This window comes from Gobius niger (genome assembly GCF_951799975.1).
Source record: "Gobius niger genome assembly, chromosome: 13".
NCBI lineage: Eukaryota > Metazoa > Chordata > Actinopteri > Gobiiformes > Gobiidae > Gobius > Gobius niger.
The window spans coordinates 32294674-32583031 of record NC_136864.1 but is presented as its reverse complement, the minus strand read 5'-3'; the positions used below and the strand labels follow the sequence as shown (position 1 = coordinate 32583031).

At 44.0% G+C, this 288358-nt stretch overlaps 1 protein-coding gene across 1 annotated transcript; it reads left to right on the top strand.

Annotated features, from left to right (window-relative positions):
• The first annotated feature begins 172601 nt into the window (after positions 1–172601).
• On the top strand, positions 172602–288030 carry LOC306973237 (cadherin-6-like). The gene is made up of 12 exons (XM_079570139.1): positions 172602–172740; positions 225942–226266; positions 248242–248536; positions 251311–251430; positions 254450–254623; positions 267852–268039; positions 273967–274217; positions 278656–278792; positions 281406–281527; positions 285055–285172; positions 285558–285809; positions 287290–288030. Exons 2-12 carry the CDS (start codon positions 226051–226053, stop codon positions 287829–287831), a joined length of 2415 nt encoding a protein of 804 aa, XP_079426265.1. The 5' UTR covers positions 172602–172740; positions 225942–226050; the 3' UTR covers positions 287832–288030.
• The last annotated feature ends 328 nt before the right edge of the window (positions 288031–288358 follow it).

Here is a 288358-nt window from a genome sequence, read left to right as displayed (position 1 = left end):
GAACCAGGAGAGAGCTGAGCCAGAGATGCCAAGACGTTGTAGGCGTTGGAGAAGGATGGAGTGGTCAATGGTGTCGAAGGCGGCAGAGAGGTCAAGTCGGAGGAGAATGGAGAGGGAACCAGAGTCGGAGGCGAGCAGGAGGTCGTTTGTTACTTTAAGTAGTGCGGTTTCAGTAGAGTGAGGAGTGCGGAGTCCTGACTGAAAGGTTTCGTAGAGCTGATTGGAGAGGAGGTGACGTTTTAGTTGTAGGCGACCGAGTGTGCCAGGATTTTAGACAGGACGGGGAGGTTGGAGATGGGGCGGAAGTTGTTGGGGTTGATAACAAGGCACTGTCAGAAGCCAAATCCACAGAAAGATCCAACCTCTTTCAAAAGAATCTGCACAACAAGGTCTTCTGTTCTATTCCATACAGTTGTTTAACCTCCAAAATTAAGCACACAATCAAACCAAATTGGGACATCTTGCACAGCGATCCCTCCACCTCTGACATTTTCTGTGAGCCCTCCCTCCTTTGCCATTCGAAGGTCTTCAACCCTTTAGGACAATCTGGTAAGAAACTATTTGCCTGCTTTAAAGCCAAACCATTTTTGGCCCAAACCGGACAAAGCGCAGATTACGGGACAGGTTTTCTGATCACAAACATGCCGTACGTACAATTAATCTCAACTATCCCATCGCTGTGCACAGGAACACTTACTGCAGTATCAATCACTGAAGAGTTCTGGTGCTGGAAGTCATCTCGAACAATATCAGAGGAGGAGACGGTGTGAAAAAACAGGCCCAGGGAGAGACCTTTGGGTGCCACTCACCCCCAGGGTTCAATGAGGACATGGACTTCTCTGTCTTTCCGTAGCCTGCAGGGACTCAGTTTTTGTTTTTTTGGTGCGCTGCCCAATACCTTGTTTTTTAAAAGGTTTTTTGGAATGAGTACAAAATGGTAATGTCAGTGTAAAAATGTTTCAATGTGAAAAACTAAGCACCAGTGTTTCTCAGATCCGTTTGGCAATAGCTCTAACACCAACCAACAATATTTGGCTTGGCTTTCGATGTTGAAGTTGTGTTTTTTTATATATATCTCTGGCTGTAGTTGTAAACAACCATGTATTCGTTAGAGGTGTTTTCTCCACAGATGGACTCTAATGCATTCCACATCACAAGCTGGTAGTGATAGTTGTGTTGTTATTTTTAAATGAAGTGTAACCACGGGGCAAGGCTTGGGGTTCCCTGTTTTAAACAAAACCAATGCCCGAGGTAAGTCTGGTAACATTTATTATATTTTACATGTATTTCAGTTATATTTATGTTGCTTAAAACGTTACCCTTCCATAGACAAACACTCAAAACTTAGCCAAAGTAAATGGGGAATTTTCAACCAATAGAAAATATTCACAAAAAGTTATAGCAAACTAAAAGGTTAATGAATCAAGTCAAACAAATGAAAAAACGTTAATAGAAAACAAACGCTAGTGCTTGAAGTGCTTTGAGTTAAAGGGCTATTTATCTGGCAAATTCGGAGCTCAAATTAAGCAGCTTTGGCATAGCTGAAATACAAAACAAAAACATCAACATCAGTTCACTGTCAATTAGCCAAACCTGAGCTGTATGACGGACATATTTACCTCGGAGCACAAACCGGGGGCTCAGGGCACCTCTGAGGAGCAGCAAAGTCCTCACAAAAACCCTAGCCAGACAGTTCCAGTCAAACAAGTCAACAGACCAATAATTGTACTTTAAAAGAACACAAGGTGGAAAGATTACTCACGAGCAGGCGCACACTCGCCAGCATCCCGACACTGACCAACTCACTGGGGTGCACGCCTTTTTGTAATCGCGCATTCAGAGGGAGTAATGTGGACGGAGAGTGACGGTGTGTTCACAGACAGGGCACAGTAAGAATTCTGAACGGTTACAATAAACAACCAATATTTAACCACCTGGTTACAGAAGCCGAGGCTACCTCTGCATCACTGGCTGCTATGGGCATAAAAGGAGAGAAACTCATGATGTGGACCCCCTCCTACCCTGACCTCAGCCCTATTGAGAACCTTTGGAGCCTCAACAAAAAAAACTTCTATGAGGGCGGGAGGCAGTTTTCATCCAAACAGCAACTCTGGGAGGTTATTCTAACATCCTGCAAAGAAATCCAAGCAGAAACTGTCCAAAAACTCACAACTTTAATAAGAATTTTGAATTTTACTTTTATTAGAAAACAAACACTGAAGTAGTTTGTGTTTGTCTATCATTACAAGTGCTGCGAGACTTCAGAGTAGTTAAGATTCTGAAAAGAGCTATACGTACCTGTTTTTTTATTTGCAATGAAAGAGGATGCCACTATATTAAAATACTATCGGTGGTCCAAACTCATTTGTAAAACAGCTTTTTCATTATTTCTGTCATAAGAAAGAAAGAAAGAAAGAAAGAAAGAAAGAAAGAAAAGTTTAGCAAAGTATGTTCATGTTATTATGCAACCACTAACATGGCATATTCTTCCTTCCTCAGCCGCGCCCTGTGTGCCGCGACATTAGCGATCCTGTACCTTTATGTCCGGGCACTGCTGCCAAAATTGCCCGACCAAATCAGTGGAAACTAGCCCCGAAATGAGAGCGCGGCGTCTGCAAATAGCAGAGAGAGAGCCTTACAAGTCAACAACACAAGTGCTCAGAATAAATAGCGCTGCTTTAAAGTCTGCGGGCAGGCGGTTTGGGGCGCCGTGTTGCATTCAAAGAGCGTCAGAGAAAAGGCTTTTTGGGCCCGTTCCTCCCCTTGTCATCTTGTGCCTTTTCAGCGCACGCTGTTGAGAGCACTCGGGCCGAAACAATGCGGGTCTTTCATGAGCCTGTGTGAGATATTTTACCTCCTCACGGCCCAGTAGAGGAGCAGAACATGGAGGATAACGAGCACATGGGTGTATTTTTCACCAGTAAAGTCGCCCGTAACAAAGGAAATGCTCAGAATGGTCTTTGGGGTAAATTGTTCCCCCAGCACGGCTTAAAAATAAGTGCCAGGTTTACGCATTAGTCTGTTCATGAAGTGAATGTGCTTTATGTTAGCCAAGTACTGACGACGAATTTAATAACTACATGTTTCAAAAGTGCAGTTTATCTGATTTATCTGATTTTGCCAGCGCTACTAAAAATGACTGAACTCTTTGGAACAGCAGATTCATCATTCAGAGTTTAAGGCAAACAGGAGAAAATTAAAATAAAATAATTTAGAGATATCAACCTTTTGCTGAACATTACTGATATATTCTTAGACTTGTATTTAGGCACATCACTGGGCCTTGAGGACGGTCTTGTTTTGTGGCATGTGGAATGATGAATAAAGTACCTTGAACCTGGATGAATATGTTTTTTTTATGTTTTCATATAAAAAGAAAAATTCAGGAGATTTTGGATTTTCTGTAGTTTTGTAAGTATTTAATTATAAGAGTTAACCTTGTTAAGTCCAAGTGTGGAGGAGCTACAGAGTGGAACGAAAACCTGATTTTGAGGAAAAAAAAACGACCCTAAAGTTTTGTAACATCTACTATAATCTACAAATACTCTATTCCTCCCGTCTTTAGCCGTGGCTGTCTCCCACAAAGGAAATGACCATATTTGGATTACAGCGTCATCTCGGTCAGTCACGAGCCCAGGCTTTTGGATCAGAAGAAGATACGCTTCAATGAACTTCTGAAAACGCAATAAAGAACACACTGGATGACAAACATGTCACTACGGTGGCCTGGAAGTGCAAAGCACATTTACAAGTTTTGAAACAAATGTATGTTTTTTACGGAAAGGGTAGGTACTTTTGGGGGCGGGACTTCCTGGTCCGGTTCACAGGTGTTAGAGACAGGAGCACTTGTAAATGTGTTTCATTGTTTCAAAACTTGTAAATGTGTTTTGCACTTCCAGGCCACCGTATTGTACAGGTACTGCACACTCTACAACCACACATATTGAAATACTATCCGGGAGAGGCAGGAGGGAGGAAAGGGGCGAGGTTAAGTGTCAGAGAACGGAAGTAAAACTATTCCACTGTCACCAAAGCACAAGCTAAGAATCAGTAAACTATTGATTGACATCTTAGTGCGCAGCAGTAACAGTGCGTGTAAACCCAGAGTTTTGTTTTTTTCAGAATGGCGCAGCAGTAACAACGCGTGTAAACCCAGAGTTTTGTTTTTTTCAGAATGGCGCAGCAGTAACAACGCGTGTAAACCCAGAGTTTTGTTTTTTCAGAATGGCGCAGCAGTAACAGCGCGTGTAAACCCAGAGTTTTGTTTCTTCAGAATGGCGCAGCAGTAACAGTGCGTGTAAACCCAGAGTTTTGTTTTGTCAGAATGGCGCAGCAGTGGCTCCTCCTGAAGTGAACACATGCGAGCGACGAATTGCAACCGTTTCAGGCGACCAAACCGAAGCGGCAGGAAACGGTGTGTGTGGTGTGAGGTCGCGCCTATAAAAGGACACCGCGTTTTCTATTCCGCCCCTCCACCTGAGCTCTCCCACCCGGGACGTCAGACGCTGCTGTGCAGGAGCCAGGCCGTCATGGCCCAAGACGCAAGACAATCCACGTTCCATTTAGGCGCACTAAAGCCCCTGTTGTAAAGGCGTCAAGCCCAGAGGCTGAGAGAGTGTGCGGGCATCATAGTGTTGGTGAGTTAGTCTTGTACCGATTACCTGTCTAGTGTGCATGTGTGAACTCACAGGGTCCTGTTTGTAGCATGCCGGTGGCTCGGCGATGGATCTCTTCCGCGTAGGCATGCGTGTTTGGGTGGCTGTAGAAGCTGCGTGCCAACACCCGCGCAACTCATGATATGGTCAAAATACTCGTGCTAATTTAAAAAAATAAATAAAAGTAGCCTAAATGTTTCTTACTTTCAGGCTCTGTCTGCAGCGAGTGTCCCAAGCTTCCCCTTTTTGGACCAGCTTCTGTTCCGTTCAGTTTGGCCTATTCTAAGCTGCAAAGCCTCCAAATGGACTGTATTATCCCTAAACGTTGTATATCTGTGTCCATGAAATTGTGATGTCTGTCATGGAGGTTATCGGAAACAAAATGTATGAAGTTTGAAATGTTATTTATTAATTAAATTATACCTCAAGTAATTCAGCTCTGCCTCTCAGTCAAGCGAACCTGTGCTGCTTAAGATGCAGGATATTTTCTGTTGCTGGGTAAGAGCAGCTGGCGTTGTGGCAATAATCTGATTTAACTGAACTAGCAATTTATAGCCTATGCTGTATGTTGTAGTTAATTCCTGGATATCTTTAGCTATTTTATACCAGTGTTTATGACCATACAACTAAGATGTTCAGGGAGAAAACTAGCTAAAAATCTCACCATTGACCACTGCATGAAAAATAAAGGTTTTCACCTGCCTGTATTTTATCCAGGATTCCAATCATTGTTAGATAGACTCAGTTTGTCGTTTGTATTTTTGGGTTCCTTAGTCATTAATCCAGAAAGCTTTTAGTCGAGAAATCGGTTACCAAAATCCAAGAGCGCACACGGGTTTGTGCAGATAAATGCACAATGAGGACGGTTTCTGCCAGACAAACACATCAGATTAAGAGAACAGATGCTACAAAGCAGCAGACAGGTATTTGAAGCTGCTGGTGCCTCTGGGGTCTCCCGAACATCAAGGTGTAGGACCCTCCAGAGGCTGCAGTTGTGCATAAACCTTCTCTCCGGCCTCCCCTAAACTGTTCATTGAAGCTGATGAACAGAAACGGCTGCAGTGGCTCAGAAATATATGAAGACTCATTTTCAAACAGTCTTGTTCACTGATGAGGCCGTGTAACCCTGGATGGTCAGATGGATGGAGTAGTGAATGGTTGGTGAACGGCCACAATGTCCCAACAAGGCTGTGACGTCAGTAAGGAGGGGGCGGAGCCAGGATCATGGTGAGAGAGCTGGTCGGCCCCTTTAGAATCCCTGAAGGTGTGAAAATGGCCTCTGAAAAAGGAGGAGTTTCTGACTGACCACTGTCTTCTATGGTACAAAAAGAAGAGCCGTGTTTTCCCCAACAAGATCATCAAAATTCGTTACCAAAATCCAAGCACATGTACCTCATCATGCCAAAATCGGTGTTCGTGCTGTTCCCCAGTCGCTAAAGCTCAGTGCCTGGACTCTATGGTGAGGTATGGCATGTTCACATACAGTGAGAGGAATTCAGTCACTCGGAAATATGATATAGCTCAAGTACAAATATAAAGTGTGGTTTGATTTCTGTTCTGTTCTGACCGTCAGAATAATCATACCAAAAAGAGGAGATTTCCATGAATTTTGAAAAGTAAACAGCTGGAGAAAACAATGAAACAGTTTTGTGAATTTCCAACGAGTGAAACGTTTTCAGATCGAATCGGAGTCTGGCAGCTGGGCTTTTGTATTTTCTGGAAAACAATGTGTTCACTCTGTTCGTCTGACTGCTGTTGTGCACCGATCACCGCCGTGTCACCGTTCGTTTGTTCGACTGTCACATTCAGCACGACTCAACTTCTCCCACCGAGTTAGTCACGGAAAATAATTGCGCACAAACTAAACAAAAAAACGGCGAGAGCGAAACAAGCCATCTTTTAAACCATCGAGTAAACCTGTCCCCAACGGTCTGAGCAGGGACTTCCAGACTTCCCTCACTCCAGACACTTCCTCCGGCTCCTCAGCGGGGCCCCAGGGCTTCCACGGGGGCCTCCTCCCAATGGGACATGACCAAAACACAGTAGGGCTGTCTCGATAATCACTATATCCACTCAACGTTCAACAAATGACAGATAAATGATACAGTTTTGGGCTCAATATTTATGAAATATTTATTTCATAAAGTAATACAATCTTTTTTATTGCAGCTCATGTTTACTGTGGGATGTTTTACATATGGACATTTCATATACATTATTGCGTTTCTTTTCTTTTCTTTGGCGAGGGGGTGTGGTGTTGCCTAACGAAGAGCTGTAAACCCGTCACTTCTGTCTCGTTCTCTGAAGTGTGTTTGACATGGAACAGTTGAGATTTTAACGTTTCTCTGAGTTTTTAAATGGTTCAAATCGGTCCAAGGACGACTGAGAAACATCCTGTTAAAGTCTTCAATCCGGACCAGGCTGTTTAAATGCACACGTGATAATGAGCGAAAGCGATCGATAACACACAGTTTTTCAAAACATGTCAACAATGTTGTTGTTGAAAATTGCTAAACTGATTGAGATTTTTCCTTCCCATAACGTTAGTGCCTGTAGAGGAGAGAGGAGGAGAGGAGTTCATCAGAAAGGAGAGTGTTTCATAAAACACGCAATATCTCTGTTTCTAGAAAAAAATTGGTGATTTTGATCAAAACTAGCCTCTGTCAAGCTTAAATTTCTCAGGAACCGAGGCACGTACAACTACATTGTTTACACCTACTGAGAGCTTAGAGTCTCAGCTTTCAAACGAGCCAAAGCATGAGTCCATATTGTTGGCACTCTACAGCTAAATCCCCAAAACAGAGCAGCACTCAATGTGTTTTGATCAAAGTCCTTCATGGTCATTTTTAAGCTTTAGAGTAAGTCTCTGTGACATTAAAGGGTCTTCAATAATATTGTTTATCGCAACATTTTTCCAGCCTCAATATATCGAACCCCCCCTACCCCCCCCAATGTGAACCTAGTCTCTCCTACAGCCACAATCCCAACCTCGGTCACCGATCAAGTCCTACTCAGTGCTAGTGCCGCCTCCACGAGTTCAGAGACTGAGGGTTCTTCGATTAAGACAACCACAGTTGATTTTTACAAGTGCCTCGTGCCTCTGCGCTCCTCCGATCCTCCGATGACCCAGGCCCTCACCCTTTCCTCTAATATCGGAGTATTTGTCACTTAAAGGTGGGGTTTCTGGGGTTTCTCAGTTTTGCCATTTCAGTGGGAATACTTCAGACTGGTCTCAGAAATCGATTTAAGTTTTGCAAGTATAATTCTGAAAAACAGCGACATTTGTAACATCTATTATAAACAGGAATATACAATATATATCTAATCACTTTTAGAAGTTACCAAAGATTTTATGTTTCGTTCATTTTCATCCAATTTAATCCAATTTACAGAAAGAAACACGCGCTGCTTGAAATTGAATTCAAATGAGACCAAATGAAGCTGGGTTTTGCATGGGAAGATTTCAAATTGTTTGTTTAAAGGTTCAAACGAAGTAAACTCTCGAAATACATACTCTTCAAACCAGATATGAGTGTTTTACAGCTTGATATTGTAAGGTGGGAAAAAAGGATACATTCAAAGAAAAAGTCTGGAAACTATTGATGAATGAACCCTTCTTCAGGACTTTGTTAACCCTGGATTCTGCTAATCAGCGCTGAGACTTCAAGGTCTGTGGTGTCATTATGTACACTCTCCCATTTGATGTTCTGAGCAACAAAATGTCCACCCGATAGTCCCTAACCCGTCTTTCACTTTGTAATATCACTTATGACCTGACCCTCTGACCAGACAAAGCTCTGGGCCCTCTGCAGGCGCCCCCCAGGTACTGTAGTACCACTGGAGTAGAGTATACAGTCAAGTGCAGGACTGACTACAGCTACTGTAAGTCACGAAACTCCGGGAATCATGTATTTCTGTGATAAACAATGACCAAATTCAAGATACAGTGGAATATTTATGGATAAATATCTGTCAGATCTGTTTTATTTCACATGGATTTGACGTGAATGGATCATTGCCTTTTTGCCTGAGAGAAGAAGTTATCGATCCTTTAACAGCTCAAGCTAAAGCTAAGTCGCAAACGTTACCAACTTTTCAACTCAACGGTTGAAATTCAAGTCATTCATGAAAAATATGCAACACATGATTAAAACATCTGTTTTCATTCGCTCGTCTTGTGTTGCTGGGTTCTCCTCCGACGGTAGTATCACAATGCATTCTGGTCTATATTGACCCCGTCGCTTGGTGGGACGGTCACATGACCATTGGCTCAGAAATCAAAATGGCGATGACCTGTGGAGCTCTTTTTTGCACAGAAAACAAACTACGCCCCGCGACTTTTGCTTCCTGTTTTTGTTCTGCCATCTTAAAGGAACAGGCCACCGTTTTTACATCCTGAGATATGTTCTTACCTGACCTTAGAGGAGTTGATGTGTACCTGTCTGGCCTTTGTGCGTGCTATATTCCTATAGCTCCAAACGGGGGTGAATTGGAAGCGACCACGCTCTTCCACGGGCACAAAGACCAGACGGGTACGCATCAACTCATCTAAGCTCAGGTAAGAACATATCTCAGTATGGAAGAACTGTGGCCTGTTCCTTTAACTGGACTAAGACCCACGTTTTCAGCCGGACCAGGCTCCCTTCTCTAGACCAGAGTCTGTTTGCGTGTTCACAACACCTCAGACGAACCGCACTATCCGAGCAAAAGGAAACTGATCAACAGGGGGTTGTGACTGCACCCTAAAAGACTCTTTCAACAGGCATATGCACCTCTTCCGTTTGTTTTCATCCATGTTTTGTCGCCCGGATGTCACACTCGTATTTGTCTCTCACATGATGCTCTCTACATCTTAAAACGAGAAAATCAAATCTGTCTCTGTGCTCCCGGTGCTTGACATCCCGGTTCTTGGCAGGCTGAGTTGTCAGTACAAGTGCTGATGTACAGTCACTTGCCAATCACGGCTGGAGATTTTCATCTGCGCGTCAACAGCCTCCTTTATGGCCTGGTGACGGGAACACTGGTGTGGAAAGGCTCAGACCCACTTATTGACTGTTGCTGTTTTTTTTCCCTTTGAGCCCGTCGAGCTTTTATCGCCAAACATCTCACATCATGTCAAAGGCAGCACACACGAGCAATCATCTGAGGGAAAACGCAATCTCAGTAAGTGCCGCAGCCTGGAAGGGAGTCCGGAGAAGTCTGTCTGTGGTGTCTTCAAAAAGGCTGGTATTTTTGATGAGACTGGCCGGGTAAAAGAAAAGCAGTTAATGACTGTCCATGATGGCAATGACATGGCACAGACAAATGTCCCCATACAAAGCATCAGGATGGATGTTTTTTTAATCCAGCATGAACATTGTGAGTGGTCACGGTGAGTCAATTCAGGGCATTTATCTTGGTATGTTTTCCTTTTTGTGATTGGAATGACCATCACATTTCTTTGAAAATCTCCATATGTGTTGCGAGCTCAGCTTTAGCAATGAACAGTGTATCAAAATATACCAAGTCTTGGAAATGACCAAAACAGATCTGTGAGATGTCTGACCATGAGGAGAGAGCAGATCTGTGAGATATCTGACCATGTGGACAGAGCAGATCTGTGAGATGTCTGACCATGTGGACAGAGCAGATCTGTGGGATGTCTCTGACCATGTGGACAGAGCAGATCTGTGAGATGTCTCTGACCATGTGGACAGAGCAGATCTGTGGGATGTCTGACCATGAGGAGAGAGCAGATCTGTGAGATATCTGACCATGTGGACAGAGCAGATCTGTGAGATGTCTGACCATGTGGACAGAGCAGATCTGTGGGATGTCTCTGACCATGTGGACAGAGCAGATCTGTGAGATGTCTCTGACCATGTGGACAGAGCAGATCTGTGGGATGTCTGACCATGTGGACAGAGCAGATCTGTGGGATGTCTGACCATGTGGACAGAGCAGATCTGTGAGATATCTGACCATGTGGACAGAGCAGATCTGTGGGATGTCTGACCATGTGGACAGAGCAGATCTGTGAGATGTCTGACCATGTGGACAGAGCAGGACTGTGAGATGTCTCTGACCATGTGGACAGAGCACATCTGTGAGATGTCTCTAACCATGTGGACAGAGCAGGACTGTGAGATGTCTCTGACCATGTGGACAGAGCAGGACTGTGGGATGTCTGACCATGTGGACAGAGCACATCTGTGAGATGTCTCTACCATGTGGACAGAGCAGGACTGTGAGATGTCTGACCACGTGGACAGAGCAGATCTGTGAGATGTCTCTGACCATGTGGACAGAGCAGGACTGTGAGATGTCTCTGACCATGTGGACAGAGCAGGACTGTGGGATGTTTGACCATGTGGACAGAGCAGGACTGTGAGATGTCTCTGACCATGTGGACAGAGCAGGACTGTGAGATGTCTCTGACCATGTGGACAGAGCAGGACTGTGAGATATCTGACCATGTGGACAGAGCAGGACTGTGAGATGTCTGACCATGTGGACAGAGCAGGACTGTGAGATGTCTCTGACCATGTGGACAGAGCAGGACTGTGAGATGTCTCTGACCATGTAGACAGAGCAGGACTGTGAGATATCTGACCATGTGGACAGAGCAGGACTGTGAGATGTCTCTGACCATGTGGACAGAGCAGATCTGTGAGATGTCTCTAACCATGTGGACAGAGCAGGACTGTGAGATGTCTCTGACCATGTGGACAGAGCAGATCTGTGAGATGTCTGACCATGTGGACAGAGCAGATCTGTGAGATGTCTCTGACCATGTGGACAGAGCAGGACTGTGAGATGTCTCTGACCATGTGGACAGAGCAGATCGTGTTTCTGCTGTGGCTGTACTTCTACAGTTTGTAGTGTGAGATGAAAATAACGCTGACCCTGAGGGACAGATTACTTTTTGTACAAAATTCTTGACAAACAATGACAACAAATAAACAAAACAGCTATTTCTGACAGTATATGATACAGACCACGATCACATCCACATTAAAAGTCAATGTTATGGTGGATTGAACAAGAGGACAAGAGGTCTCTAAAAAAACAAATTTCAAAGCCTTATTTCATAAATAAAAAATAGGACATCAATTTCACAGTAGTTGTTGTATCACCCAAGGACAACAGAGTCTACAAATGTGAGCTTTGGGCTTTGTGCGCGGATATGATGCCATGGTGGAGCAGACAGAGGGACTGTGAGAGCGGAGGCAGAGTTGTGAGCTTCTTTTGTGTGGGTCCATTTGAAGCGCTGCTCCCTGATCTCGCCCTGACCCTGTGCGAGGGTTGCATCACTCTCACTCCCCTTCAGCTGACGTGGACAGATCGACAACTTCTGCAGCTCTGATCACTGGTCACAGGATGTCGGAGCAGTTCCTGGGGAGACAGTCAGAGCATCTCACATTCTGAGCTTGTGTTTTCATTTTTACTGGAGAATCCGCTTCCTTTTCTAGGGTAATAATGCTTCAGAAACATCCGTGAAGACCCGATTTCTACTGATACATCAAACATATGTGGTCCGCCGGAAAAGAGTTAAATAAGCCAAGCCAGTTTTACGGTATTCTGTAATGTTAATATTTATTTAATCATTTTCCAATTTTATACATTATTCATTGGATCATTGCGAGTGTGTTTCATTAATATGCTACATACTAATGCTTCGGGAAGCTTCACAGTGAGGCATTCAAGGCAGAACTTACGAAGGGCAGAGGTGGGAGGAGCTGGAATAAAGAGTTACTTTACTATGAAAGGATTAGACTCAAGTAGAAATAAAAAGTGCTGACACAAATACACTCGTGGACAAAAGGGTTTCATTTCTTCTTCTCTTGTACGAAACGCCAACAGAATGAGTGCACTGCATCTACTATGAGTTGACTAACCGGGAATAATGTATTTTTGCGATTAAAAAACAAAGAAACTCAAGAGACAGTGCGATATTTATGGATACATATAAATCAGACACATTTGATTTAAAATGGATTTGACATGAATGCAGAAAACAGTTTGGATTATTGCCTTTTACCCGAGAGAAGAAACGATCGTTCTTTTAACAGCTCCAGCTAATGGATTACAGCTAATGTGAGCAACGTTTGACCATAACCGTTTATATTCAAGCAGTTTATACTTGAAAAATACACAACACACGATAAAAACAGCTGTTTTTATTTATTTGTGTTTTGTTCAAAGCCCTGTCTCGGACGGCTGTTCTGCTCTGACTCCCACAATGCATTTCTGTCTATGTTCAGCCGTTTAGTGGTTTAATAAAGCTCTTTCATGTATAATTCTGTGATTTCATTCAAAATGACACAAAAATCCCGATGTTCCCAAAGAGTACGCCTGAAATGAGATTAAACTAATTCACAAGAAAACATACAAGAACATTCATTTATGTTTAAAGGTCCTATATCATGCAAAATCTACTTTTTGGAGCTTTTAGCCATGTTATGCTATTTCCTTATCAAAAACACCCCCAGAGTGGTTTATTTCTTCATTCACACAGTTCTCAGCAATCCATGTCATGTTTGCACTGAAAGTTGTGAAGAGGGATCTCTTTCTAACCTACTCTGGACACGCCTGTTCTTTTTTCTTACCTAACGATCATGTCACGGAGAAAAGCGTGTTTGGCTACGAGAGGCGCAGGACTTTATTCAACCTTCCTAAAGAAGAGGCCACTCGCCAGGAGTTGGAATTGGATTCAGCGACTAAACAAAATAGTGTTTGTCTGTGACTGTCACTTCACTGATGGATGCTTGGTGAACCCTGAACACGTGTTAGCCATGTGTGTTAGCCATGTGTGTTAGCCATGTGTGTGTTAGCCATGTGTGTGTTGCAAATGTCAACTCCTGATAACTGCATTGTGAAGTAACTTCACTTTTTGCTGTGATATTTATACACTGCTCACAAAAACTTAGGGCACACTCAAAAAACACAATGTAACTCCAAGTCAGTCAAATTTCTGGGATATCAGACTGTCCAGTTAGGAAGCCACGCTTATTGTGAATCAGTTTCACTTGGTGTTGTGGAAATTAAACAGACACAGGTGGAAATGAGAGGCAATTAGCAAGATCACTCCAAAAGAGGAATGGTTTTGCAGGTGGTGACCACAGACCATTTCCCTGTCTTCATCCTTTGGACCGTATTTTTGGAACACTTTTGCATTCGTCCAGTGTTCTCACCACTAGAGGTATCATGAGGAGCATCTACAACCCACAGACGCTGCTCAGGGAGTGATGCTCATCCAAAATGGCACGTCCATTCGTGCTGTGGCAAGAAGGTTTGCTGTGTCTCCCAGCGCAGTGTCCAGAGCCTGGAGGAGATACCAGGAGACAGGCCAGTACACCAGGAGACCTGGGGGGGGCGACCGAGGTCAACAACCCAGCAGCAGGACCGCTATCTGCTCATTTGTGCACGGAGAAACAGGAGAAGCACTGCCCGAGCCCTACAACATGACCTCCAGAGGGCCACCAATGTGCATGTTGGTCCTCAAACGGTCAGAAACCGACTCCATGAGGGGGGTGTGAGGGGGGTATGAGGGTGGTATGAGGGTGGTATGAAGGGGGTATGAGGGTGGTATGAGGGTGGTATGAGGGGGGTATGAGGGTGGTATGAGGGTGGTATGAGGGTGTTGGGCCGGTGCTTACTGCCCAACACCGTGCAGCCCGATTGGCATTTGCCCGAGAACACAGCGATTGGCAGATTGGCCAATGGTGCCCTGTGCTCTTCACGGATGAGAGCAGGTTCACCCTGAGCACATGTGACAGACGTGACAGAGTCTGGAGACGCCCTGGAGAACGTTCTGCTGCTGCAACATCATCCAGCATGACCGGTTTGGTGGTGGGTCAGTGATGGTCTGGGGAGGCATTTCATTGAAGGGCCGCACAGCCCTCCATGTGCGAGCCAGAGGTTCCCTGACTGGCATTGGGGACCAGGATGAGATCCTCAGACCTATTGTAAGACCATATGCTGGTGCTGTGGGCCCTGGGTTCCTTCTGATGCCTGATAATGCCAGGCCACATGTGGCAAGAGTGTGTCAGCAGGTCCTGCATGATGAAGGTATTGATGTTCTGGACTGGCCTGACCGTTCCCCAGACTTAAATCCAATAGAGCACATCTGGGACATCATGTCTCGGTCCATCCATCAACGCCACGTGGCACCACAGACTGTCCAGGAGCTGACTGATGCTCTAATCCAGGTCTGGGAGGAGATCCCTCAGGAGGACATCCGTGGTCTCATCAGGAGCATGCCCAGGCGTTGTAGGGAGTGCATTCAGGCACGTGGAGGCCACACACACGACTGAGGATGATACAGACTCGTTTGGAGGAATTTCTACAGAATTTGGATCAACCAGTGACCTGATTTGTCACTTTGATTTTGACTATAATTTTGGATCCAGACCTCCAGGGGCTAAGAATTTGATTTCCATTTATCATTCTTATGTTATTTTGTTCTCAACACATTGCCCTACACTATGAATAAAGATTTTCATCCGAAAAATCGAATTGATTGACATCTAGGATGTGTTTTTTGAGTGTGCCCTAAGTTTTTGGGAGCAGTGTATATACTACTGCAAAAGTTGCATCGGCTCCATCAACTCAACAGGTGGCGGAGTTAACTGAATCCAAGCGTTGTGTCTTCCGGGTTTGAAAAATACCTCCAGAAACTGCTTGTGCTCCATAGTGATAGAGGTACAATATCATATAAATGCCTATACTTAAATTTAGAATGGCTGAAATAGCAGGATACAGATCCTTTACATTTACAGATTGTCATCATGGTGCATGAAGCTTTTGCCGCAGGAAATCAAACATGTTTGATTTTTAAGCCTGATTTTGGACGCACAGGAGAAACATGGGTGATTTTACCGACACAAATGTGACACGCCGCTGGTATAAAACATCAGCTGTGTCAGACCGGTGTCGTGAGTCACTCTCACGATTCTCCGTCGTTATGTGTGAACCACCACGTTCTACAATCGCACTAAATCCAGTCATGTGTGGACACCATTCTTCACAACGTCTTTCTAGACTCAACAAATCGTGCCGTCTGTGCTCAGCTTAAGCAAATGTTGTTACTCCTGAAACGTTTGGGTCACTTTACCTTTAAACTTAAAAACACAACTTTAAACCTAGAGACAAAGAAATGTTCCAATGATAATAAGCTCTTTTATTTAAGATAATTATTCCAGTGTATCCCAGCTCCTCCACAGATTTACACAGGAGCTTGTATCACCAAAGGCTGTTTTAGAAATACATTTTCTCACACTCTGAGCACCACATCTCCACTAACAGTAGCTCTTACTTTGTCTCCTTCTTCGCCTGATTTATTCCACTTCAAACCCTCCAAGCTTCAGCTTAAATAACATTTTCATTTATTTATGCGTTTATCAGCAATAACTAGTTTATTCAAAGACTAAAAAACACCCACAATCCCCTCTGAATAAAGAGTGTCCACAGTTCTATCTGAAGATCTAAATTTTAAATAAGAGAACATTTACAATACATTTTTTCGGTTTCAAATTGACATCTGTAGATTCATTTATTCCCCAGCAGAATTATATTCATGCAGCTCCGTTAGCATTCGGAATAATAACCAAACCTTTGATCATCTTAAGGGGAGACACTGCAGGCAGAACTCTAAAATAGTGAATTGTCATGTTTTGGGCCAGTTTGCTCTCTCACATGTGAACTTCCACCGCCTGATCCTCATAATCACATGTTGATTTATTTCACTCATTCAGTGTTTCTCCACAGATTTATTGGAGAAATTATCATTTCAAGGACCTTTTTCATAAACTGCCTGTTTCTCACATTGATGCAGCGACATCTCCACTTTAGTCGCTCTAACACACTCCCAACTTTACAGTCTTGGATTTAACACTTGGATTTTTACAGTAGGATTTTTTAATATATTAATATCCTAACTTGATAAAACAATGCAAAAGTTTAAAGGAACAGGCCACCGTTTTTACATACTGAGATATATTCTTACCTGAGCTTAGACGAGTTCCTTTGTACATGTCTGGTCTTCACGCCCAGTAAAGTGAAGATATTACAGCGCGGATGTCGAACTACTCCTGGTATTATTACGCCTTACAATATAGTTCCCCTTCATATCTGCTTAGAAAATCCACATTGTTTAATTTTGTGTAACTATACTTTATAGTGTAACACGTCATGTAACCATATTTAAATAGGGAAAACGTGGAAGAGCTTGGTAGCTTCTATCTTCACCTCGTTTGGAGCTATAGAGGAGAGGAGGAGAGGCTAAATGCTAACGCCGTCTGTGCTAAACACACTCTGTGTGTGTTTAGCTACTGTGTGTGTTTAGCTACTACACACTCTGTGTGTGTTTAGCGTTAGCATTTAGCCTCTCCTCTGAAAAAGCCTGTGCTTCTAATATGTCAATGAAATAAAACCATACCTTTAAACCTGGGTCTAACCATTATATAGATTTTGTTGCTGAAAATATAATGCAGTTTCAGCTATTTTTGTACAAATGAAAGAAAACTTGCCATATATTCTATGTTAAACAAAAGTTTCAAATTGATATATGTAAAGTTAAAAAGTTCCCCTTTCACCTGCAGCACTTGGAGCTGTGAACACCAGTCGGACTAAAGCTCACACTGGGCTCATTTGTGTTAGAAGTGGAAGGGGAAAAGTCCTTGATGATTCCGCCCACTGCAGCAGCGCACATGAAAGCTCTGTGTGAGGAGCTGGAGGTCAGGGGCCGCGAGGAGCCCGGGGGCCGCCTCACCTCTGACAGATGGGGAGGGGGGCCCTGGGGGCTCAGTGCTGACAGGACACTCTCTCCGCGGCTGAAGTTCTCCTAACCAGGCTGTAATGCGTTGACAGAGGGGGTGAACGTAGACAAATGAACGTTCCTCTCAAAACTGACAAGAACTTCAACACTTTGTTCATCCATTAAAAGTTTAAAGGAACAGGCCACCATTTTCCATGCTGAGATATGTTCTTACCTGAGCTTAGACGAGTTGATGCGTACCTGTCTGGTCTCAGTCACGCACAACAACCAAAGATGTTGTTAGCATTTGGCCTCTCCCAGCATGTTCCTACAGCTCCAAACGGGGTGAAGTGGGAAGCTCAGGCAAACGGTGGCCTGTTCCTTTAAAATCTCTGTTTTTCAGATTCTACAATGCATTAGGCTTGTATAAATGCGGCCACAGCAGAACCTTTTGGCCTGAGTGAGTAAATGTCCGTCTGAAATTCATGAAAAGAGGGTATTAGGCTAAATCGACTTTTTAGAGCTTTCAAACTCAAGAAAAGTTTAGTGGAATGTTCTCAAAAACATACCATTATAGCACATCTTTGAGAGATCTCAGAATCTTCCCCAGTGGTTATACTTCACATCCCGGCAGCAGCAGCGCCTGTTCCCAAACATCTCCTGTTGAGGTCCTGAGATAAGAATTATTGATCTCAAAATGGAGATCCTGGACACAATGGAGAAATGCTTTGGTCACCTCTCCATCTTTGACTGTTCTTCATCCTTTCCAGAGTTTCTACAGGTCAAACTGAATGTTTTTAATGCCTAAATACTCGATTTTTAAAGCACATTGGCATATTTAATTCCATAAGATTTAACATATCTCTCAAAACAGAGGAAGGAGGAGACTTTTTTTTATCATCAGAACTAAATTGGACACAATGGGCAACTTATGAGAAGAACTGCGGCTGAATTTGTTTTGGACCACAGTTTTTGACAAATGTAGTAAAAAAAAAAGTTCTGAGGGACAAATATATTTTCTAAGAAATTTAGATCTAATACCCGCTATTTTTAAGGCCTTCATTTTGGGATAACACATTGAATGACTTTTAAACTCTGCTTTCATGTTACTATGTCCCGTCTACTGAATCGGTGAGGAGCTGAGGGTCGTATTATAGAAAACAAACTGATCATTTTTAATTGTGAAATAACAACAGATAATACAAGATGTGAAACATTCATGGCACTAGGCCACGTTAGTTCCGTCAGGTGCCAACGCTGTGAATATCAATTAGTCCTTAATGCTTTGCAGAGGTCTGATTTGGCCCACGACTCAAGGGGGTGTTCAGGGTTTTGAATGGGCAACAACCTCGATGTACTGTATTCATATTTTCTACCTCCGTGATGTTCTTAATCATGACCTGCCCAAATTAATCCAAGAAACTTAAACCGACCAGTGATTTCTGAAACGGCTGCGTAGGTTATACATTTACGTTTTCGTGCTCCAAGGAAAAGTTTGGGCTGACCCGGCGGATACCGACTGCAGCCCATCATCTCAGTGGCAGCCAGCCAGCTGTCAGTCACTCGGCCCACTCCTTCTGAGAACATGACAGTTGTTTGGCTCCAGTCGTAGCGAAACAAACCATGGTATCTTCAGCAGGTGGACCTCTGGAGAAGCTGGAGAGACTAGGAGACTGTTTTTGTTTAAATATCCAATCAATACAGGTCTTAGCTTGGCTCCTCTGTCAGCCCAGCCCACGCCTCCTCACTGGCTCCTCACTGGCTCCTCACCCTCATGTCGTCTTCTGATTGACGGGTCTTTTACAAACTCGTCGATGCTTTGCTTGTAACAGCCCTGACCCACTGTGATCTCCTCTGGTAAGAGAGTGTGGAAGTGTCCAACAGGGTGTGCTGATGTGTTGTAAATCACAGCAACTAAACTCAAATGAAACCATGTGATCACTGAAAGTCGCCATTGCGGCTGTCCGTCATGTGACACTGATGCTAGCTGATTAACACATACGTTTAGTCCAGCGTGGAGCGGTCTCCAGTCCTGGAATCTGACACCACTATATCTTTTACTAGGGATGCACCGATCAGATACTGGTGTGGGACATCGGGCTTTTAAAACACAACTTACACTTTCATCTCGGTATGGACATCAAACACAGTGAAGAAAATCTCTTTATACCGGTTAGTATTATCAGTTAGCATTTTGGCAGCACAGTAGCGCACTGGTTATCGCTCTGGCTTCATAGCTAGAAGGTCCAGGGTTCGATTCCCACCTGGACGGGGCCTTTCTGTGGAGTTTGCATGTTCTCCCCGTGTCTGCGTAGGTTTCCTCCGGGCACTCCAGTTTCCCCTACCACTAAAAACATGCACAATAGGCCAGGATGAATGATGTGTGAGTGAATGTATGGTGGTGTCAGAGGGTCCGTTGGCGCAGACGTGTGTAGTCGCGAAAGCGCCTCTGACAGTCTCCCCCAGGGGAAACTGAAGCTACAAATGTAGCTTTCCACCACTGAGTATGGAGTGAATGTAAAGACTATTGTCTCATGTAAAGCGCTTTGTGACTATATGTCTGTGAAAGGCGCTATATAAATAAAGATCTTCTTCTTCTTCTTCTTCTTAAAAAGAACTAATGAGTCAGGATTTAAAATGTCCATCCATCCATCCATTTTCTTCCACTTGTTCATTGCCGGGTCGTGGGGGCAGCTGTTGGAGCTGCCCAAATCACATTGCACCAGCCCCTTATGGCTCCTCCTGCAGGTGGTGGGTCCACAGAAGGACGGCCTCATGGTTCTAACCGGGCCTGTTGGTCTCTCATAAGGGGCTTCTGAACCGCTCTTTGTCTGACCCGTCACCCATTGGACCTGTTTGCCATGGGAGACCCTACAGGGGCACAAAGCCCCCGACAACAGAGCTCCAGGATCATTGGGGCGCTCAAACCCCTCCACCACGTTAAGGTGGCGGTTCCAGGAGGGGAGGTTTTAAAATGTAATATTTATTATGCTGTGCTCGCATGCTACTCTATTTTGTTTTGTCGGTGTCATTTTATGTCATTTCATGTTGAATGTTTTTCTTTGGCGTTTTTATGTAAAGCACTTTGTTCTGACACGTGGTTCTGATCAGTGTTATGGGAAACACACCCAGAAGAACCCCCACCGACCTGAATCGAGCTAGCAAACTGCACAGAGAACGACCCCAGCTGATCGATGGATTCAGGGGACCTTCTTGCTCTGAGGCTGGAGCCACGGATGTAAATAGCAGCCATTGTTTTTAACCTCTTTTACGTCACTTTGACTGTTCTGACTGGAGGCTGCCCATCATTTCCTTCTGGACACAAGCGGGCCTCTTCAGCCTGTGCGGAGCATGAAATCTGCTCATGATACAGCCATAATGTGTGATTCCGCAGATACGGTAATTGCTAACGTTGCTCATTTGGTATGATCTGATCTGCGAATGGCTAATTACGGCAAATTGAAGCAAACGGCGATGGAAGTGGTTAGAAAGCGGAGATTATAGAGTGCGATGGAGGAAGCATATGTAACTTGGATCACTGCATTTGTACAGGCAACACATCAACGCCGGCTGTTCTTCTCCAGAGCAAGTGTCCGCTCTAACTGCCGCATTATCCACAGAAACAGCTTCCTTTGTTGAATGCTAATCACACATTTGTTTGTCATTAAGAGATAATATAGCTCCAGCCCACAGCAGCCTGTTTAGTACTTAAAATGCGCAAGGATAACTACAGTTTGCAAAGAGTTGTTATGCTGAAATACAACAAATATGGCAACACTGATTTACCATCTCTCCGGAATCACAAATTATGGTACAATCAGTTATTATTATGACAGTCACAAGGTGTTCTGGCTACATTAGTCTAACGCCTTTAACTTTTTGACATTTTGCAACACTATGGACCATAAACATAAATATATTTAATTGAAATTTTACGTGGAAGACACACACTAAGTGACACACAATCGTGAGGTGAAATAAAATCTATACATGATTTAGATTTTTTTTTATATAAATAAAAACTGAAAAGTGTGATGTACAAAAGTATAGGCCCCCCTTCTCTTTTAGTGCAACCAACTGCCTTCAGAAGTTTCCTGATGATTTGTGAATGATCACATGTTGACCCAATGACTAAATGGAGTCTACCTGTGTGTGATCTAATGTCAGTTCAAATACAGCTGCTCTGTGATGGTCTCAGGTCTGTTAGAGACTATTGTGGAGCAGAAGCATCATGAAGTCCAAGAACACCAGACAGGTCCGGAATCAAGTTACTGAGAAATATAAAGCTGAGTTAGGTTATAAAAAGATTTCCAAAGCTTTGAACATCTCTCAAAGTACAGTTAAATAAACCATCCAGGAATGGAAAGAGTCTGACATCACTGCAAACCTACCAAGACCCGGCCGTCCTCCTCAACTTACTGACCGAACAAGGACAGCACTGACCACAGCTGTTACCAAGAAGCCTATGATGACCCTGGATGAACTGCAGAGAGTACAGCTCAGGTGGGGGAAACTGTCCACAAAACAACTATTACTCATACACTGCACAGATCTTGGCCTTATGGAAGAGTCTTTTTGAAAGAAAACCATAAGAAGTCCTGTTTTCTGTTTGCCAGAAGCCACATGGTCCCCCTGCTTGCCTCCAGTGTCTGCGTACGCTGGTGCATCAATGACAGCGTTAATGGTTGACTTGTTCCTTGATGTAAAGTGCTTTGAGTGCCTAAAGCAGGTAGAAAGGTGCTATATAAATGTGACCATTTACCACTGGGCCACAGGGCCATTTCAGCGAGCAGCAACAAGACCAACTGTGGCAGGATATTGATTCTAATGACCAGGGAAAGATAACGGTGTCCAGAAACAACCACCATGAGCTCCATGTACGGCGACATGCCTCGGACAGCTGTCAGCGAGCTGGACCGACAAGGTCAAAATCTCAGGGTTATCGCCGACTTTAGCTTCGCCTCCGATAAACATAAGAAAATCACCAGTGCTGCTGGAACATGTGTCAAAGCGCTGAAGGAATAAGCTGTATCAAATGTGAAAGTAATGTTATTGTATGTGAGATGCTGACATGTTGTTATTAGGATTTCTATAAAGCACACGAGTCGAGTTGGCCTGTTGACTATTGACTATGGAGTTGGGGCACATACAGTATAAATGTATGTTAAAGGAAAAGAGTAGAAAATGCTGCCTTTCTGGTTGGGTGTAGTTTTATTCCGGAGACTGCTCTGAAAGTGAGTAAAAAACTCACTAAAGAAGATTTTCTTTGGAGCATCAAGCGTCTCTGTTCACTTTTGTAATTAAGTTCCTTTATAAGATCTGTGGCTGGTGCGTCAGGGCAAAACAATCTGAGGCAGCGGAATGAGGCATCCCTTTGTCCTCCCCAACTGCTTCATCAACAAAACCACATTTAATTAAAAGGGAAAAAATGGTAATGAACACGACGCAGAGGCGAGGAGCGGGGAATCAGAGGAGCTGGAGGGAAATCACTTTTTAAAATGAACAAGTGAGTTCTCTGCAGGTCAGTGGGACAGAGGGAAGGAAATCACAAACCTGGGGAGAGAGATGAGAAGGAACTGTGTCGAAATCAGCTTTGTACCATTATTTCATTTAGTAAGTGCATAGTCTCACCAGGGCTGGGTACTGGTACATGTTGATTCCGGTAATTCAACGATACTTGGTTTTCGATACTGATACTTGAGTATTTGTCATCTAGAACCAGTAAACAGAACAATAATGTGTAAAAAATGGGGGGGCAAAAACTGGGAAAAAAATTGGGAAAAATTGAAAACATTGGGGGAAATGGGGAAAATATTAATAATATGGCGGCATGGTTAGCGCGCGTGCTTCACAGCAAGAAAGTCCTGGGTTCGATTCCCACCTGGACGGGTCTTTCTGTGTGGCGTTTGCCTGTTCTCGCTGTGTCTGTGTAGGTTTCCTCCGGGTTCTCCGGTTTCCCCTATAACATGTACAAATGATGCTGGACCTGACTGCGGCGTTTGACACCGTGGACCACGCTGTCATCTGGGGGGCCACAGGGCTCCATCCTTGGCCCGGTCCTGTTCTCACTTTACATGCTGCCGCTCGGGTCCATCATTGCCAGACATAATTTATCATTCCATCTTTATGCCGGCGATGTCCAGGTCTATTTACCAGGACTCCCTAACACCGCCTCTGCTCTCGAATCCCTCCATAGCTGCCTTCCGGACATCAAGCAATGGCTCGCGCAGAACTGCCTCCACCTCAACGAAACTAAATGGGAGGTGTTGTCCATGATGGAGGTGAGCTTGGCTAACACCCTCCTGTCCCTCACCTCCTCCACAGAGTCCAGGGGGCAGCCCAGGACAGAGCTGGCCCTCCTGACCAGCTTGTTCAGTCTACAAAGACCATGATAACTGACCGGTACTCCAGGTCGTTCCCCTGTATTTCAGTAGTATCAGAAGTAAATACTGTACAAAATCCTTTCTTTTAATTAAGTTTAATTAAGCAGAAGCAATACTACATTTCAATGCCACACACGCAGAACAAAAATCAACGCGTAATCAATTTCTAAAGATTTGCAAACATTTCATCAAACAGAGGAAGAAAATTGGACATATTAGACCGTGTTTTCGGAATTTTTCATGAACTTATACAGAACAACATTTATTGCGATGCCATAATTTTCCAATAAATGTAGATTTAATGCTTTTTAATGACATTGTAGGTCATGATTTTGGCACATTCGTTTAATGACTTAATGCTTTTTAATGCCAGACGGAAACCTTGTAATAAGATGCTGCTAAGTGTTCAAAATGGCTTTGGCACGCAGAGTGTACTTTTTATTCTTTTTTTTTTTTTTAAGAGAGCCTGAGGGTGAAGCAATCCAAGTGAATCATGCATCTCCTTTTTCACTTCCCACTTGTTTGAGTCTTTAAACAGGACTCTTCTTTTCAATATTCAAACATGTCACGATCAGCGACTGGCACTGATGCACCAAAAACAACCAGCACCCCCCCCCCCATGGACACCATGGACGTCCATAGTCCCCAACCCTAACATAGATGGCAACACATTTGGACAGAGGGATTTGCAGGTTCATGTCATGTTTCTGAAAATGGTTTATAGACTAATCTTTTTTATATTTGGATATTGCTTCTTGCCTCCCAGCCACAGAACAACAAGAACAGAGTGCTGGAGTTTTTGGCATTTAGTTCCTCCATTTGATATGTCGACACGCTGTCAGAAAAGGGATAGAAAATTGCAGCAAGCACCAGAGTTCTCCCGATATTAACTGAAGGCTGCGAGTGTAAGTAAACAAACTGTTAACCTGGGACTTTTCGGAATGGTTAGAAGAGAAACTTTGATGTTGAAGTACAGCAAGTACAGCAAGTACAGTAAGTAAGGTTAACTATTGAGCCTCTAACCAGCCGTGGGATGATAAACTGCTCGGTGTAACCTTTACCACTGACAGGTTTTCACCGAAGGGCAGTAATTCATACTGAACACTGAGGCAGGTTCTGTTCTTTAAGAGTCAGTCTGTTGTGTCATTGTTTCTCTTTTTCCTATTTCTACTTTAGTAGTTTTAGTTTAGCTTCAATAAGTATCAAGTCAATCATTTATAGTTTCCATAAAACAGAGGGGCATGAACACATCCATTTCAGATGAGGAGGTCCGACAGTAAAGACAGGACTAGAGGTCCACGGATAGCAGTTCTCCTCAGGCCCATGCCCATTATTGGGGACTTTGATTGGCCAATGCTGATATGAACTGCTAACCTTTGTTAAATGACCGACAGCTTCCTCTCCAATAATCCAAGCCATTCATGTAAAATCCTGTGAAATGTGAAATAAAGCGTATCTGACTAGTATTTATCCATAAATATTCCACTGTCTCTGAGTTTGGTTGGTCTTTATCGCAGAAATACATCATTCCCGGAGTTGATGCTTCGGACACCGGGCTCTGACCTACTTTCAGCCCGTCTCTGAGCTCACGCTGGAGAGTTGTTGTTTTCTTCCTTTTTTTGTGATGATAGTTTTAATTTTTTTTTAATTAAAGACAGTAGTGTCTTGTGTTCGAATCGCCAACAGAATCAGTGACTATGTAGTGACTCTATAGTGCGGGCCTGTGTAGTGAATGAGGGGTTGGGGGATAGTGTGGACATTCGGATACAGCCTCTGTTTTACCCCTCAGCAAAGCCCCGCCCCCTTTAATGTCAACAAAACACGGGACAGCGATGGAAAAGGAAATCTTTGACTGCACTTTGGCTTGGTGGCATTGTGTTATTATATTCAGTTTATGCAATGCCACCTGTATCTATGTCGCTCCGCTGTGGGCATCGCCATAGCAACACATTAACACAGCTGAATCAGATAAACGCTTAATTAGTGACTGACAGGAACAAATGAGATGGATTTTGTGGTTAATTTCAATGTTTTTGGCCCAAAAAAAGCTTTTGATAAATAGAGAGGACAGTAAGCAGCTAGATTAGCCTACAGTTAATAAAATATTACCTTTCCATTTCTATTTCTAGCTTCAGGTTAGACAACAAAAAAGTGAAATAACTCCTGCCCAGGAGCTGCGTATCATTATTTACATCCACAGAAAAGTGCTGGTTAGTCCTGTTTACTGCTGCACAATAAAAGGGGAATATTGTGTCAAAATCTTTCATAAATAAACAGCAATCGCTCTGGACCGGCCTCACATGGACAGTAAACACATACACACAATAGTAACAATAGGAGAATAAACTATTATAAAAAATTTATATACAAATATTACCAGCCCCCCCCCCCCCGCCCCGCAATCATCAAACTGAACCCAAGTCTTTGGACTGTGGTCCTATTGTGAGTGAGATTACAAGTGCTTAGCTCTTTTGTTGCGGAGGGGAGCCTGTTAAACAGCCCAGCTGGAGGTGGGGGTGTGTGATCCTGGGGGTCGGGAAACAGGAGGAAGTATTAGGGGGTGGGTCACAGCACATGCCAATGCTTTGCTGTGATGAAGTCAGAGCTTATCCCGCTGTGCAGTGTCCAAAAAAACCCTCAATATCATCTGTTAGCATTAAGCAGAATTCACCGCCAGATTATATTAATAAAGAAAATAATAGAATGGAAGATAGAACAGATTTTATTGTCCACCGGCTCACCGACACATACAAACACAAGACTAGGACAATAACCTTTGTATCTATTTGTTAACTTGCTTACTTGTTACTTGTAAGCATGTCTTTCTTGGTATATTTTCTATTCCTGTTGCTCTGGTTCAAACTAAAACATGCACAATAGTTCCTGCTCTCCCAGGTGTCGTTTTGTGGGTGTCACTGCCTCGTTTTGTGTGGATAAACTAAAGATAATGATATCATCAAACAAGGACAAAGGGGTGTCCTTCTGTACGCAATAGTGTAGGAACAATGCCGGTGAGATGACACACCCCTGTGGAGAGCCCATGTTTGCCAGCCTTTAAGTTAAGAGTGGACTGATGATTTGATTGTGCAATGATTTACCTCAACCTGTTCTAATTAAATCCGTTCCATGATGAAATAGTGGGGACCGTTGCGTTTAAAGAAAAGTTCAATCCACAATTGGAAAAATAACAAAAACAAACATGCTTGTCAATGTTGCATTTTAGTGATTATTCTATGGAAACCTCTGTACTTGCCTCTAGTTCAGGCTCACAACCCTTCTATCACTATCCATTAAACACATTAGCGCTCCAGTAAGTCCTAAAGATGATGCCAAAGGACAAAATCCAGAAATACAGATGCTCAAAAAGGTTTCTTGGTCTTACTTGGCAGTCACAAAATTTCCTGCGAAAATGCCATCCCCGGCGTCAGCGCTAATGGAGCAGACATTAACTGTTCCTTCTCAGAGAAGACAAGCCTCAGTTTCTATTATGAATGTGAAGATGTAAGATTTATGGAACAAACCAAACATGCTCTAAGTGCAGTGTGTCAGCTGTCAGACCACGTCACGGTAAATCATTTAGAGCCGAGACTCTGCACTGCATGAGGCAAATGCAAACTCTTCACCAAGGGATGGACTAGAGACTGTAGATGGACTTTAGTCGTATAACTAGTTGACCAAGATTAGTTCAGCATTTACTTTCAATCACGGTGACCTCTGCAATGCTCCAGGATCAACTGTTTAGTAGGTTTCCTTGTGAGAGGCTCTGTCAGCAGCGAAAACCTTCCAAATAATTGATCCTGGAGCTTCCCAGAGGCGCCTTTAATCAAAGGTCCTCTGCTTCATGTTTGTTCTCCCACATGAACAAAATACAGAGCTGTTCCTTTAGCAGTGGATTTCAATGGCATGAGGCCCTTTCATCCTGTCATCGGAAGTTTGGATGATTTTAATCTCTTCTTTTTTCTTTCTTTTTTCCTCTCACACACAACTTTTCATTTAGTTTTAGTCTAATTTGAACCTGTTAACTGCCACCTTTGGGTTAGGGTTAGGATAAGGGTAATAATTATTTATATCCAAATCTCAAAGCATATTGACTGGAGAGCTTACAGCCAAACAACATTATGCCAGTGTGATACCTAATTTGAAAGCCAAGACCTTCTAGTTTCTAAAAACATGGGTGAGATCTGTGTGAGTGAAACACAACTTCCATCATATTTGCTGTTTTTAACCCTAATTATGTCCTGATTAGGGTTGACAAACCCTAACCCCCTGATAATGGGGGACGACCGGTAACAGGTTAAAGGAACAGGCCGCCATTTTTCCATCCTGAGATATGTTCGTACCGGCGTTTAGACGAGTTGATACGTACCTGTCTGTCTGATACGTACCAACTCGTCTAAGCTCAGGTAAGAGCATATCTCAGGATGGAAAACTGTGGCCTGTTCCTTTAATCAACGAAATGGATGACTGAGAATCTACATCGTTTTGTTGTAACAAATACACACACACACAAACACAGTGTGCCGTCCCTTTAAAGCTATCAACAACCTCTCTATTTGACATTCACATAATAACTCCATACAGCGCCGACGTTTCCGTGCTTTATCTTCCATCTGCGTCCGAGTCTCGCACCGGTTTGGAATGTGCCGTCCCTAAAGGCGCTCAGACCCAACAAAGAGCCCCACATGGGCAGTGTCACACAGCGGAGATCAGGTCAGCAGTCTGGACGGCCCATTCATTCTCCACACAACAGGAGGCTTTATAACAGGGGGAGAGGGACTTGTTTGACAGATTGAGAGAAACACTGATTCTTTTGACAAAAGACACAGCGTTAGGCGTCAAGGCGGGTTTGGATTGACATTACATGGTCTTTATTTTGTTATATGGCAGATGTCAATACATTTGTCCCAACTGATGTGAGAAAATGACTGATTCTTTTGCAAATGTTACATTCTCATGGTGGCTCAGGGCTCGAGACTATATCATTTGGGGTTGGTTGTACCAGCACACTTAAGTTTAACATGATGGGACTGTATGGGACAATATAATGAAAAATACTTCAGCAATATATTCCATACACTTTTAATATGCATTAAAAGTGTATTTTACAAAAGATAATGATATTATATGCTGTCTCTATGGCCCACAGGCATGAACAAAAAAGCCTGATTTAGTCTCTCACTATATTTGAAGCCTACCTTCAAAGGGATATTTCTGATTTCTGGAGATATATTATGTTTTAATTCATGCCGTCCTTATATTTCAGGGGTTTAGAGGCGCTAGGCTAGTGCTAGGCTAGTGCATGTCTATGGTAACTAGTAGCCTGCATTAAAAACAGTCTGACCCAAGCACAGAGCACCTGAGGCAAATCACTTATAACACCAGACTAACCATATAAAAGTCTTTGTTGACTGAATAATGTTTGAAATATAACCATTTTGCATTTAAAAACTTATATTTGAACAGCATCAGCTTCCTGGTTGTAGCGACGCAGCGGCGGAGTGATCTGCTCGGTTACCCGATCTACAGTAGTTTTCTACAAATCAGATATATAACTAGGAAATGAGGCCCTATGTCAAAAATCCTGAAAGATCCCTTGTATATTCTGTATTGTCAGTAAATTCTTGCTGGAATAGGCTAAAATCCAATCCAATCCAATCCAACTTTATTTATAATGCACTTTAAAAACAACATAGTTGACCAAAGTGCAGAACACAACAGCAAAAGGTCAAAGTAAAAATTAAGAGCACATATGTAAAAAGAATACAAGGAATACAGGCAAAAAAGATAAAATACAAAAGATTCTTAACTCAATTAAAAGCTACAGTAAACAGATACGTTTTAAGAGCCGACTTAAAAACAGAAAGTGACTCGGCCTGTCTAAGGTGCGAGGGCAGTGCATTCCACAATGACGGGCCTGCAACTGAAAAGGCACGATCGCCTCTCAGTTTCCTTTGAGACCTTGGGACGACTAACAAAGATTGGTCTCCCGACCTGAGGCTGCGAGCCGGAGTGTAAGGCTGAATAAGGTCGGACAGGTACGAAGGTGCAAGGCCGTGAAGGCATTTAAAAACAAATAAGAGGATTTTAAAGTCAATGCGGCTTCGGACAGGGAGCCAATGTAAGGACTTTAAAACAGGCATTATGTGCTCACACTTTTTTGTGCCTGATAGGAGGCGTGCAGCAGCATTTTGGACAAGTTGAAAGGCACAAGCCATCCACCTTTTCACTAGAACCACGTTGACTCGTCTCCAAAGCTGCACATTTACAATGCGAGTCTCCAAATGCACACAGCTAATTAGCATAATTAATTATGCTCAGATTCATCCAACATTATTGTTTGGGCTAAATTCTTTCTAGCAACCATTGTATTTCAGCCCGATTGTGTTCCATTCTTATAGTATCAATTATCAAGAAATTTAGAAAGTACAATACAGACCGCTTTTTGCAGCACTTATGAGGGACCCTACCCTGCTCTGGGCCCTGGGTACTCAGTACCCTTTACCCCCCGGTCCGACGCCCATGAGTATAAATTATAACAGGCCATTGCTATTTTTATCTGAACAATCAGAGCTGAGCTGTTCATACTGCTCACGAAGCAGGAACATTCATGTCATGGAAGCTTAGACATAAATAAAATGCATTTAAGGTATTCAAATAAATGAGTTTGTAAAGTGAGATGTTTGTAAAGCCCCACAAAAAGAACTGCATCGTAATTTAACAAATTATCTTTAACATCGTGTGCCTCTGCTAAGTGATTACTTGGCTATGTTTCTATTAAAGAGTAAATAAACATGTCTTCACTACAGACCCATGTGTCGTAGCACATTCTCAGTGATACTAGAGGCTGGCCGATATCAGGACAATATTTGGGTAGTTTTTTTTTTAAGTTTTTTTTATTGAAATGTTGCACATACACTCCATTAAAAAAAAACATGAGGTAATTTGTGCAAAATACATACAACTTGCCAGGGGGAAGGGAAATATACAATAAAAATAAAAATAAACTCTACATATATTGTGACCAGATTTCAATGGTTTTAGCAGCCTTTCTGTTAGTACATAGCTCAACACTTTTTATATACATATCAAGTTCTTTTTGAAAAACATAAAATACAGGGGCTTTGTTTGCAAATTTACACTTATGAATATAAAATTTTCCCAGAATAATGGATAGGTTAACAATAAACATCTTGTCAGGACTCATTAAGTCACTTGTAAAGAACCCAAGAGCGACATGCTCATAATACATTTTATAATTGTTGCATAATTTTGACACGAAAAGACACGTGACGTCTTTCCAAAATTTCTGAGTTACTGAACAGGTCCAAAATAAATGAGAAACAGTTTCTGGATGGGATCCACAAAACGTGCAACTAATGTCCAAGTCTTTCTTGAATCTTCTTAAAAACTGTTTTACCGGGTAAAACTTGTGAACAATTTTGAAGGAGATTTCTTTTATTTTATTGGTGAGAAAAAACTTGCTGGGCAAAGTCCAGACCTTAGTCCAGTTTATGTTCGGAACATACTTAATCCAATAAAAGTGAATATGAGGTTTTGTAGAGATTTCACTTTGAAAGAGCGAGCGAATTGCCTTGTTACTGTTGCGCGATGATGAGAGACATATTCTTCCACAATGGGTTTCATTCAACTTAGGAAGAGAACATGAGTTACTGTAAGAGGAGCCATAGCACAACATTCGTGCTCCACTGGGAACAGCCCTTGTGACCATTTCAAACTCTGCAGGTGGTACAGATATATTATAAATAGAACAAAAATCACAGTACGTTAAAAAAGTGCCTTCTGGAGTCAAAAGTTGTTTCACAAGGATAATATTTTTCTCAAACCAAAATTTTAGAAACAAACTTTTGTTCTTGTACAAAATATCGGAGTTGTTCCAGATAGAATAACGTTGTGGAGAGAAATTGTGCTTATAAATCAAATTCCATGCAAGTAGAGCCTGCTTATGAAAATTTGATAGCTTTACAGGTAATTTGTTTATTCTAAAGTTGCACAGGAGTAGAAAAGGGAGCCCCCCTAACTTATCAAACATAAATTTTGGTATAAAATTCCACATTGAAGTGTCGTCTTTTAGACAGTTTTGTAACCATTTGACCTTCAGAACATTGTTAAGCGTTGAAAAATTGAGAAAATCTAGTCCTCCATTTTTTAGAGAATTAATAACTACAGACTTTTTGATATAATGGATCCGATTCTTCCATAGAAAATTCAGGAGTAAATGATCAATTTTCTTTGCATGTTTTTTATCTAGAGAGAGTGAGGAAGCAACGTAAACAAGTCTAGATATACCTTCTGCTTTAGATAAGAGACAACGACCCTTTAGTGACAGATCTCGCTGCAGCCAGCGATTGAACCTATTTTCAGTCTTTTTTACCATGGGATCAAAATTTATAGTTTCTCTGTCTTTTTGATCTTTAGCAATCTGTACACCAAGGTAAGTTACCTTATCTTTGATTGCAATGTTGTTAATTGATGTCTGATCACAGTCCTTAAGACAAAACAGCTCACTTTTTTTTAAGTTTAGGTAAAGTCCTGATGCATTTGAAAATATCTCTATTATTTGAAGAGCTTTGGAAACCTGCGAGGAATCTTTCAAGAATATGGCAGTGTCATCAGCGAGCTGACTTATTAAAATATTTTTATCAGCAATGGAAATGCCTTCAATGGTGCTTGATTTAATATATCTGCAAAAAAATTGCGCAACTATAAGAAAAAGATACACACTCACTGGACACCCTTGCCTTATGCCTCTTTCTAAAAGAAACCTACGAGTAGTGCCATTACTTAATTTAACAGAGCTATTTCCACGAGTGTAAAGAGTTTCAATGGCATTACACAGGTAACTTCCAAATCCTAGCTTTTCAAGACAATAAAAGATAAATGGGTGCTCAACAGTGTCAAAAGCTTTCAAAAAATCTAGAAAAAATATAAAACTTTCATCAGCTATAAGGTCAGAGTAATCAATTAGATCAAAAACTAGTCGTATATTATTTGAAATGCATCTACTTTTAATAAAACCAGACTGATTCTCATCTATGATTTTGTTCAAGATTTTTTTCAACCGCACAGCTAAGACTGAAGCTATTATCTTATAGTCATTATTTAAGAGACTTATAGGTCTCCAGTTATCTATTAGCAGAGTGTCTTTGTGAGGTTTTGGTATTAGTGAGATGACACCTTGGGTCATACTTGGAGGAAGAGCTGTATTTGTAAAGCATTCAGTATACACATGGAATAAAAACGGTGCTAATATATCTGAGAATTGTTTATAGAACTCCGCTGTAATGCCGTCACTGCCAGGGGATTTGTTGCTTTTCAAATGATCAATAGCATCTACAATTTCTTGCAGGGTAATGGGGGTGTCACATATTACTCTGTCATCACTGCTTATTTCATTTAAACCATTTAAATGGGCAGTAAATGTTGACATTGCATCCTCACTAAACCTAGTTTTATACAAGTCTGAATAATATTCATAACAATGTTTAGATATTTCTTTTTTGTCATTTGTAATACTTCCATTTATATTTAATTGAAGCATAGAATTAAATTTCGCTTGTGATTTTTCTAGCCTAAAAAAATAAGCTGACATTTGTTCTCCATGCTCCATCCATCTCTGCCTAGATCTTATGAACGCTCCTTCTGCCTTGGCTTTATAAATGTTATCCAATTTATTTTGTAAATCTAATAGCTTCAGATTTTTGTTTACCTGGAGGTAAACTCGAAAGTGCAGTGATTTCCGAGATGACTTCCTCTTCATATAAACGCCTAGAACTAGCATAGAGACTACCATATTTTCTCAAATATTTAGAAATTTCATATTTGAGAAGCTCCCAGTTAGGGCCATAAGTTTTCTCTTTTTGGGCTATGCTCCAATACTTTTTAACAAGTTTTTCTATTTCTTCTTTCACACAGTTATGACTAAGAAATGAACTATTCATTTTCCAGTATCCAAAGTTCTTCGACTCGCTCTCACCTGGTAGAAAACTAATTTTCATAAATAACGCTTTGTGATCCGTTAGCGGTGTAGTTAGAATTGTAACATCTATTTTCTCTTTGTTTATAGAAATGGGAGTAAGCCAAAAATCAATACGCGATTGTCTGGACCCGTTCTTGTTGCTCCAAGTATATTGCCTGCAATCAGGGAACTTGTTCCTCCAAACATCAGATAGATTAAATTTGTCAATCAATAATTTCAGTCTCGAAATGTTTTTTGGAGGATGACCAGGAGGCCATCTGTCAACGCTTGAATCCAAAACAGTAGTGAAGTCGCCTCCAATTAACACAAAAGCATTTGGATATTTAGATATCCAAAGCATTCATTTTTCTTCTAAAACATCAAGCAGTTGATTATTCTCTGTGTTGAAACCATATACATTCACTAAGATGCTAATAAAGTCATTACTTTTGATAATAAGCAATATAAAATGACCCTGAGCATCACATTCAGTGTGTAAGATATTACCCCTAAAGTTATTTTTTAAACAACAAACCCCTGCAGAGAATTCTGTCCCATGCGAGAACCAGAGATCATTCCCCCACTGAGCCTTCCAGAAGTTAACATCTTTAGCAAGGGAATGAGACTCCTGGAAGAAAACAAAGTCAGTCTTCTGCTGCTTTGCAAATAAAAATAAAGCTTTACATTTTACAGTGTTCCTTAACCCCCTGGCATTTAATGATAGAACAGACAAAGACATAAACAAGAAAGTGACAAATAAAATAAACTTTTTAGGTTGTAATTAAATGTAGACCCAAATAAGTCGAGAGCAACGCGTCCACACAAATGTAACAACAAAGTATGTGAAAATAGGTCATTTTTAGAACATAGTAGTGCCCTTATTGAGTAGAACCAGAACCAGCAATGTCCATCAGCTTAAGCCATTCTTGCCATTAAAAGTGCACTTAATCTCTGTAAACAGTCTTACGTAGACATTACAGATCAGGAATGATGATTTCGCCTTCTCCTTTGATGAAAGCTCTGGCACCGGAGTAGTAAGCCACTTTTCCCTCAGCACGAGCCTTCTGCACCCCCGGGTACAGCCGCTGTCTTCTCTTTCGATCCCCTTTAGAAAAGTCCAGCTGGAAACGCAAGCCATGATCTTTAAGATACGAGGATTCCCTTCCTGCCTTCCAGACCGCATCTTTGCATTCCCGTGACATAAAATGGAAGATGATAGGCCTGGGTCTCACTGATCCCGCGCCGAACTCCGCTCGCCTTTTTGCGCCGAGCCGATGGACTGCATCAATGCCTCGAACAAAATCTTCCCTCATAGCCGGCACAACCATTTGGCAGGTCTTTATCACAACTTGGCGGAGATTTTCCTGATCAGACTCAGGGACGCCCAGAAGCTTTAGGTTACACCTCCGAGAGTGGGATTCGAGCTCATCAATTCTTTTCTGAAGAGCCTTCACCGGTTCCTCTAATGAGTCGACTCGCCTTTCAATAACAGCCATCTTCAGGCTCACCTCTTTGAGATCATCTGCCATAGCAACCACCTTACTGTTGAGACCACTTATTTGATTCTCAATGTTGTCAGCCCTGGTATTAATCAGGTCGGCTAGAAGAGTGTAACTTTCATCGTTGGAGGCTGGGTGTTGCGTCTTTCTCTTCGGATTCGGCGGCTTACTTGGCGACAGTGGCAGCGGCGGGAAATCTTCTTCCATGTTGTCCGGGAGATAGTCGTGGCCGCCGGAGGCGGCACCGCTTGTGCCCGGTCGAGAAACAACCGGTACAGCCGCGTGATCACGTTTGTTTTTCATCATGATCAGTGGTCAAAAGCTACCACACGTTGCTAAACGACGAAGTAGAGAGTAGGGCACGTTTTGAAGTTATTTTCACTACTTTTATCGTAGTTTAGTGAAGAGCGTTGCAAAGTTAGACCGCTCAGGCCGCCATCTTGAACCGCCTTTCGGGTAGTTTTCTTTATGGTCTATCTAATACCGATAAAAGCTGGAACTGAACATGATGGAGACCTCCCATTTGCAGAGGAAAGAGCACAGTCAGAGCTTTAACATGGGGAGCAGAGAAACATCACCATGGAAATCGGTTATGATGTAGACTTTTGCTTATGATTTAGGAATAATATACTATATCGGCCGTGCATATCGGCATCAGCCAATTGAAATCCCCAAAAACATATTTAGGTGACATTTCCGAACACTGCGACCACATGGTTTGCACTCTGGAGCACTGAAATGGGATGTAGAGTCTTATCAACCAGGATGAACTATAACAAAGTATATAAATGTATTAAGCGCCTCCGGTTTGAAAGCTGTAGTCTCCAAAAGGCCGGTCTAGAAAAACAAGAGGCTTAGTTTAAACTCATTTTTCCCTTTTGTGCCTGAAGCCCCGAAAGCTTCTCTGAGGAGAACTTGTGCGAAGAGACACGAGGCACCAAAGCCTCCGACAGAGATCCAGCTCACAGACAAGAAACACTGGGATGAGACAACGAGAAGTCCTTTATGTGACGATCTCCAGAGGACGCAGGCTTTTTAATGCAGCGGGTCAAACCAGGGAATACACGCCATGGAAAAACTCTGAAACTCAATGTCAACTGTTCAATCTAACAAACTTCCCCCTCGTAGTGCTCCGGTGATCTTAAGAAGAATACTGAAACGTTGGGTTAGTCCTGAGCCGCTGCCACTGTGATTTGGAGGTAGGGGAAACCGGAGAACCTGCAGGAAAAACACGACTGGGCTTCAGACACACAACAACAAAAACCAACCTGTCCGACAAATGCTCAGCCAAACACCTACAAGGCTATAGTATTTTTGTTGTGGATTACACTGGGTTACACAAAAATCGGAATGTCTTTACTGATTTTACTGATTTTGCAACACAGAATCTGAAATCCATTTTTCTGTCTCAAGTTTTTGTGCTTAAGTGGATTTTCCAGCCTCTGTATCCACGAGGCTTCTGTTAAAGCCAACCCTAAGGATGTTAGAAGTCGGGCTGGGACAAAATATCGGATCGTAATACATTTTGCTGTTACACCAAGTATTGCAATACTTTCAATACTTGTGTTTGGAGGCTTTTTTATCGTGCACTAGTTGTTGTCCAGTAACAGTTAAAGGAACAGGCCACCGTTTTTCCATACTGAGATATGTTTACGCAAAACGACCAAAGATGTCGTTAGCATTTGGCCTCTCCCAATGTATTTGAAGTTGGAAGCGATGCACGCTCTTCCACAGCACACACAAAGACCAGGCAGGTACGTATCAACTCGTCTAAGCTCAGGTAAGAACATAACTCAGTTTGTAAAAACGGTGGCCTGATGAAGCCTAGGCATTAATTCAACCTGGGAGACTAATTTCAGCATCACCTACCTCCAGCCAATGGGCGCTTCCGAGAGGGCCACACCTCCACCTCAGCCATCAGCGTAAGAGCCGCAGCTGCGTAGCAGACAATCATCGCCCTCAGTCCTGCTTTTAAGTCCCAGCAATAATGGTTCGTTCGCTTCCCAGCTGTGCTGTGACCCGCCTCCGCCTCTTCTCCACCTCTTCCATCCACGGCTTCTCCCTGCTGCAGCTTCACAGGTCTTCCATACCACCACCAGTGTCCAGGCTCCGGGGAAGACATCCCTAACTCAAGGCTGTTCATCCACACTGACTTTCATACATGGATGCCGGGGTCTGATCACCAAAACTAATTTACATGTCAATAAATCTTCCTAATCGCTGCTTTCGTTTGAGTCTATCCAGGTTGAATTCCTTTATTGGACGTTTCAATCTTAAAGGAACTATACCTCACATGTTTTTCTTTTTGCTCCATAAAAGTATGTTGTAAAAGTTGTCATATGTGAAAAAAAAGTTTGCGCCATATTTTGGACCATTTACAACATCATTCTAGTGGAATGATGTTGTATATGGTCCACCCAAATAGTCAATACGTGACGAAAAGGGGTTTGTTTACCTTTTTCACATAGTGACTCCAAGGTTTACTATTAGGTATAGTGCCTTTAACACTTGTCAAATGTATTTGGTTTATAAACATGGGACACATTTTCTTTAAAGCCGCCCTCAGCTACTCCATGTTTTTTTTGCTGGACCGGCGTGATTGCATTCCCACATTGCATTGCTAGGTGCGAGTTATCTTTGTCCTACACCTCCCCCGCCTCACCCCCAACACACCCCTCACCTGCCCCTCACCATGTCAACACAAACCCGCACAGAGATCGCAAAACAGTCAGCAGCAAACAGTTTAGCATTATGATAGAAGATTACAAAAGATGACGAACATCTGACTGGCCTGAAATCCTCATGAAATGTCAACGTTCTTTGTTTAATAATCCAATGTCTACAGGGGAAAAAAAAGTTGAATAAAACACGCACCGGGAAATGTATGAGGCGTTCAAGGATTCATTTATTGGTTTATTTGAGGGGAAAGTGCAGGAGAAAACTCTTGTTCACTAAGAGGGACAACTTTGAATTCAAATGACAAATGTTAAAAATGAGAACTGGTTTCACTCTTTCACATTTGTGTCATGTAAGAAAAAAACTACAAAACTGCATCAGCGTCAAATTGAAAACCAAATATTCCATACTCAATAAAGTGCATGTGTGCATACTGTAGACCAACAACACCATTTCCCTTGTGGATCAATAAAGTTTGTCCAAGTCTGCTCATCCAGAGAACTGTTGCTTTATAAATCTTTTTTCTTCTTCTTCTATTGAATAAGTTTTGGTTGTATTTTCCCCCGACTTGATTCTCTTTTTCTCACCGATCGTTGGCAGCCTCCCCCACGCTGCCTGTCTGTTGCACCAGGTTGAATCATCCCCAATCACTCCTGCTGTTTCATGAGCTGATGTATTGGACATGAGCTCTCAGACACCAGGCCCCCGCCCCTCATAGTTTTTCCGAACAATCACCCGCCGCGTGCGTGCAGAAAAGTTTGAGGCTCTGTTATTGCACTGTGAGTAATGGTGGTAAGAGGAGAAAGAATAGGACGCTGGCTGTAGAGATCCCACATCCTATAATGTTCAAGGGCTGCACGTTGACTTTTCATTGATTAGCGTTGATTTTTAAGGCAGTTGATCCCTGAGCTGCAGATATAGTACTTCTAAACCTGCTGTTAAACATCATAGTACTCAGTTAATATGTTTCAGCTTCATGCAGCAACAAGATACAAATCTGCAAAGAGGTATTTTACAGAGTTGTGAGAAAAAAACATGGCTAGTTTGAATCATTCTGTAACAAACGTGGTGCTTTCAAACTATTTCTCCCATTCAGCTTCATAAAAACATTCTCCCAGTCACACACTGCAACACGCTGCTTGTTTTTGGAAAATCCGCGTCATATTTATTCGTACAATGATGAAGCGATCGGCTTTTTCTGACCGCTCCACAATGAAAATGACCCACAGGTCGCGATACCCTCATTTGCATGGAGGCCAGATATTCAGGTATCTTCATCTTTAGCCGGCTCAGAGCAGCCCCTCCTCCTGCTGTGTCGCTGCCGTGGCCGATGCACAGTCAGTGTCATGTCTGAGCTAAAGAGTTTGACTAAAACCCTGAATTGAGTTCTAAATCTAAATGCATCAGTTGTCAGAATGTGGGATACGACTGCTGCTGCCAGGGCATGCTGAAAAGAGCATTTTGTTGAAACTGTTGAATGTGTGTGTGTTGCTAGCATTAGCTTAGCGTTAAGGTGCATACACACCTAACGCAGATCCCAATACTTTGCATTGGACTTGGTATTTTGACTATGTAGTAACGTGGCTCTTTGTTTCTTGTTTTCTGGGGGTGGTGTTGTTATAGTTGGGGTGCCACAAGGCTCCATTTTGGGCCCTCTCTTGTTCAGTGTATATATAGCTTTCAGCTATTTGTCCTGAAGTTCATGTACAAATGTACGCTGATGACGGCGTGATATACGTCGAAAAGCAGCAGCTGAGCTCCAGGGAGACTGGATGGTGAAATCATGCTTGACACTGAATTTTAGCAAAACTGTCAGCATGTTTTTCTCAATAAGGAATACTTCTAACTCCGCGCCAGAAATCATTGTACAAGGAACAAGAGATCTCGAAGCAGAGTCTGTGAAGTATTTAGGCGTAGTGTGGGACAGGACACTGTCATTTGTTTCAAAACTGATAAAAACTGTCAAATTTCATTTATGGCAGTTCAGACATATTGGCCCTCAAATGAGCACAGATGCAGCCAGGCTTTACATGCATGTGATGATATTTTCCAAATTTTAGATAAAAAAAACCTGTTTCATACGACTACTGTAACATTGTGAAGAAATATAAATTATTAACGTTTGAAAATTTAATTTATTTTCGAAGGTCAATTTAGTTTTTAAAATTCTTCATGCTTTGGCCCCAGGGCCCCGAGAATGTTTGTGAAAACGAGGCCGGACGTAGAACAACGCGAGCTCCTCCAGACCAAACTGTCCTGTGAACTTTAGATCCTCCACGTTTGGACAGAATTGTTTCTCCGTGAAGCTGCAGGAGAACTCGTTGTGGAACTCGTTGTGGAACTCGTTGTGGAACTCGTTGTGGAACTCGTTGTGGAACTCGTTGCCATTGACTGTTCGTGAGAGTCGCAGCTTCCAACAGTTTAAACTTAACCTGAAGAAGTGGTTTAAAGACGGTCAGATTTGTGATCATTAGCACAAACTGTTTAATCGGGGGAGTGTTTAAAAAACAAGTGTAAATACTTGTAAATATCACATCTGAATGTTTGTTGATGGGATCCTTTTGCCGCTGCTTTATGTATTTTATATTGTGAATGGACTCTAAAGTCAGATGCTCATTGGCCACTGTAGAAACCTGCTGTCACTCTGCCTCTGCCCGGGGACCACAGATGAAAATGAGCCTGTAGCGATCTCTGGTCTGTGCAACACATGTGTTGTGCAATGTCCCTGTCAAATAAATGAAAACCTCCCAAACAATTGAGGTGCATTGAAATGCCTTGTGTGCGAAATGCGTGGTATAAATGAACAGGCCTTGCCCTGATCCAGGAGTGTCTTAGAGACCACTGTGATGGGAAGTAAAGGCGCCATGCTGACCACTCATACAGCCGCTGGGTCACAGAGAGGTCAAATACGCACTAATATCAACACAAAAAGTTGCATAATGCACCTTTAAGCAGACGTGAGGATGAAACAATGTCAATAATATGCTTTACTTGCCTTATTTGTGAATCTGAATTCATAAATGCAAAATAACTATAATAACCAGGGCAGATACATACGTGCACTGTATGGGGCCAGCAGATGGCAGGAAGGGGAGAGTTCAGCTTCCTGACAGCCTGGTGGAAAAAGATGAGTGCGTGATAACCCTGGGAAAGCTGGCCACGTATGCCCCGCCCACATCATCATGTTGTTCTGTTCATGACGCAGACAGAAGGCTGATTGCGGAGACCTTTTTGATTGAAATGATCCAAACTTACAATGGGACTGACATTGTATTTAAATGAAACGTTGAGCCACAAACTATTAAAAAAAAAAAAAAAAAAGGCTGCAGCTGTCTGGCATTCTCAAGACCGTGTTTACATCCCCACATAAAACGGCTTTCAACTATTTCCCGTTCTCTTGCATAACTTTAGTTTGGTCTCCAAAAGTAGGTCTGCGCCAGGCACCGCTTCTCTTCGCCACGAGCAGGAGGAGCATGCGTTAGCACTGCGCCGATCAATATGGAAACTGAGGTGCGGGTCAGATATTGGTCTGTGTGAGGCAGTAATTATTCTCTGTTATTTAAAAAAAAAGAAAAGTTATATAATGCGCTTATATAATGTCCACATCGACTGCCTTTGTTCAATAATGAATGTGTTCTTTCCAGGTCCTTTGATGATTTATCATACTTTGGCTTTGATTTGCTGCATTGTTTTATGCTACAAATATTGCGCTGGAAAGATTCTACTTTGTATTCACGATTATTACTGTTACAGTGAGAGACTCAAGTGAAAAAGTGTGTCTCCGGTGTTTGTTTGTTGGACTGCTGCAGCGCTCTGTCCTGCGTTACAGAAACAGCCCGTTGACTTTTTAAGGTCCACAAACCAAGACCAGACTGGCACGAGGGCCTGGCCGATACATCACACTGATATATATATATATTTTTAACAAATAACAGCCAATAAAAAGGCCGATATCTCTGGAACTGAAACTGATGGAGACTTCCTGTTTCCAGTCAGGGCTTTAACCTCTCACCCCCCGCCTTTACTGAGCAACAGAAAAAGAACAAAACAGAGACAAAACAAGGGATGACAAAGCGACAAAAGAGCAACAAAAAGGTGCACGAACACAAAGTGATGAAAAAATGACTAAAAAGTGACAAAAACACAATAAAAAAACTTCAAAAAGAAAGGAAAAAAGGCGATGAGGGAAGCAACAAAAAAGAGACGAAAACATTTCTAAATAGCTGCAAAACGGCGATTATTGGCCCTCGCCGACACCCTGCCCAAAGCAAGGGGGCGCTTTGGAAATCTTTTTATAACCTAACCCAGCTTTATACTTCTCAGTTGCTTTATCCTGGACCTGTCTGGTGAGTTCTTGGACTTCATGATGCTTCTGCTCCACAATAGTCTCTAACAGACCTGAGACCATCACAGAGCAGCTGTATTTGAACTGACATTAGATCACACACAGGTATTACATATGTTATATTTATGGGGCCCATACTTATACACACCACTGTATGTAGTTGTTGTTGCGTGTTTTGTCTGTAATACTGTGTGTTTTGTGTCATGTGTTCTATGTTTTGTATGTTCTTGTCTTAGTTTTTAGTTTTTACCTTGAGCTAAAACCGAATATTTACAGCACTAGTTGCCTGTTCATGAATATGCACTGTCCCATTCAAATACATGAAGTGAATCTCTAAACTGGCCTTACATTTTTGAAGCCTTTGAGTTTCCTTTATTTGTTAAGATTGACTAAATGTAAGTAAGCTGGAGATCCCGTTTTGAAATGACCCTTTTGTGGTCAGTGAATGTGGTCGGAACATCTGCAGAGCTCCAGCTTACGCTCCACTTCAGTGAATGATACTTCCTTACAATGAAGGATCCGCAGGCCTACAGTACTGTCCATCTGCTGAACAAACAGACTCAGTCCTCAGAGGGCCATCTGCAGCCTCCATGACTAAAGCACCATGCACGTCCAATCTACGTGGAAATAATACGCCACATTCCACCTCAGCATCACTGCAAGAAGCAGGAAAAGCTGAGAGCAATTCATTTATATTAATATATGCATGGATTTTATTGTGTAAGTAACCTTTCTACATGTTCGGCTGGAGCAGGTCACATGACTACATGAAATAGGATTATTCCTCGTATTATACGAGACTAAAAATGACCGTAAATATACCTGATTATAGGCCGCGCAAACGAAATGTATAGTATTTATTTGAGAACTTCGCTTATATTATTCTTTAAACCATTGATTCTCAACCTTTTGGAGCCGCGACCCCCATTATAACAGTTAATTAGGATCGTGACCCCCGCCCGGGTCAGACCATGGGAAAAACAGGGACATCAACCTATATAATTCTGAAAAAACAAAGATAAAACAATGGCTCTGGCAACCCCCCCAAATTTGTCTCATGACCCCTTTGGGGGTCTTGGCCCCCAGGTTGAGAACCCCTGCTTTAAACGTATGCACGTTTAAAGCAGGGGTTCAGTGAAGCCAGAGCTCTGGCCGCACAGCGACTCCTCCTCGGGAGCCGTCGTCCTCGGCATGGTGGCCTCAGCCTCGGGAGATTCCCCGTATTGGAAGCTGCTCTGAGCCGGGTCTGTGGTGATCACCGCACATCGCTGGATCCTCCACGATAATTCAGCAGTGAGAGAATTAATCACATTTATTTTGCTCCATGCTAGCCCCTGTGTGCAGTAACAACACCGGACAGAGGTGTCGACACATGACACAATATTCAGTTTGCACAAGTTTGCATAAAATGCCAAAATATTGACTGGGAAATGTACTCGCTGTTATTGTGTTTCATTGTTCTTTAAATCCAGGCTGAAACAGTTATTTTTAGTGTGAATGACTGTTTTTAATATTATTTGATGAATGATTATATTCCTGTTTCATGGACTGATTGATCTGCTTCTGATGTGACGGTGTAGGTAACTGTAGGTATGTTTAGGATGACGGGACAACATTATCTGTGAATTTCCCATGATTTAAACTGAGTACCTCGCAAAATGTGGCGCTCACCACATTTTGAGAAGCACAACCTCCAGCTCACAGGCAGAGACATACTTTAAAACCACGGCTGCTGTTAATGCTGCGTGAGTAACTCTTTTACGGCTGATCTGGGACTAAGGCTGAGAGCTGCTGTGTTCTCACTGACCACAGCGGCCTGTAGGGACACATCAGCAGACTGCAGCAGTCAGAGAGAGGACCTGACCAGCTGGCCATGCTCCCTAAGCCCTCCATGTGCACACGCACTCCTTCATTAGAGATGGACTCCGCTGACATCTGGAGAGGGGAGTGGAGCGGAAGAGAAACAAGAAGTACTTTAGTTTGAAATATCGTAGCTATTTAAGACGTAAGTCATCCAGGCTTGGGGATGGGACTGTGCTCCTGTGGACTCAGCACCCAAACCCTTCGGCTCGCCCTGCGGGTGCTGAGACGAGGGGGTGGCAGTCAGAGGCAAGTGTTCATCATCTATCTGACATGTGCACTTGCAAATCTGACGTGGAAGGACACATCCTGTTGTCCCTCCTCGTCCTGTTGAGGCGTGGAAGGACACCATCGCAGATACAAGCGGTCAAAATAGATTCTGAAGTTTATTCCCATCGGTCGTGAAATAATAAAAGGGAAATAATCCGTTTCTTTTCAAGAAAGTACAGAGTTTGCGTTTTTCGTGGAGGGCATTGAGTGTTAATACCAAACAAGATGCTGTGATTTTCTGTGTGATGATTTAAATCTGTTGAAGTGTGTCTCGAGGGGCTGGACATGTGGGCGTCTGAGATGGATACCGTGGAGCCGGATTTCTTTAGACCACTTGAGTCTGGTTCTTTCAGCTGGATGTCACAGGCCAGACCAGGGGAAGTGTGTTCCATGTTGATGAAAGCACTTTATTTTTGTAATATGACAGTGGGAAATTTGGTGTCTATATGTGCCACTTTAAGTGGAGATATTTATTTTGTCAGTTATGTTTGTGCCTTTCATGTGCAAACATTTTCAGTCCTCGCAGTTTCTGCTTTACTTGTAGTGGAGCCGAGTCAGAGAGAAGGGGCACAGTTTAAAGACTTTAAAGGGATATTTCAGGATTTTTGACATAGGGCCTCATTTCCTAGTTATCCAGAGTGTTGCTGATTTCTGGAGACATTTTTTTTTGTAATTCATGCAGTTCTTATATTTGAAGAGTTTTGTAGCGCTAGGCTAGTGCAAGGCTAGCGCATTTCTATGGTATCAGCTAGCCTGCATTAAAAACAGTGTGACCCGCTCCACAGAGCACCTGAGGCAAATCACTGATAACACCAGACTAACCATATAAATGTCTGTGTCCATAGAGTCATTTTAACCATTTTGTATTTAAAATACCATATATTTGAGCAGCATCAGCTTCGTGGTTGTATAAGCTACGCAGCGGCGGAGTGATCTGATAGAAAATAGTCCCTCAAAATGCGATCATTCATGTGATGCAGGTCAGTTATATTCTGACACAGACGTTTATATGGTTAGTCTGGTGTGTGATTTGCCTCAGGTGCTCTGTGGAGCGCGTCACACTGTTTTTAATGCAGGCTAGCTGATACCATAGAAATGCGCTAGCCTTGCATTAGCCTAGCGCCACGAAACTCTTCAAATATAAGAACTGCGTGAATTACAAAAACAAATATCTCCAGAAATCAGCAACACTCTGGATAACTAGGAAATGAGGCCCTGGTATCGGTATCGGATATCAGAGCCGATACTGGGATACCAGGTATTGATTCCAAATGTCCGATACTGAACCAACTCCTGTTTCGGCTCTCACTATTTGAACACAACTTTCACCAACTCAACCTCAGTGAATATGGGCCGGCTGTATGTCATTTTGAACACAGAATATTTTTTTCTTTTGATCGACGCTAGCAGCAGCATGCTAATGCTAGCAGCAGCATGCTAATGCTAGTAGCAGCTAATTAAGGTTGGGACAGGAACTATGACTGGATCACCTGAAGTAATAGAAGTGCATTGCCCACTGCTGGAGTGGACACGTGGTGTTTCAGTTGATGAAAGGTGTTACAGAATAACTGATCTGACTGAGCTGAATAACATCATTGTTACGTTCAGATCACTTTATGTCAGTTGTTTATGCTACAACTTTAAAGTCTTTCATGTTCCTGAGGATATTTAGTTTAGAAAAGTCTGTGGATCTTTTTTTAATGCTTTTTCCATGACAGTTTATTCATAGATATAATTGATCTGTAACATCTCGTTAGCAAGACAAAATAAGACTTTATAGATCTGGAGGAAAGAGGACCATCCACTTTCTCACTCACAGCAGCCACTTTTAAGAAAGTCCCTTGGTATGGGTTAATATCGGATATCAGCAGAAACTCAAACCCCACTATCGGCATTGGAGCTGGATCGATGCATCTCTAGCTGAAAGAGTAAAGTTTGAAAAGTGCTGCAGGACAAAGTTGATGGACTTTACCCATACATTTATTTCTTTACTATAAAAACTATTATTTTTTATTTGATTTTCTCCACTACAGACGGCGACCAGTGGAGTGAAGGCGTCAGTCTCAAAGGTCGGCCTCCTTTCTGCCGCAGTCGCAGATTGATGCAGGCCGTAAACATCCACAGAAGGAGCTTTTGTTGCCGGGCTGACCCCGACACTCCGGCTTCTTTCGGACACTTGAGCGCGCGATGCCTTTACCGCGCCTCGTACATCGCGCCGCTTTCTACACCTGACCTTGGCGTTTGCTTCTGAAGATCCCTTTAAAGATTTTTCTGCACTCAAACAGGCTGCGAGTCAACAAGCGCCGAGATATCGAAACCCAACTTTTGTTAAAGTTTGAACCTTTCTATTACTTTTTTAACATCAGCTGGTTGCTACAAATCATTGCAAAACTAGAAATGAAATGATCTTGAATTAAAGGACAAGAAAGAAAATAGTAAGTACTGGGAAATTCCGAGAAATGCTTCATAACTTTTCCGTTTCTTTAGATTTGGATAAATATTTGATTTAAAATAACATACGCGCGCATATTTATGATGTTATATGCGGCCCGTGACCCGACAAGGAAGCTGGATTTCAGCCCATGAAATGATTTAAACCATTAAAGGGACTATACGGAGTTCTAAAATCCTGCACTGTCACTCAAAAAGGTGTTGATTCGGGTCCGAAGTGCCGTCATGCACGAGCTTAATATAGAAGCTGCAGTTACATGTAAGACCTGAGGTGGCAGTAGTGAGTCTAAAAATGACCAACTTGCATCTAGTCCTTTTAAGGCCAGACACTGCAGGTGGTAGATAGATAGATAGATAGATAGATAGATAGATAGATAGATAGATAGATAGATAGATAGATAGATAGATAGATAGATAGATAGATAGATAGATAGATAGATAGATAGATAGATCGATCTTTGCACCAGAGGTGGAATACTATAATATGGGTTTTTCTAAGGCTCATGCCGTTTCCGATGTACATTTTTCCAAATGTCTGGTCTATAATCCTGTAAAAACATAAATACTTGACCATTTCAGCTTTAGGTGATGGAATAATAGTTTCTGTCCCAGCTTTGATTAGCCACCGTTAGCATTAGCATGCTGTTGACAGCCACGGCAATCAAGAATTGTACTGCAGAGGTCAGAACTAACTCAGTGATTGAATTCCCCTGGATCTGTGCTTCAAAATGACATGCAGAATTGACTGAGGTTTAGTGAAACTGACTGACTTAAGTCAAACGTGTAGTGAGTCCAATTTTTATCGTTTTTCTGATTCAACATTTTTCTGATCCCCTGAGGGCTAGGAAGTTGTGACTCTTTCCAATGCATCGGGAAGTCTCGGCTTTTATCGGCCGATAGCTGATATTTGTAAAATCCCCAAATATCAGCCCGATATATCTGTCGACCTCTAGTTTTCCCTTACTGAGATCTGTTCTTACCTGAGCTTAGACGAGTTGATCCGTACCTGTCCGGTCTTTGTGCCCATGGAAGAGCGTGGTCGCTTCCAACTTCACCCCAGTTTGGAGCTATTGGAAAAAGCTGGGGGATTACTTTCGTATCCGCTGCCATTGCCAAACTACAACCAGGAAATGCGGCGCAAATGCTTGACGTCACCTACAAGCCCCGCCTCCCCCGCTCGCTGAATGGCAGGTTGAAATCCAACCGATGAACCGCGGCCACTGAGATCCGACCCAGACGTACATGTAAGGAAATGATCATTAATCGTTGTATACAGATAGCTAAGGCCAGGCTAGTCAAATGCTAACAACATCGCTGTTTTTTTTGCGTGACTGAGCGCACGCACAAAGATCAGACAGGTACGCATCAACTCGTCTAAGCTCAGGTATGAACATGGAAAAACGGTGGCCTGTTCCTTTAAAATAGAAAGATCATTTGCTTTCACATTCAGTCCTTGGGACCGCCCTGCGGAATGGAGCCCCTGCAGATCCACGCCTGCGCCTCGTTACTTTCCCTTTCATTACACATGAAAATCTACAATTTACTCACTCTTCAGCTTATATTACACTCTGTATTATATTTGCAATAGGAAGTTTAATCAGAATACACCTTGAAAAGAGCCACATTTTATTAGCCCTGTTCAAATCTAGATTTTTCCATATCATTATCCATACATTTAGTTTCCTCTTCATGTCAGTAATCTACAGGTTTCAAATTTCAAAATTGAGTTTTTTCCCCGTTCACCTGCAGCGTCTGGCCTTTAGTAAAAGAACAAGGTGAAAAAGAAGACATAAATTAACATTAACATTTACTTTGTGCGAACACAAACATTCAAAATCCTCATTTAAGTCAGGAGTTCAGGATTGTGAGTTCATATCGCAGAGCCTTATGGAGATTTGATTTCATTAACGCATGGCATTTACAGCAGTGACTAAGCAGTGCCACGGCTCTTTCTACACCCTTTTTAACCAATGTTAGTCTCGAGATAATGTTTGCTGGTACCCACAAACATGGCGGTAGTGAATATATAACATTTGGTCTCAAACTCCAGCGGCTAATCCCAGAGAAAGCCTCTAACTACGATATTCTTCCACGGCCTAATGGTCTCTTTCTCTGCTGCCGGCTTGTCTGAAAGTTCATGCGGGGAAAGTTTCCTAAAAAGAGTGGAGAGATGGGTGAGATGGGGGTAATTTTAGCGTGGGGAGCGAGGCCTGACTCAGCAGTGTGAGTTCATGTCCTGAGTTGTAAATAGGTGCCATCCGTCGCCCTGCGGGAGAGGCTCAGCGCTGCTCGCAAATGACGAGCGGCAAAACGTTCTCGGGGAAAGGCCGGGGCAGGCGGGAGACGCAGCGATCACGCTGCACTCAACATGCACAAATAATAATAAGGACGCTCATTTTGTCAGAGTTTTGGCTTCCGCCCGACGGCTTTGCTGCACACAGAGAGTTCTTGTCCGGATGTGGAGGGGACATGTCATGCATAAACCAACCCTTAGCATTATCTTTTTGACCATGTTGTTCATTTTTCTCCAACAGTGTAATAAGTGTTGGATTGAAGCGACACCAGGTGATGGAGCTGTTTGTAATAAGAGGAAGTGTGGTCCTATCAGGTCCACGCTCTGAATCAAGTACAGAATTAGCTATGGGAAGGAAAAAGCATCTGAAAAACTCTGAAAACATTGGGGCGTGACCACAGAACCATCAAACATTTTGTTGCCAACAGCTGACCGAAAAAAAAGACGCTAAGTAAAGAGGTTTTTTTTCAGCAGCTGGGACCATCCGGAAGTGTCCAGAAATACAAGGTGTTCAGTCCTGGAGACATTGCCAATGTGAGAAGTGGAAGCTTGACCACTATTGAGCAAGAGTAGGGGTGTAACGGTATCTTTATGGGGCACAATGTCGTTGGACCGACAGCCCATTAGTCCAACGCCTCATCATTCCGATAATTACCATTGAGCAGAGGTGCCATTAGTCTAACATCAACAACCCAGTTGAACATCCAGGGGGAGGACATTGAGGAGGTGGACAGTTTCAAGTACCTGGGTGTTCACCTCAACAATAAACTGGACTGGTCCCACAACACCAACGCCCTGGACAAGAAGGGCCAAAGTGACCTCCACCTTCTGAGGAGCCTGAGGTCCTTCAGAGTGAGCAGGCCTCTGCTCAGGACTTTGTATGACTCTGTGGTGGCCTCTGCTCTCCACTACGCTGCCGTGTGCTGGGCCCCGGGCCGCACAGAGCGGGACAAGAACAGACAGCTCCGTCATGGGCTGCCCCCTGGACTCTGTGGAGGAGCTGAGGGACAGGAGGGTATTACCTCACCTCCATCATGGACAACACCTCCCACCCACTGCACTGCACTCTAGAGGAGCTGAGCAGCTCTTTCAGTGGCAGACTGAGACACCCTCAGTGCAAGAAGGAGCAGGTCCTTCATCCCCACTGCTGTCAGACTGAACAAGACTGTAAAGTAACATGTGCAATAACCCCTTTGCAAAACTACGTGCAATAATCTCTGTATCAGCTGCACTTATTGATAACCTACACTAGAACTGTAACTTTACACCCCGATATTCTACTTATACAACCTGTTCTAATTTTTATCCTATTTTTATTTATTATTATTCCCTTATTGTTACAGCTCCGCCCCCTGAGATTTTTGCTTTACCTATTGTACAAAAGATACCTCGTTTTCCACTATTTAACCATCATCAAACCTAATTTTGCAAAGGACAATTTCAGTTTGACATATACATTTTAGGAATAATGAGACATCGGACTAATGTGCGGACCCCTCTTTTTGGTACAAAAATCCCCCCACAGAAAATAAACTTGCTAAATGTTAAAGACCCATTTACGTTTGCCGGCTCTGCCATTCTCTTCCCTGTCCATTCCACACAGGGAGTCAGTCTGGTCACGGAGCACTTGGAGCAGTTTGAAGGGGCGGGCCTAACGCGCACAGATTGTCAGTGAAATAAACCAATTAGCAATTAGCAATTAGCATTTAGCGGACGTGACGACAGCTGTGTCCAATTCACAAAATATGAAGTGAATATAAACTCACGCGGAGAACACGGAGGCAAAATCCTCGACTACTTCATCCATGATCAGTTTTGGCTAATATTGAAGTTAATTGAACTAACAACATAGTGGTGCGGCGAGTGACGTAGGCTTGTCATTTCTCTGTGACGGTCGTGATTGGCCTTAGCTGCAAATCAGTAACTTGTTTACTGTGTGTGGCCACACCCACCTTCTTTCACGCAGAAAGAAGTGGGTGTGGTTTATCAGGCAACATTTATGTCTAGATGTAGATTACTTCTTCAATCAATCTTTCATAGTTTTTTAACATGTAACAGAACAAATTGCGGATTATTAAATCTAATAGATATAACAGATATAACAAATAATAAAGTGATGACAGGGATAGCAGTTAGCGCAGAATAACAACAGCACATGAATCAGACGCAGCTAAATGTTTACCTGAGGATCCAGGAGCACAACAGGGCTTTTCCACGGTCCAAGTTTTACTGTCATGAACAGTTGTTTGTGAGTGGTCCTTCACGATGTCCATGGAGAAGATCTCATGATGGCGGCTTCGCGGCGCTGCTAAATAGATGGACCAAAAACGAACCGAACGTGCTGAACCGAAACAGTTCAATACTCAAAGGTCAGAGCAAAGTTAATGTGGGGTATTTAGCGAGTCTGAATATAAGAGCAGGAATACGCCCCTGAAGACCGAAGCGCAGCGTCATCAACTCAACCAACCCGGTCCGGTCGGAATCCTCTACTACGAGGGATACCTCCCGAGTCTGCCCTCCCCCCATCACGGGAGCATTGTTCTCTGAGCCTTCCTCCTATAGCAGCCCACTCCTCACAGCACGGCCGCGGTACGTGTGCTCCCTGGCCGCCCTATTAGCACCTGGAGCCGGGTCCTTTGGGTGCTGATATTTCCCCACCGCCCGTGTTACCCTGTTATTACACACGCACACGCACACGCACACCCACACACACACGCACACGCACACACACACACAGCAGCGCGGCAGCAGAATTAATAATAGCCGTTTATTCCTATTCGGTTATTTTTAGCCGCCCGAAAATGGCATATGCAAATGAGCTGCAGAGCGGCGATGTAGAGAGCGGGCCAGGGTATTTGTGATGAATGCTACGTAGGGATGTTTTTGTCACACCGGAAGCACCGGGAAGTGTTTAGTCATTCGCCCACAGACAACACTGCCGCTGATTAGCAAAATGAATACATTTGGAGAGCAACTTGTGTTTGTAAATGTCAGGAGGAACGATTTGGGTTTTGGATTGGTCTCGAGATGAGTGCTTTAACAAAGATATCCAAAATGGAAAAAATGCTAATTTTTGTATTGAATATGTAACGACACAAGCCTATTCATTTAACGCTAAGTTCATCAATGTGATGTTGTTCCTAGAATGTTCTACAATATACTGCCTTCCAAATGATTATGCAAATGACATTTTTAAATGATCAACTCAAATGAGAGTCAGCATCATTTTCAAGTCTTTAACTGTTATCCAGAGTTACACGGCCTCATCAGTGAACAAGACTGTCTTCATGTATTTCTGAGCCACTGCAGCCGTTTCTGCTTCAGCTTCAACAGTTTAGGGGAGGCCGGATAGAAGGCTTACACCGCGTTCCAAAATATTATGCAAATCGTATTTCAGTGTCAAAACGGTAAAAAAAAAAAACGTTGTCAATGAAATTCATGGATGGTATTGTGTCTCGGGGCTCTTTGAATCACTGACATTAATCTCAGACGCCTGTGATGATTAGTTTTCAGGTTAAGCCCAGTTGAAAAAGGATGTTCCACTTTATTAAGCAGATCATCATTTTCAAGCAATATGGGAAAGAAAAAGGATCTCTCTGCTGATGAAAAGAGTGAAATAGTTGAATGCCTTGGTCTAGGAATGAAAACCTTTGATATTTCATCAAGATCAAGAGATTTGTCAAAGAGATTGACAAATACATCAGAGTAATAGAACAGCTGCTACAAAGCAGTAGACAGGTATTTGAAGCTGCTGGTGCCTCTGGAGTCTCCCGAGGGTCCTTCACCTTGATGTCCGGGAGACCCCAGAGGCACCAGCAGCTTCAAATACCTGTTTGGTGTTTTGTAGCAGCTGTTCTCTTAATCTGATGTATTTTTCTGGCAGAAACCGTCCTCATTGTGCCTTTATCTGCACAAACCCGAGTGTCTCTGAATCATCCACAAATCTCTTAACAGTATGATGATTATGTTTAATCTTTCATGAAAAATCGAAGGTTTTCATTCCTAGACCAAGGCATTCAACTATTTCACACTTTTCATCCTTTTTCTTTCCCATATTGCTTGAAAATGATGATCTGCATAATAAAGTGGAACACCCTTTTTTCAGTAGTTTTTCCCTTAACTGGGCTTAACCTGAAAACTGATCATCCCAGGTCTCTGAGATTAATGTCAGTGATTCAAAGAGCCTGAGGCACAACACCATCCATGAGTTTCATTGAAAAACACTGAAATACAATTTGCATAACAATTTGGAACGCAGTGTATTTGCACAAACGGGTTACCATTTATGTCAATAATCTTCCGCAGTTTCTAAAGAACATTTTATGTGTAAGTGCCACAATCCTGCATCATCATTTAAAATCTGAATGGTGGAAGGAGCCAGGTTTAATAATCTTTGTTTATTTTGCTTGATCATAATACAGTGGATGATACTTTTTTTCTCTTCACAGGGGATTTTTGGATCTCTTATTTATCCGAGAAAAATAGATATTTCTGAAAAGGAGAAAGTCTGCCAATTTTTTGAGGCTGAAAACACAATAAATCACGCTGGGGAATAAATATTGGCAAATCCTTCAGAGACGAAATAGGAAGCTTCAAAACATGTTCAAGACTGGGAAATGTTGGCGTCTGCAGGTGAAACTTTAAATCTCTGAGTGAGTGTGTGTGGCCCTTAGGCTGAGGAGGCCATGCTAAGTGTTTATGGACAGGGTTCAAACATGGCTCTTAGGAGGTCCACAGATAGGCCAGATAAGGACCAGGCTGGAGCCAAGACTCAGACGGCCGATGGACACTCCCCAGACATCTGTGTAACCTGGGATTATGGCACACAGGTTTCTCCTTTCCCGACACCTTAAAACAGAGCAATCAACAATCTACTTTTCACATGTTATGGCCAATCGGAGCAGCAGCTGAGGGAGACATCGGCCACTGCAGCGAGGCACTGAACCCCACGGCATGACATTAGCGACATAGTGAAATGCAACAGAGAAATGTCACGTGTGGCTCCACATGTGACAAGCCAAGGTTCTAAACTCCAGACAGTGCAGCTGCTGTTCATTCACAGAGGCAGGGAAGTGAATTCAGCTGAGTTGATGGTTGTAATGGATGAAGAGTCCCATAACTTTATCACTGTTGTAAAGTGCTTATTAAAGGGACTATACAGAGTTTAAAAATGTAAAGATTAAGTATCCCCCCCCCCCCCCCCCCCCCCTACATGTTCCAGCAATGTCCTAACGTGTAGAATGAGCTCAGGCCAATTCACCACTAGCCCGGTCCATACCATACCCTCGTTCACATTTCGTACAAGGGTCTGAACCTTCAATATTGAGCTCCGTTGTCAGGTGGGAGGGGTGAACTCCTCTGAAACGATTGGATCTGATTTTCCCTAGTGTTTGTTAATGCGCCTGAACACGGCCACTGAGATCAGACCTAAACGCACATGTAGGGAAATTATAATGGACCGGAGTTTACGGATGGCTAAGGCCAGGCTAATTCACCACAACTGCCTCTAAAATCCTGCACTGTCACTCAAAAACGTGTTAAATCAGGTCTGAAGTGCCGTCATGCACGAGCTTAATATAGAAGCTGCAGTTATGCGTAAGACCTGAGGTGGCAGTAGTGAGCATAAAAATGACCAGCTTGCATCTAGTCCCTTGTTTCAGTGTTTGGTCAAACTCTGCTTACCCTTCAGTTTTATGTCTGCGTTTGAAAATCCTTCGTTTGGATTGGGGTATGCACCTCTTAGCCCCGCCCCTCAACGCTAAACAGTCATGGGACACGCCTTCGTCTTGCAAACCTTTCTGTGTTTGCGCGTTCTCCCCGTGTCTGCATAGGTTTCCTCTAGGTTTGGGTACCGTCACATTTCTTTCGATACTGGTACTTTAAAGGGCCTAGATGCAAGTTAGCCATTTTATATTCACTACTGCCACCTCAGGTCACATGTGTAACTGCAGCTTCTATATTAAAGGGATACTTCAGGATTTTTGACATAGGGCCTCATTTCCTAGTTATCCAGAGTGTTGCTGATTTCTGGAGATATTTTTTTGTAATTCAAGCAGTTCTCATGTTTGAAGAGTTATGTACAATATCAGCTAGCCTGCATTAAAAACAGTGTGACCCGCTCCACAGAGCACCTGAGGCAAATCACTTATAACACCAGACTAACCATATACATGTCTGTGTGGATAGAATAATTTTAACCATTTTGCATTTAACAGAGCTTATGTTTGAGCAGCATCAGCTTCGTGGTTGTATAAGCTACGCAGCGGTGGAGTGATCTGCTGGATATAGTCCCTCAAAATGCGATCATTCATGTGATGCAGGTCAGTTATATTCCAAAAAAATATTCTATGCTCATTCTACACATTAGGACATTGCTGGAACATGTAGGGGGAGGAAAATGCGTTTTTTTTACATGTTTAAACTCTGTATAGTCCCTTTAACGATACTTGGCGATACTTGCTGTTTAGTTCCCTTCTCCAACCACAAAACATGTACAATAGGCAAGGATAAATGAGAGTGTAAGTGGGGGACGACGGATGGAAATGAGCCCATGGCTACAATCCGTTGGACAATGTGACCGATGATACAAGCACGTAGGAATCCCTGTGGCGCACGAGGAGCCTTCACGCACAGCCCACACTCTTCTGTAAGTCATCCATGGACTCTGTTGCAATGACTTTAATTATTGTGTTAATGGAAGTAGAACATGTGCATTGTTTGGTACAGCTCAAATGTATGTGCTTTAGTTGTGATTTTAATCTTTAGTTTCACTCAAAAACTCAAGATGTTGAATTAGGTTCAAATACACACTTGCTAAAAGGGACATTTTCTCACAACTATAGTGAAAATCGAGTTGCACTGACACAAAAAAGCACTCCCACAACTCCGTTTTTTGGGTCGGCACCTGGCTCCGCCCACTGGACACGTCTGGGCAAGTTCAAAACAGGGCACATGGCTGCACTGGAGATTAGATCAGGCCCAAAAAATTCAGCCCGACCCGACCCGAGCCCGACCAATTATTGTACAATGTAGACCCGAGCCCGAAATAAACCCAACGTTATTTTTTCATTTTATTGCTTCCATCTTATTTGAGATAAAAAAAATAAAAAAAAATTAAAACCCGACCCGACCCGACCCGAACCCGACTCTCAAGCATGATAATCTAAAATCTATCCTCTAGGCTGCACTGTCCTTGACCTGTCTGGCTTCTTCACAAAGGCCGCAAAAAAAACATTGTTAAGTTAGGTACGTATCCATTATTTAACACAAAAAAATAGTTTTGAACTAGTGATATGAGCAGCACGCCAATTAAGTTAGTCGGTGCACCATTACAACGTGTTCTACTGCACAATTCATTTGAGACTTGTTCATCAGACTTTGTTGCTTATTAAAAACATTTTTCCCTTTCAAATAGATTATTTTGGCCTGTCTTAGTCAGGAAACCAATGCTGTTTGTAACATTCTGCAATAACATTTTTCAAAATGGACTGGATCTGCAAAGTCTGCTGTGAAGGCCTGCACTATTCAATCCATCACAGGTCATTCATTTTTATTTTGTCACTTTTTTCTTTACACATTTGTAATTATATTTCATGTCCATCACTTTGTATTTATTAGATGTATTGTTCAAGTCTTCCATATTGCAATACATTACCTTTGTTGATTTATTTTTGCCTTTTTAACTGTGATCATTTTTTGTGTTTGTTTGTATAGCTGAATGAAGAATTAAAAAAAAGAAAGTCTGGAGTCCACGTTTATATCCACAGCTGGATCTTTGTTCGTTGAAGCTATTGGAACTGGGATCATGGTTTGGAGCGACTGAAGAGAAAATAAGGAAAATTAAAGACTCACATTCCCCTCCTGGAACCGCCACCTTAACGTGGTGGAGGGGTTTGAGCACCCGCATGATCCTCGGAGCTCTGTTGTCGGGGGCTTCGTGCCCCTGGTAGGGTCTCCCATGGCAAACAGGTCCTAGGTGACGGGTCAGACAAAGAGCGGGTCAGAAGCCCCTGATGAGAGACCAACAGGCCTGAGAACAATGAGGCCGTCCTTCTGTGGACCCACCACCTGCAGGATGCGCCATAGGGGCTGGTGCAATGTGATTTGGGCAGCTCCAACAACTGCCCCCACGACCCGGCAACGGACAAGTGGAAGAAGATGGATGGATGGATGGAAAGACTCACATTTTCAGGTACATATTTTGAACATACTTTTCTAAAAAACTCAAATAAGTAAGCAATCAACTCAAAAATGTAAATCAATGCAGTTTGTATTCAGTTAATGAAAGGTTTTACTGTTGAGAAAATCAAGTTGCCTCAAATTGAAAGAAGCAATCAGTTTTCAATTTCAATTCAGTTGATACAACAAAAAGACCAATGGAGAGGGTTGCCTCAGTTTTTCTCGTTGAGTTAACTCATTACTTTTTAGAGTGCAGTCACTGCAAACTTCATTTCAGATGTCCTGAGTCCTGACAGAACCTTTGCATCATGTGGTGTTCTCTGGTTCATGCAGAGGCCAGTGAGAGAGGGGATAATGTTTACGTCCAAAGGTTGCGGCGGTCCTTCGAGTACGGGTTGAGATGGTGTTGCAGATACGGTCTGGAGCAGCCCAGGGTATCAATGACCAGGAAGCAGAGCGAGTGAAAGCAGAGGAGGGGTCAGGAAACAGGAAAGTGCCGCTCACAGGTCAGACTGGTGTAATGTCACTAAAGGTGAAGGAAACGTGTGACCTCAGAGGTATGTCTGGGCCTGACGCCTCTGTGGCACAGATGTTAGTTATTCTAACAATGCAACATTCACTGACAACTTCCCAGGACATCAAATGTTGAAGGATTGAAAGTTGTGTGGGGAAAAAATGACCAACCAGTTTAAGTTGAAATCACCCATGAAAATAGTTTCCTTGTTGCTACAGACTTTGAGCACATCTTTAAAAATGTCGAAAAATGCATCCATCTCGCTAGGCGGCCTATACTGTAGAATACTACAACATTAAAACACATTTCAGGAGAAACACAAATCGTAACTCCCACACATTTACAGCCCATTTTCGGGAAGAACCATCTGCTTGCATTGGATATTATAGCCTTTTTATGCGGTCTGTCTTTCTAAATAAATTGTGATTTTGAATGGTATAGGCACCTGCAGGGTATTTTTTTTCCCACCATGTTTCTGAGCCATATAATAGTTTGTCCAGTTGTTCCGTTTTACATGGAAGACTTCTGATATTGATGTGACCACCAAAAATCCCCTTTGGTTTAGATTCAGGGTCCCAGAGAATGTTTGCATGGTTGACAGTTTGTAAAAGTTTGGTTTGCTATTGTCTGTTTGTTACCTTAGTGGTTGTAGGTTCTGGTGGTGAAAGGTTTATTTGTCCTGTCGCTAGACTGATGCGCCCCGCAGCTCGTGGTCGTAGCTCCAATGCTAGCCCGAGGCCTGCTGCAGGTGGATGTAGCTCCAATGCTAGCCCGAGGCCTGCTGCAGGTGGGTGTAGCTCCAATGCTAGCCCTAGGCCTGCTGCAGGTGGATGTAGCTCCAATGCTAGCCCGAGGCCTGCTGCAGGTGGATGTAGCTCCAATGCTAGCCCGAGGCCTGCTGCAGGTGGGTGTAGCTCCAATAGCCCGAGGCCTGCTGCAGGTGGATGTAGCTCCAATGCTAGCCCGAGGCCTGCTGCAGGTGGGTGTAGCTCCAATGCTAGCCCGAGGCCTGCTGCAGCTGGGTGTAGCTCCAATGCTAGCCCGAGGCCTGCTGCAGGTGGGTGTAGCTCCAATGCTAGCCCGAGGCCTGCTGCAGGTGGGTGTAGCTCCAATGCTAACCCGAGGCCTGCTGCAGGTGGGTGTAGCTCCAATGCTAGCCCGAGGCCTGCTACAGGTGGGTGTAGCTCCAATGCTAGCCCGAGGCCTGCTGCAGGTGGGTGTAGCTCCAATGCTAGCCCCAGGCCTGTTGCAGGTGGGTGTAGCTCCAATGCTAGCCCGAGGCCTGCTGCAGGTGGGTGTAGCTCCAATGCTAGCCCCAGGCCTGCTGCAGGTGGATGTAACTCTCCTTGGGTAGGAACAGGTAGCGACACGAGCAGGAGAGGACGCAGAGTGTGAGCAGGACAGTGAAAGTCACATTTCTCGGTTGATTAAAAAAAGTAGTTCACTAATCAAACATCGATCAGTCATGAAGCGAGTTATGGGTTTAAAAAACGTAGGGTTAAAATTGCAATGTTCCGAGCGAGACTGTTGCGAGCGTGCTGCGGCGGCCATCTTGCTAGTGGCAATCACGAAACACTAAAAGGTCTGTTAATGAAGGATATTCCCAATGGTTGGAGTGGAGAGAGGGTGGAGATGGGACAGCATGCTACCTTTGACTTTATTTGACAGTATGTACCCTCCATTCCTAATGGAGGGTACATTTCACGAACATTTCACATCAAGTAAGTGAAAAACAAGCTCCTGATCACCAGAACTTGACTGAAACCTTGTGTTTCCATTGTTTGGAAGGAAATGCTTGATTTGCTTTACTTTTTAAAATTATTATTCAGGATCTATTCATTACAGTCATGTGACCCCACTACAGATATGATGAAAATATAAATGTTTCTGACACAGAACACTCGAGGGCGCATTATCAGATGAACTTTTAAAATCAATAACACAATAATCAAACCTGATGTAGCATGTTTAAAAGTCATATCTTGGAGGCTAATGGTAGAGCACTGTCACATCTCAGGAGAGGGCTGTCCCTTTAGTGCAGGAGGTCAGTTAGGACGAGAGGTCAGGGGTGAAGTGTGCCATGAGCACTGGGACGTGACCTCTGACCTCCGCGCTGTGATTGGTGCAGGTCTGACCGAGCGATGTGTGTCCGGTTACATGCGACTAAAGCGCTTCAAATACAAACACGCTCAGTCTAAACTGTTTTATGTGTACATTTTATCACGGTCTCTCCAATTCAGTGACGGATTTCTCCAAGGTTTATAGGTTAACATCTACACGTCCACAAAATAACGCAAGAATTTTACAACCGCCATTGAATTGATTAGAATTTCCACCCGCGATCAATTGCTCCAAAGCTGACAATACATTTCTCTCTTATTCTCGTGCCAGTCGCGCTGCAGTGTTCTCTCTATCAGGAGTCACTTCACAGAGCACTGCGGTCTCGGCTCAAAAGCAAACTTTAACCAAACGTACAAACTGCCGTAAAAACCTGCACACGCAGAGTCATGTTCTCCATGAAAGTACAAACAGTGAAGACAAAAAAACTGTCTCCAGAGGAGAATGAAAAAGACAAATGTAGATTTCCCTGTGATTATAGGACATACAGTGGGAGGGAAAAGTGAGTACACGTGTGGAATTTCTTACATTTCTGCCTAAATTGGTCACTAAATGTGGTCTGATCTTTATTGAAATCACAAGAATGATGAAACAGTGTCTGCTTAAACTAATACCACCCAAACTTTTACATGTTATCATATTTGTATTGGCCATAACATGTAAACATTCACAGGGCAGGGCGGAATAAGTGAGTACACCCCCTGAATCTGACTGAACTTCAGCAGTTTTGGAGGAATGGTCCAAGATTCATCCTGATCCTTGTGAGCGTCTGATCTGCAACTACAGGAAAACAGTTATTAAGGATCAGCCAGATATTGAACACAATAATGGAAAAGCACCAACATCACAACCCTCTCCTCACTGTGAAGTCTGGAGCAGGAGAATCATGTGGGCCTGTTGTGTCGCCTCAGGGCCTGGACAACGTGCGATCATCAATGGAAAAATTAATCCACAAGTTTATCAAGATATTTTGCAGAAAAACCCGAGACATTCACAACAGCGTGGAATAAGTAAGTGAACCCCTGTATTACATATCTGCTGACTCGCTCACAACGATCAGGATGAATCTTAGACCTTTCCTCTTGAAAAGACGTTTGTCCTGATGGGCTAATGTTGGATCAGGGACCTCTGGTATCAATGGGCAAGTATGGCTAAACCCCTCCTGTCCTCTTTTGACAAGAGAAAGAAGAAATTGTATTTTTCATTTTTTTTATATAACTGTCTAATGTCATTATGTGTATTCGTTGTAGTTTTGTACATCTGATCACGAAAAAAGGGCTAATTCTGATTAGTCCTAAGAACACACACCAATATGAGAGTGATAGATAAATGACAGAGCCGTACGGTCCCGCCTCCAGCACACACACACACACACACACACACACACACGCACACACACACACACACACACACACACACACACTTGGCTCCGGTTGTGAGTCCGGGCCTATGACAGAACGCTATGGGAAACTAGCAAACACCGGTGGATTAATGCGATATTCCTTTTTTTGCAACGGGACTTTCCGCTGATGACAGAAGATGAAGTGGGGAAGCTGCTGTGTGTTCATAAAGTTTTAAAAATAAAAAAACACCGGCACTGTTGGAGATATTTCCTGAACAGTCCCGTGGTCAGTGCACTTCTCCGGCAGAATGTGACGGAGCAGTTGCCTGTCTGACGGCAGAGGTTGTTAATCATTTAAATTGGACTCCAGGAGCGTTGGTAATTGATGCCGCAAGACAATTCAAATTCTATGCTTGTTTTTATGAATATGCTTATTGAAGTTGAGTTTTTAATTCACAACTGCGGGAGTGACCAAGGAGCCAGAACTCCAGCACAAAAATGATGCACCAGCAGCAAGTCACTGGAGGCCTAAGTATTATGCACGCATGGCCCTAACCCTAACCCACAGACAGGACCACTGTGTTTGTCACCAGAAAGTGAAACACATCACTGCACGCTTCTCACAGACACACCTTTACTCATCACAGCACAGAGCATCATGTCTACAGTCCTCAACACCAGTGGCCTCACATTACGCAGTACATCACCCTATGCTCCTCATCACAAGTGTACATGCTCCTCCAGCACTGTCCTGGCCGGCTCCCACTCCACCTGAGGCCGACACAACATCTATAATCATTCCGCTACACTAAATAAAATTCAAAAGAAGTGGAATGTTTATGGGTAAATATTAGTGGTTCAGTGCATCACGGTGTAAGTGCAACAAAGAGAAATGATGACTTGGTTTTGAAATAAAATAGCTTAAATGTTCATTATTAGACAGTATTTATAATCTCCGAATACAATGCAATGCTTTGAAAGCTTCTTTATAATAAAATGTGCCTCTGGGCTCACAATACAGAACAAAATAGAAAACAAATTGTAGCGCTTTAAACTTTAAAAAAAAAAAAAAAAGAAAGAAAAAAAAAGCAGTACAGTGCAGGCCATGTGCTCTTGAAGTGGTAAGTTTCAGTTTGTCTTTTTATACGTGACCGCTCGTACTTTTATTGGAGACAAAACTTTTGACCAGGGTCTTACACATTAGTCTCTGACATTACTCAGTGCACTGGAGCTGTTATTGACCACAGCCTGGTCACCAGCAGGACAAACCTTTACAAAGACCTGCACGACCATAAAGACACTCACAAGTCACAGAGCAAAAACAAATCCAATTCAAACAAAAGGTTTATTTTTATATGATCAATATCAAGATATACATTTGTAAAAATAAATGATCTTGTAATGCTCAGAGTTTTCCATGGTTGTGTGAGTTTACACAATTGTGTTGGAGCTGGGTCCTAATCCGGCCTTCAATTACAGTTCACTTTATGGATGAGGCGGGTGAGTGAAAATTCAGTTCCAAACGTGTCCAGTCCTTTATTTAAAGTGGACATGTTGTGATAGTCGTGCCCTACTCTCCCTCTCGCTCACTGAGGTCTGTTGTTCTGAAACAAAAAGGAAGCTGAGAGGAGAGTGTGGATTGAGCTCCCTCTGTATCAGACCAGCCAATTCACTTCCTGTTTTTAAATCTCTTTGGTGTTCAAGTCTGAGAGTTTACCTCTATATTGTTATGTTTCTGTTTACGTTCATGTGGATTGAATGGAATTGCGTGTCTTGATAATGGAGAAAAAAACAGTGAAATGAGCGGATGGGACTTGAGCCTTTTGGTCGACGGTGCTGTGTTTTTTAAGCGCTTTATAAATAAAGTTGGATTGGACTTTATTCTATTTTAATAAATATATTATTTGCATGAAACTGTAAATTGCTCTCCTGGGCCCACTGTTGTGTATTTAAGGATACTCCAAGTGAGTTCTTTCTTCGTTTCAATGTTCCAACCAGGGCTTTCCCACATCTGGGGATTAATTAACATGAAGTGTTATTAATCATCCTGGATAAGGACATGTGTCTATCTCATCCCCACACACTGAGGGGGATGAAGAACAGGAGCCTAAACAGAAACACAGACACACAGCTGGAGACGTCAAGAAAGAGCTGGACTGAGGGAACGTTGGAATGTCTCAAATTAGATGTAGGAATTCAATGCAGCGGCTTTGTGCTGTAACCTGAATGGTGCTGCGCTATCTAAAGCTGATGATTCACAACCGCTGCAGCTTCAGGACCCACCTCACGACACAAATAAAAACATCAGATTCAACTGAAAGATAAAAGATATTTGCAGCTTGGCCCAGTTCAGCACCAAACATCAACAGCCCACCAAAACCCTTTAGCAACAGTGATAAAAGGCAATGTCCCGCAACCCAATGAAAGCGGTCTCGCGACTGCGCCGGCTGAGAAGCAGCGCTCGAGAAGCAGCACAGGTTCAACACGTCGCTATCCTCTTTGAACCATACTTACTTACGCACAAGCCCCTGTCAGTCCGTGAGAGTCAGCCTGACAGCTTAATACTTCTGTGCGCCAACCTGCCGCGGATGAGGCTCCGGCTCACCTAGAAACTGACGCCGAGCCCAGCGTTTTTTCGCCGGGATTTAGCGCTGTTAAAAAAGAGTGAGACGTCAACATAAAGAGCGATAGTGTGTCAGCCGCGGCTTTGAAGTGCTCAAAGAGGAGAAAAACCGGAGCTGGGGGGTGGGATGGATATGGGGGGGTTCTGATGACGGCAGCGGCAGGATTGGCCGCGCTCTCCAAATCACATTACTGGTATGTAAAAAAGGCAGAGAGGGGGATGGAGCCTCTTTCGCCTCGCAGACATGCTTGAACCTAGAGGGAATGGAGAATGAGTGAGATGTAGGCGGTCCATTGAGAAGAAGACCGGGAAAAAATGTATCGCCGCAAAAGTCAGCGTATTAACAAGACTTAACCAACCTTTAACCTCAAAAAGAACTCGTTTCTACTGTGAACGGACCCGTCTCTGCTTAGAATGTTGTGTGTGTTTATGTTTAAACTGATCAAAAACCTGTTTGTAATTCAAACCTTACCATTAGAGTGCCACAAGGTTCTGTCCTAGGCCCTTGGTTTTTTATTATTGAATGTTATATTGTACTTCGTGATTAGTTGCATGCAGGTTTTTCACCCTACTTTGGAGTTCGTTGGACTTTGTATTTTACATTTCATTACGAAAGGTGAGAGGCTGCAGGTGAATAGGGAAAATACCGTTTTTTCCCACACATAGTTTGGCTGGGGGTGCGACTGAAACTCAGATGCGACTTAAATATCAAAATGTATAATTTTACATGTTTGTTATTTTCACACTGACAGCCGCTAGAGGCCTTCTTTTTAAATGAAAATAGTGAGTCTAATCTTTCTTTTGGTGGGCTTGACCCAGACCTACATTTTCAGTGGGTCTTGAAAAAACAGTCAAAATCCTGAAAAACCTCTGCCAGGGGGGAGCTCTCTGATTTGAAAATGGCTGGCAGTCAATGAGTTAATACTAACTTTCTCCCATTCATTCTCAGTGGTAAATGTGGATGCAGTACACTTTTTGGCCACCAGCGTCAAGTTGGGGGCGCTGTTTCACTCCTTTCACAAAGTTAAGGAAACACTGTTGTGGAGTCTTGGTGATTATCATAGAGCGATGTAGCATCAACTTTCACATTTTTCCAACTTTTATTCCAGAAGTAAAAAAAAATGACTTAGAAACGAATTTATGCTGAACTGACACTTTCAAAATGACCAAATGTGGCATTTTCTTTGAGTTAACAAATGAATGAGGTAAAGTCACTACTTTAGGCTCCTGTAAAACTGTTGTTTACATTTTGCACCATATTGCTACAATTGTTAATTTTGTTAGGATTTTGCCATAGTTAGCATTTGTTTTAAAGAGACTAGATGCAACTTGGTCATTTTATACTCACTATTGCCACCTCAGGTCTTACGCAGGTTCTATATTAAACTCGTGCATGACGGCACTTCGGACCCAAAGTAACACCTTTTTGAGTGACAGTGCAGGATTTTAGAGGCAGTTGTGGCCCTTGGAGGAGGGCAAAAAGGAGACAATGGAGAAAGTCTTTGCAGTAATCCAATGTATTTTATGTACAGTATTTTGGCCTGTGTTTTTGACCTGTTGTCTTTTACAAAATAGTTTAATCTGATCATGCTTTAGGCTTTAAGCAGGCACTCTGACACTCCCTTACACTTTTAGAACCAACTTTTGCAGAGAACTCCTTCAAATAGAATTCAAACTTGTCCCAAACCGTCACTTTTGTGTCACATTCACAGAACCGGAGTTACAGTAACTGACAAGCAAAGAGAAGTTGCGTGGAGGCTAAGGCGGATGTTGTAACAGAGGTGGTGGATGACAGCAGCACGTCTCCAGATCCTGAGCCAGAATCTTTCCACCCATCCATCATTTACAGCACATCCAGGTCAGCCTGAAGGAGAGCCATCAAAGGATCTGTGCAGGCAGTGGAAACTTCTATTTTTCTTTCCCGCTTCTTTCCCAACGTATTTGCTCTTCATGTTCCATTTTAAGGCGGGACGCGACAGATGAAAACGTCCTTTTCTTTCTGCTGCGGTCATTATTTTTCAGCATATTTTGTAAAGTTTGTCTTAGTTTTTAATGTCAAACCAAACTCATCTTGTACAAGTTGTTGATGTTTGTTGACTTGCGCCTTCAGATTTTGTCCTGAAATGACTGAAAGTTCACGGCGCGTTCAGCCGTCTCCCCCGTAACGTGTGTTTGGAATCCTCGTAACACGCTCAGTCGCCTTCGCATTTCTCAGAAGGAGTTTCTCATGGCGCTCTTCTTTAGTAGCACCGACAGACTCCACATGTTTTGAAGCTTCTTCCAAATATAATCTCTGCCTGATTGAGTGAGTTTTGAACCTGAAAAGACAAAAGCAAAGGAAATTGTGAATGTTGTTTAATGATTATTAAATGTATATATATATATATATATATATATATATATATATATATATATATATATATATATATACTAGCTGAGACCCGGCCTTCGGCCGGGCCTCCTAGTCTCCACATTTGATATTCTGAGATTGTGAGTGATTACAAAGAAATGTCCAACCCGTCACACAGTTCAGCTGTAGACCAGTGGTTCCCAACCCATTCCAAAAACTATGGCCACAACAAATGAGTAAAAGAATAAAGGCAAAAAACAATTTCAAACAAACTGCAATTGGAGTGTTTGATGCATCCGTACTCCTTTCTTATAAACTACGACAATATTTTCGCTAAAATCGGGGAACAGGATTCAAGAGACAGTGGAATAATTATTGATAAATTTTAGGGGTTCAGCTTTAACGGTTTGGTTCACGGTGCAGGACCCGTGGTTTGGTCCATCACGGTAGTGTGCAATAAGAAAAATAATGAGTAGGTTTTGAACTGAAATAACCTAATGATCGTTATTAGACAGTATTTATGACCTTACAATAAAATTGGCAATGCGTTCAAAGCTGCTTTAGAATAAAATGTACCTCTGGGCTCACAATACGTGAAAGCAAAAGAGAAAACAAATGGTACAGCAGCAAAGAAAAAAAAAAAGAAAAAAAAACTACGCAGTGCAGGCCATGCGCTCGTTAAGTAGTAGTTTCATTTTCGCTTTTACTCACACGGAGGATAAATCAGTCGGAGCAGCGCGTTTGATTAGAGGCTCGTGTTTGAGCAGGTTTTGGGCACGCACACGCACACACGCACACACACGCACACATAGCCCTGGTTGGATGCGCGCGCACACATACATACACACACGCACGAACGCACACACACGCGCGCACACACACATCGCCCTGTTTGGATGCGCGCACACGCACGGCAGTCAGATCTCGTGCACTCGCGTTTTTGTGACAGCGGGTTGTCCTCGGACAGCAGCACCGCGGTCCATATGGACCCGTGGCCAATGCCCGCGGCCGGTGGGACCGTCACGTGGGGGCCGGCCGCGGATGTCCACGCACACACTCAGTACTGTCGCCAGGCTTCCTGGTGTTCCCAAACGGTCTCCCATCCCAGTCCTAACCAGGCCCTTCCCTGCTTAGCATCGGAGGAACGGTCTCCCATCCCAGTTCTAACCAGGCACTTCCCTGCTTAGCTTCAAAGTCGGTATGGGAAATAAACATGGCGGCGCCCAGGCGGCGGCCATTGAGATAGCGTTTTCTATAATAGATATATTGTTTTTTCAGAAAAAGTCTTTAACTTGCAATATATTTTCCCTATTTGTAACAGTAATCTTGGTACAAAAAGTTTAAGCTGACATCTCTACACTGTAAGAAAAAATGGTGTGAATTTGCTATTTCAGAGTGTATAAAAAAAACAAGTCTCTAGCCCATTCCTGTGCGGAGTTATGATTTTTTAAAGAATGCTTATTCTAGCCACTAGGGGGCATTACATTTATAAATAGGAAAGAGTTCCACACGTGTCCAGCAGAGGGCACTGACATAATAAGAGCTCAGGATATGAACAACACACGACATAGCCACGTGGTAAATGGACAGTCTGCCCCAGGGCGGCTGTGGCTTCAATAACAGCTTACCACCACCGAGTGTGACACAGGCTTGTAAAGTGCAATACAAGTGTAAGCCGTGATTATTAATGAAGCTACAGTCAAGTTGGGGCTTTGACCAAATCACAGCTTATTATTATTCATTTATTGGAAACATGTCTCTATTATATGTGGCCCATGACCCAAAATGAGTTTGACACCCCTGGCTTAAGTCCTTAAAATAACAGCTTGGAACCATATAATGATACAATATTCTACCATAAACATTACTATTTTAACAGGGGGGTTACCGTAATAAGTTCTGGCATTTGTTGGAACTACTGTAATGATATTCTAATGTAAACAATATATTAATTACCTACAGTATCATACTGATAGAAGTAACTGGGCTTTTCAAAACTTCAAGACTTCAATGCAATTCCTAGAATCAGTGCTTTATTGAACATTTCTAAATGAACACAGACCAGTTAGATAAATCCCCTTCTAGTCAATAAGGTTTTTAATCAGTTTCCCAGTTTTCTTCAAAATAACATTTCCTTGACCGGCCTCGGAACCCTTTTCAGTGTTGATACTGATGAAACGTCTGGAGACAAGTAAACACAGAATGATGAGCAACTTGTTTTAATTGTGTTTGATTGCTTTTTATCACCGTAACACTATGCATTTATATTTGTATATTTTTTGCATACCTCTGAATGAATTTCGAGGTCATAGAGACTTCCTCTTGGTATTCAAGGTTGAAAAGATGATATGCAGAAAGACCACACTGGAAGTCAGCCTCGCCTTGGCAAATCACTTAGGCCTCGAGACTTAACACATTGAGTGCCGCTCTGTTTTGGGGATTTGCCTGTAGAGTGCCAACAATCCAGACCATTTGTCATGTTGTCATATTCTACGTTGTAGCTATGGACTTTATCAGGATGTTTCTCAGCCGTCCTTGGACCGGTTTGAACCATTTCAAAACTCGAAATGTTAAAATCTCAACTGTTTTCGCTCCGGTTTGTCAAACGCCTCCAGAGAGCGAGAGAGAAATGTCGGCTCTACAGCTGCGCAACACCACGCCCCCTCAGACTAAAAAAGAAAAAAGAAAAGAAATGCAACAATATGCCGTGATAGACCGTGCCAGGTCGAAACACGTTGGCGTCCCCTGCTCAATTAAGGACTTTTATTCTATACCTTTTCAAACCGTTCCTCCAAGTCCATGTTTGCAAAGGTTTTTGTCCTCGAAGAGCACCTGAACATTATTCCACAACTCCGGACCCGCCGATGCACTCATCTGTAACCTTGATTCAAACACAAAAATATATGAAATGTCCAGATCGTGACTTTTCACAAGTTTTTGATGGTCATTTATTTCTCTTCTGTTCATCACAGAGCTGCCAAAATCACACATATTAGAGTGTCTAGTTTCGTAATAATGATACGTATGGGATCGAAAAATTCCTTTTTTTTGTTTTTGGCACTCAATGTGTTAACATCCACTCGTCAGGGACTGAAATACAATGGACAATATAAAAGAATTAATCAATACAAATTTAAATTCAACCAATAGACAATGCTCCTGTCTGCTAATGGAATTCAAGCCAACCAGCATCCATCCAGTGTTTATCTGATGCTCCACTGCTGTCAGACGCTGTGGCCGAGGAGCCTTTCTGTGCGGCTTGTTTTACCAAGGGAAGTGTACGTTCCACCGGCTACTAAGAAATGCACAATATGGTGTTCTTTAGTGTCAGGTCATTGTTAGAAATCAGAAAGGTTGTCAATCACTCACCTGGTAGACAAACATATAATAAATCGATAAAATATAATGAGATAACTGTGTCAACTGTGACTAAAGGCATTGTCTACTGGCCTTCAACTGCCTTGGCTGTCTGAATAAAAGAATCATTTCAAAAACTGTCTTTTAATGGATAAAGAGTGGGGAGATACAGTGATCTTGTCAACAAAAGTTCTAGCATGTACTACATATAGAGAAAACATTTACCTTATTTCTCAAAAGGAAGAAGTGATCCATGTGAAACCCCCTCTCCGTCTGCCTTCGAAAAATATAAAAGCAAATGTGAGGTAAAGTAAGCTGCAGCTCCAGATGCCTTATTATGATGGTCCTCAAATGAAGTGAGATCAGACGACAGGAGGCTTGAGTATGTGTGTAATACCATAAAAAATAAAATAAAAGTGTCTCGCCTCATAACGTGCGACTTCCTTTGAAGGCGCTAATGAAGCTCTAGGGCCTTAAAAGAGGAGGGTCTTTATGGCAGGAGCTGCTGGGATACAGATACACCTCTGCTCCATATGGGACACAGGTGAGATCTGTGTTCCATAGGGGGCAGTGACGTCCCGGCTCTATGGGGCCTGATTTAGACCGTCCAGTCCTCGTTGGAGCTTCAGTTCTTGTTGGACAGGGGTTCCTCCATGGATAGGGCTGTAGACTGCGATACTAACAACCGACCATCTGTAACAGGCGAGGGACACCATGTGAATAGAGAGGAACAGACTTCAGATAAAATAAGCATTGTGTTATACTTAAAAGACAAAGTCTGCAGTAAGAAGAACAAGAAGAGAGCGCTCAGTGTTTCTCCTAAGGCAGCTTTACTTCACGCTGTGGGTTAGAGCTTCACCTAACTGACCTGATCAGAAGCTAATTCCAAGAGATACGTTTTGATCTGGGAGTTTATTCCATAAAATCAGAGCTTGGAGCTAAAGGCTTTGCCTCTTACAGTGATTTTGGAGACTTGAGTAGTCGCTATGTTTTTATTTGTAGAGCACAATTCATGTATAAGGCAATTCAAAGAGCTTCACAGTTGCATCAAATTTACAAGATCGTAGATCAAATCAATCCATAAAACATCAAAGAAGGTTTACTTCGCACATCTCCTTTGTTTTCAACAACAGGTGCGTAAGAGAAGGCATAAAGGCCAAATATAGAAAAGGAAAAATCTCTCGCACACTGTATACTTGCAACACCAGTGTTCTTTTATTAATGCAACGTTTCGGCCAGTGGCCTTCGTCATTTTGCCTGACGAAGGCCACTGGCCGAAACGTTGCATTAATAAAAGAACACTGGTGTTGCAAGTATACAGTGTGCGAGAGATTTTTCCTAATCCATAAAACATCAACATAAAAGTTCATTAATTACAGTAGAAAGCAAGAGTGCAGATTAAATACTGTCAGTGTCATAAAAACAACTGTTTTCAGCCTGGATTTAAACATTGTCAGAGTTGAGGCCAGTCTCACATCCTCATGAGACTGTTGCAGATTTTAGCTTTAGCCTCAGAGTGTTTAGTCCTGACTCTGGGAACCCCCAGGAGACCCCTCCCTGAAGTTCTCACTGTGTTTAGTCCTGACTCTGGGAACCCCCAGGAGACCCCTCCCTGATGTTCTCACTGTGTTTAGTCCTGACTCTGGGAACCACCAGGAGGCCCCTCCCTGAAGTTCTCAGGGCCCGAGATGGTTCATACGGCTCTAACATGTCAGAGATGGACTTTGGAGCTAAACCATGAAAAGACTTGTAACAAACAGAGCTGTTTTAAATTCTATTCTCTGAGTGACAGGAAGCCAGTGCAGAGACCGGAGCACTGGACTAATATGGTCGTATTTCCTGGTTCTGGATGTTCCTCTGACAGGCTGTTACAGTCGTGTAAACTGCTGGAGACAAATGCATGGATAAGTCTCTCTAGGTCTGGTTTTGACACTATTCCTCTGATCTTAGCCATGTTTTTCAGATGGCAAAAAGCTGCTGATGTTTTTGCTTTGATGTGGCTGTTTAAGTTCAGGTCTGAGTCCATGATTACTCCTAGATTTCAAACCAGATTTTTTGGTTTTAGAGAGAGAGCGATAACACTTTGTCTTTGTATCTGTGGGACAAAAACAATGATCTCAGTTGTGTCTGGGTTTAGTTGTAGAAAGTTGTTTTGATCTGTTGGATGCAGTGACAGAGTATCTACAGGCCCATGTTCACCTGCTGTGTCACCGGCTCTGGTTAGCTGATTTGAAACTATTCGCGATAGATCAGAGCTAAACCCTTGATGGCCTTAAACATGATTTTAAATGTAATTCTTGACTCAACAGAAAGCCAGTGGAGGGACTTAAGCACACAAGTAAAACAGTGAGTACACGCTCAAATGGTGCAATGAGGTGCAGTTGAGATTTTTGTCTTTCATTAGCACGAAAAGCTCATGTTTGTATCAGATTGACACAACTAACAATATTGACAGTTTCTCATTTGAAGTTCTATTTTGCGATTTAGTTCCAGGTAGTAAATCTTAGTCTTCTTTCTTTTTGTCACAATGTGTGCAGCAGGTTCAAACACTCAACTTTTCCAATTGTATAAAAAACTGGGCTGTAGGTGCATAAAGAGACACTTAAAGTGAGCAGAAAAAGAATCTAATGTCTGTAAAATAGTCACCAGTTTTAAGAGTGAGCCCCAGTCACGAGAATGTTCAATGTTATCCAACGAACAGGATTATTTTTTCATTTTACAAATAACTTTTTTCTATGTGACAACTTGCCACTGGCGTAACTATGAAGGATGAATGAATGAAAGTGATTCACATCAGTCAAACCTCTGAATGCCACTTTCTTATCAGAGGAAACTGACAATGCATTGTATTCTGAGTCTGTTTCTGAAGATATCTCAGATAAACACTTAGCTAAAGTTCATGCTCGCGGATGTGTGAAAAGTCTGGAGTTATTTCTGCAATACAATATTTTTTTTGCAAACGACCAAGCATCCTGTCTCCATGGCGTCTCGTAATGTGTGGAGCCTGCTGACGGTCGGACCAACTGAACATCACTGCGGGCTTGAATCACTGACCTTCCACTCCCCAGACGAACAACCGTTGCACTATTACACAGAACTTAAGCACAAGAATCCCAAACCCTCTGCATGGTTGTGCCAACAGCGCGCACCTGTGAGGAAGCCGGCGCAGCCCACATGGGGCCGGTGCGTGATGGTGTGGCCCGAGGGGAGCGTGCACGCAGGAACTGGTGCTTTGTTCTGGGGCTGCGAGGGAGCGCCGGGTCCCTGGGGAGGAGGCAGTGTGGAAACAAGCAGCGCTACACGTGTGAAGTGCTCAGGGAGATCCAGTAATGTCTGAGTCGCTAAAGATCTGCACAACAGCACGCGCCGACGTTGTTTACCCCATAATAGAACATGTTTATTGGGAAGATGAACGTGATTGTGCAGTATTTTCACAAACATGACATTGCATTGACTGTCCTCGGAGTCCGGATTGAACCATGTCTGAGAAACTGCACGATTTGACTTTAATGCCAACGCACATAAGTCTTATCGATCCCGCTCGTGTAGGAGTGTGCACAAATCATTCACTTTGACATGATCATTTCAGAGCCCTGCAAAGCCAGAGTGATCTTCCAGTGTAAATATGGCATCAATCTGGAAAGACTCTGGGTTTAAAGGTTCGGGAAGAGGACAGACTTTAATTGGAATATTTGCAGCTGAAGCGCGTCTGGGGGAGTACGTTCTGTTTTTCCGCCATAGCTGTTGCTAAGTAGTATCAATAAAATTGCTCGATGTTTTGGCAAATGTGAAAGCCGCCCACTCACAGTAACCCCGCCACGTGATTGGCCCAACAGTGGATTTGAACCCTATCATTTCAGTTCCTTTCAAGATAGATTTTTTTTTAGACTAAATACATTATCCAGCTGCAGCACAAGGTTAGAAAACATGCCATTAATGATCTTTAGAACCTTCTGTTTCAGAAAACCCCATTAGCCACGGCCCAAAAAACCTATACCTGGATGTCATTTATTATTGGAAGCCCTGTAGGTCGCACATTAGGGTTTCATTCATGCCTGCACTGTAAATAAGGAGGTATTGGTCCAGATAGACCGTAGCCTTCTGAGGGGAGAGGGGTGAATAGTCCGTGTCCTGGGTGAGAAGGGTCAGCTGTGACCTGACCTACGCGCCCGTCCTGGAGATGTACAGTTCCTGGTCACCTTCTCAGCAGCACAGGCTCCAGAGCTGCCTGCGGCCTCAGCACGAGGAGCAGGGCCGGAGCTGACACAGGCAGCAGAGGGACTGGGGCCCCACTGGGAAACACAAACAATAAATAAATACAAATAATAAAATCATGATACTAGCTTTAAACACTGTAAAAAGTAATCTGGAAATAAACACATTTGCCCTTGATTTGAGTTGGTAAGTAAAGAAAATCTGCCAGTGGATCAAGTATTTTTGTGCTTTGATAAAAACACGCCTCAGATCACTTAGAAAACAGATACATATAGTTTAACTTGAAATACCGTAAATTCTCTAATATAGACCGGGGCCTTTATTTACTCAAGAACATCTAGGACCAGGCCTTTATTGGAACCAGGCCACAATTAGAGACAGGCCTTTATTGCCGCCCCCCGATCAGGAGGTTCGGGTCAGGGCTTTGAGTTTGGATAATTGCTAACCCGATCTCGAACCCTAAACCTAACCTTAAGGTGGTTTATTTTTAAACCCACCCTTACAGTTTTAGAACCGCCTTTTGCAGAGAACTTCTTGAATAGAATTCAAACCTGTCCCAAACACTTGTGTCTCATATTCATAGAACTGGAGTTACAGTAACCGACAAGCCAAAGAAAAGGCCGTGAATGACAGCAGCACTGACAGTGTTTGCTTTTTTAGCCCATTGCAAGTTCTTCATCGTTAGTTCCAACATGTCCCAGTTTGGTCATCGGACCAGAAACCGAGGACGATGGGGATTATTTCCTAACATCATATTCATAAAGACAAGACAATGAGAAAAACGAGAGCTCCTCCCCATCGCCACATTTTTGAGCTGATTTTCCCAAAAGTATCAAATGGCAGAAAGCTTCCAATTTGAGTACATTTTGCGAGTTATTCCAAGAGCAGTGCTGATCGGAAGACGGCTGATTTTCCCCGCGCCGTGACACATGCAGGCACAGTGAAAAAGAACAGGTTGGTGGAGCGGAGCTGGTAACTCGTGGTAATTACTGCGGAGAGGGAGTGTGCGTCACTGTGCGGCTGAGCGGGCGAATGTCGCAAAATCAGCTAATGACAACCCAAAGCAGCCACCATTTTGTACCAAACTGCGGGCTTCGGTTTATCGTCACGGGAAGAGACAGTCACACATTAAGGGAAGACATTGCAGGCAAAACTTAGACTTTGGGCCAGTTAGCTCCCTTTATAAGGAGAGCTGTCATTTTAAGGCCCATTTTCTCAAAATTACCTATTTCTCACAAAGTGGCGACATAATATGCACTTGAAACTGCCCCAAGACTCTGAATTCTCTCTGAATTTGCGCAGTTGTTCTGTTATTTTTGTCAGAGGGGTTTCTCAATGTATAATTCCTAGCTAAAAGGAAAAGGCCACCGTTTTTCCACACTGAGATATGTTCTTACCTGAGCTTAGACGAGTTGATACGTACCTGTCTGGTCTTTGTGCGTGCGCTCAGTCACGCAAAACGACCAAAGATGTTGTCAGCATCTCTCCCAATATATTCCTATAGCTCCAAATGGGGGTGAAGTTGGAAGCGACCAAGCTCTTCCACAGGCACAAAGACCAGACAGGTACAGATCAACTCGTCTAAGCTCAGGTAAGAACATCTCAGAATGGAAAAACGGTGGCCTGTTCCTTTAAGAAAAACGAGCAATCACCGCATTTCATCAGTTTCATCAATTTATCAGATGAGGTAAGAAAGAATCCAGTTCAAGTCCATAATCAGGTTTCGTTGATGCTCGCTTTGGCTGGGAAATGACTGTATTTGACCCTTCTTTTACCCTTCCTTCCCTCCGTCGTCCCATATTAGAGCTATACTGTAAAGTAAGCCTTCTGTATTATAACAAAGTAAAAACAACATTCCGCTGCCTCTCCAAACTGAACTCTGTCACTGGCATCGCGAGAACTGCCACCTGCACCATAGTTAGTGGCAGTTGTCACGCGGTGAGCATAGCTGTCAGGTCTCCTCGTTTGGAGACTTGACCCTTTAGGTGTCTTTCTACATACAGGCGTGTGTCGGCCGAATGGCTCTTTCACCCGCTTTGTCGAGCTTTTCCATAAATAAATAAAAGGGCAAAACCGCTCTGACCAGGTACAGGTTTTGGGACCGACCTCTGGCTGTGGCCAAAGTGCTGACCCGTGTCTGATGTGATGTGAACAGACTCTGACCTCTGATTGGCAGCGAGAGAGTGGACAGGCCTCACTGTTATCACACAGGTCATACGGATTTAATATTTTACATCATACGGCTGTGCTAAAAGGGAATTTTACCGATATTAGCATTTAGCCGCTGTTAGCGCAGCTTTAGCTGGTGTTAGCACAGCATTAGCATGTAGCTTACCTTCATAGTTGTATTTAGCGGTTTCTTTTCTGTTTTAATACAGCTTGGCTCCTCTGAATGATTCCATAACTCCCACCAGAGGGCAGCATTTGTCCACATTTGTTCTCATCTCAGCTCTAAAAACTTTTAATGACAATCTGTACAGCGTGCTCCTCTGTGGGGGTGCTGCCCACAACAACTGCGGGTTATTGCTATGGTTTGAGAACAGGTTCACAAACTAGGAATTTTTCTTGGTGCTGATGTGCAACACAAAACAAAAAACATAACACAGATTGACACCTGCCTGCACTGTGATACCATCTACAAGAAGGCCCAGCTGATACTCCACCAGCTCGTCTGCAAGTCACTCATCAAATCCATTCTCACCTTCAATATCACATCCTGGTACAATTTTCTTACAGTTAAAAACAAAACCCTCCCGGATCGTAAAAAACAGGCCACTAAAATCACAGGTTCACCACTGACCCCTCTCTCTCTGACCTCGACCAGCAGGCCAGGAGAGCCACCCTGACCACCGCTGACCCGGCCATCCTCTGCATTCACAATTACAACTTTTCCCCTCAGGCAGAACATACAAGGTCCCACTAGCAAATAAAAACACTCACACAAAAGCATTCATCCCATCTGCAATAATGACCGTGAACAAGTAGCATCAGCATTAGTACAGCAGCCTGTGTTTGTATTTGCATTGTTGTCTTATCTCCTGTGAGGGGGGAGCAGGGGGAGCTAAGGTATAACACCATTGGACTTATTTAGTGACATGGATGTTGTCACGTTGAAAATGCAGACACGATAATTGGGCAGAGAGAGCTAGTCCGAGGGCAGTCAGTGCTTATGAGATGGGGCTGTTTTTTGCTGTATTCTCCCAGGAACAGCCTCAGACTCCGGGGGCAGCGGTTAGCCATCCCGGTCTGCCATCCCGGTCTGCCTTCCAGGCTCCGAGCCGGGCGGGGGCCTGCACTATAGAGCAGGCAGCGTGGGGCTGAGTGTCCGCTGAAGGCAGGAGAGGAATCACAAGCACCAGGGAGTCGGAACAGTCAAAGTCTGCATCATATATATATCAGCTACACAACTTTTCTAGTGTTTGGTCAATGAGCATTAAATAATAATCAGAACAAAATAAGAAGCGAGAGCAGCCTGTCCACAACTCGGCCCCGAGTGCCGAGGGAAAAATAAGTCGGTGACGGAATTGCTCTGGTGCTGAAGCTGAACTGAAGCAATGGAGGCGGATTTACACTGGCGACGGGGGCGAGTAATCCAAGTCAGGTGACTCAGGCCTGTCAATCCCAGACCAGGACCCCTCCCACCCCTCACCCCCCCCCCCCCCCGTGCTTCCTCTGACTCGGTAAGATATGCCTCTCTTTGTTGTCAATGTTTTCTTACATTTCTGCATTTGAACATATTTTTGTGAAATTCCGCCACATATCAAAATCCAAAATCCAAACTAACGTCATTAAACCAGATTGATCATGTGTTTCACCTTAAATGATTATAAATGCTGATTACTGTAACTTGTGTAGACGGGAGAAAATGAAAATAATCATCTCTGCACAGCGAGTGTCTCGTGAATGTCTCATCATGGTGCCAATAAAAATATCTCACTCGCTGTGCAGATCATTTTCACGTTCTGCTGATGGAAGTCTTTTTCCTCATAATAAGAAAAATACACCCCTCACTTTACACACATGTAACATGTGCAGATGTCACATGTTCACGTCATGTTTGCACCGTGGGCTGAGCTCATGGAGGTACAGTGTATTATGTGCTGTGGACGAGCGACTGCGCTGTGATATCAGGGCGGTCATTACCTGTGGTCAGAGGAGGTCAGACTGAACAGCTGTAGGGTCACTGTGGGGTCACTGCTCTGCTCTCCCGAGGAAACACAACTCAGGCTGCAACAATAAATGTTACACACATAGATTTAATAAATAGAGACCAGCGGGTCCCATTCAGCCCCATAAACTGCATAAAGTGGTAAAATGCATGAATGGGTTAATTTGCATAAATTATGTAAATTGCATAAACTCTTTAAAATTCATAAATCCTAAATGGCATAAACTCTTAAGTTGCATAAACGGTTTAAAATGCATAAAGTGGTTAATTTGCATAAATTGTTAATATTGCATAAACTTTTATATTCCATAAACTGGTCAAACTGTTGAAATGGCCTCAGTGCTTGATTGGCAGAAGCTGCACAAATGGCTGAAAGTCCTGGAGTCTCCCAATTGGCTGGATTCCCCCATACACACCAATGCAAAAATTTCAAACTCCCGTATAAAAAAACTGGAAAACTGCAGAAGGCCAATTTTTTCTCAAAACCCACAAGTTGCAGAAGCTGAACATGCACAAAGTGCAGAAATTGCATAAAATGCAGAAAAAAGTGCAGAAAAGCATGGATTTGCGGCAGCCCCATTATAAGTCAATGGGAAAAATCTCCGACATTTTGGCCGATTGCGGAAAAAACGTAAATTGCAGAAGTCCCAAAAGTAACAGCACCTTCTCCTCAACATGCGGAACATTTTGATGCATAACTTGCATAAATTGCACAAAGCATGAAGGTGCTGAAAGCTGGAGAAAATCGGGAAAAAGATGGAAGAGGAATGATAATAAAGACCGCAGTTAATTAATAATAATAATAATGCATTGGTTCCTCGGATCCAGGAGGAACAATGCGGTTTTCGTCCTGGTCGTGGCACACTGGACCAGCTCTATACCCTTCGTCGGGTGCTTGAGGGTTCGTGGGAGTTCGCCCAACCAGTCCACATGTGTTTTGTGGACTTGGAGAAAGCGTTCGACCGTGTCCCTCGTGGTGCCCTGTGGGGGGTGCTCCGGGAGTATGGGGTCCGGGGCCCTCTGCTAAGGGCTGTCCGTTCCCTGTATGACCGCAGCAGGAGCTTGGTTCGCATTGCCGGTAGTAAGTCAGACCTGTTCCCGGTGCGTGTTGGTCTCCGCCAGGGCTGCCCTTTGTCACCGGTTCTGTTCATTACTTTTATGGACAGAATTTCTAGGCGCAGCCAGGGGCCGGAGGGTGTCCGGTTTGGGAGCCTCAGGATCTCGTCTCTGCTGTTTGTGGATGATGTTGTTCTGATGGCTCCAACGAACCAGGACCTTCAGCTGCTCTGGGGCGGTTTGCAGCCGAGTGTGTAGCGGCCGGGATGAGGATCAGCACCTCCAAATCTGAGGCCATGGTTCTCCACCGGAAAAAGGTGGCTTCCCCTCTACAGGTCGGTGGGAAGTCCTTGCCTCAAGTGGAGGAGTTCAAGTATCTCGGGGTCTTGTTCACGAGTGAGGGACGGATGGAGCGTGAGATCGATAGACGGATCGGTGCGGCGTCAGCAGTGATGCGGTCGCTGTATCGGTCTGTCGTGGTGAAGAGGGAGCTGAGTCGGGGCAAAGCTCTCGATTTACTGATCGATCTACGTTCCCACCCTCACCTATGGTCATGAGATTTGGGTCATGACCGAAAGGACAAGATCGCGAATACAAGCGGCCGAAATGAGTTTCCTTCTCAGGGTGGCTGGGCGCACCCTCCAAGATCGGGTGAGGAGCTCAGTTACCCGGGAGGAGCTCGGAGTAGAGTCGCTGCTCCTTCACGTCGAAAGGAGCAGCTGAGGTGGCTCGGGCATCTGTTCCGGATGCCTCCTGGTCGCCTCCCGCGGGAGGTGTTCCAGGCATGTCCTAGTGGGACAAGGCCTCGTGGAAGACCCAGGACACGGTGGTGGGACTATGTCTCCGAGCTGGCCTGGTGTCGCCTCGGGGTCCCCCCAGAACAGCTGGAGGAGGTGTGTGTGGATCGGGAAGTTTGGGCATCTCTGCTGAGACTGCTGCCCCCGCGACCCGGCCCCGGATAAAGCGGAAGAAAATGGATGGATGGATGGCATTGGTTTTATATAACACTTTTCTGGACACTCAAAGACACTTTACATTCCATCATTCCTTCACTTCATACTTGGTGGTGGTAAGCTACTAATGTAGCCACAGCTGCCCTGGGGTAATACTGACGGAAGCAGGCAACCAGTCTGCGCCATCAGCCCCTATGACCACCACTCACTCACTCCCATCCAAGTACCGACCAGGCCCTTCCTGCTTAGCTTCTAAGGTCTGACGGGATTGGGCAGAGCAAAGGCATACTGTGTACCAAGTGTTTTTTGTTGTCACCCCTGACCACCAGGGGGTGGTATTACAGCAATGTCAGCTCCCCGCCATGAGGACCATAGAGAAGGGAGTTCCTCACCCATTGGCACAAATTTCTCTAAAACATGAATAAAGTGTAACTTCATTTAACCCTTACTGTAGTGGCCTGTCTTGACCAAAGCGCCGGCCGTACCTTTACAGACTGTTATATGGACTGTTGACAGGACCCTGCTGTATCCCCGTCAGCTTCTGGTCTTTCTCTGACCAAAAGCTGACGCACGACAATGATCATCGACTATGAGCCGTAGCTGATTGTAGCATGCCGCTAGCCACCAGTGCTAAATACAAATAATCACCCTCTGTTCAAGCAGCTGCATATAGGCTTAAACACTGACCCCGGTGTCGACCATGGGAGTATCGTTAAATATCCTTAGGACCGGAAAGTTAGCAAAGAGGTACTAGTTAGCCCCAAAATAGTGGTTATTTTCCAAGCAAGAGCTCCTTCCAAGACTCACCTGCACTTGTGAACAGACTTTGTGCAGATGCACGTCAGAGGCATCAGAATCCAACTTCACAGACTCCAACCAGAGGCTTCGGACGCCTTTCTGAACGCCTTTTTTGACGCTTCAGAGGCGTTCGGTTTGAACATACCATTAGATCTGGTTCATCGATATTTCGATTTGTGTCATGATTTATTAGTGCTTGGTGCCTTTATGTTGCTTTTTAACTCAACTAAAGCCATGTGCATGTTGAGCGGTGAAAAGTGTGTGTGTTTGAGCAACCAGCCAGTGTTTTATGAGGATGAACTGACGTTTTCATTTATTATTTTGTTGTAGGTGTGTACACTGCAGGATTTTGGCCGTCCGAGACAAAGGATCACTTGTCAAAGGGAATACTTTTAGTCATTGGTCAAAGATGCAGTTTGTAGGTCGTACAGGGACACAGGTTTGAAATAAACAGACCTGTTGACTGACCAAAGACCGACATCAGGCAGTGAGTGATATTTAGGGACTCGCTGTCATGGTTCTGTCAATTTGTGTTCTGTCCCCTGTTTTGGTTTGGTTCTGTGTCTAGTCTTTTATTTTGTCATGTCTGTTCTGTCCTTGTGGTTTTGCTTTGCTTCCCTTGTGTTGATTACCTGTCCCGCCCTAATGTGTTTCACCTGTTCCTTCTGTATTTAGACCCCTGTGTTTTCCCTTGTCCTTGTCGGTTCATTGTCGTTGTGTCCTGGTTCAGTTTTGTGAGTTTTTGTTTTTGCATTTTTGTCCTTGAAATCATCCATTAAATTTATTTTCAGTATTTTGGTTGGCTTATTGCATCTGGATCCTCATTCCACCTTCACACTAGGGTTGTGCCGATGGACGATGTCATCGTCCATCGGCGATGGATGAGCAACATCACGATGGAGAGCCACCATCGTCTCTCTCTCTCTCTCTCTCTCTCTCTCTCTCTCTCTCTCTCTCTCTCTCTCTCTCTCTCTCTCTCTCTCTCTCTCTCTCTGCAGCTCAGAGTTTAACAGCGCGTGGTTTTGTTTTGCTTTTCTGCGTATTGAAACTTAAACCGTTTTAAAATGAGATGGCGCTCACATCGGAGCTAGCTGAGCACGTGGACTATTCTCACTAAGGACCGAGAGAAGAAAGAGAGAGGAGAGAGAAAGGCGGTGCAGGAGTTAAGAGGTTAGAGCACACGGACCGGGCGGCGCGTGGAGCGGCTTCAAAAATGTAGCTACGACGCAAACTTCTAAATATTGTCCCGTTCACCCACTGTTTCTTAAACATTACGTTAAAATTGAGCAAATGCAAATAATAAGCTCCGATTTACATTTGTATTAGTGTGATAAGAGCCTTGGAGTTCACGCTCTGAATAAGTCGTTCTCCTCTCAGACTTTACGCACGAGTTTTAACACATTTCTTTTGCAAAAGTCGTGTCCGTGACTCTGTTCAAATCATGTTTAGTTTAGATCCATTTATCCTGCAATCTCACATTTTCCTAGCATACATAGTAATATGCAGCATATATAGGCTATGCAAATGTCTTTAAAAAAAATGCTTATAATGAGAAATGGACGATATCATCGTCCATCACGATGGTTCACTGTAAACATCGTCAACGGCCAATTAAGGGGACATCGCCCAACCCTACTTCACACCTCCAAACCACGACACTCGCAGAGTGAGCCTTCTCTCACTGCAGCCACAATCTCGGTGAGACGTGACACCAACAAAACACCACGTCAGCATCACCGGGGTCCCTGCAACAGTCCACAGGCATGAATGGAAATGCGTTTTACTTTCCCTGCATTTTTTCCAAACACACGCTGTCTGGACAACCTTTGTTTGCAGCTCCGGTTCCCTCTTTGAACCATCGTGTAGTAGAGATAGGGCTAGGGCTGCACCATAAACCTTCACACAATGTTTTCCTGCGTTGCGCCTCCGCTGTTTGAGTGAAAGACATGTTCGGCAGTGAGAATGATGTGTATCTGGCTGCTGCCCATCAGTGAGGCTGCAGAAGAATCATGTTTGTCTGTTACACACAAACTCCACATGTGCCTCGCGCTGCAAACTGCAAAACTATTCTCCCGCTGACCCATGGGTTGGATTGGGTCACCGAATTGTTATTTTATCACGGAGCGGGTTGAGGTGGTCAAAAAAAAAGCCATTCTCTGTACACTGTACACATGCATCATTGCATTAAAGCAGGGGGGCCCAAACTCTTGTCTCCGAGGGCCAAAATGAAAAAGTGCCTGTGAGTCGCGGCCAAACACGGCGATGTCAAGCACGAAAAACACATATAACTGCAAATTATAAAGTTGCTTTTTTTAGATAGCCAACATTTGCATTTGATTCTATCTATGAAAATAACATGCTATATTAAAGCAAATGGTAACTATGGCAAAAGCCTAATTTTAGTAAAACAAAATCAACACTTGTAGCAATTTAGTGCAAAAAAAAAAAAAAACAGCTGTATCTACAGCACCTACAGTAACTATTTTGAAAGTGTCAGTTCAGCATCAATTCTTTTATAAGTCAATTTTTAACATATACTGTTGTTGACGTTAACAACCTTTGCAATAAAAGTTGTAAAACTGTGAAAGCTGCTTCTACAATACTCTGTGATTGATAAATACCAAGACACCACAACAGTGTTTCCTTAACTTTGAGAAAGGAGTGAAACAGCGCCCCCAATTTGACGCTGGTGGTCAAAAGGTGTACTGCATCCACATTTACCATTGAGAATGAATGGAAGAGAGTTAGTATTAACCACGCATGCAAAAGTAGGTTACTCTCTGGTGGGCCAACAGAGTTGTTTCGGGCCCCACTTTGGGCACCCCTGCATTAAAGGAACAGGCCACCGTTTTTTCACACTGAGATATGTTCATGCCTGAGCTTAGACGAGTTGATGGAAGAACAGTGACCTGTTCCTTTAAGCTACATGTAATTAGAACATCAAACAGATTTTCATAAAACAAGCAGCATTTTGCAGCGTGTGATTCAGAGTCTGCTTTGTATCTTGTTTCTGCATGTAACATGTAATAACTGAGCACCATCATGTTTAACAGTTTGAGAAGTCTGTATATTTGCAGCTCAATGCAATGTAAAAAAATAAATAAAAGTATTACGGTCAAGAATCTTCAAACCTCCCTTGTTCTTCGTACATTTGTAATCATCATAATAACGATAATAACGCACTCTTGTAGAGAAAATGAGAACAAATGGAACATATGAGACTTGGCTCCCGTCTCTCAGACAGAGAGTGGATTCTAATGGAGGCACATTACCTGACATTACGGTACTCCGGAACGCTCGTGGGAGAAAATGGAGCGGTAACCAGGTGCGCGCTGTTCCGATTCAAATGGCACAGAGACAAGAAGGCTTATTTTGGCGTTCTCCACATCTCCTACTCATCAGCATAATGTCCTCTCGTCGGCACAGGCGCAGAGAGACACTCAGGCTGCCACTAATTCAGGCTTATTTGTATGCATTTCTTTCACATAGCCTATATATAAACCTTATAGTCTCAGAGAAGCAAAGGCCCTTCACTCTTTCTATTTACTTTTCTATTTTCTGTTTATTTGATGTTGCTGGGTTTAGGCAGTCAGTCAGATGGACATCGTGTCACCTCGTGTTTGGACACATATTTTGCCGATATATTTTGTCGCCCTACCGAGATTTGTGTAGTAATTCTCGAGCACTCAAAACGTTCACCCTGTTCAATAATGTCAGCAGGTGGTGCTCCCCTGTACGTTTTTGAAAGCCCAGACAGCTTCGGTGCATGTGTACGGCACAGTTTAGAGTAAAAAAAAAAAAGAAGAAAAATCAAAATTCAAAGCCAACAGCAACAAGCACTTTCAGCTCTTTATTTGGTCTGACCCCCATCATGTCTCCGGCCTGTCCTACAGAGGGATGTCAAGATTAACCGGTTTTACAATCATCACAACCTTTTTAAAGAGGGGGTGTTCTGCTTTTTTTCAGTCCCATAGCACCAGTCTATATCACACTGCAATGATGACAAACCTTCTGTCGGTCTGTAAATGCAGTAAATTAGAATAACTGCCTTGTATAAAATGTCTCTCTCAAAATGGCTGTAGTGAATGTCTTGAAATAGGCCTCTGTCTCTTTAAGAACCTCTGAGCCTTTAGACACGCCCCCTCCACACGCTGTCTGTGGCATCAGTGGGGAGGGGGTTCTGCTGAGGAGCAGTGGTTGGTTACTCGGCTGGTGACCAAAGCTCGGAGGCGTCTCCAGGAGGTGGGGGCGTTCCTAGGAGGACTCAGGCAAACCTATCCCTAAAATGGCCGCCATCAGAGTTTTTACAGATTACTCAGAAATACGTGAATGTGCCAAGGCAACACTTCAGCCATGTTTTTAATGAGGGAAAGCTGGAAAAAGTCAATTTTGCATAATACCACCCCTTTTAAATAGCATTTTGTGTGGATGATTGTAAAACCTGGTATGGCCTTTTTCAATCACACACTATGTCACATGATCTAATCAGCCGGATTTTTATTTGTTGTTGTTTTTGTACATGTGCCTCGGATGCCTTTTTGACTGCAAAAAATAACAAGGTACACACAGTACACAATACACTTCAGCGAGTCATTCTGCACTGCTTTTGAGGACCTGGCCTCAGTCTGGTGGACCACATTTGATCCTAACATACAAAGTGGTCCTGTTTGATGCGCTCACCTACATCTATTCATTGCCACTCAAAACCATATACCTAATCAAATCAAATCAAATTTATTTATATAGCACATTTAAAACAACTGCTGTTGACCAAAGTGCTTCACAAAAGGTCTACAGTACAGAGAAAAAAACAACAACATATGTATATAATAATAAGAAACAAAACACAATATACAAAACAGCAAAGCACTAACAGCTTAGATTTGACCAGGTATGTGCTAGACAGTGTTAAAAGCTTTTGCATAAAAAATACCTACTATCACTCACATCATTTTAACACATACGCCAGCGTGACAGATCAGATAACCGCCTGAAAGAGTTGACTTATTTAGATCACCTTTGTCCTGTTGTGCACACCCAACATTACACACATATCCCTAATGCTTCAGTCTACATTTAGACCTAAAGCAGTCTAAACATTACAAGAGACTATTTATTAATCATCATGATCAGCATACATACATATTTAAATGTGTAATTATTATTTTTTTGCTTATTCTAGTCAGGGGTTCCCCATAATGCCCCAGCCCCTGTATGCTCAGATTCGCCCCTGCTCAAAATACATTCTGCACAGTCTTCATTCCTGCTGTAACAGGTGTAATTCTGTGTCTAATTACCAAATGTTTAACACTGAAGCCTGGCTTTATCAGTTAAACTCAAATCACTAATAAATATAATGCTACAACAAGTCCTGGAGAGTCATTGGCCTCGAGTCCAAGTTAGGTCTGAAGTCACGAAAGGCGAGTCTGAAGTCAGGTATTTCTTTCCAGAGCATTTGTCAAGTCTATAAGTAAGAGTTTTATTTGTCATTGTACAACCGTATAACGAAACCGTGTACAGGTGTTAGTCCTGAGCCGCTGTGGGCCGACCTGAGCTGCAGGCTTTTAGAGGTCGGGAAAACCGTAGCACCTGGAGGAAGCCTGTGCAGCGCCTCCTAGGTTTGCCCCTGTTTCAGAGCGTGGTGTCCTGCACTGGTCAGCTCCACCTCCTCCTTCCTCTTCCTCCTGTAAGTCCTGAACAAAATGCGACTTATGTCTGAAGCGAGTCCCACCTCTGCAACGAGCACAACACCCTTGAATCATTCCCTGTAATAACAGAAAGCTATAGGCAGATTATAAATAAATATCATATAGGTCGGTATTGTCGGCGTGTGACAAACAGCAAATGTGGCTCCGCTATTTCCAGCGCTTGTGAATGGAATGAGTCATCCTCTTTATATTTGTGACGTGCGCCGCCACATGCAGAAGAGACCCTAATCCAGCGCTGATTTCTTCTTTAGGACGCCCGGCGGGGCCGTGGAGTGGAGAGGGGCAGCAGCTCGGAGCTGCCGCTGAGAGCTGCTAGTGACACCGTGTAACATGTAGATCAGGAGATATCAAACTTTTGTTGTAGATGATGAGGAAAACAATACATTGTTTTGTTTCATTGGATTTCATATAATAATAATAATATAATCATTTCAATCATCAACCTAATTTCAATAGATTTGAGCTCTAGATTTATATATTAGGCATATTAGTTACAAAGATCTGTTCAGAGCAGACACTAAAGTGGAAATGATGCTGAAAACATGTTTTAAAGTTTTGTGACTTATCTATCTGTACCTTTGACTGAGGAATGGTATGTGAATATTTGGATGAGCGTAAAGGGACAGTTTTGTATATTTCCGGCCTATTCAATGGGCAACAATCTGGACGGGCCCTCTGCCAACGGCAATTTCCCTTTTCACACAGTGGTTAATGTGGAGATTTTTAGCTTTTTTTTCTCCCTTAAAGGAACAGGCCACAGTTCTTCCATACTGTGATATGTTCTGAGCTTAGACGAGTTGATACGTACCTGTCTGATCTGTGTGCGTGCGCGTGGAAGAGTGTGGGAGCCTCTATCTTCACCCTGTTTGGAGCCATAGGAATGCATTGGGAGAAGCCAAATGCTAACAACATCTTTGGTTGCATGACTGAGGGCACGCATAAAGACCAGGCAGGTACGCATCAACTCGTCTAAGCTTAGGCAAGAACATATCTCAGTATGGAAAAATGTTGGCCTGTTCCTTGAACATCTAAGTCTTCATGTCAGAGTATCTTTACGATGCTTATTTTATCCCGTCACGAAAGAGCTGGAGATACAGTATCCAGGACGTCACGCCAACATTGCGCCTCAAAAGCCGACTTCCCAAGTGTGTTCATTCACAAATATTGACATTTTGCATCGGCGAGTCCTGTGGAAGGCGCCGGAGATAACGCTGTAATCCAAATATGGTCATTTCCTTTTTGGGTGACAGATGCAGCAAAAGACCAGAGAAATGTAGACAGATTTTTTTCACTTATGATTAACTTATTCAAATCTAAACAAGATCCAAAATCTCCTCTGAAAAAATGTTTGTTACTAATATGTCAACAAAATAAAGCCATACATTTAAACCTGGGTCTGTGCATTATTCAGGTTTTTATATGAAAAGATAATACATATTTTTGTCAGTCATGTTCAGCAAAAGTTTGAAATCGATAATAGTCACCTGCAGCGACTTAAAAAAATCTGACACGATGATGACTCTGGGTTGGCCATAGTTGTTGGTCAGTTTGCATTCGTCCTCTTCTGCTTACATATTCATGCTGGACATTGTCTGAATTTGTGTAGAAGCATGTTGTCTTGTGCTCTGTGCCAGGTTCGCCAGGCGCCGACTTCCTCGCGGCTCCACGGCTCCACGGCTCCTCGGCTCCACGGCTCCTCGGCTCCACGGCTCCACGGCTCCACGGCTCCACGGCTCCACAGCTCCACAGCTCCACGGCTCCACGGCTCCACAGCTCCACGGCGCAGACTCGGCGGGACCCGCAGGGCTATTGTTTTTGTGTGTGTTTGTTTTGGTGGCGTTCGCTCTGAGACAAAGAGAAGAAAGCCGACTCGTGTTTGTTCCCAGCACGGGCCCATCTGCCACGGTCTCACCAGCCACCGAGGAGATCTCACTTCAGAACTGTACATTTTACAACTTCTCTACACAACACAAACAAAAGAAGTTGTACTGTTATGCCTGACCGTGGATGCACGTATAAGAAAGACCGGAGGCACTTGTAGCTTTTACACTCTAGCTTTATTCACATACAAGGGAGTGTCCCTTCTTAATGTGTCCCACCTGGTATATACCATCACACGTAGGTTCCTACACACCCACAGTACATCTCCCCTTTAGCTTAGTGCCCATGTTTTCTTTTTCTTCATTGAGCGTTTTACTTTTATAAACTGTTTGTTTCTGCATTACTTAATGACAAACATATTGCACAGTTTTGCAGCATATAATAATTTGCTCTCTTTTTCCCCCTTTTTTAGTATTTATGAACATTCTTTAGTGAATAAGAAAGTGTAAGCATCTGTATTCAACCTTTCAACAAACATGACATGAAACTTCCTCAGGGTCAGGATAGACAACCTGGGTCCCCAAAGCTGTGCAGGGATTATTCTGCCCTTCTCTATGTGATTATCCAGTCTCTTTGAACCCAAAGAGACTGGACCTTTGAACCCAAAGAGGTTCTCCCGTGGGAGAGAGGGGGCCACCCTCTCAGTGCCAAATCTTTCAGTTTTCTACTTGTACCGTCCATTTCCTGTCTCCTGTCTGATCTGTGCAAGTTTGCTTTCAGAGGCTGGTAGCTGGTAATCTGGTTCATGGACACGCACACATCTTCTTCCAGCGGCTTGTCCTGCATTGTGGGAGGAGCTTGGATTGGTAGTCTGGACAGTGCATCCGCAGTGCATCCGCAGTGATTAAGTTCTTTCCAGGGACATGACAAGAGCTCTGCTGCCTAGTAAGGAAATGAGAGGCTTATGATCAGTTTGAATCAAAAAGTAAATTCCTACCAGGTACGACTGAAACCGTTCACATGCCCAGGTCAGAGCGAGTGCCTCTTTGTCGATTTGGGCATATCTGTGCGTGAAATGAAAGCCACCGGACGCCATTCGCCTGTTTATTGCTTTTGCGACAGGACCCCTCCCAATCCAAAGGGTCCGCTGCAACTTCTGTCTCTCTGTTCAGACAGTACTGGGAGAGAACCGTGGGTGAGCTCGGTTCCTGTCGTAGCTCAAGGCACGCTGCTGCTATCCCCTTTCCCAGGTGGTGTCCGCGTTGAGGAGCTCTCTTAGTGGCTGTGGGGAAAGCTTTCCACACACAGTTCCCTCAAGTCCTGACAGCATTTGGATTAGTCTCTTTTGAAATCTGTGTAGGCTCTCAGTCGCACAGGGGATGTCCATCTTCAATCTCTTTTGTGTGTGTTCGGGTGTGGATGAGATTCCGAACGGCAACCTTTAGTAGCTGTATCTTCCAAACGGGGAGATAAATGTGGTGAGAGGGACTGACTCTAGATGTAGAGGTACCTGCCCAAATCCAGCTGTAGCATCCAGTTTTGTGAAGACTGTTGCAGCTACAAACTTGGCCAACGTTTCGTCCACAGCAGGTTACAAACATGCTTATTTAGGTGAGTCATGTCTGAGCAGATTATGACCTTTTCATTGTGCTTAAGGACCACCACTATTCCAGCACACCACTCTGATGGTTCCTCAATAACCTCAGTTACCCCCATCTTCTCCATCTTTTTGAGCTCCGCCTTTACTCCACCTTGTCATATTAAGGCAACGTAACTCGTCTTGGCAGGGACAATGCATAGGGTTTGGCACCTTCTTTCAGTTTGATTTTGTACTCCCCTTTAAAAGGATGTTGTTTTTTTGTGTCAGCCTCCAGCTTTTTAACACTGTCTATGGGGTGCAACAGGCCTAAAGATGAAATAGCTGGGAAGCCTAGCAAAGGAGTAGACGGTCTCTGTATGACATGCACTGGCTGTGTTGTCGTTTTGTCTTTGGATTTTATGACAGCATTAAACTGACCTCCTTCCTCTCAGGGCTTCTCCACTGGGACGACACACTCTGGTGGGTGGGCCGTGCAGGTCTTTTGAGTAGGTGGCAGCCGGTATCACAGTCTCGTCAGCTCCTGTATCCAGTTTAAAAGTCAAAGGGCCAGATCTTGTGACTGGCGCAGTCCGTGCGCAACTCTAAACGCAACGTGGTACACGCGCGATCTTGCGTGTGGCGCAGGTTTTGCGCTAAAGGCTGCGCTGCTAGGGAGAGGGCGTTATTTAAGAAAAAGAGGCCGACTGAGGCGTGGTTCATTACAAGCAGCACTACTCCTCTATGGCAACCTTCACATGATGTTCCTCTTTACATCCCACTGCCTTGTCTTCTTCCTTAGAATCGATATCAAATTGAAAACAAAAGCGAAATTGCCTTGAAAAGTCTGTTCGAGCGTAGGATACACACGGCTTACTTTCTACAGTAGATCAACACCACAACACAACACCAAAACAACAGTTTTCCATAAATAAACCACACATGCCTTCAAGTGCCACAACACCACGTCTGATCTGAGTTTTAAGGAGACATTTCCATCGTGTGTCAGTCTTTACCTCCTGATGATGCTCCTTGTGTAGCCACAGCTCAGGGCGCATAGCAATTTTTTTTTTCTTTTCCAATTCAGCCGCTCCAAGAATCCTGCAGCTGTAGCTCAAATGTTCCAAATACGCTACAGTTTTCTTGCAACTGCTACATAACTCTGCAACTCCTCCGCAGCCGATATGACAGTTTCTGATCAGTTAAATCCTGTACATTTCGTAACTTTGCGCATTCGAACGGTGTCCAGCGCGAGGCTGCTGCCTCTCGGTCCCCGCCCGCTCATCTTGGATCTGCAGCAGCGGAGGGACACTTTTATTTCTTTAATCTTTACTAAACATTGCGCGTTGCATCACGCATGTTACGCGTTTACGAGAGAAACCCCCGCTACCCACCGCCTTCCTCAGGTCTGGGGAAAGCATGGGGAGGGGGCGGCACCACAACATCGCAATGCGAGTCTGTCCCCCCCCTCCTGTCCTGCCCACTTTTTGCGGCAGGTGTGACACTGAAGATTGCAAGGAGCGCCACCCGTCTGCGTATTCGTCTTCTCTACAGCCTGCGCTATGAACCACAAGATCTGGCCCAAAATGTTTCTCCAGTGTGTTTTTCCAGTTATTGGGCTGTGCTGACACTCATCCTCCAGGACTGCTCCGACTCCTGCCTGATCTGCACACAGCTGCAAAATGCCCCCTTTTTTTTTGACATTTTCTGCACTCTGCGTCTCGTACAGCACTGATGTTTTTGAAGTGTGAAGGTGATTTGCCACAGCGCCCACAGTACTTGTATCCTTTTTGATTTTCATTTTGACTCTTTGTTACAGATGGTTTTAGTGCTTGGGTTTCTTTGAAAGTCTTTTTCTTAAACTTTAATAAATCCATGTTTGCTTCTTTCATGTCCTTGACATTTGTCTCTCTCATGACTGGCTGTTGTTTTTTTTATCCCTTCATGCTGTCTTATTTGTTGCTCTGCCTTTTCCAGTGTTAATCCTCTATCCACCTGCAGCTTCTCTGACAGGCTGGTGCAGTATGCCCTCCACTAGCCGACTCCTATCTTTTCTTCATGCAATGGTCCATACTAGCAGTTTTCTGATAACTTATAGACCGCAGTGATGAAGGATTCAGCTCTTGGCATCTCTTGTTAAAACATGCTCTCTTATATATTACATTGTATTTGCCAATAAAGTGCTTGTCGAAGACTCCTTTTACGCTATTAAGCTCATCCTGACTCAACCCCAGCAGTGTAATCAAAATGTCATCTGATTTATCGGCCATTGTATACAGTAGAGTTTACTTGACAGGTTTCATCCTTGCCATCCAGTCCCGAAGCTACACGAAACCTTACATGGCGAGTCCAGTTGGGCCATGCAGAGTAGTCGCTGAAGTCATATTTTCAGGTTGGTTGACTAAAAATAGGGAATCCATCATTTTTGCGCTGTCCTCTGGACGTCTTTTTCTTAGTGCTGTTAGCTTATTTCTCTGAAGGTTCCTTCACTCGCGGCTGGCGGCAAAACTGCTACTTCCTATCGATGTAGTCTTCCGATCTCTGCCTGTCACGGGCTTCATGTACGTCTGATCATGGATACTCGTAAGCAGCTTATACCAGGAAAAGTAATCGACCATTACCAGGTACATGGGATGATTCCACTGGAAGAGATCTTCTGCAACACGCTGCCATGGTCTATTCAAGGGATATTTCAGGATGTTTGACATAGGGCCTCATTTCCTGGTTATCCAGAGTGTTGCTGATTTCTGGAGATATTTTTTTTTTGTAATTCATGCAGTTCTTATATTTGAAGAGTTTCGTGGCGCTAGGCTAATGCAAGGCTAGTGCATTTCTATGGTATCAGCTAGCCTGCATTAAAAACAGTGTGACCCGCTCCACAGAGCACCTGAGGCAAATCACTTAGAACACCAGACTAACCATAGAAATGTCTGTGTCCATAGAATCATTTTAACCATTTTGCATTTAAAATAACTTATATTTGAGCAGAATCAGCTTCGTGGTTGTATAAGCTACGCAGCGGCGGAGTGATCTGCTAGAAAATAGTCCCTCAAAATGCGATCATTCATGTGATGCAGGTCAGTTATATTCCAAAAAATTATTCTTATTTATTTTGTGTGGGGTCGGGTCGGGTCGGCAAACTGAGAGGCTTTTCCTCGGGTCGGGTGAGTCGGGTTTGATTTACAGCGGGTCGGGTTGTACTGCTATAATATATTTTTATTGGTTGATTTGATACACTTATTTACAGAAATAAAACATAAACCATCCTCTTCACTAAATGATTTAGTCTTGATGTCTCAGTTTCTGTAGCTGAGCTCCGCCCCCTCTCCTCACAGCGCTGTCGCCTCAGACTCTGCTCTATCGTCTCTCCCTGGAGTCTAAACTTTACTGTCTTCAACAGCACATACAGAGGAAATAATGATTGTATGAACTTTGTAGATGTTGTAAAGAGGCTCTCCACACCCTAAGCTTGTGCATTCACAAGCGTGTAGGGCAGTAACTCACCATAACTCACACCTAACCCTAACCCTAACTCATGCATTTCTGCTGTATTACAGGTAAATGAGCCACTATAGAATCATCACACTGGAACACATCAGGGTGGAAGTCCTGAGGCTTCAGACTTCAGTTTGGTCTGCAGCCTGTGTCACAGCCCTGTGTCTGTGAGGACAAACTGCAGGAGCACAGGCTGCAGAGGACCAGGAGCACAGGCAGCAGCGGACCAGGAGCACAGGCTGCAGAGGACCAGGAGCACAGGCTGAGGACCAGGAGCACAGGCAGCAGAGGACCAGGAGCACAGGCAGCAGAGGACCAGGAGCACAGGCAGCAGAGGACCAGGAGCACAGGCTGCAGAGGACCAGGAGCACAGGCTGCAGAGGACCAGGAGCACAGGCAGAGGACCAGGAGCACAGGCTGCAGAGGACCAGGAGCACAGGCAGAGGACCAGGAGCACAGGCTGAGGACCAGGAGCACAGGCTGCAGAGGACCAGGAGCACAGGCTGCAGAGGACCAGGAGCACAGGCTGCAGAGGACCAGGAGCACAGGCTGCAGAGGACCAGGAGCACAGGCTGAGGACCAGGAGCACAGGCTGAGGACCAGGAGCACAGGCTGAGGACCAGGAGCACAGGCTGAGAACAAGGAGCACAGGCTGCAGAGGACCAGGAGCACAGGCTGCAGAGGACCAGGAGCACAGGCTGAGGACCAGGAGCACAGGCTGAGAACCAGGAGCACAGGCTGAGAACCAGGAGCACAGGCTGCAGAGGACCAGGAGCACAGGCTGCAGAGGACCAGGAGCACAAGCTGAGGACCAGGAGCACAGGCTGAGGACCAGGAGCACAGGCTGAGGACCAGGAGCACAGGCTGAGGACCAGGAGCACAGGCTGAGGACCAGGAGCACAGGCTGCAGAGGACCAGGAGCACAGGCTGCAGAGGACCAGGAGCACAGGCAGCAGAGGACCAGGAGCACAGGCTGAGAACCAGAAGCACAGGCTGCAGAGGACCAGGAGCACAGGCTGAGGACCAGGAGCACAGGCTGAGGACCAGGAGCACAGGCTGCAGAGGACCAGGAGCACAGGCTGAGGACCAGGAGCACAGGCTGAGGACCAGGAGCACAGGCTGCAGAGGACCAGGAGCACAGGCTGCAGAGGACCAGGAGCACAGGCTGCAGAGGACCAGGAGCACAGGCTGAGGACCAGGAGCACAGGCTGCAGAGGACCAGGAGCACAGGCTGAGGACCAGGAGCACAGGCAGCAGAGGACCAGGAGCACAGGCAGCAGAGGACCAGGAGCACAGGCAGCAGAGGACCAGGAGCACAGGCTGCAGAGGACCAGGAGCACAGGCTGCAGAGGACCAGGAGCACAGGCAGAGGACCAGGAGCACAGGCTGCAGAGGACCAGGAGCACAGGCAGAGGACCAGGAGCACAGGCTGAGGACCAGGAGCACAGGCTGCAGAGGACCAGGAGCACAGGCTGCAGAGGACCAGGAGCACAGGCTGCAGAGGACCAGGAGCACAGGCTGCAGAGGACCAGGAGCACAGGCTGCAGAGGACCAGGAGCACAGGCTGAGGACCAGGAGCACAGGCTGAGGACCAGGAGCACAGGCTGAGGACCAGGAGCACAGGCTGAGAACAAGGAGCACAGGCTGCAGAGGACCAGGAGCACAGGCTGCAGAGGACCAGGAGCACAGGCTGAGGACCAGGAGCACAGGCTGAGAACCAGGAGCACAGGCTGAGAACCAGGAGCACAGGCTGCAGAGGACCAGGAGCACAGGCTGCAGAGGACCAGGAGCACAAGCTGAGGACCAGGAGCACAGGCTGAGGACCAGGAGCACAGGCTGAGGACCAGGAGCACAGGCTGAGGACCAGGAGCACAGGCTGAGGACCAGGAGCACAGGCTGCAGAGGACCAGGAGCACAGGCTGCAGAGGACCAGGAGCACAGGCAGCAGAGGACCAGGAGCACAGGCTGAGGACCAGGAGCACAGGCTGAGGACCAGGAGCACAGGCTGCAGAGGACCAGGAGCACAGGCTGAGGACCAGGAGCACAGGCTGAGGACCAGGAGCACAGGCTGCAGAGGACCAGGAGCACAGGCTGAGGACCAGGAGCACAGGCTGAGGACCAGGAGCACAGGCTGCAGAGGACCAGGAGCACAGGCTGAGGACCAGGAGCACAGGCTGAGGACCAGGAGCACAGGCTGCAGAGGACCAGGAGCACAGGCTGAGGACCAGGAGCACAGGCTGAGGACCAGGAGCACAGGCTGAGGACCAGGAGCACAGGCTGCAGAGGACCAGGAGCACAGGCTGAGGACCAGGAGCACAGGCTGCAGAGGACCAGGAGCACAGGCTGAGGACCAGGAGCACAAGCTGAGGACCAGGAGCACAGGCTGCAGAGGACCAGGAGCACAGGCTGCAGAGGACCAGGAGCACAGGCTGCAGAGGACCAGGAGCACAGGCTGAGGACCAGGAGCACAGGCTGAGGACCAGGAGCACAGGCTGAGGACCAGGAGCACAGGCTGAGGACCAGGAGCACAGGCTGAGGACCAGGAGCACAGGCTGCAGAGGACCAGGAGCACAGGCTGAGGACCAGGAGCACAGGCTGAGGACCAGGAGCACAGGCTGCAGAGGACCAGGAGCACAGGCTGCAGAGGACCAGGAGCACAGGCTGCAGAGGACCAGGAGCACAGGCTGAGGACCAGGAGCACAGGCAGCAGAGGACCAGGAGCACAGGCTGCAGAGGACCAGGAGCACAGGCTGCAGAGGACCAGGAGCACAGGCTGCAGAGGACCAGGAGCTGGGCCGGCACTGAGAACCGCTAACACAGCCTTAAGTGCACATGACAGGTTTTTTTTTTATTCCTATTGATTTTGATCTTATTATATTTCTATGAAAAAAAAGTATTTATGTTTCATTGGTGACAGAACACATCTCTAACTCACTCATGATACATTGGCACAATAGGACAGGAAAAAAAAATAGTTGTAACTGTAACTGTCATATGCTCTTGAGAGACAATTATGCCACAATCTGATTAGCATCTTATACATTGTTTTAGTAAATAATGTCTCATTTGAATATATGTATTTCTACAATTGTGTAATTTGATGCATCTAAAATGCATCAAATTACAGGGAATTACATATGTTTGGTTCAAAATGTTCTGAGGGCTAAGCACCCCTAAAGTTGGAACCCTAAAATCGCCCCTTGCTGTAAAGCACTTTGGGCCTGATGAAGATAGAAAAACGCTATAAGTTGAGACCATTTACCATTTATGAACAACATATAACATCACAGTTTGTCACAGGGACACGTTTATGGGCAAATTTCCCAACTTGCAGGGTCACTTTTCACAATTTAGCTTGAAAGGTAATTAAGCACAAATGTCACTTTCTTAACCTGACTTTGTTTTCTAGTAGTGGAAACTCAGGCATTCGTGGGGGGAAACAAGCACTGTGCAAGTAATTCTATCAATTTTATGAACTTCACTAGTTTTGCTTTTTTTAATTATTATTTTTTATTTCTGTGAAAGTGACCCTGAAAAGTTGTGAAATGTGCTGAGAAATGTGTCCCTGAGAAGAACTGGGATGCTTCAAATATATTAGGATGGTTAGGAATGTTTTCGGAGCACAGAAATATTCCAATTAAGTTGCTTCCTCTTTCAGTGTTTGTTTTAATGAATGTTCCCGAAAATGGTCTCAAAGGCGACAGTTGGCTGATGACGGGACATTCCAGAGATCAGACGTGAAGGGATTTCTAACAAAAGGGAAGGTGTGCAGAGCTAATCTCCTGAGTCACTGAGGTCTCACTGAGGAGGGAGAGGAACCCCCTCCCAGCTCTATTGTCTGTCCCGCTGGTGCCCAGACCTCCAGCAGAGCCCTGGCCTCCTGCTGAAATGTTGTTGAGGATCTGTATTTTACTCGTGTAGTATTTGTGTTGGGAACTTGTTACTGCACCACAGAAGGGAATTCAGAGCACATTTTCAGGTTTTTGAAGCAGGTTATTGTTCACGGCACAACATATTTGATACTTCAGTACTTTCATATAAGTAAACATTTGACTGAGCCATTTTTACCGTTATATGTGACCGGTAGTATCTGTGCTTTTACTTACATCATGAAGCCAAGTGTATTTCTGTGGAAGCCGGTGTATTTACGGGGTAAAGCCATCTGCCACTTCTAGTGTAACGCCTGTCTTTGTGTCTCACACCTGCCAATGTGTGGCCAATAAAGAAGGAAACACCTGCGTCTGCATCGCCGTCACACATCTCTCTGTTTCAATATTGTATAAACCTACAGGTCCCTATACAGTATAACCTCTTCACACTCATTAAACTAATAATAAATTACATCAACATTAGCATTAATGAGCAGCAGTACTGATGCAAACCGGTGTGTGTGATCATTCCACAGCACAAAAACACCTGAAGACGATACAAGAGCCTTAGAGGCCACTTTTACACTCACTTTATCATTTCACACATTGTGTATTTCAAAAAAAGGTTAGATATTGTTTCAAACCAAGGCTGCGACTAACTTATCATTTTGGTAAACGATTGATCTGCAGGTTATTTGTACGATTAATGCTATTGTTCTGACTGGAGAATGACACAGATTTTATTTGTCTGCTAAGCTCCTCCCAGAAGATGGTGAAAGACTGGAGCGGAGGGAGCTGCGCAGGAGGAAGAGGAAGGAGGAGCTGACCAGTGCAGGACACCACGCTCTGAAACAGGGACAAACCCAGGTGGAGGTGCACCTGGGAGGGTTCAGCGCTTTGGTCCAGGGCTGAGCTCTGTCCCAAAACCTGGCCCTGCTCTGGCCAGTGGAGACTCTAGTACATGGTTAGACCTGGCACTGGGCTGAGGAGTGGAGACTCTAGTACATGGTTAGTCCTGACACTGGGCTGGGCAGTGGAGACTCTAGTACATGGTTAGACCTGGCACTGGGCTGGGCAGTGGAGACTCTAGTACATGGTTAGTCCTGGCACTGGGCGGGGCAGTGGAGACTCTAGTACATGGTTAGTCCTGGCACTGGGCTGGGCAGTAGAGACTTACTAGAAACTATGCAGTAGAAATATTTCCCATGTTAGGAGTTTGTCTCATACTGGTATAAATGAAAACTCACGTACAGGAAGTAACAAACTGAACCCGGGCCGAGGGGGACGCTGCGGAGGAGCTGATCCCAGCGTAACTTTGACACAGATTTAGCCACTTTTCAAACCTCCTGTGACGATATTTGGAAACAGGGCAAACAAATGTTTATGACCCTCCAGGGTTTTAATAAAGTCTCCATCGCGTCTTCAAAGCACGTCCAGCTGCTCCGTGTGCAGGTCAGTCCCACGCCTCAAAATAACTCCTCCCATCAGCGCGAGCGTCTCGTCTTCTCTCGGGTCAGTCTCATGATCGATCACAAACACAAACGCTCCGTCTAAACTCAACTTTACCCGAGAGATAACAACAAATAATCCAAGTCCGTGGCAAAATCAAAAATCTGACATTGATGTCAGTGTTCCGCTAACAGCAGCGAAACACTTCCTGTTGTCCCGACAAAATAAAAGGCGTCAATGTTCCAGCCGCTGGGAGAGGGTTTGAAATGTTAAGTAATAAATGAACCTAATATTTTAGGTGCAAATGGACACAAATCTCGTTTTTCTTCGTTTTCCTGGTCGTCCGTTTTGCTCAAATAGAAATAAAGGCCTGTCTCTAATTGTGGCCTGGTTCCAATAAAGGCCTGGTCCTAGATGCCCTTGAGTAAATAAAGGCCCCGGCCTATATTAGAGCATTTACGGTATACAGGAATACATTGGGAGAGGCAAATGCTAACAACATCTTTGGTCTTTTAGTGTGACTGAGTGCACGCACAAAGACCAGATAAAGACAGGTACGCATCAACTCGTCTAAGCTCAGGTAAGAACATTTCAGTCTGGAAAAACAGTGGCCTGTTCACCAAAAGAAAAATCATTTTGTAAACAAGAGACGGAAAAGGCGTTTCTTATTCACTGTTTTCCATCAAGTCTCCTGTAGAAGGTTTTGCTGGAGCGCCACCACAGACACGCAGAGGATTTTCCTCCATCTAAAATGATGATGCGATCAACAGTGTTGAGCTGTGGGAAAAATGAAACAATGTTGCAATTTTGGTTCCCGATCTAACCGAGTGACAGTTGTGAATGTGACCTAAATGATGCAATGGAATGGAAATGATGTTAGTCTAAGACCCTTGTTGTAAAATAGTTAACACTATATGAGAAGCAATGGGCGACATGATTAAGCCTGAGACCCTTTGTTTCAAGCTCGCCTCGCTCTTACTTCAGTAAATATTGCGACTGCTCTTTCCACCTCTTGATAAATCCACCGGACACAGCATAAAGGCACGCAACTCTTTTATTACTTCTATTTATAATCCTGTCTCCACATCAAGTCGGATAAACAAACAGAGAACTGCGTCTGTGAGGAAGAGTCCAGACAATGCTCCTCACAAATATATAAAATATTAATTCCATTGGTGCTCTCTATAAATACTCAGCAGTGACGTACTTGTTTATGCAGCAGAATCCGTTAACGATGGACTCGATGGGCGTTGGAGTTGTTTACATTGCGCATGTGCAAAGAAGTCACAGGTTATGCACACTTTATATGATCGTTTCATGATCTAGACTTAAATAACGTTAAGCACCAATAAGTCTGAAAAAATAACAGTATGTCATTTTAAAATAGTAAGTGGACACAAACACTGGACTATCCTTTATGAATAACACTGGAAATCATATTTGTGGAGGGGTAACACATTAGGAGTGAAAGCTTTTCACTTTCAGCTACCGTGCTCATGCTATGGCACTGCGATGAACACACTGTCGATGGTTTTTCCACGTAGCATGTTTGAACCCAGCACTGTTCGGTCACAGTACACGCTTTCACCCGGTTTACTGGAAATAGTAGACGAGTGAAACGGTCTTTTAAAATGGACCACAGCCAGTTAGTGAAAGAACAACAACCGTGATTAAAGTTTTGTGAGCCGCACTGAGAGCTACGAGCTAATGTCATGCAGTAGTTGGCAGTGGTTGGTTACTCGGCTGGTGACGAAAGGTCGGAGGATCCTGGAGGTCGAGGGCGTTCCCTGAAGGAATCAGGCATGTTTTTAATGAGGGAATGACTTAATAACATGATGTAAAGCTTGAAAAAGTCGATTTTGCATAATACCCCCACTTTAAGTGTATGTATTTCAGTAAATGTAACTGAGTACTACCCACCTCAGGCTAAATACTGTCATCGACAAAATCCTCTTTTTCATCGGCTGTATGATGAGAAATATCAAATCTCGTATGACCTACATGTTTAAGTGAGGGCGGTCCTCTCTCCTCTGGCCAATCAGAGGCCAGCACTCTGTTCACGTTACGTTAGCATCAGTTCAGCACATTGACCCAAGGCTGGGCTCGGTACCACCTGTTGACCCTGGTCTGACCGGTGAAACACTGGACTACACGGGTCGACCTGGCATCTCTGTGATTTTTATGCTGCGTCCACACCAAACACGTTTTGGGCGTCAAAAATGCGCCTAAAGCCCGTAGTTGGACGCTTGTGCTACTAAAGTCAGACGCTTGTCACAAATGTCACCGAGCGTCAGACGCTCTGGCCGCGTCAGCTCAGAGTCTGTTCGTAGCATCTTGGAAGTAGCTGTTGCCTGAAATACACCTGTTACAGCTCATTGTTGATTAAAAGTCTGCAACAAACCACAAATGCGTGAAGGCGGCTCAGTGTGTGATCGTCATAAAGCTGCTCTATGTTGTTAGTGCATAATGCTTGTTTACATGGGAGAAAACCGGAGCTCAATGCAAGCTAACAAACAAGCTATGGTTTTCTCCCGGAGCTAATTGTAGATGATGTGAGTAATAAACTACAACATCAGCCCAGCTCAGTGTGTGATCATTGTTCTTTATTGACTTTATTTGTGCAGATTTCTCGTTTTCAAGTGAGGACCGGAGGTGTAGCTTAGCATTAGCTTTCTCCGGTGCTAATGCTAAAACAGCATCTTCGAGGCCCAAACACATTCCCAGCGCAGATTCAGCCTCTGAAATAACCTTTCTTGTCGCCGCCTTTAATCCTGGTGTTTAGATAAAGAAACACTGATGTGTCTTTGTAAAAGTCCCAGAGCTGCTGTAGCTCCGGTTCACCATGAAGCTAAACCTCCGTGACTTGTGACTTGTTTACATCTGTGGGGCCGGCGTAGGATCTGCCCCGGTGGCTCAGCTACAACGTCACTGTGGGAGAAAGTTCCTGATTGGTCGACGCTCGCGAATTTCGCCAAAAAGTTCAACATTTCCCAACTCGAGGGTCGGCCGCGCTCGACGCCCTGGAGGCGTCAAAAGCTCACCAAGCGCAAAGCTTCAAAACGCGCCGCACAGGAGGCGCGTGAGGCGCTGCGGGACATCTTGACGCCCCCTCGAGGCGCGTCCTCCATGTATTTTAAATGTAAACCTGACGCTTTGGAGGCGCCGGCCACGTTTGATGTGGACGCACCATTAGTCTTTATTGTTTGCAGTGCCTTCACGGGATCCGTTGTAGCGGCTCAAGGTGTTAGCTTAGCCTTTAGCTTTTACACAGTAAACGGCTGAGTGTTGCATGTCTAGCCCTCTTTTAAATCCAAAATGTGTGACGCTGTAAAGGTGAAGGGCTTTATATGTCATGACTTTCATTATACATGTTGTCCAAGATTAGCTGTTTTGAGAGAGATGCACAGCGTACTACTGGAGTCTCAACACGCTTTTTACTTTCCCAGTAACTCAACAGTGACTATTTTTCTGTACACTATTGATCAAGGTCCGAGGTCTACCTTCAACATCTGTAGAGCCACTATAGAGTTAAAGGATCTTGGTGAAACAAATGAAGGGTTTTCAAGTCTGAACATGTCAGTTGGACTGACACTGTCAGTTCTGAACACTGTAACCCAATCTGTAGATGTTTAGTAATATATCCCCTCAAAGCAAAAACAGGAAACTCAATTCACCATAGTAGCCGAATGGTTTAATGGCGTAATCCCTGTTGTTAGCAGTTGATGGCTCTTGTCGTTGAAGTCCATTGTCAGAGCGGACCAATCCTCTTCAGCACCTTGAACTTTCTCCAAAGGGGTTTCCTGAGGCCCACGTCCGGAGCTCCGTCCTTTATTGCCTCTGCCTCTCATCCTTCCTGAGCCCGGAGCTGGCACAACAACACTGACCTCCGGGGGGAACCTTTCAAATGTCGTGTCAGCGCAGAAGGCCATCGCGGACTTGAAGCTCACTCCCGTGTTCCGACTCCGATCTGTTTTAAATGTATTTCTCCAGTACACAAATGTTCCTATATTTAGGACTCTACAGCTTTGACAGCCCACGTTATGGACAATGCTACTTTGATAGTGATAAGATAAAGGTTGTCAAAATGAAAGCTTTAACTCACGACTAATCAGAAAAATAATGAATCGCGACTCATTTCATCATGTTTTGACCAAACACACTCCTGTATCTGAGACACACATGACCTGAAAGCATTTGTATTAACTACGTTTTGTGAGCCGGGGGTTTCCATCCTTTTTACACCACCAAAGAAAATGTCTCTCAAATGTGACTCATCAAGCTTGTGCAGAAATGGCTGGAGAGCTGTAGGGCTGTTGGGAGAGCTGTTGAGCCACTTTTTGGCATTCTTTTTAAATGAATTGAATGAGGAAGACTTGTGAATTGATTCAGGCACGGAATCTAATGACTCTTTTGATTTGGATGAAGATTGGACCACATTCAGTGACCAATTTAGGAGAAATGTGAGACATTCCAAAGCGTTCACATACATGTTCTTCCCACTGTAATTATTAGAGAAAAATTAACTGTGATTAATCAAATTTCATAAGTGCGATTAATCACGATTTAAAAAACAAATCGATTGACAGTGCCAGAAAAAATATATGATGTATTTTCCCCTCATTGATCGATGTGTGGCCAAGGCTCCTAATAAAAGCTGTGCTACATGAATCGAACTGTGAAGGTCAGAGGAATCAATCAATCAATCAATCAATCAATCAATCAATCAATCAATCAATCAATCAATCAATCAATCAATCAATCAATCAATCAATCAATCAATCGAAGTTTCTTTCTATTTCACTTTGCAGAGCAGTGCTTTACATAAAAACAGAATAGAAAAACAACAACATTAAATGACGTAAAATGGAGGACAACAATGGAGGAAAACAAAACTGTTGCCGTGCCGACCATATTAAGTCAATAGGAATTGAGTCAAACTGTGCTGGAACTTTACCTTTAACTATGTCACTTCCTGTCAGTCGCTTAAGCATTCTATTAAAAATAACTTTTCTTTGATAATTATTTCTTACAGCAGATGTTATTCATCTAAATGAGTCATATTTTCAAAAGCATTAGAACCTGTCATATGCACTTGGCTTTTCTGTCACAAATGTGGAGCCAAATGAAGTTTATACAAGCAAAGGATCACATGACTGAGCGTGTTGTTTACCATCTACCACATCCAAAACACGCACAACAGGTTAATCCTCAAGCTAAATAGTCCCTATAGCAATAAATCATTATTATGAAAAAGCTGGATACATGTTTACACTCACTTATACTTCACTTCACAAACCTCTCTGTTTGAAGCTTTCCTAAAATATGTACTTATATGAAAACGATGATCACTGACGCCTTCATCCCGCTGCTCTTCCATCGCACAGAGGGTCTTTGTGTGGACAGATGCGGAGAGCGCGGATCAGAAAACTTTGAAACAACTCTCACATCCTCGCAGCTGCCGCCATGCGACCACCTCCGTGTGTGGGAGAGCAGCATCTGAGCAGGGACACTTTGAAGCTTCGTCAAGATGCCTTTGAAATAATTAGCAAACCCAAGGCTGCACTTTAAAGGGCCGAGATTGTGCAAAACTGGCCGTCAAAGACACCAAGTCAAAGCCCCCGACAGAGGTCCTGAGGCGGCTCCTCCAGTGATGAAAACTGCTTTAAATTACACAATACTATATTTTCTGTAGTGTGGTCTCTTTTTCCATCTCCACTGTATCATCTACACAATATTAGCTTATTTGGTTTTACCATCATTGCAACAATTTGTTCTGTCTAATGAACCGTTTTGTCTATTCTACTGCAATATTCATAGTCAAAAGCTCATACTGTGCTAGGAGATATAACCTACAATATAAACTATTCACAGACTGGATATGGCCCGCCCACCATCATGTTAAAGGGATACTTCAGGATTTTTGACATAGGGCCTCATTTCCTAGTTATCCAGAGTGTTGCTGATTTCTGGAGATATTTTTTTTTGTAATTCATGCAGTTCTTATGTTTGAAGAGTTTCGTGGCGCTAGGCTAGTGCAAGGCTAGTGCATTTCTATGGTATCAGCTAGCCTGCATTAAAAACAGTGTGACCCGCTCCACAGAGCACCTGAGGCAAATCACTTATAACACCAGACTAACCATATACATGTCTGTGTGTAGAAGGAGCTCAGACCTGTTCACCTCAACTGCCTCTAAAATCCTGCACTGTCACTCAGAAAGATGTCGTCATGCACGAGCTTAATATAGAAGCTGCAGTTACGCGTATGACCTAAGGTGGCAGTAGTGAACATAAAATGGCCAACTTGCATCTAGTCTCTTTAAGCAACTCAAGTTACAAGTCGTTAGCCACACAATTGCCTTAAGTCAATTTGTTTTGTTACAATGGCAATAAGAGAAAACCAATGTGTTCATATTCATATTTTCATGTTTTCCAAAACATTGGAATCCTTAGTTAGGCAATTATACTATGTGGCTAATCAAGTGTATTTAAATGGTTTGTAATGTGCCAAACTCCCCCAATGATACAGTTGGAAGTTGGTGTATAAGATCTGCAGTCGTATGTAGCTAATGACGTCAAAACAATACACAGGGGAAGAGGAGAAAGAGAAGTGGCATTATTACTATTTGCAGTTTACATTTTTCCAAAAGTAACTCAGTGTAACTCAGCTACATTTTTGAAACAGGAATATGTTATACAAACATATTACATTTAAAGCTGCTCTAAGCTGCCCCGCTGTGCCTGACCGGCAGGGTGGTGTTCCCACACTGCATCACAGTCACAATGAGTGAACTTTGTACCACAGAAGGAGACCGGCACTTCTCCTCCCTCAGCTCACAGTACAGCCCTGACCACACGCCTCACCTGCCCCCCAACATGGAAACACAACATGTGCAGAGATCACACAGGCTAACACAGTCACTTTCATTATGAGAGAAGGTTACAAAAGATCATGAACTGATGAACATCAGACAGACCTGCTCTAACGCAGCTGTAATCCTCATCAAAAGTGCGTTTGTTTAATATTCCAACATCTACAGGAGCCGTCAGCTTTTATTTCTCCTCATGATCACAGAAGGCACTGGGAGTTCTGCCACTGTGTGTGTTAAGGCAGTGAGTTCTGCATTTAAATATAATTCTACATGTGTGTTTTAAATGCAAAAAAAAAGAGACTTCCATGAAAGTTTCAGTTTAGTAAATAATAAAAAGTCTTAGTATATTTACTTTTCTGTGTGGTGTGTGGTCTATGGTGGATAGGAGTGAGGGGCGCGGTTGAGGGTGGAGAGCCAGGTGAGGGCAGGAGTCCCCCCTCCTGAACCCTGGTCTCCCCCGACCAGGGTTCACTACTGACACCTACTGACAAAATAAATTCAAAAACAGAGGGGATTTTGGATCTCTTCTCTAGTTTTAAATGAAATAATGTGTATAAATGTCACCCGTTGTCTGTATAGGTGCTACTTTAAGCAGATCAGACCATTTCTTTGTAAACGAAAGAAAGGACATGTTATGGCAAGTTGTCAGACTGGAAAAGAATGGGAGTGTTAATTGAGATTAGCCTGCTGCGTATCCCCTTTTCATGCAAACTCGTGTGAATGGAACACACAGTAGGAAGCAGCATTACGCCAAGGAAAACTAAGAGACAGTTTCACACAAACTGCCTTTGCAGAGAACTCCAGCAGTGAAAGACTGTACAGATCACAAAAGAGCTTTTACCGTGACCGAGCCGGTGTTTGGAAGCCAGAGACGGCTTTAAATACACACACAATTCAATCTATACATTATACCCACAAAATGACATCAACCTCTTCACCTTCAAATCGAAGCTTTCATGCTGCACTTCTGACTATTCAAAATCAGACATCTCAAAGTTTGAATAGAGACACGGCGGAGCTGGAGCTGCTTCACCTCGTCGCCTCCAGAGCCTTTGACTATTCTTCAAAAGTTGTCAGAAACTTTACAGAGAGTGGGATTGTCACTAGGGTTGGTCCATATCATACCGTGCACAAATGCATAACACGTGCATAAATGTCTGTGTCCATAGAGTCATTTGAACCTTGAATTTTACATTTAAAATAACTTATATTTGAGCAGCATCAGCTTCGTGGTTGTATAAGCTACGCAGCGGCGGAGTGATCTGCTAGAAAATAGTCCCTCAAAATGTGATCATTCATGTGATGCAGGTCAGTTATATTCCAAACATGACTCTATGGACACAGACATTTATATGGTTAGTCTGGTGTTATAAGTGAATTGCCTCAGGTGCTCTGTGGAGCGGGTCACACTGTTTTTAATGCAGGCTAGCTGATACCATAGAAATGCGCTAGCGGAGCAGCTGCTCAGAGAGCAGCATTCAGGAGGATTGCTGAGAACAACATGGCTAAAAGCTCCAGAAAAGCTCAGATTGTGCATGATGTAGCCCCTTTAAGATAGCTGTGTGGCTGCATTTGACTCGGACCTCGCTGTCAAAGGCTCAGATTGGTGGCAAGGTCCAAATGTAGTTGCGTTATTCTATAAGGTGTAGTATTGGTGATAAACTGCCTGTTTTACATCTATAGATGCCTCACCGCCGCCTGCCTTCTGCTTTGGTTTTGTTTTGGTATCTCCCTGTAACTAATGGGAGCTACAACTTGGTTTGGAGCATAGCATGAGTGTGTGCAACACGGCTGCAGTTGGGGATTGGACTCTGGAAGCCTGAAGGTAAATGAGACGTGGAGTAACCCCAAGATTCCACATCTTCCACCTGTTCACTCAGCTCCACTCTGCTCCCCCTCCTCAGTCCACCGCTGCAGCTCCAAAGCAACAGGTTTATGAAATAATGAACAGCTATGTAGTCTAACTATGAAGTCCGGTCACACAGGTGATCACTTCTTTTTCATTATCACAAGCTTTTTTTCCTCCACCTGCTTGAGAGGTTATATTATGTAAAAGGCTAAAACAGCAACACGGAGAATGTGGAATCTCTGAAACAAATGACCAAGGACGCAGCCGAATTCTGAAATGACCTACGGACTAACAATGTTCTTCACTAACAAGAATGTCAAATAAATGAACCGGGTGACAACAGCCTCACTTCTGTCAAACTACACCAGGGCAGCTGTGGCTACACTTGCTGCTAGACTGCCACTGAGTATAGAATGAATAAATTAGAAGTAGAGTGTGACGCAGGGGTGAGCAAGGTCAGGCACAGGGGCCACATCAGGCACTCCACCGTCTGTCTGTAAAGTAAAGTACTTCCAAAATACTGAAGTAAAGTTTTCAACCAGGGGACAAAGCTCATACAGGCTCATTCTGCATGACACATCCCTTTAAGAATGTTGGAATCCTGAAAAATATGCTTGTTCATGTTATCCAGCGTCTCTTCCATTGTTCTTTGAAACGTCATTCTTTACCCCCCTTCAACCTAAAACATGCACAATAGGCTAACTCCTCTAGCTAGGTACACAGGAGATGTTGTAGAAACACAACTTCATGAAGCAACTTTTTATTTCTTTTTAACAAAAATAAAATGTGCTCTTTCATTATTGTTATTGTAGCTTCAGCTAAAAACATTCTTCTCTTCTTTTCGAATAGTTCTGTAATTTCCCAAAGCAAATACTTTAGAAGATAAATGTCAATGGACGTGTTCAGGGTTTCTTGCCGTAAGAATGCTGCAAGAAACTATTTGTTGTTATGGCTCCACACAAAAGCATCTCTTCCATTGTCCCCTAGTCTCCAGCAGGACATTTCAGAAGTGTAAAAAACACATCCATTCCACTCGTGCGGACATGGATCACAGATGTCTTACAGATGCAGGACCTTTTGTAGAGCCCTAAATCCAAAATGGCCGACATCAACAATTCTAGAGCTGATCTTTACCAGGGTTTTGCAATCTGCAACTTCTTGGGTTGAGAAATTCATTTTTGAAGTCAGATTTATGATTTGACCTACTTTGACCTTTATGGCTTTATTATCACAACTATTTTTTTTTACTGGTACTTGGTTATTGATCTGCCCTTTATCTGACTGTTTAAAGACATGCAGGAATCCTTTAAAGTCATTAACATTAATTTTTTTTCAGAATAGTATTTAATGCTTGACCCAGTATTTCTAAACCAATATATAAACACCATAAGTGTTGAATTTGATACACTATTAGGGCAAGACAGTTCATAATTGGTCACTTGGCGCAATCTCATTCATCCTAGCCTATTGTACATGTTTGTAGTGGTAGGGGAAACAGGAGTACCCGGAGGAAACCTACACAGACACGGGGAGAACATGCAAACTCCACACAGAAAGACCCCGTCCCTGGTGGGAATCGAACCCGGACCTTCTAACTGTGAGCACGAGTGCTAACCACTGTGCTCCCGTGCCGTGGTCGTACAGTTATCTGTTCATTTCAATACTTTCTACACTTTAATAGGAAATCACGTAATGACATTGCACATAAGGCTGTAAAGACAGGTGAATTATCAGGAGCTACAAAGTTATAGCTGCATTTTTTCCCGGCTGTGGTTTTGGCGCACTTGTTTAAATCTTTTACTTCAAGTTTGTGTGAAACAACTGTTTACAACTTTGTTTCACGGTCTTCACGGTCTCCTCTGAATTAGGCTGAAAAACGTTTGGTCCAAAGAGTTCTGATATTATAGTCAAATTCATTGGATAAATTTGGTGATATTTATAGCTGAATGAACAATGGACCAGAAGGTTGTTACCTGCGTCAGACTTGAAAATCATTTTACTGCAGTTGACATGCAAACAGTAATATTCTCAGGGTACTTCTGAGCCTTTGATATCAGAACTCTTTGGACCAAGTGTTTGTCAGCCTAATTCAGAAGTGACCTTTCACACAAACTTGAAGTAGGGACATAGAAAGATTAAACCAAATGTGCCAAAACAACAGGAAAATCACACTGTTGACATTACTATGAATTTGATGAATATATAACAAATATGTTAGCTATTGTATAATTGTGTAGCTCCTAATAACTCACCTGTCTATACTTCCTATAAAAGTGACAAATACACAGTAAGTATTGAAAGTGACAGATAATGTGAGATCAATTATGGACTGTCAGTGTATCAAATTAAATACTTGTTGGGGGCTAATCTGTTCATTCACCCTCCACAGAGGACAAATCCACTGAGAAACGAACCTCCGCTCTCCACGGTCACGGAATTGGCATAGATGACCCAACTATTGTGTGATTCTCATTGAAGATGTCATGGGCCAGATCTCCTGCCATGCGCAACAACAGCGTTAGCGCAGACAGCAGCTGGGCTAGGTTATAAAAAGATCTCTCAAAGTACAGTTAAATAAACCATCCAGGAATGGAAAGAGTCTGACATCACTGCAAACCTACCAAGACCCGGCCGTCCTCCTAAACTTACTGACCGAACAAGGACAGCACTGACCACAGCTGTTACCAAGAAGCCTATGATGACCCTGGATGAACTGCAGAGAGCTACAGCTCAGGTGGGGGAAACTGTCCACTAAACAACTATTAATCGCACACTGCACAAATCTGGCCTTTATGGAGGAGGGGCTCGAAGCTATTTTTAAAAGAAAACCATAAGAAGTCCTGTTTTCTGTTATCCAGAAGCCACATGGGGGGTACAGCAAACATGTGAAGAAGGTGCTTTGGTCAGATGAGACTAAAATGGAGCTCTTTGGTCTAAATGCAAAACGTTATGTTTGGTGTAAAAGTAACACTGCACATCACCCTGAAAACACCATCCCCACCGTCAAACATGGTGGTGGAGCATCAGGCTCTGGGGGGCTTTTCTTCAGCAGGGACAGGGAAGATGGTTGGAGTTGATGGGAAGATGGGGGGTTAATACAGGGTGATCTTGAAAAGACTTGAAACTGGGGCAGAGGTTCACCTTCCAGCAAGACAACGACCCTAAACATAAAGCTCGGGCAACAATGGAATGGCTGAAAACAAAACTTATCCATGTGTTAGAAAGGCCAAGTCAAAGTCCAGACCTAAATCCAATCAAGAATCTGTGGAAAGATCTGAAAACTGCTGTTCACAAGCGCTCTCCATTTAATCTAACTGAGCTTAAGCTGTTTTGCAAAGAAGAATGGGTGACAAATCCAGTCTCAAGATGTGCAGCACTGGGAGAAACGTACACCAGCAGACCTGCAGCTGTAACTGCAGCTAAAGACAGTTCTACAAAGTATTAACTTGTAGATACTTCTGCAAATCCCACTTTTCAGTTTTTTATTCATAAAAAAAGTTCAAAATCATGTATGAATTTCATTTGACGGTTGTGTGACACTTAGTGTGTGTCTTTCACATAAAATTTCCACTGAAAATATTTATATTTGTGGTCCATAGCATGAAAAAAATGTCGGAAAGTTAAAGGTGTACGGATACTTTTGCAACCCACTGTAATTCACAATATGTTTTATAGTTTAAATTCTTCAAAATTGCCTCCCTTTATTCTTGGTACTGTATACGGTGTTCGTGTGGACATGGCCAAAGATGGCGCATGTTCTTAAAAAAGGGGCAAAGAGGCGGTATCTTTACTGTAAACTCCGCCCTCGTGGGGCAAAAGGTCCAAAAGGATCCAAAAATGCTAAATAAAGCTGGAAAGAGGTGCTCTCCTTGCCCATTGCTCACGACCAATATACAGGTGAAACTCGGAATATTCGAATATCGTTCAAAAGTTCCTTTATTTCTGTAATTCAGCTTAAAATGCGAAACTAATAAATGACATCCCCCTCCTGGAACCGCCACCTTAACGTGGTGGAGGGGTTTCAGCATCTGAATGATCCTGGAGCTCTGTTGTCGGGGGGCTTCGTGCCCCTGGCAGGGTCTCCCAGGGCAAACAGGTCCTAGGTGACGGGTCAGAGCGGTTCAGAAGCCCCTTGTGAGAGACCAACAGGCCCGGTTAGAACCATGAGGCTGTCCTTCCATGGACCCACCACCTGCAGGAGGAGCCATAAGGGGCTGGTGCACCAACCCGGAAACGGAAAAGTGGAAGAAAATGGATGGAGAGCCAGCTGAGCCATAATAATCAAAATGATCACAAATTAAGGCTATATATCTCACTTTGCATGTAAGGATCATATATTATTTTCACAGTTTAAATTGAACAACAGAAATGAAAGCGCTTTTTAACGATATTCTACTTTTCACCTGTATGATAAATATAATATGTCAAATATTTTCAACAACTGCTCCTCGTTGGCACACATCACAGTATGCCAACGAGTGTAGCTGGGATGCAATGACTTTATGATGATGTGACGAAAAGGAGAGCCGGTGAAGCCCTGCCTGCTCACTGTGGGCACTGTGTGTGTGTTGCTTTGATGCAGCGTGGTTGGGTTTTGTGATGTGTTTGCGGAGTTGCAGCTCGCTCTGATCCCGCTCTCCTCTCGGCCCACAGCCCTGCACATCGATCCTCCCTCCCTCCCCCACCTCCTCTCAGCTCCTCGGCAGCACCTCGCCAGTGTCGTCAGTGGGTGTAGCGGGGTGCAGCGGGGTGAAGAGCGGCGCGGGAGATGGAAGTGTGGAGTGTTTGTGTGCGGGATGGTGAAGGGAAGGCAGTGGTGGGTGGGCAATGTACAGAAGGAACGTCTCGCTGTGGGACGCGCTGATGTGTGCGGCCTCGTCGGAAACGCTTTTTTCAAAACAAGCTTGTGTTTTAGTCAGAAAGTCAAGGTTTTATATCAAATTAAAATTCAAAGCTGAGGAGTTTTTGTTGCACACAAGCCTGAAGAATTAGACGTGATGATTCAAATGAGAGCAGTTTATCGCAAATTGTTCAATCAAAACAAAATTGGAAACAGGCTCTGGACGTGCGCACAAGAGAATTGGAGAAGTTACTCAAATCAGCATGAACACAGAGTCTGCCAAACACTGACATTCAATGGAATATTGTCCATATTGTCAAGGAAGGCATCTGCTTGGAGCCCATATTTGTCAAGGCCCCCCTCGCCCTGGCTCATTGTTTACAGCCCCATGTTAACCCCTTGCCTGGGACAGTCTTCTATTGACTATCTCACCGATTAAGCTGATTAATCTGGCACAAGTCATGGTCAAGTCAAGTCGAGTCAAGTCTTTCTATAGCCGGCAACTCACCATAACCCCCGGCTCACATTAACTACAGTCCCGGTCCGGTCCGGGTTCAGTCCTGATCCGGTCCGGGTTTGCCCCAAACTACCACTCACAGTGAGTCCGGCTGACACTGTGGCCAGCTCCGCCAGCTCCGGCGCCAGACGCTGCTCCAGGCACAGAAACGGCACTCGCAAGAACAGAAGTGCGCAGGTTTCCCGCATGGAGCGAGTTTACGTGATGATTAGCCCCGTATATACGTAGTTTTTGTAAACAAAAGCTGCATTTGCCAGAACAACGACTCTCCCCAGTGAAGTGGATGCTTTAACACACTCCTGCCCCCGTGTCATTGGTAACGGAGAAATGTTTACATTTACGACGTTACGCGCGTGTACAGGTGGTAAACCAGACCAAATAAGGAGCGAGCAGGCCGATTTTATTTTGAAATACACCGGAGCTTCTTTCCTCACGAGACCTGACTTCCTGCTTGGCTCGTGTTTCTCTGTCAGCTTGATCCGCTGGGGCTCCGGCGTCCGGCAAAAATAGTCCGGACCCGGACTTGGCGGAGCAGTGTGAGTCTGCAACATTGGTTTTAATGACTTTCTAAGTTCGCGGAGGCCGTACCGGACCTTAACTGGATTTAATGTGAGCCGGGAGTAAGTCGCAAACATCAGCATTAAGCCTAATTATTTTCAAATTATTTTCAAAATGTCTTTAATCTACTTGAAAATATTAAGTGCTTTCTCAAGATTTAGCGATTTTGAAAATTTTGGCTAAATCAAACTTTTTTAAAATCTAATGATTTGGATTTAATTTAATTAATATTCAAATCGCTACAAAATGTACAAATTAAATGCTCCAGTCTATGTACAAAATTACTGGGACAACCTTTTAAGGAAGGGAGCCTAAGCCTACTTTAAAAAAAAATGGAAAAAAAAATATCTAAAATAATATTTTTATTTTAGTTAGTTTCTGTCAGGGGTTCCCCTGTAATGCCCCAGGCCCTGTATACTCGGATTTGCCCCTGCTCAAAGTAGATTCCACACTGCCTTCAGTTCCATTGTCAGTCAACTCGTCTAAGCTCAGGTAAGAACATATCTCCGCATGTAAAAAGGGTGGCTTGTTCCTTTAAAGGTCCTATATCATGCAAAATCGACTTTTTGGAGCTTTTAGTCATGTTGTTTTGCTATTTCCTTATCAAAAACACCCCCAGAGTGGTTTGTGGCTTCATTCACGCAGTTCTCAGTAATCCTCCTGAATCCTGCTCTCTGAGCAGCTGCTCCTCCCTCTCCTGGTGAACGACTGACCTGCTCAGTTGTGTCGTAACAACGGAACGGAAGTGCTCGACGTCTGTAATGCAATGTCTTAATTCTTTGCTTACGGCCTGATTTTAATTTGTAAAACAGCGTTTTCATTATTTCGGTCGTAAGAGAGAAACAAAGAGTAAAAAATGAAAAAAAAAAAAAAAAGGATGTGCCCGAGGTGCTTCCAGGTCAGCTGTGGCCAAAACAAACACATCCCTGAGCGTCTGAACAGATCAGTCATGTTTGTGCTGCAGCTGAAGATGGAGCTCGTTACCTACTCTGGACACCTGTTTTTTATTCTTAACTAACGATAATGTCACGGACGGAGAAAAAGAAGCGCGTTTGGTTACGAGGACGAGGAGTTTATATTCAACCTTTTTCAAGAAGAGGCCACTCAGCTGTTTTTTTCTCCGGGATTCAGCGACTATCACCAAAATATAGTTTTTCTGTGACTGTCACTGATGGATGTTTGGGGAACCTTCGCCAGAATCAAAGTGGATTAACTTTTATAACCAACGCGAGTCCCATAATGTAAACAGCGATGGAGCAGAGGGTGAGTCAATCCAAACGCGGGTTAGCATGTGTGTTAGCATATTAGCATGTGTGTGTTAGCATATTAGCATGTGTGTTAGCATATTAGCTTGTGTGTGTTAGCCATTTATGAAGCTGTGTTGCAGATGTCAACTCCGTATAACTGCATCGTGAAGTGACTTCACTTATTGTTGTTTATTTATATTACGGTAAAGTTGTATGTGCGGAGAGAGGGGGCGGAGTTAACTGGATCGAAGCGTTGTGTCTTCCGGGTTTGAAAAATACCTCCAGAAAACACTTATATTTATCACAAAAATGAGTGCTCCATAATGGTAGAGGTACAATATATCATAGAAATGCCTATACTTAACTTTGGAATGGCTAAAATAGCATGATATAGCCCCTTTAAAGGCATCTCTAATGCTTGTCCAATAAAAGCTTGTGTAGAAAACTCAATGTGTATACGACACGTACATGAACTAACTACTACATTTTCATCAGGTTTGTCATCCTAACGCGTCCCGGGCCCTGGTTCACAGGGGTTCCTACATTGTATTCTATTAACCTCTTAACCCCCGCCTGAACCAAGCACATTTTCTCCAGTGTGGCTTTACCCAAATCTAAAACACTGCTTGAAAAAAGCAACAAAAGAACGACAAAAATGTGACAAAAAATGTGATAAAAATGTGTGACGAAAACGCCACAAATAAGTAACAGAGAAAAAAAGTGTCAACAATGAAGCAACAACACAAGGTAAAACATCCATTTAGATGATATTTGTAGGTCTTAGCTTTCAATTGAGGAGTTTCACTGGCCTATATACAGATATAGATTTGGGTTAAGCTGAACTGGAGAAAATGGGGGTTAAAAAGTTAAAGCTGCTTGATACACAGTAGACTATACATTATGAATGAGTGCTTTAGTAATATCAACACTGTGTACAAATAACTCGTCTGAATCTGAATGAGTTATTTCTTGAATGACACAGTATTGATAGTACTAAAGCACTGATATGATTTATTTAATTGTGGTAATGGTTTCTAGTCTGTTGTATATCCTGCTTTATAAGAACCCCTGTGAACCCTTGTTATGCCACTGTTTACAAGCAACAACTCTATATACTTGACCAAATTAGAGAATGTTTTTTCAGCTCAATGTCAAAGATGTAATGAAGGCTCAGCATGAATTCTACCTGGAAGACTCACCTGCCTTCATTCAATCATCACCCTGTCCGCAGCCACAGCCAGTCACCGCCCAGGATTCTGCCCTTAACCCTTCCCCTTATACGTCCTTGCTGGTCGTGCTGCAACCTACCTCGGCCCCGTCGGCACCTCTGCCTCTCCAACCTCCCATTCCACCACCACCACAATGCTTGTCTGACCTGCTCATGCATATTAAAAAGTGTTAAAGTAGCTCCTTCCTCCTGTTCCTTCATCTTTGAGGTCGACGTCATGAGCTTGGACCTTGAGGAACCATTTACAGTTAGCCCTTTTCCACCAGGCTGGTGCCGGTGCTGGTTCTAGGCCAGTTCCAGTTTCAGAACCGGTTCTCTCGTTTTCCACTGAAAAAACGCTGGCTCTTGGTTCCAAAATCTGGTGCCGGTTGGGAACCAATTAAAAGCTGGTCCAAGAAACGAGCACCAGTGATGTCAGCGGCTGGGGGCGTGGCTCTCTCCTCCAACAAACAATCAATACTAGTTAGTTTGTGCTTAGAACTTCCTGGAGAAGCCAAAACAGTCTCTGTGGAGGAAACTGTTGCTTTGCTTTATGCTCTTCAGCTAAAACAAGAGTTAGAAAGAAGAAATCAAAATGTTAACGGCTGCTGTGACAGAAACATAAACTTATTGTTCCGTATTTTATAACCAGAAGTGGCTGTAGTGAGATGTTACTATCCACGTTGCTATGACAATAGGCACAGCTCTCATTTTGGTGGAAAACCAAGTCAGTATGGAACCAACCCTGCACCAGAACCAGCTCTGAACTAGCCCAGAACCAGCACCTTGGTGGAAAAGCCCTAAGTGAGGAACAGGACCTTCAGCTGCTGCTCCTGCGTCAGGACAATCTGAACCTTCCAAACCCAACGGGTTTGCTGCTACAGCTCTGTCACAGAAATAACATGCTCTGGTCAAATATTCAACCAAATCCTGTCCCGTCTTCACCGCAGACAGCTGTGTTAGTGTCTGTTCTTTCTCAGAGGATCTTTCTCAGTGAGTTATGTTCGTAAAGTGCGTAATGTTGCCCTAAGATCATAGATTTCCTTTACTGAAACAGTGAGATGCTGCTGCAGCTCTAACGCTGCATTACCTGCTTCATACTTTCATATATTTAGGATTCAGCTCATGTTTTTATTGAGTGAAATTACACGCAGCAAAACACAATCATTTCTCACTCGTGCGGAGATCGGCCGAGCTTCGGGAGGCAGCAGTGGCTTGTGGGATTGTTCTTCTTATGGGCTGGTGAGGAACATCCCGAGGTTCTTCTGCTAAAGGAGGTAGTGAAGGAAACATACAGTTCCTAAGTCCCTCCGAACTGCACTGACACAGTTGGATACTCTTTGTCAGGGCTGTGGATGACACATGTCCAGGACGATGAGGAGAAGGAGGATGTACAGTTTTTAGATACAGCCTCTGTTCCCTGCCGGGGGCGGAGCTCCTAACCTTCACCTTCATTTATGCCAAGAAAGCTTTCTAACTGCTGCTTTTGTTTCTGTACTTGTGTCTTTCAAGGTTGTGTTTGATTAAAATCCTACTGGAACCAAAACAGTACAATGACTTGTGAAGAGAGTGGAATATCATAAAGATGCTATTTGAATGCTTAATTCTACACAGTTAACAGATGTAATTATGTTGCTCTGCTCGGCTGTTATAAGATCTGTTTGCCCATACGTCTGCTCCTGATGTCAGGCCTCTCAGGTTACATACAGCCATCTGACCCATTCTGCGAGTATGGATTTTTAAAACACTCCGTTAAGTGATCTTCTATTGTCTCCACAGTGATCTGAGCACAGGCCAGTCAGGCTCAGACCACTTAAGCAAAAGACACACTGGACTTTTGAGATAAGGACTGGGGCCCGCTTGTGTTCAGCAGCTGAAGTGTTAGCGCTAACTGGAGCACAGCTGGAAGGTGAGTTTGTGGACAATGGGGATTTTTATAGGCACTCGCACAGGATCATCTGCATCAGTAATTCACTCATTTTTACAGACTTTTCTTCCAGAAATGACATACAGGTATACAAGCCTTTGATTCATTTGTGTTGCGAGCGCTGATTGTCAGGTTTGCTAGCTTTAATTCTAGCGTGAAAAACGGCTTCTCACCACACGCTAAGACGTACGCCATCCGCAACATGTCATTGGGAGATTGTTTTTAAAACAGCAGTTTTTCGTTTTCTCCATGTTGGTCTGTCTAACTGCTTCTGGTTCACATAGTAGTTTCTATTTAACTTTTTCTACTTTTTAACACATTGAGTGCCAAAAAAGAAAAAAAAAAACTGAAGTAGATAACTAAACTAATACATGTTATGTGTGATTTTGGCAGCTCTGTGATGAACTTAAGTGAAATAAATGAAGATCAAAAACTTGCAGTGCTTTAGAATCCAGCCGCGTTCCAGGTGTAAGTACAGGGTAACAAGAAAGTAATTACACATGTAAGTACAGGTACTCTTATATGTGTAATAAGGGGGAACAATATGTAACAAGGCCGTACAAAGTGTAACAAGGCAGTACAAAGTGTAACAAGGCAGTACAAAGTGTAACAAGGCAGTACAAAGTGTAACAAGGCAGTACAAAGTGTAACTACGTGTCAAGGTGTAGTAACGATATTCAAAGAGTAATTAATGGTGCTGAGCTAACACACAGTTGTGGCAAAAGGGAATGTGCTTTTGTAAATTGTGCATTCATTTCAATGTTGCAGGACAACGGTATTACAGTTGTTAAAGTGAACACATGACTCCAGGCATTTTTATTGTTGTTTATTTTTCATAGTGAGACACCATTGCCCATATACTATCAAAGTGCATGTACACCATAAGAACATGTGATATGATGCTGCAGTGGTTAGCGCTTTTGCTTCACAGCTAGAAAGTCCTGGGTTCAGTTCAGACGGAGTCTTTCTGTGCAGACGTGCATGTTTTTCCTCCTGTTTCCCCGACAACTACAAACAATAGGTCACACATCAGCACAGAAAGGCTCCGTCTGACTTAGAAGTGATGATTAAGCGTGATCATTTTTGGACACTTGTTCTTATTTTTCTCTGTCTACTCTTGCTTCTGCTTGTTACATGTAATTACATGTGTAATGACTTTCAATATAAATAAAAAGAACAATCAATAAAAATGCCTGGGGTCATGTCTTCACTTTCACCACGGTAATACTTTCCTGCAACATTACAATGTATGCACATAATACCACATTCCCTTTGCCACAACTCTCTGAGAGCTCTGCACCACTAATTGTTCTGTTGTCAAACTGGCGGTTTTGTTATGATTGTATGATGTTACTTTTGAATTAAATAAATAAAATGGAACACTTAGACATGTAGTTACACGTTGTTACACTTTGTACTGCCTTGTTACACATCGTTCCCCCTTGTTACACTTTGTACTGCCTTGCAGAGCCGCTGCTGGCCCTTCTGGGGCCCTAAGCAAAAATCCACCTGGGGGCCCTACAGAACGCGTCCCATGGCTATTCGACGAAGAGAGAATCCATTTATGGTCAAAAACAGGGCCACTGTGCAGTAGTGCAGGGCAGAAGCGGAACATACAGACCTCAATTCAGGCCCTGCCCCCATGTGTGAGAACCACTAACCACTAAGCCACTGTGAGACTGGGGTTTAGGACGACTATAAGTCTATTTCCCCTACTTTTTAAAATGGTAAATAAAAAATGGTCCCATTCTCTCACCTCTGGTCCCTGACCCACAGTTTGGGAACCGCTGATTTAAAACGAACTGAAACCTGCACCTGACGGTTATTTCTGTCTGACCACTGAGAATTAGCCTGTGATTAGCCAATTCGTTTTAACTGTGCACATTCAGAGAACCATAGTTATTGTAAGTAACTGTGCTCATGAGAACCGCGTGGATTCAACTCCACTTTTAAACAAAAAGGCCACGGAGAGCGGCTTTACTCTCGTCTACTCGCCAAACTACTGTCCTGATGCTCTAGACTCACCAGGCACAATAAGAAGAGAGTTTAAATGAGAGTGTGGCCATTGCAGCCCAGAGTCCGAGCAGAGAAAACATGAGCTGCACCCGGGACACGGGTGACATGATGCAGCCGCGGAGGAGGCGAAGCACCGGGAGACAGACGGCCGAGCGGGGACACGAGCAGGTGCGAGTGACGGGGAGAGGCGGTAGGTCTCTCCTGTTCATTCTCTTCAGCAGACTGCGGTGGGCCACTTTGCTGCAGTAAAATACGTGGAAAAGTAGGGGGAGAGTGAGTGCACGCGGTCAGAGCCTGTCCCCGTGACAACGCGTCGATTAATCAGTGAAACAACGCCGTAGTTTGACTGAGATGCGGGGCCCTTGCGGCTGTTTGCGTATAGGAAAAAACGGCTCTGCTGCCTTGTTACACATTGTTCCCCCTTATTACACATGTAAGAGTACGTACTTGTGTACTTACTTTCTTGCTACCCCGTACTTACACCTGGAACGTGCGCTGTATTCTAAAGCGTTACCAAGTCGGGATCTGGACATTTCATATACTGTATATTATACTGTATATTATTGCATTTCTTTTCTTTTTTCTTTTAAGTCTGAGGGGGCGTGGTCTTGCGTCGCGAACAGCTGTGTAGCCGACACTCTCGAAACAGTTGAGATTTCAACATTTCTCTGAGTTTTTAAATGGTCAAAATCTGTCCAAGGACGGCTGAGAAACATCCTGTTAAAGTCTTCAATCCGAGAACCAGGCTGTTTAAATGCACACGCGATGGATCTGCAGCAACAGTGTTTCAAAACGTGTTTGCGTCTTCCCATAACGTTAGTGTCCATCCAGAGAGGAGAGAGGAGGAGAGAGGGGTTTATCCAAAAGGAGAGCGTTTCATAAAACACGCAATATCTCCAAATCTACAAAAAGATCTGTAACTAAAAAAAAAAAAAACTAGCCTCTGTTTATCTTATATTTCTCAGGATCTGAGGCACGTAGATTTAAACTGTTTTCACCTACAGAGCTTAGAGTCTCGTCTTTCAAACGAGCCACAGCATGTGTCCATAGCTATAACATAGAATATGCTGTTGTGCTACAAATATCATGAAAAATGGTCTGGATCGTTGGCACTTTACAGCTAAATCCCAAAAACTGCATTTGGGTCGGAATGCTTTGATGTTTCGTGCTCTTATTTTCACTTCATTAAGCAGGTTAAAAACTTTCCAAACTCTGACATGTTGATTCAGAATTGAATCACCTCTGAGACCTCTGAGTTTGGAGAATCACCCTTTTTCAGGCCTGGTTTCCTCGTGATTTCAGCCTTATGATCCCAGTCACGCTGTAGCCTCTAAAATAAGGCTGTTAGTTTTCATTACATTCTGTGGCAGAAGAGCATTTTCTAAACTCTAACACTTGGTAGTTTTATTGAAAGATCACTTCATCTCAATTCACACATGAGCATTGGTCTATTTTTTGCATATTTCTTTCTTGCCTTTCAAAATGTTTTCGACAGTTTTGAGATCAGCTGCTCAGGGCTAAATCACTTCCACAAATTCACAGTTCACAAACTACAACATTTATAGATAGCAGTGAAATACAGGGAATATATTTGGTGTTAAAATAATGTTTTGATTTGAGGTGATTGAGAATGAACCGTTAAGCAGGAGGGTTCAAATGTTTTACCGTCAGGAGGCAGACAGTAAGATTCTAATGTACAGTACTTATTTAGGGGCTACTGTGTGGGATGATAATACACATATTACCCATAATAAAGCTCACATAATACAATTACAAACTTTCTGTCAAAGAAAAGTTTACACTATAAAGCATCACATCTGGTCAAACACGGCTGAATCCTCCAGCCGTGCATTCCTCTGAAACCTGGGTGACAACAAACCTGAGAGAAGTTGAGTCATGCCACACCAGAACTCTCAAGCAACTACATGGAGTCTGATGACAAAACTGTAATAAATAATTATGTGGAAACAGGATACCTGGACGCTAAAACCATGAAGGTTTCGCTTCACAACTAGAAGGTCCAGGGTTTGATTCCCACCTGTACGGGGTCTTACTGTTTGGAGTTTGCATGTTCTCCCCGTATCTGAGTAGGTTTCCTCTGGGTACACCGGTTTCCCCTACTACTAAAAACATGCACAATAGGCCAGGATGTGAATGATGTGTGTGAGTGAATGTATGGTGGTGGTCAGAGTACGTGTACAGTCTTCTGTCTTCAGCGCTTCTGTCAGTCTTCCCCAGGGGAAACTGAAGCTACAAACGTCGCTCACCACCACTGAGTGTGGAGTGTACAATTGCCTCACGTAAAAGCGTGCTACACAATGCTACACAAAAGCATCTTCAAAGACTTCAAATTGCTCAGAACAGAGCAGCTCGAGTTGTGCTTCACTGTCCTTTCCGCACTAATGTCCGTGAGATGCACAAGAGACTGTCTTGGTTAACAGTTGAGGCCAAACTACAGGCCAGTCTCCTCATGGTCATGCACAAAGTTGTGATGGACAAACGGCCCAGTTTTTTGTTCAACAAACTCTTATTCAGCGGGTTTGGTCACAGATATGTGACTCATCAAGTGACGACAAACTCTGTGGTTGTTCCCAGACCCAAAAGTAACTCAATGAAAAGAACCGTTCTGTACAGAGGAGCAAACGCCTGGAACGCGTTTCCTTTTAACGTCAGAAATACTAAGAGTAAACCACACTTTAAGCTGATGGTAAAAAGTCAATTAGCTCAGTACATGTGAGCATAGTCACCGTGTGTTATATGTGTCCTATAAGGTTGTATGATTATATGAAATGTGTAACATTCATGTATTCTATTTTAATTGTTTTGTAATTTTATATTGTGTCAGGACCCCAGGAAGACTAGCAACCACTTTTGGGCGCTAATGGGGATCCTAATAAAGAATAAAGAATAAAGAATAAAAGCGCTTTGTGACTACGCCTGTTTCTTCTGTTCTTCCGCGATCTTGCTCCTGTCTGCAGAGGGACTCCCTTCGGCCCAGGTCTATCTACAGCCTGTCCGTCCATGGTAATGAACTTCTCCGTTTGTGGTTCTCCTCGAGATTTCTCTTTCCTCACACTGGGTTTCTTCTTTGCCATGTTTCCATCTGCTGCTGACTACCTTTTTGACGTGGCCTCTGTTGGACATTATCTTTGCTCGGACATGACATTGTTTTGTTTCATTGTTTGAATATTTCAGTGCTTGGTGCATCCATGTGAGGCAATTCCTGTCGCGATATTGGGCTGCACAAAACAATTGATTATCTCAAATTGTACACTCACAAAACATTTGCGCGAACAGCTGAATATTCATTCCAGCTCCACAGCAGATCTGTTCTGCAGTTACCAAGAAAACCTGCACAGTGCTGCCTTTTACTGCAGACACATCCAAAAACGGTTGTGTTCAACTAGACCCTGGTACATTTCTGGACATATCTGCAGTTATTATACAGATTTTTGCCCGTCTTCTTCTGTTTTAATGTTTTGAATATGTTTTACGTCAATGAACTCTGATAATAGATGAAGTCAACAGGTGCTTTCCCTCCTCTACATCATTCACTGTAATAAAATGACGCTTTAGGGGCTTTGTCTCCTCAAACAAACTGTAGCCGCACTGTTAATGAAACCACAGTGATTTCCAATTGTTGTGTCACGCAGTTCCAACGCATCCATATTCATAATGCTCTGTCTAGTCCTGCTTTTTCCTTCTCCAGTCCTCTTCGATATGTAGAGTGTGTCTGGTTTTGCTATGACTAACTCCAGTGATTTTACTGAACACGCTGAAGCAAGAGTCTCATTTTCATTACCCCCGCTCTCAGAGGAGACGGCGCTCCTCTCCGCACGTCTGATCACTGACTAGCTTCTCCTGCGGCAGGCCTCGGCGCAGTTAAGAAGAGAAGTTGACACTATTTTACTTTTGTGCAATCTGTTCATTTGAAAATATGCCAGCTCGTGTTTCTTTCGCAGCGGAATCGTGGAAACTTTTGTAAAGGCAACAGCGGTGACTGGCTTAAAGTTGGAAGATGAAGAAGTTGGGGGAACTTAAACAAAGACTTCATACAATCATTTCATACATGTTTAAAAAGATTATACAAGCAGTGCGCAGGGGTTAAAGTTCCCCATCGCCAACATGGATTTCCGTCAATTTGAACATTCGGGAAAGATGTCCGTCAACTGGAAACTGTCAGAAAATAGTAAAAGTACAGATGACTGTCGGGACAGTGCATGAAAGCCGAGAATGTCTGCCAATCAGAAGATGTTGGTGGGTTTGTGAGTGTGAGGGAGGGGTATTTCTTGCCATTTAGGGACAAAAAAGTGAGGTTGAAATACAACTTTTTGGCCAAAATGATCAGAGGTCCGTTTGCAGAAGAAGAGTCACCAAATTCATGAAGAGAACATCTATCCAAGTGTTAACCCCAACCCCGATCATCCTTTGGGTTTGAATTGCAGCCAGTGGCACAGGGAATATTTGTTAGGTAGCACGAAGAATGGATTAAATGAATTTCAGAGAAATCCTGAAGGAAAACGAAACACCACCTGTGAAAGACCCATCCATCCATTTTCTTCCGCTTTATCCGGGGCCGGGTCGCTGGGGCAGCAGTCTCAGCAGAGATGCCCAAACTTCCCGATCCACGCACACCTCCTCCAGATGTTCTGGGGGGACCCCGAGGCGACACCAGGCCAGCTCGGAGACATAGTCCCACCAGCGTGCCCTGAGCCTTCCACGAGGCCTCCTCCCAATAGGACATGCCTGGAACAACTCCCGAGGGAGGCGACCAGGAGGTATCCGGAACAGATGCCCGAGCCACCTCAGCTGCTCCTTTCGACGGGAAGGAGCAGCGACTCTACTCCGAGCTCCTCCCGAGTCACTGAGCTCCTCACCCCCAGCCACCCTGCGAAGGAAACTCATTTCGGCCGCTTGTATTCGCGATCTTGTCCTTTCGGTCATTACCCAAATCTCATGACCATAGGTGAGGGCGGGAACGTAGATCGATCGGTAAATCGAGAGCTTTGCCCCGACTCAGCTCCCTCTTCACCACGACAGACCGATACAGCGACCGCATCACTGCTGACGCCGCACCGATCCGTCTGTCGATCTCACGCTCCATCCGTCCCTCACTGAGAACAAGACCCCGAGATACTTGAACTCCTCCACTTGAGGTAAGGACTCCCCACCGACCTGTAGAGGGGAAGCACCTTTTTCCGGTGGAGAACCATCACTAAAGATCTGTGGATAAACCTCCAAAGAGCAGTGTGTGACAGACAGCACAGAAATCTTTCTGCTCTGGAAGACTTTAGTAAGGAAGAAAGGTCTAAAATCCCTCAAACTAACCAACAGACTATTGAGGGCCTACGAGGCATTCATTCTGCAGGTGCCCAAACTTTTGCTCTGGCCCTTTTGACTTTAATATTGTTTTGAAAATGTAAATGATGGACTTGGAACCTGATTTTTTGGAAATGCTATGGGAATGTTTCACTTCCACCCCATGCCTTTTGGAGATCATTTAATCTTCCCCATGTTTCATTATTAACATTAGCAGAAATTAGATGAAACTTTCTCACCCCACTGTATAGTCTTATATCAGAAAAATAAAAGTAGCTTTCAATCAAAAGTAAGTTCATGGCAGTACTATTTCTCCCTGACACAAAAGTGTGTCTTCCTAGTGGTTAAATTGGTAGAGTTAAGTTTAAGTTCTGTGCAGATAGTTTGTGATTGGAGCATTGTGCAAAAGTTCTGCCACAGACAAGACATGTTTCAGAAAATACTCACGATAAAACATGTCACACGTTGCCTTGACAAAGATGGAATCATGGCCATTTCTTTACAACTCCACAATGTCGCTGATCTACAGGACTGTTTTGAATCCAAGGCCCACTGGAACAGCTGGGACTCTGCTCCGGCATCAGGGTCTTTTCTATCATTTACTGTTGATCACCAGTGCACGGGAGGTAATTCAGCTCAGCTTTGAGTCAACAGAAACTGTTCCTCAGCTGGCGAGGGTGTCTGAATGAGGCTAAATTTGCTTCTTCAGTTGAATTCACTTAGCTTTGTTGTCAATTCTATCACCAGACCTTTCATCACACACTTTGTTTGCCAGTCCAGAAAGACAAAACAAAACATTCCAATACAAACAGACGGCATCTCACGAATCGCACATACATGGTCATGTTCAAAGGTGCCAGAGGAGGAAACAAACAGTAAAAACAACGAGGGTTTCCTGTTTAGGCGGCCGCTGAAACAACACCGGGCTGCCGCCTTAACTAACTTATTCATTAAAAAAAAATCTTCATATTTACTATTTACTTCTTGCTTTGATGATTGCAGACAAGCTTAATGTTGTGTTGATAGTTACGACTGCAACAGGGCAAAATTCTGGAGGAACTGATTGAAAAGCTGTAATGATCAAATCAAGGAAATCATAGGTTTCTCAAATTTTCTCTCTCAACATCTTTGTTTTCAAGCAGGACTAAGTGACTCATGCCCCTAGAGGCCATAAGCACCACTGCAGGTGTCGTAGCATGTTACGTTTTTTTTACTCATTAATTGTCCGTGAGAGTAAATCCTACGCTGACAGGAAAGACGAAGGGACAGAGGGATATTGTACATCCAATTACACAATGGAGATCATTTTTTCACTCAAACTTGGCTGTAAATACTGTTTAAGTGGCGCTAGCCCGCAGTTAGCTTTGCCGGTTAGCCTATTAGCTTCTTCTCCGTGATTCCATTAGTGTTTGTTGGTGACCCCGACACGGTGGCAGCGAAGTTGCAATTGTGGTTTTATGGCCAGAGAAAGGAAGACCCATCCCATTAACACTTGTATTACTCCCAGAGGGGATACGGAAAGGATTTATTCAGGTAAACAAGTTACTTAGTTCTGCTTTAATGTCAAAGTTTTAATGTCAAACTTGCGCCTTTTTGTAAAAGTGCAATAAAGTGTGTGCTCTTCAGCTGATGGCGTTACACCATAAAACTTTAAAGCATGGATTCTAAAATGATTTATGATTTATTTTTGCAAACAATCTCCCCTTTAATGGCTCCAATGGGCTCCAGACTTTCCAGTCTTAGACTTGAAGTGAGTTTAACTGTGACACAAATGTTATATCTTGTGTATAATTGCACTTTGATGTAACACAAGTAATATTAAATAATGATATTTTTCTATAGTCAATCCCTCTGCTGATCTCAGGCCTAGGCCAATCAGACGAGCTTTCTTGTGAACCAAGAGGGATTTTTCAAGCCCAAAAAACACTGACCTCAAAATGTAAACCTCCTAAATGCTTTTTTGTAACGAGTATGTCAACACAACTGTCTCTTTCTGAGGTCTTTGGATCAGAACCTTGTGGTCCCTCAAACCAAACTCCTTTACGGACCAGGGGAGATCGCTTCTTCTCTGGAACAATCTTCTGCTTTCCTTGCTTTTGCTTGATTCTGTTGACAAACTATAAACCATACTTAAAACTCGTTTAATTCCAGTAGATTCAGGGCTGTTTTATGACTTGTTTGTATTTTGTTATCTTATGAAGCGCTTCGTGTCTACCCTGTCTGTGAAAAGTGCTGAAAAAACTTTACTTATTACGTTCCAACTTTGAGATTACATATAGGCCTGTCCCGACAAAACTAAATTTGAAGTTTGATGTTTTGAGGCAAGAAAATATCGCGATAAACGACATTATTGTGGACCACTGATACCACTGAAACTAACTCTAAACTTAAATCTGTACTCTCAATAATCCCTTGTTTTAAAAGTAACATATCCCTTAGAACCCATGAGTTGCAATTGCTTTATTTGTGATTGTACAATTGTACAACGAATGTGAAACTTGTGTTCAGGATAAATGTCAAGCCTAAAAAATATATTGTTTTTCGGTCATTTATTGGATGATAAGTTGATTTAGTAATAATCATGACACTTAAAGAGACTAGATACAAGTTGGTCATTTTATACTCACTACTGCCACCTCAGGTCATACATGTAACTGCACCTTGAGCTTGTGCATGACGGATCTTTGACTTTTTGGAGCGTTTAACCATGTTGTTATGCTATTTCCTTATCAAAAACCCCCAGAGTGATTTTTGGCTTCATTCACACAGTTCTCCGTAATCCTCCTGTATCCTGCTTTCTGAGCAGCTGCTCCGCCCTCTGCTGGGAAACCACTGAGTTGTGACACTCTGACGTTTGCTACAGAGCCAGACGCCTGTAATGTAATGTCTTACGGCCTGATTTTGATTTATAAAACAGCTTTTCATCATTTCTGTTGTAAGAAAGATATACTTAAAAAAACAAAAAAATAAAATAAAATTTAAAAAGGAAGTGTGAGACGTGTCCGCGCTGCCCCTGCAGAGTAAACAAACACACCCCTGAGCGTCTGAACAGATGTCATGTTTGCACTGAAAGCTGTGAAGAAGGAGCTCTTTCTAACCTACTCTGGACACGCCTGTTCTTTATTTCTTACCTAACGATAATGTCATGGCGAAGATGCGCGTTTGAGAGGTTCAGGACTTTATTCACCCTTCCGAAAGAAGAGGCCACATGGAATTGGATTCAGCGACTATCAGCAAAATAGTGTTTTTCTGTGACCGTCACTTCACTGATGGATGTTTGGTGAACCTTCGCCACAATCAAAGTGGATAAACTCTTATAACGAGCGATGATGGAGCGACCAGAGCGGTGGTGAGTAAAAACATGTGTTAGCGTGTGTGTTAGCGTGTGTGTTAGCGTGTGTGCTAGCATGTGTGTTAGCGTGTGTGTTAGCGTGTGTGTTAGCGTGAGTGTTAGCATGTGTGTTAGCATGTGTGTTAGCGTGAGTGTTAGCATGTGTGTTAGCGTGTGTGTTAGCGTGTGTGTTAGCCATTTATGAAGCTGTTGCAAATGTCAACTCCTGATAACTGCATTGTGAAGTAACTTCACTTTTTGCTGTGATCACCTCAAAAGTTGCATCGGCTGCATCAACTCGGGGAGAGGGGGCGGAGTTAACTGAATCGAAGCGTTGTGTTTTGAGGGTTTGAAAAATACCTCCAAAAAATACTTATATTCATCACAAATGAGTACTCCATAGTGGTGGAGGTTCAATATATCATATAAATGCCTATAGTTTACTTTGGAAAGGCTAAAATAGCAGGATACAGATCCTTTAAAATAATCTTGACACATAAAATGCCGCCCGTTCAAACACTCATATTTATGTTATTAATCTACAACAAACTTCCATGTCTTATTTTCTGTGCAGTGCTTTGTTTGTTTTCCGTTGTTTATTGGACGAGCAGAGTAAAAGCAGTGGGTCACGGTCACATCACAGCGTAACACAGTGGAACAGAACCATGTTTTTGATTACAGAAGATTACAAAGTTACCTGAATGTTCCCCCGCATGTCCCGACATCACCTCCCCCCCTCCCAACACAAAACAATGTTCCAATTTCACAGCCGATCCAGGTGGAACCGGGGCTGAGAGAGAAAAACCCCTGTCAACACAGAATGAAGCCCACAGCCTGTACATCTGGGGCGGGCGGCTTTTCTTTTTTTTTTTTTTCATAACTGTGACTTTGAAGCGCTTTTGTGTGCGACAAACTTAGCCCCGACGCTAAATCTGTTATCGGCACAGATGGTTCCTGATGATCGGGAGGAAACGCTCGTTTTTCCATCAAAAATAAGCCAAGGCCGTCCAGACTGGCAGAGAGCAGGGCCGAGAGGCGAGGGGGGGGAGTGGGAGGGGGAGGGGGTTTTGTAGCTGCAGAGCCGGGAAGAGGAGAATGTGTGGAGGAAAAAAAAGAGCGTGCAGCGGTTAGCGGCGTGTAAACAGGCTGGTTTAAAGGTGATTGTGTGGATGAACGGCAGCAGTGTGGCAGAGGAGCAGGCGGCCCTGGCTTTGGGAGACGGAGTTGCAGGAGAAGAGGCTTCAGACGTCATCGCTCAGGCCGTCATCTGTACCGGTTCTTTAAAGCATAGGTTCAATCCAAGTAAATTCCTACAGACTCCAAATTATATTTATCATTTACCTGATATAACAATATCTTGAATTTGGTTTTTCAGAGGGATTTTTTAAAATGAAATTTCTAGCTTGATTTATTGAGCTTTGAACAGAAAAACAAAGTGAAGCTAGATTTTGTGTTCACTTGTTTATTCATTTGACATTCATTATTCCCATCATCACATCATTACACAGTCAGGACAGCTCAAAAGGAGTCGGCCGAAGCAAGAAAGCTTACAAGTGCCTACTCCATATTCAAAAGTGATTTGCTCTCATGCATTTCAGAATACTGCAAGTGGATACAAAGGGTAGTAGTATTTGCTTTCTCCATAGCACTGAGAGTATACTGTGGGAGGAAACAGTATGTGCTGTGGAATTTCTCACATTTCTGCCTAAATTGGTCACTAAATGTGGTCTGATCTTTAATAAAATCATATGAATGATTAAACAGTGTCTGCTTAAACTAACACCACCCAAACATTTACATTTTTATCATATTATTATTGGCCACAACATGTAAACATTCACAGGAGAGGATGGAATAAGTGAGTACACCGTCTGAATCTGACTGAACGGCAGCAGTTTTGTAAAGAGGAATGCTATTGCTGCAATACAAGGGTTCACTTACTTTTTCCACACTGTTGTGAATGTCTTGATAAACCTGTGAATTCATTTTTCCATTGATGATCGCACGTTGTCCAGGCCCTGAGGAAACAAAGCAGCTCCACGCCCTGATGCTCCTGCTCCAGACTTCACAGTGAGGAGAGTGTAAAGATGTTGGTGCTGTTCCATTTTCCCTCCACACATGACGTTGTGTGTTCCTCTCAAACTTTTCAAACTTTGGTTTGTGAAAGAGCTGTTGGATGATCCACAGCACTACTGGAAAAATATTCAGTGGACTGATGGACCCAAAGGTGAATAGTTTGGGAGGAACACACAATGTCACGTGTGGAGGAAAAATGGAACAGCTCACCGACATCTTAACACTATGCTCATTGTGAAGTCTGGAGCAGAAGAATCATGGTTTGATTGATTGATGAAGATATTTTGCAGAAAGACCTGAGACATTCACAACATGCGTGGAATCTCTTGTATTAAGGCGAGACACTGCAGGTGAAAAAAATAAATGTAGAGATCTCAATTTGAAACCTTTGCTGAACATTACAGATATAAATATGAGGAAAAAAATGTATTGCACTTTTTCTGTCATTTTATGTTTTCACATAAAAATAAGGCATTTTGAGCATTAAAATTGTTGTTTTGTTTAGTTTTTCAATAAACTAATCATCAGTGAAAAAATCAGTAAAAACTCAAGTTCCGCCTGTTTTTTTGGTTTTAAAGCTGAATAAATCAGGCTAGGAATTAGATATTAAAAAATCCCTCTGAAAAACCTTCAAAATATTGTTAAGTCCAAGACTGTAAAGTGTGGAGTCTGTGGGAGCTTCTATAAGGGCTCAGGCTCTGCCCGAGTGCGGCTTCTCTCATTCAGAGAAAACCAGCCCTGAAGTTTTGTAGCGAGTGCGCATGCTCGGCCCGTTCTTCCACTTTTCCGCTCCACCATATTTGGGTGAAAGCGTCATCACAGGGCCCCTTAGCAGGACACGTGGATGTCAAATCTGTCAATATTTGAAAAGACGGCCTTTTGACGCGCCGCAGCAGCTACTTCCGGGTCGCCCCCACCTCGCAGATGAACAAAACATCATAGAATAAACATCATGCGGGTGAGTTTTGTCATTTTTATATCTGACATGAAAACTAAGATGTAAAGGGAGGAAAATAGATACAAATCTCCACTTCGACCACTGTGTGAAAAATCAATACTTTCACCTGCCGTGTCTCGCCTTCAATACGCGTTTCCGGATCTCCATGGCTTCTCTGATCCAACAGTGGTATTTGCTGCTCTCGGTGCCGATGACATGGGCATTGTCCCGGTCCATAAGATGACCCTCCCTCTTGCAGTGTCCGATATGACAGACTTCAGCTGTTCTTGTTCTGCTTGTCATCTGGTGGCAAAAACCAGTCCGTTTTTTGAAGTTTTTGAAAAATTCGGGATACAAATTCCTAATGCCGTCTTAGTGGATGGGCCGGTTGAAGAGCGTTCCTCTGAAGTTATGGATTTTCTCCATCAACACTAATCGTAATGACATAATTGATGATAGCGAATCCGAATTTCATCACATGCTCGTTGTTGAATTTGCGTCAGTTGCAAAACTGTCTTCACGACTATCCCAAACTTACACTTCAAAGTTGGGCGGTTCAAAGACTGACACCTAGTTGTCTGACCTGAAGGACATTGCTAAATTGGACCAAACCCCACTGTGAGAGTGGCCCTGGGCGCATCCCCGTCCCACACTGCTGGAAATAAGTGCCACCCCACTGACATGCCCCTGCAGAGTTAAATAAGAACTAACTAATCTGTATGTATGATGTTTTCAGCATATCGTCTACTGTTTCCAGTCCAGCTTTTGCCATTTTACTGTAAACTAAGCGTTGTGTTTATCTACGACGCTGTGTGCACAGTTTCTCATCGCAGTGCAGTATTTTTGAACTGCAAATGTGGGCAGAGTCAGGTAAAGTTTCAGCAAGATAACCAGGTAGCACACTGAGCTAATGCTAGCAGTCATTATGTCGGCTCCAAATAATAGGATAACTTAAAAGGAGTGACCGCTGTTGCTGAAATGTATCAGTGGAGGTGTTGGTGACTGATTGGCCGATATATCCAAGTGTGTAGCGCTGTTTAATCATCACAGCTCTGTTTCACCATTGCTTTGTACTCATAATACAACTATTGTTATTGTTTATCTCATATATTCATGTTGCCTACCAAACCCCTGGTGTGCCGACATCACGGTTGCTCGTATTCATCTTCACAGAAATAAAAGGAGCTGCAGCGTTTGATCATGAAATATGTGAATATGTGTGTTTTAAAGTCGGCAAGTCCAATGTATTTTTCCTATAGCCTTTACCATCAAACAGAGCAAACTATGAATCCAGAGTCTGTATCCAGATGTGTTCATCTTTAGGTGAAGTCAGAGCCAAGTTAGAAATCATTCATGAATGTGCATATCTTTGGAGATTTGACTTTAGATACAAATAAGCGTCTAAAAGAGTCCTCTGAGCTGAATGCTAAATCATATTCAGTTCAAATGTTTGCTTTTTGTGGGTCGGACACACATTCAATGCAAAACAAACTTAATCTTCTAATATGTTAATGATCAGAAACCACAGAAATTATATAAAGGTCATGAAAAGGATAAAACATACCTGACCATACTCAGTATTGCACCAGGCATTTGACGTGTTGTAGTAACAGGCTCAGGTAGGACAGGACACAAAGCGCTTTACACGGGTCAGTTTTTACATGACTCCACACTCGGTGGTGGTGAGCTGCATGTGGAGCTTCAGTTTCCCCTGGGGGAGACTGACAGAAGTGCTGTCGCGGCAGCACACATCTGCACACATCTGCACCAGTGAGTGTTCACGTGACGCCAGGGTTTATCAAATTAAAATAATACAAACAGCTACTTCATTGTTGGCAGTTTGTGGACTTTTGTTTATGTATTTGCCGTCGTTCCAGCGCTGCAGGCAGAAACACTCTGGCTGTTGTCTGGGAGCTCACTCAGTCGAGGCAGGCTGATGGACGCTGATGGTCAGGAGAGAGGACAGGGTCAGGGCTAATCAGCAGTGATTGACGGGGGGAGTCCACACCACACACATGCACAAACACACACACACACACACACACACACGCACCACAGACTGCGAGGGGAGAAGGAGGTCAGCAGGTCCGCTCAGCCTGACCTACATGAGGAGAGCCACTTCTAAAACTATCCCCACTGCACCAGTCTGGAACTGGGTTACTGCTTTTGGACTATTTGATTTATCGGACATCATTTATTTGACCATTATGTCATCAGGAGAGTCTGATTTTTCAGTCTGACACGCTGTTTCCTGAACAGTCTCCATCTGAATAGCGTTTGTGGATCTGGAGGGGAACTTCAGCACTTTCGCTTTTGTAAAACTTTGATCGAGCGACTTGTAGTTCTGTTGCAGGATTGATCCTGGTAGAAGCACAATGCCATTTGAAAAGTAAACAGGACACAAATGGTCACTTGTGGGCAAAAATGTGTGTAATTCTGAACATGTTTCCAATCTAAACCTGCAGCTGAATGTGTGTGGACCATTTTTTTTTGGTGTATTTTCCAAAGATATTCAGTAAGACTTGGGAATTGTTTAAAATTAAAAAAAAAAGTGTGAATGAATCGCTTATTAATCACAATGAATGATGATTAATCGCAGAATAGCTCGTCAAAGAAGCCGTGGTTTTGGCTTTTGGTTTAGTAGAAGCATGAAGACTAAACATTGCTGATGAACAGTATCTCCGGGCCCCTGTGCAGCTGCCCTGGCTTCACTTCCTGATATTACGCCCCTGGAACAAGTCTGGAAAACAGATATAAAGCTTTCAGTTCAATCTATTCTGTACCTGGATCAGGTACTCTCAAAAGTCCTGGATCAGGTACTGATACGATACTGAATATTGGCTGGGGACTTCCCCATTGTTCGCCTCACTTTCCACTGGTGGCTTGCATTGCCGGGTCACGGCGGCAGAGATAAAGATAGCCTTTATTGATCTCACAATGGAGAGATGTACTTCTGCTGTAATCTGCTCAGCTGGGTCTCTGGTCTTGATGGGGCGACACAGTGGTAGCACTCATGCTTCACAGCGAGAAGGTCCCGGGTTCGATTCCCACCTGGACGGGGCCTTTCTGTGTGGAGTTTGCATGTTCTCCCCGTGTCTGTGTAGGTTTCCTCCGGGTACTCCGTTTCCCCTACCACTAAAAACATGTACATTCTGTGAATCCTCCAGCCTGGCTCCACATCTAGAGATGGGTCCCCTGGGCGCAGCACGGCGTCGCCCACTGCTCCTTACAGGTCGTCCCAGCGGCATCGAAGGATGGGTCAAATGCAGAGGACAAATTTCCCTACAAGGACAAGAATACCTTAACCTACAACAGCGCAGGTTAGGGGGTTCAGTGAGCGCCCTTTTATGGCTGCTTTGAGGGGCTGACAAAGCCGCCCTGTTATGTAAAGTGTCCATGTCATCTTGTGTCATGTAAACAAACCGTCAGATTGAATTGGACACATTGGCTCTGGTGTGTCTCATTGTAGAACTTAGAAAATGCACGTGTTTGGAAAAGACCCCGAGGACGCACATATTGTTGTTGAAATGCAGTGAACAAATTGCCTAAAGAGGGCACAAAGACTCATCCCCGTTAATCTCCGAAGTGTGGAGCTCCTCTCGGCTCGTCTCTCTGTAAACTCCCAAAGCCGCTCATTGCAAACTGTATTTCCAGCTCACTTCTGAATTTTCAGCTCTCAGGCAGCATCCTCAGCCTGTTCTGGAGGTTGACGCGCCGTTTCTGACTCAGTTCAGTACTTTTTGTCTTTATTTCAGGTTCATTTATTTGCTGATGGGGTAAGAACATTGCACTTGTCCCATTCGCATTGGTTTTACTTCAACATTTCAGAAAAGTCTGAAACGTCATTGAACAAGCAAAGTATTGTTGGTCCGATCAGGGAAAACAGTCGAAGTGGAAATTGCTCGAAACAATAATAATATCACTCAATCATTCAATCAACATGTATTTATAAAGCCCTTTACACTCAAAGTGACCAAAGTGCTTTACAGTAACATCAGGCAAAATAATATTATAACATTACGCAAACAACAATCATAAAAAATGAAAGGATATAAAGATAAACAGACCAAATGTCACCGCATTACTCCACGGCACCTTCACACCGCTCTAACCCCCTGCCGCCATGCACACTCATCACCCGCAGCGTGTTGCGCGATCCATGTTGAAGGCAACTTGAAAGATCCTGGGAGCAGTGGAAGGAAAGTTCAACTCATTTAAACCCCTGCTTGATATGAAGTTTGTGTAGTGTTCTGCCTGAAGAAGTGCCTCAGTGAACAGGACTGGTGAGTGTGAGGACATATGGGATCCATGAAAGTGTCCTCTAAATCACATGCTGCAAAACACTGCTCGTTTTATTACATTTACGTGAAAGACCAGTCTTATGCTACCTCACTATTGCCTCATACATTTCCAACATGGCGATGCTTAATGAAGATGCACTGTAATGTAAACAACAACGACAAAAAATGCTACTTCACCATCCATATAAAGTACAGGTTAGATTTTTCTTTTTTTATAAATGCCATTATAATCTTCAATAAAAATCTATGCTATAGGCTGAGTCTATTGGATACAAATGTGGTTATACGCAATACAAAACAGAGGCGTCCGGGAGGGAGGTGGTGCCGGTGCTGCTGTGTTGCACGGAGAACATCACTCTTCACTCTTTCTCTCAGGACAGCGTTTCATTTGCAGTGGATAAACAAGCAGTTTGGTTCCTGTTACTGCGTAAAAAGTCGGCTTTTGTGAATGCGGCGCGATGTTTATGAACAGCGAGGCGGAGGAGGAGACAGAGATACTGAGGCTTGATGTTCTTGGGCCCGATCTAACCTCTAATATAAAGGCTTTACATGAGATGATCAAAAGCTCCTTTTCTCCACAAACGCCTGTTTTTATGATGAACTGAAAGCTCATTTTATTCCACAACATGAATATAATCAGACGGCCTTTTACTACAACGGGGTTAAATTTGTGCAAGAATATTTATCAAACACAGAAAGGATCAGGCTCTTCCTCACGGCACATGCCTCAGCTCTCACATGCTGAACAAAGAGCTTGTTTTTCCGGCTCAACAATGATCTGGACGGGGCCCGCTGCACCAGCTGTGCCGCAGCAGAGACAACAGGGTTATGTGTTTGATACAGTTCTGATGACGATTGTCTTTTTGCATCAATGGTTTGAGAGAAGTGGTGCAAATGACCATGAAACTGTTTGAATTGAATAAATGTTTGAATCTCTGAGAGCGGAGAGAGATCAGACTTTTTTCATACCTGCTAGTGAATGAATAAAGTTTGTGTAAGCAAAAGGATATAGCGGGAGAGTTTGAGGTATTTATTTTGAGCATTTTAGACCAAATTGGTTGGATTTTTTGGGGGGATTTCATTTTGCAAACATTTTAAAGAACTGAAGAAAGATTTGGATAAAACAGGCAACTTTTAAAGGAACAGGCCCCCGCTTTTCCATACTGAGATATGTTCTTGCGTGAGCTTAGACGAGTTGATGTATACCTGTCTGGTCTTTGTGCCCTCAGTCATGCAAAATGACCAAAGATGTTGTTAGCATTTGGCCTCTCCCAATGCATTCCTATTGCTCCAAACGGGGGTGAAGTTAGAAGCGACCACGCTCTTCCACGGGCACACACCAGACAGGTACACATCAACTCGTCTAAGCTCAGTTTAGAACATATCTCAGTATGGAAAAACAGTGGCCTGTTCCTTTAAGCAATAAACTGTGTCCAAAGCCTGCAGCTTCACTCTGTACTTTTACTGAGCTTATACAGAAAAAAGATGTTGAGCGATGTCATTCTTCAGTAAATTTAGATTTAAAGGAACAGGCCACCGTTTTTACATCCTGAGATATGTTCTTACCTGAGCTTTGACGAGTTCTTTAGGACCTGTCTGATCTTCCCCCGTGCCTTCAGTCACGTAAACACAGCGCAGACGGCGTTAGCATTTAGCCTCTCCCTCTCTCCTCTATAGCTCCAAAACAGGTCAAGATAGAAGCTACCAAGCTCTTCCACGTTTTCCCTATTTAAATATGGTTACGTGAAGTGTTCCACTAGAAAGTATAATACACAAAATTAAACAATGTGGATTTTTTTGTGGAACTATATTGTAAGGCGTAATAATGCCAAGAGTAGTTCGAAATCCGCGCAGGAATCTTCACTTTACTGCGCGGATGCCAAATTACTCCTGGTATTATTACGCATAACATAACATATCTCAGTATGTAAAAACGGTGGCTTATTCCGTTAATGCCAGTTTAAATCCAATTTAATTCTTTCTAATGACATTTAAGGCCTTGATTATGGTGAAATTTAATGAATGACTTTTAATGCTTTTTAATGCTCCTTGTAAACATCGTAAACAACTCGTCATTTCTAAAGAATGGGCGGTCTCAGAAAACCCTGGTAAACCACGTCAGTATTCACCTTGTTCCAGAATTGTGCCCACCCCTTCACTCCTATTGGTTTACATAGGACAGGAGTAAGAGAAAATCAGTTCTGCTCGGACACTAAGCTGTTGGTGCAAATGAACATTGGACATTTTACACAAATTAATCTAACTAAGCATTAGATTACAGCTGCGACAATTTCCCTCATTCTCTGCTTAGTGAACGGACTTCGCGCTCAACTGAAAGTGTCAATACAAAGGAAGCGCCGCCCTGAAGGTGACTGGAGCTAGGACTTGAGATCTAACCATGTCCTGGAAGGAAACCAGGTCTAAACTAGGACTAAACTGCTGGACGCTCGTAAAGCCTCGCACACAAAAGGGTCCATGGCAGGTGCCCATCGCACAACAGAGATAGAAGTGAAATAAACTACCGCTCACTTGAATCACATAATATACTCTTTACAGAGACATGCCTACAAAGTTATCAGGACATCTGGTCCGATCGCCGCGCTGCATTCCTCCCTTCCGTCGTTAGCATCCCGCGCTGCTAGTCCCACTCACTAGTGTACGTGTATGAGGAGGATCAGGAAGGCCAAGAAGGACTATGGGGAGAAGCTGGAGCAGAAGCTGGGGCAAGGAAACGCACGGGACGTGTAGAGGGGACTGAAGAACATCTCCGGATCTGGACAGAGTGCCAGACACAGACAGCTGTCACCTGCACAAGTTCTCCGATGACTCCGCTATCGTGTGTCTGAGGGGAACGACCTGGAGTACCGGTCGATTATCATGGACTTTGTGGACTGGTTTGAGTGTGGACCACCTGTGCCTGAACACCAGTAGACGAAGGAGATGGTGATCGACTTCAGGAGGAGGTCACCGCACACACCGCTGAACATCCAGGGGGAGGACATTGAGGAGGTGGACAGTTTCAAGTACCTGGGTGTTCACCTCAACAATAAACTGGACTGGTCCCACAACACCAACGCCCTGGACAAGAAGAGCCAAAGTCCCTCCACCTTCTGAGGAGCCTGAGGTCCTTCAGAGTGAGCAGGCCTCTGCTCAGGACTTTGTATGACTCTGTGGTGGCCTCTGCTCTCCACTACACTGCCGTGTGCTGGGCCCCGGGCCGCACAGAGCGGGACAAGAACAGACTGAACAAGCTGGTCAGGAGGGCCAGCTCTGGACTCTGGACTGGCTCTCTCAGTGGCAGACTGAGACGCCCTCAGTGCAAGAAGGAGCAGGTCCTTCATCCCCACTGCTGTCAGACTGAACAAGACTGTAAAGTAGAATGTGCAATAATCTCTTTTCAGAAATACATGCAATAATCCCTGTATTTTAATCACTTATCTGCGTCACTTTATCAACACTATGATGTAAACCTGCACTGCTGACACTGACTACAACATAATACTACTTAATATTTACTGTTGATACTTTTTGTCCCCACATAGTCCTTGTATATAAGCTACCACTGTTTACTATTTAATTGTTTTTTTCCTCACATTTCCTGCCTATTTGCTCAGAGCTGAATGTAACACGTACATTTCTACATTGTGAGATCAATAAAGGCTATCTTCCTCTCTTCTTCTCTTCTTCTCTCTTATCTTGTTCAGACAAAAACAACATTTGAGCCACGCTCTAAAAAAAATATGTTTTTTGTTACATTTAATGCTTTAGGCTTTGAATTTGGCACAATCAAATGTTATACTTTTTAATAATTTACCCTGCGGCTACTCTGGATGCCCAAACTCCAGTAAGTAATGCAGTATGAACTGTCTGTGGTTGTGTATTGATGAGGAATAATGATGTGAAAAATGAGGTGCTGTGATTGCCACATCCGCACTTCCTCTGTACGTCTGCAGGATGTTCAGCGTGAGAAGATATGAGCTGCTAATGAGTCTATGGAGATTAGCTGCTCATATGATGACGTTCCATTCAATTCTATGTTTTAAAGTCAAGCCAAATACAGCTGCAGGTGTTTTCTGATGAAGGGATGTTCTAACTTTGCTCACTCTGCTCCAGTGCCCCCCCCCCCTGCAGGAAAGAGACGACTTCTACACTTCCAACACAGACAAAAGGCCAGCGGACCGAGAGAGCAGGAGCTTCGGAAACTTTCTTTGTACAGCGACACTGGGGACGAAATCTTGTCTTGTTGTAAAAAATGTGACCCCTCACCAGAACGGGGGACACACCTGGGTTTTGGGGCATTTTGAGCGGGACATACTGTAGCTTGTGAAAGTGTCGTCTCCAAAGTTTCCAACAATGTGTTTTGCCAGACCTATTTATTTATCTCAGCACCTCATAATTAATTTAACTGAGATTTATTTTTGCTAGGCCTATTTATTGTTATTTATATCTCAGCACCTTATAATTAATTGAATTGACATTTAATTGTTATTAATATTTATTTTGTATTTATGTATTTTACCTCTCGGTCTTATTTTAATTCTCACATTATTCGATTTTACTTTTTATTTATTTTAACATATCTTAAGGAGGTGGGAGTGAGAGAATGTTTTTTAATCTGTAAAGCACTTTGTGTTCCATGACATGTATGAAAAGCGCTGTATAAATAAAAATGATTGATTGATTGATTGATTGATTGATTGATTGATTGATTGATTGATTGATTGATTGATTGATTGATTGATTGATTGATTGATTGATTGATTGATGGAAATCTGATCATATTTGGAGAAGATGTGGCAAGTTGAATTTAGGAACTGGAAATATGTCAAAGAGAGGAATCGGCCTCTAAACCTTTGGACTGTTCTCTCCTCTCTGGGACAATAGGGCTCATTTACATCTCATTCAGAAAAGCCATCCCGCTGTAAAGCTCCCCCTGTCGTGTCATGTGTGTGGGGTTTCAGAGTTCACTCACTCAAACGCACAAAAACTGATCCACAACAGGCGTCTGTATAAAACTGACGCTTTTCATCAGCAGAGAGATCCTTTTTCTTTCCCATATTGCTTAATAATGATGGTCTGCTTAAAAATGTGGAACGTCCTTTTTCAGTAGTTTTTCCCTTAACTGGGCTTAACCTGAAAACTAATCATCCCAGGCGATTCAAAGAGCCCTGAGACACAGCACCATCCATCAGTTTCATTGAAAACCTTTTTTTTTTAGCTTTTTGACACTGAAATCCAATTTGCATAATCCTTTGGAACACAGTGTATATTTGGAGATCTTAGAAAATCACAGTTCATACATTGGTGAGGACGAGAGTGTGGAAATATGTTGTCCTGTGATGTTTATGTGGAACTCAAGACCATATTTAAACTAGAAATATTAATAAATAAGTCCTGCACACATGCCATGTGTAATTTAAGAACTGGTAACAATCGATTTGCAAAAATAGTGGCTGATAAAAAGGTATTTATAGAAAAATGTTCTTGTAATCTCTGCAACCATGAAAGCTTAATCAAAGAGTAATTTATAAACTCAGTGCCTTTGCTGAAATGATATTTGTTAAAATGTTCTTTGTTCTGTTTTGTTTTGTGAACTTGTGCTCCATACCACTGACACGGGCGTGAGGATTGAAAGAAAGAAAAGGTTTTTCCATTTCATGAACTAGATTTACACTGTGATCATGTGTTTGGTTTCGTGAAGTGTGTGTTGCGTGAGGAACCTTCATGAGAGAGCGCACGTTTTAAGATTGTTGTTTAGTAAATGAAAGTAGTGACTTTTATCAGGTGTTGACTTGAATTTGGCAGAAATGACATGCGGCTGTCTGGTCCTGTGTTTTGTAGCCTGTGTTGTTTTGCTAATGGCCCCATTTGCAACACAAATTACGGACTTGTTTTTTTCAATCTGGTTTTAAGATAAGCCTTTATTGATCTTTCAGTGGAGAAATTCAAAAGCCCAGTAGGCAAACGCCCCAAGTAAAGCCGAGCAGGTTTGAGCTGAAAAGGCCCGTTACAGTCCTGGTATCGTCTATTTGAATCTGGCAAATGACTACAAGAGTGTCCCATTTCAGTCCAGGTGGCCCCTGCTTCCTCCTCACCCCCGCACCTCTACTGGGCCGTGGGTACAGCTGGACCATGTCTCCTGTAGCCCCCGGGCACTGGACATCTGTCAGTCCATCTTCCCTTCCACTAAGGTCACTCAAATCTACTACACATTAAATGATCATTACTTCCTGTTCTGACTCCAACGTCACTCCATTATTCAGGGATTCTTTTTCACTCTGTGGCCACCGCACGAACCACTTAAAGGTAATGTTTGGAGGGTGTGCTCTTTGTGGTTTAAAAAAGCACTAGGCTACAGATGAGGCACATGCATAAGTCTCTCATAGGAAGGCCAGAGGAACCTAAAGAACTCAGCTTTTACCACTGGAGCCTGCACTAGCACTACTTACACTTCATTACATTGCTCTAAGTAAAAGGTTAAAGGTGCAAAAAATGCTTTTATATTTATATGTACTAGTATAGTTAATATTAGTGTGTGTTTGATGTTTCAGTGACCCAGTGGCTGTATGAGTGGTCAGCTTGGTGCATTGGTGCGTGGCCTCCAGGACGCTCCAGGATCCATTTGATTTCAGGTCTGTAGGGTTTCTTGTTGAGAGCTCCATCAGCAGTCAGGCAAGGCAACGTTATTTATAAATCTATCTGAGCTCCTACAAATGCACGCATCTTGTCCCCCATTGAATCCCAGACCCAATTTAAATTGAACGTTCAATCCCCAAACAAATGAATTGGGGAAGGCACAATGCTCATGTATGACGAGATATGTTTGGTCCGGTTCGGCTTTTCACCAGCCTGTACCCCCGCGGCAGCAGTTCAGTCATCACATCTTGTACCTATATGTTAACAATAAAATATTGGCGGTAATTTATTTCTTAGTTTATTTACAGGGACAGTGCACATTAATTAACATTTCTGTAAATGTGTCAGCATTAGCTGCAAAGCTAGTTTTCAGCTGTTGTCCCTGGGCAAGGTGTGTAAAGCCAACAATTATAAAACACAAAACAATGTAAAAGTTGGGGCTACATATGTTGATACAATTCATACATTGATCATATCTGAAATGTTCGTTCTGTGACTTGCACAATAGAATGGAGATTTTGGTGCAATTGCCCGCATCTTTCCTGTAATGGGGGCGGGGCAAGTCCATTAGGGTTTTATAGACCATAACTACATCCGAATACATAATCCAATGTTCACACTTTAAAAATGTATGTTTGATAAAGACCTTACAATAGTGATATGAACTGTTCTTTTAGTCTAATGTTTTTACTGACTGATTATAAAGTCTTATCATGTTGACCTGAGACCAACTCTTCAGACATTATTAATTATTATTATTAATTATTCATTAATTAATTTGTGGCGACTTTTAGATGCTAATTTGTATCTAAAGTAACATCTCTAAAGCTCTGTACGTTCATTAGTGATTTCTAACGAGGCTTTGACCTCACCTTTATGTGGACAACAGCTGAAAACATCTGGATCGTTCATAATTTGCGATGTTTGATGGTTAATGCTAACGGCTACAGGAAAATACATTGAGCTGATTAACGGACTCTGGAAAGTCTCCCCGACTTGCTAACTGTCCACCTGTTAGGATCGAACACCGCTTTGATGTATTTCTATGTGAAAACCAACCAGAAACCCTAAAAACAAATCAGAGGTTTTATTTTGTAACTGTACAGTCGTTACAATCAATTTAACAGAATAACTTCATTAATCAACAAACATTTCAGGCAAAAAACAAAACAAAATCTACATTTTTGACAATAAAACACAGAGACAGAACTAAAGTCAGTTTACCAGAATATGAAACTTTTCTGTCCTCTTCCACCTCCACATTGACAAGAGGCCAGCCCTCCTCCAATGTATTTGCTCTTCATCCCTAAATCAACAGTGGCTGCTGCGCTAGTGAAAAAATCCAGCTCCCGATGTGTCGAAACGCTAATCGCGCTCTAGTTCCTGTTTGTTAAACAAACTGATCCGCGCTGCAGCGAGCAGACTCCTCCAGATACCCCAAACGATTAGACAAGTATAACGCCAGCCTCCGTCCCATTCTCTCTCCTTCATCTGTGTTCGCTTTTTTTTCCACTGCGAAATTGGCCGGCGACCGTCCGCTCCCCTGCCAAGTCCCGCAGCAGCCAATATGGTGTAACTGATTTAAGGCGGATTAGAGATTCCTCCGCTAAGCCCCGAACGGAATCCTCTCACATATTCACAGACGGGCCGAATTAGCCGCAGAAACAATGGGCTCCTCTCAGGGCTCCGCGGCGGGGTGAACCGCGGTGATAATTGGCGTGGCGGGAGGGAGGCGGGGTTTTTGAAATCTGACATGATGGCGCGGGGCAGCCATGACGGGGGAGACGAGACGGAAACAAAGGGAGAGGCGGAGGAGGAACAAGAGGACAAGAAGCGTACAATAAATGAGTGTGTTTGGGGACTCCTCCACACAGGAGCAAAAGCTTACACCGAGACGACGCTCCGATTGGCTGAAAACTCAAGACAAAATCATCATCCAAAGAAAAAAGCATAAAAGAGTTGGCTGTAGTTTCAAACTTTCTAAACTTTAACTATTGTTGTAGGTAAACCATCTTTAATATGTTTCAATGCAATATGTAGTTTGCCCTTTATACGGTGTAGGTTTATTGGGCTGCAGAGTCACAGATAGATGAGCTGTATCTGAAACAGAGTAACAATATTCCCAAAGGGAGTAGGTGGAAGACTTATAAATCCCTACCCCCTCGTACATTGTAAAGACCATAGCTGTTGACATTCATTTCATTTCATTGGGTGCATTCACAACCCCCTCTTGATCCGAGTCCTGGCCCGTTTACTCTGAAAGAAGCAAACCCAGGTCCTGCTGAAAACTCAGCCAACTCACCACGTGGCTTTGTGCGTCTGCTACAACCAAAACAAACACGAGTAACGCACAGACAGAAGCGTTGACAATCACGAGATTCTTTATGGAATTGTGTGGGTTCTATTTAAAATGAAAACGCCGCACACCGTTTATAATCAGAGCTAACAGTTAATAGAGTTTAGGGCTGCAACGATTAATCGATAAAATCGATTAACTCGATTAGTAAAATGCTTCGAACATTATTTTCCCGCTTCGATTATTCGCTTTATTAATATTTCTCATTAAAACCGCATGAAACGGGGCCGCCTACGCGCCCGGAACCGTGAACAAGGCGAAAGGACACGCCCCCCCCCCCCCCCCCCGCTACCGCCACAACAATACTGACAACTACATCAGTGATGATTTTACCATCAGGACCATCTACACTTTCATCCACTGTTGCTTCAAAGTGTGACATAAGGTTTGATGGTGAACTTATCTCTCCCCCCCCTCACCAAACACAGACGTTTACATCCTACTGTATCTACTTGTACTTTGCTGCAAAGTTTTTTGCGCTAAATATCTTTACGCTGTAGCTACGATTTAAATGAATATAAATAAATCCACAGATCTAAATAGAGTGACCACCTGTCCCTCTTTTGACTGTCCTGCAGAGCCATGTCGTTCTCTGTTCCTCCTGCTTCACATGTTCCACTTTTTTATTGAAACCTAACTCATGATTTTTTTGATGATCATTATTTTTTACGTCCAATTGCTTTGTAATATATCTGTTGCTCAGTGTTATATAAGTTGCAATAACAAAAAGGTGTTTTTTAGTGGGATTAAAATGGCTGATCTATAATAAAAAAAATAATAATAATTTCTCTGTCCTTCAAAGTTCTGCCAAATTGTCCCACTGGTCTGTTTAAACTATTTAAGGTGGTCACACTATTTTAAAAGCAGAATAAAACTCTAGCACAGTCACACTGTCTCATCCGTACTTTAAACTTTTGCAAATTGACACATTGATCCCTGCTATGGCAATACTATGACAAAAATAATTAAAATGCTTCTCCTCTTTTAGGAAACCCCTCTGGTTGAGATCCCGGCAAAGAAATCAGTCACCTGAGCTTCAGCAGAACATTTCAAGATTCTGTCTCCAGTCAGGACCTACTTCACTTGAATAAGAATAAAAGTACTGATTAAAAAGACACTCTGAAGCTGCTCTCTCTCCTCATCATGGACTTAAGGACAGGCGTCTCTTTATGAGAGTCAAATGTTGCTGCTTTTGGGACAAACTGATAAGAAATTAAGAATAAATAAATGCTATTTCTAGCAGAAAAATCCTTTGTTTAAAACATGTTTTATTATCCGATTAATCGATTAATCGATGTAAATAATCGATAGATTAATCGATACTAAAATAATCGATAGTTGCAGCCCTAATAGAGTTAGTATTACAGTTAATATGACATTTACACCATGACATGCCCATGACTCGTAAGTATGAGGCAGAAACTTCTGATACAAGCAGTGACAGAGGCCAGTGAGCAAAACTGAGGAGATCCTTTTTGGTGCTTACTGTAGTTACTGTCACTTTATTTCACCAGGAAAGTCCCACTGAGATCAAGAATCTCTTTTTCAGGGGAGTCCTGGCCCCAGAAGGCACTCTATTGTACATGTTTTAGTGGTAGGGGAAACCGGAGTACCCGGAGGAAACCTACACAGACAGTGGGAGAACATGCAAACTCCACACAGAAAGGGGAACCTTCTCGCTGTGAAGTAGGAGCACTAACTGCTGTGTGCTGTCGTGCATGATTCGACCGACAAAAAAGAGAGATGTGAACGCGAACCGAATGTCGCCAGTTTGGTCCCCAATTGAACCGAGTCTCAGGTGTGAATGCGACCACTGGTACAGTTCATTTCAGTTCATATTTACACAGAAGATGGATCCCCTTCTCTCTCCTCATCTTTACATTAACATCGCGCAGCCTTCATTCAGCATTTTCAAGCTCTCAGAGGACATACTACAAACTTCATTCCACTGTGAGTTCAACATTGGTCATGTCCTGAAAGAAAGAACAGAGCTGAGAAGAGAGCTGGCTCTAGTATCGAAGAGCCCGATCAAAACACCAGCATGTTCCCCCCACATCCCCGCTCACCCACTGTCACCATCCAGCTCGGGGAGGGGCCGCTGTTAACTTCGCCATGGGGTTCTGTCCAACCCATAGCGCACCTCCACCGTTTCCTCGTCGTTCCACAGTTCACACAGACACTCTTCCTGGTGGTTGTTATGCAGGTGCTGGATTAATGTAACCTCTAAACTTACGCTGGTTTACTTTACACACATGCAGCGCACACACCGCTTTTGGATCCATCATTTACGCGGGGACATCATGCTTTGCGTACTGCCCCGTGGGGAACCACACCTCCCACCTACACAGCGCCGTCATCCCGCACTGCGCCTGAAGCCCCGCCTCAGAACCAGAGCTGCACCAACACAGGGCTCGGATTAGGGCAAACAATTTCGATGGAAGTCACACTAAAGGAATGTTTTGGTTTATACCTGCTTACGAGAACCTGAAGCTACACCACCTCCACACCAAACAGACAGACGGAAGAACAAGAGGTCAGAGGTCGAACACAGGCTGTGCCTTTTTATGTGGCGCCCACAGCTGACGGGCGGAGCAACACTCCACAGACAGCCCGTACCGTTACACTAACACGAAGCATCATCATGTTACCATTATTTATGTAATTATGGACTGTTGAACCACTTTGCCTCTCTCTGTGCCTTTATGTCTTTATTGAATAGAAAACTATAATATTCAATATATTCAGCATTTGTTGAAGTTGTTTGAGTAATTATAGAAAGTTTTGGTTTTTTCCCCTTTGTTTTCCCCTGCAACTACTTCAAACATGACTATATAGGAAGCCATCTGTATCAGCTTTCCTTGACATGAACAAAGAGAACACATAACTGCAGCTATTTTGTTGCTATTTTTATTGTTTAGGTAATTAGTTTTTGAGAATTGTACTTGCTTGAAATGACTCCATTCTAGCCCAGGTCTGTACAAATACGCAAAGTGGCCCCTGCAACAAAAAGTTTGCCTATTGAAGTGTGCAGTGTGGCTGTTGTAGTGTTCACGAGTCAGCTGCTGGTGACGTAGCTCCGCTGTTCAGATTCAGGTTTGAGATCTGACCCTAAAGGGCGTCACACTGGACCAGAGCCGGACTCGCACCGAGCAATCAGAGCCTTTTCTCCAGAGCGCTGTGTGGCACAATACAGACTGATTTCAGACCGTGAGACAAAGAGAGACAAATACATGTGTGTGTGTGTGCTGTGGGACCTGTGTGGTGTGAGGGTCCGAGGGGGTCCAGCCTGACGGGTCTCTAATCAATCAAAATCAAAAAGCCAAAACACAGCTTTTTAGGACATTTCTCTCAACACAAAGACTATCCAAGGAATCGCCTACAGTCGATAAAATCTATTTATTTACTTGTATTAGAGTAGAGATTTTACTGAACTACCTCCGATTTCAGGCAGTGCCCCGCTAAGAGACGCTGCAGGTGAAGAGGGAAGAAGATTCAATGTAGAGATAATTGGAAACTTTTGATGAACATTACTGATATTAATATAAGGGGGAAAAATGATGGCACATTTCCACGTCATTTTATATTTTCAAATGAAAATCGTTTTAGCAACTAAATCTATGGCTTTATTTTGTTGATAAATTAGTTAATTGGGATTTTCACACTAGGAGGCGAGGCAGGACCGTGGGCTGCAGGTGAGATTGAGGAGAGGCAGGATCGTGGGCTGCAGGTGAGTTGGAGGCGAGGCTGGACCGTGGGCTGCAGGTGAGTTTGAGGCGAGGCTGGACCGTGGGCTGCAGGTGAGTTGGAGGTGAGGCTGGACCGTGGGCTGCAGGTGAGTTGGAGGCGAGGGTGGACCGTGGGCTGCAGGTGAGATTGAGGAGAGGCTGGATCGTGGGCTGCAGGTGAGTTTGAGGAGAGGCTGGACCGTGGGCTGCAGGTGAGATTGAGGAGAGGCGTGACCGTGGGCTGCAGGTGAGTTTGAGGAGAGGCTGGACCGTGGGCTGCAGGTGAGTTGGAGGCGAGGCTGGACTGTGGGCTGCAGGTGAGTTGGAGGAGAGGCAGGACCGTGGGCTGCAGGTGAGTTTGAGGAGAGGCTGGACCGTGGGCTGCAGGTGAGTTGGAGGAGAGGCAGGACCGTGGGCTGCAGGTGAGATTGAGGAGAGGCTGGACCGTGGGCTGCAGGTGAGTTGGAGGCGAGGCTGGACCGTGGGCTGCAGGTGAGATTGAGGAGAGGCTGGACTGTGGGCTGCAGGTGAGTTGGAGGCGAGGCTGGACCGTGGGCTGCAGGTGAGATTGAGGAGAGGCTGGACTGTGGGCTGCAGGTGAGTTGGAGGCGAGGCTGGACTGTGGGCTGCAGGTGAGATTGAGGAGAGGCTGGACTGTGGGCTGCAGGTGAGATTGAGGAGAGGCTGGACTGTGAGCTGCAGGTGAGATTGAGGAGAGGCTGGACTGTGGGCTGCAGGTGAGATTGAGGAGAGGCTGGACTGTGGGCTGCAGGTGAGATTGAGGAGAGGCTGGACTGTGGGCTGCAGGTCAGTTTGAGGCGAGGCAGGACCGTGGGATGCAGGTGAGTTTGAGGAGAGGCTGGACCGTGGGCTGCAGGTGAGTTTGAGGCGAGGCAGGACCGTGGGCTGCAGGTGAGTTTGAGGAGAGGCTGGACCGTGGGCTGCAGGTGAGTTGGAGGAGAGGCTGGACCGTGGGCTGCAGGTGAGTTGGAGGAGAGGCAGGACCGTGGGCTGCAGGTGAGTTGGAGGAGAGGCAGGACCGTGGGCTGCAGGTGAGTTGGAGGCGAGGCTGGACTGTGGGCTGCAGGTGAGTTTGAGGAGAGGCTGGACCGTGGGCTGCAGGTGAGTTGGAGGCGAGGCAGGACCGTGGGCTGCAGGTGAGTTTGAGGAGAGGCTGGACCGTGGGCTGCAGGTGAGTTGGAGGCGAGGCTGGACCGTGGGCTGCAGGTGAGTTGGAGGAGAGGCTGGACCGTGGGCTGCAGGTGAGTTGGAGGAGAGGCTGGACCGTGGGCTGCAGGTGAGTTGGAGGAGAGGCTGGACCGTGGGCTGCAGGTGAGTTGGAGGAGAGGCTAGACCGTGGGCTGCAGGTGAGTTGGAGGAGAGGCTGGACCGTGGGCTGCAGGTGAGTTGGAGGAGAGGCTGGACCGTGGGCTGCAGGTGAGATTGAGGAGAGGCTGGACTGTGGGCTGCAGGTGAGTTGGAGGAGAGGCTGGACTGTGGGCTGCAGGTGAGTTGGAGGAGAGGCTGGACCGTGGGCTGCAGGTGAGATTGAGGCGAGGCTGTACCGTGGGCTGCAGGTGAGTTTGAGGAGAGGCTGGACCGTGGGCTTCAGGTGAGTTTGAGGCGAGGCTGGACCGTGGGCTGCAGGTGAGTTTGAGGAGAGGCTGGACCGTGGGCTGCAGGTGAGTTGGAGGAGAGGCTGGACTGTGGGCTGCAGGTGAGTTGGAGGCGAGGCTGGACCGTGGGCTGCAGGTGAGTTTGAGGCGAGGCTGGACCGTGGGCTGCAGGTCACTTGGAGGCGAGGCTGGACCGTGGGCTGCAGGTGAGTTTGAGGAGAGGCTAGACCGTGGGCTGCAGGTGAGTTGGAGGAGAGGCTGGACCGTGGGCTGCAGGTGAGTTGGAGGAGAGGCTGGACCGTGGGCTGCAGGTGAGTTGGAGGAGAGGCTGGACCGTGGGCTGCAGGTGAGATTGAGGAGAGGCTGGACTGTGGGCTGCAGGTGAGTTGGAGGAGAGGCTGGACTGTGGGCTGCAGGTGAGTTGGAGGAGAGGCTGGACCGTGGGCTGCAGGTGAGATTGAGGCGAGGCTGTACCGTGGGCTGCAGGTGAGTTTGAGGAGAGGCTGGACCGTGGGCTTCAGGTGAGTTTGAGGCGAGGCTGGACCGTGGGCTGCAGGTGAGTTTGAGGAGAGGCTGGACCGTGGGCTGCAGGTGAGTTGGAGGAGAGGCTGGACTGTGGGCTGCAGGTGAGTTGGAGGCGAGGCTGGACCGTGGGCTGCAGGTGAGTTTGAGGCGAGGCTGGACCGTGGGCTGCAGGTCACTTGGAGGCGAGGCTGGACCGTGGGCTGCAGGTCACTTGGAGGCGAGGCTGGACCTTGGCTGCAGGTGAGTTTGAGGCGAGGCAGGACCGTGGGCTGCAGGTGAGTAGGAGGCGAGGCTGGACCTTGGGCTGCAGGTGAGTTTGAGGCGAGGCAGGACCGTGGGCTGCAGGTGAGTTTGAGGCGAGGCTGGACCGTGGGCTGCAGGTGAGTTGGAGGAGAGGCTGGATCGTGGGCTGCAGGTGAGTTGGAGGCGAGGCTGGACCGTGGGCTGCAGGTGAGTTTGAGGCGAGACTGGACCGTGGGCTGCAGGTGAATCTGTACAAAATATTGCTATGTTTTTTTGGGGGTTAAAATTTCAATAAATCAGGCTGGGAATTAGATATTAAAAAAATCCAGCAAAAAAAAAAAAAAAAACTTCAAGGCTGTAAAGTTTGGAGTCTGTAGGAGCAACTAATGAGATGTTGTTACAAAAGTTTAAAGTCTGGTTTTCTCCAAATTACGTTTCCGTTTCACTAATGCAACGCCTGCACATGCACGTGTATTTCTCCCGTCTTTCGTAGCGGGTGTCTCCCAAAAAGGAAATGACCATATTTGGACTGTAGTGTCTTTTCCAGCACCCATTGCAGTATATGTGGATACAAAATTGGCAAGATTTGTGAATGAATACCTGTGGGAAGCCGGCTTTAATAAGCAATGGACAAGGTAAGTGTTTTATACTGTGATGTCAAGACTAAGATGTCAAGGGAGAAATGTTGCTAAAAATCTCCATACTGCATGAAAATCTATGTTTTCACCTGCAGCGTCTCAACTTAAGACTAGAGCAACAAACAGAAAAGAAAAGTGGGAAAAACACAATCCACAAAGAAATACAGTTGGAGTCCCTTAGTCTGAGAGCAGCGCAGACAGTCACTGCAATGAGACCGCAGAGCGACAAAATGGTAGTTATGTAAAGTAAAGTGGGTACAAGATACAAAGTGTTAAAAGCCCAGGCAGAAAGCTGCAGTCGCTGTGGGAGAGTTTCTGCACCTGTCGTTTCCATCTCAAATTCACACATACTCGTGCGTCGTCAGCATCAGACACCAGCAGACCGCACTCACATGGATACTGTCAAACATCCCAGCGGGCTCACAAAACACTCAGAATGCCTAATTACACTGACATCAGGACACTGCGTTTACATGGACACGGACTGAGCCAGGACGCTCACGAACTGATAAAAACATTCACTTTTTAGGTCAATACAAATTTAAAAGAAAATAAAAAATCTATTTGCTAAATGCCAGAAGAATGAGAGATAGAATTTGCATTTTCAATGACTTTGTTTTCCTTCTGCCTCTTTGTAACCAGTTTGTCAGTTTGCTTTGAGAATTGTCCATTTGGAAGACCCGTCAGTGCCCAAGCTTTAACTTCCTGGCTGATGTCTTTAGATGTTACTTCAATATTTCCATATATTGTTCTTTCTTCATGATGTCATCTATTTTGTGAAGAGCCCCAGTCCGTCGTGCAGAAAAACAACCCCACAGCATGACAATGCCACCCCCGTATTTCAAAGTTGGGATGGTGTTCTCAGGCTTGCAAGATTCTCCCTTTTCCTCTAAACGTGATGATGGTTATCATGGCCAAACAATTATAATTTTTTCCATCAGACCACAGGATGTGTCTCAAAAAATGAAAGTGTTTATCCTTTTTTTATTTGCAAACTCCAAACTGGCTTTTTGATGTTTCTTTTGGGCTCAGAGCTTCTTCCTGCAGAGTTCCCTCTCAGCCCATGTCGGTGCAGGACTTGTTTCACTCTGGATAATGACAAACTCTTACCAGGTTCAGCATCTTCTCCAGGTCTTTTGCATTTGTTCTTGGGTTGATGTTCACATTTCAGACACAGCACATTCATTTCTGGGACACAGACCCCGCCTTCTTTCTGATCTGTATGATGATTGGTCATTTCCATCATTGTTTGAACCAATGAACCTGAACCTTCAACTGTCTTGAAATTACACCCATTCTTCTGACATTAAGCAAATAGAAACAATTCAGAAAATTCAAATTGACGTTGAAGTTAGTTCTGGTTTTGTATCAGACACTGAGGGGAAAAAAAGTCTAGAGTTTCTTGTCAAACCTGAAACATGTAGAGGCGGAAAATAAACGTTTTGGTGGGTAAGGAGCTTTTATAAAAGCGTGGAAACCAGAGACTATTATCATATTTGGTTCTTATAACCTGCTAAGGAAGGCAAGGCAAGTTTATTTATACGGCGCATTTCGTACACAAGGCAACTCAATGCGTCTAACCCGGCAGTTTCCACCCGCGGCACAATGACGACTGCTTTAACACCCCTCCCAAACTTTAGTCACAATAGTACGGCGATTGCCTCCGGACGCTCTGTAACTTTGGTCAGGGAACAGTCAAAAGTCTAATGAACACAAAAGTTTCGAAGCAATGTCCTCTGCGTGGACGGTTTTGCCTAAGGAACCAGCTTACAGCACCACTGTGTGTGCAGGCGCCAGACAGAGACCTCCCAAAGTACGGCGTGAAATCCAATCTCAAAATCAATCGTTCTCCAACAGAGGCTGATCCCGACTCCGATAATAGTATGACATGCAGACAAATGGAAATAATAGTTTTAATACTGAGTAACACCCATTGCGGGCATGTTTAATTCATTTTATTTGGTCCCATGCGGCCTGCAGAACTCATAACACCGTCTCGGCCACGGAGAATCGGGCTAATCGCTTCTCAATTAGTTTGTGCATTTAAGGAAAGAGCATGCTATTGTTTTTTAAGAGGAAAACATAGCTTTTTTTCAATCTGATAACGCAAAGCACAAGTTGTTGGTGGAGATTTTTTTCCCAGAAGGAATTTTGGATAGCTTTTTTACTTTAACAAGTGAATGGAGAAAAATGGGATTAATAAATCTGTGAAAAATCTGATTTTGCTTTGATTTAGGAGTTAAAGGGCGAGGAATTAGCTACAGACACATCTTTCTGAAAAGGACAGGATGATGTGGCGTCTGGTTGCTCTGTTCGTGACCGCGATGCTGGGGGCCACCATTGTCCGCCATTGCTGTAGTGCCTCAATACAGGGGCTGCAGAACAAGCTCGTTTTCCATTAGAAAGCAATACACTTAATGTTCTAAACAACTGTGAAAGCTGATGCCTAGTTTTAAAAAAAATGTCTGCAGGAGCTAGCTAGTACATCTGTGATAACGCTGGGTTAGTTACAATGAAAGAAACCAGACTGGTTTTTGTAAGGTACATTTGAAAATCTCATATGCTAATGAGGGCCGGACTGGATTGACAGTCGCGGGCGAGAACTACACGCCCTGGGAAAGCCGAGTCTACAGTAAACAGGAGGCTTATTGTTGGACGGACTGACCGAAGCAGAAGGACAGTGTGCAATGCATCGTGTTTTTGGAGTTTTGTTCGGATTATCCCATACAGAAGCCGGACTCTTCGCGGTCCACGGCAGATGACCACATGTTTCCCTGTCGTCTTCATCGTTACAAAGGGCTTGACCAGGGACTGTCAGGTAAGGAACACCAGTTCAGTTGTGGATGTTTGTAAAGCGAACGAGTGCGTGAGTTTTGGAAAACTGCTCGGCACCGGGAGCACTCGTGTTTAAGTTAACCGGTCAACGCCTTAAACCTCGCTCTCTGGGCTCTAACTTAACTAAATAACATCTGAATCATTAACCTGACAGGTGCATTTTTTTTCCTTTCTCCCCCGACTTCATTTGATGCGTCTTTGTGGGAAATGTACAAGCGCAGAGATGTTCTTTGTGAAGTTAACAGGTAAAAGAGAGAGGCTGAATATGTGGATGAGCGCAGCATCTCTGAGGAGCTTCTTTCACTTCTTTCACTTTTTGTGAAAGTGTGAGGTCTGGACAGAACGGCGGCTCAGGGGTTTGGTCAGTGTGTGTCCCGTCAGCTGAGAGGAGCAGTGGCTGAGCAGTGGTTTGAGATGTTCTGGTCTCACATGTAACTCTCATATTCTGTATCAGGCCTTTGGTGTGGTTTATGTGATTTAGTCCTGCCTTAGCCCTGATATATCATGTTTTGCCCGGGTTTAATCCTGGTTTAGTTCTTAGTAGTCCTAGTTTATTATTAAGCTTGTGACAAAGTGGGTTTGTCCCATTGTGTGTGTTTGTTATTTTTTTGTTTTTTGTTTCGTTTGCAATATACACCAGCCAACAATAACCCTCAATTTATATCACATTGTCCATTTAAAACTTTGTTTATTAAGTTACTCAGACATTTACCTGTACCACCTGGTGAGAAAGGAAGGGGCGTGGTCTGTGTCGGCCATTTTGTATCTGTGTGTCAGAAGTTCTGTTTGCGTGAGCAATAAATGTCTGGTGAGAACTCTAACTTTGTTAAGTCTGCCTGCCCATTTCAACCCCTCGTGGCCAGCTTCCTCACAAGAGCCTCTTTATTATTCTGCATTAATATGTTGTTGCAATGTTTTTAAAGCCCTAAAATGCTGGAATATAATACAACTATTGTGATTAGGCCCAATTCTATTCTATTCAAGCATTGATGATGATGAAATTCTCATTTATTTATCCCAGAAATATGAATATGCTTGGTGGCGGTGGTCGGCTCACTAACTGACCAGTGGCCAATGACCTCCGACAAATCTGTCCCAGTGAAAAAAGTAATTGAAGAGCCCTGGTCTATGGTCTGCAGGCGTCACCTTAAGAGCGCAGTGTGAGAAAAATGCTTTCGGAAAAGGTTTCTAATAAAAATCTATTGAGAAACATTAAATCAGTGAAACGATGAATCAGCTTATTGCAAAGGTCACGGAATGGAGGACCTCGGTCCAGATCCGGACCCACGCGCCATCCCATCCGGACCCAAACCTTGGATCAGAACTTTTGACCCGATTGCAAATCCCTCCAGTGGAGCGGCCGTGTGGTCGTTCTCCCACTGCCCCTTTGCAGCGGTGGCAACGACAGGGAAAGAGCTGACCCTCAGCTTTCCAAATGGCAGAGGAATGACTGAAATAGTGTTCGCTACAGTTTTAAAACCAAGAAGACCCTAATTATCTAATAATCGTGTGTGATCTCACAAAAGTCCTGCACACATCCTACAATCATGTCCGTAATCTAATGTAAAAGTTTCTCCTGTTGATCCTTCTCACCTGCAGTGTTTCACCCTAATTCTAAATCCATTTTGTTTGCACCCGTGCGGCCTGCAGAAGTCGAAACACCCTCTCGGCTACGGAAAATCGGGCTAATCGCGGTAGCTTTTCAATTAGTCTGCGCACTTTACACATTTGTGAAGGTGCATTCAGGAAAGAGGCGAAGTTATTAGTTTTTAATTGCCTGGCCTGAAGATTTCAATTTAGAGCCGTGTGTGTGTGTGTGTGTGTGTGTGTGTGTGTGTGTGTGTGTGTGTGTGTGGTCACCAGGAAAGCAGAGGAGGCTCGTAATGTGCCGTTAATATTTCAGATTTGATAAAAGGGCCGTGCAGCGAGCCGCAAAGGGAAGGAGGATGGTAAAAAAAAGAGTTTGGAGTCAAGTTTGAAGACTTCAGGGGAGACACCGTCCAGCAGAATCACCACTTCAATGACTTAACGGCGTGGTTTTCAAAATATCCCCCCGGGGTCTGAGGTGGTGTAAGCCCTCCAACACACACAGACTTTTTTGACAGAGTTTTGAAATTTGGTACAAAATATCCAGAGATGATGAGGATGAAGATTCAGCCTTTGGACAAAACGCTCTGTCTGTGACGGCCTGTCTCCCCCTCACTGTCAGGGAATGTCCCACATTTCTCTTACTTACACCGCGTTCCAAATTATTATCCCAATTACTATGCAAATGACATTTTCCTCTGATTTTCTAAACTGTCAACTCAATTGAGAGTCAGCATAATTTTCAAGTCTTTAACTGGTAGAGGATCATTTAAATGGGGTGGAAAAAATCTCCCAGTGATAACAGTATTTTTTTTAAAATAAATATAGTAAAAAAAAACTCTAAATCTACTGTTTCAAATTATTATGCAACTCATCGTTTCAATACATTTTAAAGCTTGTAATTAACTGAAAATGGTCATTTGTTGAATTTGTAGCATTAGGAGGTCATATTTACTGAAATCAAAAGATATTTCAATCAAAAACATCTCAACAGGTGAAGTTATATTTTACCATAGGACCTTCTTTGAGCAGCTTCAAAATTCTTAAATCCATTAAAGTTGTGAGTTTTTGGACAGTTTCTGCTTGGATTTGTTTGCAGGATGTTAGAATAGCCTCCCAGAGCTGCTGTTTGGATGAAAACTGCCTCCCACCCTCATAGAAGTTTTTCTTGTTGAGGCTCCAAAGGCTCAATAGGGTTGAGGTCAGGGGAGGAGGGGGTCCACATCATGAGTTGAAATGACTGTCGAAGTTCTGCTCCAAATATCAAGACAATCAAATTCTCTGATGACACCGTGATTGTGAGCCTCCTGTACGCAGATCACTGCCCCTCCCCTCCCCGTACTACGCAGAGGTAGACTCCTTCATCTCCTGGTGTGAGGACCACCACCTGTCCCTGAATGCACTTAAAACAAAGGAGGTCATTTTTGATACTAGAACTATACAAAAACATGACCCGGTGGTGATTGGAGGTAAAGAACTTCAGCAGGTCAAATCCTTTAAGTATCTGGGTGTACACATTGATGACCTGCTCAGATGGGACGTGCACATTGAGCACTTGTGTTCCAAACTGTCCCAAAGACTCCACTTCTTAAGGAGGCTGCGTCTGTTTGGTGTGAGCACAGAAATGTTGATCCACTTCTACAATGCCATTCTTGAGAGTATTGTCCGGTACGGGATCGCAGCCTGGAATGGTCCTCTAACTGTGAAGAGCAAAACACAACTTGAGAGACTTGTCCTGAGGGCCAGGAAGCTGACCAACACAAGAGAGTTTCCGTCCTTGAAAGAAACCTTTGAAAGTACTGTCCTCATCCAAGCTCAGAAAATCACTGAAAATCCATCACATTTTCTGAATGGTGAATATGAAATTCTTCCATCAGGAAGACGGTACAGAGCACACAGGTTCAAGAGCAACAGATACAAGCTCTCATTTCTCCCCAACTCTGTGTCTCTTCTAAATAAACTGAAGGATAAAGAGCAGGTGAAGAGACGTCAGAACTAAGATGAACTCAATTGTTTTATTGTGATGTACTGGTTGCACTGACTTACTGAATTGTTTTATATGAATGGTTGTACTGTATGAGTGACAGCTGCGGCAATGAGCCCAAGACAAATTTCCTCATTGAGGACAATAAAGTTTATCCATCCATCCAGTTTCTCTCCTTTTATGTCCATAGCAGCCAGTGATGCAGAGGTATTCTTTACAGTATGACATGGTGCGTTGTCATTATGAAGAGGATTTTGTTCTCTCTCCTCATGATTCTGGCCCAAAACATGACTCCACCTCTTTACTGACGTCACAGCCTTGTTGGGACATTGTGGCCATTCACCAACTATCCACTACTCCATTGATCTGACCATCCAGGGTTACACGGCCTCATCAGTGAACAAGACTGTTTGAAAATGAGTCTCATGTATTTCTGAGCCACTGCAGCCGTTTCTGCTTCAGCTTCAATGAACAGTTTAGGGGAGGCCGGATAGAAGGTTTATGCACAACTGCAGCCTCTGGAGGGTCCGACACCTTGATGTTCGGGAGACTCCAGAGGCACCAGCAGCTTCAAATACCTGTATGCTGCTTTGTAGCAGCTGTTCTATTCATCTGATGTATTTGTCTGGCAGAAACCATCCTTGTTGTACAAACCCGTGTATGCTCTGAGTCAGCCACAAATCTCTTATGAGATTATGATCACGCTTAATCTTTTCACACCTAGACCAAGGCATTCAACTATTTCACGCTTTTCATCAGCAGAAAGACCCTTTTTCTTTCCCTTATTGCTTGAAAATGATGATCTGCTTAATAATGTGGAACGTCCCTTTTCAGTAGTTTTTCCCTTAACTGGGCTTAACCATAACTTTTTTTTGCTGAAATACAATTTGCATAATCATTTGGAGCGCGGTGTATTATGTCTGTCACATAGTTTATCATTTCTGTATTTCTGTATCCGTCTATAGGGACTACAGATGTAAATTAGCCCAAGGCTTACAATCCAGCGTGGTGTGTTTACATGCACGTGTCCCATGTGTGTTCATTGCTGTGTATTGTCCCGACCAAATGAACAATAAAAAATGAAAAACCTCAGCACTCCTCCCACATCATAATGCTCTATTTACATTTCCTAAAACGCCTTTATCGTGCCGGGCTTGTATATATTAAAATCTTTAAAACATCGGCTTCTCTTCTCTTCACTTCTTGTCAAAGGCTTGTTGGAGCCGATGTGCGTGGAAGAAACCAGCAATATGTTTTAAAGATTTGAATATATATTAGCCCAGCACAGTAAATAGAGCATTATGATGTGGGAGGAGTGCTGAGGTTTTTCATTTTTCTCATAAAGATTACAAGGCTCAAAACAATGCTTCAAGAATGATTTCAGGTGCAAGCGATCTACTGGGAATGGTCGGTCTCTACCTTGCCCCTCCCCTAACGCCTCATTCACACCGAGTACGTTGTGTCCACACATCTTTAATCCATCACGTCATAATGTAGCCTTTTAATCACATGTAGGTCAGCAATGCAGTTGAAAATGCAATATAAGAGCTTACATTATTCCTTCACTCCTTTAGGCAGTGCTCAGTGTCGATGTGTCTGTGCCCTCTCTCCTCCTTTGCTGTCGGTATGAGGAAGATGGTGATGATCCGAGAAGAGACATACCGAGAGACAAGTGCGAGAGGACAGGATTACAGAGACAGCAAAGGAGGAGAAAGGGCACAGACGTCTCATTATTGTGAAAATGTCCCATTGAGCAGAGGCTCCGTGAGTCCGACACCTCTAACCCAGTTGTGTTGTGGATTAAAGAGCCATATGCTGTACAACCACTGGTCCTAACCTTCAGGTCAGTGGACTCTTGCATGAACCAAATTTGATTTTTCAACCCCTTCTCAATGGGACATTTTGGAATAATAAGACGTCGGACTAATGGGCCGACCCCGAACAAATGCTCCGAAAATAAGCTGTATTACTGACCTACATGTGATTAAAAGGCTGCATGACGGATTAAAGACACGCGGACTCAGTGTGAACTAGGAATGTACCGATCCGATATTCAGGATCGGTATCGGTAGCCGATCAGGCTTTTTTAGAGATTGGATTGGATCGGATTTGAGGACTGGACGGGTCCGATACCAGACGACTGTGAATCTGCGGTCATGGATCTGCAGCGGCTCTAGTCTGCAGGGTTACCGCACCGCAGCGCTTCAGCACAGACTGGAGCCGCTGCAGATCCAGGACCACAGATTCACGGCCTTCATGCTATCGCTAAGCTAAGATACTGATTTTATTTCTTTGATTTGATTTGTTCTTATCATTGTGTCTTGCACATAAGTAAGTGCCCAGGACTCATGGGTTCACAAGACACATTTCAAAACAAAATCACAGAAACTGTACAACCAATCACAACAGAACATCCACATCTCAGAGGAGGATATCAATTAATTTGCCTACTAACACCTAAAGCTAAAGCCCAAACCTCTTTCATGTTTATAAAAAAAACCTGGTAAAACTACTGTAATATCCATAGGCAATAATATATAATGATATATATGATATAAAAATATAATAATACAAAAAGAGAGTATCGGATCGGTATCGGCCAGATGAAGTGTCAAAAATATCGGATCGGGAGCTCAAAAAAGCGGATCGGTGCATCCCTAGTGTGAACTAGAATGTGTGATTTGACGTGCGTAAAACGGGCCGTGGACAAACACAAGTCCACACACCTGCTCAGCCATTGCTCTCCTGAAGCTGGCCCGTGTGGTGGAGCCTCCCAGCTGTCCAGGAGCAGCAGTGTGTGAGTGACAGTTACACAGGCCACAGTTTTCCCATACTGAGATATGTCCTTACCTGGCGAGTTGATCCGTACCTGTCTGGAGCTATTAAATACATTGGGAGAGGCTAAATGCTAACAACTTCTTTGCTCGTTTTGCGTAACTGAGCTCACACACAAAGACCAGACAGGTACGCATCAACTCGTCTAAGCTCAGGTAAGTCTCTATATGTAAAACGGTGGCCTGTTCCTGTAAACCAACCACTACTTTATAAGAGCTACTCCGAACACCTACAATAATCATGTCTTTGCATTTATCAGTGATTTATTCTCTCTCTTTTCTCTTTTCTCCTCTCATGGCTCAGCACAACTCCAGCCACTCCTACCCACTCCAACACTAAGGCAGAAAATGTCCTCCTCCAAACACCGAGCAGAGATGAAGCGTTTTCACGGACTGTTTTCCTCCTCTGTTGCTGTTGTTTTTTTCTATCTCCGATCCAATCAGCTAATGCATGACTGCTTTACCAATCCTTCCCATGACAAACAATTACAGCGATTCTGGAAGGATTACATCGTCATAACTCCAGACCTATGTGCGTCCTGACACGGGGCATTGGTCTGTGTGTCATATTGTTTTGATGGCAGCATGATTTAAAGGAGTTGTTCTCTCGACTACTAAACAGGACGAAGCAAATTGCCCGTTTCTGATTGATACGTCCGTGCAGAACGCTCAATAACGGCGCAATTGAGTGAATTAGTGCTGGGCGAGTGTTTAATTATTGATTGTGTAGTAATGTCTCTGAGGAATGACATGTTTGAAGTATGGAGAGACCGTCTAGAGGATCGTAAGCGCTCGGCTGAGGCCCTGGCTGCTCAGTTATGTGGACAGTAATAAAGGTTTAATGGTAAATCCTCATTGTTCGAAGAGCTTAAACTGACAAACAAAGGTTCCGTTGTTCAGTGTCTGCGTACACTGGTGTATGAGAGGGTGAATGGGGGACTGGTTCCTTGCTGTAAAGCGCTTTGGGCCTGATAAAGGTAGAAAGGTACTATATAAGTTATATAAGAGCCCATTTATCATTTGTTTTTTGAATCAGCGCATTTCATTTCTTAAAATTTGCACATTCCATCAAATAGAGGAAAGAGAATGGGACAAAATGGGAAACTTTTAAGCAAATAAATGTTGAGCCAAAGCTGCACCTGAATGTGTTTTAAATCCGTGTATGGTTCGTTCTTTGGTTTTTTCATTTTAAAATAAAATCTCATTTACTAAGCCTGGAGCTAAATAGCGAGTGGGCGTGTTGCTCCTGATTTACTATGAGAACTGTGCCTATTATTAGTGCCATAAAAATCTGCTGCGGCTCTTGTTCCTGAGCGTCTTTGAGGGAACATTTACAAGGTATGACGGATAAATGACAGATGTCCACAATCAATAATCATCACTTTTTAATAAAAAATGAGTATTAGGCTATAGCAAATAAATACTCTTGGCTTTGAAGAAATGGCCATGAGATACTGCCTGTGATTTGTGTCTGTTGCCTTCAGTTATTCAATGGTGTTGGTGCAGGGAAAGAAAACAAACCAAAAAACAACTCCAAGATCTCCACGCGCTCATCCAGCGATCTCCACGCGCTCATCCAGTGATCTCCACGCGCTCATCCAGCGATCTCCACGCGCTCATCCAGTGATCTCCACGCGCTCATCCAGTGATCTCCACGCGCTCATCCAGCGATCTCCACGAGCTCGTCCAGCGATCTCCACGCGCTCATCCAGCGATCTCCACGCGCTCATCCAGCGATCTCCACGCCCTCATCCAGTGATCTCCACGCGCTCATCCAGCGATCTCCACGCCCTCATCCAGCGATCTCCACGAGCTCATCCAGCGATCTCCACAAGCTCATCCAGCGATCTCCACGAGCTCATCCAGCGGCCTCCACGCGCTAAAGAGTGCACAGGCCATGGTCACATCTGGGATGGAAACTAGCAGGAAACAGCTCAGTGCTGCTGGATGTTTGTCTGAGGACTATGAGGTTTTTATCATGGATTCTTCAAAAGCAGAGAATATTGATCCAGCAGGAATACAGGCGCGCACATTTTGGAGATCCCGGGGATGAGCGGCACCAGCAAACATACGGCTCGTGCCTCCTCATGTAGCCTATCATTGTTTGTTTGTATCTTTATTGTCTCCACAGGGAAATGTGCCTTCTGCATTTAACCCATCCTTCGATGCCGCTGAGGCGACCCGTAAGGAGCAGTGGTCGACGGCAGTGCCCGGGGACCCATCTCCATGATGAGCGTGGAGCCAGGCTGAAGGTCAGAATCACCTGGCTGGAGGATAATACAATACTCAATAATAATACAGTAATCATCAATCCCCCGCACCGTTGTGCACAAACTCACATTTTTGTAAGCATTAAGGACTTTTAAAGGACACGGGACGGACTCGTGGAGACTTTTTAATTCGTGGAGCCTTTTGTTTGGACAGTGTTTGTGAACTGCAGGTCGAGCCAAAGGAAACAAGGTCGCAGGTAACGTGTACTTTCTTTATAACAAACATCATTGAAACAACCTCATTATTATTTTGTTTTGTAAATGAGCCAGATACAAACACATAAACGTTTAGAACACACACTGGTTCACAAACTGCATTATGTTGTTCTGCATGTAGGTTTACACCTGCTTCTCCCACGTACTCATTTCTTGCACAGTTTCACTTCACACAGTCATGATAAATACGACAGCGTCGCTGAACACAATCATTTAACATAAAATGGCGTAAGAATCGCCAGAACTGTTAGCTGTGAGTTAGCGGCGAGTTAGCAACGTTAGCCTGTATGTTGTAAACACTGCAGACTCCACACTGCAGCACTCACAACATTTAGCTCTGGTTAAATCCAGCTCAGACTCTGGTTTAGGGAGTGTCGTCTGTAATAAAGTCAGCTCTATGTGGAATATTGGATTTACTCTAAACTATTCTCCAGTTTGTTGTTATTTTCTCTCAGAGCTGTGTGCTGTAGGAGCGCCGGCCACACATCAAGTGGTATCGATTTCTGGTATCGGGACCTCATGAATGAGGACGAGTATGAGAACAAGCCTGTGGTATCGGCCCAATACCCGATCAGTATCGGTGCATCCCTAATAGAAATTCTGATGCATGCCCTTCTAGTCTTATTGTTTCAAGTTTTTGTGGTTTATTATTTACTTTTCTGTGGCAGAGCCAGAAGTTCTAAAAGAACAGATAACTGCAGGGTTGATTGCACATTAGTGCACCTTTTCCAATGTATTCCAATGTATAACCCATATAACCTTCACCTGTTGTGGTATAATCCTTGAGTTTGTAGCTCAGTCTAACCCACTGCATATCATTTAGCAATAGTGTGTGTGTCCCGTGAGCTTCATACTGGGATCATATTAGGAGACGGTGAAGCATCTGCGCTTTAGAGTTGCGTTGGGAGAGAACTTAAACTGCAATTCAAGGCCAGTTACAGCAAGGAATGCAATAGTGTTTTTATTATGTTTGGATCAGAGAGGAGGCGCACTAGTCATGTGACTTGTTTGTGGTGTTATATGTATTCTTTCCTTCTCATGTGCTGCTCTGGGTTAGTCAGTGGAAGAGCTGTGAGGATGTGACAAATGTTGGCTCTGTGCTGTCGTCCTTGATGTCCAGAAATCATTTCTCCTGTTTGCAGACAATAAAGACTCCTCTAATCTAATGTAATGAGCTCATGATTGATCCACACTTCAGATAAGTACCTACATCCAGAGCAGAAGGTATGTTCTCATCCTCTTTGTTCAAACACTCACATGAACAAATATTTCATAAGCCATGAGATCGTTGTCACTTTCCTGCACACAGTATCACAGTTTTCTCATAAAATAGAACTGCTACTGCAGTCAGGCGCTGCATAGCCTTCATTATCACATATTTTAATTTAGTTTTAGTCTTTGATGAAAATGCCGTTATATTTTAATCAAGATTTAGTCAAATACTTGTCTTCCATTTTAAGTCTGGTTTTCAGTTGACTAAAATTGCAAGTAAATTTATTCGATTAAATCCAGGTTTGATTTAGTCAACTTTGCATTTATAATATTAATTATAATCATGTTTAATCTGCTATACTTAAAAAACCTGGCCTTGACTCATCTACGCTGTCTAATTACAGGCCCATTTGTAAACTTCCCTTTCTCTTGAAAATACTGGAGAAAGTATTTTTTGTTCAGTTGAAGTCATTTTTAGATGAACGCAGCATTTTTGAAACTTTTCAGTCTGGGTTTAAAAACCTTCACAGCGAGTCGGCACTTCTTCATGTTTTTAATGATCTTTTTTATCTCAACTGATGCTGGCTCTCAGTTGTCCTGGTGCTGTTAGATCTGACGGCTGCGTTTGATACAGTGGACCACTGACTGACAGAGGCTTTTGTGTCTGTAGAGTTTGCATGTTCTCGCCGTGTCTGTGTAGGCTTCCCCTACCACTAAAAACATGTACAATAGACCAGGATGAATGAGAGAGTGTTGGTGGGACAACGGGTGCAAATGATCCTCAGGCTACAGTCCAGTGTGGTGTGATCATTTCAACCTGGACATGCTCTAACAGAAGATTTATTGACACGTATATAAGTTTTGGCGATCAGGCCCCGGCTTTAGACATCATGTATGAAAGTCAGTGTGGATGAACAGCTTGGAGTTAGGGATGTGTTTCCCGGAGCCTGGACACTGGTGGGGGTATGAAAGACCCGTGAAGCTGCAGCAGGGAGAAGCCGTGGACAGAAGAGTTGGAGACGGGGCGGAGGTGGGTCACAGCACAGCTGGGAAGCGAACAAACCATGATTGCTAGAGCTTTAAAGTGGGCGAGGGCGATGATTGGCTGCTATGGCTAAGATGGAGGTGTGGCCCTCTCGGAATCATTGGCTGGAGGAAGGTGATGCTGAAATTAGTCTCCCAGGTTGAATTAATGCCTCGGCTTCATTATCATGCACTGTCCCAACCAAATAAACCAATAAATAAATAAAAACTGCAGCAAAAATGTTTTGGTTTTCATTCAGGTTTTGTTTTAGCCTAAATTTTGCTCATTTTGTGAAACGTTCATACATGAAAGTTCATTATGGACCATAACGGTCTTTGCTCTCGCAGACTGGCAGCCTCGCATCCATCAGTCTATCCCAGGGCAGCTGTGGCTACATTTGTATCTTGCCATCACTGAGTATGGAGTGAATGAATAAAAGGGCAAAATTGTAAAGCGCCTTTGAGCGTCTGGAAAAGCATTATATATGACTTATGCATTATTATTATTAAATATTATTTGTCTCATTTTGACTTTTTACATGTACAAACTGTAAAGCAAGAAATACATGTGAGAACAGTGCACAGCATATCTGAAATATAAAATCAGTTTTGTAAAATAAATAATGGGCTATTAAGACCAATAATAATATTTTATAACAGAAATATAGATTGACACAGAAGTACAGACGACATGTTGTGAATATTTTGAACATGAACATTGGGTGAATCATGTCGTATCTTTGCCATTGGTCCCTCACTTTGACAATAAAATATAGTACTACTACTAACTGTAAAATACAGTAGTACTACTAACTGTAAAATACAGTACTACTACTAACTGTAAAATACAGTACTACTACTAACTGTAAAATACAGTACTACTACTAACTGTAAAATACAGTACTAACTGTAAAATATAGTACTACTACTAACTGTAAAATACAGTAGTACTACTAACTGTAAAATACAGTACTACTACTAACTGTAAAATACAGTAGTACTACTAACTGTAAAATACAGTACTACTACTAACTGTAAAATACAGTACTACTACTAACTGTAAAATACAGTACTAACTGTAAAATATAGTACTACTACTAACTGTAAAATACAGTACTAACTGTATAATATAGTACTACTACTAACTGTAAAATACAGTACTAACTGTAAAATACAGTACTACTACTAACTGTAAAATACAGTACTACTACTAACTGTAAAATACAGTACTAACTGTAAAATATAGTACTACTACTAACTGTAAAATACAGTACTAACTGTAAAATACAGTACTAGTACTAACTGTACTGTTTGATGAACATACACTTTCGGACGTCCTTTTGTGACTGTGTGGACTCGGGGCAGGACTCGGGGCAGGACTCGGGGCAGGACTCGGGGCAGGACATGTCCAGCCCTGACTGTGTAACTGACCACAGGGACAGAATCTCTCTCACTGCTGCAAGTTACATCTCTGACAACGGCTAATTACCTTTTTATTCTTAATTTGTTCACAGAAAAAAAAATCTGCATGAGTGAAAATTACTGCAATTAAGACGGTTTGACCTCAATTTGGATCAAATTCATTTCCCAAGAAAAGAAATCTGCCAGTGGAGAAAGAATCCTTATTACGACTTTAAGTGAAACGGGGTGAAATGAAGTGCCAGAACAAATTTAATCTGAATTTACTTTTTTCTTATTCTTACTTGACGTAATTTACTTTTCTTCAATTATTCTTATTTCAAGAAAATGTAATTTATTTTTAGATGAGTTTTTAGAGCGTACTTCTTTTTCTTCTTTTTCCATCTGCTCGGCACAAACTTAGTTTTTGAATACGTTAAATCTATTTTCCCTCCTGACTAGAATCAGGAAATAGAACCATATTAGTCCAGTGCTCAGGTCTCTGCACAGGTCTAAAGCATGTCTACTAAAACTACACACGACGAGAACCTCAGAGAGAGGACTGTCCCAGAGTCAGGACTAAACACAGAGAGAACCTCAGAGAGAGGTCTGTCCCAGAGTCAGGACTAAACACAGAGAGAACCTCAGAGAGAGGACTGTCCCAGAGTCAGGACTAAACACAGAGAACCTCAGAGAGAGGTCTGTCCCAGAGTCAGGACTAAACACAGAGAGAACCTCAGAGAGAGGTCTGTCCCAGAGTCAGGACTAAACACAGAGAACCTCAGAGAGAGGACTGTCCCAGAGTCAGGACTAAACACAGAGAGAACCTCAGAGAGAGGTCTGTCCCAGAGTCAGGACTAAACACAGAGAACCTCAGAGAGAGGTCTGTCCCAGAGTCAGGACTAAACACAGAGAACCTCAGAAACTGCGTTTCCATCAAACAAAATGCGAATCTTTTCAAAATGCGCTAAAGCAAAGCGTATAACAGATGCGAATTTTACGTGTTTCCATCAAGCTGTTCTAGCGAATAACGGCACTGTTGTAACTATGGCAAACCAGAGCCAAAGATGGAGACCGGGCCACAATCTCATCCTCTGTCCACACAAACCTGTCCTTCTTATGCTGGGTTTACACATAACGGCGACAAGTCACGAATGCCACGAATCCACATTCGTGGCCGAGGATCACGAATGTGAGTGATTTGGGGGTAGAGGTTTCACGCGCCGCCACGAACTGTTGCGACCTGTTACTGCGTGTTATGATTAGCCTAATGGCACGAATTATTGCACACGGTCACGAATATGCGTCCCGCACTGCTGCGAGCTGCTGCGAGCTGCTGCGTGTTATTGGGAATTGTCGCGTTCTGTCAAAAATCTGTCAAGAATTGGGCGAATGTGGAAAGATCGCTGCCGCGCACACCGGGCTGGAGGCGGAGCAGGGACGTCTCGCTCCGCCGTGTGCCCCTGACTCGTTGGGCTCAATAGCTGCACGACTTGGGCTGACTTTAGTTTACTCCACAGAATAAGCATAAAAACACTACACTCCCTGTGCACTCGATCTTCTGGGGATCCGTCGGAGAACTTGCTGCTCTTAAACCTCTTTATCCATGATTCTCACGCGTCTGGTCAGTCTCAGCTCCAGTTGGAAAAACTTTATAATCCACAAAAACAGGCCTGTCTTCACCTGCCCCGCAGGTGTCACCTGGTGCTGTCCCGGGCCTGGAGCGCAGACTGGCCGAGTGTGTGTGACTTTCCTTTTGCTGCTGCAGGTCCGAAAAAGTAGGCTACTTTTCGGCGTAGCGTGTGTTTTCATCAATTTTGTGCGTGAAAACAGTGATTCTGCTCAACGAATGCTGTACGAATGCTGTACGAATGCTCTACGAATGCTGTACGAATGCCCTCACGTTGAATTACGAAGCGCCACTCCTCATCACGAAAGGACACGCTCCGCTGCGAACTCCACGAACAGAGGGTGAATCGTGTCATGTCACGAACTGATGCGTTTTGTTAAGAATCCCATTAAAGCGCGTTAAACCCAGCATAAGCAGCCATGTTACCATGGAAACGACGCTAGCACCAGCGTCTGTTTATGCGCTTCATGACATTTATTCGACAAACTGCGTTTCCATCTTGCAAAATACGCATCAACAATTATGCGCACAAATCAAAAACCACCTCAAGCGAGCGGATAAACTTTTTAAGCGAATTAAGAGTTTAAATGCGAAATTTGGTGTTTCCATCACTCGAAACGCAGTTAGAGAGAGGTCTGTCCCAGAGTCAGGTCATTTTATTCACTCAAACTTGGCTGTAAACACTGTTTAAGTGACGTTAGCCCGCAGTTAGCTTTGCGTGTTAGCCTGTTAGCTTCTTCTTCGTGATTGCATTAGTGTGTATTGTTGACTCCGACCCGGTGGCAGCAAAGTTGCGATTGTGCTTTTCTGGCCAGAGACACCAGGGGGAGATGAATCATCCCACTAACACTTGTATTTCCCCCAGAGGGACGACGGAAAGGATGTATTAAGGTAAACATGTTACTTAGAGCTGCTTTAACTGCTGTAAAGCAGAGTTTAGTGGACCAAAACTGGGAACATGTCATCAATGAAAAATATGATGTGGACCGAGCTTACAAACACGTCCTAAATACTTTTAAACACAATTTTGAAGTTCGTTGTCCATTGTTCAAAAATAAACATACAAAAGTGCAAAAATAATAAATAATAGGATTACCAAAGGTCTCAAAAATGCAAAAACAAGACGATTCTGAAGAAACAGATAGACTAAAAATGAAATAAAGTATAAGAGATACAAAAACACTCTATAACTATATTAAGAACTAGCAAGAAAGATTATTATACAAATCTGCTTGAAATCTGCAACACACATACAGTAAGATTACAGAAATATGGAAAGTATAAAATAGTCTAATTAAAAAGCGACCGAACATGAACTGCCCTATTGATTACATTATTCATAATGATCAAAAAATAGAAGACACGAGAGAAGTTGTCAAGCAATTAAATGAATACTTTGTTAATCTAGGACCCAATCTTACAGCGAAAATCATCTCTGAACAAAATGCTGCCTATACAAATAAAAACTCAATGTCGTTCTTCCTCGCTCCAGTAAGTGAAAAAGAAATATTAAACACTGTGGAAGTTTAGCTAAAAAAAAAATCTGTTGATTGTGATGACTTTGACACGATCTTTATTAAAAGTGTAATTCTTGAAATTGTAAAGCCCTCAGAGCACATCTGCAACCTCTCCTTTCTAAAAGCCACATTTCCAACTGAAATGAAAAGTGCAAAGGTAATTCCAGTAGGGTAAGGGGCGCAATTTTCAAAAATATTGGAAAAATTGTTTGCCAACAGATCATTTCATTGACAAATTCAGTCTATTTTACACGACAGTCCGTTTGGCTTTAGAAATGGCAGATCTACAACCCCTGCATTGAATGACTTGGTTGAAGAAGTCACTTATAGCATTAGCATAGCAGAATAAGGACTTTTCATTAGCATTTTTTATTGATTTACAAAAAGCATTCGATACAATAGACCACAATAGTTTACTTAAGAAATTTGAACGAAACAGTATACGAGGTCTTCCCTTGCAGTGGTTAAAATCTTATTTAAGGCAGCAATTTGTTCAGATCGGTGAATACAAATCTACTCTGAGACATATTTCATGTGGGGTACCTCAGGGTTCAATACTCGGTCCAAAGCTTTTTTTTTGCTTTACATAAATGACTTATGTGAAGAATTAAAGAAAACAAAAATGGTGCTGTTTGCAGATGCCACACACGTAGGATTAAACAATGGTTTAACACAAATAAATGATCTCTGAGCTCAAAGAAAACTGAACTAATGGTATTTGCTAAGAAGAAAATGGATGTTCACACACAAATAACCCTCAATAATGAACGAGTGATGAATGATCGAATGAGTAGACAAATACAGTTTTCTTGGAGCAGTCCTGGATCAAAAACTCCCACATCACTAATATAAACTAAAATTGCTCTAAAAGGTAAAGTAAAACATATGTTAGATAGTGAGTCCCTATATACTCTTCATTGTACTCTTGTACTGCCTCACATACGTTATGGTATGGAAGTCTGAGGAAAACATATGAACACTCTTCAAAAATAGCTCTGAGAATTGGGTTTCGTGATCACGCAAACCCTCTTTTTTCTAAAGTCGTGTGCATTAAAGGAACAGGCCGCCGTTTTCTTCCATACTGAGATATGTTCTTACCTGAGCTTAGACGAGTTGATCCGTACCTGTCTGGTCTTTGTGCCTGTGGAAGAGCTTGGTCGCTTCTAACTTCACCCCATTTGGAGCTATAGGAATACATTGGGAGAGGCCAAACGCTAACAACATCTTTAGTAGTTTTGCGTGACTGAGGGCACACACAAAGACAAGACAGGTACACATCAACTCGTCTAAGCTCAGGTAAGCACATATCTCAGTATGGAAGAAAACGGTGGCCTGCTCCTTTAAAAGTTGAGGATTTGCTCAAATTCAAAACTCTCCTGAAAATGTATGAAGTCAAACATAATCAGCTTCCTTCAAATATTCAGAAGATGTTCAGCAACAGAGATGAAGGAAAAAAAGAACTTTAAAAAACAACTGGTCCGCACCTCCTTAGAGTCCTGACTGAAGGGGGAACATCTTTGGAATGACCAAGAGGAACTTAAAGGGACACTGCGTAACATTTTGGACTATACTGTTGCTGTCAGTACAAAACCTGCTCCTGGTGACCAGCTCGACGCAGAAAATGCTATTTCTGCAGTGGGTAATCAAAGAATAGATTTTGATGAGAACCTAAACTATTGAAAGCTCAAATTCTGCTGACTTTAATCACATCTCCATGGAGACGAGCTGGAGACGCACCCACTCCTGGTAAAGTTACAGTCATGTCTGTGTAGAGCTGAGCCTCTCACAGCAAAATCACATGTTTGTTTGTACATTTATGAGGAATCATAAAATAAATACTTGTATTTAAAGTTTATTTATTGGGTGAAATTCTACGCGGTGTGGCTTTAAGGTTGGCACCTCATTTGAACAATCCAAACAGCAATACTTGACCAATATGCTACAGACAGAGACATTATCATAGTCATGATCTATGTACTAATGAATTGTATCAATGAAATGAAATGAAGTAAACAGCTATGTTTAGTTAATGTAAGGGGGGTAAGTTTTATTCCACTCCCTTTGGGGACGGTGTTGATACGAATATAATGACTCTCTGTGACCTTGCAGCCCAAATAAACCAAACAATAATAATTTAAAAAATGAAAGGACCGTTACAGATCACACCAACAGTGCACTCATAGAACTCTAGTTACATAAGGTAACCACAGAACACACACATTCAGACAGGTGCGTTTGATGATGTAAAAACGTGACTTTGCGCACTCACGGAACGGCGGATCTTTAGTCAATAACAAGGCTGCAATCAGTCCTGCCTCAGAGCTGCGTTTGCGCGCGTTCTCTCTGGGCCGTGAGAGACCCGAAAATGACCCAGCGCCGTCGCTTCAGAGCAGCCCGTCACTCGCGGTGAAGCGGCCGCTGATTGAAACGCGCCCGCGGGGGGAGCGGGACTGTTGATGAAGCCCGCTGCCTGCGCGTGTGTCCTGCGCTTCTCTCCCTTTTTTTTTTTTTAATCGGCCCACACTGGCACATAATGACCAATCAGCGCCCATTTCAACCCGTGCTGCGCGCGCGGATTCGAAGGGGAGGGGCGGAGAGGGGCGAGAGAGACGGAGAGGGAGAGAGAGAGAGAAGGGGGAGCGCGGAGTCGGAGCGCGGATCGCTTCAGAGCGTGGTCAGACGCAGAGAGGAGCAGTTTATCCCCCGGTTCGCCCGTTCGCCTCCCGCAACTCGACGAGCCTTTTGACGCTTCGCTTCGGCAGCGACAGTGAGTACAGTTTACGCCTAACTTCTCCAAACTCCAACCCGCTGCTGATAACCCGTGCAGTCGCTTTGTTTGTACACTCTTCTTTTTCTTTTTTCTGTTTTACTTAAAACGTGCCTTGCTGTGATTTCGAGCGCTCGCTCCAGTCTAAATGTTGATGACTGTTTGGTGTTGGCTGTTATTGGCGATGTCTGACTTTTTATCTCGGATTTCAGTCCATCATTCACGGCTTCGAAACAAAACCAAAGAAAAAAAAAAAAACATTCGCAAAGACGTTCATCCTGACAGAGCGCTGCCACAGATGATTTGGAACAACAGCGCGGAGGCAACTCGTTTCTTTTCTCTGGATGTTTTATTGCCAAAATACCCACGTATATCCCGGACATGCACACTATTTTTGATTTGGGGGAAGTGTCTCGGAAATCACCCCGGTGCCTGTACATCGCAGTGGGCGTCGGAGCCGCGGGGGCATCGCATCTCCCGCTCGCTCCAACCTCTTCTTATCATTTTTTGTGCCTTTTTTCTCTTTTCCAAGGCTCTTAAAACGCAACCATATCACTGGAAAACGGGTGTAGCCTCACGCGCAACCCTCACCTACATTTACTCAAGAAAAGCTTCAAAGTGTTTTGTTTTGTTGATGATTATTCCTGTAAAACTCGGAAACTCGCTTCGTGCGTAAAGGTCTCCAAAATGTGCCATTCCGCGCCCCAAACGATCTACACCCTCCCCAAACCCATGGTTCTGTTAGCTCCATGCTGTGGCTCGATGCGTTTTTTGGCACATTCATTTGGCTGCGCGTGTTCTTACGCTGATGGGTTTTCCAGTTGCGCGCTTGATTTCGTGTCCAATTTTGTCCGAGCACGTACGCGATCATGTTTTTTTATTTGCTGTTGTTGTTGCTGTTATTTGTTAGTGTTGTTTGAAGATGTTACGAGTGTTTCATTGGGGGCTCTGTTGGAAACTATACCCCAGGCTGCCCGTGCGCTCGCGTCCGGACGTGCCCATGAGCCCTGTCCGCCTGTGCTGTAGCGCAGCGCAGTGACGGTGATGAGAACAGACGGGCAGATCTTGCCTCGCTCTAGTTGACCTATACTCCCTCCCTCCCTCCCTCCCTCACTCCCTCTCTCTTGCTCTCACGGGCGGATGGATGGATGGATGGGAGAGGCAGGACGGCGTGTTTGAGTGGTGGGAGCAGGTACTTGCGCAGACGCTCGACATATTGGTGATATCAGGCCGTGTGGGGGAAACAGGGGCTGGTTGTCACACCTTCTTTATGTAGAGTCCACTGTTCATCAACACCACATTCCACCAAGCATCTAAAAGCTTCATGACTGGAGCTTACAGCCTCTAGTGTGACGCCTTATTTGAAAGCTAAGGCCTACAAAACGTATCTAAGCGTCTTCCTTGTTTTGTTTTCATCAATTTTGCATCTTTGAAAAGATTTTGCCACATTTTTGTTGCGTTTTTGTCGCAATGTGGCTGCATTTCGTGTTTTAGTGTAAAGTAAATGGTAAAGACACAGGTGGCCGCACCGCCTTTGCTCTGACTGATCCCGTCAGACCTTGGAAGCTAAGCAGGAAGGGCCTGTTTGGGAGCACAAGGAAGCCTGGGGAATGTAGTGAGTGAGTGGTGGTGGTCGGAGGGGCCGATGGCGCAGACTGATTGCCAAGTATGGAGTGAATGAATAATGCAATGTAAAGCGTCTTTGAGTGTCCAGAAAAGCGCTGTATAAAACCAAAGCATTATTATTATTATTACATAAAAACGTGATGAAAACGTGATGAAAACTCAACGAAAACTCGACGACAAAAACAAAAAAAGAGTTGAGGCCTTGGCTTTCAAATGAGGCGTTGCCCTGGCATAAACGGTCAACTCTCAGGTCATAGAACCTTTTAGATTTGGGTTCAGCCGAACTGGAGGAAAAGTGCTGGGTTACGGTGGGGGTTGAGGGGTTACATGAAAGCTTAAACCCTTGGCCTGAAGTTGGGCTCGCTTGCTTTGTTTTCACTTAAGGAGAGACACTACAGGCAATTAAACACATTGTTTTCAATTTTCCGGTTTGGGGACAAATTGGTTTCTTAACATGGAAACATACCTCATCTTATAATGACATGTTTAATTATTGCACTGATTCAATGTTTCTCCTTAGATTTATTTGGGAAATTGCCATTCTCTCAAAATGCATTTTTCTCACATTTGTGCGGCAGTTTCTCCCCGTCAGGAGCTCCTACAGACTTCAACTTCTCCAGCCTTGGACTGAAATATATTTTCAAGTTTTTTTAATTAAGAGATTTTTTAATATCTAATTCCTAACCAGATTTATTGAGTTTTTAATTTCTTTTTCTCCCACTAATAAATAACTTATTTTAAAACTAAACATAAAATGACTGAAAACCTTTCATATTTATGTCAGTAATCTACAGCAAACGTTTCAAATCGATATCTCTAAATGTGAAAATTCACCTGCAGTGTGCCCCATGTGCGGGGCAGGTCGGCACAGTGAGTGGGGTTGGTTGTTCCGATTGTTATTAACAGAGTGTTTTGGAGTTAACATGGATTGCTAAGTTCTTTTGAGATACTGTGAAAGGACAGAATAGGTGTTTAAATACCTCATTTCAACTTTTTTTTTAGTGAATGAAAGCATATCTCAGCAGGAGAATCAGGATGTTAAAACTGACGTTCAATAACAATATCAAGTCACAGCGCCCCCTGGTGTGGCTATAAGAAGCAATATGACAACCAACCCACGTGACCAGCAGCCCTGGTCTGCTCGATATGCAAAGAATAGCAGAGCGGTGGTCAGTGGTCAGTGCTGCGGGCAGAGGAATTCTAATCTTCTGTGTAAGCCGAGTCTCAGCGAGTGACAAATCGCCGCTGAAACTTGGGTTTGGAATGTGATATTAATGAGTAGATTCAGTCCTGAGTTTGGATATATGAGCCACTTCTAATTCTGCCTCTACTCTATTGTCAAGCGTCTTTGAGTGTCCAAAAAAGTGCTATATAAGTCTCATGCATCCTGGTTTGGACAGATTTAGACCTAGTTTGGACTGGATTGTGCTAGATTAGACCTGTTTTGGACTGGTTTATGCCTGTTTTGCACAGGCGTAGACCTGGTTTTGAACTGGTGTAGACCTGTTTTGGACTGGTTTATGCTGGATTAGACCTGGTTTGTACTGGTTTATGCTGGATTAGACCTGGTTTGTACTGGTTTATGCTGGTTTAGACCTGTTTTGGACAGGTGTAGACCTGGTTTGTACTGGTTTATGCTGGATTAGACCTGGTTTGTACTGGTTTATGCTGGTTTAGACCTGTTTTGACTGGACGTTTTTATACCATATTAGAGCACCATAGGTTAGATCATGTGGGTGCTGTTTCTCGCCGCCCCAAACACAAAACTACACATTTATGATGTGCTGTTACAGCACATGATGAAGCTGGCAGACAAAATGACCCGCTCCTTCCCCTCCCCTCCCTCCAGTGTATAAAACACCTGTACAGAAGACACTCATGATTTTGCTAAACTCAAAGACAGACAGTCATGATTTTGCTAATCTCAAAACTTTTTATTTTTTTTATTTGCAAACTTGATAGTAGGGGCGGCGCCCATGATGGACCAGCCACTGGTATTGCAAGTTACCTGTAATCTTGGACAACGAGTTTATTTCCCATTTTATTCTCTACACATGGTCCCAGCCCTAATCTGTGACTCACGCCCCACATTAGTCTCCCCACTTCATCACATGACCTCCATTCCAGCATACACCTATCCCATCTCCGTTCATACACTCACAATTGCAATTTATAAAAAATCCACAAACTTGAAGCTATTTTGGCAACAAAACCTAAATAATGGATAGAGCCAAGTTGAAATGTCTGGTTTTATTTTGTTGATATATGGTATTTTGGATATCTTATATCTTATATTTTAAAATATGCAGTTTATCAGTGGAATCAATCTGAAAAAAATCAAGTTTTGTCTTAAATAATTCAAGCTTAGATATTTAAAATCCCTCTGAAAAAGCAAAGTTTGGAGTCTGTATGTTGCACCAACGTGAGAAAAATCGCCCCTAAAATGACAATTCCTCATCAGTGCAATAATTAAACATGTTATTGTGAAGATGAGGCATTTGTTTCCAGAAGTTCAGGTTGTTTTTATGTTTTCAAGCATTCAACATTTAATAGGCAAAACCCCCCACAACTTAATGAGGTCCTGTGGTTTGTTTTTGTGACTAATGGGCTTTATTTGTGAAAGAGTCGCTCTCTGCGCCAAGACACAAGTCCTTGATTTCTGTGTAGTCAGAAAGTACAGATAAATTGCTGTTTAAAGTGTGCAAAACTATTCCAGCTAGACCTTCTTCCCGAGGCCTGTGCTCGTATATAGTGTGGCTCTGCTACAGCTATTGGCGCTCGTAACATTGACGCACCATATAATCCCTGTGAGGTTTAGTGCAGGGGGGTACCAGGGGGCATTGTTTGGCTCTTATCAGTACAATGGTGCACTTGTGCCGACGGCCTGGAGGTCTTAGCCTGGTCCCAGGGTGGTCCAGAAGCCCCAGCTACACACACTTAGGGGACATGAGCTGGACCCGGAGACGTCTGACCGCCTCCTGCTGATGTCATCAGGTGGTTCCCTCTGTCTCCATGTTTTTAAGGTTCAAACACTGCGACTGAGTCATATCTCCATCCATCCATTTTCTTCCACTTGTCTTGGTCGTATAGGGGTTGTTGTTGGAGTTGCCCAAATCACATTGCACCAGCCCCTATGGCTCCTCCTGCAGGGGGAGGGTCCACAGAAGGACGGCCTCGTGGTTCTAACCGGGCCTGTTGGTCTGACCCCTCACCTGGGACCTGTTTGCCATGGGAGACCCTACCAGGGGTGTGAAGCCCCAAGAACATAGCCCTCAGGAGCATCAGTTAAAATGACTGAATATTTACAATGGTAAAAAAAAAAACATCTGCCAGCGTCGAAGTAGTGACAAAAACGAAGATGAAAACAGAACCAAAAAACAACAACGCAGCAACAATGCAAGGAACAAGATTGGCTTAAATCAGTTTTGTCAGTCTTAGCTTTCAAATGAGGCTTGGCATTGGCCTATAGGCTACACGCTCCAGTCAAAGAAGCTTTTAGATTTGGGTAAAGTCAAACTGGAGGACATGCACTTGGTTAAGACGGGTGCTAAGAGGTTAAATAAGAAAAACTTCATATTCGTCAAATTGCCTCCACTACAAACTACATCACAGTACAACACAGTTTTGTTTTTTATGTCTGTGGCTCTTTACGGAGTGTGATTGGGCCGGTAACATGGCACTGATTTACCCGAGTGGCCTAGTACTGCACCGGCACTTTACTCGAGAAGTATTTTTGTACAGAACTTTTACTCCTCAACCTTTGAAATGCTAAATATAATCCTTTCCATTCCACTACTCTTCTATTAAGGCGTCAAAGTAAAAACAAGTGTACAGTCGCCTACATGTTTCGTCCCACTCAATTTCCCGTGATAACACTCCCGAGCAGTAGGCGGCGCTGTGCAGGCGAACTGTCAAAGCCACTGACTCGCGACAAAGGAAGAACGTCTCAACGTCGAACAGGCGGTCACTGAAGTTATTATTTACACTTTTTAAAACGGATTTTTCCACTTTCTTCTTTTAATATTGAAGTAATTTCCTAAAACAAACACAGTAATCGTCTGACTTCCTTTCATTGGAGTAATATTTCACTTCTATTTATTGCCATATTGTCTTGGATCAAAATGACTTAAAAGTGCTCTTTTTCTCATTTAATTAGGCTCATCTTATTTAAAGACAGTCCAAATCACTAAATTGTCAAAACTCAACTTTTTAAGCAACTGATCCAACATATGTTTGCATATTTTTCCAGTGAAGAACAGATCTGAGTGAGATCCTTAAGCCTCCTGTAAATAAAGACTCCTGCCTTTGTTCAGCACATGAATATATTATGTTCAGTTGAAAAAGGGAAATATAATTAGGGATTTTAAAAGTCTTGTCTCTTGTTTATGAAAGTCGGACCGTGTGCATTTGTTCCACATTGCTGATTTCCCTCGCACTTTTCTAAAGTTCCAGGTCAGATGCTCCGAGATGCTGGCTTGATTTCAGTGCGAGGGCATTAAGCAAATGAACCCGCGCTGTCCGTGCGTTTGAATGGCAAATGTAACCATTATCCATCCCCCCCCCGCCCGGCCTGGGCACGCGCCCCTGAGCAGGTCCTCATTCCTGTGGCGTTTGAATACGTTGTTAAAAGATTTGGTTAGCAGTTCTTCACGAAGCTTTGCCTTGGTCCATCGGACAATCGGCCGCTCTCTGGTTGCATCTCCCAGGCAAATCTTCTGGGCTGGTATGGGGAGGCCCGTCACCATAACAACATTTGAAGTTCGATACACACTACGTTCCAAATTATTATGCAAATGACATTTTTCTAAGATTTTCTAAATTGTCAATTCAAATGAGAGTCAGCATCATTTTTAAGTCTTTAACTGGTCGAGGATCATTTAAATGTGGTTGAAAAAAATTCCCAGTGATAACAGGATTTTTTTCAAAAATAAATATAGTAAAAACCTCAAAATCTACTGTTCCAAATTATTATGCAACTCATCGTTTTTATACATTTTAAAGCTTGTAATTAACTGAAAATGGTCATTTGTTGAATTTGCAGCATTAGGAGGTCATATTTACTGAAATCAAAAGTTATTTCAATCAAAAAAATATTAACAGGTCAAGTTATATTTTAACATAGGAGCCCTTGTGTGAAGCAGCTTCAAAATTCTTAAATCCATTAAACTTGTGAGTTTTTGGACAGTTTCTGCTTGGATTTCTTTGCAGGATGTTAGAATAGCCTCCCAGAGCTGCTGTTTGGATGAAAACTGCCTCACACCCTCATAGATGTTTTTTTTGTTGAGGCTGCAAAGGTTCTCAATAGGGTTGAGGTCAGGGGAGGAGGGGGTCCACATCATGAGTTTCTCTCCTTTTATGCCCATAGCAGCCAGTGATGCAGAGGTTTTCTTTACCGCAGGACATGGAGCGTTGTCATGATGAAGAGGATTTTGTTCGGGAAAGCACGGCTCTTCTTTTTGTAGCATAGAAGAAAGTGGTGACATTGTGGCCATTCACCTCCATCCACTACTCCATTGATTTGACCATCCAGGGCTACACGGCCTCATCAGTGAACAAGACTGTTTGAAAATGAGTCCTCATGTATTTCTGAGCCACTGCAGCCGTTTCTGTTCATCAGCTTCAATGAACCGTTTAGGGGAGGCCGGATAGAAGGTTTATGCACAACTGCAGCCTCTGGAGGGTCCTACACCTTCATGTTCGGGAGACTCCAGAGGCACCAGCAGCTTCAAATACCTGAATGCTGCTTTGTAGCTGCTGTTCTATTCATCTGATGTGTTTGTCTGGCAGAAACCGTCCATATTGTGCCTTTATCTGCACAAACCCGTGTGTGTCTGAATCATCCACAAATCTCTTATCAGTACAATGATTCCGCTTCATCTTTCATGAAATATCGAAGGTTTTCATATCTAGACCAAGACATTCAACTATTTCACGCTTTTCATCAGCAGAGAGATCCTTTTTCTTTCCCTTATTGCTTGAAAATGATGATCTGCTTAATAAAGTGGAACACCCTTTTTCAGTAGTTTTTCCCTTAACTGGGCTTAACCTGAAACTAATCATCCCAGGTCTCTGAGATTAATGTCAGTGATTCAAAGAGACACAATACTATAGTTTCATAAAAATAAAAAAAAGTAACCTTTTTGACACAAAAATACAATTTGCATAATAATTTGGAATGCAGTGTATATTGAGGCTTAAATGACGTTTTTAGTTTTAGATTTGGATAAGGCTGAACTGGAAAAAATGTGTTTGGTTAAGGCGGGAGCTAAGAGGTTAAATAACAGAGGGGTGGAAAAACACGTTTTCATTGTGTAATCTACAGCAGAAGTCTTTCCCTCCTCACCTGCAGTGTCTCGTCTTTGTATGAATATTTGAAACGCAGCATCGTGAGTCTTCGCCCGCGCTGATGACCCCTAGTGGCGGCGCGGGATACGCTGCATACTAACGCCCCGGCATACGAACTGACCGCTACGAGTCAATAATGCTCAGACACCAGAACAAAACTGTCACATCAAATATTCATAAAGCCGGAGAGGACATTTGTGTGCTCCGTCCTCTGCAGGTAAATGTCAGCAGATGGGTGCAGGACGCTCGCCGGTTTCCGTTCCTCACCTTTGCTCTTTGCCGCGGGGGCGATTCTGGAAGGGTGGGGGGCGGGGGAGGTCAGTGGCGTTAGCACACAGTCGGCTCGCAAACGCTATCTATGCACTGTTCTCTAACCGGGCATTGTTTAAGCCGACACTGAGAGGCATGCAGGGCTGAATGAGGACGTGAGGACGCGGGGGCCGGTCACTCACTAATGCAACTGATAGTGTTTCATCAAACAAAGTCCACATCATGTGTAGGTGTAGCCCTGGTTAAGGCCCAATCTCAAGTCTCCTCCTCGACCCTTTGACTCGGCCCTTCCCCTTGGAAATTCACGAGAGGCGAAGGGCTGTCCCAACTCTATGTTGTGTTGAAGTGAAGGGCCACATACCCCCCTAATCTGAGCTTTTTCAGATGCACCTACAGACAAAACACCTTAAAGGGATATTTCAGGATTTTTGACATAGGGCCTTATTTCCTAGTTATCCAGAGTGTTGCTGATTTCAGAGATATATATTTTTGTGTAATTCATGCAGTTCTTATGTTTGAAGAGTTACGTGGTGCTAGGCTTGTGCTAGGCTAGCGCATTTCTATGGTATCAGCTAGCCTGCATTAAAAACAGTGTGACTCGCTCCACAGAGCACCTGAGGCAAATCACTTATAACACCAGACTAACCATATACATGTCTGTGTCGATACAATAATTTTTGGAAAAAAACTGACCTGCATCACATGAATGATCACATTTTGAGGGACTATTTTCTAGCAGATCACTCCGCCGCTGCGTAGCTTATACAACCATGAAGCTGATGCTGCTCAAATATAAGGTCTTTTAAACTACTCTTGAACTGGGTCCGTAGAGACATGATAGAGACGAGTAGAAGCTTGCTTTCGAAACGTTCTTTCATCTAAATGTGTTCTAATAGGTCAATATATACAAATAAGCTTCATTTTCATTCCAAAAGATGAACAAAACCTAGATTATCTCGTCCATTCCTGTGTTAGTTGTAAATGCAGACAGATGGAGGGCTGTCCCATTTCTTTCAGGGCGTAGGGGAAAGGTGAGGGCTAGGGCTAAAGGGATTGGGCCTTAGAATTGACTTCAGACTGGGTTTAGTCCTGGTTTGGTCTTAGTATGGTCCTAGTTTTGCCCTGGCTTGGTATTGCTTTATTCTTGGTTTGGTCCCGATAAAAGTATCCCTTGTTTGGCCCTGTTTCAGTCCTGATTTAGTCCCAGTTGAGTCTTGGTCAAGTCCCAATTTAGGCGCTGTGTTTTCCTGGTTAACTCAATATCCTATATTTGTGTAATTGGATTTTTCTTCTCCTTCAGTCCTGATTCAGTTCCAGTTTGGTCCTGGTTAAGTCCTGCTTTTGGCCTAGTTTATCTTGATTTAATCCTGGAGGCTTTCCCAGGTTTGGTTCTGTTAGGTCCTGACAGCTTTAGGCCAGTCCAGGCTCAGTCCTTGATTAGACCACACTTTAGACTGGGTTTTGGTCCTGTTTTGGTCCTAGTTTAATCCTTGATCAGTCCTCATTTGAATTTCGTTTAGTCCTCTTTAAGTCCCGGTTTGGTCCTCCTTTAGACTGGTTTGAGCCTGCGTTTAGTCCTAGTTGTCTCTCATTTATCTCCGCCTATAGTCCGGCCTTAAACCTTATCCCATGAACGTGTGCTTGGATCCTCCCCGTCCAGCGCGGTGCCATGCGGGGACAGGGTTTCCGCCGTGGAGAGCGTCTGAGTGTTAAATGGGGTGATGTGAGGAGGTGGAGATCGCTCTGTGTGATTAGAGAAAATGTGGAGCCTGTTAGAATTATTAATATCAGCAGCAGATAAGGGGAACGCCTGGATCTCATCTGATGGACTCGGAGAGAACTGTCAGCTTTTCTCCACTCAACTTTCCCAGCGAGTTTTGGATTGAGTTGACAGAAGTGGGAAACAATTACATGGTTAAGTAACTTTTTGAACAAATTGTACTTTGGAAACTGTAAGATGAATCACTCAGTGGTTGCATTTAACACATGATTAGAATCTCATCAGAAAACAACAAAGTCTTCTGTCTCCGTGGGGTCTTCATATACAGTACAGAAGTCTGAGAGTGAGCGAAGTTGGTGTCGGAATGTCCGTTTTGTGTTTGACTTCCTGCGTCAGAAGAGTTGGGCGATGGGGCTGAACGATTAATCACATTTGCAATTTTAGCGTGACATTACACAATGTGATTTCCAAATGGCAGAGGCATGCGGCCCACAGAGGCGCTGCCTGAAGCATGTGCTTTTGTTTATATCTCAGTCTAGTTAAAGTGAGCAGTAGATCGAGTATGTTCAGGGGAAATCAGGGTTTCAGTTAAATTGCTGTTGTCCTTACCATCGTTGGTATGTCGTCCAATACCATCGTTGGTATATTTTCCATTACCATCGTTGGCATATCGTTCATTACCATCGTTGGTATATTGTTCATTACCATCGTTGGCATATCGTTCATTACCATCGTTGGTATATTGTTCATTACCATCGTTGGTATATTGTCCATTACCATCGTTGGTATATTGTTCATTACCATCGTTGGTATATTGTCCAATACCATCGTTGGCATATCGTCCATTACCATCGTTGGTATATTGTTCATTACCATCGTTGGTATATTGTCCAATACCATCGTTGGCATATCGTCCATTACCATCGTTGGTATATTGTTCATTACCATCGTTGGTATATTGTCCAATACCATCGTTGGCATATCGTCCATTACCATCGTTGGCATATCGTTCATTACCATCGTTGGTATATTGTCCATTACCATCGTTGGTATATTGTCCATTACCATCGTTGGTATATTGTCCAATACCATCGTTGGCATATCGTCCATTACCATCGTTGGTATATTGTCCATTACCATCGTTGGCATATTGTCCATTACCATCGTTGGTATATTGTCCATTACCATCGTTGGTATATTGTCCATTACCATCGTTGGTATATTGTCCATTACCATCGTTGGCATATTGTCCATTACCATTGTTGGTATATTGTCCATTACCATCGTTGGTATATTGTCCATTACCATCGTTGGCATATTGTCCATTACCATCGTTGGCATATCGTTCATTACCATCGTTGGCATATCGTCCATTACCATCGTTGGCATATTGTCCATTACCATCGTTGGTATATTGTCCATTACCATCGTTGGCATATTGTCCATTACCATCGTTGGTATATTGTCCATTACCATCGTTGGCATATTGTCCATTACCATCGTTGGTATATCGTCCATTACCATCGTTGGCATATTGTCCATTACCATCGTTGGTATATTGTCCATTACCATCGTTGGCATATTGTCCATTACCATCGTTGGCATATCGTCCATTACCATCGTTGGTATATCGTCCATTACCATCGTTGGCATATTGTCCATTACCATCGTTGGCATATTGTCCATTACCATCGTTGGCATATTGTCCATTACCATCGTTGGCATATCGTTCATTACCATTGCCTGTACTTTCTGTGCCATTGCCTGAAATAAATGAAATGAAACATGAAAATATCAGCGTTAAATAATGAAGCCGCCGCAAAGGGCTATTGCTTTCTTCTGTTAGCTTTGAGTTAGCCACTGCGCTCATCACTCCATTCAGAGTCCAGGGCTGCGCTGCCACATGCTCTGATGCACTGATCACAGAAACTCCCTCACCTTCGACTGGATTCACACGTCTCCCCACACATGAAGGTGAGCCGTGAGAGTGAACAGTAAAGAGTTGTTTGCAGCTCAGTTGGAGAAAGAATATTTGATGTTACAACCATTGAAATGGCAGTTTTGTTTTAGAGAGTACAATGTGTAGGGCTGATGTTTGGGAATGTTTTGGATAAAGATAAGAACTTACAAGCACTCACTAAAACACAATTAAGAGCAAGAAATGATTGAGGCTATTTACAAAAAATCTGTCAATATAAGATTACCATGGGACCTATTTTGAATAATATTTAACCCCTTAACCCCCAGCTTAACCGAGCGCATTTTCTCCAGTTCTTTACCCAAATCTAAAGGCAATTAAGTGGCAAAAGAGCGACAATGTGAAAATGTGATGAAAACGCAACAAAAAAGCCACAGAAAAGTGACAAAAAGTAGATGGAAAAAGTGATGATGAACAAAAAATGGACAATAAGGCAAGTAAAAAATACGAAAGCACAACAGAAATGTGACAAAAACACAACTAAAGAGCAAAAAATCAAAACGAAAGCCACGAAAGAGCGTCAAAAAGGTGATGAAAATGCGATGAAACAGTTAGTATCAGTTTTGTAGGTCTTAGCTTTCAAATGAGGTGTTACACTGGCCTATAGGTTGTAAGTTTTAAAGGCAGGAAACTTTTAGATTTTATAAGTAATACTTTAATAAGTCCGTTGTGTGTATGTGTTGAGCAAAAACGGCTCAGTTTAAGCTACATTTGAGTTTTATGCAACAAGATCAAGTCAAAATCGCCATGTGTATTCGTTCCGCCCTAGTAGGCGATGGGGAAGTGGCGCAGTCTGAACAGTAGAGAAGTCTTGCTGTCTGTTTCCCTCCCCCAGCCTGCAGGACAGGCCCAGGTGTGAGGTGAGGTGTATGCCCCAGCGTCCCGGGTCATGGATCTGATGCAAGTTTGTGACACTGATACAAATGCTTTATAATCAGATGCACAGTGTTTCTCCTCAGAGTTTACGATATACCAAAGCCGGACCAAACCGCTGCTGGAATAAAGAAAAATGAGGTGCAGTGCTTTTAAATGTCGAGCTCAGTTTTTTTGGCCCTATCTCCGCCTGCTGATCCAATCAGTCCCAACCATTATCTGATCAATACAAATCTAATTGATTCCGGATTTATTCCAGCCGTTCCTTTAATCTCTCTTTGAGCGAATCCTTTTCATGTGCCAACAGACACCGAGAGGATTGTGGCCTCACCTCCTCCTTGATAACATCGAGAGACGCTTCAGAACCAATCAAAGCCACCAGTCCAGAAGTCATCAACTGATAACGGGCCTAAGCAGCAGCGCGGCGCCCCATGTTTGCTAACTTTATCCTCTGAAGCCATTCGATGCTCTTATCTCCTCATAGTGACTGGTGTGGAGACAGAGAGAGGGGACAGAGGGGCGACGACAGGGAACGTCTGTCATCTTGCATAAATAAGACCTAAACCCATTATTTTAGGCACTTCACCACAGATTTGATGTAAAGACAATACTGGAGGGCCTAGAGTGCCCCCCACTGGCAGAAGTTAGCATGATATTCATTTCACAAATTGATATCAGAGTTGATGGCAGAGTTTTGGACTGTTCGCTCTCCAAAAAAAGAGGAGGTAACAAAAAGGGGGGAAGAGGGGGTGGGTGGATGAAGAGAAAGAGAGAGAGCGAGTGAGGAACTTGTGACATTATTAACACCTGAACTATTACTGTTTCATCAGAGTCTCCAAACACTGCGGCCGCAAACGCGAAAAGAGGAGTGAGGAGAGGCGAGAAAGACAGAGGAAGAAGGAACATGCGATGGAGAGAAAGAAAGAAAGAGTGAGAGGAACAGAAGGGGAAAGAGAGGGAGTGTGAGAGAGAGAGGTGGTGCTGATGACTTGTGACAGAACACACCGTTAATTACAGTGGCTGTAGAGGCTTTAAATGAAGCCTGTGGGACCGCTCTGTGTGCTAATGCAGCCTGACATCAGACAACTGGCCCCGCTAGGAGAGGGCGAGAGAGAGAGGGGAGAGAGAGAGGGAGGGGGGGCGCTAGAGGGGGAGCCAGAGAGAGAGAAGAGGGAGAGAGAGAGAGGGGGGGGAGAGAAGAGGGAGAAAGAAAGAGAGAGAGAGAGAGAGAGGGAGGGGGGGGCGCTAGAGGGGGAGCCAGAGAGAGAGAAGAGGGAGAGAGAGAGGGGGGGGGGAGAGAAGAGGGAGAAAGAAAGAGAGAGAGAGAGAGAGAGAGAGGGAGAGAGAGAAGAGGGTTGGGGGAGAGAGAGGGAGGGAGGGGGGGGAGCGCTAGAGGAGGGAGAGAGGGAGAAAGAAAGGGAGAGAGCGGGAGAGTAGAGGGATGGGGAAAGAGAGGGAGGGAGGGAGGGGCGCTATAGGAGGGAGAGCCAGAGAGAGAGAGAAGAGGGAGAAAGAAAGAGAAAGAGAGGGATGCGGGAGAGGGAGGGAGGGAGAGAGAAAGAGAGAGAGAGAGGGAGAGAGGGAGAGAAGAGGGTTGGGGGAGAGGGAAGGAGGGATGGGGAGCGCTAGAGGAGGGAGAGAGGGAGAAAGAGAGAGAGAGCGAGAGGGAGAGAAGAGGGATGGGGAAAGGGAGGGAGGGAGGGAGGGAGGGGAGAGAGAGAGAGGAAGGGGGAGCACTAGAGGAGGGAGAGCCAGAGAGAGAGAGAAGAGGGAGAAAGAAAGAGAAAGAGAGGGATGCGGGAGAGGGAGGGAGGGAGAGAGAAAGAGGGGGACAAAGAAAGGGAGAGAGAGCAAAGAGAGAGAGGGAGAAAGAGAGGGATTTGATAATTAAGCAGCTGACTGACCTTCCAGGTTAAATAACTACACTTTAGTAACTATGTCTGTAAGACGACTCTCCACCTGGAGAAGCCCGATGCCCCTCCTGACCTCCTTCGGATCTTTATCAGAAAAACGGATCTGGAGGATTAGCTCAGTTGGCATATTTAAAGTTGAGCGGGGAAAGCGCGCCGCCCTGGAGGACACCCGCCCCCCCCCCCCCCTAAATGATACACAAAGGTACCAAAGCAAAAGTTAGCGCCTCAAACATTTCCCTGATCTCCTTTTGAGGACGCGGTGAAAGAGTCCTCGCCCCGGTCCGTGTACATCTGATCAGACGGTGCGTTGCAGGTTTGCGCCGCTCTCATCTGCCTCCCTCTCCTTTTTGATGTCAGTGTTATGGACTCGCAAAGACACAACAGTCGCAGGCACAGGAGCGCGCTAATTGGCCAAGCTGTCAGGACGGGGAACGCTGCCTTCACAAAATAAAAATACATTTCAAAATCTCGCACCTGTCAAGAGAGAAGCCGCGGGTTTTTGAAGAACGCGCGGCTAAAAGCAAGCTCCAATTTGCCCGGCGTATGTATTTTTTTTTTGGGAGGGTCTGTTAGAAGCTAAAGACGCCGCTCGTCATGTATAGAGCGAGCTAACTGCGGTGTTTCGGGGTGGTTTGAACCCAGATGAAAGAAGGTAGTTGTGCGCCTGTCAGATGGAAAGCTTTTCTCCGATAGATCCACTGAAAGAAAGTTCTACAATTGCAAATTACTGACGCTGAGGAGGAAAGTGAGTAAAGGTGCGTAAACTGCCACGTTAGGGAGTTTGCAAGTTGTTTCAGCGTGCTGCATTCTTTGTTTGCCTTTTCCTTCTTCTGCCGGGAGATTTTCAGAATCAGAATCAGATGTTAAAGAGTCAACGCGTCTTGGAATCTCACCTACGATCACGGATGTCAGTCAGTACATTCTGGTGCACTTTAAAGGTAACATTTGATAGCTCATTACACCAATTGCGTTGAACCAGGTGCTTTATGGCAGGTGACTTTTTTTTAGCTAGTTTTCTCCTTTAACGTCTTAGTTTTAAAGGTCCTGTATCATACAAAATCCTTTAACCATGTTGTAATAAAAAACTACGACGGGAAAGTTCACGGGTACAGAGATCTTCTCCATGTAACGCCTGCATCAGCTCGGAGAGAGGGGGCGGAGTTAACTGAATCCAAGCGTCTTGTCTTCCGGGTTTGAAAAATACCTCGAGAACATACCGTAGACTGTATATATAAATAGACAGCTTCTGCTCACTCCTCCCCGTTTACCACAATGACCACGCTCGAGGGGGAAGTCATGGCGGATTTACAGACTCCTCCTCCCCAGCTCTGACGAGGCATGTTCCTAAAAAGGGCATAAGGGCGGGATCTTCACTGTAGACTCCGCCCTTGTGTGACGTGTAGCTCGCGCTGCTCCAATGCTAACAGTCCGAGCCTCATTAAGTACCAGATTTCAAAAACTCTTCTTACGAAAACCAGCCTGGTTTCATTATTTGTGACTAACCCAGCGTTATCTCAGGAGGAAGATCCAGCTCTAGATAGTTCCCAAAAAATTGGGACCAGGCTTTAAAGTTGTTTTTAACGTGTCTAAAGTCCAATGCTTTTCAATGGGGGCCCAGCGGCGATATGGAGGTACTGCAGCAATGGCGGCCTCTAGTGTTGTGGGCATAAAGCAGAGCAGCCAGCGGCCATTGGAACATACCCATATTTATCACAAAAACAAGTACTTACAGTGGTAGAGGTACCACTGTACCAATGCAGCATATAAATGCCTATACTTTACGTACTTACTTACTAAAATAGCAGGATACAGATCAGGATACAGAACGTTTTGTCTCAAGTGAGTTGGAGAAGTAGGAAGTAACTACAACATCGCTCTGCAAAAGACTTCCCACGTGTGTTCGTTCGCCAATATTGACATATTTTGTGTCCACGTGTACAGTGTGTAATCCAAATATGGTCATTTCCTTTCGAGGAGACAGCCTAAAGACGAGAAGAATATACTCACGTTTTCGTTCCACTCTTGCAACAACATCTTCACTTAAGGAGCGTCAAACTTCACAGTGTTGGACTTTACAGGGCTTTTGCTTTTCATTATTTTTTATATTCAATTCCTAGCCTGATTTATTGAACTTTTTCCCCAAAAATCAAGGGGAAATACTTTTTTTTCACTTAAAATGAGCTTATTCAAAAACTAAAGATCCACAAAACAGTCTTTGTAACCAATATCCGGGTCTATCCGTTATTTAGATTTCCTCGCTGAAAATAAAGGCAGTTTTGGTATTTTTGTATGAATAATATCCAAGGTAGACAAATGAAAATGGAAAAAAGATCCGCACACAGTCTGTAGCTTCAGGAACACAATATTGATTTCATAGCACCAGGTAGCGTCCTGGGCACAGTCCTTCATCAGACCACTCTCTGACCAGTCTTGTCTGATGAAGGACTCTGCTGAGTGTAGACCTTTGGGGCCAACAGGACACCCTGAGGAGACCCACTCAGATGCAGGGAGAACATGCACAAAAGAAACATGTGGTCGCGGTTTTCATGCAATTTGAGGACATTTGCATCGATCCTTTCAGACATTTTGGCGTTCAGAGTGAAGCCGCTGTTACTCGCTCCTTAGTTGGCGTTGGTGTTCGCCCCCCCCCCCCCCCCCCCTCAGAAAAAGGTGCCACTCCGACATCATTGCGACCGATAATGGAGTTTGTGGGATTTTGTTGTCACTGGAGCTGGATATCGACAGCAGTCTTAGCTAAGCTCTAAAGAGCCATATTTGGCTCCGCCCCCCTTGGGTCTGCATCTCCGGGACCATAAGTTCCACATACAAATACTGACACCTCTCTGTGTTCAGTGGACTCTCAGCAACACATTCATCCACTCCAATTTCAAATCAACAGATCCGAGCTCAAACAGCCACAATATGTCAATTCGTCATAATTTTGGTCATTGACAAATAAATGCTTATAAATGTTTTTGAAAAAAATGTGTTCATTTTTAGACAGGGAATACAATTTTGTGACCCGATATGTCCCTATAGCTAAAATATTTATCTTCTGTAAAAAAATAATAATCAAAATTTACAAAATCAGGCCGAATTTGGCACAGCTAGATTCCGCCTGGACTTTTTTTTAATAAAGCATGTGTAACTTTAGTGTTTTGTTGACTGCAGGGACCACACATTATATTGATTTTTTTCCATTTCTGTTCTTATTTGCTTCATCACAGACAGAGAAAGGACATTTTTAGGTGCAAATATGTGTTTTTTCCGGCGGAATTTTGATCTTTCTGTTTCAAGCTCATTTTTCCTACAAACTATGTATTTTTTAAAATGATTTTTCACTTCAACAAAAAGCCCCAAGGATAAACATTATTTTGGTACCAAGATTAGCCATCTATCTCCCCCTTGTAGAAGCTGAATGAAACCCCAGTAAACACATGTATAGGGCCCTTTAAGAAGTATGGAAACAGTGTCCTTGAGAAACTGGGCTGAACACAAGCACGAGCCCAACACTTGTTTCTCGATGTGGCGCTTTGGTTTCCTGAATGGGATGAAGCTTTTTTTTATCAGAGCATCTTGAATCGCTCGGACACAAACCACAGCAGCAGTGCTTCGTTGTCACCATTATTCTGTGGTTTGGGCAGATATTCAGCTGAAATTGACACAGAAGTGCTAGTAGATTGAAGCGAGCACAGTGGAAATCTATGGAGTTGGAGAGAGTTTGTCTGATGATAATGAGATCAGCACGCACGCCGGTCAGTCGAGCTACTTTTTCGGCCTATGGATCAAATCAAAGTCTGTAAAGTCTCAGAAACTATGGGACACGGTCATTACCGGATTCTTACGGTGGAAATGCATGGCAGTTGTAGCGACATTGAAAGTCTCATCATTATCGGCTTTGACCAGTGTCTCAGAAGTGCCGGCGAGTCCTCTCTCGTCCCGACACCGGGTGTATTTACTCACATCAGACGCGTAAACCCGCACAAAGGCGTCTGCTCGCTCTGTTTGCTCACCGTGAAGTGGTCCTCGCGTCGGCCTTTGTTCTTTTTTAATTAGGACTGAAAGCACAAGACACTTCTGTCCTCGCCCTCCTTCTCCACAAACTCTCCGTCCCTTTCCTCGCCCTCTCCCCGTCTGTGTGCAGTGATATTCTAGTGTTGTATAGGCGTTTAAGGCAAGCCGCTGCAGGGGAATAGGGACAAAGTCAAACAAAGCTGAACATTACTGATATAAATATGAGAAAAAAAATGTATTGCAAGTTTTCTGCCATTTTATGTTTTCTTATAGATATGAGACATGCTCTGCAGGCCAAAATCACTGTTATTTTCAGCTACGAAATGTAAATAATCGATAGAGCCAGGTTCAAATGTATGGTTTTACTTGTTGGTGTATTAGTTATAAAGATTATTTCTGAAGGATTTTGGATCTTCCATTTTCCCCCAACTGACTCCCCGTCCCTTCCGCCTCACCCTCGTTCTCCTGAGGATACACCGATCCCTTCGCTGTCCCTCCGGAGAATCGGACGCCCGCTTGGCGGCCCTCAGGGACGTCTGGGCGCCCGTTTAGTCGCAGCTCTGGGCACTTTCACCAGGACATTTCACAGGGAGTTGAAACGCAATGATAAAGGCGACCCTTCTGAAAGGCTTTTCTTTTTTTTTTTAAAGATGGCGTCTGACAGCCGCTTTATAGTTTGTTGTGCCCCAGTTTTGTTCCACTTAGCTCCTTTCCTTTGTGCTGCCTCTCAATGGAAAAGATCACACGTTTTCACCACGGCAGCGAGGCATGGGAGTATTTTTTTCATTTTTTTTATTCTGTTTTCTTTTTTTCAATTGTTAGTTATTTTAGTGGCACCAGTTCAACTTGGGGCTTCATAAGAAAGGGGGCCGTATTGGCCTCTATGTTGTGTAACGTACTTGAGATTCATGAAAATCATTCTGTACGAAGAAACTATTCTGTCATAAAAACAAAACAAACTGTGCAGTAATAGATGAATGCTATTGTACAGTTACCATGAAACAGCATGACGTGTTAAGGTTTAGGTGCAGCACTTCGTCAGTCAGACAAACGTAAAACAACAGGAGGAGGACAGAGATATACGCATTGACTCAACATAGTCATTATTTAGAGTTTGTGTGGTTAAAGATGACAATTCTAAGGTTCGCTGTGCGCTCTGTGCTGACAACTAAGTGTTATCGAGCTTCATAAACAAAACACCAGTTCAAACTCACAGATAAAGACCCACCAGACATTGACCACAGAGAGCGGATGCAGAAGGTGAGACACAGGTGATCCTCTTCATCTTCATCATCTTCATGGAAAAATGCATTGATTTAGTGGCAGCACGAGGTGAACATCAGCAGCGCATTGAAGAGAATCAGACTGGATTATTAATGTAGTGCCTCCTCATGGTCACGCACCACTAGGAGGTAGATAGGGATGGTCGATGTATCGGCACCGCCAACATCATCGGCCGATATTTGTCATTTTTTCACACATTGGTATCGGTCTGATTTGGGAAAATATCGTCCGATAATTGTTTTTCTTTGAATGATTTACTGCACTGTAATGTCGTAGCGCACCTGAATGCAGCAGCAGTGTGGACAGGCTGCACTGACCTGACTGGGGCAACAGAAACACAAATCATATAAAATAAACAGTGGCTCCTAAAAATAAAGATATCGGCAGAAAATGTTCATATGGGACCATCCCTAACTGTAGACTAATGTCACTACAGTCGGCAGGTGCTCGATGTAATGAATAAAGAAACGTGTAATCTCACTTAGTTACTTTCAAAATCATCTGTGGTCCAGTGGACAGTTACAGTAAAACAACCACAACTCAATAATAGGCAACAACCCAATACACTTTTCATTTTTTTTGTGCCACCAAAATGGCTCCCAAACTGACTCCATGTTTTTATTTCTGCAGGAATGAAACGTAAGATCTTGTGTAACTAAAGTGAATCAAACAAAGCAAATGCTGCGCCTGCGTGATCTACAAGATGCACGGTTGAAAAATATGCACAATTGTTTGGTTAATGACCAGCACCTCATAAGGAAGCTGCACCAATGGGGGAACAGGCCTACGACTCATTAGCTATGTGTGCATTTAATCATCCACTTTGTTATCATGCTTTTAGAGCCGGAGCATCAAGATGTATCTGCTGATTGTTTTGCACTCACTGCAAACCAATTTCCCAGAAGAACAACAAATTGTCTACTACGATTAAAGCAGAACTAAGTAACTCTTGCCCCCAGAGGCCATAAGCGCCACTGCAGGTGCTGTGGCATGTTGCTGTTTTTTACTCATTAATTGGATGTTGTACATTATGCCACAGCCCAATTACTCAATGGAGATGCTTCTTTCCGCTCAAACTTGGCTGTAAATACTGCTAAAGTGGCGCTTGCCCTCAGACAGCGTTGCCTGTTAGCTTCTTCTGATCGAGATAGACCAAATAACGTTTTGCAAAAAAGAAAGCTGTCGACAGAATACAGTCAGGACTTCCCTGCCATGTCATGAACCACAGAAATGCTGCGAGCAGTGAGGGAGATGTTTTCCATTAGTGTTTATTGGGGCTACCGAGTCGGAGCAGGGAAAGTTGCAAGTGTAGTTTTCCGGCCAGAGACACCAGGGGGAGATGAAAGACCCCCCAGTCATCCCATTAACGTGTATTACCCCCAGAGGGACTACGGAAAGGATTTATTAAGGTAAGACAAAAGTTACTGAGTTCTGCTTAAGAAAGGCCTGTCATCAGTTATCAGTCTTACCCTTATTGAGAGTGGGCAGATACTCAAACTCCAAATGCATTGGAAATAAGAAAAAGTTGGTGCTTGGGTAATTCCAAGTGAGCGATAAACCCTCAGTACATTAGCGTTGTTTCAGAGTGACTTTCGGAGCTGACTAACTTGTGACTGCGGAGGACTTAGCACCGTAAGAGCTTAATCCGCAGACAAAGACTCTCCGTCTGAACATGGAGGCTGCAGCAACGGACACGAAAAAAATCGCAATTTGACATTTTGCGTTCCAAAGTCAGACAGTTTTTAAGCCACTCTTTTAAAAACCATCATCCACCGTACCAAAGCATTGTTCGCCGCGACAACCACCTCCCACTCCCTCCTCCCATCTGCCCACCACACTTATGGATTCAGATCAGCGCCGGAGGCTGTGGTAACCCAGCATGCACCGGGGCGCCGGACCGTGCTGGACCAGTGTGTGTTTGCGTGGAGGCGTAGCAGGGGTAGTAGTAGTTGTAGTGGTGAATCTAATGGCTTATTGATCTAAAAGACTATGGAAGAGCAGTATCCAGGTCAGATTCACCACTTCATCTGTTCACTCTGACGTGGAAGGGATGTTTTATAACCTCAGCTGTTGGAAAGTACAAGAACTACACTATGGTGACTTTGTCCCTGTCTCAATACGAGCGATCGCTGTCATTGTTTACTTCCGCAATTTTGGCCGGATGTTTGGTAGGCAGCTGATGCATCCAGGTCTAACTCGGTTTTATAAAATGACAGATCCGTTACAGCGCAAGAGAAGCAATGCCCTGTTTTTGCTGATTATAGGATTTTAATAAAATGTTTATCAAATATGAAAATGTAAAATGCCGACCACGGCCAACGGCTGTGACGACATCGCGATCGCTCGTATTGCTCTTAAAGGAACAGGCCACCATTCTTCCATACTGAGATATGTTCTTACCTGAGCTTAGACGAGGTGATACGTACCTGTCTGGTCTAAATATTTCCCGGATCCTTCACCCCGAAAAACTGGAAATTCAAATTGGAATCAAATTAAGCACTGCAGACCGCCAATGCTAGCACGGTGCTAATTTAGCCTCAGGCTGAGAAACATCCTGTTAAAGTCTTCAATCCGAGAACCAGGCTGTTTAAATGCACACGCCATGAAAGGAGATCAATGACACGCGTGTTTCAAAACGTGTCAACAATGTTGTCATTGAAAATGGACTTGAAACAGATATTTAGGCATTTGCCTCTTCACATAACGTTAGTGTCCGTCCAGAGAGGAGTTAATCAGAAAGGAGAGGGTGATGTCTCCGAATCTAGAAAAAAACAGTGATTTTGATCAACACTAGAACGTAGAATTAAACTGTTTTCACCTCCGGAGAGCTCAGAGTCTCAGCTTTCAAACGAGCCACAGCATGTGTCCATAGCTATAACATAGAATATGCTGTGGTGCTACAAATATGAAAAATGGTTTGGATGGTTGGCACTCTGCAGCTAAATTCCCAAATCAGTGCGGCCTCAATGTGTTAATTACAGGAAAATACCAACCACAGCTTTAGGTTCATATCCAAACTGGTTTTAGTTGTTGGATCTTTTATATCATATAAAAGTTTTTTTGTAATTGAGAATAATATAACATTACAGTTGTTCCTGCTCAGTGAAATGAAAGATCAGAGGCATTAGTGTTTTCTACACTCCGCATTAGCCTTAACAGAAAGGATGACTGTTGAGTTTAGGTGCAATCTGTAAAAGTGTGCTTTATGCCTCTGCCGTCGGTCCTTGAGAAACTCTCGTGGCGCACTAACAGTAGCTCGCTGCGATTCATTTGCATTCTAATGGCATGCTAACATTCCACAGACCGCTACAAAGCGCTAACTCCCTGTAAACTCAGTCTCCTGCTGTTAGCACGCTCGTAAAAAGAGCGCTCGTCTAATAAACGGAGGCAAAAACAAAACAAGCACCCTAAAAGCACTCCACTTTCCCACCGAGTTTTATAGACCCGACAGAGAGTAAATGTTTTCTTTGTCGTCGAGACAAGAGGCCATGTTTGTAGTCCATTTAAGCAAAGTAAACATGCTAGTGTGCTAAGGTGAGGACTGATGTGGTGCTGCATAGTGGGATGGACTTACACGGAACAACAATTTAAAAATGTCACACCTGAGGGGGGGGTGGAAGTGCTCACTAACACAGATTCATACACATTGAGGAACGTTATTGGGTCTATTGGGTGAAAAATGGGTCTATTGTGTTGATAGCAGGGGTGCCCAAAGTGGGGCCGGAACAATTTCTTTAGCCCCGCCAGAGGGTGACTTACTTTTGCACTGCATCTGGTTAAAGGGATGTTTCAGGATTTTTGACATCATTTACTAGTTATCCAGAGTGTTGTTGATTTCTGAAGATATTTTTTTTGTAATTCACGCAGTTCTTATATTTGATTTATTGATGGCGCTAAAATTATTCTATGGACACAGACATTTATATGGTTAGTCTGGCGTTGTAAGTGATTTGCCTCACTGTGGAGCGGGTCAGACTTGCAGGCTAGCTGATACCGGAGAAATGTGCTAGCCTTGTCCTAGCCTAGCGCTAGGGCAGGGCAATATGGCCTAAAATCTATATAAAAAAGAAATATCATGATAACGGTATATCTGACGATATCACTGACAACAGAAAAATTACTTCAAAATCCCAACCTTACGCCTATTGGGAAGATTCATTCAGTGATATTTTATTCTGTTTTTTTTAAAGGGCATACTCATTTCCTCACAATTATGATCTACTCAAGCAGTTCACATCCTTCATTTCACTTTTTAAGCACCTGCCCCCGTGTTCAGTGTTCATGCTGCTCTGATGGAGCTGAGTGGAACATCAATTACATCGTGTCCACAACGATATCAAAAAATGATATCGTGATAACGATATGCGATACGATATGGCCCGATAGGGTATAGCTATATCAAAAATCCTGAAATATCCCTTTAATACCAACTCTCTCCCATTCATTCTCAATGGTAAATGTGGATGCAGTACACTTTTTGGCCACCAGCGTCAAATTGGGGGCGCTGTTTCACTCCTTTCGTTAAAGTTAAGGAAACACTGTTGTGATGTCTAGGTTTTTATCAGTCACAGAGCGTCGTAGCATCCACTTTCACATTTTTCCAACTTTTATTGCAAAGGTCGTTGACGTCAACAAAGGTGCATGTTAAAATTCACTTTAAATGAATTTATGTTGAACTGACACTTTCAAAAATGATCTAATGTGGCGTTTTCTTTGAGTTAACAAATGAATGAGGTAAAGTCACTGTTGGTGCTGCAGATACAGGTGTTGTTGTTGGTTACATTTTGCTCTATGTTGCTACAATTGTTGATTTTGTTATAGTTAACATTTGTTTTAATGTAGCATGTTATGTGCGTAGATAGACTCAAATGCAAATATATACCGAAATACATAAATAAAGTAACTCAAATAAAGGAGCTAATATCAAAGTGCTTTGTGACTATGTGAGAGGCTTTATATAAATAAAGATCTTCTTCTATTATTATTATTTGCAGTTATATGCATTCCACCCGTGACCCACAGGCACGTTTTCACTTTGGCCCTCAGAAACAAAAGGTTTGGGCACCCCTGGTTTATTGTAAAAGTTGTGTGTCTTTAAGTTCACCCCATGAAAAATGAGCGCTTACACATATTATCTCAAAATAAATGACTCAAGTTGATCATTCCTAACATAACATCGAGCTGTTGTCACTTCTGTACTTATACCACACGTATGGTGAAGTGGCCATAGCAACAGTGAGGGTGTATTCCAAACAGAATCTGCTCTTTAGCTCATTCTGACATTTTGGGGGTAACACTATCGGTAAAAGTCTCAGGAATTTGAGGACAATGCCACAAGCTTTGAAGACTGAGCTTCTTTAATTCCGCTGCGGCATCTGATTGATTGGCCTCCTGCTGCTCGCGGAGGAAGTGACTGTGAGCCCCCCGGGCCCCTGACTCTCTCCCGGGGGTCCGTCCCAGTGCGGCCCCCCTGCTGGTATCGGGGGCTCTGCTGGCTCCTGATAAAGCCTGCCCCTTAACGTGCCTGCTCATTCTGGGCCTTGTCTCTGCAATCCGGCTCGGTTTGGGCACGGTCGTGTTACGTAACGGCGCAAATCCGCAGCCATCTGCCGCAGACGCCCCCCCCGCACTAATTGTTGTTAAAGACACGACACGTGGACTCGAGACTCATCAGGACTGGGAGTAAACATGGAACTCTGACAACATTAACTATACATCGTGCACCGCCAGGCCTGAGAAACCAAATGGTGATTGTAAGTTCAGTTTGATGCAGAATATTGGCGGCAGTTGTTATTGTGTAGTTGTGAAAACAGAGACTCCATTTTCCTGTAGATTGAAATGTGAAAAAACAACAACGGTTTCATATATGGAATTGTAATGCGCAAAAATGGTCTCAGTTGCCTGTATTTTTTGACAACCAAATATAAATAATGGATAGAGCTAGAGGTACTTATTTAAAAGTCTTGGGTAGGTGTTTTGAATAAACACATACATCTAGTTTTCTATTGTTATTTGGGGTACAAAATTGAAAATAGGTACAAGACCTTGTGTGTGCCTTATGTAAATGCTACTTAAACTGTCAGCATAAATATGGGCTTTTGTGGTTAAAAAAGTAAGTCTCTCGCCCATTCCTGTGCAGAGTCGTGAATTTTTAAAGAATAACCAGAATGCTCATTCTAGCCACTAGGGGGCATCACATTTAAAAAAGGAAAGAGTTCCACACGTGTCCAGCAGAGGGCATTGACATAATAAGAACTCAGGATATGAACAACACATTATATAGACATGTGGTAAATGGACAGTCTGCCCCAGGGCGGCTGTGGCTTCAATAACAGGTTACCACCACCGAGTGTGGAGTGAATGAATAATGACGACTATGTAGTACTTTGAGGAACTTGTGACTCAGGCTTGTAAAGTGCAATACAAGTATAAGCCGTTGTTATGGATGAAGCTACAGTCAAGACCAAAACAAAGCTCATTATTATTCATTTATTGGAAACATTTTCTCTATTCTACGCGGCCCGCGACCCGCCGTGGGACCCGCGACCCGCCGTGGGACCCGCGACCCGCCGTGGGACCCGCGACCCAAAACGAGTTTGACACCCCTGCCTTAAACGAAAGAAAACTTGCAATACAATGAATACAGAAGACAATTCACCTTCATCCTGCTTCTTCTTTGACCTGTGATGCGTCTCAGAAACACTGCAGGGAACGGAAAACCACAGTTCATTATGACACCGTTTGAAACTACCATTTATGGGGATGATTTTTTTTTAATGTTCGAACAACTGTTGCTGTTTCTCTCTTTCCATGGCTTGTCAGATCTCCGCCATAACATGCTCTCATTATATGGGCCCTTAACCGCAACAAGTCAACATTTGGCCCCTAAGCCTCCTCCGGCCACACCAAACACACTCGGGCCCCGGTCCCCCATCTCTGCCGTTCCCTGGGGGAGATTAGCGCGGCTCAGGTCGGCTGTGGTCAGTGGATTAGTCGGCCCTGGGGCGGAGGAGCTGACGGGAATGGGCCGTCGTGTGTGTGTGTGTGTGTGTGTGTGTGTGTGTGTGTGTGTCAGGGGGTCAAGATTAAAGTGCAGGGATTAGAGGACACCCCTGTCGAGTCCCCCGTGAGTACGCTGTGATCTGCCGTCAACCAGCGCACTGCAAAACCCACACACCTGCGCCACAGACACTCACTTGAATGGGTTGCAGTATAGTCTCACTGACAACGTTTTGGCCCGTTTCATTCTTGTATTTGATTCAATTTGATACAATTTTTTTTAAGTAGTTTCAATATTTTTCTTTCTTATTCTAAGCTAAGTTTAACCTGAATTAATAAACATGGCAAACAACTCTTTTAATGAACATATAAGGAAGTTGTTTGACATTTTTTTGTCATATATTTGCCATATGTGCTGAGATATATAGAGAAGAAAGCGATCCGAGGCACTCTGATTTAAACAAATATCCTTTATTATTACCGGGACATCACTTTAATTATCACTGTGCTGAGATATAACTTAAACGCTTCAAATAATCTGCCTTGGGAAAAATAAATGCAAGTGAAATAATATAGTTTTAACAAGTGAAGTAATCGTTATTTCGCAATTGAAATAAAAAAAATAATTAAAAAAAACGATTGCCCAATGCAAGGCGTATTGCGTGATGATTTTACAGTGCTGCTCTCTGTGACTAAATGGCCAGCGTGTAATGCACTCTTAAGCTCACAGGCCTCCCTTGATCGCAGCAGCATCTAAAGCCGCCTGTGAAGATCTTAATATCCATTAGTCTATTGTCCGGAGTGCCCTGTAATATGTAGGTCAATTCATAGAGAGCGTTTAATGGATGTGCCCCCCCCCCCCCCCCCCCCACGACATCTGGAACAGCCAAGAGAGCGCGACGCTAATCATTAAATGGGTTATTCCCTTTTTACTCAGTGTGTTTAAAGCTCAGTCTGTGACTCTGGACGGCACTGGGGTAGAACCTTATCCTGGATTTTTCCTTTCCATTTCTGTTCCGTACTCCTGAGTGGGTCACGTCTAGATTTTCCGTCGATCGAAATGCCATCCGGGTTTGTAGAAAACAGAGTGTGCTTTTTAATGGGGCTGCTCGATTATTGAAAAAAATAATAATCACGATTATTTTAGTCACCGATTATTTGTTGCCTTTAAAAAAAAAGCATTCTTATTTTATTTATATTTATTAATAATTTAAAAAACTGCTCAATATTTTCTGTTTTCTGAACAGTCATTGAAAATACAAATGGTTTCAAGTTTGCCTCCATTGAGGAGAGGTCTCTGTTTCACACCTGCCACCTGCTGGCCAGCCCTCACACCTGCGCAAGCAAACTGAGCATGACATCATCACACAGCGCTGTCTGTTTTTATGTTTTTTGTATTGTTTAGTGTAATAATACTTTTTAATGTCATTTTGCTGCACAGATACAATAATTAAACTCAAAAGTTTGATGCATTTATCCCATTTAGAGATTTTTAACATTTCCACTTGATAGAAATGTTTGGAGATTTTGATATTTAAAAGTAAACTGGACTAAACAAGCAGCTTTTGAGCAAACAATTCAAGTGAAACTGTTAAACATTCACTGGAGTGTTATTGAACTTTTAAAATAAAAGAAAGAAATGTAAATGTAATGCCTGCTGGAAATAGCTAAAGTTGATATCACAAATCCCATATTTACCAGCAGTTAGAAAATAGATGAAAAAGGAGTTCCTACTAATCATCCAGGCTTTTTACAGGCATTAGCATAAGACACACATAAATGAACCATTTGTCCACAGTCTCGCAGACTCATAATAAAGCACAAACACTGCTTTTGAATGGCCTGAATCATCTTGAAGGACATTTATTGCTGCATAATTTCAGTCTATTCACATGAAAACTTCCTGAACGTCTTTATAACGCAACAGGCTGCAATTATCCCATACAATACGGCCTCCTCTGCCGACGGCTCTGAAGTGTTTATCCACAACACGCAGCAAAACATTTCATAATGACGAGGCAGACTCTAATACATATTCAAAGTGAGCAGCGAGTGTACACTTTTTAATTAGACACGCACTGCGAAGAGTGCGTTACGTTTATCTCCCGCATGTTTCCCAAGTTTCACCAAGTTTTTCTATTAATGGCTTTGGAGAAGTACATAAATATATTGTGCATCTAACTTTGATAGTCCATGTCGCAGCAGCTGTTTGAGCAGCAGGCGAGGCCGGGGTCGGCCGTATTATCGTAGCCACACTTTGAGCTGCGGCTGGAGCCAGGTGTGAGCCGTAGCTCCAGATGTTAGTACGTACAGTAAGTGCTCTATTTGTCATTGTGCAATTGAACTACGAAATTACGGTCGCGTGTTAGTCCTGAGCCGACTGAGCGTGCCACCACTGTGGGCCAACCTGAGCAGCATGTTTTTGGAGGTCGAGGAAACCGGAGTACACGTTTGTTAAAGGAACAGGCCACCGTTTTTCCAGACTGAGATATGTTCTTACCTGAGCTTAGACGAGTTGATACGTACCTGTCTGGTCGTTGTGCGTGCCCGTGGAAGAGCGCGGTAGCTTCTAACTTCACCCTGTTTGGAGCTATGGAGAGGCCTAATGCAAATCTTTGGTCGTTTTGCGTGACTGAGCGCACGCACAAAGACCAGACAGGTACGTATCAACTCGTCTAAGCTCAGGTACGAACATATCTCAGTCTGGAAAAACGGTGGCCTGTTCCTTTAAGTGGTGACGTCACAGCTCTACTTCCGGGTTTGCGTAGACTGGCAAATGTGCGAGAAACTACAAAAAACTCTTAAAAACCACAATCAATATTTGTGAAACTCAACAGAGAGTTACTGAACCTCACTAGCCAAAAATGCTGTACCTACTGCTATAAAAGTAATATTTACTAAAATCGCCACATCCGGGTTTAGCGGAGAAAAATGCTAACGTTGCAGCAGCTACGCTAAACCCGGAAGTAGTAAATATTACTGTTTTAGCAGTAGGTGCGCATTTTTGGCTAATGAGTCTGAGATATAAGTCGGTTCAGTAACTCTCCGCTGAGTCTCAGAAACATTGATTGTGGCTCTCAACAGTTTTTCTCGCTTATTTGCCGGTGTGCTCGGACACGGAAGCGGAAGTCGAACACTTAACACACATGCTGCCTTCAGTCTCCTCTGAAATGGTGCACCGTCTCTGTTTCAGAGCGTGGTGTCCTGCACTGGTCAGCTCCTCTTCCTCCTTTGCAGCTCCGTCCAGTCTTTCACCATCCTCTGGGAAGAGCTTAGCAGACGAATATAATCCGTCTTATTCTCCAGTGAAGGAACATAAGCCAGAACAATAGTACGGATACAGAGCTTGCCAGCTAACGTTAGCTGTTTGTTTACTTTGAAAAACCTGGGTCTTTCATGTCTAGTATGGACTCCATGCAGTAAGAAAAACACAGCAATGATGTACAAAAGTATCCAGAAAAACAATGTGGAACACAGAAAATACAAATGCAGTTGTTGTTTTTATGTGGAGGGTTGTGTCTTTGGTTTTTATGTCAACTCAGTTCTAGAAAAGGAATAATACATTATGTTTTTGACTCAAAGTTGATATGGTTAATTGGTGTTAATAACCCGACAAGCTACTTTTGCAGAGCGTAACATAACCTCTGGTGCTTTCTCATTCATTCAGGGTAAAGTATTACAGTTATTTATATATTTATCACAATACATATCGTATGGGGCCCTCTGTATCGGGATACGTAATGTATCGCTACAAAAGTGTATCGTCCCAGCCCAAGGATCCACAGTGTGTCCGGAAAGTATTCACACCCCTTCACTTTTTCCTCATTTCGTGTTAAATGTATTAAAAATAAAAGACTGAAATATCCAATGTACAAAGGTATTGACACCCTTTGCTATGATGTTTCTACAACTGGAGTCCACCTGTGCTGAATTACCACCAGTGCATTTAATCCATTTTGGAAAAAGGCTGTAACAAAATATGGGAAAAGTGAAGGGTGTGAATACTTCCCGGACACACTGTATATTACGCTGTTATGCTCATATTGATTATAAACAGCTGCTATTGAAGAGTCGGGCTGGGCACCATTACATTTTTTCTATATATGCTGCTTTTGATACTTTCATTCTTTCAGTACCAGTATTACCTAAGCTTGTTTTTCCTCGATACCACACTGGTATCACAGCCCTGTTGAAGGGGCCATGTCTGTGTCATCGTGTCACTTCCTACATTTCACAGCTCATTACTGTTTTGCTAAAACTCTGAATGAATTGCTCAAGGCCTTGATATTTTTGTAGTTTTGTAGTTTGAAATGTGTTCTTGCATGTAATATAACACTATGTGTGTGCATGTGGCTTTAAATGATAAATAAACCGGGTTAGCCTACATTCTTATTAACCTCATTTAAAAGATTTAAAAACGATGCTTCAATCATCAGGATTTAAAGCCTGATTGTTGTTTTCAGCGGAGCAGGAGATGCAGATTCTCCAAATTAAACGCTCATTAGACTAATTCAGCCTGCGACACAGGCTGCACTGAGGCTTCACTGAACAGGAAAACAGGCTGTTAGTGATTTGTTTTGTTTTTTTGCCGTGACCCCCCACTCCCTTCTTGTGCACTATATACTTACTCTCAAGAGCACATGTTTAGGTTCTTCAGTACATGTGAGAGGACAGATCACACACTTGCCCTTATGTGCGGCTCGGATCAACAGAGACTTGGACTGGCGAGCCAGAATACACGCTGTTCCTATTCTTCACATTTCTTCAAATTCCTGATGTCCTTGACAAGCGTATGAACAAATCAGAGAAAAGCCGGATATGATGCAGGCGGCGTATTTTGTAAACAAGGAAGGTCTGTTTTATGAAGAGCGGAGACTAATGTGAACGATCGATGTCGTTTTAGCCACACAAAAAACTTAAGCATACAAGGAGTCATTAGCAACGGTTCAGATTCAACACCAATGCAACGGCGGCTTCAATCCATGTACATTTGGAACGGAATAAAAAAAAACAGTTTGATAGACAGCAATAAGAGGAAAATCCTCTTAGAGGAGATTAAAACGTGATGAAGACTACCCAGCCACTGTCACTGTCCGCAAATGCTCAGAAAGGAAAGGTGTGAAACATCTGAGAACTGTGTCTGTCATGTCAACGTTTGTTTTGGCCATTTCTCATTAAGAAATCCCTCCTGTGCGGTTTTTAGGCCCCAAAATGAGGACGTGTGGTCATCCTAAGCATGGTGCCTTTACTTTCGATCACTGTGGCCTCTACAACACTCCAGTACCAACTGTTTTGTCGGTTTTCTGGTGAGAGGGTCCATCAGCAGTGAAAACCTACCAAACAATGATCCTGGAGTGTCATGCTGACCACGTATTCAGCCGCTCGGTCACTAAAAGGTCAAATCAGCACAAACATCACCTTTTGGATGCTTTAACCTGCTGTGCCTTGCCTTGATTGTGGAACAAAGTGTCCATATATTGAAAAGTGTATCAGTTAGATGAATCATTGAACTGCCCGATTAAAAAGCATGATCAGAGCCCAAAGATTGGTGTCCTGTTCCAGAGCCATGGATCTGGTCAGTGGAAGCTGATGACCAGTTAAAGGAAGGCTCACATTGAGACCTGTATCTGTAACCACAATTTAGCGCCTTAGCTACTGGAGCCTTACCCCACGCCGTCGCCTCCTCTCCCCACAGCCTGGTTTTCACACGTCCCCCGCCTGGATCAGTGCCGGCTGGGTGAGCGAGTCCAGCCGCCAACACCCCCCAACCCCCTCCCCGCCCCCGGATGACGACGCAAAGTTCATTGATTTCCTTAAACGCATGGCGACCTTAAAACCCACTCTTCACGCTGGCTGCCTTTCTGGGCTACAGCCTTTACATCTGTAGCCGCTAGCGCCATTAGCCAGTGTTTGTCGCTAATCAAGCTAACAAAACACACCGGACGGATGCTCCTAATAAAGGGTGAAAGCTCCAATTAGTGCGGGCCGTGTTTGAGAACATCGGCTGCCGGGGACGGTAAACAACTTTCACAGTGCCCTTTTAACTTAACATGAGGAGGGGAAACAATCTGGTTAAATATTCAAATATGATCACCAACACCACCGCTATAAGTACTTGTACTTTTACTGCTGCTGCTTCTGGCACTACGACCACTGTGACCGTGAAGGTTGTAGCTTTAAAGAAAGTGTGACGCGCGTGTGTCCCTTCACTTTTTGGAACTCATTGTGGTGAGAAGTTATTAATCTGCAGATGAATAGGGGGAAATGAAATGTAGAGATATCAATGTGATGTCACTTTATGTTTTCATAAAAATAAGGCATTTCGTGCATAAAAAGGACACATGTTTTCAGCGACGAAATCCAGGTTCAAATGTATGCTTTTATTTTATTGATATTAGTGTCAGAGGCTTTAGTTTGGAATAAGCTAATCATAAGTGAAAAAATCAGGAAAAACAAACAAATTTCACATTCTTTTTTTGTGTTCAAAGCTCAATAAATCAGGCTGAGAATTAGACATTAGCTACTGAAGCGGCTAATTTGCTGCATGAGTGGAACAAAATCCTAATTTTGAGTTTGCCTGGCCTGTCAGACACTCCTGTTCAAAAGAAGAACCGTCTGGGCGGCGGCTCGCAGCCAGTCATTTCACCATTTAACCCACATCGGTCCAATCACACACCAAGAGAGGGAAGCCGTCACCCGTCACTACCACGCCCTCTTCCAAAACATTAAAGATGGCGGCGCGCGGCGACTGATGCACTGTTTTCTTCTGCTCTTTCATCTGTTTGAAAACCGGAGCAAGAAACAGTGTTCTGAACTCATGAGCAGCTTCAGCCAAATGCAGATGTTTTCTTAGAGCGAAGCAAAGCTATAACTTACTAACACTTTAGTCATTATCAGAGATGGCAGAGCCGCGTCTGAGCCAGGACCAAACCACTAAACTGGTTAAAAACCAGGACTAAACCAGGACTGAATAAGAAACTAGAGCTCTTAGACAAAGACAAAAGCAGTGACAACAAGAAACTCATGGGCTTTAGCTTTAGCTCTCACTATGTAACAGATATTTGACGTGTACTGTTAAGGCTCCGGTACCAAAATGCAGGCATCGTTTAAGTCAGACCTGGGCAAAGTACGGCCCGCGGGCCACATCCGGCCCGCGAGATGATTCAGTCCGGCCCATAACTTGTAGGGCATAAATTCATAAGCATGTCAAAAAAAAAAGTAAGTCTCTAGCTCATTCCTGTGCGGAGTTATGATTTTTTTTTTTTTATTACCAGAATGCTCACTCCAGCCACTAGGGGGCAGATTAAATAAGAATAAAAGTAAAGAATTCCACAGGTGTCCAGCAAAGGGCACTGGCATAATAAGATATAAGGATATAAACAACACATTGTGTGACTTGCAAGTGGGATATGGACAGTCTGCCCCTGGGCAGCTGTGGCTACAATAGTAGCTTACTACCACGGAGTGCGGAGTGAATGAATATTGACTACAATGTAGCAGAGACTTGTGACACAGGCTTGTAAAGTGCAATAAGTGTAAGCCGTTTTTATGAGGCCACAGTCCTGCCAGGCTCATCATTATAGATTTATTGAAAAAAAGTCCTCAATGTATTTTCCCAATCAAAACATTTTTTTTATTTTGGAGCTTTTGTTCATGGACCCCGGCGATACACTCCCGATATATTATACTTATATCCCGATATAAGTTTGTGTTATTGTTGGTGCGGCCCTCCGACTCAATTCAGGCTCCTCATGTGGCCCCTTATGAAAATGAATTGCCCACCCCTGGTTTAAGTAGTGGTTTGGGGGAGAAAATGGTACCCAGCCGTAATTTTATGAAAAAACAGCCCCAAATATTTATAGCGTCATCTTGGGAACAATTCACAGAACACGCGGATGTAAAAGATGTAAATGTTAATGAATGAATACGTGATTGTAATTGTGGTTTAAATGCTGCTGTATCCAGATATAACCACATGAAAGCCCTGCATTTCAAGTTTCTGTGGCTTCTCGGTTCATCGTCACATCGATCCGACCTAATGATACTTGGAGCCTTTTGTTTTACTCTGAATACCAAACTGCCATGGCTGTGGTGATAACTCCCAGTGTTGGTCGTTTGCTGGTTTAAAGTGCCGTCATGTCTATTTCATCTCAGCCCTCTTTAGTCTGGAGACGAACACGATGAGCGCGGCTAACATACACATACATACACATACACACACACACACGTACACGTACACACACGCCGCAGCATGTGGCACTTATTACCGCCACGTTCTCGGCATGCGTTCGGGACGTCGGTGTAATTGGACTCGGCGGAGGGTCGAGAGGAGCAGATGTAGGAAGAGAATCTGGATTATACATGACCAGAACGCCGCCGTTTTATTCCAAAGGTTGGCCGCGGCCCGGAGCGCAAACCTCTGCGGCCCCCTCCAACAAACAAACGTCCTATTTATTATTCATGTGCACTTGTCACTCCGATCCGCCGTCTTCAAACGAGCCGAGAAGACTTTTTGTCTGCAGTCCGTTGTCTTGGGTGTTAAAGGGGACGTATCATCCAAAACTTTGAGCTTTTAACTACAGTCATGGACATTGTTTCATTAAATTAAGTAATTCTCCCAGAAAGTTAGTGCAATTCCACATGTTTTTGTATGAATCTGCTTGTTTTAGCAGAGGGGAAAAGGCAAATTCAACATCATTTCACACAGAACTCAAAACATGGACCACCCTTTCAAAACTGTGTGTGATTAACTTTGTTTCAAGCACGTGATGCTGGTTTAAACTCACCTGTGGTCAGTAACAGGTCAAAGTCAAAATCACACTGCCATACTCAGCATGGAGAACACAAAGAGAGGAGAACTGTCGAAGGAAGAGAACCCGAATTGTGCAGAAACATCAACAGCATCAGGGTTGCAAGCAAGGCCGACCGATCTGGATTTTTGGGGTCCGATAATGTAAGGCAGCGCAATGTTAACGAGGAAAAAGTTGGACAAAAAGGTGAACAAACTGGTGACCGATGTTCACCGTAGAATGACTCCCCTCCCCTGAGGAAGATCGAGAAGTCTCTTGGGAAGTTACTTTCGGTTCCAGAGATATCGGCAGATATTGACGATATATTGACCAGCCAATATATCACGAGCGAGGGGTAGCAAGCTGCGTGGCATGGAGGGCAAGTTGAGCTTTGTTTGTAAAGAGTTCGGAGATGAAATAAGTGTTGTATGTGTTGATAAAACCTCCAGTTAGTAGATAGTAGTCATGGAGATCAGTCGCCCAATGGTTTGGCGGGTCTGAACCCAAAATGTGTTTCCCAGAAAACATTTCTTTAACGAAGTGTCTACGATGCAGTCGAACGGTTCCTGGCTATTTTACCGTCACATGTGTTGGATCTGGCTCAGGTTAGAGACAGGAGTTGGAAAATGCCCAAGTTTATAAAAACGGCAAAACAGTTAAGGTTGAGATTAAGAAAATGCTTTGGGTTTGGTTATACATAACAGTCAAATCACTAATCCTTTGTTTTAACTCTTAAACCACTAACCTGTGCATGAAATGAACAAAAAACATCATGTTGATCAGACAAAAACACAAGGAGACGGCATAAAAGCAATGTTCAGGAAACGTATAGAAACACTGCTGGAGTTTGTTTTTTATTATTAGGTTGTTTTGATCGTAATTTCAGCTTTTTTTGGAGGAAAAGACAATATTTGACATTCTGTTTTACAAGGCTGAGTGGTATTTGGGTCGCGGCTCATCCTCCCAGGGTGATTGTGGGTCCAGACGTCACACCAGTTGAGAGCCTTACGGTCAGTGTTATACTGTGTGTACAAAACCCCCGTCCTCCTCTGTGCGTGACCTCCCTTCCCAGTGTCCAGACAAGCACCACTCCCGAAGCCTGCTATAACAAACACCAGGAGACCCCCCCACACCACCCCGCTTCATTATTCCGCTCAGCGCACAGCCGCCATTGTTTTCAAAGACTCCTCACCCCGGGCCCGACCCAAACAGCGCGGGACCCCACTGACTGCGCGCCCCCGGACACGGAATCAAACGGAATATTGGAGCGAGCGGGAGAGAAGACAACAAAGTTTCTAAATAAAAGAAAACCTAAAAGCAAGGCGGCAAACTTTCCTGGACGTTGGGAATGAAAAAAAAATAGGCTCTGCTCGGAGTCAGTGAGATTCTAACTGAAGTTTGATGCAAAAGTAAAACTCGAGAGGAATCCTTAACGAATAATTACTGTCTGTAATTAGCTTGTAGATCCAAGAATAAAAAGCTAGAAAGTGTCTGAACAATACAAAAAATTAAGATCTCCTCGCCTGGCCGGCCTGAATATATACATTTTCTTCGGATTCCTGTTGGCCGTGATTGAAAAGCTTATAAACCAATCAGAGAAAACTTATACAGTGGGTGCAGTATACAGTAGATACAGACGGCATCTCTGTCCTTATATGGTCTTAACTAACATTAGCTAAAACAATGCGAACAATAACTCCAGTATTTTACCTTATAACATTTCCATTAGTTTATTATTGCTCCAAAGCCCATGATGCTTAGCGATACTCTATACAAAAAAACAACAACATTGCTAAACAGGAGGCTAATGTTAGCTTCATGCTACTTGCTAACGCTAGCTACGTGTGCTGTCCAAAGTTTATACAACAGATGCCATTTGATATTGATTGAAGAGTTAAAGCCCTCACTGCTCTCAGTTGTCGACAAAATCACTTTTGTCTCGCATTTTTGAGATTAATGACATGGTACAAATAAGTCCTGACTGGATTCTATCTAGAGCTTTCGGTTTGTTGATGAACATTGCAAAACGTTGTTATTTTTATCACGATCACAAGAAGCTAACAGGCTAATGGGCAATGCTAACTGCGGGCTAGCGCCACTTTAGCAGTATTTACAGCCAAGTTTGAGCAAAAAAAAAAAATCTCCATTGTGTAAATGGGATGTGGCACAATGTACAATATCCCTCTCTCCCTTTGTCTTTTCTCAGCGTTTACTCTGACGGACAATTAATGAGCTACGATACCTGCAGTGGCGCTTATGGCCACTGGGGCAAAAGTTACTTAGTTCTGCTTTAAGAAATGCAACAAAGTTTACCACAATGACTACACTCGAGGAGGAAATCATCCTCCTCCTCTCCAGCTCTGACGAAGCCTGTTCCTAAAAAGGGCATAAGGGCGGGACCTTCACTGTAGACTCGGCCCTTACGTGACGTGTAGACGCGCTGCTCCAATGCTAACAGTCCGACCCTCATTAGTACAGCCTGGTTTGTGACTCACCCAGCGTTATCAGGAAGATTATCCAGCTGTAGAAAGTTTAAGAAAATTAGAAACCAGCCTTTAAAGTTGTTTTTCATGTGTCTAAAGCGCAATGCATTCCAATGGGGGTCCAGCGGCTCTAAGGAGGTACTACAGCAATGGCGGCCTCTAGTGTCGTCGTCACAAAGCAGAGCAGCCAGCGGCCGTTGGTAACTGATACTTGGTCATTGTAGTAAGAGTCTCCCCGCCCTAGCATCTGTGTCACTGTGTGCTATGTTCTTCAGCATAAAGCCATATGTTAAAGTGACTGTGATCGTCCAAACTGTAACTCGGCTTTAAACCAGGACTCTGACTCTGGACCTTTTAGCAGCGTTTTAGTAACCGGAGCTGTCATGAGAAGAAGTTTGAAATGTGCTCATTTATGCAAATTGACATAATGCATTTTGTGAGCTGCCGGCTTAGTGAAAATGGACTTTTGACCAGAGTCAGTGTTTCCCAGTGAACCCCAAAGGAGGCACTTAGTTGTTTTCAGAGGACATTCCACCTGAATCCCTGCAGCCTGAGTGCAAACATTCAACCACAGAGATTAATGGTGAGCTCCTGTTTTACATCACATGTCATTGACAAAACAATGGGGATTTGGGGATCAGCACATATTAGTTTTTAATTCCGGTGACATTTGGTCAGTGTTCATCAATTACTTCTTCAGTGTAAATCCGCTCTAAACGGGAAGCTCATCTGCATACCCGTATTCACATATCAATCCTAATAATGAATCCTTGGGTTTGATGCCGTTGTGAGCAAAGTATTATCTGGAGCTGACATCATCCGTGTCACTGAGCGGGTGACCTCCGCCGTCCCCGCCAAAAGGCGCATTACGCTGAATTAGAGGCGTATTAGGAAGCGCCTGGCTCAGAGGCACATCAGCAGCACGTTGATGCATATCCACATGAACAAGGACGTGCAGTGGTCAGCGGCACAGCTTTAGTCATGGGTTTCGAACAAGGATCACTTCTGTTCTCACGCCGTTATTTTATATGACATTATTACCTTACCTTTTGCCCAATTTGCTTTTAAGGCGAGACAGTGCAGGTGAAAACATCGATTTTCACGCCGTCAATGTGGAGATTTGTAGCTTGTTTTGTCCCTGAACATCTTAGTTTTCATGTCAGAGTCAGAAATAGACCAAATTTACCCTTTACGATGTTTCTTTGATGACGTTCTGTCGTGAGACGGAGATTTCCAGGAAGTCACTGTAACATCATGCCATGAAAGCTGTTATTCCACGTGCATTCATTCACAATATATGTGTCCTGTGGAAGGCGACCGAGATGACGCTATAATCCAAATATGGTCATTTCCTTTGGGTTAAAAATAATAATAATGAATACAAGTAGTAAAAACATCAACGGTGTTAAGAGAAGAAACGAGAAGCCCTGACAAAACATGTGTAGAGAGGGCGAAGGTCAAATAAAAGTCCTGTATTCAAGAGGGACGTGTTTCATCCCACAGCAGGATCTTCATCAATAAGACACATAAATCATGTGACGTTATTTGTCACGTGAACAAACCACATGATACAAACATTTAGAAGTATTTTTAAGATATTTTAGTCCACACAGGAGATGCATCTACATGAAAAAATCATATACCCACAGAATAACAACCTATGCAATACTAATGTTGATAAAAGGTAGATAAGAATATCACACATAAGATACAAGATACAAATAAACAATGTAGTACAGAATAACGCATATGACACCATAAAATATACTTGTTTACACTAAAATGACAAAAGATGCAGCAGACAATGCTCTAAAATCTTGGTTTGGCCTTTAGTTGGTCTTTCATATGTAATTCCCAGACTGATTTTATGGGGCTTTGAACCCAAAAACACTTTTAATTAGCTTTTTCTAAATAGCTTACACTTGATTTCTCTACATTCATTTTCCCCTATTCACCTGCAGTGTCTCTCCTTGAATATCCTAGTTTCCCCTTGTGCTGCACCTGGACATGTCCTCTGCGTTACTGTTGCCCTCCATAGAACCAGAGGGTGTGTTTTTTATTATTTTAGAAGAGTAACCAGTTTAATCCTTCCATGGGAGGATCACGTATGCACATGGACGTTATCTCTAAGCCTTTATCTGAAATGTCTCTGTGAAGCGTTCCCCTTCATGCCGGTCTGAAAGCCTGTGTCCCGTGTGCAGGGCGGGCCGAGACGTTTGAGGTCACTGGGGTCTGTGGGTGCTGTCAGCCTGTCTGAGTCTGCGCTGCATTCAAAGCCCTGGGGAAGAAAACGGCCTTAAATGTTCCACCGTTCTGGACTCGATGCTCTATAAAAAAAAAAGCCACACACACACACTCCGGCTGAATGGAAAATGTCACAGTGGCAGCGGTGATGGCGACGGGCCGAGGTCATCGGGGGGCGCGTGTATCGACTTGTTACAAATGGGTCACACGGATACAAGCCGACAGTTACTGTATGTCAGAGCAGCGGGTGGGGACTGAGGTGCCACTTTATTACAATATCGTGTATATAACACTTTTCCCATCCACCCCGGGACCTGGAGTGGTTTAAATATATACATGCCTTTCAGTCATGTGACTTTTGTTGTTATGGCGGCCATTTTGAATACCAAAGTAGAATTATACAGTATTACAGCATGTAACAATATCTCTACCCAGGATATAAAAGAAAGACAACTTTATGTACTCGAGAAGATAACAGTAAAAACGGCCCCAGAGACGCACGTTTATGTGAAGAAACCAGTGAGTCAGATTTTAAGATGTTAGCATGCTACCGGTTAGCATTTAGCTACAACAGCTCAGCTCTGTTACTGTAGTATTTCCTCAGCGTTCATAGACGTGAGCCACACATGTGTTTATCATGTTGAAGCCATTGACGGTTGACTGAATCAACTGTCAATGGTTGACATTTGCTAACCGGTAGCATGCTATTATCTTGAGCAGCTTAAACAGTGACTCAGCCTGAGACTCTGTTGACATGACAAACTGTAAAAATCACTGTTTTCTCTTTGATGTGTTCATTTAGTCTCTTTAGTAAATCCTCCTGTAGCTCGACAGACGTCTGAAACCTTTGCTGGTTATTTCACACAAACGTGCGTCTCTGAGGCCGTGTTTTAACTGTTTTAACTGTTTTAACCTTCTTGAGCAATGATTACGGGTTTAAAAAAAATGCCGCTGTCAATCAGTTGTCTTTTATTTTCACCCTCAGTAGAGATATTGTTACATGTTGGAGTACTGCATAATGCTATTTCGGTATTCAAAATGGCCGCCGGAACAATGCGTGATGTCATTGGAAACGCATGTATATCACACAGTTTGCGGACGTTGACGTTGGAGCAGTACAGCTCAGGCATGACGCTAAAACAACCGTTTTTGAGGGTGATTTCTACGTAATTAGGTGAGGATTAGAAATATGGAGATGGGGGAAAACAACATGTCATTTATTTGTGGATGATATTAGAGCAGTGACAAAATATCAGAAGTAATGTATTGCAATACTTTTGATCTCAGTTATAGAGAAAAAGATTTATTCAGACCAGATTTGGTGCTTCTGCCATTTGAACTTTTGAAAATGTTTGAATCAATATCAGACTGATTTATATTTCATTCATTCATTCATTATTGATGGTATGGAGCACAAACTTAAACATGTCTTACAGACACACATGGTACTATACAAAACAAAACAAAGCAACACACTTCACTGATATAGTGGGAGAACCCTCTTTAAAGGAACAGGCCACCGTTCTTCCCAACTGAGATATGTTCTTACCTGAGCTTAGACGAGTTGATCCGTACCTGTCTGGTCTTTGTGCCCGTGGAAGAGCGTGGTCGCTTCTAGCTTCACTTTGTTTGGAGCCATAGGAATACATTGGGAGAGGCCAAATGCTAACAACATCTTTGGTTCGTTGTGTGTGACTGAGGGCACGCACAACGACCAGACAGGTACGCATCAACTCGTCTAAGCTCAGGTAAGAACATATCTCAGTATGGAAGAACTGTGGCCTGATCCTTTAAAGCTTGTTTTCACCACACGTCACTGGCTTGGAGTTGTGAACCCCCCAAAAACAAGGCAAAATTACAAACTATAAAAGATCTTCAAAATGCCCTCTGAGTGTTTTTTTTCCATGACTAAAATATGAAACCAAACAAAAGTATAAATTCCATAAATGTGAAGACTAACTCGAGCCTCCATTGGCTCACCGCCGCCACTACTCCGTCTCTATAACCCAAACCGGCACAATCGGTCCACAGGCTCCCGTCCACACGACAGCCATCCATCCAACTATTGTCACCCAATTTAGGGGCCACGGCTTCTCCAACATGGCCGTCCGTACAAACGCTGACAAATGCTCCTGACCTTCCCCTCGCAGTCACCACGCAGGCCCGGCACCGCCACCGCCACGCCAGCCACTCCCGGAGGACCAATTAGGGCTGGGCGAGGGGGAAAAATGGCCTAATGTCACCAGCCAGAGAGAGAAGAGAAGAGAAGCGAGCGGTGTGCCATTTCCGATGCTGACAGGGAGCAGAGAGAGAGAGCTGGACTCGCAGAGCTGTCCGAGAGCCGTCACCCTTTTCTTTTTTCACTCTCGCAGTCCGGTGCTGGGTGGAAGGAGAGGAGGGAGCTGATTATGAATAAACCATAAACCGCCTCACACTTTTGCTGAGGAAACTTTTTTTTTCTTTCTTTTTTTTTGCGTTGAGGCAGATGACACCGGTTATGAATCATTCACTTTAATTTGTGAAGAGAAGCCGACGCAGAGGAAGAACAAGGAGGATGGAGAAGGTTTTTGTCGGTTATAGCGGGAGCGCGGAGAGAGTCAGAGGAGCTGGTGGATTCGGTGCAAATTCCAATTCTACGCAATAAGCAGTTTTATTATTTCAGGGAAAAGGTACAGGACATAAGTTTGACTACATGTGAGCATCCTCCATTTGAAAGCTAAGCACTTCCTCACTCTAGTCTAGTCAGACTGGGCTGAATGTTCTACTCCGATCAAACCTTATTCCAGTCTACATGGCAGCCACCCATCCCAGTGTCCTCTGGGAGAAGCAGAGGAGCAATGATGAAAAAGCAACGATAAAAGCAATAAAAATAAAAAAAACACTTCCAAAACGTGACAAAAACGCGGGAAAAACAACAAAAACAAACAAACAAACACACGGCTAAAGAGTGATGAAAAAGGAACAAAAAGATCAACAAGAAAGCCACAAAAGAGTGACAAAAAGTGTATAAAACATGGCAAAATGCTTAAAAAATGTGACAAAAATGTCATCAGTTTTGTAGGTCTTAGCTTTCAAATGAGGTGTTTAATGAGAGTTGTAAACTCTAAAGGCAAGATGTGTTTAGGTTTGGGTAAACCCGAACTGGAGAAAATGTGCTCGGTCATATCTTACCTTCATAGTTGTCTTTTAGCTGCTTCCTTCCTCTACTATGTGCCTTGGCACCTCGGGATAATTCCATAAACTCCACTAAAAGGCAGTATTTGTCCACATCTGTCCTCTTTGTGGCTCATGAAACTGTTCAGGCCGTCCTGGTGTTGCTTCCTGTTGTTGTTTGTGTGCATCAGTGGGTGTGCCGCCCACAACATTGCGGGCCTTGTGTGTAGTGGAAAGGTTCGCCTGTACTGGATAGAGCAGATACGTGACAAGCGTGTTATGTGGAACCACAGCTTTAGTTTCCAGGGCAGGGTCAGCCTGCACAGTTACTTTGCTCTAATCTGACCACTATCAGCCCAGGCAGGTCACTGATGGGCTCAGGGGCCCTCCCAATGGAACCTCCAGGTTTACATTGATGTGGGCAATCAGGCTCTAGTCAGACTAGACAAGAGATCCCACTTTCCCTTCGCCCATGTATCTGCACTGACTGAGCTATTTCAAGTAAATAAGATGTACAGGCCGGGCCATGGAAACTTTCTTTTTTTGAAGAAAAAAAGAAACATATATTTTGCCTGTCACACATTGTCAAGTTTATCTGCAGCATCCAACTTGAAAAGGTTTCCTTTCTATGTGAAGGGTGGTGCCAACTGGATTCTACTTCAATGAACAGTCTCTTTTTACCGTTTAGGTTCTTTATTGAAACTGTGCACTGTAGCTGGTGAAAAACCTGTAGCAGAAAAATACAGAGCAAATATAAATATGCATGTAAACAAAATTGTAGTTTTGACTTAATTTTCATTTGAATCAAAGTTTTAGTCTTTTTTAATCACAAACCGATCTGATTTATATAGGTGGGAGGCTCGAGCCGCAATTTTTGTGAATTGAGAGCTTACCAAAGCTCCAAAAAGACTTGACTTGGGACTTGCTGTTTGTGACTTGAGACTTAACTTGGAGTTGAGGCCAATGACTCTCAGTGACTCGCTGTGACTTTATAGTTATTATTTATTTGAGTGAAACTGTTGAAAGATCAGGATTCATTGCATAAAACCAGCCGGCGTTTTCACGAAAGTTACAGCGGGACTGAAGGCTGTGCAGAATCTACTTTGATCAGGGGCGAATCCGAGTATACAGGGGCTGGGACAGAAAAACTAGTCGCTAACTTTAAGTCGCCCCCCCCCCCCTTAAAATGCTGTCCCAGTAATTTTGTACATAGACTGGAGCATTTAAAATATAAATATTTAAAATATGTATATGTATGTTTCAATATTAATTAGACTTTAAATCCAAATCCATTAGATTAAAAAAAGTTTCATTTTAGCCTAAATTTTAAAAATCGCAAAATCTTGAGAAAGCACATAAAGTAGATAAAACACATTTTGAAAAGAAGAATTAGGCTTAATGCTGACGTTTGCGTCTTGCCGGCTATAGAAAGACTTGACTCGACTGGACTCGACCCAAGACCGATTGACTTGGACTTGCTTGGGACTTGCATTCAGTGACTTACTCCCCCCTCTGATGATTTGTAGTAACTGATTTCAGCCATTTTAGACAATCAAAAGGATTTTTAGTAGTATTTTAACATCAGCATTTACACATGAAGCGATGACAGAGTGGACGTTGGAAAAATACGTCTCTACGGCAAAAGTGCTGCTCCCTCAATGACGCAAGCCCCCCATCAGCCCCTTGCATTGGGCCCTCCCCAGGAACATCACCTCACGCTTCTCAAATAAGGACGTTCCCACATCCTGCATTGTACCATCTCATTTTTAATATCAAGTTTAGTCTTATTTTAGGTGTAATTAGTGTATTTCCTATTCCAAGTGCTTAACCTCGTCAAATGAAGGTGAAATATTCTTTTTGCTGTGTCGGAGTGTTCACAGATAAGGTCACGCTTTTGAAACATGTCCCAAAAAAACACTACCTGCGTCACCGGAGCAAAGTCGTGAACTAAATGGATGATGCCAATTTCGAAGGCCACTTGTGGATACCTGTGCGTGGGTTTCCTGCTAACAGAAACCTGGCCCCTGCCCCCCAGTTCGAGCAGGTCAGAGACTCCCACACCAGAAGTGGGTGAGACCGGCCACCAACTGGACACGACACACACACAGAGAGACAGACCGCTGGGATCAACCGTCTGTGTGTGGATGAAACAGACACTTCCTTGTTTTCATGCCCGGATCCTTTTGCCCAAACCGCGGCTGGCTTACGGTTGTTAGCATATAGCCTGACTGTCCGTCCGCCCCCCCCCCGCTCTCGTGGGTCGCTGTGATGTGGGATTTGGCCCCTAATCTCCCGGAGCAGATGGCGCCCGGATCATGCTGACCGTCGATTGGAACAAGTGTGGATGCTTCAATTAAAAGCGGCGTCTTTGTCAGCAAGACGGCGCGGGCATTCCATGGGGGAAATCTGTCTCTGCAGTAAAGAAAATTCACTTTATACACTGTGTGAGTTGTTTTTCTGTTGATAACTAGAAAAGTGGGTGTGCGTTTGGCCCGTGCTTCAGCTCACACCTGTCTGGAGAAGCGTTCCTGTTGTGTCATTTCTGTTTTGTTGGGTTGTTTTGGACATCAACCATCAAGCTGCGTAGGTTTAAGCAAAAACAGACATGGAAACTTTGATCTATGACTTAAACTAAGCTTGATGTATGAACTCCCGAGGCTCTTTGTGTCGATCTGACCTGTGCAAACAATTCACAGTGAAGGAAGCAGCAGGTTCATCCTCTTTCCCAGCATGTTGGACCTTCCACAGTTTAATATCCAGAAAAAAAGAGCGAAAAGTAGCCAATCAAAGCGCCGCCATGTGGCTCTTTCCCTTCCGTGTTTCCTCTCAAGAAGATAATAAGAGCAGGAAAAACAGAAAGTCATGAGTCCTGATAAAGGTTTTAGCTTCAGCGCTGTCTGAAGCCTGTGTCCTCTGGTCACAGATGCTACGGGAGCAGGGGCGGAGCAAACACAGGCAGCAGAGGGACTGAGGGGGCCCCAAAGTAAATATATATATAATATATATAATAAAAACATAAAAGTAATACTCCTCTTTATAAGTCTTCTACAAATAGGTACAATTTTTTGGGAGTAAGAAAAAAATGTGCTCTTAATATCAGTTGATAAGTAAAAAAAATATAATCTGCCAGCGGAACAAGTATTTTTGGATTTAAATTGAGGAAAAAATAACAAATTTCAATTCACTTTGAAATAAGATGCTTTATTTCCTCATTCATTATTGGTCCTCTGATTATCATAATGGAGCCTGTTTTCTGATTTGTATCGATGTGTAAAAACACTATTTAATAAGACATCTGGTCACCTTATATGAACCAGATTTCACTATATGGCATCTGTTCAGTTCAACATTTCCTGAGGGAGGGTTCCCGCACCCTCCGCGAAAGATAAGATGTGGACCTCTTTATTTCTCAAATCCTGGCTACGGCCCTGCGTATGACTGGGTCAAGTCAAGTCTGAATCCAAGTTTTCAATGTGTCAGTTTCCTTTTTCCCAGCACTGTCCACTTGGTGGAGCCTTCTGTAAATAGTGATCAGATTTACATAATACCTTTGAAGTGAACATAATCTAAAGCTTGTGTAAAAGCATTGTTGGATCCGTTGTTGCTGACAAAGCCTCTTACACGTGAACAGCAGTGATGAAAGCTTGAGAACTTGTTCAAAGGTAACTCAAGCAGATGTAAACTGTGAGCGTAATGGCGCACTGGAGCGGAGGTGTCCGGACGCCTTCTGACCGCCTCCTCTTCCTCTGAGCTCCTCTCCTGCTCCACTGAATCTTCGCTCGTTTAACACTCGCCTGGCTCCTGTCCTATTGGACAACAAGAGCGTCCAAAATCCATGGCCCCAGGCTGCACCTCACCTTATGTAATTACAGGCAGCTCGTAAAGCGGGGGGTAAGGTGGTGAGAGGGGAAGCAACTATAGTGAGAGTATCAAAAGTGGAAACCCATTTGCCCTGATGTGTAAAAATGTTAATTTGGCGCAAAATTGGCCCTATAGAATTACACAAACGTTTACAGATGCTCGTCATATAATTAGAATATCATGAAAAAGTGCATTTATTTCTGTAATTCAACTTAAAATGTGAAACTAATATATGATATAGACTCATTATGCAAAGTGACATATGTCAAGCCTTTATTTAGTATCATTTTGATGATTATGGCTTACAGTCCATTTTCACAATATTCTTATTTTATGAGATTTTGAATCTGGGTTTTTTACAAGCTGTGAGCCTTAATACTCCATATCATATCAATAGCAAATAAAGGCTACACATGTCACTTTGCATGTAATGAGTCTATCATATATTAGTTTCAGTTTAAGTTGAATAACAGACGTAAATGCACTTTTTCATGATATTCAAATGATATGACCATCACCTATATATGGGGAGTAAAAAAATTACTTCTGATAAAAACAAGTCAATGACACCCATGTCATGCTGTATATGTCATGGTGTTGCCGTAGCGATGAGCTTCACTTCACTTCACTCCAGCGGAAAATGGTCAAACTCCTTTGGTTTCCAGTCCAACCTACTCAGTCACTGTGAATAGACAAAACATTCTAAAGGGCCTATGGTTTGAGGCGGAGGGTCAGCTAAGAATTCTAAGGTGGTAACTACGGTAACGGTCAAAATGGTTTATGGCTAATACCGTGTCTCTGTCACAAAAACTCACTCAAGAAAAAAGGTCCAACTATCTTCTCATTAAAGTCTGACCACTTTCAGAACCTAATCCCAAACATGATCAGGTTAACCACCTTTAAAAAACGGCCTCTCTTCCATAGAGCTACGTTGGTCTGGCCTCCATCTGAGATTGTCCCTTCATCAAATTCTAACGCATCAATCGCGCCCTCTCGACTCTGTTCAGAGTTACACTGTAGGTCAGCACCATGAGTGACAGTAACATGACGCTAAATACAGTGTGCTCTTTATTCTTAATAAAAAAAGCTGAGGCTGCATTGATTTTCAGTCTGTCACACCGACAGGAGAAGAGGCCGGTCTGACCCGAGCTGGTGCTGTGTTTCCAGAGCACGTTTCTGAAATGATCCGCGTTTTGTCTTCGTGTGGATGGAGCCTGAGGGTGAGTGAGTGGGGGGTGGCTGGGGGGTCATACTCACAGCAGCCGCCCTGCCATGGATGCCATGTTCACCTATAGTCAAACTTGTGCCCGTGTCCTCGCTGCATCTTCAGGCAAATCGATGAAACTTCAGTTATTTGGAAAAACGATGGCTGCAAACACACCGCATCCTCCCAAACCGAACAGACTTGATTAAAAGTGGTTCTTTGATTTAGTTTTGTTTTTCTCTGTCGTGGGGGAGCGGGGGCGGCGGGAGGATGAAAGCGTGTCGCCTTTTCTTCTGTAATTGCTGTGTAAGCCCTTCTTAAGATCTTTCCTGTGACTGCGAATGGATTTATCGATCTTCTCCTGTTTTTAAGAGCACAAAAGGAGCATTTAGCTTTTCTTTTTTTTTACCCCTTTTTGCCTCCGCTAAGTCAATGTTCGTGCGGGTTTCTAAAGGAAACAATTATTCAGAGCCACAAGTCGAATGCACCTTGTACAAAAGAGGACATCTTAGATAAAGGAAGCGCCGTTTAAGATGCAAAAATCCCCTTTATATCCCAACAATATAAAACTACTGTATACATTTAAACCTGGCACTTTTTGGACCATACTTTTCAAACTCCGAACTGTCAAAGCAGGTCCACGATCCGAATCAGGTGCAGAATTATTGTGCAGCTACTTCCCTTCACAGTGAATGGGAAGGAAAAACAGAAGAAGAAGAAGAAAAAAAAAGCCTCTGAAAAGTCACAAATTGGTTAGAGCTGGTCAGAGAGATGCAGCACTTCAAATGCAGCAAATCAAAAAAATATTGGGACGGGACACAGAATCATCAAACGTTCTGCTGCCAATTACCAACCGGGTCGTCAGAAGTAAGTTTTGCAGAATAAAACTGAATAAATCAAGCACGGAGCCACCAGGAATCCATTATCTACCATTGCTGCCATTTCAACCTGAAAAGACTCACAGAAACAGAAAGTTTTATTGCGCGACCACGGATCATGATTGGGGCTCAGACCCCGGCGGAAGATTTAATGTACGAAAGAGTTGCACGGCGTTGATGAACGATAGCCAGAATCTTCTCCGGAGGCTGGACACTGGTGGTGGTAGAGGAGGAGAGCAGCGCCGAGGAGAGGCCGGGCGGAGAAAGGGGCGGAGGAGGGTCGTAGCACGGCTGGGAAATGCTGAGTGATTGACCAGCAGGCTTAAGTAGGAGATCATGAGCGATGAGTGGTTGGAGCAGGGACGAAGGCTGCGGTGATTGGCTGACGTGAAGGTGCGGCTTGAGCTGGGTCTGTGATTGGATGATTGGAAACAGCTGGTGATGAGGTGAATGAATGCAGCTATGTCTTCCAGGGTGAATTTTGTGCAGAAACTTCGGCCCTGTCCATACGAAGCCAAGCTGAGGACCAAACGCAAAGATATTTTTCAGTCCAGTGCATCGTCCACACGAGCCTGGAGTTTTGAGGGTCTGTAAACGAACATTTTCCAAACGAGGGAGGTCCCAGAGTGGAAAGATCTCAAAAGGCCGTTTACGTGGCTCCGTTGTTCTGACGTCTCCGCAACTTTTACTAAACGATGGCATCACAGACCAGAGTAGTGTCTGTGATCCATAATCTACTGACCTTATAATGAGTTTTCCTCATGGATCTATGATGGTTTTACTCCGCTCCTCTTTGCTCCACTGCCGTCCACAAGCCACAGGTGACGAGTAGAAAAACAAAGAAAGTTTCTGAAAACATAAGTGTTTTTGTGTGGATATAGTCTGCATTTTCAGCAGCTGAAGTGTCCAGAAGTACCAGGTGTTCAGAGTGTTCAAAGGGGTTTATGAGATCAGAGTAACTTTGTCCTGCACTACTGTTTGAAGAAGCATCTTTTAAAAACAGTCAACAGGTTTAGGAGATGAGTTTCAGACCCCCAACTAGGGGTGTAACGGTTCACGGGGATGTATTGAACCGTTTCGGTTCGGCCTGTTCGGTTCTGTCCACTTGCGTACTGTTTCGGTGTATTATTTTCATTACTAGCGTCATATTAAGTGCCGCAGAACAAAGTTCCTACGCGAGTTTCCGCACGGACGCTATTGAGTGACGTACATTGAAGCTGCACGAGTAGCCGAGAAAAACGGCATCATGGCAACAGCGAAAGAGAAGCCAGAGCTTGAAGACCCTGCCACATCACTACAGTCTCCTGTTTGGGAACACTTTGTCTTTCTGGTTCAAACTCATGACGGGGACAGACGAGTGGATAAATCCAAAGTTGTGCCGACATTGTTCCACGGAGATCGGGTTTGCAGCAGGAACACATCAAACATGTTAACCCACTTAAAATGGCATCATCCGAATGTGAAAACCACGTCAACTAAAGAAAAGCAGCCTTGTGCAAACACCGCTAACGTCGGCATTCGAACAACCCCTGTCCAGTAGTTCGGATCAGGCAAAAGCAATCACACATGGTACAGGTGTTTTCATCGCTACGGATTTGCGCTCATATTCAGTTGTTGAAGGCGCTGGCTTTAAGTATTTGATTAAAAGTCTTGAGCCTCGCTACAATATCCCATCACGTCCGCACTTCAGCCAAAAAGTTATACCAGCACTTTATGAAAAAGCTCAAACTGATTTAAATTTAATTTAAATTTTTATTTTAAATGTTACAAAATGTGTATTTCATTATAAGAGTGCAATTTATTTAAAGTATCACCAAAGTGGGTCGCTTTTATTTATTTTATGCAAAAATTCTATTGTGTATTGGCAGCTTTTCAAAAGAAATTTTTTGTTAGTTCTTATTTATTTGTACCAAAAATTAACCGAACCGAGCCCTCCAAAACTGTGAACCGAACCGAATACAATTTTAGCGTACCGTTACACCCCTAGATCCAACAAACTCTTCTTTAATGATACCTGCCCATCAAGGTGTTTTCTTTCTCATTTTGTGTGATGGATAAGTACACTTCCTCTCATTACACACATCACGATCATCTGGGACACTTCAATCCAACAGACAGCGCGGAGTTTGAAAATATGAACACAAATATCACGGTCAAATCTACGGGCAAATCTCAAATCGATGTTTAAAAGACTGAGTTCCCGTGGCGTGTCTCCCTTGAAACTGTCGGGTAGTCATTGTAAAGTAAGCGAGCGGTGTTTCTTATGTGTAAACAACCCAAGTGTCACATCTGAGTGGAAACACTGTCTGGTCTCCACGCAGTGACTCGGAGTAGATCACGACTCTCCCGCTCCCTTCAGGAATAATTGGCCCGCCCTGGTGTAAACAGCGATTGTGATGGGAGCTCTTTGAAGCCGGTGCAGATGACAGTGATGTGGCCCATAGGTGCTCCAGCTAATGCCCACTCACTCACTCACTCGCGCCTTTATGCGACGGCTTGTTTGTGCACACAACACCGCGGCTAATGTAGCGGCACAAAGGACAGAGAAAAACAGGGCTGTTATCTCCGATGAGGTTCTGAGAGCGAGCGCTTGGAGGATTATGCAAACTTATTTTCAGGCGGCGAGAGAATTGTTTTGTGATTCAACGTTTTGAATAGAGCATTTTGGGGAAGAATGAGGAGTCGTGTCATGATCGCAAAGGAGTGTTATGGAAAACAGTGTGAGGCGCGTTGAGTGCGGCGCCCCCTTCGCGTGGCCTTGCACTTGTTGTGATGTGTGTGTTGACAAGCTTCTCAAAGCACTATGCTGTCGTCGTCATGATTCATTCACTCCATACTTGTTGGTAAGCTGCTATTGCCGCCTTTGAGACCATCACCGATCTACGTCACAAACAGAGTGCTATAACGGCAAACCAAAGAGGACGTGCGAAAAACTGAAGCCAGAACACAAAAGCAAAGGCCAAAATGCAAAAACAAAAGTCAAAATGCAAAAACCCACCACTCCATCACGTACTTTCTGGATGAACAGGCTCCACATGCTGCTTCAGGCATCGCCGTCGTGTGGTCGGGCTGAACATAATATTCCCCTGCTGCGACTTTAAGAGCGCTCGTCTTCCGGCCCTCCTCTGTCCGCTGCATCTCCCAGTGTCTGTTTGTGCTGGAGCTTCAGGGCAAATCTCTCTCTTTCCAGGGTTCGTGCGAGCCGAATGTTTATTTTCGGTGGTCTGTCTTCCTTTCCTTTATCCAAAGATATCGTTTTTTTTTGTGTGTCCTGGGACCAAGCGGAGTTGAGCTGGAACTAATAAAAATGACCTTTAATGGTCTGGCCAGCTCAAGATAAAAAAGAAACACCAATACTGATATCAGGAAGCCCTCTTGGAAAATGGCGCACATTTTTCATTCTTTGCTGGGTTTTCCTGAAACACAAGGTCCATGGCAACATTAATCTCAAACTGGGTGCTTTGGAAAACAAAGTCTTTATCCAAGGCCTCTAGATTTGACATTTCTACAGTTTGAGGGTTTTAGAATGCATAAACGCTGACCTGCTGCTTGTCCTTTGTGTCCCAGGCTTGCTCCAGTGCGGCTGAACCCGGAGGACTATGTTCAGAGGACCCTCGGCCCACATCGGAGTGACGTTGCTGGGAAGGTAGAGCCGCATCGATCCCCTGTGGACGCCATGAGGAATATACCGGTTTCTTTGCTCCTGCTTTTGGGGACTGGACTAACGTTTTGCTCGGGTGCCATGTTTTTGGACGGGCGTAGGATAGAGCCAAGAGGGGCGGGGCTAGGAGCCGACGGGGCGGGGCTACGGAGGGTCAGGAGAGGGTGGATGTGGAACCAGTTCTTTCTGCAAGAGGAGTACACGGGCAGCGACTACCAGTACATCGGAAAGGTAAGAGACATGTTTTCGTATTTGGTCACGATCTCGATCACTGTTTTAGACTGAGTTGAAAATGTGACTCATTCAAAGTGTCCCATGAATACTGCTCTGTGGATGTGGTTTACTGTGGAACATCAGTGCTGGTAGAAAGTGCTACATCAGAATATTGTGTTGGAGTGGCAAAGCTCCAGTGGCTCATTATAGGGCTTTCAGGTTACTTGATCATTTTTATTTTTAATGCAGAGTCACTCAAGTCGCTCTGTACTAAAACTGTACTCTCCCCTGTTAAGTCTAGATTCTCTCCTTGGCCCGGGTTTGGTTCTGCTTGGTCTGTGCTCCAGTCTGTCTGAATCCGTCTGACTCTCTCTCTGGCGCACACCACTCAGGGCGAGCCGCTGTCACTCTCTTGTTCTTTTCTCTGGACAATGCGTTTCATTCCCAACCGAATACAGTAGCTGATATAATGTGATGAATGAAAGTGTAGGCAGCGCACACTTAATAAATGGCCTGTTAGTGAAGAGAAAGAGCTATGGCCGTTATGAAGGGAAAGGAGATCACGGAGCCAAGCGCTTTGGCCGCACTGAAGTGATTTCAGTTAGAGGTTGGATGTTCACCAACACTTTGGTACCGGTCTGGAGAAAGTGACAGTCTTGATTCACTGGTTAAGTCTTTAGAATTGTCAATACTCATTTGTGTAGCTCTACTACAGTGGGCCAAAGTGCAATAATACGTTTAATTGAAGTGAGCCACAAAGCAGTGTTCATTTTCATGTTTATGGGGTTTGGTATGTTCATCAAAAGGTAACGTTGCATTTATAGAAGTTGAAGTGACAAACATTACATTACCATATTTTGAATAGGTCTAGTTTGAATAGGTTTAGTGTGGGAATCAGTCGGTGGCTTGTAGCTTCTGAAAACCACCAGCCTCAGTGGCTAGTGAGCAAAGAAGTTTATGTAAAGCCCTGCTCATGTACCATTTCAAAAGTATTCATGGTCCATAAATGAAGTGAGTGACGGACTGTTCTAGTGACGGACTGTTCTAGTGACGGACTGTTCTAGTGACGGACTGTTCTAGTGACGGACTGTTCTAGTGACGGACTGTTCTAGTGACGGACTTCTGAGTGACGGACTGTTCTAGTGACGGACTGTTCTAGTGACGGACTGTTCTAGTGACGGACTGTTCTAGTGACGGACTGTTCTAGTGACGGACTGTTCTAGTGACGGACTTCTGAGTGAGGGACTGTTCTAGTGACGGACTGTTCTGGTGACGGACTGTTCTGGTGACGGACTGTTTTAGTGACGGACTGTTCTGGTGACGGACTTCTGAGTGACTGACTGTTCTAGTGAAGGACTGTTCTAGTGACGGACTGTTCTAGTGACGGACTGTTCTAGTGACGGACTGTTCTAGTGACGGACTGTTCTAGTGACGGACTTCTGAGTGACGGACTGTTCTAGTGACGGACTGTTCTGGTGACGGACTGTTCTGGTGACGGACTGTTTTAGTGACGGACTGTTCTGGTGACGGACTGTTCTAGTGACGGACTGTTTTAGTGACGGACTGTTCTGGTGACGGACTTCTGAGTGAGGGACTGTTCTAGTGAAGGACTGTTGTAGTGACGGACTGTTCTAGTGACGGACTGTTCTAGTGACGGACTGTTCTAGTGACGGACTGTTCTAGTGACGGACTTCTGAGTGAGGGACTGTTCTAGTGACGGACTTCTGAGTGAGGGACTGTTCTAGTGACGGACTGTTCTAGTGACGGACTGTTCTAGTGACAGACTGTTCTAGTGACGGACTTCTGAGTGAGGGACTGTTCTAGTGACGGACTGTTCTAGTGACGGACTGTTCTAGTGACGGACTGTTCTAGTGACGGACTTCTGAGTGACGGACTTCTGAGTGACGGACTTCTGAGTGACAGACTGTTCTAGTGACGGACTGTTCTAGTGACGGACTGTTCTAGTGACAGACTGTTCTAGTGACGGACTTCTGAGTGAGGGACTGTTCTAGTGACGGACTGTTCTAGTGACGGACTGTTCTAGTGACGGACTTCTGAGTGACGGACTTCTGAGTGACGGACTGTTCTGGTGACGGACTTCTGAGTGACAGACTGTTCCTGTGAAAGCTGATTGCCCTGATCCTTTTTTTTTTTGGTACTATCTATCCATTGTACAGTGATTACACTTTTCAAAATGCGAGCTCATACAGGGTAAGGTTTGGACTTAGGCCCCAGACACACCACACGTGTTATGCGAAGCCTCAAAGCACGGGTCAAGCTCTCCAAAGCACACTCTGCATGATGCGCTCGGTGCGTCTGGGACCTTTGGGAGTCCCTGCTCCGGAGTCCTCTGAGGGAAAGTCTGTCCGTGGTATCACCACCTCAGTCTCCCTCAGGTGATCGTTAGCTTCTTGTTTTGCTCTGGTCATGTGTTGCCTGCCATCAGTGCTGTGTTATTGTGAAGCACTGAGCACTCCATCAGGTCATACTTCCGTTAATAACGTTTGAAATAGAGATTAAGCAGAAGAAAAGGATTAGCTAGAGGTGCTCACTGGATCGAACGTCATATGGTGCCAGGTGGGCAGGTTAGCAACTTTGAAAGGTAGAGAGTCTGAGGCACGTCTGGTCTGAGAAAAATGATTTTATTAAATCAACGCCAACGCGTTTTGAAGCTGTGCATGCACTTGATTTAAATACAAGTCACAGGTCATGTGACATGTAGATCACAGTGCTAGGCTGTATACATAACATATATATACTTATAAACAAACAGAGAGCACTGAATATAACAATAGATTGCACTCGATGAAAGCTACAACAATATATATACAGCACATGACAAGAATACATCAAAAATATCAAAGGACCTGAAAGTTGGACACAGTTTTCAGGCAAAACAGACGATGGTTACAAAAAAGGAGCAAATTCAATCTCTCAGCAAGTGGCCTTTAATGTATAGATCCAGAAGGTTTGAGTCGATCACCCCCGTGCGTGCTGAGGGATGCTTTCAATGATCATTGCTTAGAGTTTTCATGTCTATTTTCTTTATAATGTTTGGCCGTGGGGTAATCGACGTTTTGCATCCTGATTGTGTATTAGTGCTCGCTCAGTCTGTCTCGAAACCTGTGTTTTGTCCTACCTAAATAAAAACACCCACATTCACATTCAAGGCGATAAATGTAGTGTTGCAATTCAAACCCTCTGCAGAGACTTAGAAGTGGAAACATCAGGGAAACGGTTTGTCTTCACAACATTTTTACAATTGCCACATTTGTAACAACCATTTTGTTGTTTATTGAGCTGACTGAGAAAAGCAGATCCCAGAAAATGACATTTTGCAATATTTTGTATATTTCTAGTCTTTTCAGAAAAAAAAACCCCAAACAACAACAAAATTTCATTTCGTTGAACCGTTACGCCTCTAATTACCGGCCGCGGGAAGTATAAAAATGACTCCGACATGCATGAAGGACTCGGAACACAGCTGCAGGTCTGACTTTGATGAAGGAGCAACAAATTAGCGAGGAAAGTCCGTTTCACATTTGTTTTAGAGTTTTCAGTTGCTTTATTGTAGCAAGGGAAACATAAACAATGGATTAATTTGGCCCGGCTTGTTGTATAGCTCCACTGTCAGATCAATAAAGTCATCTCTATTTCACACGTAACGGGCAGAAGCTTCCCTACCTCTCTCTCTCTGAACACTGACCCTCTCCTCGCCCCCTCACCCCCTCGCCCTTTCGGTCAGTCGCTGGTCTGGGATCTCCTGTTGACAGGCTGTGGCTCTGACTTTTTCAGCGCAGGCTGTGTCTCCTGGGGCCAGGCCTTACGGATACAGCAGGAGATGGAGGCTATTTGCATAAGGAGGTGTGCGGAGTATAAAAGAATATACATATACTGTCCCAAAAGAGACACCAGCGAAATCTAAATCATGGATAGAGCCAGGTTTACATTGATGGCTTTATGTTTGTTGATATGCTAGGAACAGATTCTTTCAGAGGAGATTCTGAGGTTCAAGGCTCAAGAAATCAGGCTGGGGATTTTAAAATCTTTCCAAATGTTGTTGAGTCCAAGCCTGTAACGTTTAGAGTCTGTCGGAGCTGCTACAGTGGAGATGTCGTTTCAAGAGTGTATGGAATGAAAACCTCCTACCTATACATTTCTCTGGTCTTTAGCAGCATCTGTGTCCCACAAAGGAAATGACCATATTTGGATTGCAGCGCGATCTCGATGTCAATGTCAATAATGTAAATAATAACCATGGAAAAGCAGCTTTTGCAGCGCGATGTCTTAGTTACTTCTCCGCCTTACGACAAATCATCCTAAAATAAGCATCATGTGGGGTAAGTCTATAGGTTCATTAGGTCTTCTAAGAACGATGCTATGTTTTGTTCTCATAGCCAGACCTTGGTGTTGGTTTTGGCTACGACTGGTTCCTTCCTCAGAGGTGTCTCGTGGTGTTGCTGTGACGTGTCTGGTCAGCTGATTTGAACAGTTTTGGCACTGACTTCCTGCTTGTAGTAACAGGCTGACAGCGCCATCTGCAGTCCGACTTCTTCAGAACTGTGTCCCAGGTACGGGAAAGTTGGTACGCCCCCTCGACCCGGTTCACAGTCTGGGGGGCGCGTTTCCGGATCTCGATGGCTTCTCTGATCCAACGCAATGTGAAAAGGAAACATCAAAAGCATGCACAGGAGCCACCGAACGACAAGCAGAACAGCTGAAGTCTGCCATATCGGACACTGCAAGAGGGAGGGTCATCTTATGGACCGGGACAGTGCTCATGTCATCGGCACCGAGAGCAGCAAATACCACTGTTGGATCAGAGAAGCCATTGAGATCCGGAAACATGCGACACTGTGCAACACCACGTGAGCTCTGAGGGAGGCCGAAACCATCAGGTACGAAACTAACAAAAAAAAAAAAAAAAAAAAAAAAAAAAAGAGTGGTGCGCACTGAATGGGTGCTGCTGCCGGATGCTCTCTCATCGAATGCAATTTCTCCATCTGTGAGATCAATAAAGTACCACCTTACCTTACCTTAACACTAAGGTCTGGCTATAAGAACAAAAAATAGCATAAGTTTAGTCTTTTTTATACTCTGACATGAAAACTAAGATGTTAAAGGGGAAAACTAGCAAAAAATCTCCACATTGATCACAGCGTAATAGAATCAGACCAAACAATAGTGTAGCTGAATGGTAATAAAACATGAAATGAAGCTTGTTACATTGTTTTCCCCATAATGTCCCATACTTAGCATTAGCATGACCGCTCTCAAAACACACAAAATGATCCTCTATTCACATCTCTTGCCAAGACACACCATCTTTGCAACACAGCGACTTAGCACTTGTTGTATTTAAGCACAAACTGCCCCTAAGACAGATCCCCCTCCCCGACTGTAAGATCAGAGGGAAAATGACAAGCGGAGGAGCCTTTTTTCTAAATAAACTTTGTCACTATCAGCATCCCCAGTGCCCCCCCGAGCGGCTCCTGTCTGCTCCCTCTAACACACACACACATATGCACACATACACACACACACACACACACACACACCCGCCTCGTGTCTCTGTCAAACCTGATGCTCACAGTACCTCCAGGCTTACAGAGCGATCAAAGCTAGCCTCTTCTGCGCATTAACAAAGTGTTGCTGGTGTTATATATTTGGAACATTTTCTTGGAATTTCCCTCCTAAGTTCTTGACAATCTCGTGTCGAACAAAAATAAGCGAATACAGCAGTTTTCACGGGCGCCAGCGATGGCCGAGTGAAGCCGTGTGACGTTCGGAGCTTCAGAGCTGCTTCTTTCTGTTTAAACACTGACCTCTTGTGGACAAACAGAATTATTACAACAAACACAATCAAATCGATGTGTGCGTTCGGAGATTCTAAAAGCTGTGTGGCGTTTTCATCGTTTGCACAAACTAGTACTTAGAGTAGTTTGCACAAAAAAGTACTAGATACTTTTTCAATACTTGTGTTTGGAGGCATTTTTACCCTGCACTCCTTTATTTTCCTGTAACAGCACTTTGTTACATTTTATGTTACTGCATTTTTCGATCTTGACACAAATATCATCGGGTTTACAAACTGTGGACACATGACTGTTTTCTTTTTACAGATTTTTAGGTAAACATATTACAATCATAATTACTTATTGTATCGCAATACGTATCGGATCAGCCCCTGAATATCGTGATACGTATCGGATTGTGACAAAAGTGGATCGTCCCAGCCCTACAAACTAGGGCAGGGCGATATGTTCTAAAATCTATACCACGATATAAAAAAGAAGTATCACGATAACGATATATGTTTGCCGATTTAATTGACTATGGACAAATTGCTTCAAAATCCCAGCAAAAAAATCACTGAATTAATCTTCCCAATAGGTGCAACTATTGGGAAGATTAATTCAGTGATTTTTTTTTTTTTCCTTCATTTCGTTTTCCTTTTTAAGCACCTGTCCCCGTGTCCTACAGTCAGTGTTTATGCTGCTGTGATGGAGCTGTGCTTATATCGTGTCCACAACGATACAAAAAATGACAATGAATCATATCGCGATAACGATATGGCCCACCCCTATAGCACAGACAACCTGCTGCTGCAGTTTCACGGAGGTCCAGTGGGCGGGGCCGGCTCCTTCACCTGCCGCTCTGCTGCTCCGAGGCAGGACTTCAATGTGCCATCTATTTATGTGATTCAGTCAGAGCTAATTGGCCGCACATACTGTCTGTACATTTCCCACGGGTAAGCGGCGGAAATGCAGCACAGTTACTCGTGCTGCGCTCCGTTTGTCCTAGGAGGTTGGAATTTTTTACGAGTTTCAGTGTTCCAGTTGTCAAGTCGGAAATTCTAATGACCGCTAAAAAAATAAGAAACATTTGAGCTGCGATGCTGGTAAAAAATCCCAACATATGGCCTGAACTTTTGGTTTGATAAACCTGAACAGTATGGTTCCATTTACGATCTCATGACTAATGTTATAAATCAATAAGAGAGCGCAGTTGGCATTAGCCCGTGAGGGATGTTAGCAACATTAGCAAACAGTCCATTTTATAACCTCAGAGGCTCAACTCCTGTCAGAGCTGAGTGACAGACAGCGAGCAGCAAAGGAGGAAACTTTAGTGTTAAGAACGCAAAAAATGTAAAAATATTTTAGTAGGTCGTTTTTATTTGCTGCTAACACCGTGCGCCGCCATGTTGCTTTCCCCAACTCGGGGCTTGTGCCAGGTGCCAGTTGACATTTCCCACTGGGAGGTTGGATATACCGACCTCCGAGTACAAATGGAACGCACCATTATCACGTATGGTTTACATCAGCAAAGACCAGAAATGATCTCTGGTTTCGTGCCTCGCTGCTTTGACACATGTTACATGACGCACAGTCAATCACTTTTCTAGACACCGGAGCTGTAGTGTAACAGGCGCAGTGCTAACTGATACATGTAGATGAATGGAAGTGGCTAGGCTAAGCTACGCATAGGAATGAATGGGCCGCTAAGCTAACACTAGTGACACTCGCCTATTTTACAGCAACATGATCTGCTAACTTACTGCGCCATTTAAACAACATGGCCTTTACAGTCTTGTTCAGTCTGACAGCAGTGGGGATGAAGGACCTGCTCCTTCTTGCACTGACGGTGTCTCAGTCTGCCACTGAAAGAGCTGCTCAGCTCCTCTACAGTCCTGTGTAGTGGGTGGGAGGTGTTGTCCATGATGGATGTGAGGTAATACCGTCCTGTCCATCACCTCCTCCACAGAGTCCAGAGCTGGCCCTCCTGACCAGCTTGTTCAGTCTGTTCTTGTCCCGCTCTGTGCGGCCCGGGGCCCAGCACACGGCAGCGTAGTGGAGAGCAGAGGCCACCACAGAGTCATACAAAGTCCTGAGCAGAGGCCTGCTCACTCTGAAGGACCTCAGGCTCCTCAGAAGGTTGAGGGACTTTGGCTCTTCTTGTCCAGGGCGTTGGTGTTGTGGGACCAGTCCAGTTTATTGTTGATGAGGGTGTCAAAAGTACACCTCATGTGTGTACACTTATCGTCTATTGGCACAACAGACAGTTTTAACATTGCGTCCTATGTTTCATGATTCAGTTTTTATCAAAAGGCCCTGCTCCTTTGCCCCGGCAGGAGTACTCGTACCTTACGTTACAATAACGTCTGCATTTAGAGGGTGAACATTCAGAGAGACATTTAGCTCCAGTAAAGGTTTTGTGATAGTCTGGCTGTGAGGGCAGACTGAAGGAGGGGCTGTTCTGTGCTAAAGGCTAAATGATATGGAAGAATCGATTTTTTTTTGGACAGCCCTACAACTTAGCGTGCTGGAGTGTGGCGTTTTCAATTTGCAGGTTTTACAGAAACGCACGAATGAGACAAAGCAGCACACCAGGTCTTTCTCATCATCTGCACCACCGACTCGCACCACCGTAACACTGACTGAAGATCACACAGAGAAGCACAGCCAGCGGATGTGGAGCTGAACATTACACTACCCATAAAGCACGTTTCTGTTCTAAAGTCACATTTTATCGCGGGCCCCGTTCTGGCCAGAAACTGCACGAAGCTGCTAGTTACGACTTCGCCCTTCTCCGAGGACTGCAGCACTTCAGAGGAGCGCCTGCGTGAAGGCCTGGCCAGGAGAAGGTTAGAGTAGTAAAGGAGCAGTAATGGTGTGCAGCGAGGTGGTCGGCCGGTCCGGCAGGAGGGCTGTAAAGGTGGTGTTAGCAGAGCAGTAGTGACAGCTCAGGTGCGGAGGCTGTGCATGCTTCTCAGTCGGTGTGCTTGGGAATGGGGGGCGATGGGGCTCTTGTTAGGCAGAAAACATGGAGGTGTGGAGAGGAATGACAGGTCCAATCACAGCCAGCAGATCAGAAAGAGAGAGACAGATGGGCGCTGGTGTTGGGGGGAAGCTTTACCATCATTGCTACATCCTACACGGAGAGTTTCAAAACACATGGACCCAATCTGGCTGCAATCACGACCAACATTTTTATATATTAGACTAAAAATTGTAGATAGAAGACAACATTCATAAGTCGACAGTTTATTTATCAAATCTCTATTGATATTTCCAATTGTGTGCCTCAAAATATTGGCCATTTTGGCCATTATATATTGTATGTTACTGTAGTGTGTGATTTTTTGATTCCTTTTTTTAGATTGCCTTATGAGATCTGGCAGGTGGACCATGAAAACTAGCCTTTTGGCTAATTCGGGTACATTTACATTGTCCTAATGTTCATTAATGTACATTGTCCCACTTAAAACTAAACAAAAAATAAATAAATATCCATAAAACTTTTTTGTATCATTTCTGTCACTAATTTCCATCAAAAGCTTCAAATTGATGTCTCTAAAATGAATTTTGTTTTAACCTCTTAACCCCCACCTTTTCTCCAGTTCAGCATTACCCAAATCTAAATGTTTCTGGACCAGAGCTTACAGCCTATGGGCCAGTGTAACGCCCAATGGCTGCTGGCTGCTCTGCTTTGTGACGACCACACTAGAGGCCGCCATTGCTGTAGTACCTCCATATCGCCGCTAGTCTCCCATTAAAAAGCATTGGACTTTAGACACGTTAAAAACAACTTTAGCGCCTGGTTTCTAATTTTGAAACACTTTCTACGGCTAGATCTTCCTCCTGAGGTAACGCTGGGTTTGTCACAATTAAAGAAACCAGGCTGCTCTTCATAAGAAACATTTTTGAAATCTCGCACTAATGAGGGTCGGACTGTTAGCATTGGAGCAGAGCGAGCTACACGTCACGCAAGGGCGGAGTCTACAGTGAAGATCCCGCCCTTATGTCCTTTTTAGGGACATGCTTCGTCAGAGCTGGGGAGGGGGAGTCTGTAAATCCGCCATGACTTCCCCTTTGAGCGTGGTCATTGTGGTAAACGGGGAGGAGTGAGGAGGAGCTTATATGTACAGTCGATAATAACGCCTCATTTGGAAGCTCAGACCTACAAAACTCATCTAAACGGATCCATGTCCTTGCACTGTGGTCGCGTTGAGGCCGTGTTATTGTCACTTTTTCATCAAACCTGGGGCGAGACAGTGCTTGGCGCTCGTGCTTCACAGTTAGAAGGTCCCGGGTTCGATTCCCACCTGAACGGGGCCTTTCTGTGTGGAGTTTGCATGTTCTCCCCGTTTCTGCGTAGGTTTCCTCCGGGTACTCCGGTTTTCCCTATCACTGCAAACATGTACAATAGGTTCATCCTCCAGCCTGGTGTTTCTGACCATCAGCCTGGCTCCACCACTGGGGATGTGACCCCCAAGCGCCGGCCCACGCTGGAGCTCACTGCTCCTACAGGTCGCCCCAGCGGCATGGAGGACGGGTCAAACGCAGAGAATTCATTTCCCTACAGCAGGGTTGTCAAACATATGGCCCGAGAGATGATTTTATATTCATTTACTAATCATTTAAAAAAGTCAGTCTCTCGCCCATTCCTGTGCGGAGTTATGATTATTTAAAGAATAACCAGAAAACTCATTCCAGCCACTAGGGGGCAGCTTGAATTAAACCAAAGGAAAGAGTTCCACACATGTCCAGCAGAGGGCACTGATGTAATAAGAGCTCAGGATATGAACAACACATTCTATAGCCACATGGTAAATGGACAGTCTGCCCCAGGGTGGCTGTGGCTTCAATAACAGTGAGTGAGTGAATAATACTTTGAGGAACTTGTGACACAGGCTTGTAAAGTGCAATACAAGTATAAGCCGTTATTAATGAAGCTACAGTCAAGTTGTTGCTTTGACCAAATCACAGTTTATTATTATTCATTTATTGGAATATTTTCTCTATTATACGTGACCCGCGACCCGCCGTGGGAGCTGAATTTTGGCCCACGACCCAACACCTCTGCCCTACAGGGATTAATAAAGTATAACTTAACTTAATTTTTTGTCACTTTTTTATTGTATGTTCGCTACATTTTTGTCACTTTTTCAAAGTTTTAACTTTTTTTGTGCAAGAAGCTTTTCAATTTGGGTAAAGCCGAACTGGAGAAGATGTGCTCGGATAAGGCGGGGGTGAAGAGGTTAACCTATAGCCCACTGATCCCCGTTCTCTGCAGCTTTGTACCTCGCGTTCCCTCTGTAGGCAGATAATCCCGGCCAGGCCTTGTAGGTGTCAACAGAGCTCCAGAAACACATTTTTCTCCCGCAGATGAATGTGCAGAATCCATCTTCTACTCAATACAGCAGTACTTCCATAGGCTCCAGCAGGCGGACGCTCATTTGCATATCCCCCCATTACAGTTCAACGCTGGTTCACGTGGTGGAGTTGATAACAAGACTGGAAAGGATTTTGTGGGAGTAACTTTTTCACACCACATTGTGATTACATGTTTTATCAGGTAGATTTTGTGTCAGTTCCGCCTGCTGCCAGGGGTGGGCGCTCATCGAGAGTCACACTGAAGGAAGTGATGAAAAGTGGCTCCAAAAACAGAGTAATAAGCTGCAATTATGCATGTCCACTTCAGGCGTTATTGGGGCACTTTTTCAAATGAAGCCAAATAAATGTACAGAACGAGTGCAGCGTCTGGACGTTCCTCCTCCGCGTGGGAACTCATGAATGATTACTGAGGCGAAAATGGCTGTAAAGGTAGATTTGGTCGGCTCTTTTGAATATTTCATAACGCGCGATGTGGAAATAGACGAACATGTCTTTTCTCTTTTTTTCGGCGGAGTTTTGTGGACTGAGCGTTTAGTCAAACTGGGGGAGATGTGTCTTGAATAATGCAGCAGGGAGTGCAGTTTAACAGGGGGACAAGTCCAGCTTAGTGGTGAGAGTTGGAGCACAGTTAAACTTCCTTTTGACCGTGTCACAGTGTTGTTCCCTTTGGTTTGGATCATGTGTGTTTGTGCACTGCATATTCAAGAGCACTCTGGTCCACCTGCTGATGTTCATTACTTTAAATACAGTAGATTGTACCTTCGTGTCAACAAAACCTATGAAAGTGCAGTGCACGCCTTTGACCAGCCAGCGGCGCTGTGTTCCGAACACACACTTATCCAAGAGTGCAGTGCACAGAGGAAGGAAATGTATCTTTTTCTGCTTCCTTGAATGCTGTGGCTTTGTAAGGCGACTCCGGAGCTTTCCAGAGTAAATATAAATGTTGCAACCTAATATAATCAGATTGTGAGTTTGGCCAGTCAGTACTCGGATTGGGCCGTGACGTGACCGCTCTGTGTTTGCAGAGCCGGTTTTTCCTATACGCATGGGGTGCGTAGGGCCCCCGCAGCCACAAGGGCCCCGCATCTCAGTCAAACTACGGCGTTGTTTCACTGATTAATCAACGCGTTGTTACGGGGACAGGCTCTGTGACAGCGCTCACTCACTCTCCGCCTACTTTGCCACACAAAACACCAAAACGGAGCAGTCTGCTGAAGTGGATGTGCAGGAGAGACTGACCGCCTTCCCCCGGTCACTTCCAAGGCGCGAGTGCTTCTCCGCTCAGCTGTCTGTCTCCCTGTGCGCCGGCATGTCCACGTGTCCCGGGCGCTGCTCTCATGTTTTCTCTACTCGGACTCGGGGAATGGGCCATACTCTCATTTAAACTGTCTCCTTATTGTCTCTAGTGGAGAATCAGGACAGTAGTTTCACACACAGTTCTCATGAGCACAGTTACTTACAGTAACTCTGGTTCTCTGAATGTGCACAGTTAAAACGAATTGGGCTAATTCTCAGTGGTCAGATAGAAATAACCATCAGGTACAGGCTTTATTTTAAATCAGTGGTTCCCAAACTGTGGGTCAATGTGGGTCAGAGGTGAGAGAATGTGACAGTGGCTTAGTGGTTAGTGGTTCTCACACAGAGGGGCAGGGCCTGCATTGAGGTCATTATGCTCCACTTGTGCACAGTGGAACTGTTTTTGACCGTTAATGGATTCGCTCTTCATCGAATAGCCACGGGATGCTACTGTCGGGCCCCTGTGTGGGTTTTTGCTTAGGGCCCCAAAAGTGTGCTCGTCCTCTCCTGTTCACATGAGGCAGAGCAGCTGAGACATGGTTCTTCTTCCTCCAGAGTTTTCAGTGAGGCCGGGTGTCAGGTAGGCCAGTCACGATAACAAATTTGAAGTTCGATCTATTGTGGCTGGAAAGTATCGTGATAAACGATATTATTGACTCTAACGATACCGGATACTGTCAACTCTCAGGCATTAAAATGAAAGTAAACCTTTGTTCTAAAAGTGCATCATCATGTCCTAATATACCACACAAGTATCCTGTGTATGATCCGCGACAGCACTCCAGGCCTTTATGGAAGTGTGCTGCAGAGATGCTAGTCCCATGTCCTCAGAACAACGCTGGAGCCCTGTCAGAGTGACCATCAGGTCCCTGGTCTTCTCCCTGACCACGGTTCTTCTCCCTGATTGCTCAGTTTGGGCAGGCGGCCAGCTCCGGGAAGAGTCCTGGTGGTTCTAAACTCTTCCATTTACAAATAATAGAGTCCACTGTGCTCTTCAAGTCCAATCCGTTTGATTGACCACAGGTGGACTCCAGTAAAGCTGGAGAAACATCTACAACTTGATGATCAGTAGAAAAGGATGCACCTGAGCGCAGTTTTAAGGGTGTGAATACTTATGTATTTCAGAGTTTTATTTTTAATACATTTAGCTATATGCTCGTTTTATAGGTTTTCTCCCACATCTCGACGCACAATGTTATATATGGCAGTATCGGTGTACTATATAAGAGAAGCAAGGACTTCATATGTGCTTTCATCATGTTGCCCACTGCTTTCTGCAGAGGGAGCTATAACAAGTTCTTGCAAAATGAGAAATGTATTACAAACTGTGAGTCAAACGTGAATAGGTTCCTTGTATTTGAAAGAGTAAGAATATGGTGTAAAGCGGTCTCAGCAGAGGCATTGGGGGTGTGCCTCGTCCTGTGTGCTCCTGTTTGGCCAAGCGCTGCCTTGTTTATTGAATATGCAGATCAAATGTGACTTTTTAATGTGGCTGATTTGTGTTTAAATGAGGATTTCAGAGGGTTATCAGCAGAAAGCCAGGAACAGCCCGAGGAGAGAAGGGAGAGGAGAGCGAGAGAGAGAGAGCGCCATAGAAAAGAGTGAGACGAGTTAGGCATGAAAGAGAGAGAGAGAGAGAGATGGGTGCGAGAGAAGGAGAGAGACAACAAAAGAGAGGGCGAGAGAGAGAGAGCCATAGAAAAGAGTGAGACGAGTTAGGCATGAAAGAGAGAGAGAGAGAGAGATGGGTGCGAGAGAAGGAGAGAGACAACAAAAGAGAGGGCGAGAGAGAGAGAGCCATAGAAAAGAGTGAGACGAGTTAGGCATGAAAGAGAGAGAGAGAGAGAGATGGGCGCGAGAGAAGGAGAGAGACAACAAAAGAGAGGGAGAGAGAGAAGACAGATGTGTGTGAGAGAGAGAAAGATGTGTGGGAGAGAAGGAGAGAGACAACACAAGAGAGTGAGTGAGAGAGAGAGAGAGGTGAGAAAGAAAGAGAGAGAGAGAGAGAGAGAGAGAGAGAGATGAGTGGGAGAGAAGGAGAGAGACAACAAAAGAGAGGGAGAGAGAGAAAAGAGAGAGGTGAGAAAGAAAGGGACAGAGAGAAGGTTATTTTATTTGATTAGATCAGGGACAATGCACTAAAAACATCTAAACGTCTCAGTAGAAGAGATGTCATGTGCCTGTTTATAGCAAAACTGCTAATGTCCGCCCGCAAGTCGATGTTGTACTGAGATAAGTTCATCTAATGTATACAGAATAATAATATATAAGACTCCTCCCGTCCAGATCAGTCATTCAGAGCGTACAGGTTTGCTTTGAGAACAACCACTGTTTGGTCAGGCGTGTAATTGTACATTTTGTTTAGAAGAGTTCCAAAAGCTCGCTGCTTTGTAAGAGAACGACTGTTGACCACATTTGGTTCTGTGTCTTGGAGCGCTGCACTGTCCTCTCCCCCCTCCGAGACAGAGGTGTGATCGAAAGAAAGAGAGGGAGGTGACTTTAGTTTGTGCCTTGTCATCCATGTTGATACCGGTTACCATGTCCTCGGGTGCCACAACGGTGTCGCTCAAGACGAGGCCAGTCACTTCTGCTTCCTCTTCACTCTCCTCATCTTTATATGAACCTCCTGTGCTTCATTCAGCATTTATGATTCTCGTTTTCCTCTTGGTCTTAGGGAAAGCTGAGGGAGCGATGCTGAGGGCAAGGCCAGGGACGCATTCAGAAACAAATAAGAGGATTTGAAAATCAATGCCATGACAAACTGCGAGCCACGAGATTATCGGATACTCAGATATCTGAACCGGTCTGTAACTAATGTGTCAACAAAAAAATCGCAGTCTCCTCTTCGATCGCCTAAATCTGAGCGACCACTGTGCACTTAGGAAAAGTCATTATGTTCAATCATCACGGAACAGACACTCAAATTAATTTCATAATGTATTAGCGAATGGATGGGAAGGTAAACTGACTGGAACTGAAAATTCTATTTGGAAACGCTGGATGGGATCTGCTGTGTGTGAATTAGCCCTGTAGGATTTGGGGCTGGTTTAAAAGTGTATCAAGTGTGACACCTAGTGGTCGGTTTTAGTTTGGCAGTGCAAATACTAACAGAGAACCATCGCAGCATTCAGGTAATAAACATGTAGGAAAAAAACAGTCAACTCAAAATGAGACACTGAAACGTTTATTTGTCAGTGGTTCATATTTGCAATGTAACTAGTTTACATCAGCCAAAGAGTGGGGAAAATGTAAATAAACGAGCCTGCTAAGTCATTTGTTTGGCCCTGTCTCCTGGAGCAGTCGGCCTGTTGGTGCGAGAGAGGATTTGCGCCATTATCTCCACGCCGTGTTAATATAATTCTGTGTGCTCAGGTGGAACGTGGCCGCCGCAGCTCCAATCCTATAAGTCCTATTTGTGCTGACAAAATGCGACATTCGTGTTTTGGAGTTTTTTTTTTTTAGCCTAAACTTGAGTTGAACCGTCGGGCCGTATGTTGAAGCAGCGTCGGCTCCACTGAGGGTGCATTTGAGTTACAAAAGGGTGCAATAGAGTTTCTCACCAGTAAAATACATTGTGATGCCATTAAAACTGAGGGTGCAAACATTTCAAAACGAGGTTGCAGTGCACCCTCATCCGGGCCTTTGTTGAAGTGGATTAGCAGAAAGAGCTTGTGACGAAAGGAAGACTAAATGTCTTTTTACTTACTTACTTTTTACATTTCTTAATTATTGCGCTGACATCTGGGGTAATACTTCCAAAACGGCTCTAAATCCACTCTTCAAAAAAGGGCAGTAAGAGCAATAAATATCACTTGTTACATCATACATTGAGAGTTAAAATGAGAACGTTTACGAGCACTAGTTCTGAATGCAGCTGTTGAAGGAATGTACTGCACAAGTTTTTCTCAGACGTATATTTTTCAATGTCCAATTCCCAGCCTGATTTATTGAGCTTTAAACCCAAAATAAAATGACATTTGAATGTATTTTACACAAATCCATAGCCTATTTAAAAAGTAAACTAGATCCAAAATACCAAAAAAAGGCAACAAAATAAAATCATGGTGTTAAAGCAGTACTAAGTAGCTTGTTTATCTAAATAAATCCTTTCCGTCGTCCCTCTGGGGTAATACTCAATAATGATAATGGGATAATTGGGGGGTCTTTCATCTCCCCCTGGTGTCTATGGCCAGGAAACCACAATTAAAGACTGCCACCGGACCGGAGCCACCAATACACACTAATGCAATAACGAAGAAGAAGCTAATAGGCTAACGGGCAAAGCTAACTGCGGGCTAGCACCACTTAAACAGTATTTAAAGCCAAGTTTGAGTGAACAAAATATCTCCATTGTGTAATTGGATGAACAATATCCCTCTGTCCCTTTGTCTTTTCTGTCAGCGTAGTATTTACTCTCACGGGCAATGGCCTCTAGTTACTTAGTACTGCTTTAAATCAGAGTCTATCCATGATTTAGATTTAGTGGTTGAAAATATCGCCAGTTTTGGCCATTTTGATATATAAAAAATCACATTTTTATACAAAAACACAAAATGACAGAAAACTCACAATCCATTTGTCACTGACATTTATATCAGTAACATTCAGCAAAAGATTCAAATGGATTTGTCTACATGATCTTTTCCCCCCTATTCACTTGCAGTGTCTCCTTAATATTTAGGGCGCTCGAGGTTTTTGAGCTTCCAAATGAACCCTCCCTGGTCCTCCTACACCAGGGGTCTCCAGCAGGCGGTGGCCAGGCCAAATCCGGCCCTGACTTGTAGAGCACAAATTCCTGAGTATGTCAAAAAAAAAAAAGTACGTCTCTAACCCATTCCTGTGTGAGGTTATGCATTTTTAAAGAAATAACCAGAATGCTAACTCCAGCCACTAGGGGGCAACTTAAATAAACGAAAAGAAAAGAAACACACATGTCCACAGAGCCGTGGAAAGATTAGTTTTAGTTAGGGGGTGCTGAGGGACAAAATTTACCCCAAATATGCTTTTTCTGTGCATATTTCCTATTTATTAATATTGTCTGCAGTTCCTAAACTATCCACCAGGAGGTGCTGCAGTCCCTTCAGCACCCTGGGTTCCCACGGCCTCAGAGGGCACTGACACAAGAAGAGATCAGGATGTAAACAACACATTATAATCACATGGTAAATGGACAGTCTGCTCCTGGGCGGATGTGGCTACAATAGTAGCTTACCACCAGTGCTGAGTGAATGAATAATATAGTATAGACATATATAAACGTAGTATATGCCCAACATACTTTACTCGAGCTTTTGTTTATGGATCCCGGCAATACACTCTCGGTATATTGTGGCCCCCAGCTAAATTTACTTGGAGGCCCCTGTCCTTCACCTTCGGGAACTCACATAAAACGTCCTGAAAATTTGTGTCAGAAGTGTCTCCCAGATCAAATGATACTGCAGTGTCCACCATCGCCTACATTAGCATATTTTTCTGACAATATTAGATAAAGACTTGAAGTTTTTTTCCCCATGAAACTACACTTCCCCATCTTCAAAATGAGTCCAAACGGTCGAAGAAAGAAAACCGCTGGACGACTGAGAGCTTATACAAACATGCGTGCCTTTTCGCTAAATCATTCAGCCGAGCAATGGCTTTATCTCTTGACAGTGACATGGCAGCGACTAGCCAAAAGGCAAAGGGGTAAACAAACACAAAGCTAACCAAAATGCCAAAAAAAAAAAATAACACGAAAAGACCCACGAATGGACGTTTTGACAGCCCACCTAAGGCTCAAACCGTCAATCATAACAAACTTCTGACACAAACATTGAAAATCTTTTTTGTTCCATCGAGGCACAGCTAGCTTAGCGCTACCGCATGCACTTTCAACAGAAATGCCCCACGGATACGAATAAAAGAGTCGACTTCTCAAGCTCCCCGCGCTATATTTTAGGTGTACGACCGGCGGCAGCGCATAAATATCACAGCGGAATAGTCCTGACAAGTTTTAGAAAAGCCACAAGCAAACATTCGGACCAAAAAAAGAAAAAAAAGAGGTCAAGCTAGCATTGAGAACAGGCTAGTGATGTGCAACAAAAAGAAGCAGATCTACAAAACGTGCGAGGTGCTAGCTTAGCCTGAGGAGTAAACATAAGAGAGTGTGCGTCGTGGCGGTGCATTCAGATACCATCGGTTCACCTCGGCGTCGGCGCTCTGGGGCCGGTGTGAGGGGGGGCGCACAGTTAGAAAAAGGTGAGGGCTGAGGAGCTTTAGCCGCCTTAGCTGGAGCTCTCGGTGGATCGGTGCGCCGGATTTCAAGGATAAGTCGATAAAGCTGCTAAGGCCTGGGCGTAGACTGGATGAGATCTGAAAATGAAAAGGAGTTCCAGCTAAGTCAGTCTGTTAAAGGGATATTTCAGGATTTTTGACATACGGCCTCGTTTCCTAGTTATCCAGAGTGTTGCTGATTTCTGTAAATATTTTTTTTTGTAATTCATGCAATTCTTATATTTGAAGAGTTAAGTGGCGCTAGGCTAGCGCATTTCTATGGTATCAGCTAGCCTGCATTAAAAACAGTGTGACCCGCTCCACAGAGCACCTGAGGCAAATCACTTATAACACCAGACTAACCATATACATGTCTGTGTCGTAGAATCATTTTTGGAATATAACTGACCTGCATCACATTTTTAGGGACTATTTTCTAGCAGATCACTCCGCCGCTGCGTAGCTTATACAACCACCAAATGTAACTTCTTTGAAATGCTAAATGGTCAAAATGATTCTATGGACACAGACATTTATATTCTGGTGTTATAAGTGATTTGCCTCAGGTGCTCTGTGGAGCGGGTCACACTGTTTTTAATGCAGGCTAGCTGATACCATAGACATGCACTAGCCTTGCACTAGCCTAGCGCCACGAAACTCTTCAAATATAAGAACTGCATGAATTACAAAAAAAAAATATCTCCAGAAAAACACTAGGACATGAGGCGCTATGTCAAAAATCTTGAAATATCCCTTTAAATTGTGTTAAAGGTAGTCTTTTTAACTCCTTTGTTAACTTAGTTAATATTAGACACGTCTGGATAACTGCGGACAGCTTTCCTATCTTAATTGGGCTCATTCTTTTCCATTTTCAGAGCACAAATCGCCTTCTGTAGAGGATGGAAATGGGTGTTATGTATGCTCAAAAGTGGAGCTAAACCGTTCCGCACACCTCTGGATTTCAGAAGTCAATCTCTCAAAGAGAATTTAACTAAATCAGAGGAGTGTTTTAAACATGCGTTTCGTTCGCAATTCCCCATCCAAACGTAGTTCTGATGTACGAGCAAAGACAAGCAGGAAAGACTGAAGTTCCAGCTCAGTTTCTGCTCATCTCTGTCCTCAAAGTTCACTGCACAGGCCTGACCTGTGTGTATTCTGTGTGTCTGCACACATACTGCCACGTACTGCGTCCAAATGGACCTGTTTGATCATCTGGGCGTGGGGCGGAGTGCTCTGGTGCTCTCCCACAGGCAATAACAGTCTCGTATTTATTTCAAAGATAATCCAGACGCCTGGGACAGGGCCTGTATGAAATAACTATTTTGTAGAAATGCACCACTGGACACAGGGCTCAAAATCAGGATAGTCCTGGGTAAATCAGGAAGGAAAAAGTATAAAAGCATTTTACTGTGTTTTGGTATCTTTGGTGTCTTTCATTTTAAATAGCCATACCATAAAACCTTTTTTTAATCCCTATAATGAAAATTAATTGGGAAATGACGGGACAGTTTAACTCCGTTACGGCTGAATTATTTTTACTTTTGCCTGTTTCCCAAATACATAGGGCTATAGCAGATGTTCCCAAACTTTTCAGGCTGCGACCCCAAAATCACTCAACCAACAACTCTGTAAAATGTCATTAGCATTTGTAATACTTCAGGCCAAGGTTGTTGATTTCTGAATTGCTTCATGAGTCTATTATCAACAATAAAAAGATTTCGCCCAGGTGCTCTTCGGGTTGAGGATCAAACAGTTACTTCTAAACAGAGACTGAGGCACTCCATGGTTTAGAACAATTATGAGTCTTTATTAATTCATGGCTAGCATTAGAATGGTTTAAGAAACGCCAACACATTTGGGCCAGACTAGAGGCCAGGCGGACATTTTGACTCTTTTAATGCAGCACATGCCCTTATGAAGGGCCAGACCCGGAGAGGTCGAAATGCATCGGCGTTTTTTAAACCATTCTAATACTAGCCATAAAGGCTTTTTCATTTTATTAACGTATGGAATGCCCCTGTCTTTGTTTAGTAGCATTTATAATAATGTAAGGTGCAAAACATTTCAAATCTGGCCTTAATTGAACTAAAATGTGCTGTTTTCAATCAAAAATACATACAATTCATTAAAGTCAATGTCTTTTGGAACCACTGGGCTATTGTATCAAAATGCCCAACATTGTTTTTGATCAAATTACTCGAAAAATGTGTCGAATCTATCCATTGTACAGGAGTTTTCTGTCATGGCAAGATTGTTTCCATCCATCATTGGTACAGGGTTGTTTTCGAACTGAGGACATTTTGCCTTTCCCCTGAAGGGGTTTCACTTACAACTTATCATCACTAGCTTTGTAGTGTTCTAGTAGGCTCCATCAGCTCCATCTATCTTAGTGATATTTGTTGAATGAGTATTGGTCTAGTACCTCTGTTTACACTGACCTGATATCTTGTTTGTTTTTCATCTGTGGGCCTGTCCTGTCCTGACCCGTGTCTTAGACTCATCAGTGTGGCAGCGCACATTATGTTCAGGTCTACACTAACAGAACAACAACAAACAACAAAGCAGACGAGTTGTATCTCATACCTCGCTGTCCCTGTTCAGTGAAGGGCCTCACCTCGAACCATTTCTTCTCCTTGACTTAGATTCTGACCTCACTGTCATTGAAGGTGTGGTCAGTGTGGCTTGAAGACGTAGATCAGGGGTGTCGACTTTGGCCTCATAAATAACAACGGCTTACACTTCATCAGCCTGTGTCACACGTTTCTCAAAGAGCTTTATAGTCATTATTCATTCACTCCACACTCAATGGCTGTAAGTTACTCTTGTAGCCACAGCTGCCCTGGGGCAGACTGACCATTTACCACGTGGCTATAATATGCTGTTCATATCCTGATCTCTAATTATGTCAGAAGTTTGTCAGAAGTTTGACGCATGTGACGTAGATGTACTGCTGACTGACGGTCACAAGCTTTCTCTGCAGTGTTGGTCTATCCTCTTATACAGTGGCTGTTTGTTCATCAGTGTAATAATGCTCGTTGCACTGTTCTTTGCAATAAATGGCGTCCACTACAAAGCTCTGTCTGTGGCTTTGAGTTTGATCTTTTGGATGCACTCATTTCTGTCGTTCTGTATTGACCAGTTTGAAGTGATCCATAATCCCATGCTGAGACCCCGTTCTTCTTTGCTCTGTCTCTTGCGATTGTATTGCTGTTGAAAATGTACTTGAGTTAATGCCACGTTTGTTTATGGTCATTGTCCTTGTTCCTCGCAGCTGCAGTCGGACCAGGACCGGGGGGAGAGCGCGGTGAAGTACGTCCTGTCGGGAGAAGGCGCGGGCACCATCTTTGTCCTGGACGAGAGCAACGGGGACCTCCACGCCACGCGCCGCCTGGACCGAGAGGAGAAGTCCTTCTACGTCCTCCGGGCCACCGTCGTCAACAAGCGCACCGGGCTCAAGCTGGAGCCGGAGACGGAGTTCGTCATCAAGCTGCACGACATCAACGACAACGAGCCCACTTTCAGCAAAGAGGTGTACTCCGGCAGCGTCCCCGAGAGGGCCGAGATCGGTGAGAGGACATTACGTTTGGTGTAGATCCTGAGGCATCTGTCGTGTGAAAATGGCTCAAATAATCTATATTTAGAAGGACTTAAAGGAACAGGCCACCATTTTTCCATACTGAGATATGTTCTTACCTGAGCTTAGACGAGTTGAATCGTACCTGTCTGGTCAATTTGATCAGTCTGAAGAGATTTCGTAAAGACTGGGCTGAGAGGTTCTTGTTACATGGGTTAATGGATATATTTTCAGTGGATTTAATCAGAAAAAAAACAGGATCAAGAGCTGAACAAACATCAGACCCCTGACAAGGGAGATCATAGCTACAGTGGGTTGCAAAGGTATCGGCCTCCTTTAACTTTTCGACATTTTGCCACACTATGGACCATTAACAAAAATATATTTAATTGAAATGTTATGTGAAAGACACACATTAAGTGACACACAATCGTGATGTGAAATGAAGTCAATACATGATATTGATTAAAAAATGAAAACATGAAAAGTGTGATGTGCAAAAGTATCTACCCCCTTCTCTTTTAGTGCAACCAACTGCCTTTAGAAGTTTCCTGATGATTTGTGAATGATCACATGTTGACCCAATGACTAAACAGAGTCTACCTGTGTGTGATCTAATGTCAGTTCAAATACAGCTGCTCTGTGATGGTCTCAGGTATGTTAGAGACTATTGTGGAGCAGAAGCATCATGAAGTCCAAGAACACACCAGACAGGTCCGGGATAAAGCTATATTAGGTTATAAAAAGATTTCCAAAGCTTTGAACATCTCTCAAAGTACAGTTAAATAAACCATCCAGGAATGGAAAGAGTCTGACATCACTGCAAACCTACCAAGACCCGGCCGTCCTCCTAAACTTACTGACCGAACAAGGACAGCACTGACCACAACTGTTACCAAGAAGCCTATGATGACCCTGGATGAACTGCAGAGAGACACAGCTCAGGTGGGGGAAACTGTCCACAGAACAACTGTTAATCGTACACGGCACAGACCTCGGCCTTTATAGAAGAGTGGCATTTTTAAAAGAAAACCATAAGAAGTCCCGTTTTCTGCTTCTGGCAAACAGAAAACGGGACTTCTTATGGTTTTCTTTTAAAGATGGGACTCGGACTAAGGCCAGATTTGTGCAGACCTCTGAGATAGACCTCTGAGACCATCACAGAGCAGCTGTATTTGAACTGACATTAGATTACACACAGGTAGACTCTATCAGGAAACTTCTGAAGGTAATTGGACGGCACTTAAAGGAAAGGGGGGCCGGTACTTATGCACATCTTATACAATCATGTATTAATTTCATTTCACTTCACGATTGTGTGTCACTTAGTGTGAGTCTTTCACATAAAATTTCAATTAAATATATTTATGTTTATGGTCCATAGTATGGCAAAATGTCGAAAAGTTAAAGGGGGGCCCATACTTATGCACACCACTGTACAGGCTGAAAACCATGAATGCTTTCCATAAAGTTTGGCTGGTTCTTCTGACCTTTGGGTGCTCAATTGTGTGCTGTTTGGCGTGGCTGTTGATTTGTTGTTTGTGCTGCTGCTATGATAGAGCAAAGCGAGCCAGGCCATGGTAAGTTCTGTTATTATCGGCTCTGTTATTGACTGCTGGTTTTCATTTCATTTCACATTTGGTTCAGTAAAATTGCTTACGCTTCCAAAGTTATAATTGTAATGTGTCCGATGACTGGGTTTAGTCACGTCTTCCCGTCCCCCAAATTAAACGATTTAAACTGGAGACGAGCTGTTTGACCCTCCACACTCTGAGACAAACATGGCTGCGACAGCCCTGTTAGTCTGAGCCTAACTGGGCATGTTTGACCTCACTTTGTTGAGTAATATGAGTTACTACGAGGGGTTAACAGCTCAAACATGGCTTCTGTGTTAAAATTGTGCTTAGATTGAGGACTCCAACTATTTTTACTGTGTAAGTTTGTTAAAACTTATACAACTTTTCAAAGGTTTTGGCCAAAAACAGCGCTTTTTGTCATGCCTATATTATTAAAACTTAACTAAACTTAGATTACTCAGTATTTACTATTGTGTTGTGTTCATTATGAAACTTTAATATAAATGAAACCTTTAACTGAAAAACATCATTAAAGGGGCTGGAAGCAAGTTCGCCATTTTATACTCACTACTGCCACCTCAGGCCATATGTGTAACTGCAGCTTCTATATTAAGCTCGTGCATGACGGCAATTCGGGCCGAAGTGACACATTTTTGAGTGACCGTACAGGATTTTAGAGGCAGTTGTGGTGAACAGGTCTGAGCTCATTCTACACATTAGGACATGGCAGGAACATGTAGGGGGAGGAAAATACTTAATTTTAACATTTTTAAACTCCTTATAGTCCCTTTAAAACTAACTTTGCTTTAAAATGAATGTTGAAATGAATGTTGACATTCTGCGCAGTTTCACTTTATTTTTTAATCTGAAATAATTCCACGTTAACCTGCAAAGTGCTCAAGTATCCCTGGTTGGGAAACACAGTTCTAAAACACCGTCATCTGCAGTTTTCCCTGAACTTTCCTGTTGTTTCCTTTTGAATATCAAAATTTCCAAAAAGCGTGAGCAGGTGTGGAATTGACCTTTACTTTATTTTCTTGCACGAGTTGGTGAGGGGAAAAGCCAGTCCAGGTCCGGGGTGGTTATACATAATTCAGCCTTCCACTTGCTGCAGGAGCTACAGCGAAGTGCACTTAGCCCCGTGGCGGCCTGCAGGTCCGACTGACTGTGTCCTGCCGTGTTCCCTCAGGTACGTCGGTGATCCAGGTGACCGCCACAGACGCCGACGACAGCATGTACGGCAGCAGCGCCAAACTGGTCTACAGCATCAGCCAGGGACACCCCTACTTCTCCGTGGACCCCAACACTGGTAAGAAGTCGCAGTCCTTAGATAGATTTGTTTTCAGCTGTTTTAGATCAATATAGCATTTTCTAACCAACAAGTGTAAGATAATGATCAAGATGTGTTGCGTTGTACCTCCCATTTTATTTCTCATCATTTGGTTCACAAACAAATAATGAGTCCAGAAGAAATGCCGCGTACCTGACTGTAGCTTTGCTGGCATCACCGGCAACTCTAGTTTTCATTTGTTTAGTTGCTCTTAAAGCAGTACTAAGTAACTCATGCCCCTAGAGGCCATACGCGCCACTGCAGGTGTCGCGGCATGTTACGTTTTTTCACTCATTAATTGTCCGTGAAGACAAAGGGACAGAGGGATATTGTTCATCCAGCTTTGCCCGTTAGCCTGTTAGCTTCTTCTTCGTGATTCCTTTAGTGTGTATTGGTGACTCCGACCCGGTGGCAGCGAAGTTGCAATTGTGGTTTTCTGGCCAGAGACACCAGGGGGAGATGAAAGACCCCCCAATCATCCCATTAACACTTGTATTACCACCAGAGGGACTACAAAAGGATTTATTAGGGTAAATATGTTGCTTCGAACTGCTTTAAGACATAGCAGCAAATGACCGAAGTATACATCCCAAAATGTGACCCATGATCTGTTGTTGCATGTTTTGGGTTGGACAGGGGGGTAGACCAGAGCAGCTGTAGGAACGCCACCCAGATACAGGAAGAGCAGCATCTCCCGGTACTCAAAGGGAATCGGCAGGTGGTGCTTTTCAGACCCCCAACCCAAGCTACATGAGCAGAGCAGTCACAAATCTCATGGTTTGGGCCTGGATTCCAGCTGGAATATTCAGAAGTAGAGAGTGTATTCATGAAAGAGAGTCGGCTGTGATTGGTTGACCAACACTGAAGGTTACTCCGTTTTTCAGGCTGATTTTGCATAAGAAATATTTTTTATTTTATATTGCCTTCATTTAAAGGTGCATTATGCAACTTCTTATGCTGAAATAAAGTAGACATTGGCGTGTAATTTACCTTTCAGTCACCCAGTGGCTGTGTGGGTGGTCAGCCTGCCGCCTTTACTTTCCATCTAGGACCAATTTTACATACATTTGACACAGGTCCAGCAGTGAAAACCTACCAGAAACCCTAATGTACAAAAGGTCCTGGAGCGTCCTAGAGGCCTCTATGATGGGTTGTAAAGGCGCCATGCTGACCACCCATACAGCCACTGGGTCACGGAAAGGCCAAACACGCATTAATATTGCCTTTTTTTCCCCATATTGCATCTAGGCTAAATTCAAGTTAGCCTTTTTATACTCACTAGTGCCACCTCAGGTCACACGTGTAACTGCACCTTCTATACTAAGCTCGTGCATGACTTTTTCTTTATAAACCATATCCAACTTTTTGTTTTCCCTATTCCTTATCCTTTTCACTTTCCTCATTTGTCTGATCTGACCCGTGTCTGCGAAGGCATCGTCCCCGGAGCCTTTGAGCTGAATTGAATTTGTCTAAACTCTTGTAAGCTGTAACTGCTGGGAACCTCAGCTTTTCTCTCTCCCGATCTTACTTGAAACTGCAGCTGACGAGAAACGGCAAACAAATCAACACTCGCAGGCCCTTTTGCCCTGAATGTTCTCGCGCAGAACACAGTTAGAAGAGGCGAAACGGGGATTCGTGCCAACACAAAAGCCTCGCTCTGTAAGCACTCATTTAGATAATCGAGTCGGTAATCGGGCCTGCTCATCTCTGCAGCGGGATTAGAACGGATGCTGGATTAAAGACAGTTACGGAGTGTAAAGCTGACAGTAGGACAGAGATATGCGTATGGCTTAATCCTTATTGCTCCACAGTGGTCCATTCATACACCAGATCTACAGTAGGATTTGTTTGTACATAAAACCTATTTAGTTTAATGGAAATGTGACCCGCCCTGGCCTCGTCCGTAACCTAAAATGACATCACATATGGTGCAATATATGGTACACATGAGAATTTGAAGTCATTTTAGTGGGGCAGTGCAAATCAGTATATGAGAAACCAAGCCCAGACTGAGGCCAGCAATATTCACCTGCACCGGACAAACTGAAACTGAGAGAGTCGACCGATGTTCCTTTTGCCCTCCAGTCGGTTCAGGAGCCTGTGCGTGTGATGTCACTCGTCAGCGTGTGGTTAACGACATGCCGAAAGTGCTCACAGTCATAATATACAATCTGTTTAGCAACCAGCGTGCATGTATCCTGACCGGCTAAATCTCTGAATTCAGTTCGATTAGTGCTTGGGAGACTTGCATTCAACATACATTCAATATACTGTTTTTATTTCAATATTCCTATAGTAGATTCTCGCTGAAGGCATTCATTTATGAATGGGCACATATGGAATTATGATTTAAGGGGAGACACTACAGGCAAAACTCAACTTTTTCAGTTTTCAGGTTTTGGGCCAAATTGGTCTCTGAACATATAAGCTTTCACCCGGAAACAGAAAATATGCCTAATCTTCACAATAACATGTTTAAATATTGCGCTGATTCAATGTTCCCCCATAGAGAGACACAATTTCAAGGGCCTTTTGGGGCATTTTTAGGCATAAAACACCTTGTTCTTATATGAAAAGATAAAAAGACAGAAAACTTGCCATGTATTTTTTTCTCACATTTATGCCAGTGATCGACAGCAAAAGTTTCACATTGATATCTGTCAATATACATTTTTTTCCTATTCACCTGCAGTGTCTCGCCCTAAACAAAAATGTTTGAAATAAACTAATAGCCGTCGTTTGCTTTGGTCACTCTTTACACACTTTTGACATTTTCTTAATGGGCTGTCGAGTGTTGAAAACCATTTCATGGACCTGATGAAGCTCACTGAGAAACGGCCAAGAATAAAATTGAATTAGAATTTAAAAAACACATACTGTATTTTGAGCTATTGCACTCTTTTTTGTTTCCTACATATTCATAGTTTAATGTCTTCAATAGGAGGGCTGGGATGATCCACTCTTATCTATCTGTCTGTCTCTGTCTGTGTGTGTGCAGGAGTGATCCGCACAGCCCTGGGCCCCGGGGACATGGACCGGGAGCAGAGGGAGCACTACCAGGTGGTCATCGAGGCTAAAGACATGGCCGGGCAGAGAGGGGGCCTGACCGGGAGCACCATCGTCAACATCAGCCTGACCGACGTCAACGACAACCCGCCCCGCTTCACCCAGAGTAAGTCACAACCCGCCCCGCTTCACCCAGAGTAAGTCACTACCCGCCCCGCTTCACCCAGAGTAAGTCACAACCCGCCCCGCGTCACCCAGAGTAAGTCACAACCCGCCCCGCTTCACCCAGAGTAAGTCACAACCCGCCCCGCTTCACCCAGAGTAAGTCACAACCCGCCCCGCTTCACCCAGAGTAAGTCACAACCCGCCCCGCTTCACCCAGAGTAAGTCACAACCCGCCCCGCTTCACCCAGAGTAAGTCACTACCCGCCCCGCTTCACCCAGAGTAAGTCACAACCCGCCCCGCGTCACCCAGAGTAAGTCACAACCCGCCCCGCTTCACCCAGAGTAAGTCACAACCCGCCCCGCTGCACCCAGAGTAAGTCACAACCCGCCCCGCTTCACCCAGAGTAAGTCACTACCCGCCCCGCTTCACCCAGAGTAAGTCACAACCCGCCCCGCGTCACCCAGAGTAAGTCACAACCCGCCCCGCTTCACCCAGAGTAAGTCACAACCCGCCCCGCTTCACCCAGAGTAAGTCACAACCCGCCCCGCTTCACCCAGAGTAAGTCACTACCCGCCCCGCTTCACCCAGAGTAAGTCACAACCCGCCCCGCGTCACCCAGAGTAAGTCACAACCCGCCCCGCTTCACCCAGAGTAAGTCACAACCCGCCCCGCTTCACCCAGAGTAAGTCACAACCCGCCCCGCTTCACCCAGAGTAAGTCACAACCCGCCCCGCTTCACCCAGAGTAAGTCACTACCCGCCCCGCTTCACCCAGAGTAAGTCACAACCCGCCCCGCGTCACCCAGAGTAAGTCACAACCCGCCCCGCTTCACCCAGAGTAAGTCACAACCCGCCCCGCTGCACCCAGAGTAAGTCACAACCCGCCCCGCTTCACCCAGAGTAAGTCACTACCCGCCCCGCTTCACCCAGAGTAAGTCACAACCCGCCCCGCGTCACCCAGAGTAAGTCACAACCCGCCCCGCTTCACCCAGAGTAAGTCACAACCCGCCCCGCTTCACCCAGAGTAAGTCACAACCCGCCCCGCGTCACCCAGAGTAAGTCACTACCCGCCCCGCTTCACCCAGAGTAAGTCACAACCCGCCCCGCTTCACCCAGAGTAAGTCACTACCCGCCCCGCTTCACCCAGAGTAAGTCACAACCCGCCCCGCGTCACCCAGAGTAAGTCACAACCCGCCCGCTTCACCCAGAGTAAGTCACAACCCGCCCCGCCTCACCCAGAGTAAGTCACAACCCGCCCCGCGTCACCCAGAGTAAGTCACAACCCGCCCCGCTTCATTCAGAGTAAGTCACAACCCGCCCCGCTTCACCCAGAGTAAGTCACAACCCGCCCCGCTTCACCCAGAGTAAGTCACTACCCGCCCCGCTTCACCCAGAGTAAGTCACAACCCGCCCCGCTTCACCCAGAGTAAGTCACAACCCGCCCCGCTTCACCCAGAGTAAGTCACTACCCGCCCCGCTTCACCCAGAGTAAGTCACTACCCGCCCCGCTTCACCCAGAGTAAGTCACAACCCGCCCCGCTTCACCCAGAGTAAGTCACTACCCGCCCCGCTTCACCCAGAGTAAGTCACAACCCGCCCCGCGTCACCCAGAGTAAGTCACAACCCGCCCGCTTCACCCAGAGTAAGTCACAACCCGCCCCGCCTCACCCAGAGTAAGTCACAACCCGCCCCGCGTCACCCAGAGTAAGTCACAACCCGCCCCGCTCCACCCAGAGTAAGTCACAACCCGCCCCGCTTCACCCAGAGTAAGTCACAACCCGCCCCGCTTCGCCCAGAGTAAGTCACAACCCGCCCCGCTTCGCCCAGAGTAAGTCACTACCCGCCCCGCTTTACCCAGAGTAAGTCACAACCCGCCCCGCTTTACCCAGAGTAAGTCACTACCCGCCCCGCTTCACCCAGAGTAAGTCACTACCCGCCCCGCTTCACCCAGAGTAAGTCACAACCCGCCCGCTTCACCCAGAGTAAGTCACAACCCGCCCCGCTTCACCCAGAGTAAGTCACAACCCGCCCCGCTTCACCCAGAGTAAGTCACAACCCGCCCCGCTTCACCCAGAGTAAGTCACAACCCGCCCCGCTTCACCCAGAGTAAGTCACAACCCGCCCCGCTTCACCCAGAGTAAGTCACAACCCGCCCCGCTTCACCCAGAGTAAGTCACCCGACACATGACCCAAGCCGACGCACTGTTTAGTTTAATTGAACTTAACAAGAGCTTGTCTTAATAAAGTTGTCCATCATAAATGTTCTGTTCATGAAACTTTCGGAGAAACAATTTTCCGGGGTAACTGAGCCGAGTAGCATTAATTCTTTCCCAAAGCCTCCTTAATGACTTAAACCTAATGAATCGTTAATCTGCAGAACGAGAGTAAACACTGGCTTTGAACACCACTCTCTCCTGGATTGTGTAGGCGTTTGGAAAAGCATCATGGGGGTTTTCAGAGAACTTTCTTAAAGGGGCCGTAAGTTCCAAAATGTATGTAGCTTTTATTGTTCACTCAAAAATATGCTGTGTTCTTCCTGCTGATGTCATGGAGTGTACATACATGCGCTTCAGAATTCTGCTTATTTGCCATAATCCAATTACGATTAACGGCGCATGTGCCAAAAATAGGAAGTTGTGTATAACCGGGAAATAGCGCGGACATGATGTTATATCCCAGTTACTGAATCCATGTTTCTCATTACCGGGAAACAGCTATTTCCAGGTTTCTACGTTTATATGAGACAAAACCGGAAGCTCCCGATAATAACCGGGGAACTGGAGTGCATGTAAACACACTCATGAAGTGGTGCGCTCCCTTTCCTTCCACCTCCTTCCTACTATTTTGTGTTTAATTTAGTTACGGCATTTCATTTCAGGTCTTAAATCGCTTTCACTGCTAAACATGCTGTGCCAATCATACAAATATGAAAACTTTACTGTCTACCAAGGTGGGGATTTGTCTTTGGCATCATCTCAAAACGTATAAAACACATCAACATCCAGCATCCAAAACGCGGTATAGCACGTGGAACTACATTCCTTGTATGAGAACCTCTCCAACACTGACCCTGTATCTGCATTTCAGAAACAGTTACATGACATAGACAAATTCCAAAAGATGGCCGTTAGATCAGCCCAGAAAGGTATCGAGAACTTTCCACATCAGTTACATGAAGACTTACACACAGACTCCAGAGTGACGTGCTGCGCTGTGGGAGGATTATGCCTGTGTGATAATTAAATGCTAATTCGGGCTGGTTCTGTGGAAACAGAGTGTGTTTGGGGCTGATAATGCAAAACCACACACATTTGTTTACTCACTCTAACAGCTGCCGAACAGGGATACAACCTGCTGAGTCATGATCGGATGGCCACAGCCCGGGTTTACACTTGAATGGGCCTTTTTAGATGACTGCTGCCTTGGTTGCCCATTTGTTTGATACATTTAGGATCATTTGTCAGAAATACCTCCAGGATTTACAGTGTTTGTGAGATGTAGTTATTTGCAACAACAGCAGAAGGCACTTGTCCCTATCTACAGCTGCCAGAACACCCTCAAACTAGGTTGCTAATGTCGCTAAGAACTTTAAATTTCACATAAGTAAATCATGTTTGTAAATAAATTTTGCTCGTTACAGCAAAATTTGCATTTAAAAACCTTATTGCATGAAAGGTTTATCTGCTCACTGGAGGTGGTTTTTGATTTTTGCGAATAAGCGTTAATCAATGGGCGCTGGCTGCTCTGCTTTATGACCACGACACTGGGGGCCGCCATTGCTGTAGTACCTCCATATCGCCACTAGGCCCCCATTGAAAAGCATTGGAGTTTAGACACCTTAAAAACAACTTTAACGTCTGGTTTCAATTTTTTCGAAACTAGACTAGGCTGGATCTTCCTCCTGAGATAATGTTAGTCACAATTAAAGAAACCAGGCTGGTTTCATGAATGAAATCTGGTACTTAATGAGGCTCGGACTGTTAGCATTGGAGCAGCGCGAGCTACACGTCACGCAAGGGCCGAGTCTACAGTGAAGATCCCGCCCTTATGTCCTTTTTAGGAACATGCTTCGTCAGAGCTGGGGAGGGGGAGTCTGTAAACCCGCCATGAATTCCCCCACGGCCGTGGTCATTATGGTAAACGGGGAGGAGTGAGCAGAAGACGTCCATTATTTTTAAAGTCTATGGCGTTAATGCACGTTTTGGAAGATGGAAACAGATTTAGGGCAAGGAAAATAATCAGTGGCAGGTCTTAGTCCAAAAAATATAAATAGGAGTAGGGCTGCACTAACGATTATTTTGGTAATCGATTAACCGAGTATTTTTACGATTAATCGCTTAATCGCTTGGCTGTGAATGGTGTATGAAAATTTAATTTTTTCTAGTGTTGGGACTCGATTAAAATGTTTTAATCGAGTTCATTACAGGTCTGTAATAAGATAAGATAAGATAAGATAATGAATTCATCACAGTTAATCGAAAAACAAACACACAAAACAACACAAAACGTCTAACATTAGCATCGAGGACGTCTCTGTGTTTGTCCAACATGTTTTACATTGAGGCTAACATTAGCATCGAGGACGTCTCTGTGTTTGAAGCTAACGCTAACATTAGCATGGAGGACGTCTCTGTGTTTGTCCAACATGTTTTACATTGAGACTAACATTAGCATCGAGAACGTCTCTGTGTTTGAGGCTAACGCTAACATTAGCATCGAGGACGTCTCTGTGTTTGTCCAACATGTTTTACATTGAGGCTAGCATTAGCATCGAGGACGTCTCCTTTTTTGAGGCTAGCGCAAACATTAGCATCAAGGACATCTCTGTGTTTGTCCAACATGTTTTACATTGAGACTAACATTAGCATCGAGAACGTCTCTGTGTTTGAGGCTAACGCTAACATTAGCATCGAGGACATCTCTGTGTTTGTCCAACATGTTTTACATTGAGACTAGCATTAGCATCGAGAACGTCTCTGTGTTTGAGGCTAACGCTAACATTAGCATCGAGGACATCTCTGTGTTTGTCCAACATGTTTTACATTGACTTTAACATTAGCATGGAGGACGTCTCTGTGTTTGAGGCTAACATTAGCATCAAGGACATCTCTGTGTTTGTCCAACATGTTTTACATTGAGGCTAACATTAGCATCGAGGACGTGTCTGTTTTTCAGGCTAACGCTAACATTAGCATCGAGGACGTCTCTGTGTTTGAGGCTAACGCTAACATTAGCATCGAGGACGTCTCTGTGTTTGTCCAACATGTTTTACATTGAGGCTAACATTAGCATCGAGGACGTCTCTGTGTTTGAGGCTAATGCTAACATTAGCGTGGAGGACATCTCTGTGTTTGTCCAATCAGGGGAAATATGATTAAGTGCATTTAAAAAAAATGTATTAATTAATTGAAATTATTCAGATTTTTTTTATCACATAAAGCTAAAGTGGCCGCTTGAGGACATGTAGATGGAGTAAATTTAAAGTGAGTGTTTGTTGGAGGCTCTTCTGATTGAATAAGACACAGACAGAAATGCATGGAAATTTGCTTCTGTTACACACATTTATGAAGCAGATTTCAGACAGGTGCGCTTTTTCTTTGATGGAAACGCAATTCAGCATCTCTATCTTTGGGTCTGTTACAATGACATGCCATCAGAGGGCGCTAGCCTCTATCTGCAGCCGAGGTGCAAAGTGGAACGATTTGAAACTTACAACCAAGGCCGATAACTTGCTAATATGGCTAACTCGTTTGCATGGGAGATTAGCCATGATTACAAGTCTGTCCAAAGTGTCTGGACTTTCACAGTGTCGCTGTGTCTTTGGGCAAGACACTTAATTTGCTATATTAAGAGCTGACTTCCGTATTTAGTCAGCTCTTTCCTCTTTATAAAAAAGCCTGGAGTACTTTCTATATAGCCGTTGGTAATCTCTCATTCTTTATAACCTTGCAATACAATCCTCTTCAGTCGGAGTGGATTATTTGCACCTAGTTTTCCTACGGCAAAGTGCCTGCAGATTGCCTCTCCCTGTCTCTTCTCGCTCTCTCCAAGTCAGCGCCATTGAACACTGAAAACCTGTCAAATCCACACGCAAGTTCGGAACAGCACGACCCGGGCCATTACAATGAAATGGGCTGAGAATGAATATTAAGTCACAATGGATTTTCCTCAGACGCGGCCGGGATTTGATTTCCATGCAGCAGTTAGGCTCAATTGTCGGCGGAAGTCGTCCAAATTCCACTTTATCGAAAACACAATTCAATTTGGAGGCCCGTCTGTGCCGAGACTTTGGCACATGCGCTCCGGTAAAAGGCTTCTGGAAACTGGGTGTTTTGATAAATACTCTCAGTTAAGGTTAAGAAAGACTTTGATGTCCTCCAAGGAAAGTTTGTCCTCTGCATTGGACCCTGTGGGGTTCCATCTCCAGATTTTGTCCCAGAGAGGTTTAGAGGACTTGCCTACTGTGCCGGGCTTAGAAACGGGTCCTGGTGTAGCTCGACTTTGGGCAAAGTGGACACAGCAAGAAGGTCCCGAGTTTGATTCCTGTGGGGCCTTTCTGTGTGGGGTGGTACACTCCTCCCTGTCACTGAAAACATGCACAACAGGGTCCCGTCCAGGGCCAGGACTCCCCTAAAAAAGAATCCCACTGAGAATCTGAAATGGCAGTGGGACTGTCTTGGTGAAATAAGTGTATATGCAGTGTAAATGAATGAATGGTTTCGTAAATGTGTCAATGAGAGAATTAGTTTTCTCTCACCATGTATAATCTGGCTCATGCACCACACGTTTAACTTGTTCATTTGTCTTTAAACCGCATTGAAAGAGCCAAGGTGACACAGCAAACCTCATCGCACAACACCGTATAAGTTATTGAATTGAACATTTTATTTTGAGCAATATCAACATAACTATACAAACAATGTTAAAGAACAAATACAGAGAAAAGGGTACATGCCATATCTAGCCAAGATCTTTTCCTTTACACACAACACACTTCCCTTGTCCCCATAATTGGCCAACAAAATAAAGTAAATGACATTTTAGTTCGAAAAGGAGTGGGAAGAAGACAAGCTTGTTTACTCCCACCCCCATTCATATATTGTAAATAATTAAAATAGTGATGCGGTTGCTGAGCTAACTTAGTTAAGCCCTTGGTCAGTTAAACCTGGCACAAGCCTAGTTTCTACATGGTTCCTTTGTTTCTGGCACAGGGGCACCGTGAGATATTCTGTACGGCAACTCACTGCTGCCAGTGTGATTGAAACATTTTTGACTGCGCTTTCTCGTTCCAACGTAATACCATCTCGTTCCAACGTAATACCAACTCGTTCCAACGTAATACCAACTCGTCCCAACGTAATACCAACTCGTCCCAACGTAATACCAAGTCGTCCCAACGTAATACCAACTCGTCCCAACGTAATACCAAGTCGTTCCAACGTAATACCAACTCGTCCCAACGTAATACCAACTCATCCCAACGTAATACCAAGTCGTTCCAACGTAATACCAAGTCGTCCCAACGTAATACCAACTCATCCCAACGTAATACCAACTCGTCCCAACGTAATACCAAGTCGTTCCAACGTAATACCAAGTCGTCCCAACGTAATACCAAGTCGTTCCAACGTAATACCAAGTCGTCACAACGTAATACCAACTCATCCCAACGTAATACCAAGTCGTTCCAACGTAATACCAAGTCGTCCCAACGTAATACCAACTCATCCCAACGTAATACCAAGTCGTTCAAACGTAATACCAACTCGTTCCAACGTAATACCAACTCGTTCAACGTAATACCAACTCGTTCAAACGTAATACCAAGTCGTCCCAACGCAATACCAACTCGTTCCAACGTAATACCAACTCGTCCCAACGTAATACCAACTCGTCCCAACGTAATACCAACTCATCCCAACGTAATACCAAGTCGTTCAAACGTAATACCAAGTCGTTCCAACGTAATACCAACTCGTTCCAACGTAATACCAACTCGTCCCAACGTAATACCAACTCGTCCCAACGTAATACCAACTCGTCCCAACGTAATACCAACTCGTTCCAACGTAATACCAAGTCGTCCCAACGTAATACCAACTCGTCCGAACGTAATACCAAGTCGTTCCAACGTAATACCAAGTCGTCCCAACGTAATACCAACTCGTCCGAACGTAATACCAAGTCGTCCCAACGTAATACCAACTCATCCCAACGTAATACCAAGTCGTTCCAACGTAATACCAAGTCGTCCCAACGTAATACCAACTCATCCCAACGTAATACCAACTCGTCCCAACGTAATACCAAGTCGTTCCAACGTAATACCAAGTCGTCCCAACGTAATACCAAGTCGTTCCAACGTAATACCAAGTCGTCACAACGTAATACCAACTCATCCCAACGTAATACCAAGTCGTTCCAACGTAATACCAAGTCGTCCCAACGTAATACCAACTCATCCCAACGTAATACCAAGTCGTTCAAACGTAATACCAACTCGTTCCAACGTAATACCAACTCGTTCAACGTAATACCAACTCGTTCAAACGTAATACCAAGTCGTCCCAACGCAATACCAACTCGTTCCAACGTAATACCAACTCGTCCCAACGTAATACCAACTCGTCCCAACGTAATACCAACTCATCCCAACGTAATACCAAGTCGTTCAAACGTAATACCAAGTCGTTCCAACGTAATACCAACTCGTTCCAACGTAATACCAACTCGTCCCAACGTAATACCAACTCGTCCCAACGTAATACCAACTCGTCCCAACGTAATACCAACTCGTTCCAACGTAATACCAAGTCGTCCCAACGTAATACCAACTCGTCCGAACGTAATACCAAGTCGTTCCAACGTAATACCAAGTCGTCCCAACGTAATACCAACTCGTCCGAACGTAATACCAAGTCGTCCCAACGTAATACCAAGTCGTCCCAACGTAATACCAAGTCGTTCTAACGAGTTGCCAAAAGCCCAACGCACACCAGAGCGCCGCACATCATCTGACACATGTCCCTTTCGACACAGGCGGCGCGTTAGAGCACTTCAGTTCAGAGGCGTTTCTCAAACCATGTGGTACTTTAAACGCATGATTTATACATTTATCATTAATAAAATAAGACACGTATGTCCGTGTTGCGAGAGAGAGAGAGAAAATGTGGCTCTCTTTTGCAGGTCAATAGGGGGCGAGTTTAACATGCTCCACCTGAGCCCTGATGATGGTTCTGTCTCCGCTGCTTCCATCATCCCCTTAAACAAAGTGTACGGCGGTCTCCCTGTTTGTCACAGCCGAGACCCGTCTGTGCCTCTGCAGCAGGTCAAAAACGTAGGCCTATGTGTGTTTACCCCGCGGCACCCCGTCTGGATCACAGGAGGCGTCTGCGTTGGGCTTAAAAAGTCGTTCACACGACTTTGGCAACTCGTTAGAACGAGATGGTATTACGCTAGAACGAGATGGTATTACGTTAGAATGAGATGGTTTTACGTTAGAATGAGATGGTATTACGTTAGAACGAGACGGTATTACGTTAGAACGAGATGGTTTTACGTTAGAATGAGATGGTATTACGTTAGAACGAGATGGTATTACGCTAGAACGAGATGGTATTACGCTAGAACGAGATGGTATTACGCTAGAACGAGATGGTATTACGCTAGAACGAGATGGTATTACGCTAGAACGAGATGGTATTACGCTAGAACGAGATGGTATTACGCTAGAACGAGATGGTATTACGTTAGAACGAGATGGTATTACGTTAGAACGAGATGGTATTACGTTAGAACGAGATGGTATTACGCTAGAACGAGATGGTATTACGCTAGAACGAGATGGTATTACGCTAGAACGAGATGGTATTACGTTAGAACGAGATGGTATTACGTTAGAACGAGATGGTATTACGTTAGAATGAGATGGTTTTACGTTAGAATGAGATGGTATTACGTTAGAACGAGACGGTATTACGTTAGAACGAGATGGTTTTACGTTAGAATGAGATGGTATTACGTTAGAACGAGATGGTATTACGCTAGAACGAGATGGTATTACGCTAGAACGAGATGGTATTACGCTAGAACGAGATGGTATTACGCTAGAACGAGATGGTATTACGCTAGAACGAGATGGTATTACGCTAGAACGAGATGGTATTACGCTAGAACGAGATGGTATTACGTTAGAACGAGATGGTATTACGTTAGAACGAGATGGTATTACGTTAGAACGAGATGGTATTACGCTAGAACGAGATGGTATTACGCTAGAACGAGATGGTATTACGCTAGAACGAGATGGTATTACGTTAGAACGAGATGGTATTACGTTAGAACGAGATGGTATTACGTTAGAACGAGATGGTATTACGTTAGAACGAGATGGTATTACGTTAGAACGAGATGGTATTACGTTAGAACGAGATGGTATTACGCTAGAACGAGATGGTATTACGTTAGAACGAGATGGTATTACGTTAGAACGAGATGGTATTACGTTAGAACGAGATGGTATTACGTTAGAACGAGATGGTATTACGCTAGAACGAGATGGTATTACGCTAGAACGAGATGGTATTACGTTAGAACGAGATGGTATTACGTTAGAACGAGATGGTATTACGTTAGAACGAGATGGTATTACGTTAGAACGAGATGGTATTACGTTAGAACGAGATGGTATTACGCTAGAACGAGATGGTATTACGCTAGAACGAGATGGTATTACGTTAGAACGAGATGGTATTACGTTAGAACGAGATGGTATTACGTTAGAACGAGATGGTATTACGTTAGAACGAGAAAGCGCAGTCAAAAATGTTTCACTCACATTGGCAGCTCAGAGTTTCCGTAATTCTGGGCCCTACGACAGGAAAAAAATCTTGACCCCCCCACATTTTTAAAAATAACCAATTAAAAATCACCTAAATACCTTAAACGGCTAATTTAAATTTACTTCTTACAGTCACATGTGGGTGGTGGTGTTCCAACAGAATCTTTAACTGAACAGGTTGTATTTCCTGCAGTTTAGTGCCTTTTAGAGGTGCCCCAGCAGGTTAGTTTCAAGTTGTAGTTTTAAATAAACACTATTGTAGGGCTACATTTTATTTATGCAATAAAGGCTGGTGTTGCTTGTGAAAAACGTAAAATGTTTCAGCACACAGTGGAAAAATAATGGCTCACATTAAGAGGCATAAGGATAAATTCTAAATTCTAAATAAAAATGGTTTATTTTATTTTGACAAAGCACTGCTGCTTATCAATCAGAGTGAGTGGGGGCCCAGACCCCAGGCCTCTGCTGCCTGTGCCCCGCCCCTGCTCTTGGACCGTGGCTCCAGTCAACACACAGTCTACAGCGTTAGTCCTGACACTTGGTCTCATGTTATATTTAGCTTTTGTAGCAGTTTGACTGAAGTGCTGTGAACAGTGCGTCGCCAGTCGAGTCACATGACACTTGTTACCGACTCATCAGCTGTTGGCATTCGGCCGATCCTGAACTGGGCCACGGCCGGGGATCACAGGAGTGACCGAGCTGATGCTGCAGCCTCAGGGCAGTGACCGGTGCTCAGTGACAGCGTTGCCGGTTTGATGGCCTGGCTGTGGGCAGCTGGCGTGAGCACGGAGCTGTGCCGCTCTTTCTGAGAATGAGAAGAGCGAGGAGAGAACGTCAACACTCCAAGACATGATGAAGATGAAATCAAACCTTGTGACGTGATGTGGCTGTGAAGGAGCAGTGACACACAGTTGTATGGAGGAGTGAACCATTATGGATGGAGGGAATATTACATTATATTTAGGGCCCACAGTCTTACAGCACATAAGCCCATTCATATGTCAATCATCCTCCCTTATGTTCTGGCATTATTGGACCAAACTTACTCCCATGATATAGGCCTTGTTAAGACCATGGTTTGATCCTTTCATTCGCAGGAAACATTAGCACTTACTCCCAGAACAAAAGAACCCTGTCAGTCACACAAAAGAAGATGTTGTTTTTTTTGAATAATGGTCAGCGCTCCGCCTCCGTCAGCGGTTCTGCCTGGTTTTTGTAGCGCTGTCTACCTGTCTGCGTTCTCCCTTGAAAGGCCCGCAGAGACGTTGTTTTTAACGCCATTTCTGCTGTCAGGTACATTTTTCAAAACAAGGACTTTCCCTTTTGTCAGGGCTTTTCATAGACCGCCACGTTTTGGAGAATCGCTGTCAAAAGCTTTCTGTCCAAACTGAACAAGAGGAGCACTCAATACGCGGATCTACACGAGAATGGCCACACATGAAGCCAGATCACATAGGCACAAAGGCACAAATCTGTGCACACACTATGTTTTTTTTTGTTTAAAGGAACAGGCCACCGTTTTTCCATCCTGAGATATGTTCTTACCTGAGTTTAGACGAGTTGATACGTACCAAACACGTGCCTGTGAAAGAGCGTGGTCGCTTCCAACTTCACCCCCGTTTGGAGCCATAAAGGAAAATGCTTGGAGAGGCCAAATGCTAACAACATCTTTGGTCATTTTGCGTGACTGAGGGCACGCACAAAGACCAGACAGGTACGCATCAACTCGTCTAAGCTCAGGTAAGAACATATCTCAGTATGGAAAAACGGTGGCCTGTTCCTTTAAAGACTTTATAGTTCAACTGCCCAGCACAATAAAGGCTTTTTAAATGTAAAGAGAGATTTATGATGTGTGTTTTTCTTTTTTGGCTAAAGCTCTGTTGGACCCGAAAGTAGACAAAGTTAACAAACGTATAGAGTTCGAGAAAATCCACTGTTGCCGTGGAGATCCACCATGTTTGTGGCTGTTAGCATACATTTTTCGTAGTGGAGATAAAAACCGTGGAACATCTCCATTAGCTGCTGAGTAACGGCTGGTAAATCCATCTGTGTTTTAATGTGAACAAGAACAAGGATTCATGTTTCTTCTTTCAGTTAGCCACGTGCTCTTGGGCTTAGCCTCTTAGCAGCATGTAAGCTACATTATTGTGGCTCATTTGTTCATTTTTTTGTCCATTTGTTGCTTTAATATTTAATATGATGTTTGGCATAGGTTTACTCGATGAAAATGTGAAAATATGTACCATTGATGAAAAAAGTGACCAGACCCCAACAATAAGCCCTGATTTGTTTTCTATCTGTTAAACTCCTGACTTCAGGACTTGCTGATACAGGCTGAGGAACGTCTCTGATCTGATCCAGACTGTGATGGTGTTTTCTCCTGCTGCAGGCATCTACCAGTTCCGCGTCCCGGAGTCCTTCAAGCACGGCTCGCCGGTGGGCCGGGTGAGGGCCACGGACAGAGACATCGGGAAGAACGCAGAGATGTTCTTCAGCATCGTGAGCGGGGACGGCATGGACGTGTTCGAGATATCTACAGACAGGCAGACGCAGGAGGGCATCATCACCGTCAGCAAGGTGAGACGAGAATTTCAAATGTTACTCTCGAGGAGGTTCTCCGAGTGCGAGATGGTTCCTGTGGGAGCGGCCGCTACAGCAGTCTGACCTGCTGGAGACACACGCATGGATTAGTGGCTCGAAGGCCTTGTCCACACTTAGCAGAGTATTTATAAAACCACCCTCTGGCCACACAGCCCTGTAAAAATAACAACAACTACTAAACAACTACATCAACAACTAACCACATATATGATCAAAGTGTCCTTCACTGTTAGAACTTTACAGACCTGCCTAATCATTTTGAGACAACCTGCTGTAACGCAGTTGCGGTTTTTCTTGACCACAGTGACAGGTGACCACATGACAGCAGACTGTTCTTCTGTGTGAGGACGTAAGAACTGTGACAGTGACAGGAGCAAGGGCCGTGACAAAGCCTGTCTTTGACGAGAAACATGTCTTGGAGGTGAGATGGTTATTCACCAAGGAATAGCTGACCTTAAAGTGCTCCTTCGCCTGCGCTCTTCAGCGTGAAGCAGAACTTGAAACTTTTGAAAAGTGGTTGTTGGGTTCCCTCCACTTTCACAACGTGAATTTTCATTGACTTTACATTTACTTAAAGGATCTGTATCCTGCTATTTTAGCCATTCCAAAGTAAACTATAGGCATTTATATGCTGTACCACTACTGCTATGGAGGACTATTTCTTGTGAGAAAATATTGTCCTCCACCCCCTCTCTCCGAGCTAATCAGCTCATGCATTATTAGCAGTAAAAGAAATATAAACATCACAGCAATAAGTGAAGTTACTTCACTATGCAGTTATAAGGAGTTGACATCTGCACACAGCTTCAGAAATGGCTAATGCACACGCTAACACACACACACTAACACACACGCTAACACACACGCTAACACACACGCTAACACACACACACTAACACACACGCTAACACACACGCTAACACACACGCTAACACACACGCTAACACACACGCTAACACACACGCTAACACACACACACTAACACACACGCTAACACACACGCTAACACACACACACTAACACACACGCTAACACACACGCTAACACACACACTAACACACACACTAACACACACGCTAACACACACACACTAACACACACGCTAACACACACGCTAACACACACACACTAACACACACGCTAACACACACGCTAACACACACGCTAACACACACGCTAACACACACGCTAACACACACGCTAACACACACGCTAACACACACGCTAACACACACGCTAACACACACGCTAACACACACACTAACACACACGCTAACACACACACACTAACACACACACTAACACACACACACTAACACACACACTAACACACACACTAACACACACACACTAACACACACGCTAACACACACACACTAACACACACACACACACTAACACACACACTAACACACACACTAACACACACACTAACACACACACTAACACACACACTAACACACAAGCTAACACACACGCTAACACACACACTAACACACACACTAACACACACGCTAACACACACGCTAACACACACACACTAACACACACGCTAACACACACACACTAACACACACACTAACACTAACACACACGCTAACACACAAGCTAACACACACACTAACACACACACTAACACACAAGCTAACACACACGCTAACACACACACACTAACACACACGCTAACACACACGCTAACACACACACACTAACACACACGCTAACACACACGCTAACACACACACACTAACACACACGCTAACACACACACACTAACACACACGCTAACACACACGCTAACACACACACTAACACACACACTAACACACACGCTAACACACACACTAACACACACACTAACACACACGCTAACACACACACACTAACACACACGCTAACACACACACTAACACACACGCTAACACACACACACTAACACACACGCTAACACACACACACACTAACACACACGCTAACACACACACACTAACACACACGCTAACACACACACTAACACACACGCTAACACACACACTAACACACACACACTAACACACACGCTAACACACACACACTAACACACACACTAACACACACACTAACACACACACTAACACACACACTAACACACACACTAACACACACACTAACACACACACACTAACACACACACACTAACACACACGCTAACACACACTAACACACAAGCTAACACACACGCTAACACACACACACTAACACACACACTAACACACACACACTAACACACACACTAACACACACACTAACACACACACTAACACACACACTAACACACACACTAACACACACACGCTAACACACACACTAACACACACGCTAACACACACGCTAACACACACGCTAACACACACACACTAACACACACGCTAACACACACACACTAACACACACTAACACACACACTAACACACACGCTAACACACACACACTAACACACAAGCAAACACACACACTAACACACACGCTAACACACACACACTAACACACACTAACACACACGCTAACACACACGCTAACACACACACACTAACACACACGCTAACACACACACACTAACACACACACTAACACACACGCTAACACACACACACTAACACACACACTTACACACACACGCTAACACACACACACTAACACACACGCTAACACACACGCTAACACACACACACTAACACACACGCTAACACACACGCTAACACACACACACTAACACACACGCTAACACACACACACACTAACACACACGCTAACACACACACACTAACACACACGCTAACACACACACACTAACACACACACTAACACACACTAACACACACACTAACACACACGCTAACACACACACACTAACACACACACTAACACACACTAACACACACACTAACACACACGCTAACACACACACACTAACACACACACTAACACACACTAACACACACACTAACACACACGCTAACACACACACACTTACACACACACGCTAACACACACACACTTACACACACACACTAACACACACGCTAACACACACGCTAACACACACACACTAACACACACGCTAACACACACACACTAACACACACTAACACACACACTAACACACACACTTACACACACACACTAACACACACGCTAACACACACACACTAACACACACTAACACACACACTTACACACACACACTAACACACACACACTAACACACACGCTAACACACACACACTTACACACACACACTAACACACACACACTAACACACACGCTAACACACACACACTAACACACACACACTAACACACACACTAACACACACTAACACACACACACTAACACACACACTAACACACACTAACACACACACACTAACACACACACACTAACACACACGCTAACACACACACACTAACACACACACACTAACACACACACTAACACACACTAACACACACACTAACACACACACTAACACACACGCTAACACACACACACTAACACACACGCTAACACACACACACTAACACACACACTAACACACACACACTAACACACACGCTAACACACACTAACACACACACTAACACACACACACTAACACACACGCTAACACACACACACTAACACACACGCTAACACACACACACTAACACACACGCTAACACACACACTAACACACACGCTAACACACACACACTAACACACACGCTAGCACACACACACTAACACACACACTAACACACACTAACACACACACTAACACACACACACTAACACACACGCTAACACACACACACTAACACACACACTAACACACACACACTAACACACACGCTAACACACACACACTAACACACACACTAACACACACACACTAACACACACGCTAACACACACACACTAACACACACGCTAACACACACACACTAACACACACGCTAACACACACACACTAACACACACGCTAACACACACGCTAACACACACACACTAACACACACGCTAACACACACACACTAACACACACGCTAACACACACGCTAACACAGTGAAGGTTCATCAGAGACAGTCACAGAAAAACACTCTACTGGCTGATCGTCGCTGAATCCCGGAGAGAGATTCTGACAAGTCCTGCACCTCTCACAGCCAAACGCGCTTTTCTCCGTGACATTATCGTTAGGTAAGAAAGTTAAGGAAGTGTCCAGAGTCGGTTAGAAAGAGCTCCTTCTTCACAACTTTCAGTGCAAACATGACATCTGTTCAGACGCTATGGGGTGTGTTTGTTTTCTTCGCAGGGGCAGCTTGGATGCCTTGGGCACTTCCTTTTTTATTATTATTCTTTTTATTTTATTTCTTACAACAGACATAATAAAAACTTAATAGCTTAACAACAAGGTTAAAACGTCGATTTTGCATGATATAGGACCTTTAAAGCTTAGACTGGGCCTATCCGCACCAGTATTGCGTAGCTCTGGATATTTATGTCCACACTCAAACGCATCACACGAGTTTTTAGAAATCTGCGGTTTGGTGTGGATGACAGGTCGTAGGAACCGTAGGAAAACATCTGTGTTTTGTGAGATACTCTCCACTTTACTTTTGATCGTGGCGATGTTTTTAGATGGCCACTGATGCTACTGATCTCATGTGGTTTAGACTGAGACGCTGCTATCACAGCGCCCCTGCGGCTCCACACTCTTCAGAGTTACACATGTATCTGCTGAGGCCTGCTCCTGTTCAAACACCAGAGACTTTTACTTGACCAGAGAACCATCTTCACCAAACATGGAGCATGTATTATATGTTTTTGAAGATACATTTTTGCTCCTCCAATTGCCTCATCGTTGTCATAATGGGCCGACAGTGGCTCAGATGGTAGAGCTGGTTGTCAGATGGTTGTTGGTTTGAGACCCGTCGTTCAGGGAATACGTGTGACAAAAACACAACGTCAGCACTCTGTACAAACGGCTAATAGTTTCATTTACTAAACAGATGCTCTTTACACAGAAAACACCACAGAACGATGTGCTAAAGTCTGTTAACCCCGTCACCCTCAGCCCAAAACATGGTCAGAATGTGTAAACAACACAAAACATCAGGAGCTCATTGCTTTAAGTTGCAAGAGAAAGTAAAAAAAAGAAGCTTTTCAGTTAGTTACTAATTATTCGCTAACAGGGCTAATACACTAATGGTTGTATGTGTTTGTAAAGGGGAGGGGGCACATGGGGCACAGACTTTTCTGTAACAGTGGCTTCCACTGGTCTAGACTGTCGTTGTGCCGTTGGGCTTGACATTTGTGTGAGTGGTTGGTGGAGGCAATAAATCGTCTAATATCGAAATTGCTCTTTGGCAGATATGCAAATGTACAATATCGAGTTCATCTCAAATGTGAAGAAACGTGAATAAAACATGTGTGGGGGAATTAAAAATAGGGCGAAAATTTAACAAAATAGGGGGAAAAATTGGGCAACAAAGGAAAAAACAAAATGTGGACAAAAAGTTATGAAATTGAAAAATAAAATGCAGGGGGGCAGAAGGGGGGGGAGTAAAAAAATTATTTAAATAGGGAAAAGGAGGGGTTTAGGAAAATATCAGAAACATTTGAATAAAATGGGGGGGAGAAAAGTAATAAATGGGATAAGTGATTATTTTCTGCCCTTTTGTCGTCTGTTCAGGACAGTCATCTGTTTGGGGCAACATAGCATGACCTTTGTCAGCACATTTTTCCATATTTTTTATGGTCTACAAAAATATGGCTTCATCGTCGTTATGGAGAAAGCCTCCAACACATATTGATATGTTTGTTTCTGTCAGCTTCACGTGGCCCTAGTGCAGACTGTAAGACCCATGATGTCTGTTCTCCTCAGCCGCTGGACTACGAGCGTAAGCAGTCGTACACGGTGGAGATCCAGGTCCAGAACACCCACGTGGACACGCGCTTCCTCTCGGCCGGCTCCAAAGACGTGGCCACGGTCCGGATCAGCGTGGAGGACGTGGACGAGCCGCCGCAGTTTGACAAGGCCTTGTACCAGCTGGAGGTCAAGGAGGACGCGGCGGTGGGGGCCGCCGTGGGAGCGGTGAGCGCGGTGGACCCCGACGGAGCGCGGAGCCCGGTCAAGTAAGACAAAAAAAAAACACTCACTGTTCGCTTATGTGGACTTCTGAGGACTTATTCTTGTAAAGTAGCTGCACCATTGATGAGAAGTCCAGCATTATCGAGGACTGTGTTCATTAGCAGCTCCATGTTTGGTTAGAGCTCCCCAGAGGTGGGAGACTCGAGTCACATGACTTGACTCGAGTCAGACTCGAGTCGCCATTTTCTAGACTTGAGACTCTAAAAAGACTTGACTTGGGACTTGCTGTTTGTGACTTGAGACTTAACTTGGACTTGAGGCCAGTGACTCTCAATGACTCGCTGTGACTTTATAGTTATTATTTATTTGAGTGAAACTGTTGAAAGATCAGGATTCATTGTGTAAAAGCGGCGCATCTATGTTTACATATGGTAATTAGCCACATGCTTTTTCAGTTTCCTGACGGAGCGTCTAATCAATACAGCGGGAAAAGGCAGGAGGAAATACGTGTTTCTTTGGATGCATTAAAAGTTTTCTATAGTGAGTGAAGAGGTGAAAATTCATAGACATTTATTAAGAACAGGAAAACGTTCAAAACAATGACTGAAGCTCCGGTGCAGACGGAGCCTCCAGAACGACGACGTAAGAGCTGGATTTATGACAGAAATCTTAGAGCTTTTCAGTGTTTTAAGGCGTTCACTCTAAAGTTACAGCATTTAGAGGTTATTTTCCGCATCCACACAGAGCCCAGGGACAGCGGGACTGAAGGCTGTGTGGAATCTACTTTGAGCAGGGGCGAATCCGAGTATACAGGGCCTGGGGGATCAAAGGGGAACCACTGACAGAAAAACTGACAGAAACTAAAATAGAAAATATTATTTTATATTTATCTTTCAGACTGCAGGGAAAATCAGCTCATGTTTAAAAGACCCTGTTTCCATTTTTTTTAAGTCGGCCCCCGGGCCCCCCTTCCTTAAAATGCTTTCCCAGCAATTTTGTACATAGACTGGAGCATTTAATATATATATTTTAAATTTTGTGGCGATTTAAATATTAATTAGACTTTAAATCCTTAAGAAGTTTGCTTTTAGCCTAAATTTTAGTCAATTAAACACATTAAACACAAAAAAAACGACTTGAGGTGACTTGCCGGCTAAAGAAAGACTTGACTTGTCTTGACTTGACTTGAGCCCATGACAAATTGACTTGCACTTGCTTGAGACTTGGACCTTCATGACTTGGACTTGACTCGAGACGTGCATCTAGTGACTTACTCCCACCTCTGGAGGTCCCTCTACAGGCAGCAGTGGGAATTGCCTCGCTTTTAGCTTTAATTTCACACTAGTGTTTACATAATACAGATAATAAAGCAAGAGTTCCGTGTTAAAAAAGGCTGTGTTCTCTCTATGATGCAAATTTAAATGCAGCTGAAGATGAAACAGCCAAACAAACAGGAATGCTCAAAACTGTGTAAATGACAAAGTAGAACCTTGCCACCTGGACCTGGGTCAGGTCTCAGTTCAGCAACATTATGGAGTGTGAATAACGGCCAAGGAAACGCTCTTTTACCATGGGCCAAAGCTGGAAAAATAAATGGCCTTTCCATGAGTAAAGGACCTAAATGGGTAAAAACACCACGTCCGACCACTCCAGCCGTCTTGACTCTAAGTGTGTGTGGCTGCTGTCGGCGGCCGCGCTGATTCCAGCAGACCTTGATGTTTCATGACAAATGCATGAGGCTTTTTACTGAAATGACAGGACGGACTCGGGGGCAGATCCAGCCCGAAGCCAAAAACCACTCCGCTCCCACCCAGCACGGCAGGAGCGATGCTAACTTTGCTCAGCGTGTCAGTCTGGCTGGTCTCAGAGGAGCCGTCCCTGCGCAAAAACAGCCTATAGGCCTAAAAAAAGTCTTCTCCTTATTGTGTATCTAGTTTAGAAGTACGTTAGTCCTTATTTGAATTTGCAATCGACGTTGTGTGTGATTCCCTTTTAGCCGTGCACAGTCGCCTAACCCGCTGTGGCACATTGTGTACTGCAAATACCAGCCGACGTTCTCTAATTAAAACTTTTACAACTGAAGCGACACGGCGACGCTCCCGAGTGCAAACTGTAATTAAGATAGAAACGGCAGCTCTTACAATAAAGCCGCCGGCCTTGATGATTTGAATGAAACTGGCAGAAGGTACAGGAAGACTGTGAGATGTGCAGAGGAAGAAGAAGAGGTCGTTTTTGAATAGAGCTGGAGCGGGCGGAGCACACGGGAGCAGAGGCCTTGTGCAGTTTGAATGTTGTGCTTTTTTTTCCACGTTTGACCCCAATGAAGATGCAGACGGTGGAAAAGCCACGATTATTATTCTTTCTTGTGGAGGTATACAGTGAGGCGTACAGCGCGAATCACATCACCACTGATTTCAAATGGTTCAGTCTGCTAACTCTGCTGAACTCAATCATGATGGATCCATCTCAGAGCAACTTACTGAATATAAATGACATGGAAGTTAGCTTTTTATCACATTTCCATGTTAGAAGCACAAAGTGGCTTTTTGTACATGTAAATGTGTTACTGATTCCCAGGATGCACTTGTTGTAGCTGTTTCTTTTGTTTCCTGTTCCCTTTAAGTGCACTTTAAAGGGACTATAGGGAGTTTAAAAATGTTAAAATTATGTATTTCCCCCCCCTACATGTTCCAGCTATGTGTAGAATGAGCTCAGACCTGTTCACCACAACTGCCTCTAAAATCCTGCACTGTCACTCAAAAAGGTGTCACTTCGGTCCGAATTGCCGTCATGCACGAGCTTAATATAGAAGGTGCAGTTACACATATGGCCTGAGGTGGCAGTAGTGAGTATTTAAGCCCCTTTAAAGGAATAGGCCACCGTTTTTACATACTGAGATATGCTCTTACCTCCCTTTAGACGTGTTAATATATCCCCGTCTGGTCTTTGTCCGTGCGCTCACACATACGCAGCCTCTCCCACATGTCACATAGCTCCAAAAAAGCTCACGATAGAAGCTACCAAGCTCTTCCACGTGTTCCCTATTTAAATAAAGTTACGTGAAGTGTTTTCATGCGAAGTATATTTACACAGAAATGTAACGTGTCGATTTTATAAGCAAATAAAAAGGGGGACTATATTGTGAGGCGTAATGATACGAGGAGCACAGCGTCCGCGTAGTAACTCCTAAAGACTTCCCCCGCTCACTTCCGTCAATAGCCTTTAGGAGTTACTGCGCGGACGTTTTACTCCTCGTATCATTACGCCTCACAATATAGTCCCCCTTTTTATCTGCTTATAAAATCGACACGTTACATTTCTGTGTAAATATACTTCGCATGAAAACACTTCACGTAACTTTATTTAAATAGGGAACACGTGGAAGAGCTTGGTAGCTTCTATCGTGAGCTTTTTTGGAGCTATATGACATGTGGGAGAGGCTGCGTATGTGTGAGCGCACGGACAAAGACCAGACGGGGATATATTAACTCGACTAAGGTTAGGTAAGAACATATCTCAGTATGTAAAAACGGTGGCCTATTCCTTTAAGCACTTCCAAAAATCAAACCAGATGAATGGGTTTGAGAAGAGGCGAAATGTAACTTTGCAATAGCTTCTAACTGGATCAAGCGTGGGTCATTTTAGCCAATCACAGCCAAGTCTCAAAGCAACAAACCGTGAATCCATTCAATATTTAGTTTGGAGAAGTGTTTTGTGCTTTTCCTTCTTTGTCGTGATGTTTATTATTACTGATGAAACCGGTTGTTTTTTGCCTGAAAATGTTGTTTGTGAATGAGTGTTGAGTGCCACAAGAATTCAGCTTGAAAACAAGGCTTGCTCATGCAGTCTGTGGTGATCTGTAAAGTTACTTCAGTACTTGCTATCTATAGTAAGTATTTCTGTTGATTTTTACTAATAGAAAGTACATGTAATACTGGCAGCGAGTTTTGTACCCTTTAAAAAACCTTATGACTCTCCTGAGCTGTAGGTGGCGCTGTTCAGTGTCTTGCCAAAAATATATCCAGAGGGCGCTTCAATCTACCTTAAAGGAACAGGCCACCGTTTTTCCATACGGAGATATGTTCTTACCTGAGCTTAGACGAGTTGATACGTACCTGGTCTTTGTGTGTGCCCTCAGTCACGCAAAACGACCAAAGATGTTGTGAGCATTTGGCCTCTCCCAGTATATTCCTATAGCTCCAAATGGGGTGAAGACCAAGCTCTTCCACGGGCACAAAGACCAGACGTATCACCTCGTCTAAGCTCAGGTAAGAACATATATGGTGGCCTGTTCCTCCTTGGTGATAAAGTTATTTTCTGTTGTCATATAAAGTGAAATGTCAGCGCTGAGGTCCATGATGTTGTTTCCCTCTAATTTCTAATGGTAGAATTTCAAATATACGTCACTCCAAAGTGAACTGATGTAAGTTGTCAGGGCGGTGGCACAGTGGTTAGCTAAGTGGTGTTGTTTGTGTGCTGTAGGTATACCATAGACCGCCGCACAGACATGGACCGGATCTTCAACATCCACCCGGGGAACGGCTCCATCTTCCTGCTGCGCACCGTGGACCGTGAAGAGAACGCCTGGCACAACATCTCTGTCATCGCCTCGGAGTTCAGTGAGTGCCTCCCCAACGGCTCCCTCTGACAGCAACACTTTCACTTCACTTTTCAATCCTTTCTCCTTTTTAGTCTGGATTTGGTCAACAAAATGTGTTGCAGAGAGAGTCTGTGAGCCTTTTAGCAAACGTGCAGAGGAGCAGACGTGTCTCTGAGGGGGGGGGTTTGAGTGGTTTTGGGGCTGAGGCAGTATAATGGGGGTCAGTAACAACAGTAGCCCTACATTTTACGACTGGGCAATGGTCACAAGTAATCAATCAATCAAACTTTATTTATAAAGCGCTTTGAAGGTTCATAAGGTAAAAGCAGTTCTGAAAGATAAGAAGGACCAAGACCATTAAGACATTTAAAAACCATTAAAAGAACTTTAAAATTGATCCTGAAACACACGGGGCCAATGCAGCGATTCTCAAACCGGTGTAATGTGGTCCCGCCTCCTGGTCTTCGTCAGGTGTAATGTGGTCCCGCCTCCTGGTCTTCGTCAGGTGTAATGTGGTCCCGCCTCCTGGTCTTCGTCAGGTGTAATGTGGTCCCGCCTCCTGGTCTTCGTCAGGTGTAATGTGGTCCCGCCTCCTGGTCTTCCTCAGGTGTAATGTGGTCCCGCCTCCTGGTCTTCGTCAGGTGTAATGTGGTCCCGCCTCCTGGTCTTCATCAGGTGTAATGTGGTCCCGCCTCCTGGTCTTCGTCAGGACTCGAGCTGCTGTAAACCTGAGATCTTCTTTTTGTGAAGAGCAGAAAGCCGGGCATTACAGTAGTGGATACGACTGGTGATAAAAGCATGCATGAGCGTCTCCGTGTTGGCCCGAGAGAGAATGGGGCGACTCTGGCTATGTTCTTTAGATGTAAAAACCTATCTTTGTGATATTATTAATGTGTGGAATAAACGCCAGCTCAGAGTCAAAGATCACACCAGGTTCTTCACCTGTGAGGGAGGATTAAAGACAGTGACTGTAGTTTGGGTAAAAGTCTCTCTCTCAGGGCCGATGATTAACATTTCAGTTTTGTCCTGGTTAAGCTGGAGAAAGTTTTCTGCCATCCAGGATTTGATTCTAAAATGCAGTTAAAAAGAGCATCCATTGGCCTGGTGTCATCAGGAGACATGGAGATGTATAACTGTGTATCATCAGCATAACTGTGAAAGTTGACTCCGTGTCTCCTGATGACATCACCAAGAGGAGCATATACAGGTTAAAAAGCACTGGGCCTAAAATTGAACCCTGGGGCACACCACATGTGATTCCATGGACCTCAGAGGAGCAGGTATCCACAAGTGAAAGGTATCTTTGGCACATTTACATCCAGGTGTTGCCAGTCACATAGCACTGCATTTCTCCAAAAGTCATTCTGAATATATATTTATTTACCCACATGATCTGGCGACCCCCTGACCCTCAGGTTGAGAACCACTGCTTTAGAGGAAACATTTATGCCACTGTTGCTCTGCAGAGACAGCGTTAGTCCTGTCTCCACTCGAACAGCTCAATAACATGACAAAGAATTCCAATCAGTCATTCCACGTTATCTTTGACCGGCCCCGCCTCCAACACAAGATCGGAGAGCAATAAACCTGCTTTTTCTTTTTCTGCACAGAACGTTCGCAAGAATTGAAAAGTTTCTATCCAGTGGCTCTCCTCTCGCCTTGAAACACAAAACTGAAAGAACTCCAGTCCTTCGCAAACATTCAGGCCTTTTTGAATGCGTGAAATAAACACGGTTATCACAATAACAGCTTTCAGAAATGCGAGCCCTACATTCCAGCGCGATGCTTCACTGTGGCTGTTTGCTGAGGCTCTGAGGGGTTAAGGCCTCGATGTAAATATAATGTCACATATTTGCTCTGCGCGGCCTTGTAAGTGTTGAGAAATGCTCTTCAGTCGGAGCTCGCCTGGAAAGGGCTGTACAGAAACACGGACAATCTGATACACTTTCTCTTTACAAACCTCAGCACAACGTGACATTTGATTCCATTAGGAACAGTATTCAGCTCTGATAATCCAACAGGAGGTCGGAACATCTTCAGTCTTAAAGGAACAGGCCACAGTTCTTCCATACTGAGATATGTTCTTACCTGAGCGTAGACGAGTTGATCCGTACCTGTCTGGTCTTTGTGCCCGTGGAGGAGCGTGGTCGCTTCTAACTTCACCCCCGTTTGGAGCTATAGGAATACACTGGGAGAGGCCAAGTGCTAACAACATCTTTGGTCTTTTTGCGTGACTGAGCGCACGCACAAAGACCAGACAGGTACGCATCAACTCGTCTAAGCTCAGGTAAGAACATATCTCAGTATGGAAAAACGGTGGCCTGTTCCTTTAAAGAACCCAGTCCAGATACATCCCTGAGTCATAAGCAACACAGGCCAGACATTTAACGCTCCCTTTTTTCTCCACTTTTCCACTGAAATAAACCATGTTAAGGCTCATTTATTTTCCGAAACAGAAACCACCCCTGTATTACCTCATTTTCTTGACTATACTTCAGTAAGTGTGGCGTAAAAACATGGCAATGTGACAATTGCACATTGTACGCCAGCCATTGGACCTGATATAAACGTCCGTACACAGACTAATGTGTGTTTTTGATCTGAAAGTGTTTATGATGTGTTTGCCCCACAGATAACCCGCGTCAGAGCAGCAGCATCAACGTCTACGTCCGCGTGCTGGACATCAACGACAACGCGCCCGTCCTCGCCACCGTGTACGAGACCTACGTGTGTGAGAAGTCCAAAGCTGCTCAGGTAAGAGTCCTGCAGAACATTACTCCAGGGCCTCCGGGGAGAAAGGGGTTCACATGACAATGATCAATACCAGATCCCATTGGGCTGTTGTCAGGTGCAGTGGCCTGGACTATTGTTTATGATAGCTATGGACATTTACCGTGTCTTGTCTGAGGTATTGAAATGAGAAAGATACAATACTACTTTGGAAAATGTCATCAAAAGGGGATGTTTGAGTGTAAAATTGAACTGGCTGACGGTGATCACATACACTTTACACTGACTGGTTTGTTTGTGGCGATGGGATGTGGTCTGACTCTGTGCGCTCCATTTTATTGTCAGGGCTATTAAACAGGATATTCTTCTGATCCAACACATGTATCTCCCCATCAGAGAAGAAGAAGAAAAACAGGGTCCAGGGCTTTTGCACACTCAGAGTTTTGGGCTGGATGACCTGTTTTCCGTAAACACAGTTAAAAATGTTCTTCCCAAGGATCATCCACTGATCCAGCACATGATTCAGCTGGCTATGAAACTCAGTCTTTGCATAAGTAACACATTTATTTCAAGTTATGAACAGCAAACAAAACAGTTTAATTGATCGAGGTAAAATTGTAGATGTTATTCCGCTCTCTTCAATCTGTCAAGCTTCTATATAATGATGCTAAAGCTCACAGTAAACACTCTTCCTCCCTAATCATGTCGTTTGGAGAGGCGGCGGCATCGAGGAGCCGCTAATCACCCCCTGCTTTAGTCGAGCCGGTGCACAGGGGCCCAGCGGAGAGACAGGTACAGCTCCGCAGGGCGCATATTCACATTTACATAATCTGAATCTGCAGCACGGGCTCATGGAAGGAGAGCGAACAGCTGCGCACGCCAAAGGAGTGCATTCACTAAAAGTGAAATGAGATGTAGCGAACACTGCTGTTAGCTTAAAGAACACAACGATAACGAGGAGTAAAAGGGAAGCTAACGACAGTTATTCACTCCTGGGCTTTCCTGATGACTGAGGCAAAGGTTTTCAACAGGTGCCTAAGAAGGTTCTTCAGCTCCACAGCCATTGGTGACACTCAGGTCTTCTCAGGTGAACAGGGGCCTGTAGTTTCACTGCACAGTGTGTGGATGCAAAGCTACTTTCTCCAGACAAAACTGAAATCATTGGACCTCATTTGTTCTTAACGCCGTCTTAGGAAGGTTTTTGGCATTTTGGCAGCTGAAAACGTTCCTCTGTAAGAACAAATCCTGAACACAGTCAGGAGGACACACAAAGTTCTGCACACAGTAATGCTCCTGATGGAACCCAACATTCTGAGTCCTATTTGTATTAAATCTTTAAGTAATAACTCCAGGAAACATGTGAGTATAGTAGTATATAAAATAGCACTAAATATGCACTGTATTAACATTATTTGATAAAGACGAGCGTCGGTCTCGAACTTAGAACCTTGAGTTTATAAATCAGGCTCTCGACTTTTCACTTTCGTGATGTACAGGTTATGTCTATTCAATCATTTTGTAATGAGAGCTACTTCGCCCAGATGTTTAGGTGGGTCCTTGAGTGCGAGGCGCCGGAGGTTTTTCTTTTGGGGTTTTCTTTGTTATAAGTTCTGGATTTGCGTGTTGCCGTTCGTATGCTCCTCTGGCTGCCCGTTGCTCACGGCACTTCTTGTCCTTATTTGTGTTATCATTCATCCCTCTCGAAAACAGAAAAATCAGCTTAGATCAGCTCTAGTAAGGAACTACGCCGCATTACTGTGTCCTGCTGTTCTCTTCTCTCTTATACAGTCTGAGGCTTTGTGGATGTTTTAAAATGTCTTCCATTTTGGACCAGCTGTCAGGATTGAGAAGATCCCCATGTCCCTGTACAGTTACTCTCTCCGATGCAGCCTCGGAGGAAGCTCTGCCTCACAGTCTCTCCACTCTCACACTGGCCATCCATCAGGGGCTCACCTAGTTACTATGGCTACATGTGAAACCTGATGACCTCTTCCCAAAACGACCTTTTGAGCTGCACTGAATGATTTCCACCCTTTTGTACTATTAGCCTAGCGATTCATCCGTCTGTCTTTTACTGATGTTGATATTGTTTAGGACTCAGACCTGAACTTGCACAGCAGCTTTGTACCGTCCAAAACGTTGCCAAACTCAAGGGTCCAGTGTCTAACCCTGACTTGGAGAGACTTGCTCATGTGTCTTCAAAAGGTTGGACCATAACTGATTTTTTGAAGATTTTCATGTAGCTAACCCTTGCGCTCAGTTCCAAATTAGCAGGTCTAAGGTGGAAATAATCCAGACTAAACCAGGACTACAACAGACCTCACACTCTCCGCGTCCAGATGTTGGGCCAGGGCCACTCACAGTGACAGACATCATGTCTTAAAGGATCATGATGATAATAGTGTTGCTGATATTCAGTCTTGACTGCAAGCGTGAATCAATTAAATAAACTTGAAACTTGTTTGAATATGAAAAAATGTAATCCAAAACTGAGATTGATCAATATGAGAAAGAGCAAAGGGAGATTCTTGTCCATATTGTCCATCCCTATGCGGGCCAAGTGCTATGACATGAATAACTTCAAATCATCTGGGAGGCAGAGGAGATTTGGTTGTGCAAATGTGTTCAGACCGTAAAACATGAGTGTAAAGTAGTGTAAAGTAGACATCTCCAACCTTTTTCACCTGGCGAGCTACTTTTTATTCAAAGACGCTAGGAAGAGTTCACCTGGAGAGGCAGTCGCCAAGATGATATTTATGATTGCAGAAAATGAATTGAATTCTGTCCAATATTTCCAGAACAAACACGAAAATGCCTCTGAAATGTGACCTATCAAACATTTGTAGAAATGTAAAAAGTCTTTGGCGAGTCTGTGAGGAAAGAATGCCAGTCTTATGTCAATGTCAAGCTTGTATGACATAAGACTGGCATAGACTTACAGTATGTTATACAAGACTATGTTTTGGACATGCAGTGCACAAAAGGCCAACGTCCAGTCAACCCTAGTTCACTGGACGTCAGGCTTTATCCATGTGACTGGTTTAAGTGTCTGTTCTTTGGCCAATCAGTGTCAAAAAGTCAACAAGAACCAGTCCAATAAACATGCATTACCTCACCTTATAGAAGGAATGTGCTTCACCAGCCCAAGAGCTGCACCTCTTAGAAAATCACTGTAAAATAATACACCAGTTTTGTTTTGTTGCATGTAAGTTATAAAGCTGTACTGCAAACCAGCTCAAAAGGTGCATCTGTTATGTTCTGGCCGCCGCTCCCTTCCCTGTTCGCCCAATTATGTCCCTTTCTGTTTTCAAGTTGGCAACCCTACTGTGAACAGTCACTCAATGTATCAACGAAAAAAAAGCTCTTTTCACGGGTGTAAAGAATAGAAAAGAATAAGATCATTATACTAACGCTCTCACTTCATAGTGGCTACATCAAACAATAGGAACACATTCACTTACCCACGAGTTGGGTAGCAGTAAATAAACTCTCATTCTCTTCTACCTGTGAACATATAGTAAAGATTTGTGTTGTTGTGGTTTGTGCTGCAGCGGATCCAGACCATCAGTGCAGTGGACGCGGACGAGCCCTCCACTGGACACAAGTTCTTCTTCAGCCTGGCACCAGAGGGCGCCTACCGCAGTAACTTCACCGTCAGGGACAACGGAGGTGAGGACCAGGACCAGAGGGAGACTTGTATTCATGTGCTCTGCTGCCATCTGCTGTAGAAATGAACATACTGCAGCTGACGCCATGATATTACCCTCCACCTGCTTCTCAAATGTTTCTTCTTCTGCTCATGATGAATATTTGCAGTGAGATATATCAGAGTAAAGTTTTAGTCAATTAGATTAACTCACTTTGGGAAGAGGAACTGTTTTGTTTTTTGTTTTTTTACTCAAGTAAGAATATTAATACTGGAGTTAAACCATTCTGTGGTAAAACTACTGTAATGAGTGGCAGCTGTTCTGTAGTACAGCTGCCAAAGCCCTCTGAGCGGGACCGTCCCACAGACAGAACAGGGCCCCTCACCTCCCCCCCTCTCTCTCCTCAGACAACACAGCGGCCATCCTGACGCGGAGGAACAGCTACAGCCGGCTGCAGCAGAGCGTGTACCTGGTTTCCGTGGTGATCACAGACGCAGACTACCCCATGCAGAGCAGCACGGGCACACTCACCGTGCGCGTGTGCACGTGTGATCGTCACGGCAACATGGAGCTGTGCAACGCTGAGGCTCTGAGCAGCAGCCCGGGCCTGAGCACAGGAGCACTCATCGCTATCCTGCTGTGTGCCGTCATACTGCTGAGTAAGTACAAAAACACGGCCCGCGAGATGATTAAATCTGGCCCCTGACCCGCAGAGCATGTGCGTGAGTGTGTCAAACAGAAAGTCAGTCTCTAGCCCATTCCTGTGCGGAGTTATGAGTTTTTAAAGAAATAACCACAATGCTCTTTCCAGCCACTAGGGGGCAGCTTTAATGAATAAAAAGGAAAACACTTCCACATATGTCCAGCAGAGGGCACTGACATAATAAGAGATTACGATGGTCAGTCTGCCCAGGGCGGCTCTGGCTACAATAGTAGCTTGCTACCACTGAGTATGAATGAATAATGACGACAGTGTAGCACGTTTGGCCAAATCACTATTTTAAAATCTCAGCTCATTATTATTCATTTATTGGAAACAAATGTTCTCAATAGTATTTTCCTGTTTACATTATGTGCGACTCACGACCCGCCGAGAGATAAAAAGACAATTTCTTTGAAATTTGTATCATTTATTTGAGCTAAAACAACCGTCACTTCCTTAAATGCTGACCCTGAGCCAATAGCAACACTTGGTCGCTAAAGATATCTATATTTTTTGAAACCTGCTTTAGAAAAAAACAATACTAGTAGTAACAAAACATATTTTTCAGTACCAGACTGATATGGTTAACACAGCCCTAGCTGACAGACATCAGATTGCTTGATATTGTGCATTCCTGATGGCAGAGTGAGCTGTCCTCTCACTTCAGTCATTGGCACTGATTTAAGTTTTTTCCCAGTGGATACCCAGTCGTGCAACTGACCCACCAATCCACTTTTTTACTTTCCCTTTTCTGCAAAAATAAACACCGCTAACAGACAGCGCTAGCCTCATGCCCTCCAGAGCCTGAAACTTGCATCAATGACCTTTGGTCGAAGCCATGATTCAATCTTGAACTAGCACGTGGTGAAGACGAGTGCAGGCTCACAGTTTTACATTCCCCACAGCTAACAATGTGACATCTAAACATCTAATAAGACTCTCAAAGAAGCTGCAGTTTACACCAGGCAATACTTACAAGGCACTTCACAGCTGGAAGGTCCGGGTTCCATTCTCATCAGGGACGGGGCCTTTCTGTGCAGGGTTTGCATGTTCTCCCCGTGTCTGCGTAGGTTTCCTCCAGGTACTCCGGTCTCTCCTATCACTAAAACATGTACAATAGACCAGGATGAATAAGAGTGTGTTTGAGAGTGTGCATGGGGGACGACAGATGGAAATTAGCCCATTGCTACAACCCAGTGTGGCGTATTTACATGCATGAGACCCATTTATGTTCATTAACATGCACTGTCCCGACCAAATAAATAAATAAACATATACCACAGCGATAGACACTGACCACCTTTGAGTTACTGGGAAGCCTCTCGACCTTCAACGAAGCTATTAGCATAGCAGCCAAGTCCTGCAGAAGGAATGAAGAGATCACGCCTAGAGCATGTGTGTCCCTGTGCGTCTCCTAACCTTTGTGTCTCCCTCAGTGATCGTGTTCCTGTTCGCCGCGCTGAAGCGACAGCGGAAGCAGGAACCTCTGATCATCTCCAAGGAGGACGTGCGGGACAACGTGGTGAGCTACAACGACGAGGGCGGGGGCGAGGAGGACACCCAGGCCTTCGACATGGGCGCGCTCCGTCACCCCGACTCCGCCGCAGCCGTGCTGGAGGAACCGGCCAAGCAGAGGCGGGACATCATGCCCACCGACACCCTGCTGTACCCGCCCCACCGCAGACACACCCCCTCCGCCATGCTCCTGCCCGTGCTCGGCCCGCGGGACAACAACGGAGACGTGCGGGACTTTATCAACCAAAGAGTGTTGGAGCACGACTGCAACCCTGCGGCACCCCCCTACGACTCGCTGGCCACCTATGCTTACGAGGGGGCGGGCTCGGTGGCAGAGTCGCTCAGCTCTCTTGGCTCCGCCTCCTCCGAAGCGGACCAGGACTATCACTACCTGAGTGAGTGGGGGCCACGCTTCAGGAAACTGGCCGACCTGTACGGGGCGGACGACAGTGACTTCTGCTAACAGACAATCACCTGTGGAGGCTATCGAGCGTAATGGGACATCTGTAAAGGAATAATCCAGGACTGTGTTGTGTTCAGTGGTTCAGGCCCTTCTAAAGACGACCCCTCCCAGTTTGGAAAAGCACAAGGGCTGCAAAGCGGAACACCGGAGTAGTATTTTTTTCCAATCTCTTGTCAATCAGTTGACAAACACCATAGATGTAAGATAGAGCAGATAACTGGTGTTCTATTCAACCCCATTCATGGTAATGATCCCGAGTGGTCGGTGAAATCAACATGGCTGCTCAACCTTCTCCTACGAAGCCTGTTTCTTAAAAGGGCCAAAAGGCAGGAAACCCCGTACTCGCCTCTACCGAGCTCCAGCTACAGAACCCTTTTTAGTGCTGATGTACAAAAACCAGCGTGGATAAAAATATGATGCTTACGGTGTTGTCACATGGGTCATAGCAACTTCTAGAAAAATAAAAACTCTTTGGAGCCAGGCATTTAAACGAGGTCAAAGTCTTCATAACGCTGTCTCCTAATTGT

Coding starts and splice junctions, on each gene's coding strand:
- LOC306973237 (XM_079570139.1), top strand. CDS start 226,051: ATGAGGAATATACCGGTTTCTTTGCTCCTGCTTTTGGGGACTGGACTA. Junction 226,267..248,241: donor ACTACCAGTACATCGGAAAG/GTAAGAGACATG, acceptor TGTTCCTCGCAG/CTGCAGTCGGACCAGGACCG. Junction 274,218..278,655: donor GGAGCGCGGAGCCCGGTCAA/GTAAGACAAAAA, acceptor TGTGTGCTGTAG/GTATACCATAGACCGCCGCA.